This window comes from Drosophila innubila, assembly GCF_004354385.1.
Source record: "Drosophila innubila isolate TH190305 chromosome 3R unlocalized genomic scaffold, UK_Dinn_1.0 2_E_3R, whole genome shotgun sequence".
Lineage (NCBI taxonomy): Eukaryota > Metazoa > Arthropoda > Insecta > Diptera > Drosophilidae > Drosophila > Drosophila innubila.
Window position 1 is genome coordinate 25697839 of NW_022995380.1, and position 233420 is coordinate 25931258.

General features: G+C 37.3%; 37 protein-coding genes, 1 long non-coding RNA gene and 3 other non-coding genes across 78 annotated transcripts; 26 read left to right on the top strand and 15 right to left on the bottom strand.

Annotated features, from left to right (window-relative positions):
* Positions 1 to 15897: 15897 nt before the first annotated feature.
* Positions 15898 to 19966, bottom strand: LOC117791833 (phytanoyl-CoA dioxygenase domain-containing protein 1). Its single transcript, XM_034631730.1, has 3 exons — positions 19748 to 19966; positions 16339 to 16996; positions 15898 to 16272 (listed from the first exon to the last, which is right to left on the bottom strand). The coding sequence occupies exons 1-3, from the start codon at positions 19769 to 19771 to the stop codon at positions 16088 to 16090; spliced, it is 867 nt and encodes a 288-aa protein (XP_034487621.1). The 5' UTR covers positions 19772 to 19966; the 3' UTR covers positions 15898 to 16087.
* A 6979-nt stretch (positions 19967 to 26945) lies between these two features.
* LOC117791526 (protein Skeletor, isoforms B/C) lies at positions 26946 to 38122 on the top strand. Of its 2 annotated transcripts, XM_034631317.1 has the most exons (8): positions 26946 to 27271; positions 29550 to 30053; positions 30115 to 30374; positions 31299 to 31398; positions 33279 to 34064; positions 34934 to 35127; positions 35193 to 35582; positions 35713 to 35875. In XM_034631317.1, exons 1-8 carry the CDS (start codon positions 27211 to 27213, stop codon positions 35752 to 35754), a joined length of 2337 nt encoding a protein of 778 aa, XP_034487208.1. In that variant the 5' UTR covers positions 26946 to 27210; the 3' UTR covers positions 35755 to 35875. The 2 variants fall into 2 exon arrangements, with proteins under 2 accessions (XP_034487208.1, XP_034487207.1); XM_034631316.1 differs by having other exon boundaries at positions 35193 to 38122.
* Positions 38123 to 38574: 452 nt separating this feature from the next.
* Positions 38575 to 40726, top strand: LOC117789585 (probable 28S rRNA (cytosine-C(5))-methyltransferase). Its single transcript, XM_034628626.1, has 4 exons — positions 38575 to 38744; positions 38818 to 39067; positions 39598 to 40095; positions 40151 to 40726. Exons 1-4 carry the CDS (start codon positions 38622 to 38624, stop codon positions 40579 to 40581), a joined length of 1302 nt encoding a protein of 433 aa, XP_034484517.1. The 5' UTR covers positions 38575 to 38621; the 3' UTR covers positions 40582 to 40726.
* Positions 39066 to 39571, top strand: LOC117789587. Its single transcript, XM_034628628.1, has one exon. The coding sequence runs from the start codon at positions 39143 to 39145 to the stop codon at positions 39521 to 39523; it is 381 nt and encodes a 126-aa protein (XP_034484519.1). The 5' UTR covers positions 39066 to 39142; the 3' UTR covers positions 39524 to 39571.
* LOC117789586 (protein nanos) lies at positions 40632 to 43313 on the bottom strand. Its single transcript, XM_034628627.1, has 4 exons — positions 42987 to 43313; positions 42528 to 42912; positions 41742 to 42193; positions 40632 to 41679 (listed from the first exon to the last, which is right to left on the bottom strand). Exons 1-4 carry the CDS (start codon positions 43029 to 43031, stop codon positions 41416 to 41418), a joined length of 1146 nt encoding a protein of 381 aa, XP_034484518.1. The 5' UTR covers positions 43032 to 43313; the 3' UTR covers positions 40632 to 41415.
* A 337-nt stretch (positions 43314 to 43650) lies between these two features.
* On the top strand, positions 43651 to 46116 carry LOC117789583 (mitochondrial import inner membrane translocase subunit TIM44). Its single transcript, XM_034628625.1, has 5 exons — positions 43651 to 43697; positions 43755 to 43803; positions 43943 to 44023; positions 44096 to 44633; positions 44707 to 46116. The coding sequence occupies exons 1-5, from the start codon at positions 43666 to 43668 to the stop codon at positions 45369 to 45371; spliced, it is 1365 nt and encodes a 454-aa protein (XP_034484516.1). The 5' UTR covers positions 43651 to 43665; the 3' UTR covers positions 45372 to 46116.
* Positions 46117 to 46480: 364 nt separating this feature from the next.
* LOC117791579 lies at positions 46481 to 50407 on the top strand. Its single transcript, XM_034631366.1, has 4 exons — positions 46481 to 46780; positions 47978 to 48081; positions 49479 to 49786; positions 49862 to 50407. Exons 1-4 carry the CDS (start codon positions 46717 to 46719, stop codon positions 50013 to 50015), a joined length of 630 nt encoding a protein of 209 aa, XP_034487257.1. The 5' UTR covers positions 46481 to 46716; the 3' UTR covers positions 50016 to 50407.
* A 465-nt stretch (positions 50408 to 50872) lies between these two features.
* On the top strand, positions 50873 to 58050 carry LOC117792926 (phosphopantothenate--cysteine ligase). The gene is made up of 6 exons (XM_034633258.1): positions 50873 to 51023; positions 51779 to 52025; positions 52121 to 52564; positions 57080 to 57265; positions 57339 to 57476; positions 57546 to 58050. Exons 2-6 carry the CDS (start codon positions 51900 to 51902, stop codon positions 57591 to 57593), a joined length of 942 nt encoding a protein of 313 aa, XP_034489149.1. The 5' UTR covers positions 50873 to 51023; positions 51779 to 51899; the 3' UTR covers positions 57594 to 58050.
* Positions 58051 to 60619: 2569 nt separating this feature from the next.
* Positions 60620 to 65328, bottom strand: LOC117792923 (probable cytochrome P450 12a4, mitochondrial). 3 transcript variants are annotated; one of them, XM_034633252.1, is made up of 4 exons: positions 65200 to 65328; positions 61812 to 62317; positions 61305 to 61752; positions 60620 to 61255 (listed from the first exon to the last, which is right to left on the bottom strand). In XM_034633252.1, the coding sequence occupies exons 1-4, from the start codon at positions 65281 to 65283 to the stop codon at positions 60659 to 60661; spliced, it is 1635 nt and encodes a 544-aa protein (XP_034489143.1). In that variant the 5' UTR covers positions 65284 to 65328; the 3' UTR covers positions 60620 to 60658. The 3 variants fall into 3 exon arrangements, with proteins under 3 accessions (XP_034489143.1, XP_034489145.1, XP_034489144.1); XM_034633254.1 differs by lacking the exon at positions 65200 to 65328 and adding an exon at positions 62377 to 62517; XM_034633253.1 differs by lacking the exons at positions 60620 to 61255; positions 61305 to 61752; positions 61812 to 62317 and adding exons at positions 63372 to 64070; positions 64120 to 64567; positions 64635 to 65140.
* Positions 65329 to 65654: 326 nt separating this feature from the next.
* Positions 65655 to 66993, bottom strand: LOC117792925 (transcription initiation protein SPT3 homolog). The gene has a single exon (XM_034633257.1). It carries the CDS (start codon positions 66956 to 66958, stop codon positions 65807 to 65809), a length of 1152 nt encoding a protein of 383 aa, XP_034489148.1. The 5' UTR covers positions 66959 to 66993; the 3' UTR covers positions 65655 to 65806.
* Positions 66994 to 67437: 444 nt separating this feature from the next.
* On the top strand, positions 67438 to 69441 carry LOC117792924 (DDB1- and CUL4-associated factor 12). Of its 2 annotated transcripts, none has more exons than XM_034633255.1 (4): positions 67438 to 67774; positions 67838 to 68395; positions 68459 to 68863; positions 68921 to 69441. In XM_034633255.1, the coding sequence occupies exons 1-4, from the start codon at positions 67508 to 67510 to the stop codon at positions 69071 to 69073; spliced, it is 1383 nt and encodes a 460-aa protein (XP_034489146.1). In that variant the 5' UTR covers positions 67438 to 67507; the 3' UTR covers positions 69074 to 69441. The 2 variants fall into 2 exon arrangements, with proteins under 2 accessions (XP_034489146.1, XP_034489147.1); XM_034633256.1 differs by having other exon boundaries at positions 67440 to 67774; positions 67841 to 68395.
* A 216-nt stretch (positions 69442 to 69657) lies between these two features.
* Positions 69658 to 73643, bottom strand: LOC117790593 (GRIP and coiled-coil domain-containing protein 2). 2 transcript variants are annotated; one of them, XM_034630078.1, is made up of 5 exons: positions 73475 to 73643; positions 73285 to 73375; positions 70153 to 73223; positions 69978 to 70095; positions 69658 to 69914 (listed from the first exon to the last, which is right to left on the bottom strand). In XM_034630078.1, exons 1-5 carry the CDS (start codon positions 73499 to 73501, stop codon positions 69829 to 69831), a joined length of 3393 nt encoding a protein of 1130 aa, XP_034485969.1. In that variant the 5' UTR covers positions 73502 to 73643; the 3' UTR covers positions 69658 to 69828. The 2 variants fall into 2 exon arrangements, with proteins under 2 accessions (XP_034485969.1, XP_034485968.1); XM_034630077.1 differs by having other exon boundaries at positions 73285 to 73378.
* A 403-nt stretch (positions 73644 to 74046) lies between these two features.
* On the top strand, positions 74047 to 76445 carry LOC117791810 (kelch-like protein 18). Its single transcript, XM_034631699.1, has 4 exons — positions 74047 to 74212; positions 74333 to 75180; positions 75246 to 75504; positions 75572 to 76445. The coding sequence occupies exons 1-4, from the start codon at positions 74084 to 74086 to the stop codon at positions 76052 to 76054; spliced, it is 1719 nt and encodes a 572-aa protein (XP_034487590.1). The 5' UTR covers positions 74047 to 74083; the 3' UTR covers positions 76055 to 76445.
* Positions 76446 to 79118: 2673 nt separating this feature from the next.
* Positions 79119 to 93824, top strand: LOC117792721 (tachykinins). 2 transcript variants are annotated; one of them, XM_034632962.1, is made up of 4 exons: positions 79119 to 79254; positions 91713 to 92438; positions 93266 to 93479; positions 93538 to 93824. In XM_034632962.1, the coding sequence occupies exons 2-4, from the start codon at positions 91791 to 91793 to the stop codon at positions 93549 to 93551; spliced, it is 876 nt and encodes a 291-aa protein (XP_034488853.1). In that variant the 5' UTR covers positions 79119 to 79254; positions 91713 to 91790; the 3' UTR covers positions 93552 to 93824. The 2 variants fall into 2 exon arrangements, with proteins under 2 accessions (XP_034488853.1, XP_034488854.1); XM_034632963.1 differs by having other exon boundaries at positions 93290 to 93479.
* LOC117792720 (beta-galactosidase) lies at positions 82107 to 87671 on the bottom strand. The gene is made up of 5 exons (XM_034632961.1): positions 87466 to 87671; positions 84127 to 84369; positions 83850 to 84064; positions 83379 to 83796; positions 82107 to 83304 (listed from the first exon to the last, which is right to left on the bottom strand). The coding sequence occupies exons 2-5, from the start codon at positions 84351 to 84353 to the stop codon at positions 82245 to 82247; spliced, it is 1920 nt and encodes a 639-aa protein (XP_034488852.1). The 5' UTR covers positions 84354 to 84369; positions 87466 to 87671; the 3' UTR covers positions 82107 to 82244.
* Trnaf-gaa lies at positions 91380 to 91452 on the bottom strand. Its single transcript has one exon. It is a non-coding gene; the product is annotated as a tRNA-Phe (tRNA).
* A 1064-nt stretch (positions 93825 to 94888) lies between the features above and the next one.
* Positions 94889 to 105737, top strand: LOC117792718 (transforming growth factor-beta-induced protein ig-h3). 8 transcript variants are annotated; one of them, XM_034632952.1, is made up of 10 exons: positions 94889 to 95001; positions 95483 to 95598; positions 95931 to 95990; positions 98811 to 99151; positions 99218 to 99359; positions 102259 to 102450; positions 102571 to 102856; positions 102932 to 103394; positions 104310 to 104998; positions 105065 to 105737. In XM_034632952.1, the coding sequence occupies exons 2-10, from the start codon at positions 95534 to 95536 to the stop codon at positions 105551 to 105553; spliced, it is 2727 nt and encodes a 908-aa protein (XP_034488843.1). In that variant the 5' UTR covers positions 94889 to 95001; positions 95483 to 95533; the 3' UTR covers positions 105554 to 105737. The 8 variants fall into 8 exon arrangements, with proteins under 8 accessions (XP_034488843.1, XP_034488846.1, XP_034488847.1 ...); XM_034632955.1 differs by having other exon boundaries at positions 99012 to 99151; XM_034632956.1 differs by having other exon boundaries at positions 99015 to 99151.
* Positions 105738 to 106057: 320 nt separating this feature from the next.
* On the top strand, positions 106058 to 107378 carry LOC117792199 (L-galactose dehydrogenase). Its single transcript, XM_034632236.1, has 2 exons — positions 106058 to 107052; positions 107188 to 107378. Exons 1-2 carry the CDS (start codon positions 106085 to 106087, stop codon positions 107246 to 107248), a joined length of 1029 nt encoding a protein of 342 aa, XP_034488127.1. The 5' UTR covers positions 106058 to 106084; the 3' UTR covers positions 107249 to 107378.
* Positions 107379 to 108756: 1378 nt separating this feature from the next.
* LOC117791702 (L-galactose dehydrogenase) lies at positions 108757 to 111015 on the top strand. Its single transcript, XM_034631518.1, has 4 exons — positions 108757 to 108972; positions 109045 to 109486; positions 110086 to 110459; positions 110878 to 111015. The coding sequence occupies exons 1-4, from the start codon at positions 108827 to 108829 to the stop codon at positions 110948 to 110950; spliced, it is 1035 nt and encodes a 344-aa protein (XP_034487409.1). The 5' UTR covers positions 108757 to 108826; the 3' UTR covers positions 110951 to 111015.
* Positions 111016 to 112135: 1120 nt separating this feature from the next.
* Positions 112136 to 113919, top strand: LOC117791087. 5 transcript variants are annotated; one of them, XR_004618020.1, is made up of 4 exons: positions 112136 to 112293; positions 112731 to 113127; positions 113205 to 113321; positions 113845 to 113919. XR_004618020.1 is itself a non-coding variant. In XM_034630743.1 (3 exons), exons 1-3 carry the CDS (start codon positions 112197 to 112199, stop codon positions 113876 to 113878), a joined length of 528 nt encoding a protein of 175 aa, XP_034486634.1. In that variant the 5' UTR covers positions 112136 to 112196; the 3' UTR covers positions 113879 to 113890. The 5 variants fall into 5 exon arrangements, 3 of the variants coding, with proteins under 3 accessions (XP_034486634.1, XP_034486632.1, XP_034486633.1); XR_004618019.1 differs by lacking the exon at positions 113845 to 113919 and adding an exon at positions 113475 to 113563; XM_034630743.1 differs by lacking the exon at positions 113205 to 113321 and having other exon boundaries at positions 113845 to 113890.
* LOC117791088 lies at positions 113797 to 114692 on the bottom strand. Its single transcript, XR_004618021.1, has 2 exons — positions 114562 to 114692; positions 113797 to 114165 (listed from the first exon to the last, which is right to left on the bottom strand). It is a non-coding gene; the product is annotated as an uncharacterized LOC117791088 (long non-coding RNA).
* Positions 114076 to 115937, top strand: LOC117791086 (solute carrier family 35 member F6). 2 transcript variants are annotated; one of them, XM_034630739.1, is made up of 5 exons: positions 114076 to 114187; positions 114375 to 114466; positions 114573 to 114720; positions 114790 to 114943; positions 115006 to 115937. In XM_034630739.1, exons 2-5 carry the CDS (start codon positions 114399 to 114401, stop codon positions 115779 to 115781), a joined length of 1146 nt encoding a protein of 381 aa, XP_034486630.1. In that variant the 5' UTR covers positions 114076 to 114187; positions 114375 to 114398; the 3' UTR covers positions 115782 to 115937. The 2 variants fall into 2 exon arrangements, with proteins under 2 accessions (XP_034486630.1, XP_034486631.1); XM_034630740.1 differs by having other exon boundaries at positions 114120 to 114187; positions 114384 to 114466; positions 115006 to 115781.
* A 2975-nt stretch (positions 115938 to 118912) lies between these two features.
* Positions 118913 to 120998, top strand: LOC117790540. The gene has a single exon (XM_034630018.1). It carries the CDS (start codon positions 119068 to 119070, stop codon positions 120196 to 120198), a length of 1131 nt encoding a protein of 376 aa, XP_034485909.1. The 5' UTR covers positions 118913 to 119067; the 3' UTR covers positions 120199 to 120998.
* Positions 120999 to 121220: 222 nt separating this feature from the next.
* LOC117790541 (mitochondrial glutamate carrier 1) lies at positions 121221 to 125485 on the bottom strand. The gene is made up of 6 exons (XM_034630019.1): positions 125258 to 125485; positions 123514 to 123580; positions 122422 to 122556; positions 121873 to 122358; positions 121665 to 121805; positions 121221 to 121604 (listed from the first exon to the last, which is right to left on the bottom strand). The coding sequence occupies exons 2-6, from the start codon at positions 123564 to 123566 to the stop codon at positions 121460 to 121462; spliced, it is 960 nt and encodes a 319-aa protein (XP_034485910.1). The 5' UTR covers positions 123567 to 123580; positions 125258 to 125485; the 3' UTR covers positions 121221 to 121459.
* A 621-nt stretch (positions 125486 to 126106) lies between these two features.
* Positions 126107 to 128836, top strand: LOC117790493 (uncharacterized protein DDB_G0284459). 2 transcript variants are annotated; one of them, XM_034629952.1, is made up of 5 exons: positions 126177 to 126357; positions 126416 to 126702; positions 126762 to 126992; positions 127170 to 127935; positions 127992 to 128836. In XM_034629952.1, exons 1-5 carry the CDS (start codon positions 126177 to 126179, stop codon positions 128045 to 128047), a joined length of 1521 nt encoding a protein of 506 aa, XP_034485843.1. In that variant the 3' UTR covers positions 128048 to 128836. The 2 variants fall into 2 exon arrangements, with proteins under 2 accessions (XP_034485842.1, XP_034485843.1); XM_034629951.1 differs by having other exon boundaries at positions 126107 to 126357; positions 126762 to 127935.
* LOC117790494 (serine/threonine-protein kinase Aurora-2) lies at positions 128765 to 130360 on the bottom strand. Of its 2 annotated transcripts, none has more exons than XM_034629955.1 (3): positions 130153 to 130360; positions 129892 to 130096; positions 128765 to 129832 (listed from the first exon to the last, which is right to left on the bottom strand). In XM_034629955.1, exons 1-3 carry the CDS (start codon positions 130273 to 130275, stop codon positions 129012 to 129014), a joined length of 1149 nt encoding a protein of 382 aa, XP_034485846.1. In that variant the 5' UTR covers positions 130276 to 130360; the 3' UTR covers positions 128765 to 129011. The 2 variants fall into 2 exon arrangements, with proteins under 2 accessions (XP_034485846.1, XP_034485845.1); XM_034629954.1 differs by having other exon boundaries at positions 128765 to 129838; positions 130153 to 130358.
* A 728-nt stretch (positions 130361 to 131088) lies between these two features.
* Positions 131089 to 135863, top strand: LOC117789565 (arginine/serine-rich protein PNISR). Its single transcript, XM_034628597.1, has 9 exons — positions 131089 to 131735; positions 131813 to 132035; positions 132124 to 132277; positions 132452 to 132712; positions 133043 to 133145; positions 133477 to 133533; positions 133944 to 134089; positions 134627 to 134867; positions 134932 to 135863. The coding sequence occupies exons 1-9, from the start codon at positions 131201 to 131203 to the stop codon at positions 135765 to 135767; spliced, it is 2556 nt and encodes an 851-aa protein (XP_034484488.1). The 5' UTR covers positions 131089 to 131200; the 3' UTR covers positions 135768 to 135863.
* A 60-nt stretch (positions 135864 to 135923) lies between these two features.
* Positions 135924 to 139302, bottom strand: LOC117789566 (cerebellar degeneration-related protein 2-like). Of its 2 annotated transcripts, none has more exons than XM_034628598.1 (2): positions 138993 to 139302; positions 135924 to 138927 (listed from the first exon to the last, which is right to left on the bottom strand). In XM_034628598.1, the coding sequence occupies exon 2, from the start codon at positions 138894 to 138896 to the stop codon at positions 136527 to 136529; it is 2370 nt and encodes a 789-aa protein (XP_034484489.1). In that variant the 5' UTR covers positions 138897 to 138927; positions 138993 to 139302; the 3' UTR covers positions 135924 to 136526. The 2 variants fall into 2 exon arrangements, with proteins under 2 accessions (XP_034484489.1, XP_034484490.1); XM_034628599.1 differs by having other exon boundaries at positions 135924 to 138944.
* An 829-nt stretch (positions 139303 to 140131) lies between these two features.
* LOC117792229 (zinc finger protein 2 homolog) lies at positions 140132 to 142020 on the bottom strand. The gene is made up of 2 exons (XM_034632283.1): positions 141774 to 142020; positions 140132 to 141713 (listed from the first exon to the last, which is right to left on the bottom strand). The coding sequence occupies exons 1-2, from the start codon at positions 141951 to 141953 to the stop codon at positions 140190 to 140192; spliced, it is 1704 nt and encodes a 567-aa protein (XP_034488174.1). The 5' UTR covers positions 141954 to 142020; the 3' UTR covers positions 140132 to 140189.
* A 559-nt stretch (positions 142021 to 142579) lies between these two features.
* Positions 142580 to 145326, bottom strand: LOC117791116 (ATPase family AAA domain-containing protein 3A homolog). Its single transcript, XM_034630778.1, has 5 exons — positions 144980 to 145326; positions 144352 to 144826; positions 143463 to 144287; positions 143208 to 143406; positions 142580 to 143144 (listed from the first exon to the last, which is right to left on the bottom strand). Exons 1-5 carry the CDS (start codon positions 145188 to 145190, stop codon positions 143046 to 143048), a joined length of 1809 nt encoding a protein of 602 aa, XP_034486669.1. The 5' UTR covers positions 145191 to 145326; the 3' UTR covers positions 142580 to 143045.
* Positions 145327 to 145777: 451 nt separating this feature from the next.
* LOC117790247 (protein asunder) lies at positions 145778 to 148172 on the top strand. Its single transcript, XM_034629607.1, has 4 exons — positions 145778 to 146343; positions 146407 to 147436; positions 147494 to 147787; positions 147854 to 148172. The coding sequence occupies exons 1-4, from the start codon at positions 145815 to 145817 to the stop codon at positions 148041 to 148043; spliced, it is 2043 nt and encodes a 680-aa protein (XP_034485498.1). The 5' UTR covers positions 145778 to 145814; the 3' UTR covers positions 148044 to 148172.
* A 208-nt stretch (positions 148173 to 148380) lies between these two features.
* LOC117790248 lies at positions 148381 to 149401 on the top strand. The gene is made up of 2 exons (XM_034629609.1): positions 148381 to 148600; positions 148671 to 149401. The coding sequence occupies exons 1-2, from the start codon at positions 148534 to 148536 to the stop codon at positions 149273 to 149275; spliced, it is 672 nt and encodes a 223-aa protein (XP_034485500.1). The 5' UTR covers positions 148381 to 148533; the 3' UTR covers positions 149276 to 149401.
* On the bottom strand, positions 149316 to 153777 carry LOC117790246 (nucleolar protein 6). The gene is made up of 6 exons (XM_034629606.1): positions 153696 to 153777; positions 152227 to 153641; positions 151606 to 151716; positions 150305 to 151545; positions 149833 to 150236; positions 149316 to 149767 (listed from the first exon to the last, which is right to left on the bottom strand). Exons 1-6 carry the CDS (start codon positions 153726 to 153728, stop codon positions 149369 to 149371), a joined length of 3603 nt encoding a protein of 1200 aa, XP_034485497.1. The 5' UTR covers positions 153729 to 153777; the 3' UTR covers positions 149316 to 149368.
* A 779-nt stretch (positions 153778 to 154556) lies between these two features.
* LOC117792411 (casein kinase I) lies at positions 154557 to 187105 on the top strand. 14 transcript variants are annotated; one of them, XM_034632556.1, is made up of 14 exons: positions 154557 to 154908; positions 155656 to 156043; positions 156140 to 156779; positions 171949 to 172151; positions 176295 to 176405; positions 179085 to 179236; positions 180454 to 180568; positions 180645 to 180913; positions 181188 to 181358; positions 182098 to 182175; positions 182628 to 182708; positions 184065 to 184163; positions 186446 to 186552; positions 186739 to 187105. In XM_034632556.1, exons 3-14 carry the CDS (start codon positions 156754 to 156756, stop codon positions 186788 to 186790), a joined length of 1464 nt encoding a protein of 487 aa, XP_034488447.1. In that variant the 5' UTR covers positions 154557 to 154908; positions 155656 to 156043; positions 156140 to 156753; the 3' UTR covers positions 186791 to 187105. The 14 variants fall into 14 exon arrangements, with proteins under 14 accessions (XP_034488447.1, XP_034488434.1, XP_034488436.1 ...); XM_034632543.1 differs by lacking the exons at positions 179085 to 179236; positions 182098 to 182175 and adding an exon at positions 177225 to 177391 and having other exon boundaries at positions 186721 to 187105; XM_034632545.1 differs by lacking the exons at positions 179085 to 179236; positions 182098 to 182175 and adding an exon at positions 177225 to 177391.
* A 4555-nt stretch (positions 187106 to 191660) lies between these two features.
* Positions 191661 to 194251, top strand: LOC117791683 (zinc transporter ZIP1). Of its 3 annotated transcripts, none has more exons than XM_034631500.1 (2): positions 191661 to 193386; positions 193901 to 194095. In XM_034631500.1, exons 1-2 carry the CDS (start codon positions 192158 to 192160, stop codon positions 193944 to 193946), a joined length of 1275 nt encoding a protein of 424 aa, XP_034487391.1. In that variant the 5' UTR covers positions 191661 to 192157; the 3' UTR covers positions 193947 to 194095. The 3 variants fall into 3 exon arrangements, with proteins under 3 accessions (XP_034487391.1, XP_034487390.1, XP_034487388.1); XM_034631499.1 differs by having other exon boundaries at positions 191664 to 193383; positions 193892 to 194095; XM_034631497.1 differs by having other exon boundaries at positions 191668 to 193382; positions 193901 to 194251.
* A 3025-nt stretch (positions 194252 to 197276) lies between these two features.
* LOC117789627 (extracellular sulfatase SULF-1 homolog) lies at positions 197277 to 229079 on the bottom strand. Of its 2 annotated transcripts, none has more exons than XM_034628682.1 (9): positions 229048 to 229079; positions 203719 to 204677; positions 202852 to 203178; positions 202126 to 202786; positions 200120 to 201078; positions 199749 to 200059; positions 198352 to 198549; positions 198173 to 198272; positions 197277 to 198106 (listed from the first exon to the last, which is right to left on the bottom strand). In XM_034628682.1, the coding sequence occupies exons 2-9, from the start codon at positions 204528 to 204530 to the stop codon at positions 198007 to 198009; spliced, it is 3468 nt and encodes a 1155-aa protein (XP_034484573.1). In that variant the 5' UTR covers positions 204531 to 204677; positions 229048 to 229079; the 3' UTR covers positions 197277 to 198006. The 2 variants fall into 2 exon arrangements, with proteins under 2 accessions (XP_034484573.1, XP_034484572.1); XM_034628681.1 differs by having other exon boundaries at positions 198173 to 198275.
* Trnaf-gaa lies at positions 215063 to 215135 on the top strand. The gene has a single exon. It is a non-coding gene; the product is annotated as a tRNA-Phe (tRNA).
* Trnav-aac lies at positions 215375 to 215447 on the top strand. The gene has a single exon. It is a non-coding gene; the product is annotated as a tRNA-Val (tRNA).
* Positions 219510 to 221362, top strand: LOC117789631 (putative polyol transporter 2). Its single transcript, XM_034628685.1, has 3 exons — positions 219510 to 219701; positions 219816 to 219988; positions 220056 to 221362. The coding sequence occupies exons 1-3, from the start codon at positions 219584 to 219586 to the stop codon at positions 221184 to 221186; spliced, it is 1422 nt and encodes a 473-aa protein (XP_034484576.1). The 5' UTR covers positions 219510 to 219583; the 3' UTR covers positions 221187 to 221362.
* On the top strand, positions 222188 to 224332 carry LOC117789630 (D-xylose-proton symporter-like 1). Its single transcript, XM_034628684.1, has 3 exons — positions 222188 to 222379; positions 222876 to 223048; positions 223106 to 224332. Exons 1-3 carry the CDS (start codon positions 222211 to 222213, stop codon positions 224237 to 224239), a joined length of 1476 nt encoding a protein of 491 aa, XP_034484575.1. The 5' UTR covers positions 222188 to 222210; the 3' UTR covers positions 224240 to 224332.
* Positions 224637 to 226923, top strand: LOC117789628 (D-xylose-proton symporter-like 2). The gene is made up of 3 exons (XM_034628683.1): positions 224637 to 224923; positions 225475 to 225638; positions 225697 to 226923. The coding sequence occupies exons 1-3, from the start codon at positions 224701 to 224703 to the stop codon at positions 226810 to 226812; spliced, it is 1503 nt and encodes a 500-aa protein (XP_034484574.1). The 5' UTR covers positions 224637 to 224700; the 3' UTR covers positions 226813 to 226923.
* Positions 229080 to 233420: the final 4341 nt, after the last annotated feature.

A 233420-nucleotide genomic window follows, 5' to 3' on the forward strand; every position in this document is an offset into this window, starting at 1 on the left:
TGGCGTAACATTTTTTGCATGTCTCGAATGCCCCGTCGGAGCCACATGCAGTTTAGGCCCTTAACGTTGTCGTCATGTTGCCAACCAAGACATGAGACATTTGCTGCATTTTGCCTTTCATTGCATTGCATTGCATTGAAGTTGGCCAAGCTAGCAAGTTAATTTAGAAGGCTGCCCCACACGGCAAAAACAGCAACAAAAAAAACAGCTGCCAGCCATATTATATTTGTTGTTGTTGCTGTTGTTGTTGCTGCTGCTGTTGCTGCCTCTGTCGCAATTAATCATCAGGGCTGGTAAGCATTCGTGTAAGCGCGCTTATCGCCAAAACACATCTCAAGTAGTTAATTTTCAAATAGCTTCAGCAACCGGCTGCGTTTTCCCGTTTTTCCCATTTTGCCGTTTTTGGCCGTTTTTGTCGGTTTTTTTTTGTTATTGGCCAGTCTTGAGTGTCTTGTCAACGCTTTTGATGGACAGCGCGCGTTTTATGGACGTTCTGCATTTAAGTATTTTATTAGACAGTTTTTGAATGCCCACGCGTGGCTCAAAAGTCCAATTTAAGCTGCTGCAGCAGCAACAACAAATATCTAACAACTAGCTAATTAGCTGCCCACACGCAGCAGCGCCGCCTAGCGGCCCGTAGCTGTACTATGCCATACAACTAGACAGGCCAGTCTCCAGTCAGCCTGCAGGCAGCAACAGCAACATTACTCTCAACAACAACAACAACAACAACAACATGTCTCGCTCCCCCGCTGCATTCATTTCGTTGTCGATTTCGCCTTGGTGGTTGCTCTCTCATTCCAGCTCTCTCTCTCTCTTTCTCGCTCGCTCGCTCTTTGGCTCTCATGAACGCGCGTCCTCTCGCTTCAAATATGGCGACGCTTTTGATTGGCTGCCTGCAAATGCGGGGCGTGTCTTTGTTGTTTTTGCAGCTCGCGCATGAGAATTGGCGCATTTGGCGAATAAGCTTTGAATGCAAAATCAAAGCAACAAGTGCACTAAATAAATAAACTGGAGCGTATTGTATCGAAATCGAACTCGAACTCGAGTCGCCTTGAATGGCATCGAATCACTTTGAATTACCAGCTGTATTCAATCAAATTGACCCCAGCAGATCAAGCAGGTCACACAAGCACAAACAACAAACAACAAACAAAACATGCGCTACATACTTACATTCTTACATACACTCAGAAAAATATGTCGTTTGAATGGGTTTGATTTCAGAATTTATTTATTTATCTATTTATGCACGACTAAAAGCAGTCAGCAAAGAAAAAATTCCCAAGTATAAAAATTAAGTTAAAGATAACAAATACAAATAAAATTAAATATAAATTATGAACTGTAAAGAACAAAAATTAAAGTTAGATCTGGGGTAAGCAAAAATTATAATTGATCCAACATTTGTTGCAAGGATTAAATATTCTTACTTCAACTTTTAAGTTCGTTTCTTACTAATATTACTTAACTTAAGTACAAATTGTACTCGAATTTAGAAATAAATATGTTTTTCTTAAATCAATATAAAACATTTTCCACTTTTCTTAAAGCAGAAATAAATATAAATAAATGTTAAAAAATGGTACATCCATCATCAATATAAGTATTTAAAAGAATAATTAAAGTATGAAACTCGCTTTTGGAATAAGTACAAATTGTTTTTAAAGCTATCCGAAAAGTACTTAAAAAAGTCTAGATTAAAGTAATTTGAGATTAAATTAAAAATACTTGATACGAGAATTTTGTACTTGACTCAAGAATTTACGAAATAGACGCAATTCTGACATCGATCGTACTTGATTTGAGTACGGAATACTTGTTTTTTTTTCTGAGTGTACTTACATGCCATACAATAAAAGCTATAGTCAACTTAAGTAACCAACAAAACGCAATGTGATATTGCAATTTAGCTGTCAGTTAGCTGCTCTCTGGGCCAATTAACTAGCGTGTTCTCTGTTGCTGTTGCTGTTGCAATTTAGTTGCCCCCAAGACTCGACCGATGATTTTGCGGTTTTCTCATTGCCCAATACTCCAATACTCCCCGCTCCACTCACCGTACAGTTGTGTGTGAATGTGTGTGCGTTCGAGTGTGTGTAAACAGCAATTATCTGATAAATGCCCTGGCGCTGAAAAATTGATAAATTGCGCATATAAACGTTACGCTATGATTATGCCAAGTTACGTGGAAGTGGAAATAAAAATGAAAATAAAAATGGAATTGGAATTCGCCCTGGTCTTCAATTCTTAACTATCGTGTCTTATACGATTATTCGAATGCAATATAAGGGTTATATTACTAGTAGATTTTTATTGCTAAACTGTCAGTCAAACGATGTGACAGGCGTTGTTGCAACGTATAATGAAAGATACAGCTGCAATCGCCAAACTGAATATTAAAATCAATAAAGACAGCCAGATACTATATTGAATAAGATTTTATAAAATATGATTTATATGAAATGTGACAAAGATAATTGCAATTTTCTAATAAAATTTTCTATATAGCAAGAAATGTCAATAATATCGTAACTAGGCATACCCAATAACTACGCAGTAAAAAAATGTGTTCTTAAATTCAATTTTGATTATTTATTTAACTATTATTTTACTGTTAAATTAAATCAAAATGCGGACAAAATGGCAACGACTCAACATTTAATAAGTCAAAAAAGCCTTTAATATTTGATGTTTTTAGAAAAAAAACTTGCAGAGCCCCGTAAATCCAAATATTTGCTGAATATCGAGGCTGGATAAGTTTTTTGTACTTGATTTAAAAAAACCCAAGATTACTGTACTTCTGACTTCACATTGATACCAGATTTTTTTTGTTTACTATTAGATTTTCTTTAATTGTTTTTATTTCTTAATTCTTATAAGATTTAAAATAAGTAAACACTTCTATAGGTATATAAGATTCATAATATTAAAAATTTTTTAATTCAATGACAATTTATTCTGAAACCACATATATTTAACAAAAAATTATCAGAGTTTTTTTGATTAACACATATCAATTATTTAAATATAAATTTAGAAATTGTATTGTTTTCAGAGAATTGAAAAACTCCTCAACAATTTCAAATGATGTAGGTTTTTAAGAAATTTTCAACGAATTGCATTTTATAATTCTTTTGATAAAATGCAAGCTACTGAAATTAATTAAACACAATAAATTAAATTTGAAGAGTGTGCTAATGATGTTAATTTTAATGGATTGATTTAATTAAATCATGTCTATAGACTAAGCAAACTGAATAGCCTATTAATCTCTGGCAATTCTATAAGAAGACATATCACTTTTACGATGTATCCAAATCCAACGAACAATCCATCAATACACAGCAAATCTATCAAAGTTGGATCACGCCCTGGTCTCTAGAATTGAATTCTATAAGTTGTGAGTTGTGAGTTGTGAGTTGCAAGCGGAGTGTTGGCTAATTTGTAGCACTTTTGTGTTTATGTTTGTGCCACAAGAGACGCAACTGGAACCAGAAATCAAATCTGTTAGAGATGCAGAAAGAAACAACAACGAAAATGACGATGACGATGATGCTGATGATCTTGATGATGATGACGATGGCAACAATGCAGGCAGCACTGCGACTGATTTGTTTATTTATATAATTTCAGTCAAGCTCAATTAGAAACACACACACATACACACACACACACATTTGGTGTGCCTGATTGTGGTATAAATATCATTTTTGTTGTGGCTTTTGGTCTCGTGGCGTTGTTTGGCTTTGGCGCTTTTCACTTTATTGATTTAAAAAAATGAAAAATTTATGTTTAAACAAAAGTGCGCCATGCAGCCAAAAGCCATTGGAGGACATGGAATTGGGATTGGGAGCGGTATCTAGACCCTTGGCTGGCGCTGTGGTTATTGGCGCCACCACTTAAAAACAACATGAGCAAGAAACAAGTAACAAGAAACAAGAAGCAAGAAGCTTGGCGGACTTTTCGAATGTAAATAAATAAACAAAAGAGGCGCAAAACAAATTGGGGCAACAATTTCTAGCAATGGCTCTTGATGGAGAAGTATACTCGTAATCGCATTAATATCCCTCCCCTCTATCCCCTAGTACTGACCCAAGCAAAAGTCATGTCGGCAAAAGCCGTTTGATATACCACGGAAATAAGTCCACATAATCAAAAATGCATTGCCAAATGTCGGCAATGCAACAATACAAATAAATTGCAATCGTTCGTCAACAAAATAAACAAAGGAGTCGCCGCGCCATCAGTTTCAGTTTGCAGTATTCAGTTTTCAGTTGCAGCTTCAATTGCAGCTCGAGTTGCAGTTGCAGTTGCAGTTGAACTGAAAGTTCCTGCTGCAGTTCCTCATTCTGCTCCTTCTGCTGTTGCTGATGCTGCAATTGTTGCACCTTATTTGGGCAATCGGTTGGGGTTGAAGACGTTCAGGAAGAGTCCGCGACAGAGTCTCAGTCGGTTGACGTTTGACCACAGTGGTCAACAATTATTTGATTCTCCATTGATAGCTCTCAGGGATCGAACATTATAAGTTATAAGTTTTGATTTTAATTTTATTTATCAAAAATATAATGATTATGGTCCAAGTTTTATTGAATTACTTAAAAATGATTATTTTTAATGAAAACGTAAAAAGTCAGAAATTTAGAACAATCGCGTAAATGCAGAGATTGTGAAATATAATATAGACTGGTGTGTGATGAATTTTTTTCTAGGACAATTATAAGTTGGTGTTTTTTTATTAAAAAAAAAAAATCATTATCTAGGACAGAGAAAAACTAATCAGGAATTAAGATATAAAAATGTTATTTGCATTTCTTAGTGGAAAACAATTTTGTGAAGCAAAATAAGAAATATTTTAGCGACAAATATTAAAACCTTTGATATTTTACTCAGAGCAATCTCAACAAAATTAATAAATTTTTGATATGCTTTTGAAAACACCTCCTGTAATGCTATGACCTTGGTTTTAAACAATAAATATTAGTGTTAATATTGATTTTTAAAATTAAACCAATTATTATTTTTTTTTTTTTGTTTAATTTTATTTTATTTTATGTAGCAACCTATTGGTAAAAGATCTACTTGCCAATTATTGTGTCAATTAAAAATATGAAATTTTGTTTTTTGTTAGCTTAGATGCACTTGAAAAGTTACTGATTATTTCTAAATGATCAAATATTTTCAGATTGAGAGAAATGTAAGTATAATAAAAGTATATCAAATTTAATTTAACGACTTTGACTTTGCGACGATGTTATGTGTAGTTGGTATCACTGTGCACAGTCGGCTTGGTCGTTGTTTTCTACGAATTTCAGGCACTGAGCAGCTCAGTTCTGTCTTCCAGCTTAGCTCATAAAAGGAGCACTCAACTATCAAGCATGACGAAATGGCCAAGCCAAGCGGCTTTTGGCCACAAAGTAGTTGCCAAATACAACTATAACTCTGGCCGAAACCTGGCCTGATATGCAAATAAAGCGCTTAAGGAACCAATGTCCAGTGTCCAGTGTCCAATTGTCCAGTGTCCGTTGTCCGTTGTCGTCGCAGTTGTCGCTGCGGATTTGTCTTTGTGCCGAGGCCGCAAAGTCAATTGTGAGTAGAATGCCGCCTGCTGCTGGCTGGGATTAGACAGCTCGACAGCTCGACAGCTCCTGCTGTGCATCTAAAATTTGACTACTGCTTTCACTTTAGCCATTCGCCTTTCTCTAAATATTATGATAGCCTGCACCGCCTTTGCTGCTCTCTATGTTTATGTGTGACATATAACACGAGTGCCTGCCACACTAAAAACGTTGTGTGGTCTCCGATCTTTCGATCCCGAAACAAAAAACGGCACATGAGGCAAGTGAAAGCATTGCGGGCACTTGAGAGAGCCATTAACCTACCGCAGTTTGTATAAACCAAAAATACACACACACACACAAATTAGTACTAATAAAATGAAGGCTTCTATGCTTTGCTCTGATTTTATTTTTGGGAAAGGGGGAGAACGCAAACTGTTAGGCGATTTACGACTTCCTCAGCGCATCCTGCGCTGATTTTTCCCGAGCCTTTGCTCTACAATAGACAGATAGACATCTTGAGTAGGGTTCGAAGGCTTTCAGTCAAATGTTTTGTTTTTAATTGATGCGCAGTCGCAGCTTCGCCTTTAACAAATTAGTTGCTTCACGAAGGCCAAAGTCGCCAAATAATTTAGCAACAAACCAAAAAAAAAAAACATACAATAACAACAAGTTTAAGCCGAAAGCAAAACAAAAAGAACGTTGCACTCCCCTCCAGCGATTGCTATTGCGACTGCGGCAAACAAAGGCAAGTTGTGCAGATCAGATTAAGTGCTTATAACATGGACATGACTCCATTGACTAACAGGCAGCACCAACAGCAGCCAACCAGCCAACCAACCAGACACAAACAGCAGCCACAACCACAGCCACAGGAACAACCTCAGTCTTTGGTCTTTGCCACTGGGAGCGACAAAAAGCGATCCCCAAATAGCCGCCGACACATCGATGATGATGACGATGATCCCGATGACGATGACGACGACGACGACGATGACGATGTTGTTGTTGGTACTCGAACCAACTGCCCACAGTCCCAGTCTACACTCTTGTCCCCAACAATTGTCTTGGAGCGCTACAATTGTCAGGGCATTTGAATCGACAATCCTTTAAATATGCGATACGAATAAAGACTATACCAATGCTGTATATTCTAAAAGAAATTTAAATTTAATAGTCAATGATTAACAAGAATATTTACATTTTAAAATAATAAACGATATAAACATTTCACATTTAAGATTCGATTCGGATGGTAAGGGTCCCCCCTTTAAAATTTTGATAATTCAAAATTTTAAATCTCAAGTGTTCACTTTTAATCACTTCCTTTTATCGTAATTCGTATAAAACGACATTTTAAACTTGATTCTGAGGCCTTTCAATTTCTTGTAAAAAATCATGTCAAAATTAAGAAATATTTTGACTTGCAAAGTTGCTAGGTCAGAGAGGCTTGAGAAACTTCGAACTGCCATAACTTTGGCAAAACTGAACCGTTTTACAAGCGGAATGTCATTTTGATCATGATTTGGCCTCTTAATTTATTCTGCATTCAATTTTTTATCATCTAAAAAATTTGATTTTTTTGTCGACCCTAAGCCATCTATTATCCAATTTTCTATACTTACCCCTTGACATTTTTTCAAAAACTTTGATCTCTCACAACGTCATCAAAAATTATTCGATTTTCAAGCGGAATGTCATTTTGACCATGATTTGGCCTCTATATTTATTCTGCATTCAAATTTTTATCATCTAGAAAATTTGATTTATTTTCGACTCTAAGCCATCTATCGTCCAATTTTCCATACCTACCCCTTGACAATTTTTCAAAAACTTTGACCTCTCACAACTTCATCAAAAATTATCAGATTTTCAAGCGGAATGTCATTTTGACCATGATTTGGCCTCTATATTTATTCTGCATTTAAATTTTTTTCATCTAGAAAATTTGATTTTTTTCGACTCTAAGCCATCTTTCATCCAACTTTCCATACTTACCCCTTGACATTTTTTCAAAAACTTTGATCTCTCACAACTTCATCAAAAATTATTCGATTTTCAAGCGGAATGTCATTTTGACCATGATTTGGTCTCTATATTTATTCTGCATTCAAATTTTTATCATCTAGAAAATTTGATTTTTTTTCGACTCTAAGCCATCTATCCTCCAACTTTCCATACTTACCCCTTGACATTTTTTCAAGAACTTTGACCTCTCACAACTTCATCAAAAATTATCAGATTTTCAAGCGGAATGTCATTTTGACCATGATTTGGCCTCTATATTTACTCTGCACTCAAATTTTTATCATCTAGAAAATTTGATTTTTTTCCGACTCTAAGCCATCTATCGTCCAATTTCCCATACTTACCCCTTGACATTTTTTCAAAAACTTTGATCTCTCACAACTTCATCAAAAATTATTCGATTTTCAAGCGGAATGTCATTTTGACCATGATTTGGCCTCTATATTTATTCTGCATTCAAATTTTTATCATCTAGAAAATTTGATTTTTTTTCGACTCTAAGCCATCTATCCTCCAACTTTCCATACTTACCCCTTGACAATTTTTCAAAAACTTTGACCTCTCACAACTTCATCAAAAATTATCAGATTTTCAAGCGGAATGTCATTTTGATCATGATTTGGCCTCTATATTTATTCTGCACTTAAACTTTTTTCATCTAGAAAATTTGATTTTTTTCGACTCTAAGCCATCTTTCATCCAACTTTCCATACTTACCCCTTGACATTTTTTCAAAAACTTTGACCTCTCACAACTTCATCAAAAATTATCAGATTTTCAAGCGGAATGTCATTTTGACCATGATTTGGCCTCTATATTTATTCTGCATTCAAATTTTTATCATCTAGAAAATTTGATTTTTTTCGACTCTAAGCCATCTATCATCCAACTTTCCATACCCCTTGACATTTTTTCAATTGATTTGATTCCTTGCTTTTAATAATTACTTATTATTGTTGAACTTTTATCTATTAATTGTTTATTATAATTTATGCATTTTTGTTTAGTATTATATTATTATTGCTCTTTTATTAGTTATTTTTTATTGATTTTTTTTATTTGTTAATTTACTGCATTAATTTTTGAAACATTGACATTTTGTAGCTCACTGTAGAAGTCTGGCTGACGGACTCAAGCTCTGCAGCTCTTCACTTGAGTTGAAAGAAAAACTTAAGCTTGCCTCAATTGGCGGCATTAAACGAGACCATAACGGAACGGAGCTGCTTCCAAGTTCAGCTTTAGCTTCAGCATCAGCTTCAGCTTCAGTCTCAGCTCAAGCTTTTGTCTCCACATGATGCCTGCCCACTCTGGCACATTCTGGCCATTGTTCTCTTCTTAACGGAGGCAAGGCAACACTGGAAGCTGATGTTGTTGCTGTTGCTGTTGCTGCTGAAATGTAGCAATTGTTGTTGTTGCTGTGCAAAAAATGTCAATATTCTGATTCCACGAAAAGTCGAATGCATCCACACATCCCAAGCCAAACTGATGTCGTCGATGTGAACGTGGATGTGAATGTGATTGTGATTGTGGATGTCTGCAGTCCATCTCCAGGAGAGCAGCTTGCATACACGTTCATACAGCTCTCGAGCATATCCTGCGTAATTCAGTTGCAGCAACAGTTGCAGTCAAAGCCAGCTGAAAATGGCGCACATCACTCCGGGCCAGACTCAATCTCGCCTGGCCACAAAGGCAAACGATCCGCCCGGCGGCGGCAGATCAAAAAGCTTGAAATGGCCCACAGTTCAATAGGCTTTGTGTCGGTAGAGTCGGTAGAGTAAGATTCAGAGTAAGAGTAAGAGTAAGAGTAAGTTGGCAAGCGGCTATAATGCGCTTGGATATGCAAAATTGCATTGAAATTTGAATTGAATTCAAAAGGCCGTTGGCCATTCCGAGGGGGCGATGCAACTGGCGGTGCTGGTTTGGATTGGATTGGTCGACTTGATTGCGCGGCGGTTGCCAATTTGAAAGAAATCAAAAACTCAGCCGACAGCCTATCCTACACGTACGAGTATTGTAGTTGTTACACTCATAAAAAAAACGTTCTAAAATCAAGATTTCTGTCTCAAAACTAAGAATTTTGATCTAAACAATTCGTCGAAAACTTTGAATTCTTAAATTAGGAAAATACATCTTTGTTTAAGAACATTTTAAATAAGATTTAGTTCTTACTTTAAGAATAAATGTTTTTATTGTAATAATAAATATTCGTAAAGTTTAAGTGAAAAAATAAAAAAATTAAAAACTATTTTTATACTTCGAGTTTTTTAATCTTGTTTTTATTTATTCTGACTTGGTTATTTTATAAATGTTATTTTTCTGAGTTTTTTTCCTTGAAACGAGCGGGACTCGAACCGGCGCCTGCTGCTTCTCAACTGAAATGCCGTCTTTAACCAGAGCGCTACGTGTCCACTAATTGTTTGATATGAAGTAGAACATATTTATACTTTTCTAACAATTTAAGATTTTTATTCTTTTAATAAGAAATTCGATTTTTTAGATCAACATTCTTAGTATTAATATTATGGTCTTAAAATAGTCTTATATTAAAAACAAAATATTAAAGATGTATGTTCTTGACGTGTCCACTTCTTGTTTCGTATGAAATAGTAGATATTAATACTTTCCTAACAATTTAAGATTTTTACTCTTGTATTACTAATTTCAATTTTTTGGATCAATTTTCTTAGTATTATTAATATGGTCTTACAATGGTCTTATTTTAAAAACAAAATATTTAAGATGTATGTGCTTGATTTTATAAGTTGGTTTTTTTTTTCAGTGTATTGTAGTTGTTACTGGTGTTGTTGTTGCTGCTTGTTGCTCGACGCTGCTGTTGCCTTTTGCAAATTACGCAACTGGCAAAGATCAGCTCTTGTTTTTGGCCACATTGTTACAAGGCGCAAGGAGTTTACAGCTGCCGCCAAGTTGCCAGTTGCAAGTTGCAAGTTGCAAGTTGCCGGTAGCAACTGTTGGATCTGGATTTGCATGCCAACACCGTCGAACATAGCGCACCGGCAGTCGCAAAAAATGAGCCTCTTAATAGCCGCCGACAGTTACAAAGTGCCAGACAATTGTGGCAAATGCCAAAAAAAAAAAACCCAGCTACAGTCTCCAGCTACAATTTCAGCTCCCATTTGCAATCTTCAGCACATGGGCGTGTTGCTCGGGGGCGTCTTTGGCTTTCAATTTACAATCGACCTGGCTACACCTCTGGGCGTTGCAACACTCGCTCTACACTACTGGCCGTAGCAGCTGCCATCTGGCCACAAACTCTTGGCCAAATCATAATTACAAGAAGTACATTCAGCTGTCTAGCTGACGGTGCTAAAAAAAAAATAATATGTAGATAACTCTGCCCGACCATTTATGATATTTGATCCGAGGCAATCAAATACTTATTGCTAGTATTGTTATGATTACTTTTTTATGAATCTTACTATTGGCACGTAAATTTAAAAAGTGGAGTAGTCGGTGTTGTCCGTGTCGCTACAATTGATTAAATTTTTGTATCTGATCTGCGAAAATGTAGCTTTTTAACTGAACTATAAATATCCTGCGTTTTCCCAGGATATTGCATATATATAGAATATACAATAATACAATACAATAATAAAAACATTTCATTCCTTTACAAAATGTGTTAAAAACGAAGATAGTTTATATAAGAAAGAACTTTTTGATTTTAAGTTGTTAAATGAAATATTTATGATAATATTCTAAATTCATCTTTTAATCAGTGTAGATCTTTAAAAGTCAATCAACAAGCCTTAAAATTTGCTTATATATAAAATGTTTTTACGAATATCTTTTTATTTTATTTAACTTCATCATATAAATTAGCTAGCAAATTTAATTTTACCCTGGAAAATTAAATTTCTGAAGTTTGTAAAGCATAGATTTAATTTTTAAAGCATTTTGAAAGAAGAAAAAAAAGTTGTCATAAATAAAAATTATCAAGCATCATTTAACTAAGCTTAGGACCTAATATAATACAAATGACTAAGTTGACATAATTTCTTATAAGTTTAACAATACCAGCAAAGCTTATTTCGAGCCGTTTATTTAAAATTTGCAGGCAATAATTTGTTATTTATATTTTATTTATTTGTTTATTTATTTTTGTAATTATTTGCTTTTTCAATTATTTTTTAATTTTATTTTTAACGTTGACTTATAAACGAAGAAGGAACATAACTTATATTAAAGTAAAAGCAATGAGACAAAGCTGAAGGAAATCTGAGTTTAAGACATACTCTTATATAGAATATATAGCTAATTTTAGTCGATGCAGTGTCATTTCAGTTGAGCATATTAATCATATCAATGCAATTCGAAATGTAAGCGAATCATTGAGAACTTAATGCTGCTGTCTTGCTGTCATCCCAAGGGCTTAGAGCCATGGAAATTCAATTTAGTCAAACTGAATTGAGACACGCATTTGTTGGCCCATTATCGGAGCTGAAACCCTTTTCGATAGAACTGTAAGCTGGACAGCAAAGAGTATAGAGTGGGGTGCGGTGGGGTGGGGAAGATGGCAAACAAACAAATCTTGGCTGTCACAGAGCCTGAGGAGCGGCATTCAATTGTGAAATGAATGTGAATCTCCCACGGTACAAATGCGAATACGAATACAAATACGAATACGTGTTGCAGGATATGAAACATATCTCCGGTTAACAGGCAGGACATTTCCTGTACCAGGCATAGCTGTCATAAATCGCACACATGGGTGTGAGATACAAGTATGGGTTGGTCATTGGATTTGCGGCAGGATATTGCCAAAAGGATGCGATGCTGCCGCCGCTCAACTGTGTAATGATTTGATGGGCATTTGAATGCAACCGCATGTCATTTAACTTTGGATGGACAAAAGCCTTGAGTGGCAAACGTTGTGATGTCTCTCATCCACCTCAGATTTAATTGTATTGATGGCCGGCGCATGGCAAAACATATCAATTGAGTGGCCAATGAGACACCTGACACTTAAGCGCCACAATCAGAGGCAGTAAACAGTAAACAGAACCAGCAACTGGATGAAGGCGTTCGTCTGACAAATGAGACAAAGTGACACAAGTCAATCAAAGTAAGCAAAATGCGCGTCACTTATAAATTCCAATACCTTTTGGTTTAGCAGCTTCCGACCAATTTACTGGCGTTGCCAACTAAAACACTGACATGACCATGGAACTGTTGGCCCCTTGGGACCGAAATATATTTAAATCAATTCCGTCAGCGAGCACACGAAAAGCCCAAGTCGAAGCCAAAGTGATGGACGCATTTAAAATGTCAATACGCATTGACTTCATTCGCGGACAACGATGAATTCTACGATGCGGACAATGTGGCCATGCCTCAGACCTGACACTGAGTCCAAAATGAGACTAAAAATGAGGCTGGAGATGGAGATGGAGACGCAGAAGGAGGCTGAGAATGCGGCGCGTAAGCTTGAAGTCATTCAAGTGGCGGAGACAATGAATCCGAATCCTGTCAAATCAAAGTAACAAGTAACAAGTAACACAACGCGCTCAGCTCGACGTGGCATAAGGCACACAAGAAACAGGTCAGATAAGAATGGAAAAGGAATACACTACAGTGTACAGTGTACAGTGAACACCCTACCAAACCAAAACTCCACAGTCCAATCCCAATCTTTGGTAGGGGGATAAATGCAAAGAGCAAAGCTATGCCAACCACTCGGGATGCCCAATTCCATTAGAGTTAAATAAATTTTGTTTTTTTCGAATTCAATTTGTGTGTGTTTGAAAGGTAAACTGAGTGGCGAGTTAACTAGACGCAAATGCCAGTCTTAGCCAGTGGGTGGTATGAAAACTTCTAGGAATTTATAAAAGCCCAAACATGACTAGAAAATTAAACATAACAAGAATTAAATTAATTGCTAGCTCTTCTTACAAAACATACTTTTTACATGTTTCAAAAGTGAAGTCAATAATTTTCTTACATAAATAGCGTTAATTTGCATTAATATTTCAACGGATTTATATTTCATTACTCTGTGGAATCTTTAAGCAATATGATTAAATACAAATTTGTCACTTTGTAGCTATTCAATTCCATATAAAATAATTTTTTAATATATTAAATTTTCTGAATAATCCATTTGTAGTTATTTCCATAAATATTTTGTAAACTTTAATTTAACATTTATTTATTTATTTATATTTAGCATACATTTTAAATTGTCAACGGAAATTTTATGGCTAATTTAGCTAATTTATGGCCATGAGAAATTGTTAAAAAATAATTTATTAATTTTACTATTTAGCTATTCAATCAAAGATTTATTAAATTTTAAGAATTAAAACTAAGTTTATTTAACATTGTAGTGGTTAAGAAATAATTTAAGAATTTTACTAGCTATTCAATTTAAGATTCATTAATTTTTAAGCATTTAATTTAATTTAATTTAACATTAATAGAACACTACTGAGAAAAAATAACAAATAAATAACTTGCTAATATTATAAAGTGAGCAATAAAATATTAAATAGTTTTCTAGCATTGTAATTTAAAAAACAGGCCTAATTTAAGTTTAATCCACAAGAAACTGCAATTTTTGCTGGAACCAAGAATTTGAAACAAACGATCGAGCAACCCTCGTCAGGTATGCCATGACGGACACATAATTTAGCAGCTCACCGCTTCAAAAGCTGATGCCGTCCCCCATCTTCAATCAGACAACCCTGCCATCCTGCAACCCTAGAAACCTGGAGCAGGAGCAGGAGCAGAAGCAGGCAACGAGCTGGCGACAAGTGATGAGTGAATGCAAAGAATTTGAATATTGTGCCGCGGCGGCAGTTGACATAAATCGTCAATGACAGCGACATCGCCTCCTTTTGGGCCTTAAACACGCAGCGAGGGAGACAACTGGGCAAAAAGGCCGACAATCAGCGAACTGGCCGCAGAACACGACAGACAACTGTAATCCGCTATTGTGATTGTGTACAGTGGAGGCACAGGATCTGACTGTGACTCTGACTCTTTGGGTTTATCCCCAGTTCCCAGTTTGCAGTTTCCCATTTGCTCGCCTCAACTGTCAGCGAGCTTCTCAAAATCAATTCTAATCGATTTAGGACATTTTGACAGCATTTATTGGCAGCATTCGCGTGGCCGCGATACCAAAAACACCTTCCAAAATTGCTGACCATGCGAACAACAATGTCGACTCGCCAAAATGTCAACAACATTTTGGCTTAAATGAAGAGAGAGACAAAAAAAAAAAGCAAACGAGAACAAGGCAGCATTATCATTATCTGAGTGGAAGCTGATTGAAAACAGATAATTAAAATCTTCTAATTAGCGGCATGTTCACGCACACACACACACACACACACACACACAGGTCAAGCTTGTATGCGTGCGTATAAGTGTGTGTGTGTGTGTTACCTTAACCACTGTCGGCTGTCAGGGAAAACAAGTTCATAAATCTTGCGCCCAACAAATCGTTTTGCAACATGAAAGAACATTACATATATAAGAAAAAGTCAACAGCAGCAGCAACAACAACAACGAAGCGACAACAAAAGACTCCAAGCAACAAAAAAACTGTCCACTCAATGTGTGTGTGCGTATGTGTGTGTAAGTGTGTGCGTGTGTGTGTGTGGATAGCTGCAACATGTGGAGAACTTCTTCGTATGGGAGCTCTGCAAGTATTTTTTTCCTCTTTGGCCAAAACGTTTAATAAACAAGATTCCCATGTCGATTATCACAAATTAGTCACATTAATTATAACCGAAGGCTCCTTGCCTGATTCTATCTCATTTAAGTTAAAACGGGAAGCCCTAAAGGGATATCTGCATTTGAGCCAAATCGTCAATTGGATTTTCGTTGTGCGATTTGTGGATGATATTTAATCCATATTTAAAGAATATTTATGTCACTGTTATTAAAATACAATTTTTAAGTACATTCCGTGAATTATTTGAAACTTTAAAAACTTGTACCTGTAAGTTGCTTACATAACATTCTATAAAATTTATTTATAGTAATTGTAAATTTAAGCCATAAGCTTTTATTTTGAATTTTAATCCTTTGTTTGTCGATTTCGAGCTCTCTAAATGATGAAAATATCATTGCATACTTTGCGGCTGCTAATAATTCCTACTGTATATCACAAAATACCAAAATTTATGGTTATGAAAAGCGTTGCATACTTTTCAGCTGATCACTTAAAGTAATGTCTTCGCTTATGACTTAGCCAAGTACAGAACCGCTTTCGATGTTTTTAATCGCCTTATTGATAGCGTTGCCAACTATTGTCAAATGGCGGCAAAGGCGTATTTAAATATGACTTTTGTGTTTTGTTTTGTTGTTTAATTTATTTGTTTATTGTAATTTCATAAAATTCGACATATACAGCAACTTAAAACATATGGCGCTCTCATTTCATAATCATTCACAAATGACACACTCAAATCTCAAATCTTATAAGCAAAAATACCGAAAAACAGCAGTGATATGATCACAATCGCGATTCCGTTGAACTTCTAAGCCTTGCGCTCGAACAGCAAGGGGAAGGGCTTGTCCTGCGGCGCCTGCAACCAATTTTCCTCCGAATACTTCACATTATTCTCAGTCTCAATTACGTGGAAGGTGTAGGCGTGTCGACTCTTCTGTGAGCGATTCTGTTCACTCTTGTGTACCACATTGCCATGGATGACAATGCATGTGCCTGCGAAGGATAAAGGATAAAGGATAAGTACTAATAAAAATAGACTGGAACTCTAACGAAACTTACCTTTGCTGACTTGCAGCGGGGTAAAACTGGACTTGGGATAAACGGGAGCAGCACGATCGTAAACCATTAGCTCTTTGGCATCCTTGTCGGGATTGCGATGATATCGACGGTGCACGCCACTCTTGTGTGAGCCCTTTATGAACTGCAGACAGCCATTCTGGAGCGTGCAATCCTCTAGGGCAAACCAGAAGCCCACTGCCGAATTGGGCTCTGTGTGAAGGAACCACGAGTCCTGATGCGGGGTCACCTCACCGCCAATGCCGGAATTCTTGTAGATATACATGCTCTGACAAACGGCGGGACGATTGAAATTCAACTGCCAGCAAATCTCACGCACGCGATTGCTAAAGGTCAGGGCATTGAAGGTGGGATGCTCCACATGCAGGGCATGACCGACTTTGTTAAGCGCCTTCATTGGATCCACAATTAGCTGACCCTCATCCCCAACTGCGCCCTGCTCGAAGAAGTAGCGCACCTTATCGCCGGACTCCATGAAGTACAGCTCCTTGCTGTGCGCATCCTCTGCCTTGAGGGTGCTAAAGATTTTCCGATTCGATTGTGGCGCATCCAAGCAGAGTGTACGTCCTGCCTGGTACAGCGTGTCCACCTCCTCGGGCGTTAAAAAGTCCTCTATGACAAGGTAACCATTCTCATTGAACTGCCAAAGAAAAAATAGAGCAATGTTAATTTCAAGATTGCAAATGAAAAAACTATTATTTCTTTTTATAATTTAAAATTAAACATTTTACTTTAGATTGCTTTTGATAAAAATTATTCAGAGGTGTTTAACAAATCTCTAACAGCGACAAAGCAACCCAATAGCTATTTTTGGTTTCCTTAAAAAAAAAGCAACCATTGCTTTTAAATGTCTTTAAAAATGTTTACAGATTCGACGATATGTAATCAGGTGTGTTCCAGAAATCTCTAGAGAGTTTAAAGAGGAATGTTTTTGAAAAGAACTGTTCGAAGTGTTGATGTTCCTAAAATGTCCGAGATTTCATATTTTTGAACACATTTAATAAATTTGTATAAATTGAAACTGGTAATAAGCCGATATATTTGACTTTTATTCGAAAAAACTAAATCTCTGGCATTTAAGGAACAGCGACATTTCGAGCGGTTGTTTTAAAAAGCAATTCCCTTCAAAAACTCTAGAAATCTCTGGAACACATCTGCTTATCATAAGATAGATTCTATTTTATTAAGTAACTTAGTAGTCAAGCAAAAATGAATGGAATATTTTTGTTGTGTAGAACTTTTGTTAATTTTGAGCTAAAAAATCAAACCTAAGGTTTTCTCAATTTTTAGAAGCTTTACAGCCTTGATGTTTGTTAAATTAAGTACAATTGCTTGAACTAGGGGAAGGTCTGCATTGATTCATAAAACATTTAACGACGCTTATCACTTATCGCCGCGTCGTCTGGTCTGCTTTAGTTTGTCAGCTCGTCAGCTTGTCAGCTTGATTGTTTGGAACTCGGACTGTATAACACTATCTGGCTGACCGACAAACTACTCGTAATGAGAACACGCGCACACTTGTGGGTACAGCTCTCTGCCCTGGGGGGATCTGTTTGCTTATCACGCAAGTATCAGAGTCATTCCTTTGTTAAATTCCTTTATTAGCTAATTAACAAATTCCTAAGCATGTCAAATTTGCCCATTTGAATTGACGTGCAAAAATCTAAGCTCGTGCTCATTCAGTGAAATCATTCAATGTGAAATTGAAAATTCACACATTTTGATTTGAGAGTCGTATCACTTTGCTGTGCAGTTTGCAACGCAAGCAGGTGTATAAAATATTACAGGGTATACCAAATTCGACATAGCAGAAATGAAATTCATTTATTGTTGTGGGTGCTCTAAGAGTTTGTTTCGGTAAATAAAATAGGTATATTTCGAATTGCTTGAGTAACAAAATGAAAATCGAGAGTAAAAATAGTCGCAGTGATTCAAAAGACACCAGCACCAACACAAACACACCTGCACTGATCGCAGAGGGGTCAGCTCCCCACCTTTTGACGAATGCGCCAACAACATTTACAAAAATAAATCGACCGTGCAAGTGTCACGCATTGAATGGAAAAGAGCTTAGAAGGGGTCGGTCAATATAATCAGGCGATTTAGATTTGTGGGTCTAGACACGCGCTCATTTCAAGTTACAGCAACAACAACAATGACAGTGACACTGACAGCTGGTGTCAGCAAATAGGACAGCTTGATAAGTGGTATAACAAGCATTATGTATAACAAGTGCTACGTATAACAAGTATGCCAGTGCAACTTATGGAAAGTTACTGCAAAAGCTTGGATTAGGAAATAGGACAGATTGCATGTATAACAACTATTACGTATAACAAGTACAGGAAAGTTACAGGAAAAGGTTGGGTCAGCAAATAGAACAGCTTGACAGTATAACAAAGGCAACGTATAACAAATATGCTTATGCAGCTGATTCTGTAATCGAAATGTGCTGATAGCAACTGCAATTGCGCGAGGAAGGGGGAAACGAGGGTTGGAAAACTGCAAGTCAGTTAAGTAATCGTGTATTGAACTAGAACTTGTATAAGAATCAGAGTAAACAATAAATTATAAGCAACTTGCATAAGCAACGTATACGAGTTTTTGCAGAGTTAGATTAATTTAAATAAGCCCGAGTTCTAATTATTCCACATGTATTACATACGTACACTCAGAAAAAAAAGTCTCGTTTTTAACCCTGAAAATCAGAAATTTGCCATTGAATTGTTCACAATTTCACGATTTTCTAAAACAAGGGTAATATTTTTTCCGAGTGTATATATAGTATGTATTTATGAATGCCGATTACGCAGAGCTGGCAAACCAGTTCATCGAGCACTATAATTCGGAGTATGGGTAAAAAATCTAGACCCAAGTAGAACATGTCTGAATTGAATATTAAGACTCGCTCGTGTTTCTCTCCGAATATTCGGTTATTTACATATGTAGATTTTGTACGCAATCGGCCAAATGAATGTCCATTTCTTTTTCATTTAAAACTCATTTAGAAAAGCTGAAGCATTTCCTCAATTGGTAACCAAGCAGCATCGACGCGCTTTGTTCCCTGGCAATAAAGGAACACTTTTCCGCAGTTGAATTTTCCACGGAAAAGCGTTGGCGACGCATTGGCTGCCAATGTTTATGATTGTGATGGATGTAAATAAAACAATGACAGTGTGTGGATGAGAATTCGGGAGCTGATGACTAAGTACCAACTAACAATGGGATCTGCGGCCTCTGACGTTGGATACCACGCTCTCGACTACCAATTAGGAAGTGGAGGCGAAACATTTGCTCACAAAAATAGACACACAAGCCGGCAAACAGAATAACAAATGCCAAACATTATAATATCTTATAGAAAATACTTTTCAATGATTTATACACGTACCTCATCCAATATTTTGCTGTGCATTTTGAGTTCGCCTTTATATTGCTTTCGGTTTCAATTAATCAACAAATATAATTTTATCTATTTTCTATATTTTCGTTTTCAAATTTTAAACACTTTACTTCTTCGCGTTGATCGCTGGTCGACAGCAAATGATTTGCTCTGTTTCACGTACGATTCGAAACTGTTTTGCTTTTGAAAAAGTTCTCTGATATGCCGACTATACTACGAATATCAGGCAGCACTCAGACATATGTATGTATGTATGTTCCGAGCATATGCTCTCGATCGTCGCTCTCCCGCTGTTACCTTCGGTTCGGTCTCCGGCTCTGTTAATAGTGTTGCCGACTCAGCCTTTTTCCCGCTAAATTTAGTCGTTTTACTAGTTGGATATAACAGCAGATAAACTTATAACAGATCTTCAATTATATAAATCTTAAAATAAATTTAATTATAGACGTTTGTTTATACGTTTTTCTATTAAGAAATATAATTAATTAATACATGAAAAATTGTCTGCTTATACATAAATTAGAGCTCTTTGAAGATTTTATAAATTATAAAATAAATTTAATTATGGATGATTGTTTATACGTTTTTCTATTGTAAAATAAAGATTCTGAGAAATATAAATAATTAATAAATTAAAAATTTTCTGCTTATACATAAATAAGAGTTCTTTGAAGATTTTATAAAGACCTTGAGGTTTTTACTTTTGTTATAACGAAAAGAAATATTCATTAATTTTGCGTCAAGTAAAAAAACCTATGGAATAAAATATAATTGTAATAATTAACATCATTAAAAGTATAATATTCCAACATTGTCTTTGGGAAAATATTTAAATGTATATTTCAGAGCCTTTTAGCTAACAACACTGTCAATTTAATATGGTTTTAGTTTGCCAGAATATTTTATTTATATAAAATACTATCAAATTTGATTATGCAGATCACTCATTGAGCTTGTAACATTGGGCTGACATTTCTGAACTTATGTATGTAGATATTTCCAGATGATTCCGGGGTTTTCACAATGTGCATTATGCACATTTGTGTTTCACATGTATGTCTAGGTAGACGACCGTTAACAAACATTTATGCGGACACTCAAACTTATTTTCGTATATATGTATATTTATGAATGTTTATGAGTATTCATACATATGTATAAAATATATATGTTTTCTATGTATATACCTAATCGTATCCATAAATATGTTTTATTGTTTATCTAATGGCTTGTGTCTTTTTATACCCTTTACACATAAGAGTACAGGCATTTTCACTTTTCTTTCATAACCCACCGGAAATTGAAATTATATATGAACTATAAGCATTATTCCTAATGATATGATCCCAAAATATGCACACACAGTTTGCTTTTACATGAATAGTATCAGAAATAATATGGAATTATGCAAAATTTTCGAACTGAGTGCGTACAGGGTATCTCGTTGTCTATCGCTCACACTAAGCCGTTCTCACTGGTTGTTTAGTGTTTGTGTCGTCATACGCCAGTTAATTACTGTCTATGCGTGGGTCGCCAAGAGACATTCGCTGTTGTAACGTTGTAACGCTGTAACGGTGATTTCCCCATAACAAATTTTGAATGGAATACAAGAAACGTATGCGAATACGATTGTTATTAAATTGCGGTAGTAATTAGCTTTTATTTGTTTTAAAAACTCATTTCGTTACTTCAATTTGGCAACAGTGTCTTGTCATAATTTTATCTAACCCATCTGTGTTCATATATTATAAAATATTTTGATTTATGGGTATTTATTTCATGCAGATGTTGAAAGAATATAATATAATCTAGCTTAATGTTTTTATTTACGGCTCACAATAGTTTGCTTCAATAAGTTCTAAGTTTATTTTCACTAATTTGATGTGTTATGTTAATATATAATTGTTAATTGATTGTTAATTTCCTTAACAATTTTTTTTACTGTTAAACTTTTGTATGAATATAAATGAATTTATTATTCCAAGTCGATAAAAATCTACCACTGATGAATTATTTTTCAATGACAAGCAAGTTAAGTTCGTGATCTTAACATGATCTATCTTATTTCTGAACAATATTTCGATTGAATGGGGTTATATTTAGACTTAACATGTAAGTTGCATGCACTTAAATCTATATTTATTTAAATCGATAGACTGTCGTTAAGAATTCAATGTGATTTTTTATTGCAAAAAAGGTAAATGTTTAATGTGCTTTTGACTTAGCATACGAGTTCAGTCATCCAAAACTTCTGGACACCCCCGTCCCCTTCCGTTGTTAAATACAAGTGTCATAAAGAGTTGCATTAGAAATGCATGCAAAAGGCAAAGTGTACGTTAAAGCCAGGCGGCGAAAACTAATGGCATGTGGCTAATAATGTGGCACTGAGACGTGTACTTAGTTATGTATGTATGTGTTTTAGTATTACAACTTTACAGAAGATTAATTACACGGGCGCTGGCCATAAATAAGGCAAACAAGCACAGCACACAACATACTTGTATTTATAGTAGTACAACATACAACATACAGTCGAGAGTTGTGATTCAAAGCATTATTTGCAAATGCATGGTAGTAAAAATTTAAATTAGAAATCATTGCGGCCAACGGGCAGGCAACGTAAACCATTCAATTTGATCAAATGTGCCAGCAGCTTAGCATATACATACACGTAATGACCGTGTTAGCTCCCCGTGCCCTTGAATTGTAGAAGACGATGGCTTTAGATGTTGCAGAAGAAGCAGAAGAAACAGCAGCAGCAACAGCTGAACAATCAAGTCATAAACAATGTGCAAGCCGAAAGGTCCCAAGAGGCCAATAGACGCCCCTCCAACGCGCTTGCAAATACAACAACACAACAACAATGAGATGTCTGCCCAAGGTCAGAGAGCTTTGGGCTCTTCTTGTCTATATATATATAGTATAGACTTGCTGCACCAAGCTACTAAGCTCTTTTGTGCGGCTAATTAGCTTAATTATAAATTTAAGGCACGCGATTTGCTTGGAAATCAACAACCTGATAATATTTCGAAGTATTTCGAATGTTGTTTGTTTATTTCGGCAAAATCTGAATATTATTTTGCTAATGTTGATCGCTGTGCCTGCTAGACTGATTAGAAGACTGCCAAGTCATTGCAGTCATAAAATAAAATATGCTGCCTTTCCAAATTTGAATACCCTAGACATTTGACCCATAGAGTATACTAGACTAGTTTACTTTTTCATATATATGTATAAATTTTTTCAGAAATATTCCTATTAATATTACAATGTATAGTAAAACATGAACAGCAATTTGCAACTTTTTACAGGGTAGCTTATAGTCATTAACAAATGACTGAGCTAATTTGACGTGTTAAGCTGATCTTCGTTTTGTGTTTGTACGATTTTGATTAGTGTTTTTTTTTTAGACGCGCCCCCTCCGGATTTGTGCAATTTGCTTGACCTTAGCGCGCTGAAAGTGTGTGTGTGTGTGTGAGTGTGTGTGATTTGGGTGCCAACCATCGCAAACAGTTTCGAAAGTATATATTTGCTGCAACTGCGTCCCACGCGATGCCAACCTGATATGCATACTTACAACATTAATGTTGAGTGCAAAATACCGAGGTTGAAGGGGAAATACAAAATAACCACAGTTGTAATAATTGTAACGTCATTTGTCAGACAGGAAAAGGAAACAATCGCAGTCTCGTTCATATTATGTTGTTAACAGCATTTATAATTGAAGTATGCTCGTATAATATATAATTTGTTTTTTAATATGAGTTTTAAATGGCAGTAAATGTGAGATGCCGACAAATTGATGGTTTTGTCCCACTGTAAAAGATCAAAATGAGGTTGCGAACCCAATAACCAAATTATGTCATTCAATTCCAACTATAAGTATTAAATAACAATCAAATATGACCAAAATCATAATAAAATGCAAGTTTGATGGCTATGAATAAAATAGAAAGACATTTGCATGTATAAAGTTGTAGACCTAGATATGAGTAGAGATATAGATTTATATATTTATATGGATACATGTGAATATAGATACAGATATATATATAAATAGAAATCAATTTTATAAATTTAATTATTAATAAAATACATATTATTTTTTAGTTATTGCAAGCAGGGTATTATTAAGTGTAATCATTATTAAAACCGCACAGAAAAAAAAGCACTCAAAAATATTGAAATAACAAAAGCTAATTACTCACTGGATAATGTCTTTTTATTTGTTTTTGTTTTGAATCTCATGGAGCTATTATTCGGATCAATCCACTCGACGAGGTAAGAGGCGCATTTGCATGCGAAGATACTCGGCCAATAAATCTAATGGCCAGTGCTTTGTCAGCGGTATACAAGACTCGTAAGCACGACTGCGAAAGTGCCCAGACCAGGCCAAAACAGACTTGGCCAGTCGGCAATGTGGTAGCTTTACGTCTAAACTACGAATGTGAATTGCTGCTGAGGCTGTTAGTTAAACATGGCTTGCTTGAACTTCAATGTCAGTTAAGAAATTCAAAAACTAATTTGTGGCGACTCAAATTATACATAACATACATGTTGAATGGACCTTCTCCGTGCTGGAAAACTTTTATACACCAAGAGATAGTTTAAGGCGCGCACGCAATTAAAACACGACTCAAAACACGATGACTATGAAAATATTTCATACATAAAGGAAACATCACATTTAGCTGTCTTCAATACAATTTCAAGTGAAAGAAGGCAAATAAGAAAGTTGTATTATGATAGCTCTATGTAGTTTTTATGAAATATGGGTAAACATTCATTCAAGCTTATCTGTGTTGGGGGCGTGAAAGCTTTCTAACTTTAATCATTATAAATAATAAGAGTTGTATATAATTTCTAACCGTTTCATTTTTACTACCGGAACTGAAACCGTAACCGAATATAAATTCTCTCTTTGAACCGGTACGGTTGTGGTACAGTTGCGGGGTCAAAGAATTGTTCAATTTCCAACTGTCATAACTTGATAAAAACTGAACCGATTTTCAAGCGGAATGTCATTTTAATCATTATTTGGCATTTAAATTCATTCTGCATTTAAATTTTATTAAATTCTAAAAAAAAATATTTTTGTCTAGATTCTACTAGATATTGATTTCGATTCAAAGGGTCCCCCCTTTGAAATTTCGAAAATTCAAAATTTTAAATCTCAAGTTTTCACTCTTAATCAACTCCTTATATCGTAATTAGTATAAAACAACACTTTAAACTTGATTCTGAGACTTTTTATTTTTTTGTAAAAAATCATGTGAAATTGAACAAAAATTTGGACTTGTAAAGTGGATAAATCCGCAGTCTGACCAACTTCATACTGTCATAACTTGATCAAAACTGAACCGATTTTCAAGCGGAATGTCATTTTAATCATTATTTGGCATTTAAATTCATTCTGCATTTAAATTTTATTAAATTCTAAAAAAAAAATATTTTGGTCTAGATTCTACTAGATATTGATTTCGATTCTAAGGGTCCCCCCTTTGAAATTTCGAAAATTCAAAATTTTAAATCTCAAGTTTTCACTGTTAATCAACTCCTTATATCGTAATTAGTATAAAACAACACTTTAAATTTGATTCTGAGACTTTTCATTTTTTTGTAAAAAATCATGTGAAATTGAACAAAAATTTGGACTTGTAAAGTGGATAAATCCGCAGTCTGACCAACTTCAAACTGTCATAACTTGATCAAAACTGAACCGATTTTCAAGCGGAATGTCCTTTTGATCATGATTTGGCCTTTAAATACATTCTGCATTCAAATATTTTTAAATTCGTTCAAAAAATTGTTTGCCTACATGTATGACCTTATATGTATTAACCCTTCTTCAATTTAGTTTTGAGCATATCAAAGCGTATGTAGACTTCGTTCCGTCTCTAGTGTCTTTTTATTTGTTTGTTTTATTTATTTGTTTCCAATAATTGGGATCAATAATTGAAATGCGCAAAAGGTGTCAAAATTGAAATGCGCAAAAAATAAAAATGAAATGGAATTTTTTGTGCTAAGATATACTACACGTTTAGTAAGTAATTCCAATTTTGATGTGGCAAAAGAAAGCGATAATAAAAACACAGGCAAACTAAACAGATTAAAGGACAATCTTCAATATAAATATTTCTTTATTTTGTTTAATAATTCGAGAACAAAGGTTAAACAATTCGACTTATTCAAACAGTCAGCTTAAGTTGATTTCTAACAAATTGAAAGCATTGTTTTGGAACTGATCGCAATAATAATTTTTATGTTAATTGAATTATGTAAGAGACACAGCCAACGGGTTACAAGTCCAAAATGATAGCTGCAAACAGTTGTCTGACCTTTTGTGAACCCTTTTCACGAGAGAGTTGTGCAAAGTAGCCGGAGGGCAGCCGAGGGGCAACCACGATGCGACCACCAGCAGTGAACTTGGAGATGGAAACTCACGAATTGCTAACGCTATCGCTAACGTTAACTTTAACCTTAACGTTAATGTTAATGTAATTTCTCTTCGACTACCATCTTAAATTGATAGAGAGAGCATTATCTAATCTCTATACAGAGGAAACAATGACAAGCAATTTCAACAAAATATAAATTGGATCAACTCTAACAAACACTATGAAAGTCAATAAGCCAAAATTGAAATGGTTATTGTCTGTTTTGAATTTTGCATATTTGTTAAGCCAATGACACAGAGTTTCTAGAAGAGCTGTGCAAGTTTTTTGTTGTTTTTATTTGTTTTATTGCTTTTGTTGGCGCAACATAAAAGCTAAGGAAAAAATTGCAACAATAAACAAGTTCATAGCGCAAAGATTATTTGAATAAGCACATAAAAATTGGCAACAAATAAATGCGAAAAGATGTGCAAAATTGAGCATAACCAAAAGATGCCGGCCGATCGCCGTTTGAAGTTTTTGAGCTGAGGCTTTGACTGTGGATAATTATTGACGACGCTGAGACCGATGAGACGGGGATCACAATAGCAATAATAATAACAACAACAATAACAACAGCTGTAGTCAGAGCAATAACAACAACTAAGCACTTGTAAGCAATAACAAAAACCAGCCCGACGCTGTCGCAGTCGCTGTCGCTGTCGCTGCCTCTGCTGACGGCGACAGCAACTTCGCAGCAGTGTGTTTGGAACACTTCACAAGCACAGCGCAGACGCAACGTCGTTCAGTGCGGTTTTGGAGTTCGTCGTCTCTGGTCGTGATCGTGCAGCAGTCGGAAAAGCAAATCCGCCCCCAAGTCCAAGCAAGTCGTCCCAAAAGCTTGCGTGTGTGAGTGTGAGTGTTTGAGTGCTTAGCCAACGGTCGGATTCAGCAACAACTAACTGAATCTGTGTGTGTGTGTTCATTGTGTGCCAAGTGCCAGGATCTTCCAACAAAAATATTTACAAATCAAAGTAAACATAATCTTAGCTCCATTTGGAGTTCCAGTTGGCAGCCATGTCAGCCGTGAAGGATAAGCCGTGTCTGCTGCTTGTTGGCCTATTGGCCGCATTGAGCTGTAAGTAGATTAAGCTCTGATTTATGGGTTAACATACGCGTATTGTGATGCAAATGGGGGCCAAGCCAAAAAAAAAAAACAAAATGAAAAATTGAGGAAAAAACTAAACAATCATGAAAAGAAACTAGATTAGTGGCATATGTAGCTTTTAATGGCCAGAGGGCGGCCCAGACAATACGCCGTACGCCGTACGCTGGCACGGCGCAAATATATCATCTTTTGTATGTGAATGCAAAGTAAGCCAAATGAATATTCAACAGCTGCTGCGACTGTCTGCCCACGTTTTATGATTGGCGCTGACCGTTGAACTGGCCAACTGACAGATTGACCAACTGAACTGACTGACTGACTGACTGACTGACGGACTGACTGCATTAGCATTGCCTGACAGATTAACATAAATTTATGTGTATGCGTTTCCTTGATACAATTCGGAGACCTCCATCAGGCGATTGCCTCAATGGAAATGTTGTCTTTTTTTTCTCTTATTTTTTTTTTTTTGCTGCTGCTGCTCTTCTTCTTTTTTCTCGAATTTTTGTATGCAACGTGAAAGTAGGTCTCTAGGTTGAATATTGCTTGCTGGGTTTTGCGAATATATAGACATACATACATACATACATAGATTTATCTATGAACTAGCATCAGAGAGACTTATGTATATCTATTGATTGGCCAAACTGATTGGCAATTGCCACCAACCAGTTCCAGTTGAATTTGAGTTTGAGTTTGAATTTGAAGTTGAAGTTGGGGTTCGTTTTGTTAGACGATTTGACTTGATCAAATCGACATTGCCTGGCCTAATGGCTCTGTCTAACTCTGGCCCGAGCATCATTAATAAAACACAGCGACCGCAAATAGCTTGTGTTGCTTTTATTTAACTTTTAATTACACCTTTGGCATTTTGCATATACTGGTAATTGCCAGAGTCTCTCTCTCTCTCTCTTTCACTCTATGTATTTGTTTTTCTAAGTAAACAATTTGAAATTAAACAACGACAATCTGATTCACAATCACAAACGCGATATCTAATTGAAGTTAAAAGTTGATTTATAGGACATGAACTCGCTGCCAAATTGCACCATATATTAATTAGTTTTATTTCGAATTTGTTGGTATTCTTTCTGTTCGCCGGCTCTGTCAGTTATTTAAATATACATTGTGTGTCACAGTTACATATAGACGAGATTCTTGCGCCGACTGCAGACAGGAAAGACTTGTCGACGATTTGCAAATTTGGAGCAGCAACTGCCACGGCCACGATCCAATCGATTGTGTGGGCCACGATTGGCATAGAGCCACAGTTAAGACTAATGCCAAACCCCAAACCCAAAGTCAAATTGAGTCGCGTCAAAAACTGCAGGCCATGGAGGCCGCCTATAATATTACAAGTGTAGTAGTAAAGTAGTTTGCCTGTTAGTGACAGAAAGACTGAAACGTGTTTATAGCCAAACCATAATAAAAAAAAAAAATTTATTGAATTTTCAAAACAACAACAACAATTGAAACAAATCGTTTTGCTGGCCAACTTTGGTCAAAGGCGCCTGAAGGTAAAGATCGGAGTTGAAAATTTATTCGCGTACAATTTGCAAATACGTAATAATAGTAACAATTTAGCAAATGATTCATATAAATCTTATAAAAAGCATTATTTATGAAGACGCAACTCTTTTGTTGATTTTGTTTGGCTTAATCTCTTTTTGAAATTAGCCGTGAATGAGATTTGTTGCCCTGCTTTGTTTAAGCTTTATACAAATGGCAAAATACAAAAGATCTGTGTTACACGCATCACAAACTTTGTTTAGATCAAATTCGTTGCTATTGTGGTGAAAAATTTATTTGGCATGAAGCGCAAACTTCCTGTACGCCATTAAGTTTATGACTAACATCAATAAAGTAACCGTCTAGTCTATTTGGTAATCAACACAGCTGTTAAAAGAAGCCAAAACAAACAATAGCCAATAGCCAAAAGCCTGGTTTGGTCTCGTCTCGTATCGTCTCGTTTTGGGCAGGTCAACTTAAATCGCCAGTCAAGAATATGACGTGATTGTTGGTTTTGTAGAATTGAAATATGTAAATTTAATGCGAAGAATTAAGTGACTGCTAAGTGGTGCTGGAGAATTGATAATTTATTACTGTATTATTAAGCTACAGATCAGCGCAGTTTGCTTGAATTGTGCGCAAGTTCGTTGCCTAAGTCTTTTGTTTTGGTTTGCTTAATAATCGTGGTTTTATTATTGTTCTTGGTTTCTCGCTAAAAAAAATAAAATAATATAAACAGCACTGCAGCTTTACTGTGATGCCGCCTATCCATACTACGGCACCAAGATCGGCTCTCTAACCCGACTGCATCATGGCGTATCCGGCGACGTTTATGCCGTCGATTCCCGTACGATTTTCATCAAGAAATTCAACTACGATGGCGAAGCTCCTGCCGCCTACTTCTATGTGGGCAACACGGCACGTCCGGGCACTGAGGGCGCGGCACGCCTTAGGGATGAGCGTGGTGGCACCACTGCGTTGTCACATCGCTATCGCAACAAGGATATAACTCTCTCATTGCCAGAGGGCAAGACGCTACGCGATGTCAAGTGGTTCTCGGTGTGGTGCGATGAGTTTGCCGTCAACTTTGGAGATGTGGCCATACCAAGCACCTTGGACTTTCCACGTCCACAAAAGATTAATGCACTGCGTGGTGTCCATGGCGTGTCCTCCGATAATATTGTCATTGTGGATGCACAGACGTTGTTGGTTCCAAACTTTAGCTATGATGGCGAGGCGCCAGGTAAGTAGCGGTTACCTAATCGAGGCTGGTGCAACAAAGATACCCAATTTATAATTTACAGATGCCAAGTTCTGGGTGGGTCGTGGACAGCGTCCCTCACCCGAAGGTCTGCGCATACCCGATGAAAATGGCAAGGAGAATCCGTTGCGTCGCTACGACCGCAAGACAATTGTATTGACGCTGCCGGAAGATTTGACCATCTTCGATATTGGCCACTTTGGTGTGTGGTGCGAGGCGTTCACCGTTGACTTTGGACATGTCCGCCTACCCGAAGGTCTCAATGTGCCGCCCTCGCTGAAAATGCTGGGCATCAGTCCTCAGGTAAAGAAGCCGTTAAATCTAATACTAAGCGAGCTGCAGCCCTGATTGCCATAGGCACTTGCCAAGCATTTTATGTGTGTTCGAGGAATCTATTTAAAACCACTATTATTCATATTTATTTGTATCCATTTACGAGTACTTTCGGGTTGCTTTGAAATTACTAGACTCTAAGTGTGCATTTCTTTATAAAAAACAAAACCATTTGAATAATTTAAACAATTTGTTCTTCTATTAATAATATACTACATACATATAAAATATATGTGCTGCACATTTTTATATACAATACTCAAGTGTTTCGTCTTCTGTATTTTGTTGTTGAATTTGACTTGAAAAACTTTTGCTTTTGCGACTATACAAAATGAAATGTGTGCAATATTTTCAATTGGGTTAACCCATTACTTCCCAACTCCTTTTATCCTATCCTTAATACAGTTACAGATACACTCACACCGAAACACACACACAAATACATACATATACTATAATATACTATGAACATGCGTCAATATCCTTTGCCATACTAACTTTCTATCGTGTACTTTTAAATGTCCCCGTTCCTGTCTATATCCTTGTTCCAACCAAAAACATTTTCATTTTGTATATGCTTCATAAAACTTCAAAAAAAAAAATCAGAAATGAACCTGTCACATATTCTTCTTTAAAAGCAACATTTTTGAATACAGAAAACAAAAAGACTAAATTTGATTTTCGATACACAAAATTTGACTTTGGCAAGCGCGACTTATGTTTCTAATCCCCATACCATTCCATCCCTCACATACACACTCATTTCATTATGATCCACACACTGTCCATTCCATTTCCATTCCAATTCCATTCCAAATCCATTTCAAATCCATTCCAAATCCATTTCCAATGCCTATCTATCTACAATACAAAAGCCCAATAATTCTATTGCAGTCGAAGCTTAACTGTGAGGTGCTCTATGATGATCTGGCCTTTGAAGTTCGCTGGGCCGTGGCCGGTGAGAGCATCGTTGTGCAATTGGTCGCTAAATTGGGTAAGTTTTTTAGCGCAAAAAAAAAATAGCGATGCGGAAATGTTTATTTCGATCTTGACACTCAGCTCAGTTCGAATGCGAAATCAATTTAAGCGCACGCCAATAATTTGGCAGAAATTACCGTAAAGTGGTTAAATCAAAGCATTAAACAAAGTGACAGGTAAATTAAGATTGATTGGCAAGTTCGTAAATCAAACGTTTTTGGAGTTGAGTCCATAAAAAGTATTTTTGCACGATTCGCTATAAGTTCATCTTGCTTTTGTGAGATCTTTGTCATAAGATAAAAATTCAATTTCAACAAAGGAATACAACAATTATTTTGGGTAACTATTCTCTTATCTTGACGCTTGATATTTAAAATCAGAATTTTTTAAATAAGAGCTACTTTCTGTCTGTTTGTTTGACAGTTATTGGAAAATCAGTATTTAATTAATCAGCTGTCATCTTCATAATATTTATAAATATTTAATACTCCTTGATCGCAATTAGATTGTCTAGAAATTTATTTTCAAAACTCTTTGGTTCTCTAGCAAAACAGCTAGCTATTGTTATGAGTATATTTATTATGATTGCTCTAGTTAGCGATCAACAATCATCAATTCCCGATTGTAGGTCTGTCATTTTCTGAGCAACGACTTTGAATCACTGCTCAATTGAGAAAGAGGCGTCTTCATTCGATTTATGATGCTTTGACATTTTACCGAGTACAGTTAATATAATAAAGGAGTCGCGCATTGAAGACAACACAAAAATCCAGTTAGCAGCAATTCCGAATTGACCGATCAGCGGCAGCATCGTTAGTAGAATAACAAGTTGCAAAATATGACGACTGGTTTATTGCGCAACGCAACGCACAGAGGAGCAATTAATGGCCATGGATGTAGATGTACAGTAGTGGGCATAAGTATTTTGACAAATTTGATTTTTCTTCATGTACAATGGAAGGGTCACTTGAATTCTGTTTGACCTATTCAAAAATTTCCTTAATCTATTAAGTACCTGTTGAAATTTTAGAATTTTTGTGAATTTTTGACTTTTTCCTCGGGCTTGAACAAAAAATGTTTTGATGCAAAAAGTTTCTCCAAACAATTCCTAAAGTGACTGCAAAATTTTTTTTCAAAAATCTCTTTGCATATTTTTTTTGATAATTTTTTGTATGGGATGATCTCAGAGAACCTTTGTATGAAAAGGAAAAAAAAGTGGCTTAAATAGTAATTTTTAGCTATTTTCGAAGAGATAATAAAAAAAAAAATTTTCCAGTCACTATTAAAATAGTTTGGAGAAACTTTTTGCATCAAAACAGTTTTTTTTAAGCCAGAGGAAAAAGTCAAAAAAGGACCGCTTCAGAACCTTAATGGGTTAGGGAAATTTTTGGATCATTCAAATGGAAGTAAGTTCAAATTATGAGTAAATTTTCCTCATAATTTTGTCAAAATACTTATGCCCACTAGTGTAGATGTAGATGTTGCTGCTGTTGCTGTTGATGTTGATGTTGCTGTTGCTGTTGTTGCTTCTGCTGTTGCTGATGGTGCATCTGCATTCAACATTCTACACACACAATATCTTGGAGCATGGCCATCTATGAGTGCAATTTTTCTATCGCGGCACGCGTTGAATGCGAATGCGAATGCGAATGCTACTGGTCTTGGCATCTGCTTGGGGATGTGGCTTGTGGGCTGCGAGGGCAATTTGGAACCGCTAAGAATGCCAACTGGAATTTTCACCAGAGACCTGTGGCAACCGGTTGGTTAGGCATCCAATTTAGAATCATGTTGTCCGGCCTCCAGAAATGGGGCGAACAACTTTCGTTGATTGCGTTCCCAATAGCTTAACTGAATTTCTGAGAATGCCACTCCCTCCACCTCTTGATTCTTCAACAGAACCCAACAATTATATGTCCTTTGGCATCTCACCGAACAAGAATATTAGTCAAATGATTGGCGCCGATGCGACAGTCGCTTGGGTGGATCCGGAAACTGGCAATGGCTTTGCCCAGGATTATTTCCTAGACGGCAAGGCTCAATGCTCAGGTGGACGCGGTGCCTGTCCAGATGTCAAGATCCAGCAGAACACCAACTCCATCCGTCTGCTCAATGCTGCCATGGTCAATGGCTACTCCATTGTCACCTATCAACGTTCGCTGTCTGCCACGGATCGTCTGGATTTGCCCATCTCCGTGACGGATGCGGAGTCCGTTGTGTGGGCCATTGGACCATTGAATGACTACAGAGAGGTCTCCTTCCACACCTATTACAACAAGCACTTACATCAGATAGAATTTGGCCGCCAGCCGAAATGGAATTGTCCCTTGCCGGAGGGCGCCAAGCCGGGCATCAATTCCGCCGAACAAGAGGATGAAGTCACTCAGGCCAGCTCCACTGGCGGTGCAGGATATCCACCAGCGGGTCGTCCCAACATTGAACCCGATGAGGAGTTCTACGAGAATCGCCCTCAGGCTCTGCATGGCACCACGCCAGCACATGCTCCACAAAGACGCCCGGAGTCCGCTTTGGCCACACAACATCGTCCAGTGCCTACGCCGAAGCCAGTTAACAGCAACGGAGCCTGGGACATTCCGCCCATCCAATGCCATGAGCCAGAGGATGGTGTCTTCTATGCCCAAATGGGTCCAACGGGCGGCAAGCACGGTTATCCTGCAATAACCGGTGAGTATTATGTTGTTGTCTCTTTCAGGAATCGAAAATCACGGTTATCTGTGAACATTTAATATTCTGAATAATGCACAAATCAAGACTGACAACCTTTTTTTATTTTTAAATGAAAATTAAAAACATATGCATTGCTTTTTATTTTCACAATATTTTTTTAAAAATATATCGTCATCAATTTATTAATTTTTTTTTTTTGTTCAAGTTACTCAACAAAAAAAAATAATAAGCGTATGATATTCTGAAACCATAGCCGAAAGAAAATTCTCTGTGAAGAGCCGAATACCGAAACGTTTGTACCGGTACGGTTGTGGTAAAGTTGTTAGGTCAAAGTGTTGTCCAACTTCCAACTGTCATAACTTGATTAAAACTGAATAGGTTTTCAAACGGAATGTCATTTTGATCATGATTTGGCGTCTAAATTCATTCTGTATTAAATTTTTGTTCATTTAGAAAATTTAATTATTTTCGACCAAGATTCGATTTCGATGGCAAGGGTCCCCCCTTTGAAATTTTGAAAATTTTAAATATCAAGTTATCACTTTTAATCAACTCCTTATATCGTAATTAGTACAAAACAACACTTTAAACTTGATTCTGAGACCTTTGATTTTTTTGTAAAAAATCATGTGAAATTTAACAAAAATTTTGACTTGTAAAGTGCCTAAACCCGCAGTCTGATCAACTTCAAACTGTCACAACTTGATCAAAACTGAACCGATTTTCAAGCGGAATGTCATTTTAATCATGATTTGGTCCCTTAATACATTCTGCATTTAAATATTTTTAAATTCGATCAAAAGTAGGATATAACAGTTAAAAAGTGATATTTCAAATTTAAAAAAAAACTGAATCAATTTTGTCAGGTCACGTGGGCTGGGGCATCTCGTGGTACATTAATGGATTGCTCATTCCCGAGCTTCATGTGGTGCGAGGCAGAACCTACACCTTTGTGGTAGAGGGTGGCAATAATCCCGACATACCCGCCAAGTATCATCCATTCTACATTAGTGACGATCCCGTTGGAGGCTACGAGCACAAGCGCGAGGAGGAGAAGAAGGTAAAGTCAGCTGAAAATTTAAGCAATTATATATTCTTATTCAAATAATAAATTGTTGTGACCAGGCTGTACGCATCTTTGCTGGTGTTCATCGATCCCGATCCGGGCAGGTGACGCCCACGGGTGTGGGTCGCTTATGCAACTGGACACCGGATGTGGAGGGACCACCGGCGGATGATTTTCAATCTTTCGGTGCATACCAACGCACATTAACGCTCAAATGCGACGCAGGCGAACCTGGAGTGATCAGCTGGAAACCTGATAAGAATACGCCGGATACCGTGTACTATCACTGCTTTACGCATCGCTATCTGGGCTGGAAGATTCACGTGCACGACACATGCGATGGCATTGGTGATGGTATTGGTGCTGCCTCAGATCGGCATGAGATTCGGGAGCCGGCGCCCATCCGGGAAGACTATGCCGCCGAGTCATCGATACGCCACGAAACCAAGGTCAGCCCCAACGATAATTTTTTATTGAAGCACCAAACCGATTTGATTAAGAATCACAATATGAATGGAACACCGCCTAAACTGAGTTTTGAAATAACCAAATCTTCGGAAATAACCAAACTGATTTCAGATGGCATCCGCGCTGCTGAGGCTCTCGAGGAGAGCCTACTAAGGAACCAAACAATCGCCGCCGATGCACCACCGACACACATTAAAGATAACGGCAGCCAGAACGGTTCTAGAATACCATCGAGACCATTGCTGGTCCCGGCCAGACCAGAGATATTGCATGGCGAAACTCATTCATTGAAATCATCCTCATCCTCAACTTCATCTTTATCCTCATCCTCATCGTCATCAACTTTAAATTCAGGCTCGTCAGCTTCACCTTCAGCTTCCCTGGTCCACTCGAAACTGCCCATTTTCGCCGCACCACAATCTCATTTGCATCAGCGTCTGCAATATCCGTATCTGCACCATGCACCACACTTCCCACACCCTCATCCCGCACATGCACATCATCATATTGCTCATAATGCACATAATGCTCACTTGGCACTGCATCATCATCACAATCTAACCAGTAATATTCCAGCACTGGCGCAGAAAACAATTAGTCTATCCGAATATCTGCGACCACCGCAGAATGCACCGCTTTTCCATCCCGTCAAGCTGCCCGGACGACGACCATATCCGGGTCCCATTAAGAAGGTGCCCGCCTCCCGGCCAGTGTTGCCACAACAGCATCCTCCGATCGGTGGCATCCTTCCGCAGTCATCGCTGATTGTCAATCATTATCGTAAGCCGGTGCCCGGCCTGTTGAAGCCCTTCCTCAAGGAGAAACATTTTCCAATACAACCCATTGCCGCTTCCGTGCTTCTCTTGGGTCAGCCCACGGAGCTCAGTGGTCTGGGGCAGAGGAAGACAGATGCGGCAGAGCGTGGCAAAGTTAAGGCCAAGCCCATTGTTGCACTCCCCGTCCCGTATGTTGATCTTGAGCCACAAGCATCCCTTAAGAATCCCGCCTATTTTAATGTAAATGCCAAAGTGGAACAAAAACCACTTTTGACCACCACAACCACTACGACCACGCCCCTTATCAAACGCCCACTGCCGGAGGAGCCATCGCCTCAACAAATCGCCAGCATGCGTCCGGCCATTAATCAAGGATTCAAGCCGGACTCCGTGGTCGTTGAGAGTGGCTTCCGTCCAATTGTGCGAAACGATGGCAATGGAGTACAGCTGCCACCGGAGTTGATCGAACAGGTGGCACATAGACGCGAGGATGCGGGCACTGAAATTGATGAGGTCATGGAGACAGATACACTTTTCCTAACCGCACAACAAAGCGGCAGCGAGACACAGAGCTTTGAGCCCATGTTTATACCATCTCCGCTGGACAGTACCAATGCGACCAGGTTGGCCGCGAAGACGCCCCAAGATCCAATTGATACCGTTGCAATCCCATCCTCGACGGCCTTGAAATTGCCCTCTGCAGCACTTAAACATTCTCTGCCATCGGCAGCCCAACTTCGTAAGCCTTCTCTGGAAGAGCTCTTCCACGGCGATGGCGATGATGAAACGCTAAGTGATGCAGAGGATCAACAGGATGGCTTAACGCCGACAAATACTCCTTATGTGGTTTTAAAGAAACAAAACTCTGCTGAAATGATAGACACACATGAGGAGGATTCGGACTATGACGATTTGGCCAATCTATTCGATACCGAGGAGGAGCATCAACAGGCACAGCATAATTTAGATGATGATCTAGAGACGGAACCGGATGACAAAGTCGCCCAAGCAGCTGAACGTATAGATACCTATTACTTGCCACCAGATAATCGCAAGATTCCACATGCCAGCATCCCCAGCGGTGCTGTGTACACCTTCGATGGTAAGTCTGTGGTGGACAGTACACTGGTACTGCCACCCAAATTGGATGCCCGCGACACTGGACACTCGCGTCACAACCACTACGGACTTTCAGCATCTGAGAAATTGGTACGCACAACTCCGCAATTTGGTGTCTATCGCGGTGAATTGCCAGAGGAGTTTCTATCGACATTACAGCCGGGTGTACAGCCAGTTACGGATTATACAAATACGGCAGGCACTTCGACGCTGCCTGGTGCTACCGACAGCCCATATCAATCGCCATCATCGCCATCAATAACATCGTCATTGCGACCCATTTCAACCAAGTTGCACTTACTCAAACCCGACATCAATGACAATAGCACGTAGAGAATTGGCCACACAGGTGTGCAATAGTTTAATTCATTGATTAGATAAGCATTTACAACTGCAAGCAGTTACCAATTGAATTTGTACTCATTAACCATACTCGTATAACATAAATAAAATAATCCCGTATTAGTTGTAGGCACCTTTTATAATGTGTTTCAATCACATTTTCGACGCTCTTAATTTTAACCAAACTCAACAATTTCACATACACAATTAGCTAAGCTGAAATCTATGTTTAAAATGCATTTTAGTCGTTGTCTATGAAATAAAACTTAAATAAAACATTTTAAGAATTTTATACTTTTTTTAACGAAATATCGAAGCATATTTGTAAATTGGATTTATTGCATTCAATGAGATGTGACCGATAAGAGTAAAACATGCATTTTTCAATACAATTGAACTAATTTTCAAAACTTAAATTGAGTCCAAGTTAGATTTCGAATTTTTCTGTCAAATAAACAAAAGACAACATTAACAGGACCATTTAAGTGTAACGAGCAAGCGGGTGGCAGCCTTCCACACCAGTGCTGCCAAGTTTTTTAACTTGGCGCATTATCGCTAAATGAAGCGATAAATTTAAATTTAGATATTATTTTAAAATTCTAGCTTAAAAATTAAGAAATTGTCAAAAAAAAAAAGGTGGAAAATTATTAAGTTACCAATTTTGACACTTGACCTAAAGTGGTGCATGCTGCCAGACTGGAAAATGTTGCAGGGTGGCATCTCTCGGACCGGGTGGCAGCCCTACAATACACAGTAACACACACACGTGATTCCAACATCATCATGAGCCAATTCACACATTCAGTAAAAGTGCCCACCCAATATAAAGTAACAGCGAAAATATTAAAAGCAGCTATCGAAAAGCAAAAGTCAATAAAGTCTCTGATATTTGAGGAAAAACATGCGGTAGGCAAGCGAAGCAAATAATAAATAATAAGCCAACTAAACGTTAGCATTCCGCGTCTTTTCGTGTTTACAGCGTGTACGCAGCTTGCAGGCGGTGCTAAAGCATTACAGCGACAACAGAGGAGCTATCGACAGTGCTATCGAGGAGACGGGATTGCTGAAAGACAATCCAAACTTGGACTCGGCGCTGGCAAAAGTGCTTGTCACTGAATTAATTTTTGGACGAGGACAACTGAACGGGGAGAGCAGACCAGTGCAAACAGTGCGCTTGTACAAAGATCGACTGCAGGAGGTGATCAAAGGCGCGGGATTCGAGAAGAAAGGCAGGTGCCCCCATATAGACGTATCTGTAGTCTTAACAGTATTAATAACAGCCTACGGTTGAGTAGTCAAAGACAATGAGCAAAAAGACAAAGAAACAGACGCTGGTATCGAGCACGGCCGTGCAGCCAGTAAAGTCGGAAAATGAATCGGAGACATCTGATTCAGCGCAACCTGAGGAGCAATCCGGGGACCAGAGCCTGGAAGTGTTTCTTTGGCTAATGGCCTATAGCGTTCTTATGTTTACACTGCCATTTCTGGGCTTCTATGGTGTTCGCAATTGGCTGGATGAATCATTTCCCGAACTGGACACATTTAGCAAGAATTGCTACTCTGTGTTGACGGCTGTGCTGGTGGTAAATGCCATTGTGGCCATGTATGTGCTAAAGGCCGTACGTGAAAAGGATCCACCTGCATTGCCGGTTGAAGAGGAAAAGGATAATAAGAAGGAACAGTAGTTTAGTTTAACAACAGATGTAATAAAAACATTGTAACACTCTTCTAAATGCTGATCTTTTATTTAAACACACAGAACCCAATCCACGCTATGTGCGCATCAATACCAATCTGCTCAGCATTGCCGATGCTCTGGAGTATTTGGCCGGTGAGGAGTGGCGACGCAAGGAGCTTGATCCCGACATATCATACGCCGACTTTCTGGCTGCCGTACGCACTCTAGAAGAGGATGAATTCATTGTGGACTTGAATGTGGAAGGGGTCTTGATATTCCATCATAAGAGCCGAAACTTCTGGGCCTGTCATGACTTTGTTTTTAGCAAAAAGTTTATACTTCAAAATAAGGCCACTTGCCTGGCAGCTGAGTTACTTGCACCGCCTCCTGGGTCTACTGTGCTGGACATGTGCGCAGCTCCAGGCATGAAGACCTTGCATATTTGCAATGTGATGCAGAACCAGGGTCGCATCTATGCTGTGGAGCAAGCCAGAGATCGCTACAAGGCGCTATGTGATATAACAGAGGAGGCTGGATGTCAGATAGTTACCCCCATGATTGCCGATGTTCTTACAATTGGTAAGCAGTCCACTTTTAAGAAGAATATCAAGTACTGATTATGTTTTCAACGCAGGTCCACAGCAATGCCCTGATGTCGAGTATATTCTAGTGGATCCCAGTTGTTCTGGCAATGGAATGCAGGGTCGCATCAGCGTTTGCGACGAGCAAAAGGATGACAAACGTCTCTTCAAACTGGCTGGTCTACAAATCAAGATTCTATGCCATGCCATGAAATCGTTTCCCAATGTCAAGCGCATTGTCTACTGTACTTGCTCGCTTTGGAAGGAGGAGAATGAGCAAGTTGTCCAGCGTTGTCTGCAACTTAATCCTTCGTTTAAAATGCTCAACGGCAAGAAGGCGCTGCGGAATAAGTGGCAGAATGTCGGTGACAAGGAGTATGCTAAGATCGGCAAGAATTGCTTGTATTGCCTTCCCGATCACGACCTTACCGATGGAATCTTTCTGGCCATGTTCGAGAGAATCAGCGAAGATGATCAGAACTAGAGAAAATAAAGCAGTAGGTTTACAAAAAAAAACTTTATTCGAGCTTTTTACAGGTAATTTCAAATTCAACTTAATTGGGCTTACAATTATAATGAACATTTGTAATATTCTTCTTTTGGCATTTGAATAAAAAAATATAATATACTATATATGTATACATATTACATACATGATGAGCTTATGATTTGTACGTTTTGATGATAAGATGATTTAATAAATATATAAAATAGATATATATATTGGTATTTAGCGTTGATACATGTTTAACAAAAAATAAGAACATTTATTAAAAATTGTGTTGTTAATCAACTTTGTATGTCAAAATTTTAAAAACTTGTACTGTGAAATCGTTGCCAACGAAAATATTCATTGTTTTTTCCTTAGCAGATATTCAAATTAAACTTTATCACCATTGGCAGTTTGAAATTCAAAATTGATTCATTCCAAAATTAGTAGATGATTATTGATCAGACCAATATTGCAAATTATTTGGCCGCAAAGAATCGTAAACGGTAACAAAAATGCTGGCACAAAACAATAAGCCAGTATTACGATTTAACAAATATTACGATATTGTGAGTATTTTCTAGTTATTGAATTAATGAAATGACATTTTGAATTGAAGTTTGAACGTGTGATTAGCTAGCAATTATAAAGCTAACTGATCGAAGTTTAAAAAATAGAATAAAATTGTATATATCATATATAATCGAACGCGCCAGGCGCGATATTTTTGAAGACGATATGTGATCGTTCTTAAGTAGACCGCGGATATACATATTAAGTATGTATATGTTTGTATGTTCGAGAAGCTGCCAGAGTTTCTCCAACGTTTTATACTTTCATTTGCTGTTTGTAGTAATTGCTTTTAGCCAGTCGGTAGGACTCAGCCTTAACGGCATCCTCCATTGTAACGATGGGTTTCTTAGGGCAGTACTTAATGGTGTGTGCCGAGTCGCCCGATGCTCCACAAATGGGGCACACATAGGTCCGCAGCTTGGGGCACAGCACACGTCCGTATGAATCGCGTACCGAATGGCTGTTAACCAAAGCTTCGGGTTCGTTATTGTTTTCACAGAAAACACAGTGACGTGGGACCTTTTAAATATAGAGAATGAATAGTTAGCAGCTATCAATTCGCACGAATTTTAAATACTAACCGTTTCCTTGGTCTTTCCATTAACAAGGCGCTTGTTTAGTTTGTTGTTGGCAATGTTGGAATTGGAATTGTTAACATTTCTCATGTGATCTGGCGGCACAGTTTGACCCATTGAATTGAGATTCTTCTGGCTGTTGCCTGCTGGCATTCCAAGTGCCGCGTTGTTAGCCATGTTGGGTAAATACGGCATGGACATACTACGCCACACATTGTTCAATTGCTCCCGATAGTTGTTGAGACTGATCCAATGGGCAGCAGCCAGGGAATGTGGTATATTGCCAACTGTAGCTGCCATGGCAGTACCCGGGCACATGGGAAACTGTGGTGGCAATTGCGACGATGGTGGAGTCACGGAACCTGGATTAGTGTACTGAAAACGATTTAAGTCATCAGTGACAAAACCATTGGCTGCAAACTCCTGCATCGCATCCTGTGTAGATCCGTTGCCATTGTCTGTTGATAATTGATAAGTGATAATGATAATTAGCAAGAGATAAATAAGTAACTAATGTCAGGTTCACACTGAGTCACAGAGCGCCACAGTGCCTCAGTATCCGACAAATCCTAATTAATCTTCAAATTAACTTATCGACGCTTCGGACTTGTAAAGTCTAAAATTGGACACTGTGCTGTGACAGTCTGTGACGCAGTGCGAGCTCGGCAATTAAGAAGTTCATTGACCGCGCAAGCTTTAAATGTAAAACTTCCAATGGCGACTGTACCGTTGCAGCTCTCTCTATTTATCTATCTCTCTATCTATCCTGCTCCCACTCCCACTGTCACTCACCTGCATTGCAGGCAGTGAGAAGCGCAAACATTTTGAGAGAGTGCGCTATCTCATCCTTTTGGTGATGATTTGCAGCAGCTGCCGAGGCAGCCAGCGCCAACTGATGCTGAGCCAGTGCCAGTTGTTGTTGCTGCTGCTGCAGCAGCAGATGGTATTGATACTGCCGCTGCAGCAGCAGAGTACTTGGACTCATGCCCGCGCTGTTGTTGTCCGTCAGCAGGGGGAACTGAGTCGATGACATTGCGGGTTCCGGCGTCAATGGCGTGGCAGGTGGACTCAGTGTTGCCGACGAGGACACAGGTGGCGATGGCGACATGCTCTGCTGTGTGCTCGTGTCCAGGAACATGTTTAAGCCGCCCAGTCCATTGAAAGCTGCAAAATTGTCCTGCATACAAATTGTTCATATTTTCATATATGTATGTACATGTAAAATACGAATTATAAATGGCGTCCACTTACAATTGGTGTATTGCCTTCCAGGCTGCTGGTACTGCTGCGAAACATGACAAATTCCAATAATTGCAATGTAATGTAAACCAAATGCCGTTATTGCGCTTTTCGTTTTGCACCAACTTTTACGCATATGAAACTAATTAAAAAATATACTATTTGAAGTATTTATATGCGCTACTTCTTTATATTTTCTTTTTTTTTTTATAATACAACTTAAATTCACTGTGTAAAAGCGGCGCGAAAATTATAAAACTTGATCAAAACCCAACGACCGGCAAACTGGCGCCAGTTACAAAAGCAATAAATGAAATAAGCATCAATATACCGTTCATTTCGCTCAATTCCTGGAAGTCGACAAAGTAACGGTTTGTAAATGCGCAACACGCTCTCATTAAGCGTTGCCACATGGTCTGCGAACAAGTGTTTGAGAAGGAAAAGGAATCGACAATTGAAAACAGAGCAAGCAAGTTTCAGTAAATCAGTACTTAACATCGAATACATAAATCAGTACATGTAGTTGTGGCGACGACTATCATTCGCCATCACTCAATTATTAAGTTGCTGCACATACACTCCAATTTCCAATTCCAATTCACAATTCGAATTGTGCGCCGGCGGCCAGAGTTGTTGCACAGCACTGTACTGCTCGTTAGCCAACACTGCTTGCCCACTTGCAAAACAGCTGATGTTCAGATTTTTATACGTGCGTGTTTCAGGGTGCGAATTACATAAATTTTGGACTATTGACGTGAGTTTTTAACGCATTCTTCACAGAGCAAAAGTCCGGCGAAAAGTCTACGCAGCAGCCACACAGGTTATCATGGTAGGTTCATACATTTTAGGTTGACAATCTCCCAGCGGGCAGAATGACAAGATACAATTCACATGTGACCGTTTCGAGGTTAAATCTATGCTTGGTCGCATCTTAGTTAATTCATCAGAAATCTTTTTCCTTTTCACAGTATAAATTGGCTGCTTTAGCGCGCGAGCGCGCCTGTGTCATAACATATCAATTGGCAACATACAACCTCCAGCAACAGCCGGTGAGTTATCTATATATGCTATACTATACTCTTCATATAAATATAATCAATTCATTTATTTGTCCATGGCAGCAACGCCTCTATAGCTCACCTGGACGCCGGCCCGGTTTTTTCTCACAATTCATTGACAATGTGCGCACCGAAATGGACAAGAATAAGGAGATGAAGGATAGCATTCAAAAGTTTCGAGAGGAAGCCCAAAAATTGGAGCAATCGGATGCATTAAAGTCAGCGCGGCAAAAGTTCAACATCGTTGAATCGGAGGCGCAAAAGTCATCAAGTATATTGAAGGAGCAGCTGGGCGCAATTAAGGAGAAAGTGGGCGATGTTCTTGACGATGCTTCCAAATCGGACTTGGCCAAGAAGGTCAGCGAAGAGCTTTCCAAGACGGCGAGAGGCGTCAGCGATACGATAACAGATACCAGTGGTAAACTTGGTCAGTCGGGCGCCTTCCAAGCCATTTCAGATACGACGAAAATGATCAAAAAGGAAATGAATGAGTCGAGTATAGAAAGTCGGGTATATTGCTCGCCGGTTGTTTTGCGTAAACGTGTCCAAATAGATATGTCAGACAGCTCACGTGTTGTAGAAGCAAATACGGAAGCAACAGGTGAGTTACCAGTTCGCTATTCTCTCTGCCCGATTCGGTAGATCAATGATTAATAATAATTAACGATTTGTAGGTTTGGAACTTCACAAGGACTCAAAATTCTATCAGTCTTGGGAGAACTTTAAGAATAACAACACTTATGTGAACAAAGTTCTCGACTGGAAAGTGAAATACGATGAATCAGAAAATCCTGTTATCAGAGCCTCCCGTCTTCTAACTGACAAGGTATCTGATGTAATGGGCGGTCTATTCTCCAAGACGGAATTATCCGAGACGATGACTGAACTAGTCAAAATCGATCCAAACTTCGATCAGAAGCAATTTTTGCACGACTGTGAAAAGGACATCATACCTAATGTTCTAGAAGCCATTGTACGGGGCGATCTGGAAATCCTGAAGGACTGGTGTTTCGAGAGTACGTACAACATAATTGCCACGCCCATAACACAAGCGAAAAAGTCTGGCCTGTATCTGGACTCAAAGATCCTGGACATTGAGAATATTGAGCTGGCCATGGGTAAAGTCATGGAGCAGGGTCCAGTGCTGATCATCACGTTCCAGGCACAGCAGATAATGTGCGTGCGCGACCAGAAGGCCCAAGTTGTCGAGGGCAATCCTGAAAAAGTAATGCGTGTCCATTACGTTTGGGTGCTATGCCGCGATCCCAATGAGCTCAACCCTAAGGCTGCTTGGCGGCTTATGGAATTGTCGGCCAACAGCCAGGAGCAATTTGTTTAATCGCACTGCACACAATTTACCTCTAAGCAGTTTAAGTTTCTCATAAATCCCAGACACTACAGACCAACGACAGACACTACACTACATACCCGTAGCAGTAGGTTTTTGATTTGTGCAAAAGTTTCGCTCTTCTACCACTTCGAAAGTTTTGTAAGCTGATATATAGTCGCATGCGTGTGCTTCCCCGAGCCGGAGCTGCTGGTCAGTTTCCTTCCTCATCTGTGATGCAGCAGATTTACTGGCTTGGTCGTTGATACACCGTGCGACTTTGGCGGATCACGGTCATCGTCAGCCACGCTTCACCCTGACCGACCGCCCATTCAGGGTGTGTTATATTTGTTGTATATTTTAAATTATCTTGTAAGCTGTATAAGAACCTGTGAGCTTTTGGGTCAGAGCTCAGAGTGCAGTGTGGCTGGCGGCGCTCGGAAACCGCAAGTGTATGGCCCAAATTTGTACGTTGAAGCTAAAAGTGCATGGAATTAGTAATTTTTAAGTAAAATTTTTGAGTATAGCAGACTTGTTACGTTTTTTAAGGCTTGTTCCGAGACTAATTGTAAATACCAAATTGTCTAATCGCCAATTTGTTTGGAGTTAGACATAAATTTACTGTACCGAATAGCTGAAACTAACAAAGCCACATTTATAAACAGCCACACAATAAATTGTAAAACCAAAACAACGTAGCTACACATTGGATGTATAGCAATTAATAAAATAAAAATGTACAAAATCATAAGAAAAATCATTCTAAATTTTTTTAAATGGAAACTAGTTATTTCATATTATCTTAATTTTCATTATTAAAATCGAAAGTAATTTTTTTTACATATTTACAATAAAAATTATCTTTTAAGCCAAAATGTATGTTTCCAAATTCTGAAAACATTCACCATACGTGGCTTAATATCTTGTATTTGCGATCCCTGTTTAACACCCAGTACCAGAATAAGTAGCATATAATTTTAACTGGTTACACATACATACATACATACAAAGAAAACCTCTCTTTGTTATTCTCTTTGATCTGGCCGTTAACTTTGAACTTGGCGCAAGCTCTCTCACGAAAGCTTTAACGTCGCTCGCCTCAAAAGTTTGCGCTCAGTCTTTAATCACAACTCGTCGGAGACGCACGCGCTAAGAATTTGTCGGAGCTGAACGTGTTAATTTATTATTAAGTGTTTTGTGAATATTCTTTGAAGAGTGGTTATTCAAAGGTTCAACGCTTACTCACCTGGCTAAAATAAAAGCTGGTAACAAACCCCCGGATACAATCAATTCATCCGCGTGTGATAAGCGAATTAACTTACCATTGATAAAAAGTGTTCAGTCAAATAAAGCAAAAATGCGTGTCAGCAATAGTTTATCTTTCTGCAGTCTGTTGCTATTGGTGCTGCTGACGGGTTTCTGTAAGTACACACATGCACACACTCACTCACATACATAAGTACAATAGACATTCGTAGCCAGATAGCCAGAGGAGATACATATAGAAATCCACGCAGCGTCTCAATATTTATTTTTCTATGCGAACATTAACTGGAAACTAGTTTCCAATGCAGCTGGAAGTCAAGCCACAGGCAGAGACACTCTTGGACAGTTGGCAATTACCCTTTGCTTTAACTGTTAACGTTAACGTTAAGTGCCCAGGCCAGTGTTCAAGTCCGATCTCCGTCCAGTTTCTGAGACAAGTTTACAGCTCATAAATATCTGTTTTTATAACGTGAATCGCCTGCAGACAGTCGCTAGAGGTCATAAAATGAATTGTCAAGGTCCCGTATAGTGAAAATAAAGGATTCATACAAGTAAATTGTATTTATTATGGCCATATTGAATATTTGTGAGGTATTCACTTCCTTATAAAGCTGTGAGTCTAGTCAATACTTGATAAGATATTGCACATGATAGCATTTGCGTTAGTTAACACATGCCTTTCATTGATAAGCAATTGATTCCCAAGTAATCTATTTTAATTTATTCTCAAAAAAAAAAATAAATAATGACATATTTAATGCTATTTTGCCAATAATAATTACACCCAATGGTGTAATTGTGTACATATATATAGAAATTTCAAATAAATTAACACTTTGACGAAAAATTTTATCTAGAGTGAAGTATGGAACTTTTGGCAAAACCTTAATTTCTGCGCGTTTTTGTCGCGATTTATGTGCGACTTATGTGGTTCGCATGACAAACAGTCCGTGAAACGCGACTTTGGCATTAGAAATGTGTTTATTGTTTGTGCCATATAGCTTATACATAATATCTAGTATATATATGCATATGTATCAACAGATAGACTGGTTTGTTATTTTTGGAATTAAGCTTGCCGGTTTGGTTTGTACTTTCTGCTTGTTTGTTTGCTTTCAAGTTCCTTCAAAAAATATGATGGCTTCTGATAAGTCTCGACATAGAATGTATCTTTGTAGTGAGTTTCGCATTTGCTGGCAAGATAAATATTTTGATTAGGACACTAAATAAAGGTGCGATGTGTATTAAAATCGCAAATAGTGCAGAGGAAGATGTTTTTCAAGAGAAAACGCCGTGTACAAATATTTCATTAAAGTCATGATCTTTTCTGCTTAACTGCTTTTTTTTTACAGCCCATGCCAAACCCGTGGAAGAGTTAAGTAACTCTGATACCGTGCCAAGTGATTCGAATGTGCAAGCACCCAAAAATAAAACAGCTGTCACCGCTGGCGAGGAGGTAAGCTAATAAGACAAGTAACTGGGCCAGCGTCCGAAATCCCGACTTGAAATCACTGACGCATCACAGGCTTAAAAAAAAGGCCCCGAAAATGAAATTTGAGTCGATGGGTATGCAGTTGGGGCCCTTTATTTATAAACAGAACCGGAAATTTACGTTTTAAGAAATTTTTATTTATTTTCACTTTGATTAAATGCAGGAACCACAAGAAGACACGCGCGTTGCTTACCTTATGAGGCTCAGACACACGCAACAAAATTATCGGTGGCCAACATTTGCATAAAATTAAAGACAAGTGAAGCCTCGCTAACAGCGATGAGGGTTTTTAGCGTATTAGTCACGAAATTCCATAAAAATGGGCTTATAATTGAAACGGGCAACTCAACAGACAGACAAGAAGCTCGTCGTGTGGTTTTAAGTGGTGGAAACCACCGCGTGTTTCACCTGACCACAAAACTGTTTTTGTCGTCATGAATGTGACTCAACCACGATCACAATCAAATCACTTTCAATCGAAATTCTATGCATTTTTTTCAACACTATGACGTTCCAATGTCAACCAGGTCTAAAGTTCAGAATTATACTCGTTTATTTATTCGCATTTTGTATGCACTTCACCTGTTCAAATATTTATTATATTAGCACTTGTTTTTCATATTTTAAATGTCACTAGCCAATCAAGCATTTCTAATTCCGTGTAATTTAAGATGAACCTCAAGAGAGTAAATAAGAGAACTCACGTATCTTTTGCTGCTGTTGCTGTTGTTGTTATAGTAGAGATCTACCTCGATTACCTGTTTAGCCTCAAGCAGACGCTCAACTTCTCAGATTTATGCGGCTTTATTAAATTACAGAGCAGACCGATTGTAGTCTACTGAATGAGTGACCTTTGGGTCAGTGGAAAGCTTGTGTAATCAGAACTGGTCAAGAGTACACTGTGCCTCTAATAACAGTCATTTGGCCTTGCTCTGCTCATTTAATGTCTTTAAGAGGTACAGCATACACAGTGTGTCAAGTAATTGTTTTGACAAAAAGAAAGTTAAGCACAATGCATCTAAATATATATATTTTATAGTAGTTTTTTCATTTGGCCAAAACAATTATTTTGAATTGATGTCATGCCTTACAAGATGATCTCAAAAATATCGAAAACTGCAATATAATTTTTAACAGCCCACACTAGTATCGCTGTTCAATTTTCACAATTTGTCATATTTCTAATGTCACACTACGAACACCAATCGACTGCCTAACAACAATTAATAAATAGACATACAATCACGCGCCAAGAAAAATTTGTTGCCAAAAGTAAACTGTTATGCGTCACCATATTAGCTTTACATTCGATAAAAAAAACAATCTATAAAAGGGAATCTAACGGTACAAACGTTTTTCAGCTGAATACCGCAACAAATCTGGTGTTGGCCGAAAACTACAAATACGATGTGGAAATTCTTGAGTCGGGAGACAATGAAGATGCGGATCGGGAAAGCAGCGAAGAGCTAGAGGAACGTTTCAAGGGTAATGGTATCCTCAACACAGACACAGATTCCTTCGTTGCTGAAAATATTGAAATGACACCGGTGGACGTGGAATCGAGTGCGATTAGTGAAAGCCATATGCTTCTTAGCATTATACTTTTGGTTGTGGCTCTGGTTTCCGTTTGCCTTTACGCTGGACTGGTTATATGGCGGTCACATTTGGAGTGAGTGGCTAAACTGCTAATAATTATTATTGAATTTAATTAGAAATGTGCTCATTTCTGATTGTTCGTTAACAGGCAACGTTATGGCATGCGCGAGAGACTTGTCAATCGGGATGTGGATGAGGAGGGCGTCGACGATACAGACTATCATGTGGTTTATCCTCACACTCTCAGCCCCTACGCTCCAACCACAATCACAACAACAACGGCGGCTACGATGCGTTCGTAGTCTGGTGTCAGTTTTGTGTGGGCCGAGATTCAATTAAGCTTAAGTTTATTTTAAATTGCACTTTATAAAACCGTTAATTGAGAGCTTACATACGAATGAGTGCATGTAATGAATGCCATAAATTTACACTCACACACCTGTGTGCATGGGAGCATTGTCAGTTAACTACATACAGTCACACGTGAAATAATAATACTAAGGGTCATTTTAGAATACGCTCAACTGCTGGAAGTTTCTAGAGCGAAGTGGACATGCCAATTAGTTTTAAGTTTCTGTGATATTGTTCTAGAGACTCCTTGTACGACTTTATACTAACCACATGCTGAGAGCCAACAATTAAACTTATTTTTTAATAAAACAACTTATTCAATAAATGTTTGAAAATGTATAAATGGAATTTGAGATTTATTTTGAACTGTATATTTGAACAGTTTTGAAAGGCACTATTAGATGTAACCAGCTGTTATTAATTTAAATTTAAAATAATTAAGGTTTTTGAACTCCACGTATCGTATACTTAATATGCGCACATTATTTCGAAACGAGCTGGCAGCTTCCAAACATCGATAGTACAATTTGTGCCAGCGTTGCCACATTGTTACTTGCCGCTATTTAACAGAATCGCTTCTAATTTTTACAAATAGCTTAGAATAGATTGTTTTAACGTTAAATATCTTATTAAATATGTAAATTCAATTATACTATAATATAAACAACAATAATCTGTTGATAAAATCTTAAATTAACTGTTTATAAATTTTATTCTAACTTAACAGAGTTACTCCTCATCAGACAGTAGTGCTCCTCGCATATATATACTAGCAACAGCTGTTCATTTTAGCTATTTGCACTTTGAACTTGTACTTGTTTTGTGTTAAACTGTGCCAAAGTTGAGTGTGCGCGTGTCCCGCATCCGACATTTGGTGGTGTTTGTCCTAATTTCTTCATTCAGATTCGGTTTGAAGTTCTCAGCAAACGCGCTGTCGTGCGCGCTCTTTTGTGCTACAAGTAAGTATAGAGGTGCAACTTTGATAGCACCGACCGGCAACAGGAGCTACATTTGTATATATGTACGTGCATGCATGCCCAGTGTCTCCTGTTCTCTTCGGTATGACTGTTAACGTGCTGTTATGTGAAATTAACGGGAACGCTGAAAGCTGGACTTATATTCGTGTTTTAACAGTAGATTGACATTTCCATTGCATTTCGAACAAGTTCGACTGCTCATTTAATACACAATCTTTTGCTGGCATGAATCAGGGACGAGAGAGTTGGGTTCTCTCTATGGTCGTTAGAATGCGAATGCGCGCTCTTGTCGCACAGTTTCATTGATAAGAACGCAAGTGAAAGTCTCGGCAGAGACTGCGAAATCGGACATCGGTTGTCAGTTGTCAGTACACAATTGTCGTCGTCGCTGCAGACAGCGTTGCGCCCAAAGTGCAGAACGTGATACGAGATACAAGATTCAAGATACGAGATACGAAATATATGTGTATATTTAAATAGTGCTAAAGTTCTATCGCTGTCCGTCTCCGTGTCCGTCGTGTTGTCGCTGCTGTTGTTGTTGTAGTTGTCGACGCCGCATGCAGCACACGCTGGGATTTAATTAATTTATGTAGTTGCGTGGCTTTAATTCAGTTGCTATTGTTGTTGCTTTGATTGCCGCTCGTTTCTCCTTAGCTGTGTGTGCGTGTGTGCGTGTGCGCGTGTGTGTGTGTGTAGGTGTTTGTGCGTTGTCATATCAATTAACGGTAAAAGCATAGCATCGTTTCCGGTGCTATTCTGTTTGTGCTTCCCTGCGAGCTTCCCTTTTCCTTTCGTCGGAGCAGGAACCGAGTCCCTCCCTCCGCACACAGGCATTAGAGAACATCAACAGGACGCAATATGACGCACTGGGAGGACTTTTACAATACACATCTGCCGCCCACAGATTTCGAGGATAATCGCTCACTGTTAAAGGAGTTCTGTGAGCGACACAATAAGCTGCAAAACCGCATTGTGCTCGTCACGGTAAATAAATGAATATCACTTAAATTCTTAATCCCCGCTAATGAGTTGACCATTTGTTTTTCTTAATAATCTTGCCCGTTTTATTTGCTACGTAGTCTGGCGGCACCACAGTGCCTCTGGAGCATAATACGGTGCGATTTGTGGACAATTTCAGTGCCGGCACACGTGGCTCGTCGAGTGCTGAATATTTTCTGGATCACGATTATGCCGTGATCTTTATGCATCGACACAAATCATTGGAGCCCTTCACGCGCCACTTTACGGGCCAACAGTTCTTCGATATGCTGGACATTGCGGACAACAGCCAGAGCTCAACGATAGCCATCAAGCCGGACTCGGTGGACGTGTTTGCGCCCATTCTGGCCAAATACAAGATAGCCAGAGAGACCCAAATGATACTCTATGTCAACTTCACCAGCGTTGTCGACTACATGTGGCTTCTGCGTGCCGCCTGCGAGTGTCTTGCGGCGTTTGAGGAGCGTGCAGTTTTATATTTGGCAGCTGCCGTATCCGATTTCTATATACCCGAGGACATGATGGTGAGTCCCCAATCTATCGCTAACGCTTTTATAAATGTGTGTGTGTGTGTGTGTGTGTGTGTGTATCTTTGTGTTGGGGTGTCATGTGGGAAATCTTGTAATTGATTGCACTCGTCATTCAATGACTGTCGTCGACGCCAGTTGCCTGGAAATTGCTTTTTATCGATTTGCAATGTTGATTGCCTTCGTTTGCCAACGGTCTCAGTCTTTGTCTCATTTCTCCCTTCACATAATTGACGTCAGGAGCAGGAGCAACAGCAACAGCGGAAGCAGCTTTAAGTCAACTATGAATCCTAACAAGCTGCGTCCTGGCCTTGCATCTCAAAAGCCTGTCAACAGCAGTGACTATCTACATACATACACACACACATACACACCCACACACACACTCTCACCGTCTCACGCCATCATCAACCTTAACATTGTCATCGTGCCTTTAATTTGATTTGCATAATTTTGCTTGTTTTTCTTTGCCTCCATGTGTCCGTATTCCCTTTACCGTTCACTTTTCATTTTCACTTCACTTTTACACTCATTTACATGTTCATGCAGCTCTGGTTGCATCCTCAGCTTGTCAAAGTTCCCCCCTTTCACCCCCTCTCTTGACCTCGTCCTTAACTCATCGCTGTCCCCCATCGCCTGTCTCCTGTCTCCTGTCAGCTGACTTACTGCCTTACTATTTACATACATACATACATACATACATACATACTTACATACATACATACATACTATATATACTGTGCTCAGCGGCAAAAGGTTTTCAAGTACATACATCAAATGTTCAGTTGCTGGGGGCGTTTGTCGTCTCGTCGGCTTTATACCCTGTACTAAGGGTGTAAAGAGAGTGTGCAGTGCATGTAACAGGCTGATTGAGGCGTGGCACACCCCATAAAGTACATACAGTCGATCTTCCCTAACTCGAACTTGTGTAACTCGAATTTTTCGAAGCTCTATATTTAAAAATAACATACAAAAAATAATTATCAGACCTTAATTTCTGATTTTTTAAGTTCTGTTTACCTTGAAGAATAAGAGAAATTTTAAAAGGTAAAGTATAGTAAAAAAAAAAATAAAAGCAATTTGAAATGTATGATTATTAGTAACTAATTTCTGATTTTTTAAGTTTTGCTTAAATTTAATGATAATAAAATTTAACAGCTCGCAGCTTTAATGTATGAGTTTGTAGTCACTAGTTTTTTATTGTTTTTATTTTTAAAGTAAACTTGTAAGACCCACAAGATAAAAAAAAAAATTACATAGCTCAAAGTCTCCATAAGTCGAACTTTTTTTTTATAGATAATGGTGATTCGAGCTAGGAAAGTTCGACTGTATATTCGTGATCAAACAAATCTCAGAGATGGTAAGAGCTAGATGCACCTATTGTAATTTTAATACTCAGTCTTCTTTTTTATGCAGGCAGAACAAATTTATTTCAAACTTTCGTTACCTAAAATCAAGATTGAATCTACCCTGAGAATGTCCATAAATGTACAATAAACTCCGAAGTTATTCAAAAAACAATTCCACATATCATCGGTTCAAAAGTAGAAGATGAAAAAGAGCGGGTTCTTTTTTTTGTTGTGTTAGGGTATCTTATAGTCTTGACCTAAGTTCTTATAAGAATGTATATATACATGCCAACATCAAGACACTCACACACACACACAGGCAGATGCACTTGAAAATAGTATAGCAGGTAAACAGAAAGTTTTTCCACTTGTCGCCTACGTTTCAGCCTCTCAGCTTCGGGCTGACATTTTCAACGCTCTATTTCCGCTCAACTCGTGCATTTCCGCTCGGCCTCCTGCTTAAGGCGTTCGCTCTGAGTGTCAGTGGTTGTGGGGCGTTAGCCACAAATCGTCCGTCTGCTTGATTGAATTGTTAGATGGAATGTTCTCTCAACTCTTCTAGCAAACTAACACAAAGTTCAACGTCGAAAATTGCCTCTTGATGATGATAATGATGATGATGTGTGTACATTTAAATTTATGCGCATATTCTGTTGCAAATTCGACTGGAAGTCTACCCAAAGGAGCTCTACATCAGACAGATGATTTGCCTGCAAATTTTATTTGCATATCATTCGAGTGCATCTACTTTGACTGTTTCCCATTACTTGATTTAAATATATATGTATATACATATATGTATTGATTGTTTCTATAAATTTTTAACTACAACTGTATACAAATTAAGGCGCTTGAATTGCAAAAAAGACTTAAAAAAGTAATAATTTTCGACATATTTATCTAATTTTACTGCGGTTAAGTACACTTGTGTCTGGAGAAATACGTATTGCCTTGTCTAAATCAAGATCATAATTTCTGAAAACTTTAAGACTTTAGCACGATACAAAGAACTTCAATTCCGAATTTCACAATGAAATCTCCGAGTTGCCCTTAAATAAATTTATGCAAAAGCAACAAACTTGAAATTTAATATGAGTTTCGGGCTGATAAACACCGTCGCCAAAGTAAATTCTAATAAGCCAAAACCAACAAGAAATTATAAATGACAACCACAGAGAGCCAAAGAGAAATGTGAGAGCGAGAGAACAAGATACAGCAAACAAAGGAGACGTGCTGAAATCCGCAAATCAAATCAAAAGATTTTACAAGAGCACGCATGAACGCACACAAAGAGATATCAAATTATACAGTAATACTAAAGCACTAGCACGCACACACACATACATAGACAAAGTTAGTGAGTACAATGACACAGCATTAGGGCAATGAGAGAGAGCGGGACATTTGATGGGAGGATAAGAAGCCAAATTCAATGTCAACAGCTGTTGGCAGTTCTTAAAAACAAGTCCAACAAGTATGAATAAGTTTGAATACCCAAGAAGACTGCTCGACGAGTAGATACCTTTACTCTGGTAATTTTATTTGCACAAAATATGATGTATGGATCAAGGCTGCAAACCGGCTCTGAACCTAATCTCGAAGAACCGGGTTCGGGACTTAAATTTATTTTGACTAGTAAAACTTCATTGAGGCAAAGATTCAGAAAACTGTTAAAAAATCTGTAACTTACCTGTTCTGTTAATTCTTGAAATTGCACTGAAAATACTGTAAGTGGCATATAGCGTGCTCAGAATATTAATAAAAATTTTATCAAAAAAAATAAATTCAAAGTCTGTATGAATTTAAGTCTCTAAATAGAACACACTTCATTGCATTGGCAATCAAAGAGTATATTATTGTTAAGAGTATAGAAACACTTGGAAACTTCTTAAGCTCATGCTATGTGATATTCTTCGTTTTCTCATTGGTTTAAGTACAGGGCATAAAAACTTATTGCCACAAAAGCTTAAAGTTGGAATTAGCAGAAATGTTGACTGCGGTGTTAGCGTTGTGCAATTGTCAATGTCATTTAAGCTTGTCTGCGTTGTCAGCTTAATGCCTGCAGCTACTTTTTTCATTTCACTCTATGTCCTGGCTACTTAGGCTTGTCCTTCTGTCTTTGCTCATCCTGCCAGCTTGTCTGCCAGTCGCTTTGTGTCCTGAATGAGGGAAACTGGTCAGTTGGTCAGCTTAGAATTTTTAGAGCGAGATAAAGAGAGAGAGAGAGAGAGAGAGAGAGAGAGAGAGAGAGAAGTAAGCGTCGTTGTGCTATGTTCAACAAGTAGTAAACAGACAATAGCCTACATGGCGTATGTGTAATATTTAAAGCGCCTACCGCCTTTAAGGCATGTGTGCAACGAGGCGTGGCCGCCAGCTCATTACGTCTGAGTTATGCTTTTAATTAGTTGAAATACATGTGCCATGTGCCAAAGCATAAAGCAACCCTGGCCTTTCCCTGTGGCTGGAGGCTGCCTATTTACAAGGTCAGACGAACAGACTATTTGTTTTTGGTGTGTAGATGGAACTTAGAGATGAGCAAAAAATAAATCATAGCATATGATATTTATTATTGTTGACTTAACATATTCAACTGAAACCAAATAAAAAGTTTGTTCAACCGCGAAAGCAGGAAACTCTTGACAACCAGCAACAGCTACATTTTTAAGCGGTATCACAATAAATGTATCTTACAAATAGTTTGATTGCTTTTAAACAGGAATAAAAAGTTAACAGTTATGGAGCAAATTGTTAGCTAAATAATTTATTTGAAAGATATATGCTATGGATTATCTATTTATATTCTATTTACCTTTCTATTATCCGCCAAATTATAACATTTTAAATTTTTTCTAAAATTTCTAAAGTATATTTCAAAAAAAAATTCAAAAAAAATTTTAATATTTTTAAATAAAAGTATCAAAAGAAGTTTAAGCTTTTAAATTATTTTGTCGAACGATTTGTTTAGAAACTGTCATGTCGTTCACTTAGTTTTCACAAGATTGTACCCAAACTTTTTTAGTGTTACGACGTGCACTAAATTCAAGGCCATCTCTAATGTGTGTGTGTGTGTGGATGTTCTTCCGTTAGAAGGATTTCAATGCAACACTCATACGCATCGTTGACTTGTTATTTCATTAATATGCTAAACCACCGACATTTGCAGCCCACACACAAAATGCAATCGGGAGATGGCGCACCAACGATTTCACTGCAATTGGTGCCAAAAATGTTGGCTCCATTGGCCAGCCTGTGGGTGCCGCATGCATTTGTGGTGTCCTTTAAGCTGGAAACGGATGAAAATCTATTGATTGTCAAGGCACGTGACAGCCTCAACAAATACAAGCATAAGGTAAGCAATGTCGACTTTCTGTTTTTTTGTTACACTGCAATGTGATTTCCATTTCATGCATTTCAATCGTTAGCTGGTGATTGCCAACGTGCTGCAGACACGCAAACATCGCGTTGTGTTTGTAACGCCAACAGATTCCTATGAGTTGCATTTAAGTCGCGAGCAGGCGTTGCAGGGCCTGGAGATAGAGGAGCCCATTGTGGCCGATGTGGTAAGTGTGCTGGCTGTGTGCAACAAAACCGCAGAGCGCTTAACTAGTTTCGTTTTCGCCGTTTTGTAGGTGCAAAAACACGGCGATTTCATCAGCAGCGCCGAACAGCGCCAATGACCAATGTCGATGCGCCGACGGCAACAACAGCAGCTGATCCATCACCATCACCACCAACACCACCAGCAGCAACAGCAGCAGCAGCAGCACCGACAACTGTCGAGCAGCAACGATGACACCGCCGACGACGCTACGGATTATTGCGTGACCAGTTCGCATTATTGTCGCGTGCTAAATCCGGGCACGCCAACCTTTGGCCGCAAATACTGAGCAGGCGTCCTTTTCTTCTTTGCATATTTCTTACGTTTAAGTTAAGCTCACCTAAATAAGTATATTTATGGCCAATATCTATCTATTAAGGGTCACGCCCCAGGTTGTACGCAACCATAATTGATGATGTTAAATAGCATGTAATATTGTATTTTTTGTTGTTCTGTTTTGCTTTGTGGTTAATGTATTTGATTTACTGTGCGATGTTTTGAAAAATGATGTCACCTTAATTCTTAATGTTTGTCGGTATTCTTCTTCTTATCACGCTTCGCCAACATCACGTTTATGTCATCAAGCATACGCACTGTGGTGCTTTTGAGTGCGGACATTAATCTGAGATCATCAATTATCAGTCTAACTCACAGATTAGCAAGTCAAAATAGACTTAAAAAATACACACAGCCACAGCCACACCCACACTAACTAACACACACACACATACACATATAGATAGACAGGCACACTTTGGGGTGGTTAGTGAAATTGCAATTTGTTGGCTGGCCCTGGCGGCTGTCAGTTGCAGGCAATGCGACAATTGATTTATAAAGTCGTGCAGCAACAACATGTAACGGTTACAGTGAGGCCCGCCTAATGTCCTTGAATATTGGAATATTTATGGTGGCCTACACATAATACCTTGACGCTTGCCGGGCTCGAGCAGGTCAAGTGGCGTCTAAAGGTCAGTCCTGAACACACTGCAATACACAATATTGTTCTGACAGCTGCCACTCGCAAATTAAATTTTAATTGGCTAAAACGAGCACAAAAATAAAATAGCCAAACAACAACAGCAAGAAAAACTAATTAACGCAGTGCCCACAATGCAGATAAACACACTCTTACACACACATACATACCAAACACATGCTGGGCATAAAGCAGGAAACGGCACAGACAGCGTAGACAGCGTTAACTACCTCTTGGGCTCTTGGTCCGTCTTTTTTTGTTTTTGTTTTTTTTTCAAATGTTTATTGCATGTTCTGTTACTGCCGCCCGTTATCTACGGCTTTGCCACCTAATCTACCTACCTTAACTGTTCTCTGGTTGTGGCGTGTGCGGACCCTCGGGTCCAGCGTCCGGCCACATTTTTGTTTTTTGTTTCAGCCCCAAAGTAGGCAATGATTTTTTTTGCGCTCTCTAGGCAGCCGAGGCGTTATATTAAACAACTTTTTTCCTTGAATACCAATATGTGTGTGCGTGTCTGTGTGTTGGTGCATATATTTACATACATAGATTTTATGGCTACTTCACGTACGACTCACACACAAATACGCATACGTATATTTAGCAAGGGAGTGCATTAAGTAAATTATCTATTTCCTATATGCAAGCCATAATTAAATAACACTTCCTTTTTTTAAGTCTACTTATTAGCCAATTTAAATTAAAATGCATAAATATCTCCTTTGTTAACATCTTGCGAAAACGAATATACATATTTTGCATATACATATTTATTTTCAATTTTTATTTTCAAAAATAAACAAATATCTAAACTAATTGAACTGAAGTAAAGCGAAAAAACTTAAAGAAAATAATTTACATTTAATTTTAATTTGGTGTGGATAACTAAAGGTCAAGAGCTTTGCCAAACAGTTATTAATTCAGTTAAAGAATCCTCGACATAATAATGAAGTTAAACGTACAGAGTAATAATTAAAATATTGTGTGTAAATTATTGGAAACTTTTTATAGAATTCATTTTCATTTTAGACAATTTGTAAGCTTTTGTAATCTGATTGTATACATTTTTTTTTTTAGAAAATTCATTTATAATTTTCTTTAAATGAATGTATTTAAAAATTCCAAAAAAGTTAAACATTTAATAACAATATAAGTAAAACATAATTAATTTATAAGTAGTTATGTATGTATCATCCAGCAGATTGACCAAACAATCTCTTAAAATAAAAATTGAAAATAAAAGGGTAAACTGTTATTTAAACTTTCCATATTTAAATTAAGCATTGAAATACTAAACAAAGTGTAGTTAAATTTAAAACTAATACAACTTACATTCATCCTTGGAAATTATTAGAAAAAGGAAATATTTAAACAAAACAAAAACGAACCAATCCAATAATATTTCAATATTCTAGGCAATCGGACCAAAAATACCAATCAGAAAAAAATAGAATTTGATGTATTCTCGTACTTGTATATCGAAAAAGATTTTACATAAAATTGCTAATTACATATACATATAAAAATACATATACACACATAAGTAATTATTTATTTAATTATAGGTATATATACATAAATAAATACATATACTGTTGCGGTTATTTACTCTACACGACTCGCAAGTTATTTACAAAATTGTTAAACACCACTATATTGAAAAAAAAGCAGCAATCTATTAATTGTTGAAATTGGCCAAAAACTAAATGAAAACTTTAAAAATTTAAAATTACTAAATTATTGCAATGTAATGCAATTTTACATTGTAATGAAAATATCAAGAGCTATTTATCTGTAAAAATGTTGTAAAATGTTTGGTATTATAAGTATATTGAGTGTACTTCTACATATGTTTGTCTAGAATCAAATATTTATTGAATGTGCATATATTTACATATTGTATAGTATGTGTGTACATACATACACGTACATACATACTGAAATGAATATTTCCACATACTCCCATATACTCTTTAAATGTGAATGTAATAAACTGATGGAATTATAGCTTTAAATGTTTAAAATTAAATATCCTTTTTTCTTTCTTGGGACGAAATGCATTACTGAACATTTATTATACTCAATTTTAATGGAATGAAAAGATAATTATAATTGGTCAGTGATAAGTACTAACATCAATTATTGGAATATTTATAATGAGTAAAAGAAATTCAATTGTCCAAGTCCGTAAACTTAAACTTGAGTGGGATATTGGGCATACTGATAAGCTCCGAGCGAAAAGCATTCTCCGTGGAATGGTTAAACTCCACCTTAAAGTTTCGAATAATCCGAGCAATGCCGAGCTCAAGTTCCATATCCACAATGCGCTTACCCACACACATACGAGGTCCAAAACCGAACGGCAAAAACACAAATGGATTTGTTGATTTTAACGGGTTTGCCGGGCATTTTCCCGAATCAGCATCACTGCGCATCCAGCGTTCCGGCAAAAACTCCGAGGCTCGTGGAAAGTATTGTTCACTTGAGAGTAAATTCAAAGGAATCATGGAGACAAATGTGCCTGCTGGCACCCTGTAACCACTGAGAACACAATCCCGATTGGTTGTCCTAGCATGACCAAAGACAAGAGGATAAATCCTCTGCGATTCCTTGATGCATGCGCGTAAGTACGGCACATTTTTCATGGAGGCCTCCGTGAACTCCGAGTCCTTATTGGGCAGCACCCGCATTACCTCCTCCCGCAACTTGTCCTGCTTTTCCGGGTGGGTCGCAATGCTCAACATTGCACCGGTAAATGTGCTAGAAGTCTGAAGAAATGGATTAAATAAGATTCATCTTTATTAGTCATCTACTTACAGTATCGACTCCAGCCATCAACATATCCATAGCCATAATTGTGGCTACCTTCTTGTCTATCTTCAGCAATTTTTCAAGTACACTCTGCTCGTTTTCGGGTTTTATTACTCCTTTCTTCTCCTCCATCTCAAGACGCTCCAGTGCTTCATTGACGTACTCCAAGGTCACGTCCTTTATGTTGTCATGAGCATTCATTAATTTCTTCATCATGGGTGTTTGAATGTAACGCCAAAGTGAGGGCTTTATATCCAAAACGGCGCCGTACTTAAAGAATTCATCTAAACTCTTAAAGAGCAACTTGACACTATCGCTTTTTTTAGAGTCCTTAAGGAGTCCAAGCTGCTTGTCCAACGCAACCACAGAGACTGATTCTAAGGTCCAGCGATTAATGAAGTCAATGAAATTGTCAGGAGCCTCCAGAGTGTAAGGATCTCTTATGGCTTTGATTCTATATTCACAAAGTCAAAAATCTTTTATACAATAAAATTTGAAAATATATTCACCTACCGTTCGACAAATTCGCTGTTCACCTGAGACATTTTCTTGTAATATAGTCGTACATTCTTAGGCTGCATCAGCACAGGATTCACAATGCTGCGGAAATCGCCCCAGGACTTTCCTTGTGTAGGAACTAGACCTTCGACGCCTTGGAAAAAATCCTTACGATGTTTCTGTCTATAATGTGCAACTGTATCGAAGCCTGGTCGATGAGGCCAAATACCTTCATGCCGGTAAACAACTGCAAAATCCTTTGGATTATGTGTGAACAAGACTGGTTCGCTACCGAATAACGCTGGCATTCGAAAGAAGTCACCGTTATCCTTGCGCAGGGCCAACATCAATTGGGTTAAGTCCATATTCTTATATTTGCCACCGGGAAATGCCATATTATAGGTAAGTGACAATGCACCGGTAGCTGGAATCTCATTGAAGGGACGAGCCTGTTGCCACTCCACATCTTCTCTGGCAACATTTTGTTCCTTCACTGCTGCGGCTGCATTGCTTTGATAACGCTAAAACGAACGCTGATAAGTTGATATGCTATCTTTATCTACAAGTGTAAATTAGTTACTTTTAACCTGTTTGTATTTGTGAGTAGAGCAACGCCCGCTCTTCTACCCTGAATTATGCCCACACAATAGCTACTTTTCAACATTTTGCCCAATTCTCGGTCTACACTCGTTCAGCTTTGAATTTAAACTACTTGCCTCGAGCTTTCAAGCAGCGATATTGGGCAAATTATTAAAAGATTTCAAAGTGTCGTGAGCGAACGTCATTAATATTTTAACAAACAAAAAAGCTTTAGTCGAGAGTGTTCGTCTGGAACTTTATTGATATTTATAATATAATTTGTATAATAGTGCTTAACAATAATTTCCTTGACTTTAAACATTTTTGTTTATTCGACATTTGCTAAAAGTAATCTTATCTATCATCATATCAATTCAAAGTGTATTTTTATATGTAGTATATTTTTGCTTATACTTCTTATCAGTAATGATGAAATGCAATTTTATAGCAAAAGTAAATCGCTTTATACCATTTATTGTTCTTTGAATTTTAATTTAATTTTAAATAGAGTGCAAATACGATAACTTCGCTTTTTTGCTCTACCTAACTCATTCACATGATCGAACTAAAGTGGTAAAATTTTCGTGAAAAAATGGCTTGTTTCACCATTAAGAATTTAATATTTATTTATCAATGTTGTGCCAAAATTGCAGCATTTTTTCTCTTGCTATAAATATGTAATTAGGAATAACATAAAATAAAAAAAAAATATCCTAACAATTTAAGTTCAAAACATTGGTTTTAATATCTGCTGAGATTTGCTAAAAAATTACAATTATTGTCCTCTTCATTCTGTTCGCTCTCATAGAAAATTACGAACTTTATTTTTGTATTTCGAATTGGTAAATACAAAGATTTTTTAATATTTAAATATATTTTATAGTATGTTAGTAAATCGCCTTCATTTTTCGTTTTTTAAAAGAACATACTTAGTTTAAAACTGGGTAGGTACTTTTTCTTCTGTTATGTATTCCTAGATTTAAATCAGTAAGCAGATAAAATGAAAGAACTGTATTTATAGATCATTGACAAGTGTTAACACTAGTTATATGTATGCTAACATTTATCATACGAATTTTAATAATGAGTAACAATAATTTAATTGTCCAAGTCTGTAAACTTAAACTTCAGTGGTATATCGGGCTTATTAATTAGTACCGAGCGGAAAGCATTGTCCGTGGAATGGTTAAACTCCACCTTAAAGTTTCGAATAATCCGAGCAATGCCGAGCTCTAGTTCCATATCCACAATGCGCTTACCCACACACATTCGAGGTCCAAAACCGAAAGGCAAAAACACAAATGGATTTGTTGACTTTAACGGATTTGCCGGGCATTTTCCCGAATCAGCATCACTGCGCATCCAGCGTTCCGGCAAAAACTCCGAGGCTCGAGGAAAGTATTGTTCACTTGAGAGTGAATTCAACGGACACATGGACACAAATGTGCCTGCTGGAACCCTGTAACCACTGAGAACACAATCCCGACTAGTTGTCCTAGCATGACCAACGACAAGAGGATAAATCCTCTGCGATTCCTTAATGCATGCTCGTAGGTACGGAACATTTTTCATGGAGGCCTCCGTGAACTCCGAGTCCTTATTGGGAAGCACCCGCATCACCTCCTCCCGCAACTTGTCCTGCTTTTCCGGGTGGGTCGCAATGCTCAGCATTGCACCGGTAAATGTGCTAGAAGTCTGAAGAAAGGGATTAAATAAGATTAATCTTCATTAGTCATCTACTTACAGTATCGACTCCAGCCATCAACATATCCATAGCCATAATTGTGGCTACTTTCTTGTCTATCTTCAGCAATTTTTCGAGTACACTCTGCTCGTTTTCGGGTTTAATTACTCCTTTCTTTTCCTCCATCTCAAGACGCTCCAGTGCTTCATTGACGTACTCTAACGTCACGTCCTTTATGTTGTCGAAAGCCTTCATAAGCTTCTTCAGCATCGGTGTTTGAATGTAACGCCAGGGTGAGGGTTGGACTTCCAAAACAGCAGCGTAGGTAAAGAAATCATCCAAACTCTTAAAGAGCAGCTTGACACTTTCGCTTTTATTAGATTCCGTAAGGAGTCCAAGCTGTTTGTCCAACGCAACAACAGAGACCGACTCTAAAGTCCAACGGTTGATGTGTTCAAGGAAATTGTCAGGAACCTCCAGAGTGTTGGGATCTCTTATGGCTTTGATGCTACATAAAATAAGAACAAGTTTCTTTAATACCATTAAATTAAATATACTTCTGTTTTTCTACCAACCTTTCGACAAATTCGCAGTTCACCTGAGACATTTTTTTGTAATAAAGTCGTACATTCTTAGGCTGCATCAGCACAGGATTCACAATGCTGCGGAACTCTCCCCAGGTTTTACCTTGGGTGGGAATTAGACCTTCAACGCCTTGGAAGAAATCCTTGCGATATTTCTCTCTGTGATGTCTAATGGTGTCGCTGCCTGGTCGATGAGGCCAAATGCCCTCATGCCGATAGACAGTTTCAAAATCTTTTGGATTATAAGTCATCACCATTGGATCGCTACCGAATATTGCTGGCATTCGAAAGAATTCACCGTAATCCTTGCGCATGGCTAGCATCAATTGGGTTAAGTCCATATTCTTATATTTGCCACCGGGAAATGCCATATTATAGGTAAGTGACAATGCACCGGTAGCTGGAATCTCATCGAAGGGACGAGCCTGTTGCCACTCCACATCTTCTCTGGCAACATTTTGTTCCTTCACTGCTGCGGCTGCATTTCTTTGATAACGCTAAAATGAAAGCCGATAAGTCTATATTATATTGTTATCTATAAGTTTAAATCAGTTACTTTTTGCTTGTTCGTATATGCGAATAGAGCAACGCGCTCTCTTTGACCCTGAATTATGGATACACAATTGCGTATTTTCAGCATTTCGGCCAATTTTCGGTCTACACTTGGTCGCCTCTGAAATTATACTACTCATGGTGATCAAATAATATTAAGTGTTTATGCTCACAGCCGAAAAAGCTTTCAAGCAGAGATAGCGTCCAATAATTTTAACGATTTCTAGCTCTCTCCCTCTCTCTATCTCTATCTTTTTTCAGAGAGTGCCTAGAACGAACCTAAACAAAATATAAACAAGTCTATTAAGCTTATTAAATGATTGGTTGTTTTTTATTTGTTTTGACGCTAAAGCTTTCATCGCTTTTGTATTTTATTTAACTTTGGAGCTTACGACGTAGATTTTATATGCTAAATTTATATTATTAATTTCTCCAACATTACCAATAAAAAAACATATGTGAAATAAATAAATTGTTTTTATTTTATTTAAAAATAATCAGTTAAATATGGTAATCTTAAAATTGGATTGGATTAAACGGTTGTTAATATTATATCAGTGCTTAATTGAACTGCAACATATTTTATGACATCTTGAAAGCTTATCAATGCTTTAAATGGCCAGGAAACTGCGTCTGAAGTCAATGTCACAAGAGTTGCGGTAACGTCCAATTTTGCGGTTACTCATTTGACGAAAGCGTCGCATTGCTTCGTGTATTTCTTGTATACTAATGGGTTTTACTACCTCCATGCCTCGGCCTTGGGTTACTTCAGGACACACATGCATCATGGCAGGACTTCCGCCAGCTGAGGTGACCCGACTGTAAGGCTCTGTGGCACGGTTCTCTGAATTCAATCTCGTTAATATTGAGTAGTCCACAATAGCCGCAATAGTTTCGTGTGCCAGATAGGCCAAAATGTTCATTGTGGGCGTCGGTATACGCAAATCGGCGGGTAAGTCCAGAAAGCGTCTAAACTTGTTTTTAATCTTTTCCCCGTGGCGACAGTAGAATGAAGTCTTTCGCGCTTCATTAAATTCCAGATACTGTTGTCCGGTGAGTATTTGTGAGATGCGATCGGCACGAAACAGTCGACGCATGCGATCCTCGTCGTGCAGCTCCTGAACTTCAATGGCAAGCTCTTCGTCCTCCTCCTGCTGCTCTAGATCGTCCATAAAATCCTGCGGTCTGCCAGTGCGAATGCTTAGGAATCGTTTCAATATACGCATGTCCTTCAAGTGCTTACGCATCCGTGCTATTTTCACGGGATGATTACGCATTAAAAACTCAAAGTCTGCCTGCGATGGACAGGGATTCTGCTTGCGGCGCATGGCAACCAATGAGGCCTCATTAAAAATCCCACGTAGTTGCTGTTGCAGTATCTGCTCAACCAACTTGACGCTGGCCGTGCGCGGTTGATCGCTGTCCCCAAAGCTCCGCATAATATCAGCAATCTCTGTAAGCAGGGAGACGGGCGCATCATCTGCAATCTGTATGGCGGTCATAGCTGTATTCGGGTTTGAAGTCACAGCTGTCACTGTTTGCAGCTGCTGATGCTGCGATTGCGGGACGTTGCCGCTCTGCACCAAGATCACCTGGCGATGAACGTGCACGGGTTTGTTGTCTTCCAGATTCTGCAACTGCGGTGTACTGGGTGCCGATGAGGTTGTTGTCATAATTGGCGATGGGGACGCGACACCGCCAACATCATTGGCCGCAACTGACACCGAATTTTGGCGCATCACACGCTTTGCTTGATAATTCATGATTAGCAGCAGTATCAACGGCAATTTCTTTCGTAAAATAAACAATTATTCTCTATTTACAGTGTTGCACAATGGCTTAAATAGCCAACTTTTGCTAATTGTTCATTTAGTTCAATTATTGAGTTGGGCAGTGCACGATAAATAGCTCAAACGAACTTAATCGGAACGAATTCTTTCAAGCGATTTCAAGGCTGCCAGACGTTCAAATTAACTGATTTTGTTTATCCCCTAGGTTGCAACTAAAGTTGGGATTTCTAGCTCAATGTTCTGAAATAAGTTCACTCGTTAATTTTTTAGTCGTGAACTCAAGTGATTCTTTGAATTTCAATGACTCCAGTGTTGAAATTGGATAAATTTGTTAACAAGCAACGGACTCGCTGAGCAAAATGAACTATATAGTTCATGAAAGACTGAATAAGTTCATTCGTTCATTTCAATGACCCGTTCATTTGAACTTTTTCAGAACGAAACGACCCAACTCTAGTGGCAACGTCTTTCAAAATACACTAATAATTTTTAGAATTAAGAAAACAAATCACCGCCGCAAAAATGTTCAATGGTATGGTGAAGACCATACGTGATAGCATTGTGGGCACCTATCCATCCTGCCATGTGAATTCACGTCTAGAGGAGCGCCGTGCTAAGCAAAGAGCTATGCGTCAGGAACGCAGGCGAAAACCAGACAAGCCCGATGATTTTGTCACCTACGAAGACTCTGGCAGCGATGAGGAGACGCCCCAACAGCAGGACGAGGTGCTCAACACATCCTACAATCTATGCGACTACCTGCGGAGCAGAGAAAGTTCATTGTGCGACGTGAGTAAAAGAGATTAAAATGTCTTTGTCTTTGTCTTTGCTAAAAAAGAATTATCGTCTTAGCAGCGTCGCAGCGTTAATGTGGAATTCACCAGTCGCTATGTGCTCACCCATGATATGCTACGTGAGACGCAAATCAATTTAGGCTACATTAACAAGGTGTTTTGTTCCAAATGGCTGAGCAATCGTCAGGTGGTGTTCGGCACCAAGTGCAATAAATTGCTCGTCTATGATGTGAATATGCGTCGGGTGGACGCCATTCCCACGCTATCCAACAGTCGTGCCAATCATCCAGAGATCCAAGGCGGCCTGCATGCAATTGAACTGTCACCCAGTCGTTCATTTCTGGCCACGGGTGCCCGCAATTCATCCGACATTGCCGTGTATCGATTACCAACTCTGGATCCGGTTTGTGTGGGCGAGAATGGTCATCGGGATTTAATAATGGGCATGTGCTGGCTAGACGATCAGTTTCTCGTTTCCGGCTCCAAGGACTCTCGCATGGCCCTGTGGCGCATTAACGAAGATCATATGGACTTTCCTGACGGCGGCGAAGAGTCTTGTCCAACATTTGCCACGATACATCCACTTAGCGTCAAAGAAGTTCGGACTGCGCAACGAGTAAGATACGAATGTAGTTTGCTTCTCGGCTTTGTAGACTTAATCTCACTTTATTGACTGCAGATACGTTCGTTGTGCTTCAACAAAGAGTTCAAGGAGATTGCAGCGCTATCTCTTAACGGATATATTCACATTTTTAACGCAGAGACCTTTAAGCAAACATTATCTCGCAAGCTACCCAACTGCCAAGACAATGTGAGCATTGCCTATCATAGCGATGGTCTTTATGCGGTCGGTTGTCGCTCCTATACAATTCTGTTGGATGCACGTACATTGCAGACCATCAAGAAGATCACATCGCGTTACAGCGGCTGTGGTATCCGAGCCACATCCTTTGAGGGCAATCTGTTGACCGTGGGCACAGGTCTGGGCATGCTGCTCTTCTACGACATACGTGCTGGCAAGTATCTGGAGAGTAGTGTAAATGCTTCCAGAACTGTCGCTCTCAAGTGTAGCAAAGGCATTGTGGTAAGTACTTGTAATTTAATGAAAACATGTGATCTAAAATTCCACATTTATTTCAAGTATCCTGAGGATGAAATGGACGGTTTCCAGCAGGTGAAATATGTGCCCGCCATCTACACACACTGCTACGACAGCACAAGGATGCGCCTGTTTGCGGCGGGCGGACCACTTCCCGCCACTCTGGTGGGGAACTATGCGGGCGTTTGGCAATAATATCCATACATCTGTCACAAAAACTGATTAGTATTTAGGCATTAGTATATATTTTGGTTTTAGACTTATCGTCGTCGCTGCTGCGATGTGCGAAATGTGATTTTGATTTCTCCACTCTACTTTACTCGATTTTAGTTCATATAAATTGATTTTTACAATAACTAATTGTAAATTTATGCATTAGCTTCACGCAGCTTTAGACAATTACAGATCGTATTTATACAGTTTAAAGATTATATACACAATACATGTACTTTACTCTTTAAGTGTTTACGTATAAAACAAGCTAACATTGATTTTATAGTCTGACCCTTGTGGGAATAGAATTTCAAATAAAAATGTATCCATAAATACAAATTTCAATGACATCCAAGAATTTAATTTCCAAATAACGCTGTTCAATGTGACATTCTTATTTTTAAAAAAAATTCGCAGAAGAAAGTATGTACGTATGTTATTTATATTTTCATATCTTTATTATATATTGCTTATAGAGTGCTGTATAGGGCGCTCCATATATTGTTAAGAAATAAGTATAAACCTTTTAAAGGACAACACTACATTAGAAACACAATAGGCAATAATTTTTTTTTTTTTTTAAATACATAAATACAATTTTGGGGACAATAATCATATACAAGATTTACACAATACACATATACAGAGTAACTGTAATAAGGGATTAATGCAATTGCTGGCTTCCCTTATTAAGTAATACCAATAATACCAATAAAAACGAAAGGACTGTTCGGCAGTTAGTTGCTATTGCTCGCCGAGTTACCTCCTCCACTCCAGGCACTTAGAAATCCCGTCCAACTACGATTATTGCCATCAGTGGAAACTAAATAAAATACAAATAGTCATTAGCAATAAATAATTAATTCAAAGGTGCCTGGTGAGTTACCTTTCTGACCCTTGGCCACACAATTCAGCATTTCCATTTCGTTGCGACTCAGACGTAGTATTGTATTGAGCACCGGCACCAGGCGTTGTCTCTCATCCGTGTTGGTCAGTGTAATAAACTGTAATGGACAATCATTAATTGACATTGTGGTGCATCACAGATAATGCAAGTTTACCTTCAGGAATACATTCTTCAGATACTCTGAATTGTGCATGTGCTGTTCCCGCTCCTCTGAACGTTCCTGGCGCCGAAGTTCCTCTTTGAGCATATCATTCATTTGCGTTAGCTTGGCCAGATCCTGCTCGTTCTCGGCCAGCAGGGAAGTCAGATGACGGACACGACTCTCCTGTATGTTTAAGCGCTCTTTGGTGGCCATTAGTGCTGCTTGCGTTTCCCCACGTGCATCCAGCTCCAAGTCATCATCCTGCATGCTGACGCTGCGTCCAAAGTTGGAAATCGTCGTCACTGTATCACTATTGATGGCATTTAGGGATGTATTCAGTAGCTCGTCCAGTGGCATAAAATCGTGCGATCGACGGGAAGCAGTGGAAATCTTTCGCTGTGCTGCTAGCTGTGCCAGTGTCTCACCACTGCTGTCGTGGTCCAGTAGATAATCAATCTTGCTCTGCTCCGCGCTAGTGACATCGATGCCAGCTGCACCCGCTTTGGGCATTGGTGGGACAAGGGGAATGACAGAAGCTGCCTTTTTGAGCTGTTCAATTTGCTGCCGCAGTTGGGATACCTGCAATTGATGCACACCATCCATCTGTTCAATCTGCTGGCGATGTTGTTGCAGCTGCTGTTGTTGTTGCTGCAGGTGCCGTTGGTTGTCCTGGCTTAAGTTGTCGACTTGCTCACGCAGCTCATCGGAAGCGCCCAACAGCTTCTGACTTTGTCGCATTAGTTGTGTGTTCTCCTGCTGTAAGCTATCCAATTGCGACTCCAGCTGGGCGATTCGCTGAGCGCTGTCTGCATTGCTGGCTCGCAATTTCTGTTCATTGTCCCGCATCGTGGATAACTCGGCTTCGAGGTCGTGCTCCTTGTCCGTGTCACGATTCTGTTGCTTGCGCAGCACTGACTGCGCCTTAATCTTGTAGTCAGAGTACTCGGCTTGAAGCTGTTCATTGGCACGCTCAGTGTTGCGCAAGGAGTTCTCCAGTTGAGCAAGTGCATCCAGTCGCATCTCTAACTGCTGTGTGCAGCTGGTTAACATCTCCTGGGACTGCTTCAGCTTGGACTCGTATTGTTGTGTGCTCTCAGCCAACTGCAGACGCATTTGCTCCACTTGTTGCTTCTGCTGCTCCACGTGCTGCTCCAGTTCCTTGTTTTCCGAGAGTGTCTGCTGCTTGCCATGCACAGCGTCTTTAATCTGCGCTTGCATCAGATCAATTTGCTGCTTCAGTTGCTTGCTATGCGCTGCCTCTCCCCTCTGAGCTTCCTCCAATATGCTGATCTCTTGACGCAGCATGGTTATGGTGTTCTCCTTGCTAACGAGCGTCTCCTTGAGGGCTTCCAGTTCAGCGGACTTGGCCATCAGTTTGGTACTCACTTCGGCCAGTGACTTTTCAGTTGCCTCAATTTCAAGATTCAATACATTTGAGCTCTTTGACTTGTCCTTGGACTTAAGTTTTTGGTTTTCGGCACGCGCTGCATTCAAGTCTTGTTGCAGCTGCGTCTGCGCTAATTTGATAGCTTCCAGTTCGGTCTCCAGTTTTGTTGAGCCCGCTTGTTCCATGTCTTTAATTTGCTGGGTCTGTTCCTGAAGTTTCTTCTTCAGTTTAGCGGCCAGCGAACGCAGCTTATTGTATTTCTCCTCGTATCCATCGTCCAGTTCGCGCAGGCGACTCAATTCCTCGGCACGTGATATTGTTGAGGTGGACAGCACATCGCTCTGTGCATCGCCATTCATGTGATCTTGCTGCTCCAGTTCATCAACTCTGCCCTGAGCTTGCTCCAGCTGCTGTGCCTTCTCCGTCAGCTTGTCGGCTAGAACTTGAAGCTCCTTATGACTCTTGTCATGCTGCTCCTGCATCCGTGAAATGACATCGCCGCGTGCTTTTAGTGCCTCGTTCAGTTCCCGCATCTCGGCCAGTAATTCGGCATGCTCGTGCTCCTTCAGTTGATACCGCGACTGCAAGTCATCATTGTGCTGTCGCAACTCCACACAACTGGCCTCCAGTTGTGCATTTTCGCGCTCGTATCGTTGCTTCATTAATTCCAGTGCAGATTGTTGCTCACTGCGTTCCTGTTGCAGCACCTGAGTTAAGCGCTGCAGTTGATTGATCCTATCTTTAAAGTGGGCTACGTTGAGTGTACTGGCAGCTGATTCAGTTTGCTGGGAGCTTAGTTGCTCCCGCACGATATTCGCCAGATGCTCTACACGGTTTAACTTGGCCAGCACACCATCTATGTCTAGTGCATTCTTTGGAAGCTGCTGTTGCTGTGCCTGCTGTTCCTTGACCAGCTTAGACAAGCGTTCCATCTCGTTAACCTTTTGGAGCAACCGTTTATTGCAGAATGATACTTGGGACGTTCGATTTGTTGCCTCTAGCTGTTCTTTTAGCTCCAGGTTCTCTTCTTGTAATGTTGTCATCTTGGCGCAGAGCAGCTGTGATGCCTTGACAATCTCCTGCTGCCACTTGGAAACGGAGGCCGCATATTCATGCTGCGTTTCTAGTAAAACACACTTGCATTCCTTAAGATTCTTAAGCTTTCGATACACATCGATGAACCGATCCTTGAGTGCATTGAACTTTTTGCGTTGCTCGGAATTCAGTTGCTTGACTGAGTCATATTTCTCTTGGAGTTCAGCAAGCTTGGCGACATGCAGTCTCGTCTCTTCCGCTGCACTCTCGGCCTGTTCTCTTAGTATATCATTATGCGCCTCTGACTCCTTGATTTTGGCAATGTCCACCTCGAGTAATTCGAGATTCTTGCGCTGTTCGTTGCCAAGTGCGTTAACTTGGTGCATGGCCTGCTCCATGCGTTCGACGTCCGCAAGGAGATCATCATTTTCATCGCTTAGACGTCCTATTTGACGTTTCAAGCTCTCGTTTTCAATCTCAAACTGTTCCAATCGATCAGCATCCTCTTTGGTCCTGCGCTGTAGGCTGTTCACTTGCTCCGTTAATAAAAGATTCTTGTCCGTAAATTCCTGCAGCATCTCCTGCATCGCTGCAAGACTACTCTGCTTGGCTGCGGCCTTTGTCAGAGCCTCCTTTAACTGTCGGTTCTCCTCGGTGAGCTCTGTTCATGGAATGTTTATGAGAATGAAATATAAGTCGTCGGTTTTAACGTGTTTACTTACCATCTTTGGCTAGCTTCGCTTTCTTGGCAATGCCGAGCAGCCCTTTATATTTGGAAATGAGTTCATCTTTACTCAAAGCTTCGATTGGATTCTTCTACAACACACATACACGCAAGCATTAAAAATGTACACATATCAACGTCATTGTTTTGCTTTCGTTGCTTGTTTTTATTTAATAGATAGTACGTACCTGCGTGTCTCTGTGTGATGTGTCCATGCTCAATACTATTTGCCACCTTTCTTAAACTGTTCTAAATTCATTCATGTGTCGATTTAAATTGCTTCCTATTTTCTTAAGAAGCTTTTTTTTAACCAAATAAAAATTTAACAGTTTGTCAGATGGTTATTATAAACTAGTGCTGTCGGAACAGATAGTTCACTGTTGACAGTTTAGCTATTTTATAGCTAGTTCTGGCAATTTTCAGAGTTCGATTGTTAGAAAAATTTCAAAATTGCTATTAGCTGGAAATCTGGGAATTAAAATATATTTTCAGCTAAGTTTTGTTATGAAAATTTTTGGTTAAACTGAGCAAAACTGCCCACAATAACAAATTTAGATGCTTTCCAGCCAGAAACAGCTATTGTTTCCCCCATTACCGGGCAGCACTATTCACTGAACTAAATGACCTACAATCAGGGATTTAGTTCGTTCGTTCAGTTCAGGGTTTAGTTCAATAGAATCCGAACGATTTGATACAACTCTATTTCACTACGAAACGCCCGCAGTTCAGGTTAAAATTTCACTTCTGAAAACGCAAGCGGTGGGGGGCACTGCAAGGCAGCCTAGGACCATATAAACATGGACTTAAGCGATAACCAACTGGAGGACCAATCCTTTATATACAAGCACGAGCAGCTATTCATCGAGAGTTTTCCACTGTTCAAGGAGATACGAAGACTGGGCAAGCTTTGTGATGTCACTCTAAAGGTTGGTTGGTTGCCAATTACTCCCCTATCTCAATCTGAGCATTATCACTATCTATTGTCAGCAGTGTCTAAATATAAACAAATATGTTCTTGTATTGCATGTTGCAATCGCTGCTTACAGGTTGAAGATCAGACATTCTCGGCGCATCGCGTTGTGTTGGCTGCCACTGTACCATATTTCTATGCAATGTTTACGAACAATATGGCCGAAAGTCGGATCAAGGAGATAACTATGAAGGAGATTGAACCTAGTGCTTTGGAGAGTTTAATTAATTATGTGTACAGCGGCCAAGTGCGAATTGATAACCAGAATGTGCAGAGCCTTATGGTGGGTGCATCTTTTCTGCAACTCTCAAATGTACGCGATGCCTGTGCATCATTCCTGATCTCTCGATTCCATCCACATAACGTTCTGGGCATACGCACCTTTGCCGACTCCATGATCTGCCGCCAGCTGATCGATGCTGCCGATAAGTATATTGACCAAAACTTTGCCAAAGTATCCCAGTCTGAGGAGTTCTCTACGTTGGATTGTGAGCAACTCCTGGAGCTAATGCGTCGCGATGAGCTGAACGTACGCAACGAGGAAGTCATATTCGAGGCGTGCATGCGCTGGGTTAAATATGCCGAGGAAAAGCGCTCAGAGTTGTTTCCACAAGTGCTGGCCGCAGTGCGTCTACCGCTCCTGTCGCCCCAGTTTCTTGCCGATCGTGTAGCACGCGAGGAGCTAATACGTTCATCACACCAATGCCGGGATCTGCTCGATGAGGCCAAGGACTTTCATTTAATGCCAGAGCGCCGAGGTTTGCTCCAGAGCTTTCGCACCCGTCAACGTTGTGGCGAATTCTTCACAGGTCAAATTTATGCCGTCGGTGGACTCGCCAGTACGGGCGAGTCAGTCAGCACTGTAGAAATTTACGATCCGCTCACCAAGAAATGGAAAATGGGCGAACAAATGTCCATGATGCGGTAAGCTAAAATTAATTAATTTCAATGGAATATTCGATTAAATATTGATCTGAAATTCTTTTCAGTTCGCGAGTTGGTGTGGCCGTCTTAGATGGTAAGCTGTACGCATTCGGTGGTTTCAACGGCACTGAGCGTCTGTCCACGGTGGAAGTCTATGATCCTCGCAAGAACAAATGGTCTCAGGGCTGTGCCATGTTGTGCAAACGCAGCGCCGTTGGTGTAGCTGCTTTAGATGATTGCATTTATGTTTGCGGTGGATACGATGGCGTTACTTCGCTCAACACTGTTGAGGTCTACTATCCCAAGTCAAATACATGGAAAACGGTGCGTATAACCAGACAATGCCCTTCTTAATAATAGTTATTAAGAATGCCCTTTTATGCTTTCTTAGGTGGCACAAATGATGAAGTATCGTTCGGCAGGAGGAGTAACACAGCTAAATGGCTATGTTTATGCCTTGGGTGGCCACGATGGTTTGTCCATTTTTGACTCTGTTGAACGATATGATCAAAACGAGGATGTCTGGATTAAGATGTCGCCAATGCTGAATAGACGCTGTCGCTTGGGCGTGGCCACGCTCAATGGCAAGATCTATGTGTGTGGCGGCTACTGTGGCAATTCATTTCTGCGCTCCGTAGAATGTTACGACCCGCTGACTGACATCTGGAAACTGGTCACGCCCATGAATTGCAAAAGGTCGCGAGTTGCATTGGCTGCCAATATGGGAAAACTATGGGCTATTGGCGGGTATGATGGCGAATCAAATTTGTCCACCGTTGAAGTCTATGATCCGGAGACAGACAAATGGACTTTCATGCCGCCAATGTGTGCACATAGTGGCGGTGTCGGTGCCGGCGTTATACGTATTGATTAGCTTTCCTAGCCAAAAATGCTCTCCTAGTTATTCGTTTAGTAAATCAATGCAATTACATAATGTATGTGTTTGTGCATCTCAGCTTTAGTGGTCCTTTGGTCACAGCTCTATTTTTAAAATTGTTTGTATCGATCAGGATTGTTAAGTGTATATCATTCCACTTGTATATTTCTGTTAGTTAGTAATTTATTCCTAGCTTACAATACTCATTAAACTATAAACATATGAATCATATTTCTTTTAATCAATCTTATTCACACTAGTATATTTAATCCACTTTGTTCTCATGTTGCCGGTATTATTGCTGGGTGTAATCCAATTGTCCCAGATTCAAATACATACATGTCTCATTTTTCGCATATCGAATAAATCAATTGTTGTGTTCCATATGGGAGACAAATTCACTTTATTTGCTCAACAATGTATGGTTGGCAAACAACAGAAATGTGCAAACAAACACTTGCACTTTTTTTTCGATGTAAGAGAGTTACTCCATAAGTTTCGAGTCCAGCCGAAAAGTACATTTGTTTTCATATGTACATGACAAACTCAATTGACTAGAGAATTTAATTTCAACCATTTGTTAATCACTCTGCTTACGAAAGTTTATCTCATTATTTCATATTCTGTAGTCTTTTAAAAAAATTGTCAGAATAAACTTACTTTAGCTTTCTCTCTTTTACTAGAACATTAATTAATTTTACGATTATAATTTTAAGCAAGATATGACACTTGTTTTCAGATGAATTGATAATTATTTAAATATATTTATGTTTCTTCACCAAAGAAATTAAAACATTTAATTTAAACACAAATAAGATTGTTTTGTCATTTTAAATAATATTCAGTTTGAATGCCGAAATTGCACATATTTTACCTATGTTCAACTACAGCTGTAACTTATTGAGTAGCCCCTCGAGTATTTTGTACTTTTCACGGACTCCCTCCCTCAGCACTTTACTGTATTGTTGTAATAAAATTTTAAATTGAATTTCTGCCACCTACTGTTGCACTTGGACAGCTGCTGCCTTAAACGAACAACAGGTGGCGCCACCTCAAAATTTTTGTCCATTATTCTGCTTATCTCGTTCCACAAAGCCCCAATTGCAGAGACCATAATGTAATTAACAATACTCGAATAAATTCCATTTCTAGATAAATGACTCCTATCAATCCCAATCGTCAAAGTCCCACCTAATGATGGGCTATATTGAGGGATTTAATCATACTATTGTTATCAGTATTCCCGATATAAGTAAATGTATTATATTTACTTTGGCAAAGCCAGCGCGGCTTTTGCGGCAGCTCTATTTGATTTCAATAATCAAATCAGCCAATTATTGCTTGTCTATCGGCGAAAGCATTGCGCAATTTTATTTTAATTAAATGCTAATTATGTTTGTCATGGCCTGCGTAAATATTTGAATGGTTGCTGAAAAAGCTGTTGGAGTGAGGGACTGAATATTGTTAATTGGAACCGCGACTATAATGCAACACAATCTGTGTATTACAAGGCGTATCGGGCAATTTAAATGCAAATTGCAGCACAGCGCAATTGAGTTTTATGGCCGCGAAAATCGTCGACTTCGAAGGATGCATCCGGATGCCAGAAATGCGGATGAACGATAAGCGACCCAACGGAAGGGGCAACATCTCCGTTTCCTAGTTTAATTTTATCCCAAAAAGCGCAAACATTGTCTGAACAAGCCACAAAAGTAAATACAACATTTATAAGCAATAAGAGAATGCTCGAAACTAATATACCCTATATGAGTTTCGAAAATTCGGTGATAAGAAATGAAAAATCTTAATAGACGGAAAAACGACTACACAAACGAATATTTAAATATTATAATTTTTTCCGTTTTAATATTAATTTGATACAAAATCTATTTAGATTTTTAAATAAAATGAAGTATACAATTTTTAAACATGCTGGTCCTATTTGTCACCTATTAACCTCAAGCAGTAAATTTACACAAATTTAATAGGTTTGTTTTAATATTTTTCTTACAGTAATAACCACTTGCCTTTCGGCTATAAGGAAAGGATGTAAGGAAAAGGATAAGTGTAAGGATGTGGGCGGTTGTGTTTGCATACACTTGGCCTTTACAAGTGGCGCATGCTTTCTTGTATCTTGTATTTTGGTCTCTAGCTATACGGTCTAGGTCTTGGTGTTGCGGTACTCAAAGCTGGCCTCGACTCAAGTACAGTCCGAGGCTTAAATGCAGTGCCAGAGCGCCTAAAAGATGCACATTTAAGGTTGTTGTATATCTGCAAACGTCATTGCGTTTATGGCAAAAATAATTAAAAATACCACAAACACGAAACAGATAAACATTGTTTGCACTTTTCTGCAAAAATTAAAAGATTTATTTATCTAGCGAAAAAATGTAAATTAATAATGCTAAATGCAAATAAGCGAATATTTATGGATGTGTCTGAAAAACTTAAATGTTGAATATTTTTGGCATAAAGAGTTCACCACATAAAAAATTGTCAGTAGAGAATTAATTTAAAAACAATAACGTTACATGCCGCAATGAATATTATTTTCGTATATAGAGGGCAGACCCAAATTTTTTTCCTGTTTAATGTTTTATTCACATATGCAAACAGAATTTCCGTTCAATTCAATTGCGCGCCGCGACCTGAAAGTATGCAACGGTTATTCTTCTAGCCTCTTTTTTTGTGCAACAAAGTGGCGCCCACATGAAAACACGCCAACATCTATACAAACACACGCCTTGAGCCTCACACACACAAACACACACACACACTCACACACACAGAGACATGCATGGGACCCACGCAATACAATATAGTTACCAATACAGACACACTTAAAATTCTATTCGACCAATTGTTGATATGCACGAACACACGGACGAAGCTGGTGAGCGCCGAGCAACACACGAGCTGCCTCGGCTTTGTCGTTTCCTGTTCGTTGTGTGCGTGTGTGTTACGAAGCGTATCAGCAACGTGTAATTGTGCTTGTAGTTGTATTCTTCGCTGGCCGACTGTCGAGCATTTATAAAGTCCATTCCCGCTCTGATCTGTCGGTCAGTTGTTGCATATTTCTCGGCGTGTTCGTTTGGCGCGCGACATAAAAGTTAAACTTGCAAAAAATAAAAAACTAAGCAAAAGTACTCTTTGTGCAACAGAAATAATAGAAACATTGAATTAAAACCTTTTCATTTGTAAGTGCATTAATGTTCAGCTATATATTATTATAAAATAAATGGATTATTTCGTAAAATTAAAATATACTTAAAGTAGTTGAGTTTTTGTTCAAAAAATATTCAATATAATGAAGTCTATTTGGTTTATATTGTCTCTGAACTTCACTGATAGTATGGAAATCTATTTGTGATAATTTTTTTAAACTAAATGTTGTCAAAAACAATATGAAATATCTGTGCCAATTGAATTTTGAAAACATATTTTAATTAAAAAGTCTTGAGCTTCTTATTACTTAAACAAATATATGGGTACCTATTTTGTATGTCAAGGCTTTACAAACTTTTCAAATAGATGAAAAGCGAAACTTATATTTCATGTTTTAAAATACACTTTTTGAATACATTATTTTCAATCTTAAATTTTTGAAGCCTAAAAATTGCATCAGAATTTGGATTTAATTAAAGCTTCAGGACATTGAAAAACTGCTACTTTTTTTTGTAAAATAAAGATATTTTTATTGGTAAATGCTTAAGTTACGAATTTCAAGATTCTTTTTTCAAATTAAACTTGATTGGATAACTTTCCTAGGAATATTTCTGACATGCACGATTGCCTGTCCTCGGGTCTGTGTAGTGGTTGGCCAAAAAAAATAACAAATAACATAAAATGAGAATTTATTATTAAGTTTTCTAAATTCAAATTTTACAGTATAGACTTTTTACAACTTCGGAGAATATGACTTCTATTAATTTTTCTATTAAAATGCTTTAAGGCAACTTGAGAATTAAATGCTTAACACCTACGAACTTTTTATGTGATCTGATCAGAACACATATATTTATTAGGATCGAGAATAAATTGTATTTGGTTGAAAGATTAAAAATCTGTGAGACTTGAGGCGTTGGTCATAATTAAAAATGCATTGTGACCGTTTTATGTTACTACCAAACTGTTTGTAAAATTGTTTAATAGACTGCTGACATTTTAGCAGAGGCCGGCGGCAAAAGCTAATAAAAAGCCACATCAATGTAAAGATACAATTGTGGCAAGCATCGGCGGGCCGTTGGCATCAACTGAAAGTCACTGCGCATCAATACACGAATGTCCAACAGTTAGCGAGAGTGTCCAATGGACTATGAGGATTTGAGCGCGTCCTAATTAACCTGAACATAAAGAACAACAACAAATCTTGCTAAAGGACTCGTTACTGCAGCAAGATGGTCAAGTGGGGAGTCGTTTTTCTTTTGGAATGTTATATAAATTTAAAGTACACTCCAGATTCAAATTAAGTACTTTTCTGCTAGTTCAAAAATAGTTTTAAAATTACAATAACATAGAGAAAGAAAGTAAAATTCTAAATATGAACAGAATTTAATAGCTTAAAACTTTTTACTTTTAATATACAAACCCAAGAGAATATATGTGATCAGTCTTCCAACTGTCATAACTTGAAGAAAACTGACCCGATTTTCAATCGGAATGTGATTTTGATCATGATTCGGTCACTTAAATCATACTGCATTTAAGTATTTTGCATTTACAAAATTTCTTCATTTTTCGACTATCATAGCCATGGTTCCACGTTAATGGTAAGGGTCCCCCCTTTGATATTTTGAAAATTCAAAATTTTAAATCTCAAGTTTTCACTTTTAATCAACTCCTTACATCGTATTTAGTATAAAACAACTCTTTAAACTTGGTTCTGAGACCTTTCATTTTTTTGTAAAAAATCATGTGAAATTGAACAAAAATTTGGACTTGTAAAATGGCTAAATCCGCAGTCTGACCAACTTCAAACTGTCATAACTTGATGAAAACTGAACCGATTATCAAGCGGAATGTCATTTTGATCATTATTTGGCCTCTTAATTCGTTCTGCATTCAAATTTAATTAAAGTCTTAAAAAAAAATATTTTCCTCTAGATTCTACTAGATGTTGATATCGATTCTAAGGGTCCCCCCTTTGAAATTTTGAAAATTCAAAATTTTAAATCTCAAGTTTTCACTTTTAATCAACTCCTTATATCGGAATTAGTATAAAACGACACTTTAAACTTGATTCTGACGCCTTTCATTTTTTTTTTTAAAATTATGTCAAAATTAAGAAAAATTTTGACTCGGAAAGTTGCTAGGTCAGAGGCTCGAGCAACTTCGAACTGTCATAACTTAGGCAAAACTTGACCTTTTTCAATCGGAATGGCATTTTGAACATGGTTTGGCATCTTAATTTACTCTGCATTTAAATTTTATTAAATTCGTTAAAAAAATTGTATTTCATTGAATCTAGTTTTTACTTCGATGTCATAATAATTATAAAACGACACCGTATCATTTTAAAATGTTTCAAAATTGATTTGTTTTACTGGTACTGATACCGAAACCGAAAGAAGAAAACGGAAACAGAATCTTTTACCGAAATAGCTGCTTCGACCTTTATTGGCTTCGGTTTGATTCACTGATTTTAGTGTTTAATATAAAATTCAGTTTTTAATTCTCAAAGTTTCAATTACTTATATATAATGATTGAATAATGGATTTTTTGTACAAAGCAGATATCGCCTTGGGCTGCATTTAAGAAGTCCATCATAATATATTCATTTGACATCACTTAAAAGTCATAAGAGCACATACTAGTATGTACATATATATATGTATGTTGTATGTATGTACTTACATATTAAAACTTGGGCCCTAAAAGCAACGAGCCAAGACGCTAACTTTTACTGATTTCAGTTCATCAGCGTTTGCTTTGCTTTGTGGACTTCAATCATTTGGGATTAATTTGACAAGGCGGCGTGGCAGAAGCACAGAGGACACATGTGTGCCTCATTTGGTGGTTGTTTCTGTTGCAGTAATGAGTCTTTTAGCGGCAGGTTTACAAAAGGTTGAAGGTGCCAACACCATACTTTAATGCCTTACAATAAATGTTAATCCAGTCAACATTTTACATTTACATTTACATTTACATAATGAACGATGAATTTACTAACTGAACTTTAAGCTAATATTAAGATTGGGCGTTTAGAATGGGCTTATCGAGAAACTCCAGCTCCATGGATGTGGGTGCCATTTGGTATTCCACCACGACGACGCGGTTGTTGCCCACCTTTAGCACCGGGGCGGGTACATAGAGTGTAACTTGAGGTCCCACGAGTGGCCAGTATCGTCCCAGATTCTCACCATTTATGAAGACAATTCCCTTGCCCCATCCAGACATATCCAAATAAGTGTCAGCCAGCTGATCATCTTTGTCAATGGTCAGTGTACCATGGTAGATTGCTGGTCCAGAACGTAGCAATAATTGTGGCTTTCTGAGTTCCTGGAAGCCAACATGTGCCGACTCCGTCGAGTGGTCAATGAACCGCTCAATGTCGTCATAAGACTCCAGTGGATACTTGGTCATATTCCAGTTGCTTAACATCTGCTTATCCAATCGCACATCATTCGTTAATCCCTTGAAGTCATTCAATTGTCTGCCATAGTTCAAGCGTCCCTGATTCTCCACCAGAATTTGCAGACGTTTGCCCGAGCTGGCGCTCAATGGCAGCTCATAGATGGGTGTCTCCCTCGCAAGGATGCCCACAAATTCATTGTCCACATAGACATAGCCACGGTCGGCCAATCCAGGCACATATAGTACACTCGGATCGCGTTTGAAGTGCGCTGGCAGCCAGGTTTCATATAAGACCAGTCCGGAATACTGATCCAATGCCTCAAAGGTCTTGGGCTTGTTGGAGCGCACCATGCCGGTGGCCAGCTTCTGTCGTCCTTCGCTGGAGAACAGCGTGCAGCAGCTGGTCAGTCGAATGGTGCCATAGGCACGCTTGGGCACAGGATCTGGCACGGGTATATCTGGCATGGGCAAAAATCTGGCAATGATGCGGCGGAGAGCATAGTACTTGGGCGTGGGATCGCCAGCTTCGGTCATGGGTGCATCATAGTCGTAGCTGGTTATGTCGGCGATATAGTTGCCGGGACCATTGTCATTGGCGCCCGCCGTAAAGCCAAAGTTGGTGCCGCCATAAAACATATAGAAATTGACGCTGGCGCCACTATTCAACATGTCACTGCAGGATAGAATGAGAAATAAGAGAATTATGCATATAGTAAAATTTAATTTAAGTTTAAATCATTCACTTACATAAAAGTACCCGTTATAGACTCCGTGCTCACATTGGCCATGGGCTCGGTCCAGTGTGTCAACCAACCGGGATAGTACTCGGCATTCACCAGCGGACCCTTCGGCTCATAGCGTCTTAATTTGGCCCAAATGCTCTTCAAATCTCGTGTGGCTCCAAAGTCCATTGTGGCCAATACACCCTGTATTTTGCCGCAACGCAATACACTGGGTCCATCGTTTGTAAACAAGACAGCATTGTTCTTAACATAACTCTGGGTCTCATCGCGCAACCAGTTGCGATAGGTGAGATCACAGGCAAAGAATGAGCCATACTCGTTCTCCACCTGTACCATGATAATGGGTCCACCATTGCCATATAGATAGGGTGACATGCGAGTCATTAGCTGGTTATACCAGATGCGAATCTCACTCAGATAATCTGCAATTTAGTTGATTAAGTTGATGATATATAATATCAGGTATAGCACCTACTTGTATCAGCCGTGCGTAGTTGTATTCCTGGAAATTTATGAAGTAACCAGTAGGGAAAACCTCCCATATCTCGCTCGGCACATATATATGGTCCTGGACGCAGTATCACCAACAGATCCTCGTCCACAGCCAGCCGTATAAAACGCTCCAGATCCGCAATGCCGCTCCAAACGTAGACGCCATCCCGTGGATTGTGCAGTGACCATTCCACGTATCTTTAATATATTTAAGAACGTGATTATAACATTTAAAGGTCATTTAACAAAGTTTGACCTACGTTGTCACTGCATTAAGACCGGCAGCTCGCATTGTTCTCAGATGTCGCGACCAGGTGTCTGGATGTGCCCGAAAGTAATGAAACGAGCCAGATATAAAACGAAACGGTCGTCCATCCTTTAAGAATTGATCATTTTCATAGTCCACTACAAAAGTCCGATCGGCTTTGGCGATTCCCAGTATCGAAACTAATCCCAAAATTGCCACAAAACTGTGCTGCAATTTCATGATGCCCAGATTGCTTCTGAAGAAATAAAATTTAAATGAAATGAGTTAGAAAACAATTGAAGACTTTAAGACTAAAAGTGATTTTAATGGGATATGCATTAGAGCGGTTATCAAATTCGTAGCATGCGATGAATTTTAAGAAGAATTGCCCAAGAATCCATGGGTCTAAAATCAATATCGAGCTTCCACATTTTAAGGAGATGTTTACGTATATTTTATATGGGTAACTGTCAGTTTGCCAACAATATAAAAACTACTGCGTGCTTTTAGGCGCTTGTATTTATTTAATTATATTACAAATAAGCTATTACTGCCCTTCTACTTGTCCGATAAAAATAATTTTTTATTTCTAAATTCATCATAAATCGGGCTCTATCTGGGATTTTATTTTATTTTTTTTTTGGAGGTTAGTCTTACGTTACAAACAAGTACTCAAGTAAATAACAAGTATGTATAACTTTTCCATAAAAAGTGGAAGCTCGATATTGATTTTAGACCCATGTTTTCCTGGGAAATTCTACTTAGAATTCATCGTAAATTACGATTTTGACAACCGCTTGTTTCATTTTGTTTTCTCCACACAAATTAACCCACACTAATATGCATACAGCTAAAGAAACAAATGAGTTAATTAATAAAGAAAACAACAGCGAGATTTTCGTATAAAATTCTATGTCTAGCTATAGATTTTGTAAAATTTAAATTAATACAGACCTAAAACTATAATAATTTTCATTGTTCTTTAACCCCCATCATTACAAAAATTTATCCAGCTCTTCAACAATTTTTTAACGCAATGGAAAACTAGTTATATATTTCAAACTGGAATAATTACATTTTCGGATACTTAAATGCATAAGCCCAGAAATAAAATTCCAACAATTTACTTGGAATAATTCACGGGAATGTAAAGCTACTTCCGCCTATGCAAATTTAGCTTATCAGAATACCATTGTTAAGTTTACACTACTGATGAACACACAGAACAGGAATATCCATGTACACAGCCGGAAATAAAAGTCGGCCAGCTTCCTAAGTCCGAATATGAATAGATAATGTGTTCACAAGCTACCGCATATCTTTTATCTGAGATAAAATGGGTTGAAATGAAATGAGATGAGATGAGAAACCTCAATTCAAGTTCATGGTTCAATTAGTTAGTTGACAACGTGCTCGTCATGTGTCAACGATGTCTTTTTCCTGACTAACTGACTGACTGATTAACTGACTGACAGAGACAACTGTTTGTTTTTACTAAGAAAATCGGGTAATTTAATGCATCGTCTCGGTTTATAAGCCAATTACGTATTTATGCTGCTTTTGTTTGGCCAACAACTTTTGACCAAACGCAGTGACATTTTCATCAGCACTAATTTTATGCGCACTCATATTTCGAAATTATTTATTATTTATTTATTGCTCACTTTGAACATGAAACATCATAGGCCAGGCTTACGGCCAAACAGCTGTGTGCAACAATTCTAAAGAAATGCTGCCTCAGTCTACAGTCCGATTAACTTTTTGCAAGTTCCGACAGTTCTCGGATGAATTCTTATCGCAACATGAGTACTCACATAGGTATTCACAATTTGGCAGACGATTATATACGTGTGTTTTTCCCCTCGCCGATTGTCACTTAATTAATGCTCCACTGATATAAGCAACATATTATATCATATCATGTTCGCATGTGTTTTTCTTTGTTTCATCAAAATGATCTGGTTTCAATTGAATTCGAATAATCTCTAAGAGCAATTAATAAATAATCGCGTTACTTATCAATTTAATAATTAACTGTTTATTCAATTTGAAGATTAAACATGAGTAAGGTGAAAATGAGATCACTACTCATGAAAGTTATTGATAAGTTGCTTTAATTATAGCTAGAGTTTAATACTATATGGAAACAGATTAATTATAAAATAATTAAATTAATAAAACCAAGTGATAATAAAATTGGGCCTATGTCTTTAAATAGATGGTTTTAATAAGAAAGATGAGCTTAAAATTTCTTACACTGATATAAAATATATTAAACTCTTTGTTATTAATCAACAATAAACTGTCAATCTACTGATAAAAGATTGATTTACACATGTTTCCCCGATGTAGGAAATTTAATTTTTCTGTGTCAAATTTTTTATAACCGATCGGTTAAAAAAAAATAAATATTCAATCGATTGTTTGACAGGCCTTGAATATAATATAATTAATATAATTTTTTTGAAAGATATTTGTCAGATAAAACAAAATATTTTTTCATATAATATTATTTTTTGATCGGATCAGTTTTCGTTAATTCCGATTAAGATGTCCGTCAACACAAAAAGATTTGCATATAACAACTCAGTCTTACTGATAGCTGAGATTATATTTGTATATAACTGCTGGTTTTGTGCTTTCCCAAGTGTTTTTTACCGAAAACCTATTGATCCCATTTGAGCATCTGGTATTTTGATTAAACATTGTAAATCCCGCCACGCGATCCATCATCGTGGTTCGTACTTATGTATCTGTATAGGTTTAATATATGTACGAGTATTATGATGAGAAATCTGCTGAACTGTAAAAAAACTAATGCTATGCGTGCTCTTAATTGAGGGTGAATTAAATGATGTGTGAATTCCCGGCCCTGAACTTGAACGAATGCCGTAGACCTGCCCAAAATTAAGGCAATCACAAGTATATCAACTTATGTACTTAGTATGTAGCAAGAACAACAACAAATTCTCAGGCACATTTTTAATGTGATTCAGCGTCAGTCAATCGCACAACTTGAAGCATTTTAAGCATTTGACCCAATTCAATTATTTTGCATGCCTGAGCCCGAGCTCCAGGCCCAGTCCCCTGTAGAGTCCCCTGTAGAGTCCCCTGTTGAGGTCCCCCCGTCGAGAAAGTTGTTTCTTTTCTCTTGTTTCTGCATTTTCCTTTGCTGTTCGTTTTAATTTGTGTGCCATTTTTATTTGGCCGGGCTAAAGATCAGCTAAAATTCTATGAAATATCAGCAAAACGCCAAGCGCTATTTCCCAGCAAGAGGTCAAACTGGGTTCGCTTAAGAATTCTGTTAAGATAGCAGATTCTGCATATTGTTTGACAAAATTGCCATACTCACCTCGCAATTAACAAAGAACTCCAGAGTTTACGGTCTTTCAAATTAGTTCTTTAGTTAGGTTATTATTTATATATTTGTATTTTGAGGAAACGTTGGATTTCTTCGTTTAAACACTGTGCACATTTCACGTATTCCCTGCTGGAGTGAACCGTGTGTTCTGCTTCAAAGCTAAACTCGAACTGAACTGAACGATCGTCGGCTACAAGCGACGAGCTGCTGATAAGTGCAGTGAACACTCAAACACAAGACGGGAACGATTCTTGAATCATTTATGTGGACTATTCAGCTAGATGTACGATGAGTGAGTGAGTGCACTCGTGAGTGTGCGAATGCAGTGGGAACTACATCTGTAAATGCAGGAAACACAATTTTCATACTTGCTGTAAATTCGTTTTTTTTTGGGAAAACATTTGATTACTAAACGCCATATTTTAATCAAATAAATATAGAGCTTTTACTTCCTTATTTCATAATTCATAAACACTAAACGAGTGTGCTTGAATACGAGATATCCTGTTTTCAACATCAAAATAACCTAGTAAACACATACACATTCAAATAAAAATAAATAAAAACTCAGTTGTTATAAAGAGGCTTGCAAGCTAAAAGCACTAGATGGCGCCAGCATACATTTGTCGGTTGCATACTACAGAAAATTGTATTTTGAATAACTAATGTGTTTATATCATTTTATTGCTGTTTGGATTCAATGATTGTTTTTAAATTATTATAAAGAAGTAAATATAGTAATTGGCTTGAAATATTGATTCTTTGGTTCGTGGCTATATCATTTATATGTTGTCAAATTTTTTTTATCAAATTTAGAATCTGTGATTTTCTATAATTTATGCTTCAGCACTTAACTCACTTCTGTTAAAATATATTACTTTAAAATATATAAATAACTATTTTTACTGATTAATTAAATTGCTTAAGATATTCAGCAATGTACATATCGTTGTCTCGTCTAAGAAGCTAATCTAATCTCCAATTGTGTTAATTGCTTATAACTAAACTTCCTTATGTGTATGCTGTTAATGATAATAGAATTCATTATTCATAATCTTAGTAGTTGGCAAACATGTGTGGAGAAACCAATGTATAATTACGAGTACTAAACTTTGTCTTTCTTATACATATATATTTTTGCTTGCATATGATAATATCGTACATTTTGCATCCATTCGTGTTATTGTTAATGTAAACACATTTAGATTGGCCTTCAAGCCATAGGCAAAAGTGAACCCACTCTTCTACTTTCTTTCTAATATCAATACCAGACTTCTGAGACTTCTGATTGGTATGCTAATAAAATTTTGAAAATAGGCTACAGCTGCAGGGGAGGAAATAAAGAAATATGGACACGCTTCATATTCTATGCATTAACTGTTGCTCAAACACACGTTCTATTGTTTGTTGTGGGAGTCCCCCTATTTGTTTGGTGCCTCTGGAAATATGCAAAAAGGGTGATGACGAGATGAAAATGCAGCCGCGGGCGTTACTAAAACTGGATGTGGAAACAGGGACAGAGCAGTTGGCTAAAAAGTAAATTTTCTATGCTATGTTGTTTTATTATTAATTTCATACGTTTGTTATTGTTGTCGTCTTTTGTATTGTGGGTCACCAGCTGGGCTAATGGGCTTTTATTACCCATACAGATTCACATGCGTGGCCAAAATGTAAATCTTATTCGGCAGCTACTCACACAACTTTAATGCTCTCACACGTCCGCAGGCAGTTTAAAGTGTCCTTTGGGATGCACAAAGCAAACAGACTGAAACAACACACACACACAGATACAGATGTGCACAGACAATTAGACAGTCCACACACGCATCACACTCTCACAAGTTAACGGCTTAGCTTTAGGCCACCCATATATTATGAATACAAGCATACGTACACATTTAGGGACTGTTTAAGGACTGCTCCTATTTCTAAGCCATTGTTCGACTGTCGACTGTCGACTGTCACTTTCATGTGACGATGAGGCGACCGAAGAGGCGACAGTGGCTCAAAAACAGGAAGCTTCACACTTTGCTGCCTGCTAATTTTGTGCCTGAAACTTTGGTTTATTACAATGCGTTGGGATTGGTTGTCCGCCTGCCACGCCTTCCACGCCCTTTACGCCCTCTACGCCTGCCTGTAACTTTGACATTTTCCGTTGCGTTGCGTCCACACGATAGTGTTTGGTTTTTAAAAACTTTCAGAACAAGGCACTTAAGCTGAAAGCCAACAAAACCAGAACCAAAATAAGAGAAAAACAAACATATGTAAGTCAGAAACCTCCAGCCAGCTTAAAAAAAAGTGCAATCGCCCACAACCTGTTGATTGCCACAAATTGAACATCAATTTAATTCAAATGCATTTCTTTTTTTGCGTTCAATTCAATTTCCACTTGGCGTCTGCATTTCCTACTCTCCATTCTTCCCGGCAACTTTATCCCGTCGCCAGCGGCAATCAATTGAATTACATGTTTCCAGTTTCCTGTGCGCGCATCGTTAGTGCTATTATTCCCCTTAAAACTTAAATTTTTAATAAGGTATATGCAATAATAAATAACCTACAAATATTATTTATAGAAAATATTAAAGTCACTTTTGACATCATCTTGAAAAATGAGAAAGTCCGCGAAATGTGGCGATTAATTTGACAGAAAATATTTTTAAACCATGATAAAATAATGTAGTTTTCCACTTTAGGAATTATTTTGAAGTGTTACTTTCATTTTATTTATTTTACAAGTTTTATTAGTAATTTGTAACGCGACATCGCGAACGTGACAAGATTTAAACCTAGTTTTAGACAAGATTTTTTATCAAATTCTATTTAGAAAAACAAAAAAATTACTTTAAAACTAAGAAAAATATCTAAATTGAAGTGTTGTCTTTGCATTTTGTTAGCTTTTTGATGCTGAAAGACAGATTTAGTCAAATAATCGATAAAAAATGGAACTTAAATTCGTTTCCGGAAGAAAATTTGACAATATGTGAGTTTTTGATCAATTTCAAGATTTTCGTCACGGTGTAAGCTTTGGTACAATTTATACTAAACTTTTTTTTAGTAAGATAATAATTAACTTTTTCTGTTTCTCATAGGCGTTAACAATTTATGATTCTAGAATTTTGCTATTCAAATTATATGCCTTAAGTTATGGCTGGTTCATGAATAAAAAAAGAACCGTACATATTTCGGGCCCTGTAAGCATAAGAATGATTAGTTAAAAAACTAAATTTAAGATACTCAACGATTTTAATTTTTTGATAGGGTAGTTTGTAGTCGACTATTGATTGACATTTCGGATGCACATTTGATTCTGATGTTGTTGCTGTGGCGTTGACACCATTTGCCTAGCTGGCTGGATATGCATATGACTGTCTTATGGAGAGTGGCTCTCAGGCATTGCCAAAGCATTTGCAAGGCAATTCGACTTAACGAGGCGAAGGGTGTTGACAACTGCTAAGCATAATCAATGGCAAGAAGTTGCATTGCAGCAGCATCAACCCATTTTAGCTGCAAGGAATCGACGCTTGTTTGTGGTTGCAAATATTTGCTTATGCCACTATAAATTGTTGTTACAACCGTTGGATTTTTATTTCAGTTACAATCGAGCTGGTGCTGTGTGAAAACACCCATTATGAATGTTCTTCAACATGCACATAAATCCCTTAAAGAATTTCCTCTGCTCGGCTTAAAGCGCAAGCCACAATCAGGTCAAGAGGGCACCCTGTGACATTTCTTTTAACTGTGTTTAAGTCAAAGTGCACTTAAACAAATGTACATATATTAAGAGTGTTGAAATTTCATTCTGAATCTCATGTTTATTTTATTTGGCACCTTAAGTACTGACAATTGTTCTTGCATGTGACTTGTTTAATTTATTTGATTTTTATTTTGGAAAAAAAAATAATTATTGCCGAAACCCGGGATTGAACCGGGGACCTTTAGATCTTCAGTCTAACGCTCTCCCAACTGAGCTATTTCGGCAGTTGTGATGTTTAAGAAATCTTTTTTAAATATGTGAATTGATATGAGTAGATGTATAATGCAGTTTCCATATATATAATGCTCTGAATATAATAATAAAATAATTATTCATTTAATGCTGCTGATAAGAAAATGCTTTGGGTAGCAAACAACGTTCTCATAATTGCTAGTCCAAAAAATATGTATCTAATTTATATTTTTTTGATAGTTTTAAATATTTGCAATAATCTTATTATTTACAAATTATATTCATTTAATAGTTTGCAACCCATAGTACGCCATCTGTTGGTAATAAATTATATTGCCCGCCTAAAAGCACGCTACAGAAATCATCGGTCATGCAAAATAAGCAACTGTTATTCCTGCTGTTGTTGCTAACAGCGGCAGCAACTGTTAGCAGCGACGTTGACGTTGAAGCAATGGACGCAGACGGCAGCACGATTAACACGTCGACGCCTGGAGGGAAGCAGCTGTCGAGAAATCTGGTGAAACGTGCTCCTACCTCCAGCTTCATTGGCATGAGGGGCAAAAAGGAACAGGAGGGGACGTCAGATGCAAATTGGCTGGGCCCCGATCCATTAGACTACGGTGAAGATGATGTGGACAACTATTACAATGAGAACGGGAGGAGATTAAAGAAAGCACCTTTGGCTTTTGTCGGCATGCGCGGCAAGAAATTTTCGGTGGGCAACAGTCATCTGCGGGATTTAGTTCAACACATGGAGGAGAAACGATTGCGTGAGAATATTCTACAGGACTTCCTCGATCGCCTGGCAATTGATGGTGGCGATGTGGGAAAACGAGCGCCGACTGGTTTTACAGGGATGCGAGGCAAGCGTCCGGCCATGGGTGACAGCGATGCTCTCGGGGATGAGGAGGACGCCATGGAGCTGCTGGAAAAACGAGCTCCTGTGAACTCATTTGTAGGCATGCGAGGTAAAAAAGATGTCTCACATCAACACTACAAGCGGGCCGCTCTGTCCGAGGTAAGCAATGTGGATGAGTGAGTGACAGGTGTTGAATAAATAATAATGTTCTAAATACGAGTTAAGAAACTTTTTTAAGGAATAACAAAAAAAAAACGAAAAAAAAAAACAAAGAATCAAATTTTAGGGAAGAAAAAAATAGGAATCATAAATTAGGAATTTCATCTAAGAAAAATATTCAGAGTACATAAATTAGGAAAAATAAAAATCGGAAGTCAAAAATTAGAATAGCAATAATTATGAAAAACAAAATTCGAAAGACAAAAATTAGGAATTGAACTTAAAAAAGTAGCTTTGATTTTTTATTCGCAGGGTGATATTAAAATATTTTATTAATATATATATTAAAATTATTGAAATACACGCCGGAGAACGGCCCGAAAAAATCAAATGAAATATGAAAGGCCAGACAACTGTCTAACATCGCTATTAAAATCATACTTCGAACACAATAATGAAGAATTTATTGAATTTTATAAGAAGGTGGCACACAAAATTTATATGTAGACCATATTGATTTTAAAATAAATGGTTCGACAAAATGTTGTTTTTCTTTTCTAGTAGGAATATATTCAAAAGCCAAAATCTAAAAATATTTTTCAAATTTTTAACTGCAAATAACAGTATTCCTAATTTGGGTTTCCAAATTTGGGATTCCTCATTTTGTTTTCCTATTTTTTTCTTTAGAATTTTCGTATTCTGAGTAATATTTTTCGACATTCGTATAGTGAATAGCAATAAATTTATATTGTATCATCTGTCATGCACTCATCTTAAATTCTCAACTAATTGTAATTCCAAACATTTATGGAACTAACCGTGGCCAGATGTGGCACAAATATTTTAAAAAGGCATACGATGTGCGTGGCAAGAAGCAGAGATATACGGACTTTAACAATAAATTTGTGGCTGTGCGTGGCAAGAAGAGTGACCTGGGGGATGACATCGATATAGAACAGAATGCAGTACAGCCTTGGGACTATCTCATCGGGGAGAAGCGGGCGCCAAGCGGCTTTGTTGGCATGCGAGGCAAACGTCCAGGTGAGTGGAAAGTTGACCTTATAGTAGCTACTCCTCCATTCAATTTCTTCCATTGTAGCGCTTGTGGAGTAAACGGAACTGGTGGCAAAGATAGGCGAGCGTTTTCCTCATTTACATTTGACGAATGACAGTCGGAAGTTCCTTTAAAACTAGGCAAATATTTGTATAATGTTTAAATAATCACTGGGCTGGAGATTATTTAAATCGTAATATACAAAACACACATGTATACACATTATGCTTTTCTCTGTTAATGTAAACGAGACTTACGGCTATGTAAAGAACTAGTATAAATCTTATTAAAATCACGTATGGGGCCTAGCTTCATATGACACTTAAATTGAATTATTTGCATATCTATTTGTAAACAAATTAATCAAAATTACATCTAAATTAGTACATACTATGTACATAATATAGATTTCTCAGATACATACACATAAAAACGTATGAAAGATTAAGCAAAATGTTAATTTATTTGCAATTCATTTATTAAATTGAAACAAAACTATATACCATGGATAACAAATCGGAAATATACACACCTATATAGCACAAATGTCTATTTAATTATTGTAAATAAGAAAGAACAAAAAATAAAAAAAAAGAACGAAACATAAATATATTTAAAAATGAAATTTAATAAATAAATAAATATTATTTAACATTTTATTAAGAAGTAGGCGCAGAAGTTGATATTGTTCTCAAATCACGTGTTTTATTTGGGGAATTTCTGTTTTTCTTAATATTCTAGAATTAAAACAAATTTTTTAGCAAACGTCTTAAATAAGAGACAACAAAATTTAATTAGAGCATTAAATTTTTTAAAAGATATGAAGAACATTTGATAGAATTGACAACCTTGACTTAATTTTGTTTAGGCTATGTAAATGAAGTTGAAGACCCATAACGAAGATTGAAATTCATAGAATAGGTCATCAAAATACAACTAAAATGTATAGCACCAGTATCTGCACATTTGATGTATATAAATTTCCATAAATAGGAGGTACGTGCGGATGAATATGTGAATCGAGGTATTTAAGTACAATAAAATAGCTGAACAGAGGCTCGCATTTTAGCAGGCAAGAGATGCAGGTAGACGAATCCGATAATATGTACGTGTATCTGTACCTGTACCTACGAATGGTACTGTACCAAATGTTATTTCTGAGAATCACTCGTTAGTAATTAAAATTGCAGCTAAAATGTTGCTCGTGTTTCAATCGTGTGTTGTGCAGTGTAGGCACTTATTACTATCGCTTACTTTCACAATTTGTACACGAATTTTGCATTTAGTGTTGTCTCTCTCCCAAACTAAAAGTTCTTGCAGAGTTGCTGAGAGTCAAAGCTCAAGCCGGCAGCCGCTCAAATGCCGCTCTCAAGCTTTGTTTCGCTGCGACAGCGATCGCAGCTTATAAATAGCAGACAGAGCGCGTTCTAAGTCAGTTAGTTTTCAACAGTCGTTCAAAACGTCAACATCGTCGGAAACTCGGCAACAGAACGAGCCTTAAAGATAATTGTTAGTAACCGTGAATGTGTGTGTGTGTGTGTGAGAGAGTGAGTGTTTTTACGTGTGGTTGAAGAGGACTCAAAGACAGTGCTTTACTTATATGTGTACTAACCACATATAGGTACAAATGGAAAATGCGACTTGCTTGAATGAAAATGTTATGTGTGTCAATTTTGCAAGACAATTAATGTATTTGTAGATGCCACTAATTATATAAAACTATTGACGTTGTAATTAACGCATGAAGACTGTGGAAAATTTCTTCTCTAATTTCCAATCTACTGTCCACAGTCACCTACATATTTATTCAGCCAGCTTGAGTGCACTTTGGCGTGGAAAACCTGTATTTTCTGTTTGTGTGTTCGTCTCAGTCCTCGATCTCAACTACAGCTGTTGTTCCATTCGAATTTGTGAAATTTCTTGTATTTTTTTTTTGTCTTTCATTTCTTTGACTTTCTGTTGATGTTTTTGTTTGTTTTTTTTTTTTTAGCTTCAAAGCTGGTTTTTTATTTCAGATATTTGGATATTTTACAAAGGAAAAATGCTAAGACTCTGGGCATGCCTGCTCTTGGTCTGCTTCGCTCAAGCGGTACCATTCTATAGCGAGTAAGTACCAGAAAAAAATTTATAATTTAATTACCTTTGTGTGGTTCTTGTGTCTGAAATTTCATATCTCATAGTTCATGCATTCCATTGTTTTGTAGTTTATTCGTTTTTTAACGGTTAGTATCATAATCATAAACATTGTCGAACATTAGAAAATCAGGAATAATTTGTTTGTTTACAATCTAAATTAATGCACTTAACATTAACATTAAAGTATCCTAATAACTACTTAATAGATACCAGATAATATCAGCCCAATGTTTCTAATACTTACTGTATTCAATATAGTATCTTTATTCAATCGGTGATAATGCAGTGAAGTTTATTTACAGTGAAGAATTCGATTCAGCTTCCAGCTTGGATGACTCTGATTTATCATCATTCTCAGACAGGTGAAATTCTTACCTAGCAATCATTTCCAGCATTTGACAACCTCTTCACAAAACAAATTCCGAAACCAACGGCATTCTGTTCAAATATTAACACGGCAACTACAGATTTTTTTTTATGGGTTTGTGCTCATTGACATATCATAAAACCCACCTAAATGCAAGTTCAGATGTTTATGATATTTGTTCAAGCACTTTAAGTGCTTGCTTGGAGAAATTTTCTCGTTTACAACATTGACTTTGCAAAAAAAAACACAAAAAAACAAGCGCTAAACGATATTGCAAATAAAGTATACCGAAAAACTGAGTCCAAAGCAAAAGAAAACACAACAGACAGCAACAAAATCCCCGAAAAGGCGGAAAGAAAGTCAAATTGTGGTGACCTCAATTTACAAACTTAAGCCTGAGTCCCATTAAAAACCAACTAACTAATAATCCTCACAAGAGTATTAGACTATAAACATACCCTGCTTGTGTTGTTGGGCTTTATTTGAATGGAGAGATAAGTGTTGAGTTCAAGAATTGATCTCTCTATTTAATTATAAATAAAAGCGAACAACTTCCAACAAAAATCAACTAATAGATTATAAATATTTGACTTTGATTCGAGTAACCAATTCAAAACCTGTCCTACGCAAGAGATTGTTCAAGTAAATTCAACTAAATTAAAGAACGAGGCGATAAACACTGAGAATCTTGATCGTAAAACGCCGCAAAGATCATTTAACCCTACAGTTCAAGTATTTGCGAAAGGCATTGCACAAACAACAACAACACGGATGAGAACAAAGCCCAGTCAAAGTGGGTCATCGACTTAAGGGCATCCGCAAGAGATGGCAATGCAGATGAAGTTGCGGGATCTGACAGATGATTGTTGTATCTTTGTATCTTTCGGATCGCTGCTTGCATGTCTCTGAGCCTTTTACACATGGCTGACTACGTGGCAAAGCAGACAACCTTAGACACGATCTGTACACCCTATAACTATATAAATATTTACTTGCCACTCATTTTGACACATTTTTGAATGTTAGTCATGAAAGCAAACGCGAAAATTGCCAGACACGAAGCTAATTAACTTATGACACCTCATTAAATGCAATTTTGGACCCGGTAGCGCTCTAATTTAATAATTTAAAAATTCCCCTTAAAACTGGGTCAACTAGAGGCTGGCTGTGCTCAGGTCTGTGTAACTTGTTTGGTTCTACACGATGCGCTCCATGGTAGAGTTTTAATCAAATCAGCCAAGCATTGGGACCTAACCAGATTTGATTCGATCGCTCGTTGACCGACTGTTTCCAATGACTTTCGCTTTGGTAATCGAGGAGTTTTGTTTTTATTTTATGCATTTTTTATGAATCAACGGAAAGTTCTAGAAGTTTGTTGAAAGCAAGTCTTTGCTTTCATGTCAGTTTGTCAGGATTTCGATTGCACATTTCAATTTTTATATTTATCAATTGTATTATGTGAAAGCACAGAAATAATTTGTAAATAAAATTAATTTCACAACAAATTATTTTCACTCGCAGTTGTCAATTTCTCTTTGAATACGCTTCAAATAAGTATTAAATAGCTCAATTATTTGAATATATTTTCCCGTTTAAATAGCTGCAAGTAATTTTTCTTCAAGTTTCTCTAATAAAAATGCCGATTTACAGCAAAGTTCAAGGCAGGTTCAAGTCATTTATTTACCATCTCAAATCTTGCATAGAAATCTCAGTTCGTAAAATGCCCGAGTCCACGAAGATGATTCGACTTCAGAGGAAGAATTACCAGAAGTCTGTTCAAGACAAGCCCTTGTTCACAACGCAAATCGTGAATCATTCGAGTTTACGATAAAGGTGTCATAAAAAACGAAAACATTACCAGAAGTCAGACATAAGATCGACGCTAACCGACCGTGGATACTATCAAAATGTTGTTATGTTTGTCATTTCCAGCATATTATTTAAAGTATATAAAAACATTTTTTATAATTTGTTTAGTTTTTTTTTATGTCTTTTGTTTTTAATTAACTTCCGTGGCGTGCATTTATAATGAGCGTAATCAACAAAAAAGGTGCCGAATATATTGTAAAGAAACAAAATAATTTATATATATATATTTTAGGTGGGTGCCAACAGCGTTTAGATATATAGGAAAAGTTAACTTACAAATTTTTTGTCGCAGTTTGTCAATAGAAAGCGAACTTAAATTTGTTTGCACGAAGCGTTCCAATGACTCATATGGAATGAATACTGAGATTTATGAATGTATGTATAACTGGTACAATTGTTAGATTTTGAACACCTAAAATCGAGAGACATAAATCCTGTTTGATTAATGACACTGGAGTGCATCGCTTTTTGTTTTGGGAATTTTTGCAACGATATTTCGGGCATTTGAAAAAAATAAAATTGGTTTTCAGTTGATTTTTATTGTTATTGTATTAGCTTCACAGTTAATGGAGTCAAACAATTAAGTATGCAGCTCACAGAAATGCTGCGCAAAACATTTGCTAAACAATGAGCACGATCCGAGTGTATACTATATTATAGATATATGTATGTACACATGTATATAAATAGAGAGAATGTCGAGTCAGGCCGGAGCTTCTTCTTTTATGTGCGAAACAATGGAAGGCATATGAATTATGGTGGGGAACCGTTTTAGGGTTAAGTTCTGGTTTGGCATATGCATGAAACAGCACAAAACTCACCACACACACACAAACACCAACTGATTACAAAGGAAACACAACACGATAAACACTAACCGAACAGTACACTTCCATTTCCATTTCCACTCCACTCCACTCCATGCCACCCCCCTCCCACTCGACAGCTTTATGCAACATTTAACACGACCATTGCCGCTGCATCGCACGCTCTTTGGGCCCATTCCATATGCACCGCTTGAGCCACTTCGAGCACAGCCGTCACAGCGTGTGGCAAGCGTTTGGGCTGCACCGCCGCCAGCCTCGCTGACGGTCCAGCAGCCACGCCCCCAAGCCCAACTTAATGCCCCACTGTTGCCACTCTACAGCAGCAGCTACGGCAGCGACGGCATCACCGACACCGAGTTTGTGCCTCTCGAGCAGCAGCAGCAACATCAGCAACGGCAACAAGGACGACAGGATGTTGTTGCCACGCCGGTTTCCCCTCAGTCGGATCAGAAGCCCTTCAGTGAGTCACAGAATCAGCAATCAATTGAATTTTCCTTTCAAAATGTATCTATATCTATTCACACAGATGTCGATACCATCACCTCGGATGTGAACTCTCCCAATCCGGCAGTGTTCTTCCAGCAATCATTCCCATTCTTTGGCAATGAATTCTTCAACTCATTTGGCGGTTTTGGCTTCGGTAATGCCCAGGAACCTTGGTGGAAAGGGTGAGTAACAAGACATTGAAAATGTTCGACATTAGAATATTTTCCATATTATTTGCGTGTCTCGCAAAAGACCTGCAAAATATGTTTATTAGATTTTTATTTTCTTAACGACCTTCAAAAAATTTTAAGATACAATATTTTCTAAACTTATTCTGAGTAAAACCTTGGGAGAAATTAGTTTTAGAAAGGTTGTGATCCTTTCTATGTTTATCATTTAAGCAATTTATTCAGAAAAATCCCTCATAAAATTAGCTTTACTGTTCCCAAATAATCTAAGCTAAGATTTAAAAAAAAAGGGCTAAATAGTAAATCTCCATTCAGGTCTCCAAACTTTATAGAACTCATTTATTTATTTGCTGTTAAGTCTAGCACAAACTAAACTTTTAATAATATAACACAAAAGTTAAAAAAAAAATACAACATCGTTTTTAATTTGATCAAAATCTCCGTGTAAAATTTCAGTTGTAAAAACTTTTTAAGAACATAGTTTGTTTTGAACCACACTAATCATTTTTAAGAGACTTATATTCTATGCTATGGTCAGTTGATTTGGTGCTTTCCTAATCACCACACTCGACTGATTTTGATGTTCTTGGCATTTGGTAATTAACCGAGCGCAATGTCAAGTACGTTTGAGCTATTAAATATTTAATTTTAATTCGTAACGTCTCTCGAATTATCGCCAACTGCTGAAACTTTTGTTTATACTGAGCTGGCCATCGTGCATAATAAATAATAAGTGAATAAAATTTAATTTTTAAATGATCTTTTTAATATTCCCATCTATAATTGATGCATGAGAAACTTATTGTAATTTGCTTGGCCGGCTTTAGTTGGCCAAAGGTAATAATTTATCAATTAATTGCTCAGTCAGCAGCTTTGTAAACTGGCTTTTATTATATACAACCCATATACATATATTTATTGATATAATGCAATCTGTATACATAGATATAGACTCGTTTGCACTTTTCTAAATTGTTATTAAAGCAAAATTGTGAAATCAACTGGTCGAGTGTTGGCTGCATTTGTTTTTGTTGAACTGAGAACGAAAATCAGACGCAGCAATTGAAAAATTAGCGCTAAATACAAATAAACAGCAAGAGTTGAAATACGTATATATATATATATAAATGAGCTGAGATACACATCTATATGCTCATGTCGAGAAATTTCGAAAACTATGTCCACACAATGAACCGCTTTGTAGCGCAAATTGAATTGAAGGCAGGCAAAGCTGTTTAGCTGATAATTCCATAGATCATATACATACTATATCAACACATACATATACAAATATGAGTATGCCATAAAGGCCTGTGAAAATATATCTCCTCCATTCACAAATTTCTAAAGTAAACATTAATCAACGCTCACATTGATAAACCGTTACGATACGAATATGTTCACTCATGGGTTGCGTTTATTAGGCGCTGACTAACAGTAATAAACTTTATGGTACACCCATGAATCTATAGATACACCTTTATATACGAATTGTAGTTATGGGTGCATTGACTTTTAATTCGCAACTCCGCGGTTTGACAAAGTCATTAGCAAGTAATACTAGTTAATAATAAGTCGACTTTTAGCGAAGATCTAATCATTTTAAGGGATTGTCTGTCAGATCATCAGGCAGCTTGTTCGAATACTCACAACCAATATAATTTTGAGAAAATTTATAACGTAATTTGTTTAGTAGAAGTATCAATGAATGAATCAAAGTTCCTATCAAACATTTAAAATCAGGGAATAACAGCGGAACCAGTACCGGAACCGTTAGCCGAACTAACCGTTTCATTTTTAGTACCGCAACTGAAACCGTAACCGAATGAAAATTTTCTGTCAAGAACCGAATACCGAAACGTTTGTACCGGTACGTTTGTAGTAAAGTTGCTAGGTCAAAGAGTTGTCCAACTTCCAACTGTCATAACTTCATCAAAACTAAACCGATTTTCATTTTGATCATGATTTTACCTCTAAATTCATTCTGTATTCAATTTTTGTTCATTTAGAAAATTTAATTATTTTCACCAAAAATCGATTTCGATGGTAAGGGTCCCCCCCCTTAAAATTTTGAAAATTAAAATTTTTAAATATCAAGTTTTTACTTTTAATGAACTCCTTATATCGTTATTAGTATAAAACAACACTTAAAACTTAATTCTGAGACCTTTCATTTTTTTGTAAAAAATCATGTGAAATTGAACGAAAATTTAGACTTGTAAAGTGGCTAAATTCGCAATCTGACCAACTCTATACTGTCATAACTTGATCAAAACTGAACCGATTTTCAAACGGAATGTCATTTTGATAATGATTTGGCCTCTAAATACATTTTGCATTCAAATATTTTAAAATTCGTTAAAAAAATTGTTTTTGCTCTAGGTCTGCTTATTTCGCTGTCATATTTATTATAAAACGACATCTTAAAATTATAAATTCATTCAGTAATTTTTTAGGTTTTTCAGGTTCTATTATCGGAGAAAGTAGTCTTTAAAAGTTTTGTTTTAAAAAATTACAAAGCAATGATTACTTGCTGATTTTTTAAAATAAGCATCAATAATAATAATAATAATCGATAAAAATAAATATTTTTAATGCATTGAGAAAATGCAAAGATTTCATAGAAACGATTGTTATGGTGTATTTCTTTTTCTTGTATCTTTCTTCCTTGTCGTTGACTTATAAATTAAAAAAATAAACGGAAATTATCATTATATGTGATCTCTGGTTATTACAGATGTTTGAAAAAATTAATGTAAAATAATTTGGCTACAAGTATATTTTAGATTTTATTATTATTATTTGCTTATTTCTTCATCAATATTCTCTGATATTATTAATTATTGAAATATACAAAACGGTCTCTTAATTTAACTTATTCACTTATTTGTAGACCCAATGTGTGCACTGAGAAAGAGGAAAATGAAGGCGCAACCACGGAAACTGATGGTGATGAAAGCGTGGACACCTTTGGTCAGGAACGTGATGGCGCTGGCAGCGTTGTCCGCTCGCCGCTCTTTGGCCAGTTCCACTTTAGCGTGAACTCCTGTGCCGAGAAACCCAACAAGCACGTCTGCACCAAGATGTAAGTGGGTCAACAACAACAACAACAATACGATAACCGAATGCAGAAATGGCAACAATTTGCATAACCGCCAACGTTGCGTATACTTAATGTTTTATTCATTTCTTGTATCATGCACAGCGTTAATCAAAATGGCAAAAAGAAGACACTGACTCTGACACGTCAATGCTGCCATGGATATGGACGTCCACGCAACGCGGACTTCACCACGCCCTGCGAAAAGATCGAGATCAAAGACATCGAAGCAACAGCCGCCGATATGGGAGCCAAGCAGTTCATTGAGAGCGCCAAGAGTGCTGGTGAATTGGCCGATATGTTGGCCAGCAACAGTGGCAAGAAAGTGACTGTCTTCGTGCCCAACGATGCCGCTTTCCAGGAATATCGCGGACAGCATCAGCTGGAGAATGTAAGTGGACACGAAAATCCAATTGATGAATAAAATTGATTATCTACTTAATTGACTCTCTTGATTGCCAAGCAGAACGTGGAGGACTCCAAAGCCGAAGCTTCATCAATCTACAAACTGCACTCTGTCTTGGGCGATGTGCAGCTGGAGGATGTGCCCAACGAGAAGCTGCTCCAGAGTGAACTTCCCGGCCAGAAGATACGCATCAACAGCTATCAGCTACCGCCGGCTTTGAGCCCAGAGCCCTATCGTTATGCCGCCAACTGTGTGCCCATTGAGAAGCACGACAAGCTCTCGGAACAGGCTCTGGTTCACACACTGAATGGCGTACTTAAGCCTCTAACCAAAACGGTAATGGACATCATTCGCGATCGCGCCGATATGTCCATAATGCGTGCCGTCCTCGAGAAGACCAACATCAGTGCCATGCTGGAGGCCGACAAGCCAGTCACCATCTTTGTGCCCACGGATGCGGCCTTCGAAAAGCTGGAGCCACATCTCCGACGCACTCTGAAGGAGGGACGTGGCTGTGCTTCGAGTAAGTAAATAAAAATAATAAAAAAACATAAATAAAAATTTACTAGAACCGGAAGAGAAAAAGGTATTTTAAAATTATATCAAATTTTTTTTTAATCTACATACTAACTTAAAAACATTTGTACACTTAGTATAGGATACTAATAAGATTATGAAATACTTCTTCCTAATAAGCATGTTCATTAGGGTGCCTCGATTTATTCGAAAAAAAAAATGATAACCCATATTCGTAATCAACCGTCAATTCTAAGATGTTTTTACCAAGAAACTATAGTTGTAAAATCAATTCCTAGTCCTCGCTTTTTGAGTTGAAAAATTTTTGCGTTTTTAGTCCCTGCAAGGATGAAAATTATGTTTTAGGGAAAATTTGTCATTGTATTTAAAAGTTCTGGTACTAACACGAGTTTTGATACCAATCTTTTCAGGTTCGTAATAAAAATACTAAAGATATGGTAATAATTAATGTTAAAAATATAAAAAAAAAAACGTTTTTCAACTCAAAAAGCGGGGACTAGGAGTTTATTTTAGAACTATGGTGAATATATCTTAAAATTTACAGTAGATTACGAATTTGTGAATTTTTTGGCCCATACAAATCGTTGCACTCTAAGGTTCATCTAATTTTCGATTTCACAAATGTTATGATTAAAAGACTTCAGACTTTGTTCTTTATAGCAAGAAAAATTTTAAAGATTTTTATAGCTTACTCTGCCCTTTATTTATCTTGAAAATTTCATCAACTTCGAATATTAAATACAGAAAAATTTCAAAAAACAAATTTTCAAACTCAACATATTCCATATTGTACATATTTTGTATTCATAAAAAGCAGACAAATTGCCAAATTTAGCTATGCAATTTGATCCATCAAAATGTTTTCTATCCAAGCTGTACTAAGTTCCTAAATCCTCCACAGATATACTAAAGAACCATATGTTGGATCTGACCTTCTGCTCGCTGGCAACGCTGCCGGGAGCCAAGACGACCGCATATAATCTTCTCGGAGAACCGTTGCTATTTAACCGCACCCAACGTGCCGCAAACTCAACTGAGGAACAGGAGAGTGCAGTCTATATCAATAGTGTCGCTAAGATTCTGGATGCTGATATAATGGGCACCAATGGAGTGCTCCATATCATTGACACCATTCTGCCAACGGAATCGGCGTTGCCAATGACCTCGTTGATGTCGCAGAAGAATCTAACAATCTTCAAGCAGCTGCTGGAAGCCTCTGGTTTTGATGATCAGTTCGATGATTTGGACAATGTGACAATCTTTGCTCCTACGGATAAGGCTCTGCAGAACTCGGAATGGGCACGTCTGGTGGCAGAGCAACCGGAATCGTTGAAAGGCAACAAGGATTTATTGAAGTTCCTCAACTATCATGTGATCAAGCCCATGATTAAGACCTGCGATCTCTCAGAGAGCACCCTGCCCACCGTGGAGGGCACAAATGTTCGCCTCAATCTGTACTCCACCCATGCCCTCTTCTCGGACGTCATGAACCGGGCAACCGTTAACTGTGCCCGCCTGGTCCACTTCGATGACGAGAGCTGCGGCTCGGTGTTGCATCAACTGGACCGTCCACTGACACCGCCTCAGAATGTGAGTTTAAAAAACTGAAAACCACTTAAGCTTTAATATATAAAATAAATTTTTGTTTCCGCTTAGAACTTGCTGAAATCCCTGGAGGCCAATCCTAACTACAGCAAATTCTTGGAGTTGGTGCGCAAGGCGAACTTGACCCATTTGCTGACAAATGATTCGGACAGCTTTACGCTCTTGGTGCCCAAGAACGATGTATTCGATGAGCTGAGCGAGTCCAGCGAGTCCAAGGCGACCGCACAGAGTCAGGCCGAGCTTGTGGCTCAGGTCAAGACGCACATTGTCAACGATGTGGTCTGCTGTGCTGGCATCATTCCCACCAATTGGCCATTTGTGCGTTCCATCGAATCCATTTCGGGTCATCATCTACGCATTACACGCGATCGCCGTCCCAAGATCGAGAATGCCGGTGTTACCAAATGCGATGTGGTGGCTACCAATGGAATTCTGCACGAGATCAATGATGTCATTGTGCCCAGGCCAACCCAGCAACACCGTCGACCACAACTTTCCCCCAACTATCAACCCCATGACGATTTCGATGGTTTCTTCTAAGCATCAACCAAGTTTCAGAAGCGATATTTATTAATAAATATCCATGTCTATATACTATACACATATTTATATTATTTTATAATGATTTGTCAATTGAATTCGATTGAAAGCTCACATAAGCAAAGATAAAACTGCAGTTGAGAGTCTCTCTGATAAATAAAATACATAGAAATTTAAAAACAAATAACCGGTTAACAATTATTTCAAAACCATTCAAATTTGTAGAGCACTTTAAGTTGTGTTCAAACTCGTTGAGTTCTTTTCGAATCCGTAAATAGCTGTTCGATTTTGCTCTCTTCGAAGAGTATCAGAATTTTAAGAGAAAGCAGTACTCAAAAGCTGTGAGAGCCGTCAAGAGCAGAACATTTCGAACTCTCTCTCGAGTATGCTCTCTGGACTGTAAGCTTTTTTACGTATAGCTGTATTTAAGTGAGAACGCATTGAAGTGAGGAGCAAATGACGTGCTTGAAGTGCAAGTATAAATTCGTTCGACCTTTTGGTGCACGGCACAGTTTAATTAAGAGCACAGCAATGACGGGAACACTTCCAGCCACCTTCGTGAAGGGCTTCCACAATGAGGATCTGGTTCGTCGAATGGAATACCGCAAGTTAGGCGGCACCGGTCTAAAAGTGTCAACACTTGCGCTAGGTGGCGCCACACTAAGCGCTCTCTTTGACAAAAAGTTCGATCAGGAAGAGGGCATTAAAACCGTGCAGGAGGCAATTAAATCTGGCATTAACTACATCGATACAGCGCCTTTCTACGGCCAGGGGGAGTCGGAGCGGCTGCTCGGCAAGGCGCTCAAGGATGTGCCCCGGGAGGCGTACTATATAGCCACTAAGGTGGCACGCTACGAAATGGATCCCGATAACATGTTCGATTTTACGGCTGCCAAGACGCGTGAGAGTGTAAAGAAGAGCCTGGATCGACTTGGTTTGAGGTATGTGGATGTGTTGCAGGTGCATGATGTGGATGCTGCACCCAGTCTGGATATGGTGATTAATGAGACCATTCCCGTGCTTGAGGAGTATGTGAAGGCTGGCAAGGCGCGATTTATTGGTATCACTGCCTATGATGTGGATGCACTTAAGGAATGCGCTGAGCGATCCAAGGGACGTGTCCACATGGTGCTCTCCTATGCCCGCTACACGCTCCTCGACAACACCTTGTTGCGGCATATGAAAACCTTCAAGGAGCTAAATGTGGGCGTCATCTGTGCCGCAGCCCATGCATTGGGTCTGCTCTCGAATGCCGGTCCACAAGCCTGGCATCCCGGCAGCGACGACCTGAAATCGTTGGGACGACAAGCCGCCGATATATGTAAGAGACGTAACGTGGAGCTGGGCAAATTAGCCATGTATTACACGATGCAGCTGGAGAATGCTTCCACCTTCTTAATTGGTATACCCAATCGACACTTGCTGAAGCTCAACCTGTCTGTGGTCTTGAACGGATTGACTGCCGCTGAACAGGAAGTGCTGCAATATCTGCGCGAAAAGTGAGTAAACCCGTTTTGGGAAATTGTGCAATTCGAATTTGGTGTTAGCATTGCGTCAGGGGCACTCGAACTTGGCCTATGCCAACCCGTTTGTTGTTAAACTAAACTGGAACTCTTCATACTTGTCTATTGCAGTGTTTTTAAGCGATCCTACAGCTGGGGATCCACTCTATCGACGGTTGGAGACTTTAAATAACTCAAAAGCCATGGATTTGCAATGGAAACAAGTCGGAGTTAATGTCAATCTAACAATATAATCTATTTAAGAAATATCGACCTTTATGTTTACTTTTATTAAACATATATAGTACATTTATCAAAATCTATATTTGTATTTCATTTATTGCACACAATGCACAAGAGAGTAGCAACACAAAAATAAAAGATTTTCAGGAAATACAAATAACTTATGTAATTTTTATGGGAGCCAGTAAAATTTTACTAGCAATGTATAATGAACTCATCTTTTTTTTAACGGTAGGTAGATATCTGACGGACAGTTTGAGCAAGAAAAATTGTTCAGTTGTTTCACACAATTTCAATGATACATGCCTTTAAACCCTTAATAAAGTCTGACTAGTTGTAATGTGAATTATCTTAAATTTTGAACTAATTCGCTAAAAAAGACTGTTTCTTGTCAGATCTTTTGAGTTTCATTAAAAAATCTATATTGTTTCTTGAGATATCTCGAAAAAAAAGTAGCGTGCGCAACGTAACGTTCGAAACGGCTGTTTTTACATCCGTAAATAATTCTGATTTTTTTATGTAGAGGTTTTTTGTTTATTACGGAAATTATGTAAGCTTACTTTTGTTTTACGTCCGTTAGCTATTTATGAACCCGGCTTTTATACCACTTCACAATACTTTTGAGTACCTTAATATACCTTTTGTGTATATTTTTCTAAATATATCCTAATCAGGAAAATTATTCCAAAATTTGGGGACTAAAGTGTGACTTGTGCTGAATTTTTAGAGTATATTAAAATACAAATTTTTGAAGGTCATAATTACTTTAATGTCTAGACAGAATACTCTCTCAAATGTATAGTGGAATATTTGTTAATTTTTATAGCTTCAATATCAGCTCAAGTTCAGCTGCTGATTAATTGACATTGCCTGTAATGCATGATATTTCTAATAATAACAATTTAATTTTAAAAAAATTATAAATAAACTTAATCAGTATCATTAAACACACTTATTTTAATCTAGAAAAAAATCTTTGTTCTCTAATCACTTGTATCGCTTATACATACAAGTATTTGATGCTCTGGAATCTTCTTATTAATAAAAAAAAAACATTTAGAGAAAATATAATACTCTTATTTACTTACTTTTAATGGGTTCAATGTTCGATCGGTATAAGATTACCATTTGATTTAGTAGAAATTCTAGCTTATTCGAATCTGAACCAAACAACTCGGGTAAGGTATCAAGTAATCAGTCATAATAATATTATTCAGTAAACCCCATTTTGACTAAACCAGCCCTGTGATCGTAAATCTCTTTGCTTATGAATAGCAACAACAACCGGGAGAGCATAAACGATTTCGCTTGCAATCTTAATTAAGTGCTCTTCATATTTGCAAACACTCGACACACACAATCACACAGCCACGAATACATACACAACTGTGCTCTCTGATAATGAATACACAATGTCTGAGAATAATAAAGCAAATTGTAGAATTAGCTATCAGTCTTCCTTGTGGCCTCCTCGTTGAGTGAACGAATTTCGCCAGAGTGCAAAGTAAATATAAAACTATTAATAAACATGTCTGGAATATTACCAGCCACTTATGTGAAGGGTTTTCACGATGAGGAGCAAGTGAAGCGTATGGAATACCGCAAGTTTGGCAAAACGGGTCTAGAAGTCTCCAAAATATCATTTGGCGGAGGTGCACTCTGCGCTAACTATGGGTACATTTCGAAAGAGCGAATAATAAGAGAAACTGGTCTTTAAATGAAAGAGAACATTTGTTATTATTGCAGCTTTGATCTGGATGAGGGCATTAAAACTGTGCATGACGCCTTAAAAGCTGGCATTAATTACATTGACACAGCTCCTTGGTATGGCCAGGGACGTTCGGAGGAAGTGCTCGGCAAGGCGCTCAAGGATGTGCCCAGGGAAGCCTACTACATAGCCACTAAGGTGGCACGCTACGAGCTGGACTACGAGCATATGTTTGATTTCAGTGCAAAAAAGACTCGTGAGAGTGTGGAAAAGAGTCTGAAGCTGTTAGGCTTGGACTATGTAGATGTTATACAAATACATGATATTGAATTTGCCCCGAACTTGGACATAGTGCTCAACGAGACGTTGCCCACGTTAGAGCAGTTGGTTAAGGAGGGCAAGGCAAAGTATATTGGCCTATCCGCCTATCCAATATCTGTGCTGAAGGAATGCATTTCACGTGCTGCGGGCAGATTTGATGTAAGTATCCTTTTGCGAGTTTCGAATGCTCTTGTAATATAACAATAATAACAATTGAAATAATAGATGGTAAATAGTGGGAAATTCAAATAAGTAAAACATTAAGAGTACAAATGTTAGGGAAAATATTGCACTTTAATATTGAGAAACATTTTATTTTCTTTTAAAATAGTAATATATTGTACATTTTTTATAAGCAACGGTTATATAGCTTATGTTCTTGTCAAATGTAGATATACTTATGTAAAACAAATTTATTTGATCGGTTTTTCGTATACTTTATATTATAATCCAAAAAAATGTTGTTTTATTCCTTTTTAACAAGTATTCTTGAACTTAAATAAGCAGGAAAGATGAGAAATAAAGCCTTAAAAATTTCGATATTTTTGTAAATGTTATTTTGGTTTCGGATTTTTGTATATACAATTTTTGTATTTCTTGCTTAAATAATTGAATTTTATTACTTAAAAAAATATTTTCTTAGTCTTATTTTAGAAATTTTTTTGAATAATAGTATTATTTGACTAAACTCTTATAAGGAAACAGATTCATTATCAACTTAATAAATATTGTCCTTGCTAATCTCCTTCCCTTTTCAGACGGTGCTCACATATGCACGTTATACGCTCATTGACAACACATTGCTGGAGTATTTGGATTTCTTCAAGTCCCAGAATATGGGCATTGTTTGTGCTGCTGCCCATGCTATGGGCCTTTTGACCAACGCTGGTCCACCGGCCTGGCATCCGGCCAGTGATAAGCAAAAGGAACTAGCACACCAGGCCTCCGTTGTGTGCAAGGATCGTGATGTTGAACTGGGGAAGCTGGCCATGTACTACACCATTCAACTAAAAGAGGTGTCTACCTTTTTGACTGGCATGCAGACCCGCCAATTGCTCGCTTCGAATTTGGCTGCCGTTCACGACGGCCTCAATGCTAAGGAGCAGGAAGTGCTGCAGCATCTCAGAGAAAAGTGAGTGGCGGTCAACTTGCACTTGCACTCGGAAGTTGACCGAAATTGTGCAACTCGGATACAATGTTACTATTGCGTCATATCCGACTCCATTTGCAGACAGAGATATCGGCAAGTTCGAATTCAAGTCTGGTCTGTTAGTCTGTCCATTTACTAAGATATACGTGTCTGTATGTTTGTGCACACTCATTGTCAATCTTGGCCATCGGTGCAGTAGGCAGCCAGCAATTGTCTCTCTTTCTTTCTCTGTCTCAATCTCTCTCTGTCTGTCTCTAGTTCAACCATTACCTGCCGATGTTGAACTTGTTTCAGTTTCGTGTCTCAATCGAATTATAATTACAAAGCTTTTTTTATTAATTTTTTTTTTGTTTGAGCTGCAGCAAATAATAATCTCCCTATCTTAACTCAACTTTTTCAGCGTCTTGACGAAGCCTTTTAATTGGGAGGGCAACGAACTGGAAAGATACTGGAGCGCACTTAAGAGCAAATAGATGATGTTTAGAAGTTTGGAAAATATTAAAAAGGATATGATAATAAAATTAATTTAAAAAAACGATATGAACAGTTTAATGTATTTTATTGTTCAAGTAAAACAGAAAAAAATCAATTGGGATTGTGAAATAAAATAAAATCTCAATTTATTACTAGAATATATTGGAAAAGTATCTGAAGTGTTGATGTAGATATGGAAATAATGACCTTCAAAATGCCTGATGTCTGACTGTGATTTATAAATTATAGCAAATACCCCCACTTACTATGCTATGTCTAAACTTTGATAACCCTAATCAGTAAGTGATTAAAATGTATGGAAGGCTTGTTACAGATTAGAAAATAATAATTGAATAATTGTAATGTAATTATCTCGAATTATACTTATCATTGCATAAGAGGATGGCTCTTCAATTTTGTGGCTTATATGGTTATGATCAACAACATACTCATTTACGTGTATAAATCCATTATAGTAGCTGACTAATTGGCTAAGCTTACGAAATGCATAAGAAATGCAGTTTTTTATTTAGTTGTCCAAAAGATACGAAATATGCGACTTCCACCTTTCGCTGCCATGGTCAGCAGCCTACCAGTCAGTTAATACACTAATTAAGCTCTAATTAACGCAATTGTTAATATGTAAAAATAAAACTAAAAGAAACAAAACCATACAAATTGTTGTAGCACGGAGAATCGTCGAAGCGAGTCGCGGTGTATAAAACGGGGAAGTTTAATAACATTTTGAATAATGAATAATCAGAAAAAACAAACAAAAAATCGCAGCAATGCGAAATGAATGCACAACAAAAATCCGCATGAATAGCGGAAATGCTGTCGATGAAGCCACATTTTGTTTTCCTTAAGCTGCGCTTTGCGTTTTCCACTTGCAGCAATTTTCTGGCAGAGCTTTAAATATATTTTGTTTTACTGTATGTTCATGTTACACATGTAACTTGCACACACACATTCATTGGCGAATCTTATCAATGCATTGCCTACAGCTGATTGACCAGATTCTCAATTGCGCATGCGCTCGCTCTCTGATTTCCTCTCGCCTTCTCTTTGCTGCTCTCACGACTGCTGCTGAGTAAGCCGAGCTTTGCGGCGGCTTCGTTTATATACGCTGCGCCGTCGCAGTCAAAGCGTCAGTTTTACTTTCAGCTTTGAGTCATTGGGACGACTTTTGTGCTCAAAGGCAATCTTCGAGTGTGTTTAATAATTTAATTTAAAGTCAAGTGCAATATGTTGAAAATGCAAAATATGCTTTTGCTTTTGTTGGGTTGCAACATGTTGCTAGCCGTCTACGCAACTGGTAATAAGAAGGAACAACAGAATCAAGGTGGGTTAATGACACGCCGTTGTGAAGACCCTATGAAAAGTTGATTCACGCAAGGTGTGGAGAAATTTTCAATGACAAGCGAAGTCAGTTCTAGGCAGACCAAAACAAAAGGAACCGGTTTATACTTATGTCTGTAGCCGGCTTAGTTTTCTATGTAGAAAGAGTGAAAAGAGATGTGCTTAAAGTTGTTTGAACTTTCGTGTTGTGGTTCGGTAGTTAGAGATATATTTACTTTATATTTTGATGCTTTCTACACATAACATTTACAGTTAATATAGTCAATTTAACGGTAAAAAGTATATTAAATTATTTTATTCCATTAAATAATATTATATAATGTTTATAATGTTTTTTCACAAGCTTAGACTTAGGACTAACTAAGAAATGTATCAGAATGGTCAGAATACAATTTAAAAGTACTGCCTTCATCGTTGCAGAAATTTGGGAGCAAGACTTGTCGGACACCTTTAAAATCGAGGGCAGCGATCAGGGCATTCAAAAGGTTAATTTGAAGTGTGGCGCCAATTCGATGAATGTGATGCTGGAGACTGAGAAACCCTTCACCGGAGTCATGTACACCCGAGGCAGCTTCTACAAGCAATCGGCACCGTGTTTCATGAAGCCCAATGCTAATCAGGGAACACGGACGCTAGAGATGAACTTCCAATTGGATCAGTGCCAGACGCTAAAGGAGGGGGAACTCTACTCAAATATTGTTGTCATTCAGAACGATCCGGAGCTTATAACGCCTGGGGACTCCGCTTTTTCGCTGGAATGTGATTTCCGTCAGCCACGCAGCCTGGATGTGGAGGCCAGCATGCAGACCAGAGACAGGTAACACATGTTATATATTGTGCATATAAAAATATATTTTTGTTATATATTTTTGGATGTGTATGATCAAAACATAGAAATCCACAAAAATTGCGCGGAGCACGCGGTGGAACCCGCCAGCGTCAATAGAACTTTACACTATGACTACCCATTAAGTTCTTCAACTTTACTCACTTCCAATAGCTGTACTTAAGGTACAAAATGAAACTGCAACTCTTTGTCTCTGCACTGACTTAAAAGCTAATCTCTTTGTGTAGTGCCTTACTAACAAAAAAAAAAAAAACAGCAACACAAATCAACCACTTGTCTAAATCACATAACATGCATGCAATAAATACATTTCACAGAGTGGCGACCAAATCCAAAATAACACTCACAAGTCCTGATCCCGCTGCACCAGTGGACAATCTACACAACTCGGTGTTTAGCAACAGTGATACAGTAGAATACATACCAAAGTTTTCCAAACCAAATGAAACCATAAGGCTGGGCACAGTTGAGGAGGTGACCCTACCATTGGCTCACGAAAGAGATGAGCTCTAAATTTACACACACACCCACCTCAAACAAATACAAAAATATCTTAATATCACACTTGAAAAACAGTACAGGTGAGACAAGCACACGCTTTTTGTATTATCATTTGTTAATTGTTAGAAAGTTAAAATATTAAAACATTTTTAATAATTTATTTATTTTGTCATTTTACTTTCCCAGGAAAAACACACAAAATGCAACCAAGACGGCTTAAATGCAATTGACATGCACATACATAAATTCATTTAAATGCTCTTTTTAATTTCCATATCCTGTGATATTTTTTAAGTTTGGTTTTAATAAAATAAAATGCAAAAATGTACGACTGGCATTTTAAATTTCATTTGGCGCGCCCTCCGCAGAGTTATAAACAAAACAGCTGATTTCCAGCTTTTATTTATTGTCTGGCAACGCAAAGCTTTTAATGGTCTGGCAGGCTTTGGCAAGCTAAAATGTACAATTAAATTTCCAGTTAATTATCACGAAAATATTATTATCCAGCTAACCGTTGTTTGAAATCCAGGTAAAGTGCGATATAAAAAAGGGAAACAAAAAATATTAGTTGGTAAGAGTCACAATAATAAACTTAATGTGAATATAAAGGTGATTTAGATAGATTTCGCCAGAGCTGTTGTTGTGCTCTTTATCTGCGCATCGAATAATGCACAAAGAACGTCAATAATTTTTAAATTGAATTAAAACACTTGCAGCATTCTCAGATTAAATGCATTAAAATGGACCACCGTGTATTTATAACACTGCTGTTCGTGTTGAGCGGCACCCTGAATGTTTTATTAATCAAGTGAGTAACAATTTATTAAATTGCAAAATGCACATACACAAATATGAGATGAAGTTGAATGCGATATATACATACATAAATACATACATACTTACGTGCATTGTAGATGGGTGAGCAATCAAAATGTGGAGGGCAGTGATGGAAAGCCGCATCGTTTTCAACATCCCGTCGTCTTGACCATGCTCATGTTCCTGGGCGAATTTTTATGTTTTGGAGTTTACAAAGTGGTGAACGCACTGATGTCTCGACGTGGAGTAAGTTTTGCAGAATCAAGTGTCAAACTGCCCACATTAATTTGAGCTACTATTACGTCTCTTTTTCAGTTAAGCGCAGAACAAGATCATATTTTGACACGCGGCAGCAATGAGTTCCATCCCCTCAGCATGTTGCTGCCATCGTTTCTACGTACGATTGCATCCATTTTGCTGTTTACCGGCTTGTTTTTAACCTATGCGACCAGCTTTCAAATGATAAGAGGTGCGTTTATCAGCAGTCACTGTTGTTGTTTCATATTATTCAAGCCCCTTTGCCCATTGCAGGCGTTGCACTGATCTTTGTGGGTCTGTTTAGCACCATGTATTTGAACCATACATTGAGCTCCCGTCATTGGCTGGCCATTTTTACCATGACATGCGGCATCATTGACATATTGGCTTTGGATGTACAACGCGTGGATTACGATTATGTAACGTTGCCACATACAGATCACAACACGATCCTTACAGGTGACCTATTGATCATATTTGCCGAAGTTCTTCACGCCTTTCTGTACGTGTACGAGGAGAAGCATATGAAGGCCTCGGACTTGGTGCCTATTCAGGCGGCTGGTTGGCAAGGCATCTTTGGCATTGTCATCACTGCAGTGGCCGCCATTTGCTTTAACTTTGTGCCAATCCTTGCACCATTTAATGAGAGCTCACGTGGTGTCTTTGATGATTGGACCGATCTTCTTCCGCAGTTACGTGGGAACACCATGTTAATCCTGGCACTTGTCGGCTTCACATGCTCCTGTGCCATTCACAACTGTGTGGGCATGACCATTTCCAAGTTCTCCTCAAGCGGCAATCGTCTGCTCGCTGATGGAATACGTGTCTACTTCATCTGGGCATTTGTTATCTTTGCCGAATGGGAAATTTTGAATTTAATAACTATTTTAGGATTTTTCATACTGCAAACGGGTATCATTTTGTACAGACAGGCTATATTTGTGGAATGGTATCGATCAACCCTCGCTCGTTGGCAGCGTATTCGTTATATGGACATGAATGCAGATGCTGCACCCACGCCCAGCAGTCAGCCCGCAGATGTTATCTAAAGTGAAGTAAGGAAATTGTCGACGAAGTTTGTATAGATTGTGATATGGGAGGAGGGCTGCTATAGACCTATCCAGTTTTGGGATGGATCTCTAAAATATACCTATCAATTTAAATTAGCTTACAAATAAATACTGTCAAAAGTTTATTATCACGAACATGTATGTTTTCTTTCTACCGAAGAAATTACGCAAATTGTCATAAGTTTATCAAAACTAAACTGTTTTTTAAGTGGAATGTCATTTTAATCATTATTTGGCGTCTAAATTCATTCTACATTCAAATTTTATTAAATTTAAAAAAATATATATTTTCCTCTAGGCTCTACTAGATGATGATTTCGATGGTAAGGGTCCCCCCTTTGAAATTTCGAAAATTCAAAATTTTTAATCTCAAGTTTTTACTTTTAATCAACTCCTTATATCGTAATTAGTATAAAACAACACTTTATACTTGATTCTGAGACCCTTCATTTTTTTGTAAAAAATCATGTAAAATTGAGCAAAAATTTGGACTTGTAAAGTGGCTGAATTCGCAGTCTGACCAACTTCAAACTGTCATAACTTGATCAAAACTAAACCGATTTTTAAACGGAATCTCAGTATGATCATGATTTGGCCTCTTAATTTATTCTGCATTTAAATTTGTATCTTCTAGAAAATTTGATATTTTTTCGATACTAAACCATCTATCTTCCAATTTTCCATACTTACCCCTTGACATTTTTTCAATAACTTTGAACTCTCATAACTTCATCAAAACTTAAACGATTTTCAAGCGGAATGTCATTTTGATCATGATTTGGCCTTAAAATTGATTCTGCATTTAAATTTGTATCATCTAGAAAAATTGATTTTTATTCGATACTAAGCCATTTATTATCCAATTTTCCATACTTACCCCTTGACATTTTTTCAATAACTTTGAACTCTCATAACTTCATCAAAACTTAACCGATTTTCAAGCGGAATGTCATTTTAATCATGATTTGGCCTCTTAATTTATTCTGCATTTAAATTTGTATCATCTAGAAAAATTGATATTTTTTCGATACTAAGCCATTTATTATCCAATTTTCCATACTTACCCCTTGACATTTTTTTCAATAACTTTGAACTCTCATAACTTCATCAAAACTTAACCGATTTTCAAGCGGAATGTCATTTTGATCATGATTTGGCCTTAAAATTGATTCTGCATTTAAATTTGTATCATCTAGAAAAATTGATTTTTATTCGATACTAAGCCATTTATTATCTAATTTTCCATACTTACCCCTTGACATTTTTTCAATAACTTTGAACTGTCATAACTTGATCAAAACTAAACCGATTTTTAAACGGAATCTCAGTATGATCATGATTTGGCCTCTTAATTTATTCTGCATTTAAATTTGTATCTTCTAGAAAATTTGATATTTTTCGATACTAAACCATCTATCTTCCAATTTTCCATACTTACCCCTTGACATTTTTTCAATAACTTTGATCTCTCATAACTTCATCAAAACTTAACCGATTATCAAGCGGAATGTCATTTTGATCATGATTTGGCCTCTTAATTTATTCTGCATTTAAATTTGTATCATCTAGAAAAATTGATATTTTTTCGATACTAAGCCATTTATCATCCAATTTTCCATACTTACTTGACATTTTTTCAATAACTTTGAACTCTCATAACTTCATCAAAACTTAACCGATTTTCAAGCGGAATGTCATTTTAATCATGATTTGGCCTCTTAATTTATTCTGCATTTAAATTTGTATCATCTAGAAAAATTGATATTTTTTCGATACTAAGCCATTTATCATCCAATTTTCCATACTTACCCCTTGACATTTTTTCAATAACTTTGATATTTCATAACTTCATCAAAACTTAACCGATTATCAAGCGGAATGTCATTTTGATCATGATTTGGCCTCTTAATTTATTCTGCATTTAAATTTGTATCATCTAGAAAAATTGATATTTTTTCGATACTAAGCCATTTATCATCCAATTTTCCATACTTACTTGACATTTTTTCAATAACTTTGAACTCTCATAACTTCATCAAAACTTAACCGATTTTCAAACGGAATCTCATTTTGATCATGATTTGGCCTCTTAATTTATTCTGCATTTAAATTTGTATCATCTAGAAAATTTGATATTTTTTCGATACTAAACCATCTATCTTCCAATTTTCCATACTTACCCCTTGACATTTTTTCAATAACTTTGATATTTCATAACTTCATCAAAACTTAACCGATTATCAAGCGGAATGTCATTTTGATCATGATTTGGCCTCTTAATTTATTCTGCATTTAAATTTGTATCATCTAGAAAAATTGATATTTTTTCGATACTAAGCCATTTATCATCCAATTTTCCATACTTACCCCTTGACATTTTTTCAATAACTTTGAACTCTCATAACTTCATCAAAACTTAACCGATTTTCAAACGGAATCTCATTATGATCATGATTTGGCCTCTTAAATAATTCTGCATTTAAATTTTTATCATCTAAAAAATTTGATATTTTTTCGATTCTAAGCCATTTATCATCCAATTTTCCATACTTACTCCTTGACATTTTTTCAATAACTTTGATCGCTCATAACTTTATCAAATATAAACCGATTTTCAAGCGGAATGTCATTTTGATCATGATTTGGCATCTTAATTGATTCTGCATTTAAATTTTTATCATCTAGAAAATTTGATATTTTTCGATTCTAAGCCATCTATCATCCAATTTTCCATATTTACTTCTTGACCTTTTTTTTTTGAAAACTTTGATCTCTCATAACAGTTACGGTCCCTGTTTTAGAGAAACCATATTTTATTTACTTACAATTTAAAACTAACGGATAACTGTGAGTAAATATCGATATGTATGTATTTTGGTCGATGTCCTTCAAAGGCATCGATGATTCCATCTACAAAATGACCAAGTAAGTGCTAAAATACAAGTCTTTATATTAAAAAAAAAAATAATATAAATTTCATATCCAAACGAAGTCGCGTAAAATTTAAGTATCGCACATACAGATACTATCGATATTGTCATGGCTGTTTATGCAGCCCTGGCTGAATCCGCGATCAGCTGTTTTCACAACAACAACATCATTTCAACTTATCTATTTGAATTTAACATCAAATTAGCTAAATGTGTCAACAAAAATACAATAAATAGCTAACAAAATATTAAGGGCATCTCTAGAAATACACTTACCGCTCTCAGAAGGAATTTGAAGTCACTGAGTGGCATTCACATCATTCCTCAGCAACAACATGCGCTTAAAAGAGTACCCGGAAATCATGTTGGATACAATACCGAAGCTTTATGAAATCCACAGCAAAGTATTCATCACAAATCTTTATGGTATGGAGGAGCAAGTGGAGCGTCTGCCAAAGCGTTTCTGCAAGATGTACACGACTCAACCCCTCGCCAATCAGCTTTGGATATACTTAAATCGTCGTAATGCCAACATTTCTATGCAAGACTTTCATATAGTTGAGGAATCTCAACCCTTTGCGATTCGTCTTAGCGACGGAAAGCGTCTGGAGGTGATGCTCTGTGCTGGCAATGAGCTTGGAAGCAGTCTTATGCTGTTAATTCGTAGACAGCATGGAGGAAGGTTACTCTACTACTATTCAGCTGTACAACAGGACGATCTCAGTCGTTTAATGGGCAATGAAACCTACCAGAAATGGATTTCACTAGGCACCGAGGTTCTCTTTTTAAATCTTCAGGCAGCCAATCAACCGTTCGTCCATATAGATTTTGAAGGTGTTGCCGCAGAAATTTCAAAATATTGCAAGGACACGGGCAACGAGGATGTGATTAAAGTTCCTCTCTTTGGCTATGAATATCTTGTTCATAGGCTAGCTAAAACGTTTACCTTATTTGGCCATATTGAATTGCAGGACAGCTTTATGTGTAACTTTTGCTGTCTGACTTTAGACACGAGATACTTTCATCGGCCTGGTTACACATGTACTGTCAAAATATGTAATACAAACAACTTTCCAGGCATGGAACATTATCCACTCTCCAAACTTAAATGGACTCCAGTGCCTAATCGTATTAATCTTATTCAACTTTGTAGCCTGCTCCGTCCGCTTCACATAAGTGGAATAGTAGGATACCATGAAATGGGCAATGTCGGACCAGTGCCGGCGTATCTAAAACGTTTCAAAAAAGGTTACTCCCCAAAATCGCATGGAATCGAAATACCTGAAACTCAGTTAACGCATGAACACAGTAATGATAATGCACCTGCTGGATATTCCAATACCCAATCAGAGAAGATATCTCCTGCCAAAAGTCCTAAAGATGGAACTAATTCTCGTAGGGATCCTTTTGTTTTTACCAAGCCTAGAAAACTTGCCTTTGTTGAATACGAAGATGATAGAGATTAGCTACGATAAAATTCGTCGATCCTTGATTTGATTCCCATATTGGGGACTATGCGCAATCACACGGTTTGTGGTGAAACACTTTGTTATCCTGTAAAGATCTTATAATGCTAGATATTTATCGCATAAGTAGTCTGGTTAGGAAAGAGTGTAGGATGTCTGATTGCTCCTGCCTAGCACTGTTTATTGGGTAGTTCCATACTTAAGTTAGTCCATAATATATGCAGAGATCTAAATTTACATAATCATGAAAATTCAAGGAATCGCGTAATGATTGAAAACTAAAATCGAATAGATTTTTTTCCTGTTTCCAACCAATCTCTAATATTTACATATGTTTATTTTTTTAAATATCTGATGTTACATTTAAATTGTAGTTATGATGAATTTGCACGCCTGAGCTGGAATAATACTCTTGAAATAAGTTAATATAATATAAGTTAAAAGAATTAGTAATGTAAACCAAAACTGTAAATCGAGTTTAAAATAGAAATGTGAAAATCGAAAGAAAAAAAAAGAAAGAAGATGTTAAAAATATCGTGTCATGGGGAAGTATGATAAAAATGAAAATTTATACCCTCGATCGATCCTGCAGCACCGTTGTTTTCATAAATAAATTAAACACTCTTAATTTGATTATGGTGTATTATTCATTTCTGTTTATGTCATTTGGCTAATAGTCATATTACATATTTATACAATTCTATGTTTTCCAATGCTTTCTTTAGTACATGTTTTTCTGTGTATATAATAGTTAAGCCGCTGCCTAAAATCAAATAAAAAATGCAAACTTTGTACGGAACTAAATATTGTCTAAGAGGTTTGTGTATAGAGCAAAAACGTTCTAAGTATTGTTTAACGTAAACACTTAATAATATCATAGATTTTCATAATCTTATTGTCATTGGAGTAATATTTGCTTTCAATTGACTGAACTAATTTGTGTTATCGCCAGTTTTGATATGTATCTATTCATACATATGTGGATGGGATAACATTATTGGCTTTAAATAACAACTATGGCGTGCTTTTAGCTTATAAAATTGAAATACGACAGCTTTAACAGTAACAATAGCATTAACGCATACATATACATTTAACATTCAGAGAGTAATCGTTAAGAAGCTCTTGTAGCTCAAGGTAATTATACTAACAAGGCGATGTATTCCTCATATCTGTACTCTTTTCTGGTTTTCACTTTCTACCACATCGGAATACGTCATCTTATTAGTTATTTCAGTATGGTTTCGTTTCTTTGATCCATTTACTTTTTCTCTACGCCCAGCAAGCCTTCGGCTACGCCCAAATAGTAGACAGTTTGGGCAATTCCAAACAGTGGCGCAATCACAATCATTCGGCAAAGACCGCCCTTGAAGAATGCTGTGGGTCCCTCGTGCTTCAGAGTTTTCCTGCGCGACAAAGTGTGGTTAATATATGTATCTCTACTCAGGTATTTGTAAATCTCTTACGTAATGCAATCGGTAATTCCCTTGAACTCCTTTTCACCATCGGCTTTCTTGATGGCCTGCAACCGAGTTTTGATCACATCTAAGGGATTGACCGCAAGAGCAGCTGTTGAACCTGCCGCCAAACCAGCCAGGAAGGAACACCTAAAGCAAACATAAATATCGTTAAGCCTATGCAGTAGAAAGTGATGATATAATGCAAATGTGTTACCAGAATACCGCCTCGCCGGAACCATCACTACGTCGTGGACCCAATTCGTTGAGCGTAGCAAACAATGGAAAGTAAATGACTGAAAATGAAACATCACGTAGACCCGTAGCGCCAAGTCCTTTGTATAAGCCAAAGATGCCCTTCTCCCTTATCAATGACATGGTCAGCTGTGTGGCCGATACCTTTTCAACATGCTTGCCAGCTAATTTTGCTGCAGCTGCTACACGACCAGCATCCTGCATCTGAATCTTTAACAACTCCATGGGCGTGGTTACAATAATTTGGAAGGCACCAGCCAAACCGCCAGCTACCATTTGACTGCTCATTGGCAGCTTTCCATCTTTTGTGGTAAGTTTGTGTCTGAAGTAATCATTGGCGGTCAGTTTGATTGCCTTCTCTGGGGTAATCAGCAAAATGTTTACAGCCGAACCACGGTACATGCCGAAATATCCCTCCGCCTTGTACGTTTTGCGAAAGCAATCCAGCCTGGTAAAAAATTAAGACATTGATAATCTCGGAAGCAAGAGCATTTAATGTATGAACACTTACATGCTGCTGTACATACGCTCGCCATTTGGACCGATTTGCTGATTCTGCAGGCGAGTCTTGACCAAATCCAATGGAAATACACATGTTACTCCAATAACACCCGCAATGCCGCCGTTAATAATCTTGGGTAGCAATCTGTAAAATATAAATGGTATTTTAGCAGAGAGTGGCGAAATTTATTGGCTAATTGACAAAGATTTGCACTGCGTTAACCTTTACATTCTCTTGTAGCTGTAACAACAAAAATCCGTTCCCTGGCAATTGACCTTGACATTGATAAGATCAGCGATGACTCAGTTTGCAACTATCGCTTCACTTGGTATATCGATAAATAAGCTAATGCGGCTGGCATTTTAGCTACTTTATTGTCAAAAATATATCCAAAAGATACTATCTATCTTCAATACACTTAAAAATATCTCTGTCGAAAATATATTATATTATTGGATTACTTTATAACAATGTTGTTTTTGAATTTCATATTTAAAGCCTGATATAAAATTCACAATAATATTATTATTATTATTATTTTTACCTATTTCTTGTAATTATTTATTTATTAAGTTGGCTATTTTAGTGTATTAAATTCGGGCATCACTTTGCATACCATCAAAAAGAGCGACAAACTTTTGTTATCTTTTTTCTTTCGATGAATATGAAAAAATAATTGGGGACTTGCCAGCATTATATACATACATATAATGCAGTCTTTCAACTATGTATGTGTATATGAGTTGGGAGCTATTTTTGGTTGGCAAGCCCCAAAAAAGAATAACAACCGCAATTCAGATAAAAACTAATAAGAAGTTTTTGATATGCGTATTATTTTTAATATTATAGCATTTGATTTTCACCGAAAGCGAGAACAAATGCAAGGGCGTTGACTTTCCTTTCATTCTTAAAAACAACAAAAATATATATATACACATGGACTTACATACATAATATATAATACTATATCAGCAGACACATGTGTATAGGCATGTAAGTACATATTTGTTACGAATTGCACTGAGCGCATGTCATTTATTTATATTTACATTAGGAATTATTTTATGTGTTCTAATTATTTGTTATTTATTGATAACTTACGCGAACTTTTGTTGCTGTGGCTGCTGTAGTGCATGTGGTTTATTGTCAGTCATTGCTGGTTATGTTTCTTAAATACAAGAAATTTTGTTATTTAATTTAATTAAACACACGGTCAAAAAAGGGCTAAAATGCAAAATATATCTGGAACAAACACAAATTTGAACATTATTCATACAACATAGAACAATTTAAACTAATAACAAACAGAAAAAAAAAATAGAATAGGTTCAGCAAGATGGGGCCTGCTAGATTTTTGGATTACTATACATTATATTATAAATATAAATACATATGAAAACGTATTACATACACGTCCTCGTGTGTGAAATTTTTTGCTTATAAAATTAACCCATAAACGATAAGTGTATATTTTCAGATATGTATGTTAATTAATATGCAGTCTTTAGGTTTCTTATTAATATACAATTAAAACAGCGATAAGAAAGGTTCTGAAATCTGACGTGACTTCAACGGTTTATTAAACCGCATTGAAAACGAGTTTGAAGTTCTTTAAAGATAAGTATGAATATTAAATGGAAACAACTGCATATAATGCTCATTTTGTGCTTATGAAAGCAGACGTTGAAGTACATGGAATTTCTGCATATTTTATTAGCGCAATAACACAGATGTGTTAATTAATAGAGTAGAACATTTCTATGAATACAATAAAAACAAAAATTAAGTGACAGTATACAGTGGTCAGCAGATAAGTGACTTTTTGAATACCATTCATTTTTATCACAATTCATAAATACTTAAAATCCGTGAAACTGATAAGGCCTAAAGCATTATTTATAAATTCTAATAAAAATTCGATAAGTTATTCGGATAATCTAACCCAATTATTCAATGTCTAGTTAAGGTCTCAGTTAATTAACTATGCGATATTTAAAACATTTTGTCTTTAACTGGACATCGGTCCTATCACTTCCAAATGTTTATCATATTTTTATCACCAACCCAATTATTTTTTAATCCTATGTTGATGAACTGTTGAAAATACAGTTCAGACTTGATTAGTTTGTGATTTTGATCGATCAAGTGTATGTGTATTTTGTCAAGAGTATTTAATCTTCGAATCGCGGAACATTTCTTTCTTGCTTTTATTATCTTGGACGGCAGAAAATGGTGAACATAAAGATATGAGACACAAACAGGGCCAAAAAGCAGTTTCGCTCAATGTCACCAAGAAAAGTTGTTATAGCATTATAAAGTGATTTAGATTATGTTTATATCTATATCAATACAGTGTGCATACAACTGCACATACACTTATGAATGTTTGTATGTGCTTAAATTGTTGTTATCAAGTCGTATCGCATTATCGATTACTGTTGCTGCCTGAAAAGTCCAAGCCGAGCGACTTAAGTGTATGTGAGCAAAACTTTTGAGAGTTTTGTTGTTTTCATTGCGGTATACTTTTATGTACACATATTAGAACAGGTTGTGAAGGCAATAAGCGTCAACATAGTAAATATATATTGGTTATCAGGATTACAAATTCTTGGTAAATGTTGTTCAATTTTTGATCTACTTATTATTATATCATAAGCCAGCAGACGCCTCGTAAATTGAATTGATTGACGCAACCTTTGGCTTAACAAATGTGTGCGTCTGTTTTCTGTACATATGCATATTTTGTGTGCACATGTGTGTGTGTATATTAATATGTTTAAATAAATTGGCGTGTGCGCCGTCGACGTAGCTGAAATTGATGACAACAACAAGCAGCACAACTCACATTTTTAATTTGTTTAGCAGTGTGAATTGACTTGTTTACTTTACACTTAACAATTGTGTTTAATATACAACTAATTTAAAATATATTTTACGAAATATATTTGTTTTTGACCGAATTTCCGCGCGTCGTCGTCAGCGAACGGCACTCAGCTTCAACGAAAGCTTAAAACACGAATGCTCTTTCTGCAGTGGGACTCTCTCTCAGCGAGCTACCGGCGGTTACTGTATAATTTAGATTTTGTTTTAACCAGCATAAGCGCAAAATGCAAAAAGCTTTGTTAAAAATAAGAAAAAATCAACAAATGTACAAAAAGCTTTGCCAAACCGATATATCGTTCCATATTCAGGTAGCGATAGTTGTCACTCAACACTGGTCAAACAGAACACTTCTGCAAACTTATTAGCGCTTTATAAGCTAATTAGATGCTTTCTAGTCAGAAAGAAACATCTTTTTCTACTCTTAAAAGTTGCCAACACTGATTAAATTTGCAAAATGCAATAAACTTTGCAATAAATTTATAATTTTATGAAAATTTAAAATTCGAAATTAGATAAAATAAATGTGAACATTTTAGTAAAGGTTTAAAGTTTTTCACCCCAATTGGAGAAAAGTTACAAATTTAATTCTAAAAAGTATATCAAAAAACTTACAAAATTTGAACAGAAACCCTGAAACAGTTTAAAAAATTCTAGCTTCAAAATTATGAATATTTAAAAAAAAGTACATTTATTCCATGTACCTTTTTCTGAGATTTACCTATTTTCTTGGGTGTAAAAAATTGAGCCAGATCGGAAATTTTTACTAAGTGGCAACTTGTGAATTTTTTCTCTTGAAAGCTGGCAACATTTGTTCCACAGTCACAAACATAAAAACAAAATATTGGTAAATTCTAAAAAGATTAAAACTTAACTGTCCTAAAATGAGTACGGCACGTTTCGCGCGTTCCGGACGCGTTCGAATCTGTATACTGATGAGCATGTTTATTGTGCTCATAATGATGATAGTCATTTACCACATGTCCCAGCAGCAACTAGATGAGACTCGAGCCTTTCGCATACGTTGCGAACAAAACCAGGAGGGATTAAACATGCAGTTGCAATGTAAGTCATTATACCAATGATATAAGCATATGTACTATGTGTTTTTCGCACCTTACAGCGCTTACGGACGACAAGCTATCGGCCGAGAAAAAGGTAGAAGTGATGCACGGCGAAAAGCAGCGAATGCAAGAAGACTACGAAAAGCAACAGGCAGAGGAGCGTACATTGAAGAAGAAATATGATGAACAAATTGGCAAATATAAGGTGCTCGATGCCAAGCACAATGACTTGCAAGCTGAATATGCCAAGAACAAGAAGCAGCACATGGAAGATCGGAATTCGCTATTATTGCAGGTGCAACAGTTGCAGCAGGATAAGAAACTACATGACACAACTGACTGGAAGGTGAGTCGGTACCCGAAATTCCTTTAATTAACTTACTATTTTCATTAAAATGTGTTTAGATTAAGTACGAGACTTTGCTCCGGGAATCAGAGCATAAGACGCAGACTTTAGAAGCTGCACTCAATGAATTCAGGGCCCACTGTAGCTATATGCTACAGGGCCAACAGCTGAATAAGCCATCTGATTTACTGACGCCCGACACAACGCCCGCACGTCGTTCCAGCCCTGGCCAGCTGGCCCACAGCATCGAGAAGCCACGCAACGATAAGTCATTCAACGAACAAGTGCAAGTGAGTCATGGGCTGTACAAAATTGGCGTTGCCAAGCCGAGCCAATCAACTAACTCAACAACTAAACCTCATGGTGGCGGTGTGGAGCAGCATATGGAACTGCAACTGCAACCTTTGCAACACTTTGATGTGCACAACAATCACAGTCTCATACTTAATTCTGTTGAAAATTTTCAGATTGTGCCCAAATCCGTTAAAACGTTAGCGGATGACACTGATAAGCAACAGCAGCAAGAGCATCCCATTGAAGCAGCTGCTGCCGCTGCCAATGCGCTGGTTTCGCCTCTTAGTGCACCACGCAAGTCCAGCTCAAGTACACCAAATGTTGAGCCCGCACCAAATGCCTCAGTGGCATCCAAGATTGCCAGCAGCAGTAGTAGCACCGGTCAACCTCCAATAGCCATACCACCAGCCAAGCCATCCACTGAGGTAAAGATGGAGCGTAAGCTGCCCGAGAATGTAGCTCCCATTCCAGATAATTTTGATGGCAAAGGCGAGTTGGCAGCTGACGCAGATACGGCTGCTGAAGAGCTACCCAAAAACGAGAACAACAATCGGTATTCCAATGTGGTGAACGATTTGGAATCGAATAAAAACCAAGGAGGACTTGATTCTGGTGCCCATGAAGTTAAAGATGCTTTAAACGAAAAGAACTTTAATTTGCCCGGTGCAAACTCGAATTTATTTGATGCCGAAGTGAACGCGGGTCATGCACAAGAAGCAGACAATAAGCTACTGGCTGCCGATATAGCCGCAGTTGGTGGTGGTGGTGGTGTTGGTGGTGGTGATGATGATGATGATGACGACGTTATGCTGGGAGATGTTGCTGTCAAACAGCATATGCTCGATGGCGATAATTTGAATAATGAAATTGCTGCTGATCAGGGCAAGGAATTAGCCGATGCAGTGCATGTAGAAGATAACATGGATGAAGATCAAGATGGTAATTAATTGTTGTATCTTCTATCTCATGGACTTTTAAAACTTTTTCAATTTTAGAGGATGACTATAATGTACGCCACAAGCCGGGCGCTGATGCGGCCGTTAGAAATTAAAAGATTCACTTAAATGCAATAATCCATTCATCACATTAGTATTTTGTCACTGCATCTCTCCTGGCACACTTTCTTAGCTCTATTGGATAACGAAAAGAAAAACCAGCCACTTTAGTTTATAAGGTCCAAGCATTAGATTTTTACTAGTATAATTTCCATACAAGTTTTGCATCATCTAATGAAAACTCAAATATTTGTAGAAACAAATTGTCGGCAAACTTTTAGGCCAAAGCCAACTGCAATATTTAACGGGAATTGCTAAATATTTATTACTTGAGACTTAATTAATTCTTCGTTCGTAATAGAATTTTTATCAGTTATGAAACGTTTTTAGTTTCAATGATTTATAAAAGTATCGTTTAAAATGATTAACTTAACCAGGCTTATGAGATACATAAATATTTATGTAGAACTGTTATTATTAATATTTATTGTCAAATAAATATTTAACTCTCAAAGCGTTAATTACACTGAATGATATTAATAAACATTTGTTTATTTAAGAATTGCAGTTGGCTTTTAAAGGCTCAGCTCTCGTGGTTTTCACATTTCTTGAAGTTTGTAAGTATATACTTTGTTTTCTGTGATAAAAACTTGCTAAGCTGCATTTTTTCGTTGCTTTAAACAACAGTGCTTATACTCATTTATATATGTACGTACAAGTATACGATAAGTCAACACCCTGCGCTAGTTGTTTAGTTAGCTCGTAAGAAAATATTGGATCGAACAAAACGTGTCTAGAACACTAAAACTTTATTTGAAGCATAATAAATTGAATTGCATAAATGTTAATTATAAAATGTTTGTTATATAACTTAATGGATATACATATATGTAAAATGCGATAATTATATTATTGGGCGCTCAAGCTAAAATCAAACAAATAATTTCACATAAACTGGGGATGAAGATGAAACAAAATAAAACTAAAATCGATATAAAATTAAAACATTAAGGTTACAAATCACTGTGTGTGCGCCACAATCCATGGATGTAATATAACCTGATCCAGTGGCAGTCGATGCTGAGGATTTAACACCAACAGCTTGGATATCAAATGGGCCGCAGCCTTCGAAACGTGTTCCGGCAGCTTGTAGTCAACTTTCAGTATCTTTTTGTATGTCTCCTCATAGTTTTTCGAAAAGAACGGCGCATGACCCACCAAGAGTTCAAAGCACAGGACTCCCAAGCTCCATAGGTCAACATTCTTAGTATGTGGCTTGTTTAGCACCATTTCGGGCGGTAGATAATCAACTGTGCCACAAAGTGTCATGCGCATCGAGTTCGGTTCATGTACAGACCAGCCGAAATCGGCAATTTTAAGAACACCCTTGTGTCCCAATAGCAGATTCTCCGGTTTGATATCTCTATGTATAATATCCCGTTCATGCAAATAGAGTAGAGCTGAGCAAAGGGACTTGATATAGGTGGCGGACTGGCGATCATCGAAACGTTTCAACGGCTGAGCCTGCAGGGCACTAAAGAGAGTTCCTTGTGGCGCATACTCCAGAATCAAATAAATGCGCGCATCGTCATGAAAGTAGGCGTATAAACGCAAGATGTGTGGATGTCTTAGATGGGATTGAATCTCGATCTCGCGTCGCACCTGATGCTCCACATTTGTTTCGCCAATTTGACGCTTGAACAGTACTTTAAGTGCCACAACAAATTGGGATTCCTTTTCGCGCGCCAAGTACACGTTACCAAATTTACCACGGCCCAGCTGGCGACCAATATCAAAATTGCTCAAGGCCCATGTCTTCTTAGGCTTTGTTGTTGATGTTGCTGTCTCTGTTGATGTGTTACAGTAATTAAGTTGAAATTTACAGAATTTATACACTTACCACTCTTTTCTTTATCAGTGCTATTGCTCTTTGGGACTGAAGTCGATCCTGGTTTTTCACACTTGGTAGAAGGCACTGATGTGGTCGCTGTTGGCACTTGCTGTTCTCCTGGCATTGCCTTTGAGGTTGTTAATTGTGCGGCAGTTTTGCTGCTGCTGCTGCTGCTAGGCGCAAGCGCGACATTCTCTTTTGTTGGCTGTGTATGCTAACAGAAGTGTATGATAAAAAAATGGCAAATTGAATTATTTATATCACACAAACCATTTTGGTTAGCAATTGTTTTTTCTGCATCGCAATTGCAGAGAGTGCAGCTGAAGTTCCGGTGCCTGGCTTGGCCATTGCATTTTCTTTAGCACGCAGCACATTGCTTGGCTTGTGTGACATGTTTTGTACACTAAATTCGATATTTATCTCAATTTAAGAACTTGTTTTTTAATCAATTGTCAAAAACTTCTAGGCTAGATTCTAGTGATTTGTGTGAAAATAAAATGCCGTTCGTTTGAATTGTGAAGCGCGTGTACGCGCTGCCCTGTGATTGGCAATAACAATTTCGATAATCTATCTTTGCATTGCAATTTCAGTTATTTTTTCGGATTCTTTCCAGCAATTTTTACTTAATTTAAAATTTAAATATAAGGTCAATTGCAAATTGAAAAATTGCATAACTTTGGGATAAATTAATGATTTGATTAAAAATTCAAATTCGATATTAGATAAAATAAATGTGAGCATATCTAAAATCCTAGCCAACTTTAAAGTTCGTCAGCTCTCGGGAAGAGAAGTTAGAAAAGAGAAGTTGGAAAAATTTATAAAGTTCTAGCAAATAAAAAAAATCTGAAAATGAGTACAAAAATTGAGAATATCAATTTTCGAAAATGTACTTATATTTTTAAGTACAAAAAATCAAACCAGATCGGGAAATCTTGGAGGGTGGCAGCCTTTGCACCGGCTGGCAATCTTCCACACCAGTGCTGCCCGGTTTTAGGGGAAACAATAGCTGCTTCTTTCTGGAAAGCATCTAAATTTGTTATAGTGGGAAATTTTTCCCAGATTTTCCAAAAATATTAGCAAAACTTTGCTGAAATATATATTTGAAACAGCCAGACTTCCAGCTAATAGCAATTTTGAAATATTTCTAGCAAACGAATTCTGAAAGTAGCTAGATCTAGCTATATAATAGCTAAGTTGGCAACAGTGATTGCCCGTGTAGAGCAAGAAAATGGCGTAAAAGTCGAAAAATCGTTTTAGAAAATTTTAGATAACTCAACAAACAAACAATTGTGAAGTGAAAACTATAGTACCAAATAACATGTTTCCCGGTGGCAATACCAACGCCAATCTAGGCTACAATAAACACAATCAATATATGGCGCAACCACCTCATTATCTGACAACTCCAAATCCAGGGGCTGTTCCGGTTCCTGGAGTTGGAAATACACTAAGATCTGCGGCGCCCGTCATGCCACTTAACATGCAGGGCTGCATCGATTGGGCGCAGTTGGCACAGCAATGGATTCACATGCGGGACTCGACGCCAGCAGCGCCTCTTGCTAATTTTAGCATGAACATGCCAATTGCGCCTCCTCCGCCGATTATTAGCAATGCACCAGAATACCAACAAAATCGCCCAGAACTACGACAGCAACCACCCAAAATTCAACCGATTTACGAGGAGCACGGCGAGGCGGAAATGGATATGGATATGGATGAAGAGGAAAATGAAAATATTGAACGAGCAAATCATGATAATAAAACGGTGCCCCCTCCACCCATTGCTACGCTATCCCAATGGACAGAAAGCAGCGCCACCGATGCCTCTATTACAGTTGCACCCAGCGATGCGGGTGAGTGCTTTAATAGTTTTCATTCACTTGTGACATTATGCATTTCATTCATGAATTTTGTGCATTTATTTATTTAGCCGGCTCTGTCAGTCAACCGTGGATCAATTGGCAATCGCGTTCCAATCCCACAGCACATATTCCATCGCTATTGAAGCTGAACGTTTGCAATCCCAATGAAACACAGCATCTACTGCAGCCAATACAGCAACCGCAACTACAGCAGAACAATAACAGCGCTGTTAATGTGGCCAGCAGTGAAATTGATGCAAATAAACGTAAAATGTTGCCAGCTTGGATACGGTAAGGCCAAAGTAACCAAAGTATTCATTAACATCGATGAATCGGTTGTAAAAAAAAATTAAATATAAAAATGATTTGTGTCTTACAGGGAAGGCCTAGAGAAGATGGAGCGCGAAAAGCAACGTCAGCTGGAGCGTCAACAGCCTACAACACCGGAAAATGAGTTGTCAGCTATCAATGTTAAGCAAGTATCAAGCAAATCACTAACAACACCTGTTAATCTCTTGAACATTTCGAATGTGGTAAGTAGAGTGCGTTCCTGGCTGCATATAACTAAATTATTGTCTTGTGCAAGTGCCAAGTGCAACATATTATTCAATTGGTTGCCCAAATGCACACAAAATATGCATACCAGACCAAAGTGTGTTTATGTAATGTAGAGAACGCCTAGCAATTAACATGAACTTGAAATTCAGGCAAGCGACAGCGAAGATTCAATTGCTGCTCCTGACGCTGAGGAGGCAATTCATGCGACCAGCATGGCTCAGCTAATAGGTAATGATGTATTAAGTAAGACCATTGGCAGTGATGACGAACAGGATAACGTGGAGGATAAACATCAAGAGGAATCGCACAATCCAGGTGCAGTTGATCGACACAAATCTACAGTTGCAAGGGCAGCCAATGCTGAAGCTGCATTAAGTGGTAAAAACTACGAAGAAAGACTTGCAGATTTGGTAGGCATCACAGTTTTAATACAATGTGCGCTTATCCAGAGAATGAAACCCAAAAACCAACACTATTCATTCTTTCGTATTTTATTGCAACAACAAAATTTGTTCTTAACTTACTTGTACAGAATGTGATATATGTATACATGAATGTAACTAAAAAGTTGAATTTCAAGCCTAACTTAAAGCATAAATGAAACTTATGTTTCATAACATGTATTGATCAACAAATTGACATTTGGATAATGGTCAAGGGTTTCATTGTCTGGCGCCCACTTTGTTATTGCCAGGCATTTAAAATAGCCCAACCAATCTATCAAAAACCAATCTATATAGATGCTTGTTGTGCGTCGCACACTAACCGAAATACTGCTGGAAACCACCAATGAAGAGATTGCAGCTATTGCTACTGAAACACTCAAAGCGCATCGCGCTAAAGGTACATTTTATATAAAATTAGAACCGTAAGCTTATCGCCAAACAATCTTTTACAGTGAATTAATTAGTGTGTATACGTGTAAGTACGAGTATGTGTGATAAAAGCTCAAGTATATTAAGTAAAACTTAATCCGACGCCGTTGACGTTTGGAATTGTTCGCCCAATGGAAGTGTTTTTAGCTACCTGGAGCTATTTTTCTTCTTAGTTAAAAATAAATACTCTATAATTTTATGTCATTGCTTATACTTGAAAAAAAACAAACAATCAAATCACATGCTGAATTTTACTATATAATCGTAATATATATATATATGTGTATGAAAATCAAAAGCGTCATCAGCCCAAGTGATTCGCAAAAGCGCCTTGTCCTCCATTACCGGCAACTTGGGTAAGTAACAAATTCCAAATTAGCTCGTAAGTTCTTGTACACTTTTGTTTAATAGGTAGTCTGAGTTTTGCTTACACTCACTGTTATCCCCCCTGTTATAAAGTATTGTACCCATATTTCGTATGCCGTGATCGGGATTGGTTAACTACACATATTTGCTTTCTTGCCAAAACATTTTTACTTGATCTCTCAAAGTTTCGCATAAATTTAAACAATTTAAATTAAACCGCTTTTTGGCCCGGCCAGTTATGGTGTAACATTTTGCAGCCCTTTTCCCCCCCTATTCTCTGTCTTTATAAAAATCTTAACTCCAACCAAAACAAAAACTATCCCCCAAATAAGAAAACATGCGCCTTTTTTCAAACTACGCCTGGCAGCAACAACTAGCACTTGATTGATTTGAATTATAGGTTTAGCTGCCTATGGCGATTCTTCAAGCGAGAGCGAAGAGGATGACAATCCCGATGACATCGATGGTAGTCAAGTCGAACCAAATGTTGACTCAACTGCCAAGGAAACGGAAAAAAGCACTGAGCTTACCGCGGACGAACTTAAGGTTGGTACATATACTAAACACCAGGGAATCAAACCGAAACAAACAATGCAGAATGAATTTAGAGGCCAAACCATGATCAAATTGACATTCCGTTTGAATATTGGTTCAGTTAATATTATTTAATTAAAATATTAATATCAGGGACCGTAATCATTATAAGTTATATTATAAAAATTACTTGGTAATGATTACATTTAAATTTTTTATGTTTTGCATCAAGAATAATCATTAGTTTTGCGAAATTTAATAAAACTTACACCATAATCATTATTTTTGATAAAAAAAAATATATATATAAATCAAAAATAATCCTTATTTTTTATAAAAAAAAAAAATATCCAATATCATTGAAAAAAAAAACGTGAGAAAGCAGAAATTTCAAAATAATGGCGGAAATGCAGAGATTGTAAAATTATAAACATTTTAGTGTAAATCATTATTTTCTAGGACAATTATAAGTTGGTGTTTTTTTTTATTAAAAAAAATCATTACTTACGTTCCCTGATTAATATATATATTTCATTACTGCATTTCAAGGCACGCATACGCAAAAGCAAGCGCGCCTTTGAGAAGGTCATTGATGACATTGAGGAGCGTGTGTCGCTGCAGGAACAGATGGATGAGCAAAAGTTGCAGCACCATCGCAAGCTCGAGCTGGAGCAAACTAAGGCTGCCAATGAGCAACGACGTCCAAACTCTGGCGTTGAGTCACCTGTCGATGAAATCGCAACAGCAACGACGTCAGCTAGTTCACATGAAAAGTCGCAGCAGTTTAATGGTAGGTTCAACTTGGTCATCCTTTGACATGGCACGCTTACAAGCTTTTCCAATTTAATTTTCAGGTAAGCGCCTCAGTCGCAAAGAAAGAACTACGCGCTTCAGCGACAACAAGGACGGCAAACAGTCTCAGAGCTATGTTAGCCAAGTGGCTGCAGTTGCTGCTGCGCAGAGCAACGTGATGCCTCAGAAGCTAAAGCCTGTGCCTAATCCAGCTACCAATTTACTGCAAATGCCCGAATCCATGGCAAGCATGTTAAACGCTGCAGATAAGGCACTGGACAAAGCACAGAAAACATCAAAAAAGGCCAAGACCAGACGTCGACAGTCATCCTCAACATCTTCCTCCAGCAGTGGTGATAGCAGCAGTAGTAGCTCAAGCAGCGACAGCAACTCCAGCTCCAACAGTTCCAAGTCCTCCACTAATACCAATGGCAGTAGTACACGTAGCAGTCTCGCTGCCAAAAAAGGCAGCAGCTCCTCCAGCCATCGTCGGAGCAGAGGCAGCAGCAGTCGCAAGCAGCGAAGCGAGACAAGTCGCGAAAGGCATCGCAAGGGTCACAGCAGCAGTAGACACTCTTATAATCGTCATCACAGCAGTCGCGAACGTGAACGTGATCGGGACCGAGAACGAGATCGAGATCGCGATCGACATCCCCCTCATTATAGCAGTCAGCATAATCAACGAAAACGTCGCCATAATCAGCGAGATTCTAGTTACTCTGGAGATGAGAATGGCAGAGACTATAGACGCAGCTCTCGGCACAGCAGCAGCCGCAGCCATCAGAGCAGCAGCTATGGCAAACATCGGGAAAGAACTCGATCCCGCTCCAATTCACGCAGCACACACAACTCCTATTCGTCCACATCCACGACACATCAGCAGCGCAAGCGGCATTGAAATTATTATATTTACATAGTCTTTTGTTTGATAATAATGATAATACGCATTAATGCTGAGTAAAAAATATACAAATACTCTTATTTCAAATATCTACACTGTTTAAGGTGAAGAGAAATCCATTGATTATTGAAAAGATTTGGGAGCTGCGTGTTATTTCAGTTATTTTAGAGTTGGCACACATGCTTATTTATTAAATATCTTAGAGAACATCATACATATTCGTACATAATATCATTATATAGTTAGTATCAAGCATATTGAATTGTTTAAATACAAGTAAAACTTTTGGTTACATAAGAAGTAAATATATCTAGGTTTTAATTACAAAAGGTACAAGAAAAACGTCCGATGTAAAAGGAGATTCTTTTACAGCTTGGGAATACAACGAAGAAAACGTAAGGAAATTGTTCAAAAACAGTTGATTGTTTAAGCCCTATTTCCACTCGAAACAAAACAGGCACGATATGAAATACTTTATATAAAAAAGTACGAAATTTTCGATTCTTTTCTTATATGGAGTATTTCATTTAGTGCCTGTTTCGTTTTGAGTGGAAATGGGGCTTAAGGACGAAAAAGACGTAGTAAAAATTCGAGAACGTTAAAACTTAAGCCAGATTACAAATTCAGAATACACTAAACTATTTCTAGGAGCTCCAACATCAAAAGACCTTGATGCAGAGTCGATTAGATCCATGCTGATTAGAGATAAGACAAGTACAGGGAACTATAGCTAAGTGTTGAGTTGAGTGTCCATATTTAGCGGCGATTGCTTTGACTTTTGTTTGCATTCCAGCGGGATTGTTGCATCCGTTGCACGCGCATAGGTTGACTTTGATGCTCGCAGGCATCAGCTCGACGTAAGACCTCGGCGTATGATAGATCGAGTCTCTTCAGTTTGTGGAACTCTTGCGATACTGTATTTGGATGGTACTCGACGCCGTTCAACTCGATAACGCGGCCTGTGCGTTTAGGCCGTGTTGCGCTCATGTTTCGATTGTAAATGATCATTGGTGAACCATTCCATTCGGTGCTGGAACGATCCGTTGGCCTGCGGACAACGCGTTCCGTGGCTAGCATTTCTTGGGGGATTGGCACAAAGTCTTTACGTGTTCGTCGTGCACTGTGCGGTGGAGACGGATGTGCCAATGGGGATGGTTGGGCGAGTGGCGACTCGACGCGAGCTCCATTGCCATTCAGACCACGGTTCTTGCGACGATTCTTCTTCTTAATGCCAACGGCAACTGTCAGAAATTCGAGTGGTTCTCGCTTAACTGGAGTCAATAGACGTCCATTCTCCTCGATCTGTTTAAGGCCATTTCCATTTCCATTGAGTTGTGCGACGGATGCAGAGGAGTTGATTTGAGGGAGCCCCTTCTCTTGAGTCTTGCATTCATTGATATGCTTCTTGGCCGTTCTGCGCTCCAATTTAGTGACACACTCGGACATGGCAAACGACTGATCCGACACAACAGAAGATATAATACTATGGGTATCATCGCCAAAGTCCACAGAGAACTCATCGTTGGCCGGCGTAAGTGTCGTAATTGTGTCGATCTTTGGTTGGGTCTCATCCGCATCAAATGTTTTCGATTTATCACCATCCTCTTTATTATCGGCGGCCTTTTTCAACACACCAAAAATCTCTTTGAAGAGCTCTCTATACTCGGGACGACTCTGGAAATGCGTGTCAATTGGACTGACATCATCATATATGCTCAATTTGCATTCCTCGCCATTGCTGATGGAGCACAGAAAGTAGCCGGGCCGTTCATCTGTCTGTGTATATTTATTGCTAGTCTCTTCGGAAAAACCGGACGACGAGGTCTCCGCCTCTGAGAACTCTGTTGACGTTCGTCCACGAGCTGGTTTCGAATCCTTGTCTGCAGTTGAGCAAGTCTCTTGGATGTTCTTCTGTGCCTGTGCCTGTCCCTCAATTGGCTGCTGTTCCTTGGCGGGCTGGTCGTTCTTATGCACATTTGATGTACGCTGCACCTCCAACAAAGCTTCATATTTTTCAACCAAGTCACGGTAGGGATTTGATTTGTTGCCATTCTTCAACTCGAGCAATTCTTGTGCCTCAAGACTATTATTATTGGCCAATGGTGCGCTAAACTCGCTGCCAAGCAGACTTCGCTCATCGTCCTCGACAGCGCCTTCGGTTGGACCAACTGACGATTGTCCATCAATGTTGGAGGCCTGTTCCTGTTCCTCCATGGCACGCAAGCAACGGCTACACATTTGACCCTGTCTCACATCATCCAGCAGTGAGAACTCATCGTGCATGGACATCATCTCCTCCTCATTTGTGCTTGTTATGGCAATTCGGCTTTGAAGCGTTTGATTCTCTTGTATAATGGCCACCAGTTGTTCCTCCAGCTCACAGTTACGTTGCTTCTCAGCCATAAAGTCGCGTTTTATTGACTCCAAGTCAGTGAAGAGAGTGAACAGCTCCTCATTGTCCTCACCCTTCATGGCAGCAGCAACTTGCATAATCTCTTTGGAGTTGCCAACTTCACTCATGGACATGGATCCCTCATCCGCGACATCCGTGACACCCGTTGAATTGGCGTTTGCCGCAAAGGCGCTATTCTCAATGGGCGTGGCATTCAAATCAATGATATCACGATCCTGGCCGGACCATTGTTTCGATACGGAAAGCTGTTCCACATTTGTTCTGGCAATGTAGCGTTCCTGCTGCAATGGTTTAACATTTTTGCGTCTTTCGGCGCTTAGAATTTGCCGCGACTCCTCCAGCTGCTGAGTGATCTCCTCGAGGCGTGCCTCCAATGACTCAATATTTGCAGAGAGCGATTTGATTTGCTTCTTGTCGCGTGACTTTTCCAATGTCAATCGATGGTTGCTACGCTCCAGGTCCTGTATACCCACCTCCAGCTGTTCGTAGACTTTCAGACGCGTGTCATTCACCTCGGCCATGGCATTGATTTGCTTTCGCAAATGCACAATTTCGCGTTGTTGTTCTTCGTTTTTGCATTTGTGCTCCTTCAGCATTATTTCCAATTCCTTGTTCCGTTCGAGCAGCGTTTTTCCCAGCTCCGCTGCCAGCTGCAAATCATCAAGCATGAATTGCGAAATATCCACGTCCGTCTCGCAAGTTTGCCCGTCCATTTTGTCGATTTATTTACCTTATTGCTGATTTCTGTTATAGAGAAAAAACTGTTTGACAATTAATTAGTTGCACATGTTTATTGATTTTTTACCTACATTTCGTTTTGCGCTGCGCGTTAATTAATATGCAATCAATTTACACATCGAGCGCTTACTTCGCAAGCTTTCGTTACACATACATAAAATATACATACATACAAATATTTTTCTTTTCTTTTTTTATAATATTGTGTTTATATTTTGTGTATTATGTCACACCGACTTAGCCTACGTCAATTGCATAAGCTAACTACGCCAAAACTTTTGCTTTTCTGCTCTTTTTTTATGCTTCAACGCGAGTGCAAGTGCAGTGCAACCCTAAAGTTGAAACCGAAAACCTACCCTTTATAGCTGTATTGGTCAGTGGCGTAGACAGGGTCGTCACTCGAGGTTTGAATAATTGCAGACATAAACTTTGTCGTTAATTAATAAATATTCGTATGATAATTATAATCCTATATAAGTTCAATTCTAAATTGTATTTAAAGTAAAAAATTTAAATTTTTAATTAAATTTAAGACAAGAAATTTTAAAACCATTTGTAATTCAAGTCTTATCTAAAATACAAATATGTATATAATAATAATGTTATTGTAAATTTAACCAAAAAAAGTAGAGCTTTTGCTTAAGACGGTTTAAGTTGACCCCCGCCCCCTCCCCCCCCCCCTAAACAAAACTATCTACGCTCGTCATGAAAAATACAGCTGTTCAACAAGATATTGAAGTTGAGACAAAATTGGTGAAATTTTCAGATAATTTAATATAATTTTCATATACTGCATCTTAAAAACATCATGACACTTTTTTATAATTATAATAAGCCTGGTTATTTAAGAACGAAATAAGCAATTGTAGAAGATTTACATACGCATATGTTGTACAAACAGTGAATCAAAAACCTTTTGACACACCCAAGAGAGGTTTGTTTTTATAATCCTCTGAAAGCTGTTAACTTGGAGAATAAGTAGGGATCTAATTTAAACTAGAAAACAATTTTTGTAATATATTTAAAGTAAATAAGTGATTACAGTCAAGGCTTACATATGATATTAATAAAATGTAACGATTTTTATACATTTTACATATTTTTAAAATATGTCAGATGCACTCATAAAATACATAAATATGCATGACAATTAGAGAAATGTTAGCTGCAAGTCGAAGAAATTGTACAATTTTCATATGAAACAAGAGAGTTAAACTTCTTTAAAAGTTTTTAATATACGAGTACTTAAATAAAATGTGTAGCTTAATCTAAACCTCATTTTGATCTGTTTTGGGGGGAAGTTGCTGTTTGTATTTCTGCTCATATGGATCGCCATAGTCCACTTTGCCCATCTCATAATGAGACATCTTATTGCGATGAATTGTGAGGAGGGCGCCGCTCTTGAAGTTATCCCCACAGACTCCACAGTTGTACGGCCGCAGATTAATTGGAAGCGCCTCATTCTCGCGCTTTAGTCGCATACGTTCAATATCCTCAGCACGTCGCTTGTTAACTCGACTATTTTCGTAGGGATCGGGATGACCATCGTCATCGCGTAGCTTCACAGTCTCATAGTGTCGCTTCTGATTGCGATGGATATTCAGGAGTGAGCCGCAAACAAAACTTTTACCACAGACGCCACATGTGTACGGTCGCTCGCCTGTGTGCCGACGCATATGAATCTTAAGATCATTGGATTGCACAAAACTCTTGTCACACCTGTCGCAGGCATAGGGACGCTGACCAGTATGTAATCGCATGTGACGCGCCAGTTTGTTCTGTGAGATGAATTTCTTGGCGCATATCTTGCATTCACTTGGACGCTCTCCAGTGTGCTGGCGCTTGTGCAGACTGAGATCTTGGCTGCGGGGAAATGCCTTCTCGCATTGATCGCACTTGTACGGATTTTCGCCGGTGTGACGACGTATGTGTATCGTTAGGCTGGAGACGGGAAAACTAATGCCACAATGGGGACATTCTCGTCGCTTGGCAGCTCGTTTTGGCGCTGTGGCAATTGATTCCTCTTCTTTATACCCGCTAGCTGCCAATACCTCGGGGTGAAACGCAAGCATGTGTCGACGCAGTGTGTCCTGTCGCTTAAAGATGCGCGGACAGTGCTCGCAGATCAGTGCTCCGCTGCTGCTGTGCTCTTTTGCCAGCTCCTGAGCCGCTACATCTGCCGATTGGCTATGTGCTGCAGCATAATGCCGCACCAGAGATTTGTTTTTCGCAAAAATTCGTGGACAATTGGCACATTTGTACGTAAAGCTTTGTGAGTGCGTCAGTCGCTGTCCTAGTTGCGATGGACGCTCCTCTGATAGATCAGCATCATAGTTTATTTCTGCATCGGATTCGTCCTGCTCCAGTTGGTTTACGAATTCGCTGGGTTCCTCCTCTAAATGTGTGGTTCCAACATCTAGCTCATTGTCGTTCTCAGCTTGTGTAGCCGGTTCCTCGGACGGCGAGAGCTCTACCTCTTGTAACTCAATGATGGATTCGCATTCTTCCAACTGCATAAATTGTTCTTCAACTTGTGCTAATTCTTCTTCGATGGGTGATAATTCTCCAGCGTCGGGTAATTCTTCATTTTGTGGCAAGTTTTCGTCCTCATCTGCGTTCACATCCACCACGGACATGAGCCTGACTGATTGATCCTGCTCCAGGCTGCTGCATAATTCCTGTAGCGTTTGCTGGGACCTTTCAACTTCGCGTATAAACTCATAGGCGCTGAGAAGACGTCGTGTGCAGTTCTGACACAGCTTTGTGGGCAGATTTGGCTCATTCCATGTGCACTGAAAGTAAATTTGAGCTGAAGTTACCAAGTTCATAGTTCGCCACAACTCCAGAGTTACCTTCACATTGGACACAGTCTCCAGCAACTGCCACAATTCCACATTCAGATCATTGTACTCAATTTCATCGCGAAGGCACAGTGTGGTCTCGTGAGATTCCAGACAAACACGACACGTTTGAGCATTAAAACTAATACAGCCATTGTATGCGGTTGGAATCTCGCTTTCATCTACGTTCATTTTGTCATAATGTGAATCTGAAGCAGGCGTATTTTTTTTGTTATTATTTATTTTCAATAGGGTTGTATCGAATCGTTCGGGCTATGTTCTATTGAGCTAATTCCAAAAGTGAACGAACTAAATCCCTGATTGTAGGTCATTTAGTTCAGTGATTAGAATTTTGATTTAGCTCGTTCGTTGATCCAATCCCAATATATCTCGCTATAAACACACTATTGATTAAATATATCAATATTATATATTTTAAAATTAGGATGAAATTCAGACTTTGATCAATAATCAGTAGAATGTTTTTCGTTTCGTTCTGATAAAGTTCAGATGAACGGGCCATCGAGATGAGCGAATGATATTTTACTATGAGCATTAAGGATACTCCCAAAACAGCTTGATCCAATGCCCAAAAAGTGTGAAAATATCCAAGACTCTAAAATTTTCTCAGAATGGACCGGTGATGAATCTTACAGTTCAAAGCATGACCCACTGACCAAGGAAGTCACATTGAACCCCATAATCAACATATGTGGTCATAAAATAACGTATTTTAAGTAATCAATAAAAACCATTTTATTTCTATAAATTGTACCCTTTAATACCAAGCTTTTCTACTATTTATTAAAACCAATTAATTTAACAATTATATTTTTATTAGATAATGAATTCTGTATCAGGAAAACACTGGCCAAATTAGTCAAAATTATGGTACCGCCAGCGAGAAGTTTAATATAAATCTCTCACAGTGCTGACGTGACCAATTGAAAATTGCTGTTAGCAATCGGCATTAATTTTTAAAACTATTTCCAAAGCTTTAATTCGCAAAAAGAATAGCTCTTGAGCGATTTGTACAATAAACAATCAAGATGCAAAGATATTTTACAATACAATTATCAGCAAGAAAAACTTAATTGTATTAATAATTGCTGGCAGTCTTGCAATAGTTTAGTACAATAGTAAATGCATGTCTACACACATGTATATACACACCGAAGGATCGAGTGACCAGAAAAAGCTTTGCGCGTTTTACTTAACATTAGTTCATTTTAAAACTAAACAAATTTTGAGTGCTAGTCAACAAACAGATCCGGCAGATCCAACTCACAGTTTATAAGAACTGAGCGTTAGCGGTGGTTTAGCGGCTTCCGAGCCGGTTATAGATTTGTGGTCGGAACGCTCATGCTCTGATAACCAGGCCATCTGCAAGAATTGAGTTAAATTTTAGTTCGAGTTTAGACAATGTTGTTGGGATGGCTAACTTACCTTCTGTTTGTGCTGCTGGGCAGCATCATTACATCTGTCTAGTACCATTTTTTCAGTTAACAAACCATCTTCGGAAGCGTAAACAGCAGCTTGCCATGCCACGCCCAATTTGGATATTTCACGACCCGACATGCCCTCGCATAGCTGTGCCATTTTGGAGCACGTCTCGCCATAGTCGAAGGTGTCCAGTTTAAATCGCCTAAAAGAAACCAAGTTTACAACTGAGATTTGATAAATAATTAAAATTTTTCTTACTTGGCCCCGGATGCCGCAGGCTGCAGCACGTATTTATCAAAGTACAAACGGAGTAGACGCTCACGTTCCTCAAGACCGGGCAAAGTGAACTCCACCATCTCATCGAGACGATCATTGATGGCATAATCAAATTGTTCGGGCGTATTCGACGCCAGCACAAGCATGAATTTGGGATTCTGTTCCGATGTCCTATACAGGAAAGCATTAAGCGCAGCACGCAAATCCTCCGATATCTTTTCCGATGAACGCTTACGCAAAAAGGCGTCCGCCTCGTCAACGAACAGCAACAGACCGCGTCTTGAGGTGTTTGACCAATCGAACACCTTATGTATGGCCGTAACGCCCTCTTTGCCCATGGGCGCGACATCACCACCGGTCATGATGGCAAAATCCATACCAGAATGCTCGGCCAGCTTTTTAGCAAACATGGTCTTACCCGTTCCGGGCGGTCCATGCATCAACACATTGCGATATAAACCGCGATTGATGCGCGTATTTTTCGTTGCAATTGCAATGTCACGCAGTCGCTCCTCCAGCTTGGGATTCAGCACTACACCCTGAAGGGCATCAGCGGGCTTGGCACGCAAGCGTTTGATGTAGTTGACCGGATGCTTGAGGGCATCAAGGAAAGCAAAACGTGATGTTTCACCCACAAGCGTGGGCTTACCGATCCGCGCCTCAATGTAACGTGAAACAACACCAGTTGCACCCTTAGCACTGTACACGCCCAAGGCAAGCAGCGACAAGCCACCGGCAGCAGTCAGCACCTTATCCCAATCGGTCAACATGGCTTCGGCACCGGCACCAATCACGGAACCAGCAGTGCTACAGTTGTAAATGATGCATTGTTAGTTCGCTAGATATCTCATGAACGGCAATGATGACCTACCGTATACCCTCGAGGACTGTGGTACGATGCTCCTCTGCTTTCAGACGAATCTTCTCCAGATTAATGTCACGATTCTCGCGATCCACACGAGCCTTAGCGCGCAGCTCATGCTCCAGTAGCTTAAGACGGTTCTTCTCCTTCATTTCAATTTCATGCTCAATGGTTTGACGACGCATTGCCTCCTGACGCTGCACACTCTCCTCCTGCTTGCGTAGATTGTCCTCCTGGACTCGCTGCTGTTGTACGAGCTGATCCTCATAACGTTTGCGCGATAATTGATCCTGATATTGGGCACGCTGTTGCTGCTGTTTGGTCTCTTCGATAAGCGTCTTGCGTCGCTCCTCATGATCGATACGCTTCTGCTCCACCTTTGCCTGCTCGATGTGCGCCTCATATTCCTTGACCTTGGTATTGTACTCCTGCTGCCTAGTGCTCTCCTGCATCTTGGACAACTCCAGTGCTTCTCGCGCATGTTCTGTAAGAAGTTCAATCAGTTATTTACACGCTTACACACATACAAACACATGCACACGCACACATGTACGTCATTTAGAGTTGAGGCATCGGTTATGCAATGCGCACAATTGATGATGAAATATGTATGCACATACGCATTGAAGACACTCACTTGACCGTTCCAGCGTTTTGGCAGCATCCGCGGCACGTTCCAGCGCTGAGGAATCAAACCTATATGCCTCCATAGCCTTGCGCTCGGCCTTTGTAAGTTGCGTGTCACCTCCACGCTCGCCGGCAGTTTTGCCCTCTGGATTATCAGCTCCATCGGCACCACCAAAGTCCGCTGCTGGCTGCTGACGATTTCTACCTAATAACCAAGACATTTCGATCTGTTTTACGCTCTGACAATGTTGACAACCACTCAAAACGTAATTTTGCCACAATTAACGCACGAAATATCCAAAAATAAATTTTTGTAGCGCTTTTTTTTTCAAACACGACAACGTGATTCTACTAGTGATGTGAGAAACCCATCGGTATAAATTTTAGCTTATGCGATGCTAATTATTTTTAAGTATCGATTGTTAAAATTGGCGATAGTTGGTTATTTTATGAATACTTAATAAAAATATATGTATTAAAAAAAAAATAGACAGAGTTTGCTGATCTTGAGATTGTCGTTATGTTTTTATTTTCTGAAAGCTTAACAAAGAAAGCTTTACAACCTTCATATGGAACTTCAAAAGAACTAATGTAATGAACTTAATTTAATTTAAATTGCACTAAATTTTATTATATTTTAAATAAGCTATTTTATTTAAGTTATTTTATTTTAAGTTAAGTAATACCTGTGACTTTAAATATATCACTGAAATATTCACTGTGAACAGGTCACTGGTACTAAGATATTTCCCATCTCTAGTTGCAAGGTGCAACAGCTGTTTTTTTTTTTTTTGTAAACAAACGTATTTTTAGCTGTTGCTGGCTTATAAAACGATCTTAAAATCATGTTCGAGCGTAATCAAAAGACTATATTTGTGTTAGACCACACTCGCTATTTCAGCATATCCAGCGAACAATACATATCGATGGATTACTTGAAGGGAAAACCGTCGCCTGAGATGGCAGCCGGCGGCAGTTCCGGAGTTGGCGTCACACAGCTAAGCAAAAGTTTGTGGACCTGTGCTGTGGAATCTTCCATAGAATATTGTCGCATAGTGTGGGATCTGTTTCCTGGCAAGAAGCATGTGCGTTTCATTGTCTCCGATACGGCGGCACACATTGTGAACACCTGGAGCTCAAGCACACAAAATATGTCGCATGTCTCGAATGCCATGATGATGGTTAGTGTACCATCGCGCAGTATACCACAATCCTCGGACTATTCGGTCATACACGGTCTGCGGGCTGCCATCGAGGCACTGGCAGAGCCTACCGACGAGCAAGTTCATGCGGCTCAAGTCGGTTGCACAAAAATACCCAACAAAGGCCGCGTCATCTGCATCACCTCGGCGAGGGATAATACAAGCATGAAGAGTAAGTCAGCTCAATCTTCCAATGATCACTTGTTATCATTAATTTTTTTTTTTTTGACCACAGGCTTGGAAGACATCTTCAATACTGTGCTGTTGCAGCAAAATGCTTTGGTCGCGCCGTCCGGCAAGAAGGGTCTTCTTATTGACCATTGCCACTTGGTAATACTAAACATTGTACCATTGGGCGTGGAATCTCTGGTTACAAATCGAAGTTTGCTGGACATTTCACCGCTGCTGGATGTGGAAATACACACAGTCAACGCTCCCGATATATCCGATAAGTTGTTGCACCTTATTATGGGTCACTATGATCTGGCTAGCACCACGGTTACCAATATACCCATGAAAGAAGAGCAGAATGCAAACTCGAGTGCCAATTACGATGTGGAAATTTTACATGCACGTGCTGCCCACACAAAAGTTTGTGGACCGGATTTTACGCTTCCCACCAGCATAAAGTCAGGAACATCTTATGAGACAGTCACGTTAAAATGGTGCACGCCTCGGGGCTGCGGCTCTGCTGACCTACAGCCCTGTGTTGGCCAATATAATGTTACACCTGTGGATGTCACCTCACGTCCCAGCTCCTGTTTAATCAACTTTCTGCTAAACGGTCGATCCGTGTTGTTGGAGGTTCCTCGCAAAACGGGCACCAAAACAACCAGCCATATGTTGTCTGCTCGAGGAGGTGAAATCTTTGTGCATTCTCTTTCAATCGCACGGTCCGCTATGGACGAAGCGCCCTCGATAAGCGACGGACCCGGTGGACGAGTCTCCGATTATCGCATACCTGAAATGGGACAGCTGCTCAAGATGTCGCGAATGGTGCCGCTAAAGACCAAGCCTAAGAGCAAAATCTCGCAAGGCGAACATTTATGGCGACGAATGCCACGCTACTTTCCCAGAACCACAAATGTAACCATTCTTTTCAATCTGCAGCGTCAATTAACTTGGCTGCCACATTTCCTGCATCTACTGGTGAAAGAGGACATGGACAAGCAGGAGGAAGTTCGTTGCCAACAGCAAATCCATGAGCTATACAAGAGTGCATCACGGGGTGACATGTTGCCCTTTAGCAACACTACTAACTTGCGGTAAGTTTTTGTATTTGTTAATGAAACTAAACATACTTAAGCTTTGTTTGCTTATAGCCCAAAGGCAAGCAAAATCAAGGATCAGTATCGCTTGTTCTACAGAGAACTGGAGCAGCTAATTCAGCTAAATGTCCAAACATCGCACCATAAGAATTTGCTAGAGAGTTTGCAAAGTCTGCGCGCTGCTTATGGAGATGTCAGCAGCAAATCGGACGCGAGTGTGGCTCATTTACGCTCCTACACAGAATCACCACTTTCACCCGAACGCTTGGATCCCAATAGCGGTGGTAGCAACAGTTCCAGCAGCCTTCTCAAAGCCAGCAAGCGACGCATGTCTAGTTCCGGGCAGCGGTAAATAGCATTTACTACCATTTACAAAGAACTTTTATTGAATGCTTAATCAAACTCCATTTGTAGCTCACTGCTGGACATGATTAGCCATGCCGAACGCAATCAATCCAGCAAACGATTGGACTTCTCTGGTCGCCTTTGCACACCGTTAGGCCAGACAGCCAAATTGTATCCCGATTTTGGAAATAAGGAGAAAGATGTTCTAACACCTGGCATAATACCGTCAAACTTAAAGGATGAATCCATTCGAAGCTAAGAAATGCTGCTCATTCAATTGCAGGATAAGATATGAAAACAAGACAATTACAATTAGTTACAGTAAATGTTTAGTTATTAAAGACTTATTAAATACATTAAAATTTCAAACTCGGCTTATTAAGGAACAGATTTACTGAAATGCTGTCTTTAATTTAATGACATATAATTTACAAGATTATCAAGTTATTAAGGTACCTCACTTTATCTTGAGGTCTTTCTAACACTATCCAAAAAATTTAAATTTGTACTATCATTATGTGATTTTTAACAAAAACAAAATACATTAATTTTTTCACATCGTTAAAAAAAATTGCGGTTTAATCAATTATTTAGGAGGCTTTTCTCTTTATCTCTGTCAGCTCTTCGTTTTTAAATTCCCACATTTCTTTTAATTTGATATATATTTTCTATGTAGGTTGTACAAAAAAAATATAAATAAAAACAAACAGAAATTATATGTGTTTAAGGCAAAATTGTCCAATATAAAAATGGCAAATAATACAACAGTGACAAAGGTGTTGCACGTCTCCGAGGAGGCAGCACCCGCGGTGCACAGTGAGTTTATTATATTTATGTTAATATTTGTATTGGCCACAATTGGACGAATGTTTTGAACTGTTTTCAGTACCCGTTATGGTGGGCAATGAGCTGTTTATGCTTACCCAGCAGGATGTGAGGCGAGTGGAGGACACCCGTCACATGTCGTACAACCGAGTGACTTACAATCAGTTGGCTAACTCCACGACTGCAGCACAGATTCACCCACTACAAAACTTGATCTCCTACTGCCAGCAAAGCTGTCCCTGTCCCATCAATCACGAGGTAGCTCAACAAACTGAGGAGCCACATCCTGTTGTCGCCAATGTGTCTAAGCAACTGACATGGTCTAAGTCGTGCAGATCCTCAACTCCATATCCCATTAGCTACAGCGTCGGCACAATGACCAGCGGTCTCCAGACTCCAAAACTTGAGAGTCCTCCGGATAAGAAGCATTGCAGTTGCCAGACAGGCGCACAGACCACTTCCAAGGCCTGCAACACGGAGCCGACCAAGAAACCAAATAAATGGTTTAAAAAGCAACGCTCCAATGATAGCTTGTCCGATTCCAACAGCCATGCGACACAGGATCGAAGTGAGACGACACTGTCGCCAGCAGATTGTCCACAACGAGAAAGAAAGTCGTTGGTGCCGCCGTATTATGTGGTTAATGAGGATTACGATGAACTTTGAACTTTGTAATGGGCTCAACTTTTAAAAATCAAAAGTTTTATTTACATTTTAATAGTATTATATGTATTCTATGTCCTTGAATGTCTCCTGGCATTAACATAACGCACTAAGAGATTTACTTTTCATTAATTGTTTTTTCGTCACTTTTGGTTGCGTCACTTGTTTCTTTTTCTTCTTTTTTGGCGGCTTCTCGGAGCTCTCATTCGGTTGGCCGTTAAAGTAACGCTTGGGTTTGCTGTGTTCGCGTTGTTCCCGCTTCAATTCCTCAGGTGTGCAGATCCGCAAATAAAAATCTTTCAGCAGCAGCTTGAAATCTTCTAGCAGCGTATCCCTATGCACCTGAACTTTGCCGGTGGAGCAGGGTGTGCATGCCTGCAGCTCGTTGACTTTAAATGGTTTGGGTGCAAACTCGGCAGCTGGTCGCCACATAATTGCCACTTCCTTGCCGCCATGAGGATTGTAAAAGAACGCCGCATGCTCCGAGTAGGCAGCCTTTAAATTAAAGCAAAGAAAATAATTAAAAAGGGCAATCAATTACTAGATTTACTTCCGCTTACCCTCAGCTGTTCCACAATTCTGGCCAACTGGTTGCTGCCCGCCAAAGGTAAGCGAAAATTGCGCTGACTCAAAGGCGCAAAAGGCGAACCGAGGTCATAACACAGCGTATTCATCACCAGATCCGGTTTAAGTTGTATGACCAGATCATAGCCCTCACCAGAGGGTACAAACAGCTGTGCGGGACGCACAAACGCGAGTGTCTGGGAAATCAGACTCGACTCGATGAGCTGCAGGGCATGTCTAGCCAACAAGGTGACGCGTGCCAGAACTGGCTTGTTGGGCAAGTCGTCCGTAGTCCAAAGACGTCCAGCATGCTGTTGATCGTAAGCTGTGGCCAAACATAATGGTGGATAACTCTCACGTTCGCTGCGATAGCTGTGCTCCAAATCCGTGATTTGTTGCTCTGCAAAACAGCGAATGGAATAAGATATTAACAAGACTGTCAACTAGGCATTAAGACCGGCAGCTTACCTGTCCAGCTGTTGTTGAAATTCAGCAGGAACAGTTCGCCGTTCCAATCGCTGTGGGCGAGCAGCTGCAGGAATCGAATGAAACCCGTTTGGGGCGAAACTGTTGTGTGCGGCGACTGTCGCTGCTGGAACAGTTGTGCCACTAGTAGTTCCGTTGCCATGGATGGCCAGAGACCATCATCCAGTAGTTGAGCAGCCAGCCAACGCTTTGCAATCAATACTGTGGGTCCAAAGGCACGATGGGATTGATGCAACGCATGCAATCCTCCACTAACTCGTGGAAGTATGTAATGTCTTCGCTCTAGCTCACGACTGGCTGGATTGTCCACATAGGTGATTACTCCACGTTCCGTTTGCTGCTGCTTAAGCAACGCCAGCTCCTTACTGTGCGCCAGCTCCAAGATGAAACAGTAGCCTTGTTTCAACACCATCAAACCCTCTGCACAAAGCACCGAGTGTAGTTTATGCTGTGCCTTCAGCTGCTGTCCAATTTGTATGAGGAAGGCGGTCTTCAGGCTACGCAATGCACCCAATTCACTGGGCCACTTGCCACTCGGACCAAGTTGAATAATCACACGCAGCACTTGACTAGCATGCATGCGATCTGCCACTAGACGAGCCTGTGGCACCGGCGGCTCTGGTTCACAGTAGCGGAAAGCCGGCGAAATACCCGATATGGACACTATGTCCAGCGGTAACTCTTCTAGACTGTGCAGCTGGCGGGCTAATGCATCAAAGCAGTGTATGACATGTGGAGTAAGTGCCTCCGCATCTGTTTCCTGTGGCAACTTTAGTTTTGTGTGCACTTTTGACACCTTAAATGATGGTGTTAGGGAGTAGACAACATCCAGTTCACCGGCAATATACTGCACATCGCCAGGCTCCAGTTGCAACTGATGCTCCAGCAGATGCAACACTATCTGTCGCACTATTAAACGCTTTTGACTCGGTGCATCCGTTGCGGCGCCCCAGACAACAGCTTCCGTTATGCTGCCGTCCTGAAAGCGACGCAAATTGGATTTATCGCCCCAGAATTTTCGGAACTCAGCAGCACCATTGGCATCCTCATTGGCTGCCGGTCCCTTGTCCAGCACTTCATACGCGTGCTCCGGATCAAGTATAAGACCTAGCTGTAGACTGCGTCCAATCACCGGTGCCTTGCTATCCACTGACCACGGACTGGAGGGTGTCTCCAATGGCAGAATGGCATGAATACGTTGTCCCAGACCCTTCTGCAGCAACCTAAACATGCAATTAATATGCCGTTAATATAAGTATGTTCAATGATAGGCGTGTACTTACTCTGTAAGTAATTTGAGCAACTGTGGATAGGCATAGTTGGCATAATCATATTTGACCTGCGGCTGCACATGAAGCTGAAGCAGCTGATCCACACTGCCTGGATTCGTTATTCTGTATGAAAGAGAAAGACAAAAAAACATTATCTATGAACTTTAAACTCCAATATCGAAGCGAATATGAAGGATAATAGATAAATTATAATAAAAATGAAACGTTCCATCAATCCTTGATCCAGAGGAATAATATTTTTTGAGCGAATTTAACAAAGTTTGAATGCAGAATAAATTTAGAGCCCAAACCATGATCAAAATGATATTCCGCTTGAAAATCGGGTCAGTTTTGTTCAAGTTATGACAGTTCGAAGTTGCTCAAGCCTCTGACCTAGCAACTTTACAAGTCAAATTTTTCTTAATTTTGACATGATTTTTTACAAAAAAATTAAAGGTCTCAGAATCAAATTTAAAGTGTTGTTTTATACTAATTACGATATAAGAAGTTGATTAAAAGTGAAAACTTGAGATTTAAAATTTTGAATTTTCGAAATTTCAAAGGGGGGACCCTTACCAAAAAAATCGAGTCTTGGTCCAAAATAATTAACTCTTCCAATTTCCCAGCACTTACTTTAGTATGTTATCCATCCGAGTGTAGAGTGGTGACTTTTGCATAAATATGTGCGAGAAACTGTTGACTTTTATGTCATTTAACAAATCCACGGCCAGCTTGGCCTCCGCACAGACTGCTTTATATACGGCGAGGGGCAGATTGGCACACAGATTGTAATAGCCCGTTGCATCCATGAAGCAGACGTCATAGTAACCAGCTAAGGTGCTTAGTTGATGCTTCTCCGAGTGCTGTTGTGCCAGTGTTATGCCCAGAGTCCAATCGCTGTTGGCCAATTGATTCCAGACAGTGCGAGCAACTTGGTAACTACTGCTGGACAGATGCAATAAACGATTCTGGGACAAGTAGACAATGTATGCAGCCAGAATATGTGAGCTGAAGCCACTGTATCCCACATCAAGTTGACGTTGTCGCAGCCAAACCTTCAGTAGCAGCAATCCTTCCTGAAAGTTACGTCGTCCTTGAAAGGAGCTTAATAGAAGCGTCTCATTCTGCGCCAGAGTCAGATCAAATAGCACATTGGCATTGTAGTGCTGGGTAGCTGGCAAGGATTGCTTCTCATCCCACTTATCGCCAAAGGCTGCTGGCCGAATATTGTTGTTCCAGGGCACAAAGCGACTCAGTGCGAAGATGTCCGAAGGTGCCGTGATGTACAACCGGAACATTATATGGTTGCCCACCTTGGCGGCCGGCGTCATCTCTAGCACTGGCTTTAACGGATTATTCGCATGGTAATTGTATACAAACTGATCCGCTGCAAATGCCGAAAGTTCTTTGATTTTACTGGCAACCGATGCCAAATAAAGAGCTCGCTTTTGATCGTAAATTAAATTGAGATAATCTTCCTTTTGAAAGCAGGCAGCGGGCATTTCCAGTGCCACATCCACTACAACCTTGGGTCCCAGCAATGTGCCCGTTGCAGCAGCGCCAATTAACTTGGGCGGCGACGACGGTGTTAGGAACTGAAAGTTGAATGGTTTCTTATGCAGATGCAATGGCACCTCCAGCTGGCAGGCGTCCAGTAATCCATCGGTCAGCCCCTCTATTGCAGTTGTAAATGTCTCTAGCCAGGTACTAATAAAAGTGCTGTATTTTGGCTTGATTTGAACTTCTTCCAGCATTTCCTTCACTTGCAGTTTGAACAGATTTGAGTGAAATAAGTTGCGTGTATCCCGCAGCTCCTTAATTTCCTCCAATGTGGGAGGTTTCACGTTCTCCGTGTGTTTTATCTTTTTCTTCTTTGTTTCGCTACTCGATATTGAAACTTTACGTTTTTGTGCTGTGCTTTGATTTGGTTCCTCGAAGCCATCATCATCGCTACTAGAGGCGGCAACAACATTTTCGTTGTCACTGTTTTCCTCGCTATGTGAATCCAACATCGAGTCGTCCGTGGAATTTCGGGTTGCTGCAGGAAGCTATACGGAGACATTAATGAGAGTACTATATTACTATTAATAATTTTAACTTACCAGTTTTTGTTTAATTGATTTAATTTTACTCATTCTAAACGCTTTAATAAAAAACAACACAGCACGTGTTGTATCAAATCGTTGTATTGAACTAATCCCTAAAGTGAACGAATTAAATCGCTGATTGTAGGTCATTTAGTTCAGTGACTTGAACTAGCTCATTATTAGTTGGCGCCATGTCGCTGAATTTGAATTTAGGTGTTGAGAATATCAAAATGTCATAACTTTGGAATAAATTAAGTTTTTAGAAAAAAAAAATTTTAAATTCGAAATTACATAAAATTAGGCTAACATATTAACGATGGTTTAGGCTTTTCATCCTAAATATTAAAAAATGCAGATAATTCCAAAAAAATTTTGCAAAAATGTTAAAAATTCTAGAGTCAAAATGAAGAAATTGCGGTACCAGATCGGTGAATTTAACAGGGTGGTGACAGAATTTGGGCCAAATGGCTACGCTTTGTCTCTTAAGACGCCGCGAAACTTGCGCCTTGTCGATTTCAATAAATACAAACTTTAAAATGAAGTGGGGAGGGCATTTTCAAAGTCAAAAGGCGGATAGACGATTGTGTTACGGTAGAGTGTCCGGCGAAGGACTCTGGCGAACTTCAAAACTTCATTAAATTGTGAACCTTAATTTTATCTAGTTTCGAATTTTAAATTTTCATCAACTTTGTTAATTTTTAATTGAGTTATTTGCAATTTTTATCAGTGGTAATTAATAAATAAATACTGAATCAGTATTAATTAGAACGCGTTATTGGTTGCGTGCGGACCTTTGGACCGGGTGGCAACCTTTGGGCCAAAACAGTGTTTCCACACCAGTGTTGCGAAATTTTTAGGGGGAGCACTATCTATAAAATAGCTAAGTTGGCAACAGTGTCAATGTGCGTGTGTGTGTGAAAGGCAGGGGAAAAAGTCGCTCCATTTTTCTCGTGCTCTCCTGCGTACGTTTGGTTTTGCAAAACAATTTAATGGCAAATCGCCTAAATATTAAGAAAGTGTTGGCTTAAGTTGTAAAACAAAAGCAATTACAAAAAAGCAGCAAGGGCACGTTAATAAATGTATTAGTGCATAATCGCATGCATACACTTTCCAACTGCAGAAATCGGCCTAGCGCTTGTGTGTGTGTAACTGTGTATGTGCGCGCGTGTGTAAGTGAGCAATGAAAAATGAGGCGTAGGTGAGGAATATGTGCAAAATTTCTGAAAAGGTACAAAACACAAAAAAGATCAAATAGTGACTTAATTAAAATGCTTAATTATTGAATCCAAAAACGGCACAACATATTAATGACGCGTTGGCAATAAAAAAAGAAAAGAGAAAAAAAATATGGCCAATTTCTGGCAGTTGCACCCTGTTGTCTTGTGGAAACTAAAAAAAGAAGCTTTTTGCGTGCCGAAAGCATCAAAAAAGCAAATGAAATAAAAAATCACGTACAAAAGACAGATTGTGTATTTTGAGTGGCCTTCTTGGTTTTAAAACCAATATGAATAATTTTTGCCATTCTCATCAATGTGTAGGTTTGTGCATATAAGTAGTATACGCACTAATTGGCCTAATTTTTGGGTAACTTGCTCCGCATTGTTACTGCATCTGCAGTTGCTGTATTGTTAACAAAGATATGTAATTTTTGTCAAGGGTCAAGGCATTGTTTAGTGTGTTTGGAAATTGTTTAAACAACCATATTGTCAACAACTTTTGCAGCAATTATGCGCAAACATAATAAGCACATGAAAATCAATGTAGCGACAGGCTCTGTCAGTTCCAAGTGTGACCGTTTCAAAGAAAGCAAACATACCACAAAATACTGTTGTAGTTTCAGACGGTATTCTTTGATAGCATAAAAGTAGTAAATATTTAAATAAATTAGAAGAAACACAACAATAATTTAAGCTACGCTATATTACATGACAGCACATAATTAATTTAATGCTTGTTTGTTTTTTTAATTTTGCAGCCCGTTATGAGATGAAAACAAATACAGGGTCTACTTTCAAGTGCAGATACAAACAACATTGCAGCAATCGAAGAGAAAATCAAATTAAATAATATTTAACGCACGCGCCAAATACGAACGGAATTGTTTGACTACACGATTTAAATAATAATAATAAGTTAATATTATTGTTGTTCGTGTGTTGTTGTTGGCGTAACATTTGCAAAATACGTCAACGATACATTTACAAAATTTTGTGGGGAAAAAATGTGCAAAAGTGTGTTTGTTAAATTGTTAGCCAAAATTATTTGTTTACCTAGTACTACATAGAACGTAACTGCCTTTCTTAATCTAACATAAAAACAACAACAAAAAATAACAACAACAATTCGACGCAACAGGCAAGAAAGTAAGCACACACAACAGTAAACACAACACTAAGCCCAACAAAAACTGCATTGAACAATAACAACAACAACAATAATAATAATAAAAACAACAACAGTCAACAGAGTTAGCCATTAAAGAAGAAAACGCTCAAATTTAACAATTAAATGTCAAGCAATAGCAAAAACAGCACTGAGACCACAGCAAATACTAGAACAACAGAAAAATCTGTAAGCTAACAACAACAACAACAACCATAGAACAACAGTTAGGCAGTTGCGGCACTTTTGGGGCTGAAGGAGGAGAAGGAGAAGGAGCGCTACATTCTTCCTGCTTTCATTTCCGTATGCATTGGACGCATGCGCGACATGCGTGGACGTTAAGTGAGTGTGTGTGTGTGTCTCTGTGCGTGTGTGTGTCAGTGCACGCGCACAACAACAACAACAACAACAACAGCTAAACACATTCAACAGCTTAAACAAACTCTCTGAGCAGCAATTTCGCATTTCAACAACGTTTTGGATCAATCTTATCAACAATCAATAGCCGTTGCTATTTGTTTCATTTATTATCTTTCAAAATTTTGTGGAAAGTGATTGCGTTTTTCAAACTAAATTCAAAGGAACGTGCCGAATATAACTCTACCATCAGTATCAGCCAGAACAACAACCACAACAGCTAAAAGTAAACAGCAACAGCAACAACAACAACGACGACGACGACGACGACATAATGCAGCGACGGGAGCGGCAAACCAGGTGAGTGCTAAACCGAATAAATCTACCATTCATATAGCATACATATGTCTATGATAACTCTTCAACAGCAAATTTGCTTTCATTCAACGTTGGTTAAATGTGATTGTTAAGACATTACGTTTGTGGTATGACAAGATCTCAATTTCCCCCTCCATTGATCTATATATCTATCTTCGACTATTGTGCGTATTATTTTAATACTCTAATTTTGCCAAATCACATAAACATTATTATTATTTACTCAAATGGCAACAAAAAGCCTACTTTAATTGACCATATATAAGAAGAGACATACATAGTTCACCAACTGACCATAAATATGTCAAGATAACACACATTCTCTCTGCTGAACTTATTGTTCAAAATTACAATTTTATATAATTACTTGAATTAAAAATAGTAGATTTTTGTTGAATGCCGACTTCAAAAATAATATTTGTTATCTTTAAACTTAGATAACGCTTAGAAACCTGTTCATTATAATGATGTATGTACGTTTGTTATCAGTCTATTATTGAAACATACATAAATTCGCAAAATGTTTGACGATTAGATAATTCAAGAAAAAATAATACGTCAATGCACCGAAGATTAAATGAAAACAAAACTGTTAGACCTATTTTCTCAATGTGTAGTTAAGTTTATAGCTTAATAACAGAAAGATTTTTTGTATAGAGAATAATTTCAAGTTCAATAATATCTCTTAGCTTCTAGTAACCTGGTATATAAAAAAATTGTCTGAATTGCCTCTTTATACTTTCTAAACTTTTTCTCCATTCAGTTAACCAAATATATTTTTACAGTTTAACATTTTCTCATAAAAAAAAATTTTTTAAAATATTGAAATGTGAAGACATTTAGAAAAACTAGAGTATTGTATAAGGGGCTATAAAATTAATAAATGGTTTATGTGTATATTTCTTAAAAGACTTTGCATTTAATGACTTGTCGAGTGATGTCGATCTGTGTATTTTTTTGTAACTGCATTCCTTAAAGATAAATTTAGAATTTCGGGAACTTTGGCGACGATGTCCAACAAGTTGGCAGCACAGAATCTTTTGATTTTCATGGGCAATTACACAAGTAGCCAACCCAATTTTAGCATTTATGTATGTACAGTCAATGCCATATTTATAATTAATAACAACGATACTAATAGATATTAGGTATCTATACCTTAGGGAAATAAGTATAAGTGGAAATATAACTTATTTAATAATTCATATAAAACGTATAGAAAAAAAAAACAAAATATAATAACTTTTATATGATCAAAAAAGTAAGAAATTCATTTAAATAAAATATTTCATAGGAAATAAGTATATTTGTATAATTGAATTATTAAATTTTAATATGTTTGTCCAATCTCTCTCAGTAACATGTGTACCCATATGTGCTCTATATTCAATGCCAAATATATTTGGCCCTATAGCCATTGCAAAAACGTTGCAGATGACACCTGTATGCTCTGAAAACTGCTGTATTGTTCACATACATGCATACATACATACGTCCATACTTTTGTGTGTATATATGAAAACAAATCGATGCTCACTTTGAGTATTTACTCTGCTGCGTGACTTTCGTCATTACTCTCAGTCTCAAGAGAAAGAGTCGAAGCCACAAATTGAGTACATTTTTGTTTTGATTTTGTTGATTTTTTTGTTTTTGTTGCATTGTTGATTTTCTTAATAATCTATTTTTAGTAGAAATCATTTCTATTTAAACTTGCGTATTTTCTTTGATTATTTTCGCCACTGTTTGGTGTTTTTCCGCCATTTCTTGCCACTTTTGTAATGCGATTTTTTGTCACGAGGGTTGAATAAAATGGGCTTTAAAACTATAATGAATGCGAGGCCTCTTCTAAGGAAGCGGAAAGTCAAATACAAACGTGCATACATTTAAATAAGTTATGTATAGATATTTCAATAGATATCGGCCTCTTGTGTCAGGCCATCGGAAAAGCCCTCGGCATCTGTGTGTATGTGCGTATGTGTGTTTGTGTGTGTGTGGGCTTATATAAAGTAGTTGTTATTGTAAGTTGTGTTACCTTGCACTGGGTTTATTGACATTTCTAGGTTATTGTTAGTTTAGTTGATAGTTTTTGTTTTCCTTTCTTATTTAGTATTGTGTTTCTTCTTGCACTTATATTTTAATCAATGCACAGAAGTATATTCATTATCTAGCTGGTTTTTTCCTTTTTTGGATTTCCCTGTCGCTATAAACAGGAACTAATATTTTCTGTACTAAGTGTATTTATATATATTTTTTTTTGGATTCCTGTGGGACCAATAAGTTAACAAAAGCAATGGGACCTTAAGGAATAATTATTCGGGTAGCTTTACGACTTCGAGCGATGCGAATTGGAATTTACTATGGAGTTTTCTGCCGACAATATTGCGTTTAAGGTAGAAATATGTTCGCTTAAGGCTTTTACTATATTATAATTCTTTTGTATTTAAAAATTGCATATGAACATCGTTTAAATAATATTTCTGAAACTTTGTTAAACTCGCTCAAAAAAGATTATTCTTCTGGATCTAAATATTTACTTCGATATTATCATTTTAAAATGTTTCAAAATTGATTTGGTATACCGTTACTTACCGGTACTGATACCGAAACCGAAAGAAGAAGACTGAAATATTGTAGAACCTTTTACCGAAATAGTTTTTTCGAAACGTAGCGGAACCTTTATTGGTTTCGGTTTGATTCCTTGATCTTAACAATATCGTGAATAGCTGTTGAATTGTAAATATTTCTTCGTGTAAACATTTCTATTGCGAATATTGTGTATAGTGTGTCTGGTCGTGATGTAACGTGATGTTCATAATTAAATGATAAACATTTGACTAACATTGATATAATTTAACCTTCGATAGGGTGTAATTATCGGAGAATCCCTGAGAGCGTTGGGAGAGCCTAGCTTGGACTTGAGATTGGGGTTATTGAGCTTTCCACACAGACGCTGATATGTAGCTTATTTGACCTCATTTAAAACGAGCGAGAGCCAGATAAAAACGGAGAGAGAGAGAGTAACACACAGATATTACTTGAATGTGTGTGTAGTTTATTGTTGATATTGCTTTTAAAGCAATTAATCAATGTGTAAGTTTTGTTTTGAGCGATAATTATTTAAAATTTAACAAAAGTAATAAACAGGCCTTAAAATAATAAATCATTATTCATGTTTTCAATGCTAATAAGTAAATGTTTTTTTTAGAACGGAAAGACGAGATATAAATATACTCATAAAGAAGTTTTTCTAAAACCGACCTGCGTTCATTAAAAATAACTCAACTTTGGCCGTCGACTAACTTAGACGGATTGACGGACTTTTCTTTTTGACCAGTGAATTATTTGGCGTGGTTACACGAACAACAGTCAAGAAAGAAAACTGAAAATTGAAAACTTGAACAACTTGTTAGCGCTTCTAATGAGTCAACGTCGATGTCGACAGAGTGGCAGAAAAAGTGCCAGATGATGATAGAGACGACGACGGAGTCCAAGACAAATACAGAGTCAGCTCTAAAAGAGAGGGGGCTTTAAAAACTTTTCAAAAATACTTGGCGTTTGCTTTGCACTTGAAATCTCTAGAGCGGGCGAAAAAGAATTGCCGCAAGAGTGCTAAGCAACTTGTGCCACGATTTGAACTATTAATGCGTAATGTTCATCTTAATGAAATCTTCAATTAAAGCCATAAAATAGAAAAAGAAATTTCTTGGCTAAGATATATTTAAAGCGAACTAAATCAAATTGATACAAATATCGGTTTCGTGACATACCGGAATGTTCCGAAACAACTATTTCGGTTTTAATTTATAATAGTTTATAAACAAAATTGTTAATGGTGCTTAGGACAACTTGTTCTCAATTAGAAATTATGATAAATAATTGGAAAAGCTCAAATATAATTTCCGTTTAAAAAGTTGTTAAAAAGTCTTCTGATTTTACACTAATGTCTATTTACGAACGGATAAGCTAGCATAACAGTTAATCAACACTGGCTGCGCTGTCATCGCCTTCAGGCGTCCGCTTTAAGCTGTCGGTAATGAACAGCTTATATCTGTCAGTCACTTGACACTGCCATTCACAGTGAAGTGCAGTCTGTTAAACTGCTTATCAGTGTAAAGGACTCTTCAGCGTTGTCATGGACATGTCAACTTACATATACATACATACATATATTTATGTCAGTACTTTTACTAATCACTTATTTAAATAATTTGACTTTAATATATGAATGCAAGGAAATATTTTTAATGAAACAACATGTACAGTTGGCTAAGTAATTGTGTTGACAAACTAAAAACACTACATTTTTTTCAAAACAAAAATACATTCTCTTGGCTTTTTTTAATTTATTAACATATACATATGATATCGACTATATTTATAATTGTTTATATATTAACTGCTAAAAAAAAAAACAATGTGAATTTTATTCTGTCAAAACAATTAGTTGACTAACTGTATATGCGACACTTTAAGATAATATCATCTACATTTTTTTAAAATAGTTTTCCAAGTCTCTTCATGATTCACACTATGGATGCCTTATTGAACTTTGCACTTATTTCTCTGTCTAAGCTTTCTGTCAGCTGTGCATTTATGCTCGTGTGTGCGTGTGCGTGTGAGTATGAGTGTGCTTCTGTTTGCTGTCGTACGTTAAATCTCATCGATTTGTTTGACAGGCTTTTACTTTGCACCTTGGTCATCATCGTCTCCATCTCCATCTCTGCTTCTGTCCTGTTGTGGCTTGCTAAGCTTTTGGCTTCAAGCAAGACTGTCATCTAATTTAATTAGATGAAATTTTCACACTATTGTCTCTCTTCTACTGCTGCTTATTTGTTGTGCACCTTTTTATTTATTTGTTTTTATTTATATACTTGCATATATATATATAGAGCTCCCTCCCCTCTCACGCTTTTCACACATGTTGACAAGGTGTTTTGTAAATGAAAACAACTGAATTTCCTACATGTATATACATTTGTAACTATGTTAGGCAGTAATTATTGAAGCAATGTAATCATCGTTTACTTATCAACAATTGATTTCTGTTTTTATGCACACTTTATTTAATTTCATGCGATTGCTATACATGTATTTACACACTCACACAAAAACTCACACTTTTACGTTTACGCCCACACGCAGAAACGTTCATTTCTATTTGACGACGGCTGCACTCATTCTTAATTTCTTCCTTTTGTTCTCTTTCCGTCTCATTTACAATGCTTCTCCACATTCATACATACATACATACATACATTCATTTGTACTTTAACATTAAGAGTGGCCGCATCATCTCTTCATTTTCTTGCTGCTGCTGTTGTTGTTGTTGTTGCTAATAGTCGACGTCTTATGGTTTTAGCTTTGCTTGTTGTTATGTGCACCCACACATAATTGTACACACTTGAAGAGAGAGAGAAAGAGGGAGAGAGTGATGTGCTACGTTGACGACATTGACAGTCGCCAAGAGCTTAATGACGTCATTGGCGCATAATGTTTGATGGGTCACTTGCTCCGTTTGTCGTTCCTCGTTCCACCACTTGTCTGCTCTAAAAGTCATGTGCTTTGCTTTTTATTATTTTTATTTCTTTTAGTGTATACGCTTTTACATTCACATTCTTTTTGCTAAATCCGCAATTTGTCCTTGTTTTTATATGCCACAGCTGCTGTTCACTGTTGGCCTAGTGTTTTCTCCTTCTTCTTTTTCTTTTTCTTCTTCGCCTTTGCCTTGTTCTTATCCACCTCTCTGACCCCCTTTTACTGACGCTTTCGTCAAGTTTACATCAACATTTGAGTGTGATTATTGAAGCCACACGCAACTTTTGCCTCTTGCGGTCTTTGGGGCAGGTGGCAATCCTGCCACATCCAAGTCAACACAACATTATAGTTTCTATTCTACCATTACTTGTTGTTGTTTTTTGTTTTGCTAGAATAGCGCAAAATTTAGGTTATGCCAACCACACAGAAACTATTAAATAATAAAAGTCACACACAAAGTTGTATTTTATGTTGTTGTGTTCGTTGGTTGGCAACAATGTCTGACACAGACCTCGTTCTTATACTCGTTACTCTTGGAGCAAGGGTACATTGTGTTCGCTAGAAAGTATGCAACCGGCAGAAAGAGGCATCTTTTATTACCACACAAAAAGGGTATTTGATTTAGTATTTAAGTTGAGATTAGGAGGATTTAATCCTTCCTGGTCGATATAAGGAGATAGCTTTTATTATACCAAAGACTATATATTATTAATATTGCTCATTTATTCATGAAAGAAATAATTAAACTTTTTTTGTAATATCGTATTTTTTGAGCTATGACGGTCGTGCTGTAAATGAGCGAAATCTAAAAAATGTGTAATAATATTTAGTCGCCTTTATATTCCCCTCGTGTAGATTATTCCACGGACTGAAATCATAAGTTTTATTATAAATATTACAAAATAACAATTATTATTATTTTGATTTACTCACACTATGATGAGTAATATTGAGGTATACTAGACAACTAATAAAAAAGGAGTAAATTCAGTTATGTAAATGTAGCGGAAAAAGACTTTGTTTTTTCCTCAACAGCTCGATTAACATGTGCAGTAACAGCTGCAATCGTTAAATTTTAAATTAATTATATCACACAATTGGTGGGACGCACAACAGTTTTTGTGACCTCTTATCGCCCAATAACAAATGTCATTGACCCGTTGACTGATTTTTTGAAACGTACTTTATAAAACAGTCACTAACAAGCTAAGCTGCTAAAATACCAATAGTTCTATTTGTAATTATAATAGGAAATCCATTTATAAATTTTCTCGTCGTTAACATTTACCTCAAGTCTCTGTTACTTCAATCACTGCTAAAGCTAACAGCAAACAGCTGCTCTTGTATCACTGTTGTGTGTGTATGCATGTATGTATGTATGTAGGAGGCCAAAGCACCTGCGCATGACTCACTCAACTTTAGTTAAATCTACAAACTCTGGTCACATTCAATCGCTGCACAGATCTTTGCTGTCGCCGGCATTCGCTTGTATACAAAAGCTGAATATGTGTATGTATGTGTGTGTATGCATTTAATTGTGTATGTGTTTGACAGGTGCTTTTTGTTTGTGTAACGAGTTTGTATTGTAGTTTTTGCTCTGACGCATGTGCACACAGATGAAATATGTACATATGTTTGTGGGTATGTACACACTGGCAACTATTTATCATTATCAATATGTCGCTCGTTCTCGCACATTGACTGCCCACAAGTGTTGTTGTTGTTGTTGCTGTCTTCTAGCCCATGTATGTATGTATCTCCCCTACGTCGCGTCGTGTCGACAGTAACAGCAACAGCAGCAGCTACAACAACGATAATTACATACTAATACAAAATGCTCATTTGCCGCATTTTAATTTTCACACGCTCACAAGCACAAGTGTTTTGTATCTGTAACTCTGGGAGAGTAAGAGTGTTTGCTCTCTCTCTCTCTGGTTTAGGTCTCTCGCAATGGTTACTCGCTCGCTTGTCGGTGTTGCTTCAGTTTGGCGCTCGTTCGTGCTCAGTTCGTTTTCGATCGTGCGCCGTAACAGTTGTCATTTCCTTGCGGCCATTATCGTCGCTGTTGGCTTAAAAAAAAAAATAAAATAGTTGTTTTTGCAACGCTCGGTCGCGCGGAGCTCTGCGGGTGTGCATATAATACAAAAAAAAAAAACAACACACATACAGACACACACACAGACAGAGACAGATAGACAGACAGAAGCAAACGCATGGAGGAAATTCTGTATGCCGTTGCATGCGTGGCTAAGTGAGTGTCTGTGTGGGTGTACACACATTCACATATCCATGTGTGTGTGTGTGTGCTAATCACTCTGTCGTTGTGACGTTTTGTTTAATTTGTGTTTGCTCCAGTGTTTTGCCACAATTTCTAAAGTTAGTTTACGCACAAATATAAAAGTATTATCTTGTATCTGTTACGCTTTTTTTTTCTTTGCTTCTCTGCACTGTTTTCTTTTATTCAATATGCACCTGAGTCAAACTGTAAATACTTATTATCTTCAGCCTGTCTCTGTCTTTTACTATTCAAGTCTATTAAAGAGTCGTTGTCTCTCGCGCACTAACACACACACCAGCGTGTGTATGTGTGTGTTCGTATCTATTTTCTGATTTGAGTCAGCTGTCTGCTGTCTGTGCTTTATTTCTTCCTTCTGCACAACTTTAACAAGTTTTAAGTGTTATTCTTACTTCACCTTCTCACTCACTTACTCACTCACTCACTCACTTACTCACTCAAACATCATCAGCAGCAGCAGCACTTCTTGCACATTTGTTTATTGTTGTTGTTGCTGCTGCTGTTGATGTTTTTGTTGCTGCCTGGTTTGTACACCGGCAACACAAACTGGTTTTTCGAGTTATTTATGACTTTTTTTCTAAATTTTTTTTTGCCTGCCTGCTTGCTATATGCCTGCCTTTTCGGTATCTGTATCTCTTCTTTGTACGTACATACATACATTTGTACGTATGTACATATGTATGTGTGCATAAAGTCTTGAGACTTTTGACCTGCAAAAAAACTGTAAAAAGGTAGCAGTTGGGGGCGCTGCTTCTTAAATTTCATAATGTGGCGAAAGTTGTGTCTCGGATTGCAGCATAAATCGTATGCCACAAAAGCTCAATTCCCTCTGACACTCGCATACACACACACACACACACACACACACACATTCGCATAACCACATGCAAAGGCAAAGACAAAGACAAAGCGCAACGGATATGATAAATTAAAAAATATTTACATGTTTCACTCGAACTCCAAGCACTCGACAACTTAACTGAGCGTTGTAGTTGTAGTTGTAGTTGTAGTCGAGTTGAGCTTTAATTGTAGACAGACAGCGGCAAACACAAAACAAAAACAAAAGCAAACGAAACTAAAGCAACAACAACATACATTTAGTGGAGACTGTTGCCATTGTTGTTTTTTGATTAGTGTGTATTGTGTAAAAAAGAAAAAAGAAAGCGCAGCGCGTTGGCGTTAAATAATCAGCGCAAGAAAATCTTGGCGAAATTGTAAAGTGTGCAAATCGAAAATCTATATGAAAAAGCCAAAATTACAAGAATTTATATTTATTATCATTTCAAGGAAATGCCCACAAAAGTTATCAATATAAATGAAGTGCATTAAATATTAAAACAAAAAGTTGGAAATAACATTTAAACAATTATCAAAACCAGTTTCAATTACAACCACAACAACAATAACAACACCAGCAAAAGAAGAGGAAGAGGAAGCGGAGCAGCAGCCAATCAGCGCGCGAGTGAACGGCCGCAGCAGCAGCAGCAGCAGAAGAAACAGCTGTGCTTACAGTTTGCAAGCAGAGGAGCGACGCGACGCTCCCCCGCATCGTCGTCAACGTCAATGCATGAGACCACGGCGGCGTGACAGAGACAGGGAGAAAGACCGGGAGAGCGAGAGCGCGTGAGAGAGTAAAGCAGAACTTAAAGCGCCGTTTGACGACGAAGTTTGCCGGGTTAGTTAAAGTTTGTAGTACAGTATAACGTATAACGTTTAACAAACGTGCATACATACATCATACATATGTACATATGTATTTGTGTGTGGATATATAAACATGTGTTGAACAGAGCCTGCATACCAAACTGTGAATTGTATGCGAGTAGTGTGACCAGTTCTTGAATAATAAAAAAAAAAAAAACAACAAGCGCTAATGCTCAAAATGCAATACGCGACTTTGACCTCCACAAAGCAAGATGAGACACACACACGCACACTCACTCACTTTTGTTTACTTACTAGAGCAAGTATTGTGGTTGGCAATGCACGTGAGACAGCTCAAATGGGGTAGGGGATGTGGGTGGGTATGGGGGGTAGGTTAGAAGAATGCGTCCTCTGTCAAGCGGAAGGAAGGAATCGAGTGCATATGTAATGCAAAGATGTGTGGCGAGGGGAGAGGGAAGGGGGCTGGGTAGGTGTTTGCAATGCTAACGAGCGAAAATGTTGTCTATGCAGGAAGAAGACACTAGAAAGCAAATTACAAACAATTTACATATGCATACATTCACATACACATACACTACATACATGTACATTGTACGTTTGTATGTACACGTATGTGAGTATAATTGACTGGGTGGGCATTGCTGCTGCATTTTGCTGATAAAGTTTGACCTCTAAAACTCATTTGCATAGATTTTAGCCCTTGCACGTGTGTTTGAAATGCAGGCTAAACTAATTAAAGTGGCTCGTTGCCTGGTCGGGTCTGGTTTGCCCCCTAATGCACAAATACATATATTCATTGAGGTAAATCCATATATACATAGATACACAGACATACTCACTGTTAATCTAACTTGCAAAGGTCAATCGGCCATTGAGGCGCCATTCTCTTATACACACACACACACACATACAAACAACCAGAGGCATTGTGACGTCCAAGTGGCTAACCCCAAAAGCCTCCCAACTGCAGTCGCAGTCGCAGTCGCAGTCACTTTATGCAGCGGACGGCTGCGGCTGCTGCACTCGTCGCTGTTCTTTTTACCGGCACTCTCTTAAACGATTCGCATCGCTCTCGTTCTCTCGTTCGTTTTGACTCGCTATTGTCTGTCAGCCCCTAATCAACGCGCCCTTATCTAGCCAACTTGTGTGTCTGTGTGTGTTTAAGTGTCTATTACTGCAGCGCCGTCAATGCTTAGTACATGTATGCGTGCGTGTGTGTGTGTGTGGGTGTGTGCGTTCTTTGCTTATCATTTCGTTCTGCTTGTTGTCTGTCTAAACGTGGCAGGGGATAGGGTAGGATGGGGTAGAGTGGGGTAGGGGGAGACAACCGGCTGTTCATTTGTGTTATGTGAATAAAAACATTGTTGCTGCTTTGATGCTCGCGTTTTTTACGCCTTTCATTCGTTTTTTTATTTATTTTTTTAAAATAATTTCTTAAGCGTCAAATGCCATTGAAAATGGATATTGACATGTTATGGGCCGCAATTCGATTTCAACGCACGAAACAACGACAACAACAACAAATAAACAAACAAACAAACAACAATAATATAATGACATAAGTAATAAAAGCAATAACAATGCGCATTGTTGGCATCTTGTCAATGGAATTGAATTATGAATATATTTAGATTTGCAACTATTTTTTTCCCTCTCTTCTAAATATACACATAAATGGACACGACATTAGCATTTCAAAGACTTCCAAATGTTGAGATTTCTGTTCTTTAAATTGTATCCAGATAACTGTACAATTTCCGCATTTTAAGAAAAAAAAAAAATTAGTTCACAATCTAAACGAACTAAAATAAAAGACATTGAAACTTGTGAAGAATTACTTAAGATTAAAACGATGTCGTATAATCAATTTGAAGAATATTTTATATGTATATGTTTGACAAGTCAATGTATTATATGCAATTTATCAGTTGTTTTATTCTGTTTATAATTCAAATTCCAGTCATGTCTGACAATTATATTGAAATCGATTTGTGCCTTAAAATAGCCACATCGCAATTGTAATATATATATTTGCATTTAAAAAAACGCAGAGCATAAAAAGGCGGCAAATGTGAAACGCGTCACAGGTCAAGTCCATATAAATAAACGATTGTCGGTGATTGTGTCGGGGAGAGTAGCTTAGCTCAGTGTTGATAGCGACAACGCTACGCAAACAGCTTATCAGCTTACTTAATTTATCAGGCGTTTCTATAATGTGTGTGTTTGTACACATATGTATTCCATGTGTGTTTGATACTTACATACATATAACTGTTTTTTTTCGGTGATTTTTCTTGTTTACATTTAAGTGCTATTTGTTTTTTGGGGTTGTTATCCTCCTCCCCCGTTTCTTATATAATTGGTGACTAGATATTTTTTAAGGTTTCTGAGCTCTGTTAAGTGTCATGTTATTGTTTTTTTTTTTTTTTTTTAATTTCTGTGCTTAATTAAATTGAAAAATAATTAGTCACATTTCGGTTGATTGTGCTTAAATACAATTATCACTAGTTCACTGAGCTCTTACAGTTTGACAAGCACTGTCACAGTGTCAATCAAATCAATAATTTGAAAAATATTGTTGATTATTTAATTGTTGTGTTGCCATGCAATGACAAATGTCTGACAAATTCTAATTGGGATTTTCCGCCTATGACGATTATTCAAAACAAAATAAGGCCCCACCCATTTTAGCGTAACTCTCTCTCTCTCTCTCTTGCTCTTTTTCTCTAGTTCAAAACTGTGTTCAATTTGTGCTTGATTTATTCATGGGAGAGCGCACTTCTAATGTGTGTTTGTAGGTGTATATGAGAGTGTGTCCGTGTGTATGTGTAAAACCACCTTTTGCATTGAAACGTTTTATTTTTAGCCAATAGCTTATTTTTAATTATTGATTTTCAATCTAGTTCTCGTTCTCCTTCTACTCTTTACATTTAGCCTAACTGAAAACTTTAGCTGTAATATAATTTACTCACATAATAAGTTGGTGAACTAGTTTTTAAATTAAAAAGAATATTGAAAAAAATATCAATATGAAGAAAATTAATAATTCTTCTAATCATAATAATAATAATAAATATGTGCTCATTAAATATTCGATCAGAAGATTCTCAAAGCTCGTTTTCTTAAAATTTCCAATTTTTTTTTTTTTTTATAATACAAATGTTTTTGTAATTGATCTTTTCATGCTCTAGGGAACTCTCACAAGTAATTCTTTATGTAAGAACTCTCAAGCAAAGAGTAGAATTAATTATTTTTTTAATATTCTGAGGACAGAGACGAATTGTTGTTAACAAAGCACAGTTATATGTATGCCTAAAGATGTGGGAGGGCTTATTCTCAATTTGTTGCGTCTTTCGTTTCGCAATTTGGAGCAACCTAAAAACCGGTCAATGATGTTCCGGCCAGCTGTGTGTTTGTCCAGAGCTTCCAGCTTGGAGCCTTTTTTCACATTTAATTCATAAAAAAGAACGACATTCAGTTTAAAACAAAGACAAGAATTAAGAAAAGAAGAGAAACAGAGTAAGAGAAAGAGAGAGAGAGAGAGAGGAATAACTCGTTTGCCAGGCAGAAAACTTAAAAACAAAGTAAAGCAAACGAGCTTAAAGAAACTGAACTCAACAACTGAAAATCAACAGAGTGGAGTTGTTGGCCGAGACGATCGATCGATGGATGGGATTGAACCAGTTTTGGCCGCAGGATATTAAGCCATAAAAACAGGCAGTCAGCCAACTCCAACAACTGCTACGAACGAGGAGTAAAGAACTCGTTTCTTTCGATTTGTTGCGTTGCCCTCCCTTCTTTACCTCTCTCTCTCTCTCTCTCCCTCTCTCTCTCCCCCTTCCAATACTCACTCACAGAGTATTAGCAATTTGGCTGTTACTTTGCAGAAAGCTTGTTGTTGTTATTGCCTTGGCTTTAATTGTTATCGCTCGGTTTATACTCTTTTTCCTTTACAGCAACACTTAACGGTACAATTATCGGTGTTTGTTACTGTTTGGGTGTGCGTGTGTGTGTATGGGTGTGGGTGTGTGAGTGTTTTTGTATGAAAACTCGTGAACAGATTGATAATGTATGAATTTATGACTAATTGTTGAGGAACTCTTAAAAAAATCACTTTTATTTGTTATCTTTATCATAATTTTTAATATTTGTTCGATTTATATAGAAAACTTTTTCGATTTAAGATGGTTTTGTATTACAATTGTATAGAAATTTGAATTATTCATGAATTCTCATTTATATCAACCTACTGAAGGGGGAAAACTCTTAAGCAAACAAATGTGAATCACCGTGAAATGTTGCATTGTAGACATCATGCTATTCCTGACACCTTGAGAAAAGGTCAGGGTAATGCGAAACAAAGTACGCCACTTATTGAAGATAACTGAGACTGAGGCAGCGACTGAGACTGAGACCTTAGTCAAGCACATTGCATTCTCCTTGAATTTCCTATTGCCTTGCATTCAGGCGTGACTGTGAAGCCAGGAAAGAAGGAGGATGATCGGGTGGAGGCAATTGTTGCAATAATTCGAATGATTGACCTGACATTGAACTAGATTTGCAACAGAAAAGAAGACTTTTTAACGCCACGCCCAAATTAAAACACATATTGTAGATTCAAAGCAGACAGACAAATAATAAAAACCTATTGTCTTAATCAAATATAGTCGTACTCGTACTGGAACTCGTATTTCTGTGTTTCGAGTGAGTCAGCCACAACCGGTAGCGTCAGTCAGCGTCACGCCCGGGCGACTTGACTCCATAGGCAACGATGCCGGAGCTGGTCAAAAGACAGCTGGACAGCTTCTATGATTGGCTGTTGTGTCTGTAGTTGTGTCTCTTTGTTGTGGCTATTTAAAAATAATATCGTTATACACATTGTGTCATTGTCCTTTTGGCAGTAGCTTCAAGTTTTTAGGCCAAGTTATACGTATACTCTCACATTGGGAGGAAGTATTTGTTAAGAAAATATTGACTAAAATTAAAAAAGATCTTGCTGAATGGGTAATTCATTTAATTTAAATTTTTAATCATGGATGTAGATTTTCTAAGAGTTGTCTAATAAATATTGATTAATTCTACAACCCATATATAATGTAAGCCATGATGTTTTTACCTGATCAACCTCAATTGTTTTAAGGAATATCAGTTTAGATTCAAAAATACTACATTGCTTTGCTTTTGTAGTCTCTCAAAATTGAATGTATCGTAAGCTTATAAAAAACGAGTACGTACTTATAAATGAAACACAAGAAAAACAACAAATCAGCTGCTGAGAGAGAGACAGAGAGACAGAGAGAGAGAGAGAGAGAATATCTTGTAAACACGGAGATTCGCGGCTGTGTTTTATTAATCGTTTTGTTCAAATTTCTAGTCAATTAGTTGTTTTGTTGAATCTTGTTGAATTTTGTTCTTGTGTTTTTTATTTGTTTTCATTAGATTTTGTGAAATTCGTTTAAATAATGGCGCCCAAGTTGATTGAGAAATTTAAGACCTATCTCAGGTTGTTGCATCATTCGATTATCCAATTATCCCATCATCCATCATCAATCGCATTTCTCACACACATACATGTATATACTCAGATACTCATACATGCACATTGACACTAATTGAAATGTATTAATCAATGATCTATTTACTTTCTATTTGCAGTGGCGGTGGTCCACAGACGACAACTGCCGGTCCATCCGCTGGTAATGTGGCTAACAATACCATCGTCGGTGGTAAAAGCGCAAGCAATAACATGTATTCCACCCGCCAATCTGTAAGCACCACCACTGGTGTCCTTATGGTCGGACCAAATTTTCGTGTTGGCAAAAAAATTGGCTGTGGTAACTTTGGCGAATTGCGTTTAGGTAAGTCTTATAAATTTACATTCGTTTTTGCTTATGCTTAATAATTATTTTTTCGATTCACACATGAGAATTTTTTGGGCAGCAATCGATTGAGAATAGTGGTAGTAGTAGTAAGTAGTATCAATAGAGTATTTTTTATTTCATTTATGGGAGTCTAGTTTTGTGCTGGAAAAAATACTTATTGATGCAGATAACATACTTTGACATAGATAATTATTTCTATCTTACTTTTACTAACGAGAATGCAGTGTGCTCCAAATATTAAAATGATAATAATAAAAGCAATGAATGAAGCTGGAACATATATCGATTTCGTCTCCGAAACAACTGCACTAAAATCGAAACCAAGATACTCAAGAAAAAAATTACTGATTTTAGAGAAAAAACCATGATCAAAACAAATTTCCTCTTGAAAATCGGTTCAGTTTTGACCAAGTTATGAAAGTTTAAACTTAGTCGAACCTAGCAACTTTATATGTCAAAATCGTTGCCCAATTTGCCATGACTTTTTATTAACAAATTAAAAGTCTTAAAATAAGTATTAATACGCAGAAATGGTACTTAAAAATAATGTGTTAAAAATGAATAACGTGTACAAAAATTCTATAGTAGAAAGTGGCAAGCACTACAAAGCTGTAAAACTCTCTTATACAGTCAATTACTGGGCCAAACTAACGGACTCTAAGAGCTTTTCAATTCGAAATCACAAATCGCGTTATTAGACAGTGCAATAAACTGGGAAGCTCCAACGTTTTGTAACCGTAAATAGGTTGTAAATTATGTTTATGATTAGAAAGAGCGTTCTCCTCTCCCTCATACCAACTCTCAAGTCCTATATCTTTCTCTCTCTTTCTCTTAATCTCCATCTCTGTCTCTGTCACGCTGTTGCTGCTTAAGCTTTTTGGCATGCTTGAGACGCAACGTTGGCATCAAGTATTATTTGTGTAGACATTTTCGTTTGTTACTTCCTTTGCATGTGCATTCCTTTTTTGTGGCTGCCAACAAAAGCCAGGACAGCAACAACAACAACAGCAACAACAACAGCAACAACAACAGCAAACAGCGAAAACAACAACGACAATGGCAGTCAGAGAAACCACAACGAGAACTTTTTCACAATATAAAATAAAATGCCATTCCATTCTGCCATCTGTTTTGACGCCGTCGCCTTCGTCGTCGTCGTCGATGTCGTCGTCACTTTTGCTTTGTTTGCTAAATGCGCTTTTATAAAATTGTGTTTTTCTTGTTGCTTCTGCTTCTTCTTCTTCTCTTTTTTCGTGTGGCTTGCCACTTTTATGCATTTGCATACTGTATGTACATCTGTTGCAGCGGTTGCTGTTGTTATTATTGTTGTACTTATCACATTGGCAACAGGTAGCCAAACAAACGTTCAGTGCTGCTAAAACTGTTGACGATGAATGACAACTAATTGCAGCTGTCAGACTCTTCTCTTATTCTCTGTTCCATACAATTTTATCAACTGTACTTTGTGGCTTAAGACGCGCTTTAACTGCCTCCTAATTCTCAATATCCGTTTATTAAAATTTACTCGTAAAAAGTCACTGGAGAGAAACCCTTTTTTAACATTTTGGAATAAAAACTAGTATCTGGACACAGGGTATCACACAGTCAAGTACTCTCTTTTACAGAATGTCGTTTTTAACTTTTCTTGGTGTTTTTTTTTGTCGCTTGCCTTTTTTTCTCTCCTTTATTTATGTGAATGAGTCACGCAGTTATTTGTCTTCAAGGTACACAAATACATAAAAAAAAGCATACATACATGTCAGAAACAAAAGCTGTGTGTTTAATTAACACATACGAGTATGCAGGACTTTCTTAAACATTTAGTTATGAAGCTTAAGTTCGAGAGAATCTCTAACATTTATTTGTATAACACCTCTTACAACTCACCTGTGTTTATTCAAATTCTGATGGTATTCCAATATACTTTAAAATAGGTACCATAAACAAAGAAAGAATCACATTTCTATTACAATTGACAGTTTGAAAAGCATTGCCTCACAGTTTGAGTTGCATTGTTGTCCGAGTTAACAGTGCACTGTTAATAATGCGCTATAGAATTCTATTTTAGCGAAATTACTTGCTTTGTTTTGATATTATTTTTAGAAATTGATAATCACAATAAATGCATATACTTCATACATAATATTCACATACAACCGGTATTACTCGTGGTTTTTATAATATATATCCATACATGAGTACATAATTGAAAAACTGTGCGTAGGCGTAAACAAGCTGCAAATTCTGATAAAAAATTGTTTATTTGTATTACTGTGATTCGGAAATGACATAACTTTATTATCATTTTAGCTTTTCTTTTATAAATAATTGCAACATCTTGGAAAGAAAGACAAAAGTGAAAATCCAATGAAATTTTATTTTTCTTGGATTTAATTTATAACCGGCTTGCGTGGGTATTTGCCATTTAAGTATATAGAATACATACTGTTTTCATTGTTGTTGATCAATATTTTTGATTTGGAAGTCGTTTCGTATGTATATTGTAGACGCTGCAATATACCTGTATGTGTTATATACTTATTCAGACATGACGAAGGCAGGTCTTATATACATGCACATGTACATGTATATATACATATATCAATACTCGTATTGCGTTAGGTCATGACAGTTTTGGTTACGCTTGAGTTACGACACGGCTATAAAACGTAAATGGGAGGAACACAGTCTGACAGTCACTGGCGTCGTCAGTTACATTAATAAGTGTTTCGATTTATAATTTAACGTTTTCCACAGAATGTGTGATGCGTTCGAAGAGGCGTTTCTAATATTCGGAGAAAGAGGCAATATTCAATATTTCAATGGAACACATTGCTTATATTCAAAAATAGATCAATATTGTTTTTAAAAATTTCACTTATACGGAATAGAATTTTCCGTGAATCTATAATACATTTGCAACATTTTTTTAATTTGATTTAATTATTATTTTAGCTGTGCTTGTATTGGCCACTTAGTTACTTTGATTGCTAGCAGCGTATTAGAGAAAAGTCGGAGACATTTGAAAATGAAGATGAGTTTTTGTTTACGTTTTGTGTTTTCATATTTATGGTAATATAATTCGTGGCAGAGCGCGGGTCGTGTTATTAAATAAATACAAATAAACAAACAATCGAGCAGCAAGGCAAGCGGGAGGGCGTGGCAAGGCGTGTAATTGCCCCACATACAAATTTGCTTTGTTGCAATCAAAGTCATGCGCCCTTTCGCATATGGGTATGAATATGCGAATGAGTGTGAGTGTGAGTACTCGCCTGACAACTCTATCAACTTCCACTGTTCAACTGTTGTGGTCTCGTTAAGTAGATAACCAACCAACTTTTTAACGTTGCCAGTCATGACATAATTTTGCACCTGAGAGACTTTGGCAAGCTTTAAACTAAATTTGTGGTATTTGATTTATAAACTTTGCACAGCTAATTAGAATTTCAAATGATAATAGTTTGGTTCTATATAATCAGGGATCTGAATCCATTGCTTGTTTTTCTGAACAAATCCTTAATATATCCTAAAACTAAACTAAATCTATATTCTGTAATGAACCATTTCAACTCTATAATTGTAATATGTCATAATAATTATAATTTAAATGTAAGAGTATTTTATATTTTAGATTCTTGATTGCATTTGTAAATTTGTTCTTAATATGCAGGGTTAGTTGTTTGATGTAATAAACAAGAGGAAATGTTTATTAATTAATTTTAGATTCAATATTCGAAATGAATATGTATTAATTAATTAATATTCATTAACCATAGGAATATATATATTTAGGATGCAGAACACTCGAATTTTAAAAATTGTTTTCTTAACGGTCAGGTCGTCGCTTGTGTTGTTTTGGAGGCGCTCAAGTTGGTGGGCGTGGCGCTGAAAATGTTGCAGGTAGGAATGGTAAATTGCATGCTGGTTAGTTAGTTGGTTAGTTCTGGACACTTCTTCCAGATTCGCCCGTAAGCATGTTGTGCATTATGTGTATGTATTTGTGGCAGTCTCTGAGTTTAGGCATGGGTTGGGTTGCACTACTTTTATAAAGAATTTTTTAACGTTTTATCAACAAATATGCTAACTATATATATGTTTATCTCTTTTTCTTATTTGCAGGCAAAAATCTTTACAACAATGAACATGTAGCAATAAAAATGGAGCCTATGAAGTCAAAGGCTCCGCAACTACACTTAGAGTATAGGTTTTATAAGCTATTAGGATCACATGGTATGTTAAAATGTTTCTAAAATAACCTTTATATTGAAAACTATCCCTTACACTAACAAAAGTAAAACTACTAACAAATTATAAAAAAAAAAAAAAAAACGGAAAAATACATTTTATTTTAACCATGCCCGATTGTCGACCTATTGAAAAATTACTAACCAACCTTACTACTCCAATTAAACTATGTTTTGCACCGTTACCACCTTCGTTAGTTTGATCAACAAACTTGTAAACTCAACTCTATATAACACTTTGTATTGTGAGTGCGATAAGAATACACATAAGAAGACATGAATAGATTTTCTCAAGCATATTTTGGAGGTCGGTGCGTGATTTAAATTGATAAAAAAAAAAAAGAAAACAAAAAACATACATAAAGAAAACAAAAGAAAAAAATATAATTATACAATTATCGTAGACAGCTACTATAGTAGCTGGGCTACTGTTATATTGCTCTGATGTTATACCCACCTACTTACTATATGCTGATTTCTCAACTCAACCTGTTTATTATAATCTTACGTTTTACTTTCGCCCGTTTTATTTTTCGTTGTTCTTTTATATAAAAACAATATATATATGTATGTATATTGCTCTGTTCCTTCATACCAACCATCAAAACACCATCTGCTGTGAAATTGAAAATGATACCGATACCGAAACTGAAACTGAAAATCCCGAATCAAATATTAATCATCGTGCGACAACCAAATCAATCAACCAATCCACCAAAACAATCGACTGATTTATTGCATAACACATTATGATGGCATGGCACATACCCTGTAAAAATAAAAAACCAATCCGATGATCCCACAGCCGATAACGCCCCAGAAGGCATACCACGCATTTATCACCTGGGCACTTGTGGTGGCCGTTATAATGCCATGGTTTTAGAGTTATTGGGATTATCATTAGAAGATCTCTTCAATATTTGCTCCCGTAAATTTTCACTTAAGACTGTATTGATGATAGCGAAACAACTTGTAAGTTTATGCAAAAATGGCCCACATTTTATCGTTTGTTTGTTTGTTTGAGCGAATTGTCGCGGACTTCACATGGCGCGAGTTTCATACACACAGTAGCACATTTTTCACTGGGTATAACAGTTTTTAAAGTACATCATGTAACACGATCGTGATACTGATTTTAAACGTGTATTATAGTCTATTAAAGTTGTATAACAGTTTCATGTGAATTCCGTATACCACTTCGCTTAAACAGTTCCACACATTATTATTTCAATTGTAAATTACATTTTAAAGCAAAGTGTCTCAACGGCTACGCCTTTCAAGTTAGCAAGCAATTTTTGTTATTATAAATAAAAAAAAACTATCATATAAAAAACTTTAGAACAACACACAACACAATGAACGTTAGTGCCAACATTTTAGTTTATGTAGTGAAAAAAGTATTCCAAATGAATTGAAAATACATTCCTTTTATACATACCTCTGTCGTAGTTTATAATAATTAAGATCTTGTTTTTGTTCTTTGGGTTGTAGCTCATTTGAAACCAAATTGAAATTGAAACCACAATTTAACCACAAAATAAATAAATTTAAAGCATGTATACTAAGCGTCGTAAATAGGCAAAAATTATACTACTTACAATGTTCTTATGTAAATAATAAAGAGCAAATTTCTTTTTCTATTCTTATACGAAAAACAAAAAAAAAAGAAAATATTGCAAAAACATTTTAATAAAAGTTTCGTTAGTTGCCTAATTTAACGAATTTTCCTCTATTTGTTTACTCTTAATTTTTTTTTTTCGTATTAATGGACAACTTTTTGTATGTGCTCTATATGATGATACTTATTTTAACCAACTACTAACACAGCTCCAAAGAGATATTTTGCTAAAGTGGTAAAACTATAGCAACAACACTGGGCTCTCACAACAGGGCCAACACATAACTGTTATACACACAACTCTACACCTAAGTTATGATTAAGATTTGCCTTTAGGAGTGCAACCAACGCAATTACTACTAGCTTTTAAGTGTTATACAGGCACTGTTATACATATTAACATACCACAACTAAATGGTTTAGTTTTTGCTCAAATAATAATAGATTGCAGCCATTTTTTTTTGTCGATATCAGGAAAGATTGCAGGGTCGTTATACAGGCTTCCTCGTTATATGCTTCGAGAATCTCTATTTTTGTTGTTCTTGTTGTTTTTAGCACAGTTTCGCTGTTGACTCTCTGAAATGATGACGCAGAATGCACACAAAGAAAAAGGTGGTAATATACGTAAGACGCGCTAAACTAACCTAAAAGAGCCATATAAAATCTGGCTATAGTTTGTTCGCTCTCTCCCTCTTTCTTCGTCTATATCTTGTTGTGCCCAGTATACTCCCCTTTTAAAAAAGAATATTAAGCTGCAATATTACAAAAATAATATCTAAAATGTTTTTTTTGTCTCTCTTACCTCACTCTTTATCTTCTCTTCTCTTCTTTCTCTCTTTCCTTTGCATAAAACAACAACAACAACAACCACATACGAATCAACAACGTATTCCAATAATCTACGTTACTTTTGTGCGCTGCTCAACACTAAAACAAATGAAAAACCCCGAAATCACAACAAAAATAATTTAAAAATAAAATTGCTTGTTACTTTAAACACACACACACAAACATTTTTGCAAATTTCCGCAATTTGTTGAACTGTAGCAGAGGGTGTACCAGAAGTATATTACTTCGGCCCATGCGGCAAGTACAATGCTCTAGTTATGGAATTGCTTGGTCCATCACTTGAAGATTTGTTCGATATTTGCGGCAGACGTTTCACTTTGAAGAGCGTACTACTGATAGCTATACAATTAGTAAGTACAACCAAAAAAAACCACCACCAAACCACAACAACAACAGCAACAACCACCACAAAAACAAATATAAACAAAAAAAAAAAAAAAAAAAAACAAAAAAAAACATGATCAGATGCAACTGCAATTAGCAATTACAACAATAGCAAAAATAAGCAAAGTTTTTATTATTCGAGCACGCGCATTTCTCTCAGTACATTTCACATTTTTGCTCACGTACACAACACTGGTAGCAGTTAAGGCAATTAACCAACACTGACCCCCTCAGCGCAATATTTCACACACAAAATCCCCTCCAATCCACGATTAATATTGTATATTATTTTGCGTGAGTATGTAAGTGTGTGTGTGTGTGCTATTGCGAGTGTATGAGTGAGTGTAGGGCTGCTTGGGTAATTTTATAAATTTATTAGTTTATTAATATCATATTTTCAAGTTTTATTGTTTTTCTTATAATTTTGCTAACTAACAACAACAAGGAGGATGTCGCTTAAGTTTTATAAAAAATCATTTTATTTGCGTATCCTTTTGTTTTTCCCTACTATAAATCACTCATGAAATTAATAATACCTGGTTAAGGCTTAACTCATAATTTTAAGTTTTTTTTTCTTATTAATATTTAGTTTAGCATTCTCATATTAAGCGTTCTTATGTCATACACATTTTATTGCCGCTTTCTTAACTAGCCGATTAATACATAATATTTTTAATTTAGTTATTAACAGCCAACGTTCATTGTACAAATCGTAAATAATAATAATTATTATTATACATAATTATTATAAAAAAATACACATAAATTGCATGTACATTTATTACGTAGCTGACTTGGTAAATATTTTAGTTTGCAGTTAAAGTGTGTTCACGTTAATTTATAATTTCAATCAAAATCGAATCAATTCAAATTACAAAAAAATAAAAATAAAATAAAATCGCTGCCATCAAACCAACAACAATCACAATTTAAGCTAGTTGAGACACTACAAAGAAATTTAATTTATATTTAAAAAAAAATTTACTAAACACAACTCAACAATCTGCCAATGAGCACAAAAAAGTAATGTAATATCAAATGTAATTCTAATATTCTTTAATCTTTTTGCTCCTTGGTAGACTTGTGTGCGTGTGTATGCGTATTGCATAACGACAAAAACTAATCGAATATCTTTTCATCTATTTTCAACACTTTGCCGACACAATTATAATGCAAATCACAGCTCCACCGGATCGAATATGTTCATAGTCGGCACTTAATATATAGGGATGTGAAACCAGAGAATTTTCTCATTGGCAGAACATCAACAAAACGTGAAAAAATTATACACATTATTGGTAAGTGATTAAAAGCTTGAATATCAATTAATTTGCAACTTAATTAATCATTAAACATTTCTGTTACTCATTACAGATTTCGGTTTGGCCAAAGAATACATTGATTTAGATACAAATAGACATATACCATATCGGGAGCATAAATCCTTGACCGGAACAGCTCGTTATATGTCAATCAATACGCATATGGGACGCGAGCAGTCAAGGCGTGACGATCTGGAGGCCCTGGGTCATATGTTTATGTACTTCTTAAGAGGTTCACTGCCGTGGCAAGGCCTTAAGGCTGATACACTCAAAGAGAGATATCAAAAAATCGGTGATACAAAACGTGCAACACCCATTGAGGTTAGATTCTACAAAAGGCGACTGTAAAATTCTATATATAAACTTTTGATTGTAAATCCATCTAGTCATAGGACAATGGTCAAAGTCTATAAAGATTTAATATTAATATAATTAAATACAAGAAATGTATAAAATAATAGAAGATTAAAGGAGAGATACAGAAAAGTATCATATTTAATTGTAGATCTATGACCTTAGATGGAATTACAATCGAAAACATTTTTATAAAATTGAGTAATATCTAAACTTAAACTGATTATATGAAATATTGCAGGTACTTTGTGACAGCCACCCCGAAGAGTTTGCAACATATTTGCGTTATGTACGGCGGTTAGATTTTTTCGAAACACCCGACTATGATTTTCTGCGAAGACTGTTTCAAGACTTATTCGAACGTAAGGGCTACACCGACGAGGGCGAATTCGATTGGACAGGGAAGACAATGGTAGGTCACAATTTTGAAGTCTCTTCAATTCAATATATTCGCTCAGACATCAATTAAAATAATAATAATAACAACTACTACAACTACTACTACACCAACAAAAAGGGGATAAACGCATTCTCATGTACATACATGCATCTAAGCCGAATTCTAAATTCATATTTAATTTTTTAGGAAACTTAAGAATATAAAGAATTACCCATTAACTAACACTTGAGTAATGCGCCACCTCATGTAACTTTAAAAATGCACTTTCCAAAATGGGTGAAAGCATGTTCAAGATTCCCCCCGCCCCCCGGTAAAGTTAACAGTTGATGAAGTTATCAATTCAATTATTTTGGAAGCATGCAAACCAAAGATGCCCATTAACAGCATTGCAGCAGGTGATAATTATGGTGATGATGATGATAATGATGATGATGGTGATGATGAGACGATGATTGGCCCCAGATTGTTCAATTCAATATCGATTCTTGTTGCAGCGCAATGTTATTTATTTCCGTTTATATATATATTTTTATAACGCGCCAATTACAAAATTAAATTATAGAGAAACCACTCAACATAGCACAGAACAAAGTAACACCCCAAAAAAAAAAAAAAAATGAAAAGAAATGAAATCAAAAAAAAAAAACACTATATATTTTGTTATTTTAATTGTTTGCTTGCAATTTTCGCCTATAAATCCGATTAAGATGTTTTACTTTTGTGTATTGTTGTACTCGTATGTGTGTGTTAGACCAAGGACCAGCTGGATCAAATGAAGGTCATTAAAAATGCGCCGCCTTCGTATTTGGCCAAGAATAAATCCGATAAGGTACCACAATCAATACACTGCACTACACTACATGTACTCTGCTGAAGTATTGACATACTTACATATATATTGCCAAAAGTGCCGATAGTTTGCTTGTTCAGTGTTGGTAAATGCTTGTCGCAAGCTCCAATTAATAGTTGTTAAGCACTAGCGTTAAGACCAAAGAAAACTAACTGTAATCGAAGCCATTCTAACAGCACTCTCTTCTTTCTCTCTCTCTCTCTCTTTGAAATTTCCTGTCTACAACTACAACGAACAAAAAAACAAAATGAAACAATTATTAAACTTATAAATCAATCAAAACACCGTTTCATGTGTCTATGCGTGTATTTGTGTGTCTAAAATTCGAATATATATCTTCAACTGTGCATTAAATACAACTTAAAAATCGATCAACTCAATCGACTGCATCCATATATATATCATTGACAAACCACCAACCACGCTCACAGTCGACGCCCGTCGGATCTCTGCAAACTGGCCATGAAGTCATCATTTCACCAAATAAAGATCGTCATAATGTTACGGCAAAGGTAAAGTATTGTAATTTATCTCTGACAAATATTGTGAGATACTTCTCCTTCTATTGTTAATTTCCTTCATTCTTTTGTCTTGTTTCAAAACTAAATCTAATTTAATTTAATATTCCCGGTTATGAGGCAAACAGTTTTTCTTTTTTTATTGTGTGTTTACTAAGCTTTATAATTCTGTTTAACATGCATACTTTTTATTCTTTTTCTTCGATTTTTATTTTAAAAATATTGCAATTTCCTCTTTTACACTTACAACTTTCAAGAACTACAATTGATTTATTGATTTTAAAATCCGCTTTTGAATTTCTCTATCACTTAAAAAAATACAAATGGTTTGTCTACTTTTCTCTGATCTTTTGAACGTAATTTGATTTAGGACGTCTCATATTTTGATTTTGATGATATTGATAATGAGAATAATGAATTTATAATACTTCAGGTTAGACTTTGCTGATTTGTATTCTTGGTTACTAAACATCGAAAAATGCTGTATTATAAGAGCACCAATATTAATTGAAAGCAAGCATAAATATTTGTAATTTCAGTGAGCTAGAGAGGAAATACATATGTATATCGTGCTTGTACTTATAGAATTGATAGAATTATATACACTAAACATCTGTATGTAATTATTAATTAGATGATGCTTTTAAGATTAGTCGTTTGGCTCTAATAGAATTTGAGTAACTAGGATTCAATTATATAAAAGTAATTTCTAGACTCCCCTAATCAGCTTCTCAACAACATCCTACATATAATATTTATCTAGAGTGGTTTGTAACGTTCGAGAGCTAGTTAAATCTGACCAAGACAAGATAATTTATACATATGTATTTAGCTTATTTTCGATTTGAAGACACTAACAAATTTTCAGAATTGCTGCTTTCTCGGGCTTAGATATTTTTGGTGAACGGCTCTAACTACTGGTATACTTAAATATTTTGTTGATGCTGCTGCACAAACCACATAAAACACTCAATACATACACACACACACACACCTCAACACAATTGAAAACGATAGACTTTAATTTTGGCTTTAAATGTTATATTTAACCTTGGTTATATTGATGTAATAACTTTAGTTCCTATTGGTCGCACATTCGTCTTGAACTGCTTTAGTTGTATACTTTTGTTGTTAGACACCAAATTTTAGAGTCTAGTCTGTCTCTTGAAAATTAATAATCAAACCGATGAATTGACAAATTAATAATTGACAAATTTATGCATTGATCGCTCGCTTTAAACCCATTATACAACCCGACACTCCGAAATCGAAATCGATACCGAAACCGAAAACTCCAACTGATCCGATCTGAAACGAAACGAACCAATTCGAACTCCGAACCATCCACAGACAAATGCCAAAGGAGGTGTTGCTGCGTGGCCGGACGTGCCCAAACCGGGTGCGACCCTTGGCAATTTGACACCCGCCGATCGGCATGGTTCAGTGCAGGTAAGTTCAGAGTCGATGACAATGCCGAAGCTGAAGCCAAGGCTAAGGTCAAGGCAAAAAATCAAACAAACAACAACAATAATAAGAAGTCCAATTTGTACAACCATCTTTAAGATCTATTCGTTTTCTGTGTTCTGTTCAGTTTTCTGTAAATATAACCATGTTCAAACTCGAGGAGACCTGAAAAAATACGCATCTACATGTTAATGTTGGGTTTTCAAGTCTAGGATCAACATATATATAGCATACATATAAATAAACATATATATATCTATATAGTATAAATGTTTTTCCTGTTCTCTCTTCGTTCCCTGCTCGTTAAATGCCTGACATAATCCTTCAATGTGTATATCATTACATAATACACACATTCATGAATACATAAATGTATATCAACATAATTTTACACATACACATATTATATCTATAGATTATTTATAAACCTACTTAAATATTATATGATAATGATGATGATTACAACAAAGAATATCTATTCATTGAATTACTCGCAGACTGTTATATTTTTGGCCTTTTCAATTCTAATGTTTTCACTTGATTTACTCTACATTAGCTCAACAAGGTACTGAATTCAATATATATCCCAAGTGTACTATCGTTCGGTTTGTTTGTTCTCTCGTTGCTCCGTTTCCACTAGTTCTTTTTTCTCGGACTTTCTTTTTTGAATAAATCCAGTTCCGATTATAAATTGTAGCTTTGATTCTAGTACTATTCAAAAAAAAAAAAATAATAATAATTATAGAACGAATGCATGCGAATGACAATCCAATCTATAGAAATAGATGCAATCATCTTGATATAATTTTGCAGCACTGCATGGCGTTAACCAACACCGATCTTTATGCATGCAACTGCAATTATCACAGCATGTACAAATGAAAACACACACCACAACACACCACACAAATCAAAACACACACACACACACAGCAAAGTTAGCAAGAATTCGGCAAAGATAATTGGAAGATCATTATCTGTTCATAAATCGTACAATTGCAATTCATTGGCATGCCCATAAATAATGCAGAGACAGCTATTGTGAAGCCAAACTTATTACAGAGATTGCCCGAAGATTCAAGCTCGGACGATGATAGCCCATTTGATGCTTATGAGACAAGCGACTGCGAGGACGAAGCTAAGAAATAAGCCAAGCCATCCCAATTCTACTACCACTATCTACCGTCTACTATCTACTATATTCTATCTACTACCTACTACCTAGTACTACTACTACTACTACATCATCAAGTCCAATTAAATTGCCTATCCAAAACAATAAGCTTTCAAGTTTTATTTACATACTCACATATTTAGGGTCAGCAAAAAGCGCGAGGTATTTCATAAATTTCCTGTGATCTGTCTTGCAGTTTAAAACGTTTTCTATATGTGATTGTGTCTAGTATATATACATATGTGTGTGTAATTTGTGTATGTGTCTCTTTTGTATCAATCAAGTACACACAATTGTAATTTATTGTGCTGCTGCAAACGAGCTGAATATAGAAAGGCAATCTCTGTAGTAATAGGATATATCAATAAAACACAGTCTTTCAATAGAAATAAATGTGTTGTATCTTAAAGTATTAATCAACTAATACAAAATTATTCATTATTAGATCGTTAAAAAAATTTAATCAGGGCAAATGTATTTACAAGATAGAAGATACAATTTGGTCCGCCTAAAGAAAGATAGATAGAGATACCAATTTCGGTAAACAAGCTTTTATTAATTCAAAATCGAGGGCTTTGCACTCCAAACTTTTATTCATAATTCCCTAACATCCATTTAAAAACATAAGTCATTATTTAACCGTTTCTTTGGAGTGGAATATAGAAAGAAGGCTCGTTTGCAGACATCTTGAAGTGATCATGTGCGAGATTTGAAAATCTGAACGTCTTCAAAATTAGTTCACATGTAGTGTCAGTCACAGTTCACATGAATTTATCATTTGGTAGCAGCACACCAGTAGCAAAATCTCATCGAAATTTAGATGGGCCATTGTTTTTGTAATTTTTTTCTCTGGCAGTAAAAAACTTAAATTGTTGAAACTTTTTGACTAGCGCTATTTGAAAAAAAAAAAAACCATAAAATAAGATAAAAGAAAGTGTGTAATACGTCCAATATGTATAAACACAAAATACTAAATAAGAATGCAGACAATATGTATACTCTATGTTTAGTGTAATTGCGAAAATAGAAATCAAAACTAATGCAAATAAATTTGCGCAATTCGTTTGCCTTTTTTTCTGTGTTATTGTTACAGGTTGTGAGTTCGACAAATGGCGAACTGAATGCGGACGATCCTACGGCCGGACACTCGAACACACCCATCACACAGCAGCCCGAAGTAGAGCTTGTCGATGAAACAAAGTATGTAGATGATGATGATCTATTGATCAATCGATCAATCAATCAATCAATCAATCAATCAATCAATCACTTGATCAATCAATGAAATCAAATCGTGATTTGGTGTTTTCGCTTTGTCGTTTTAATGCGCATCTCTCTTCTTCGGTTCTTTCTTGTAACTGTTTCTAGTGGTTCCTTATATTCCAGATGTTGTTGTTTCTTTAAACGAAAGAAGAAGAAATCAACGCGCCAAAAATGACTAGACGGTGTACAATGTAGTCCAGAACGCGAGGCAGTCACATTGCTGCGCGCCACTTCACATTCAAACTCACGGGATAGCGTATTGAATAATCCGAGTCAGGATTACATACAACAAGCAACGTCGCAGCACACGTTGCGTTATCCTCCATCCGCGTCGATGTTGACGCCAACACCAACTACAAATACACCGACACTTCCGTTGTAATTTATATAAATACAGAAGATAGAAAGCAAAAGCAAAAATAAATACAAAACAAAACAAACAAACAAACAAAAAAAAAAAAACAGAACCTAAGCATTAAACACCATAAAATCAAAAAAACAGTAAAAAAAAAACAAACAGAAAATTGCAACAAAAAAATACAAAAAACAAAAACACAATTTTATTATTATTTTTATTATTTACCAATTTTGCGTTTATGTTAATTATATAAATTATTATAATTATTAATTATATTATTAATAAAAACAAAAAGAAGAAACAAACAAAACAAAATGCAAATAATATACATACAAAATTATTGAAACATAACAAATACCAAATTGTCATAATAATTTCATAATGCATAAAACAAAGCCAGGCAGCTTTGAAACTCGATAAAGAAAACCAATTGCTCTTAACTGATGAGAACTTTAAACAGAAGGACACGGACATACATACACACACTAACACACTGACACACTGACACTCACCAGAGAAAAACCACTTAAAGCATATTTATATACATATATACAGATATAAACTTATTTAAATACTAGTGCAGCATCATTTAATGAAAACTACAAAGCATTACATGCATTAATATTTATAGACAACAACAAATTGTACATTAATATACGCGTATAACAAATATTCAATTCATTCGAACAACTATTGAACATATGAAGCTAGTTATTTAAATATATTTATGTATGTTTGTGTATTCGTATGCCTCTATATACAATGTATATTATAAATGCATGCAAACGTACACATAAGCATATAATACACATATGCACATTAGGGTGGAGTGAAAGAAGTCATTTCTTCTATTTTAGAAAAAAACAAAACATAGTATCATTGACATTATTGTTTTTGTTTGACATTTTCACAAAAATTTCATTAATAAAATTCGGCGATTTAGATAAATTTACTACATATTAAATAATTTATTATTTCTGCATTGCAATTATTTCAAAAATAAAGCAACTAGATTTTTAAAAAAAAGCTAAAATTTTTAACTCAAACATTTGGCCATCGATAAAGCCAATTAAAAAACAAACAGAATTTCTTCATTCCACCCTTAGGCACATTCAACTTACCCATGTCCTTGTCAGTATCCCATGCGATTCCCTACATTCACACTCCCTCTCTTTTAGCGTAGGCAGCTTTTGTTTAGCTCTGCTTTTGGATGCACTTTTTACATATATATATTGTATGTGTGTATGTACATAGCAAACATATCTATGTGCGTAGATGCTATTGTACATAATTTTTTATAACAAAAGCCGAAGGACGAAGATGAAATGCGATTAATGTTTTAGTAGTTAAATTCATTTTGTACAAGATTAGTGCATTTATTTGATTAGTGTGTGTGTTTTTAGGTCAATTTTATTTACAAACATTTTCGAAATTTAGTGAAAATCGCAAGCAGTGCAGCTGGAATTCCACACATAAAGCCTTAACCAAAAATGTAGCACACTCCTTCTAGGCGGCACTATGTTTCCCAGTAGCAATAGCTAATCAAAATCAAAGAAACAAAAAATGAAAGATATATGCTACTCAATATCAAACACTTTATAGTTAATGGATAAATGAAGGAAGTTTAAACAAAAAAAAAAAAAAACAAACCGAAAACCGAAAACAAAGTACTGAGCTATTTATTTTGATATTACGTGATACTAAACTTACATACTTACTACACTGAAAGCTGCCTGCAGCTGCGCCTCCCGTACCCCACATACATACAAACATGAACACAACTACAACACTTTTAAATAATATAATATTTAAATAATACAAAATATTCGAAATAACTTTCAACCCATCTGAACGAATTTGTTTTCCTTCCCATAAACAGAAAGCGTAAAAACAACAGCAACTCTATGATATATATATATATTTTAAACAAATTTTTTATACTTATTAAAATATACATACTACAACAAGAACAAGAAAACAAAAATATTAATAATGTATGAATGTGGAAAATAGTGTTAACTTTACAACAACAACAAAATGAAACGAAACGAAACAACCTTAAATGTGTTTTTGCGATTTTCTTCAAGCATGGGAAAACAAAAATCAATTTTCGAACATTACACGATAACATATAATAATATAATATTATAAAATAAATTACATATGAAATTTACCAAATTTCTTGTATAGTTAAATGAAAATCATTTGTATTATATATGAAGTCTTAAACGTAAATCACAGAAAAACAAAACTATGCTAAACAACAATAATAAGAAAGCGATATTTCTATAAAAAGTCAAGTATAACAGATTATACATACAATATAATGTACTTTAATGTTGATAAACAAACACAAACAAAAGAAAATGAGAATGAAAATGAAAGAAAAAAAGCATGCATTAAAGAAATTTATCAAATTGAAAAGGCATTCAGAACTTGACATATTTAACAGAACCGATGGAGGAGCTGAGGAGGAGCATAGGAGAGCGGAAGCGGAATAACCGTTTGGCAAGCAGTGCACGCATAGCCTTTCGCTAATTTGCAGGTAAAGCAGTTAACATTGTTAACTCTGGCAAGCAGTTTTAAACAAATTGAAATTTATTGCATACGCGAGCGACAAAAACAAAAAACAGAAACAATTGAAATATTTAAGTCATTTACAGCTGAAATGTTTAAGCGCCATTTCAGTTGACAACTGAAAAACAAGTATGTAAAAGATAAATATTGTATAAAAATGATTTATTATTAATTATAAGTAACAAAACATAAAAGATATAAGCAAAAGAAAGAAAAACCCCGAGAAACATACAGAGAAACAAAACAGAAAACAAGCTAAAAATGAAAACAAAATAAAAGAAAATTATTTAAAAATGTGTGCGTATTTGTGTGTTTACAATTAATTACCTCCTTTTTTAAGTATACCATAATAAAAAGCATAAATTTTTGGTTTACTAAAGAATAGACAATTAGGGGTGAATACAGGGTATCTTTTAATTGAAGATGCTCGATACATGAGCTTTAGTTTTCTAGGGTTAACTTTAAATGTATTGACCCAGTCTTCAGAATCCAAGTATGTACATTACATTTAAGTCCGGAATGATTATATAATGCAATTCAACTAGCAATAAATTCACGTGATAATAAATGACATATGGAAAATGCATTGAGAGCAACTGACGATATCGTAAAGTTCTTAGTCAACATTGTCTAGTCAAAAACACATTTAGTGTCATTAGTCTATTTATATTTTATTATTTGTTATTTGCTTAGGTTTCGTCAGATTGCAATTTCCGAGAAGTAGAACTTGTTATTAATTGCCCTACATAGGGATAGATAAAATAGTTCTTATTTTGTTTCCATCAAGTAAACAACTTTTAAAGGTTCTATCAAAATGCGCAATACATATTTGTGAAACTCAGCTTGTTTAAGTTTAGTTTACGATTCTCGAACTATTTTAGATGTTATCCCAACTTAATTTTTTAATTTATTTATTGATATTTATTTATTCAACGTCAACTAGGAGCTGTCAACAAAAGTTCAATTAAAGTACAAATTAATTAAGGATTCAGCATTTAAAACTAAAAATAAGTTATAAATATTTGTAATTGAAAAACAAAAACAAAAATAATATTTAAGTAACAACAACAATTAGTATGAGTGTGCTCACAAAATTTAACAATTGAACCAACATTTATTGCAATCGGGGAAAAACCCTGATAAAACCCAAAACATCCATAGACCTTAGTGTTCATTTTTACAGACTAAGCAGTTTATTCTGCGGTTTTCGTATTAAGCTGGAAATTTTATATGCAGTTACTAGTATAATTAGCAGTATAGCATTTAAAAAGAGAGAGAGAGAGAGAGCTGCGGCAGTAAAAAGTTAATTAAAAGCAGTAAAAATCAAGAATGTAAATATCGCTTATGTAAACAAAGCGTGTAGATGATTCACAGTTTCACTTGAACAATTTATGAAAACAAGCTCATCAATTACCAAAGCGTAAGTAAGTTAATTTAAAAGCAATTTAAAGATTTTCTCTTCAATACGGATTTGCAGCTAAATACATAAAGTGGTTTAGCTAAGACAAGAACCACAGCTTTTTGGTTTCATGCTAAAGCTTTCGCCTTGACAAATTTGAAGCTGTTGCTTTTCATACTCATTTAATCATAATAAAGCGGTTTGCTCCTAATAAATGCAAACTAAAGGTCAGATACGTCTATCTCGCTTCCTCTCATTTTCTAACTCTCTCTCTCTCGCTGTCGTTGACTCTAGCGGTGCGAAAAGTGAAGGGATGCAGTCGCAGATTTGCCAAGCTAATGTTAATTCCATTGGCCTTTGTGCATTGTACAGCCCACTTCATATACGTGTGAGTGTGTGTGTGTGTTAGCTTATGCTTGGTATAATACAAGAAATAGTGTTTGCTCAACAACAGGTGAACGTTCGCACAGAGAGTAGAAGAGCAGAAGAGCGAAAGAGAGGCCAATAAGCTTGGCAAAATGAGAACTTCTGTTGCTTGCGTTTAGTTAATTTGCTGCTCACGTCGCGACGTTTCGCCGACACAGCGTCGTCGTGTCGTCGTCGTCGTCTTCGTTGTCGTCGCGTCGTCGGGAGAGCAAGCTCGGGAATGTTGCAGGCGGGCGAGCAAAGCAAATAACTGCATGATAGAAAACTCAAAAACTAACTTCCAACGACAACGACAACTTCGACGTCAACGCCAACGTCAGCGGCGACAGCATAGCAAGCAGTTAAGAGCCGCAAACAGACTCGGTTTTAGCCAACGCCAATCAGTCTGTGTGATCGCTTCGAGCACTTAACACTTGCGCAGCGGCAAAACAAGAAAAATCATAGTCAAAATCAAATTCAACAAGAAAATAACCATTTGCCGAATCCCGTTTTATTTGTGGGTTTGGTTCAAGAAAACCTTCTGAAGAAGAAAACTGTAACTGAAACGTGCGGATCGGATGAAAAGTGTAAAGCCTGCATCCGAAATTATTTTTGACATTCAAGGCATACAACTGAAATCCCAAATGCAGCTGCTGTCGATTCAATAACAATAACATTTTGGCGATTATAGGCCAAAAAAACAAAGCGAGAGAGAGGGAGACAAGGAATAAGCGTTAACTGATCTGTTGATCTTTTGATCTGTTTGATCTGACGAGACAAACGAAAATAAATTCAACATAACAATGAATCAAACACAAGTGAATAATTTCTTAAAATGCTTCCTGCAAATTGATGAGCCCGTTAGCCACTTGGCGGCACGTCACGATGAGCACGATCATGATCACGATCACGAGCATGATCACGATCACGATCACGATCACAATGATGACTCCGGCTCTCTGCTGACGGCAAAGGTAACCGCCATGGTGGTTCTCTGCTGTGCCAGCGCTCTCTGTGGCTCCATTCCGTTCCTGCTGAACCGCTTCTATCACTGGACTGAGAATCAGACCAACGCCCGATCAGCCACAGTGGTCAAGTGCCTCTTGTACTTTGGTGGCGGTGTCCTGCTGGCCACCACATTTCTCCATCTGCTGCCCGAGGTGCAGGAGGTGGTGAAGCAGCTGCAGCAATGCAAGATCATTGGCCAACTGTCTTTTCCACTTGCCGAGCTCTTAATGTGCTGTGGCTTCTTTCTCATGTACTTCATCGAGGAGGCCATGCACGCCTATATGCACCGGTTTTATCAGGACGATGCCAGCGCTGCCTTCGAGCGTGGACACAGCATACGCCATAGTCATCTGATGAAGTCAGCGACAGCTCCAGCTGCCAATTCAGCTGAGCTGACAACTCCGCCGCTTACTTCTCCGCCAAATGGCTCACTGTCTGTGCAGGATCTGATGCAAAACGATCTGGAGCAGCAAAAGTATGGTGCAGTGCATCATCAAAAGCACAGTCACAGTCACAGTCATAATCATGGTCATGGTCATGGTCACAGTCACATGGCCATGACGGACGGTTCAGGTGATGTGCTCACCTCATCGCTGCGAGGACTCTTTATCGTTTTGGCCCTGTCACTGCACGAGCTCTTTGAGGGCATGGCCATTGGCCTGGAGGGATCGGCCAGCTCGGTGTGGTTCATGTTTGGCGCCGTCTCTGCCCACAAGCTGGTGCTCGCCTTCTGTGTTGGCGTTGAGCTGATTGTGGCCCGTACTCGGCTCAGTCTCTCCGTTCTATACGTGCTGACATTTGCCGTGGTCAGTCCCCTGGGCATTGGACTGGGCATACTGATAAGCCATGGCCATAGTGGAGGCGGGCCCAGTCTGATATCAGCCATACTACAAGGTTTCGCATGCGGCACGCTCATTTATGTCGTTTTCTTCGAGATACTATCAAAGAATCGTTCCGGCCTACTGGCTTATCTTGCCCTCCTTGTCGGTTTTCTGGTTATGTTCGGATTGCAACAGCTTGGTAAGTAGATAAACAAGTACAATTTTATGTGTGTGTGTGTGTGTGTGTGTGTGTGTGTGTGTGTGTGTGTGTGTGTGTGTGTGTGTGTGTGTGTGTGTGTGTGTGTGAGACTGCGACATATCTTCTTTTCTTTAACCGGAATCGATTCGCGGGAGCTAGGAACTGGTTCTTTACATATCAGCAGCCAACAACATTTTTCATTTATTTTTTTTTTTAATTTTTCGCCATGTTGGCCTTGTAATAGACCTTGTTAGCTTGTGGTTTGAAAAAATGTCGGTGGTTTTGTGTAGACTGTACAGTGTACATTGAAAAACAGGTTGGGAAAAAAACCCCATAGTGAAATCATCTCAGCCACTGGGGATAACCACTGAGTAAAAAAGAACCGTCTGTAGACCCCAACGTCATCATCATGTAGATGTCATTTGCCGACTTCATAAATTATAATTACCTCGCAAATATTTTACACATCACTTTTAGTAATAAATTTAATAAATTTTGTAATTGGTTTTCGCTTACAGGCGATGGTCATGGACACAGTCACGGCAGCTGCTCCTCTGCAGATGATCACGATCACGATCACGACCATCACGATCATCATCATTCGGAGATTGAAACTAGTTCAGATCATCATTCACATCACAGCGAAGCCGAGGAACTGGTGGCATCCCAAAAGGATCAGGAGAAACTACAGGTCTTACGTCAAGTAATCCAATATATTCTAGAGGCCCATCCAAAGCATAAATAATTGCATTTTTCATATACTATAAATACTATACTATTAATATTACTAACTGCTAAGCAGAGATTACATACATAAAACTATTTATCTAGGTAGCAATAAAGTTAAATTTCAAAGAAAGAAATAACATTAAAGAAAAGAAAATACAATTTTTTTGGCTATGCTTTTTTTTTATTATACAAGTACTTTACTTTATCATAGTCTAATTTTGGCAAACTATTGTAGAACTATAGTAAACAGCAATACTTATCACATAAGTAATAGCTAAGTAATCTTATAGAGTAACAAAGATATTTCTTTGTTATTCAAAGTATTTATAATACTTATAAAATATTTTATTACTAAATATAAGCTATAACAAAAATAAAGATATTAATTTAAGTACATATTTTTGGGTGAAGCAACTTTCTTTGGGGATTTTTTAAGTTAATAATCAACTAAAGAAAACAAGCGCGTTTCTTTAATTAAATTATATTATTAAGAAGTTAAATAAATTAAAAACAAGATGTAATGATCGACCTGGATATATCCATTACTCAACTTTAAAGTTAATAAAATGTCCACATTTCTACACAAGTACTTGATAAGAATTCTGTGCCTTAATCTACTTCGAATGAATTAAATAAAATTAAAAAAATGAACAGGAGTGGATTATATTAAGTTCATCATTCTTGTTATTCGACCAGTAGATAGTCAATGGTATTTAATCTTAGACTTTCTAAAGATAGATTTTCCTGCTTATTAAATTAAAAGTTAGAACTTTTAATAAGATACCGAAAGACAATTTACTTTATATTTTCTATGACTTAGAGTAGCTGAATGTTCACATTAAAGTATCTGAATGTTCAAATTTAATTTAATGAGTATATTCGATAGAAAAAAAGAAGATATATGATTGTTTGTCATTGAAATGAATATGCAAATAAAATGTTAAGTGAAATTTTCTTCTCAGCGGCTTTTCATATTATATAAGATCATTAAAGTGTGCATTTGTTTTTGAGTATTAACAGCAAATTGTCATAAATATTTACCTATTTAGGAATCCGCTTTATGAACAATTTGTGTTTACGTTTGTATTATACTAAATGCTAATTACGAATTATTGTTTCCACTCTAATTTAATTATTAAGCGATCGTGCCGATAAACAAATTTTATGAAAACATTGATCCATATGTCGTAAGATGAAGATGAACTTTTATTAGAGTAACTTTGCAAAATTAATAATTATTTATGAATTAATTAATCTGCCATTTCTTATTAGAATTAATTTTGGTTTGGACTTTGTGTGAGTTCATCGTTCTATTCAACGATACAAGTGACTTTTATGATTTTGAACAGCTGCCTAGTTTAGTTTGGTGGGTTGTGTACGTGCCCGGGGCGTCGAAAACCTCTGTTCTAAAGGCCCCGCCTCAGAGACTTCGCAATGCTGAAAATTGTGAAATTTCAGCACGATATCTCGATTGAAGTGCGGATCGTAAAGCAGCAATAGCAAACAATAAATGCTCGACACTATTTTAAAATATTGCCGAAGATCGAGCAACCTGTTCAAAGGCCTCGATGGAGGCCTCTCTGTACTCTTTACTCTTGGCAATAAACACCAGACGCTTCTCAGTAGGCATACACACAGGTATTTCTCAGTCGCATACAACCGCCAACAATAAATATACTTAATTTCAAGCTGATAACTTTGTTGCTTGCGCAAAATTTTAACACGATATCTCCACATGAACGCTCCGAGCGGTTGTCAAGCTCTCTATGCACGCGCTGCCTTTCCCTTTCTCTCATTCGCTGTCCCACTCTCTCATTGTTTTGATCGAGATAAGTTATGGGGAGCAGGCGCTACTCCCCAACTCCCCCTCTTGGGACCATACGGGGCAACGGAAATTAGCGCGTCAAGTGTCAAGTGTGAATTGCCAAGTGGGTAACAATATTTGACAGCTCATGAAAACATCTCGGCAAGTTAATTAGCGCATACATTTATTTACATCTGGATCTACAGATGCTGCCACCGCTCGTCTCGTGAAAGAGTCTTCCGTTCAGTCCTCTCCGGCTTACACACTCTCTCGTCCATTCTTCCATTCTCAATTAACCCTAAGAAACAGGCCCTAAATAAGTGTATGATCAACTGTTCGCTCTGTTGCGAGCACATTCTAATTTGTAATTTTCTGTGTTATCACTTTTATCACTTATCAGTGATAAGTTGACTTGCATACTCGCTCAAAATGATTTCGCAAACAATTACTCAATGGATCGCAACTTATTCGAAACGATTGCTCCTTTTTTGCTTCTTAACTCAATTATCGGTCAACATCTTATCTTTATAATTTCACCCCGATAGCTGCAATCTAATTAAGCAATTTTAAAATCTGGTTAATTCTGACCGAATTACTGATTAATTGCTATAAAATCAAGGCCATATGATAGCTTACAATGTACATAAATGGAACATATACAATTTTTTTGTTGTAGATTAAAACAAAAGTCAACTCGACCTTAGCACATTTCACTACATTGTATCAAAAACTGGATTACTTAAAACGAGCAATATAATGATAAAAACTTGTATACCCTGGATCAAGTAGTATTAAAAAGCAGGCATTTACATCAACAACTATGTATCTCTGAGCTTACTTATAAGTAAAGAAATTCTTGGCGACTCAAGATTGTTGTTAAGGCTTTAAAGATTTCCCAGCTTGATTTCCTTTTAAAGTTGTTGATATTCGTATAGACAAAAGCCACATTCTTCAGGTGATTGTAAACAAATGTATCAGACTAATTTGTTAACAACAAAATTCTTACCTGGCTATTTGAACTACATATTCACTATATAATTTGTGTGTACGCTGAAAAGTGTGCTATAAAAATTATATTACCAATTTCGACATGTAGAGCTTAAAATCTACTGCCTACTTTTAGGCGCTGCGTTTGGCCTGATGATTTAACAGTATCTTAGTCAGAGAACGTAAAATTTATTACTGCAGATAATTCATTATTTTTCTATTACTAAGGATTTTTAAAATGAGAATTCTCTCTTGCCAAATTTCTTACCGTCTGTAAAGGTTTTTTTTTTATCTAACTATAATAAGCTCAAAGATATGAATATTTGCTCGGCAAATTCTGACAAAAATCCCACAAGTTAATAAGAAATCATGAGTTTTAATATGTATATATCTTTTATTTCTACATACATATATATTTAATTTGTTAGAATAAGTTTGTTAAATGTACGACATTAACTTTTCTACAGCAGATACATTATTTGTTCAGGGGCGCAAAATACCTGCTAAACGAACGAGCTACTCGCGACTTAAAAATTACAGCACATCGGCATTAAAATTATTAACAATTGTATTAGTTTTTTTTTTTGTCAAAAAAACAAAAACAAATTGTTATTTGCGTAGCGTTTTTAGCAATTTTCAATAAATACAATTACTACAATTTATGTAAATATGAACTCTATGATAACTTGATTTATCTTGGCTAAGTGAACTCATCTTCTAATTTTATTTAATTTAATGTAATTTAAATAAAATTTAAACCAATTGCGCTAAATAATTTATGTAGTGTGTTTTAGATTTTGATTACAAATTTATGTACAAATTAAATCACTTAAGGACTAATTTAAATTTATTTATATTGCGTGTCAAGCTGAAGAAGCAAATAAAGTTCTCACAATGGTAAAATAATAACTACAATTAAGTTGAATAAAAAAACACAGTCTTATTTCCGTAGAAAAGATATCAGAACGCAGAATACATCACTCTATGTATGTAAGTATGTATTTCTGTAGACCGGAGTAGTGCGCTATACGAAGTGGCAAGCTGGGTAAGCTGTGAATATGTGTGTTCACGGGATACTGAATAGATACACTTAATGCCCACCATTTAGGCGGCTGTTGCATTCACTGGCTGCTCGGGCAAGTATCTGTGGGATTGTTGCTTCCAGGGACGACGCTTGAGATGTGTGTGCTGGGAGTTAGTCCACCTGTGGTCAGAGGCAATAATACTGAATGAAAGTGTAAGTCACGACTGCACTCAATTGTCAGCTCACCTGTGATATTTGGAGAGCTTGCGCCGCTTGGCAGGTGGCACCACATCCATATCCAGTCGACTACTCACAAATCCAAAGTTGCCCACGCTGGCCGACAAGGCTGCTAAAATGAGTAATAAAATCCGTGAACATCTATTCATATCAGAGTGAAAACTACGTGTATGCAACTAGTTGCTTACCATGCTTGCGTTTGTTGTTCCGCTGCACGTGATTGACAGCGGTGGGTTGCAGAGCTGCTCCCATTCCCAATTGTGGCAGCTGTCTGCGTATGCTGCAGTTGCGTCCGCGACAGCTCTTCAGGTGTTCCAGGGTGTCATGCATATGTGATCTCTCAGCGGGCGTCAAGCTTGAGGCACGGTTCTGTGTCTCAAAGCGATCTGTACACAAAAAAAATGAAGTGAAAAAAGGACATGGTAATGATCTCAAAAGAATCTTTGTTAAACTAATTCTGTTAGAATATTTATCAAGGAATCAAACCGAAACCAATAAAAGCTACAGTTTCGGTTCCGGTACGTTTCGAAACATCTATTTCGGTAAAAGTTTCTACTTCAGTTTTATTCTTTCGGTTTCGATATCAGTACTGGTACGTACTGGATATCGATATCCAGCGGAATAAATTTTTTGTGAACGAATTTAATCAAATTTAAATGCAGAGTAAATTAAGATACCAAACCATTTTCAAAATGACATTCCGCTTGAAAATCGGTATAGTTTTGTCAAAGTTATAACAGTTCGAAGTTGCTCAAGCCTCTGACCTAGCAACTTTACAAGTCAAAATATTTCTAAATTTTGACATGATTTTTTACAAAAAAATGAAAGACCACAGAATCAAGTTTAAAGTGTCGTTTTATACTAATTACGATATAAGAAGTTGATTAAAAGTGAAAACTTGAGATTTAAAATTTTCAATTTTCAAAAATTCAAAGGGGGGACCCTTACCATCGAAATCGAACATTGGTCGAAAATAATTAAATTTTCTAAATGAACAAAAATTGAATACAGAATGAATTTAGAGGCCAAATCATGGTCAAAATAACATTCCGTTTGAAAATCTATTCAGTTTTGATCAAGTTATGACAGTTGGAAGTTTGTCAACTCTTTGACCTAGCAACTTTACCACAACCGTACCGGTACAAGCGTTTCGGTTTTCGGATCTTGAAGGAGAATTAATTTAGGTTACGGTTTCCGTTCCCGTACTCAAAAAGGAAACGGTTAGTTTCGGTTAACGGTTCCGATACCGGTTACGGTGTAATTCCCTGATATTTATAAATTTTTATCCCTTTTTTTTTTTAGTACCAAACAGTGAATCAAACTGTTACATTTATATTGTTTGCCATTTTAAACTTGACTTTTAAAATAAGATAATTTTTGAAGTACATAATGGATCAAAATGAAAAAAATGTTTAACGATATTAATTAAATTTGAATGCAGAAAGAACAAAGAGGCCAAACTGTGATCTAAATGACATTCTGTTTTAAATTTATGTCTGTTTAGCCAAAGTTATGTTAGCAACTTTACGAGTCAACATTTTTTGGTTCATTTCGGCATGATTTTTGCCAAAAAAAAAAGTCTCACCTATGGTTAAATTGTAGAAGGTAATCAGGCCGGTTGTGAACTCGCAATAAAGATAATCGTGAGTGGAATTGATTGTCCTGAGACAGGAGTACGTGTTGTTATTGGCATTCATGCAGAAGCAGAAGGGACTGTCATTCCAGAAGGGCGCTGTCCGCCAGTGCTGATTGTCATGCGAGAAGCAGTTCATCTTCTCCGACAGACACTCCTTCTCCAGACGCGCCTTCTTGATGCGCTTGCGTTCCTTTTTGCGTTGACGCTCCTCCTTCAGCTTGCGTCGTGCCTCACGTGCCATCTCCTTGGAGTCCGCGTAGCTGTCAAGTAGCGGGAATAAGTTGAAAATCAAGATGTGGTCAGCAGTGTCTGGGACTCACCTTTCACCCACATCCGGCTCGCAATAGCACTCGGCACGGGATGCATAGTGCGGCGTATGTGGTGAGTGTTCCATGGAATTAAGGATTTCCTTTTGGCCACTGCTGGACACGTTTGGCAACAGTACAGAGCGTGGCGTGTTGTCCATCTCGGTGAAGTAGCTCATGTTGAACTCGGGACCAGGGCTCTCATGGAATGACGTCGGATCATTGCGTCGGCGATTCTCGCCACGTCTTCCAGCTGCCGCCGCCTGCTGTTTGCTTTCCCGCATCTGCTTTTTCATGTCCTTCAATGTGCTGATCTTGTCCTTCAGCAGCTTAATGAGCATATCGATTTGATTGCGGGAAGTGCGCCAGGTCTTCTCATCATCATAGATCACATCCGAGCAGTTGACCTTGTCAGTGCTGTCCTCCACAAAACAGCGAGTGCCGCCCTTAAGAAATTTATTGCCACGCCCCAAAGAATTGTTGTTGCTGCCATTGTCCAGGTCGTGCTCATTGAACTTCTGTTCCAGTGTCTCCAGCGTGCTCTGGATTTGCTGTATCACCAGGGCTATGGCATCACTGGATCCGGAACTGGAACTGGAGCTGGAGCTGGAGCTGCTTGAAGTCACATTCTGTCGAGCTTGGATATCCCGCTTGCCTCTGTGTCCGTGTGCCTCGAGCACAGCAAGTGACTGATCCAGATCCAGCAACTCTTCCATTTCGTAGGGCAACTCTGTGTGATAGACCTCCAGTTCCAGCGCCTGCTCCACTTGCCGCTTATGGCGACGCTTGCCCAGATGCTGGTAATGATGTTGCTGCTGGTGATGCATGTGGGTGCGTTTGTGCAGGTGATGTGAGTGCAGCGATGCTGTCGGTGCCCGTATCTTGGTATAGACCAGTCCGTCCGAGGTGAAGCAGGCACAGTTCCTTTGGTATTGCTTGCGGGGCATCGTCGCCAGCTGATTCTCCAGTTGCAACTAAAAGAGGCAGACGAAGTTGTATATTAAAATTGCAACTTGATTATTATATATAAACACTTTAATATTTTAAACTTAGCTTAAAATCAATGAATCAAACCGGAAATAATAAAAATTAAGGTTTCGGTTCCGGTACGTTCCGAAACAACTATTTAGGTAAAAGGTTCTATTTCAGTTATCTTCCTTCAGATTCGGTATTAGTACCGGTACGTAACGGTACACCAAATCAATTTTGAAACATTTAATGACATCGAAGCAAATATCTAAATCCAAAGGAATACAATTTTTTTTTTCGAATGTAATACATTTTGAATGCAGAATAAATAAAGATGCCACACCATGATCAAAATGACATTCCGATCAAATTCGGTACAGTTTTGCCAAAGCTATGACAGTTTTAAGTTGCTCAAGTCTCTGATAAAGCAACTTTACAAGTCAAAATATTTCTTAATTTTGACATGATTTTTTACAAAAAAGTGAAAGGCCTCAAAATCAAGTTTAAAGTGTCGTTTTATACTAATTAAGATATAAGGAGTTGATTAAAAGTAAAAACTTGAGATTTAAAATTTTGAATTTTCAAAATATCAAAGGGGGGACCCTTACCATTAACGTGGAATCATGGCTATGAAGGTCGAAAAATAATAAAATTTTCTAAATGACCAAAATTTGAATACAGAATCAATAAAGAGGCCAAACCATGATCAAAATGACTTTTCGCTTGAAAATTGGTATAGTTCTGCCAAAGTTATGACAGTTCGAATTTGGTCACACCTGTGTCAAAATATATCAATCAAATTGATTGTTCTGAGTTTAAACCAAAGTTTGTTACAAATGTCGTATTAAATAATAGTTTTTTAATACCCCATTTAACATTCTTATTATTTAAATTTTTAATCTTTCACGCTTTAATTTAATTAATATATTTTGATTGTTGATTTAAAATTCTTTTTTCTAATTTTATTATATTAAAAAATAAAATATACATGTATTTTTTTCGACTGTTTTTAGTCGTCGATAAATAAATAAATTCGTATCTGGAATACTCACATGGAACTTGCACTTGTGCTTGCGCCAACGTCCATCCTCATTGACGCACTTCCACTTCTGGCCAGGCAGACAGTTCTTGAGCAGCGCAGGATCCGAGCATTCCGAATTGAGTCGCATCATTTTCGTGATGTAGGGAGGCAAGGGTAGACTGTTATCGTGCACCTGCTCCTGCTCCTCTAGCTCATAGTCTTCATCCTCCTCGGCGGCGGCATCTTCCAGTTCCTCGTCGTCAAGTGCAGGTGCTGAACTGTCCATGGCACCATCCGCATCATCATCCTCATTATCGGTGTCCACGTCATCGTCGAGGTCCTCTTGCTCTGTCGTGGTTGCCATGGAGCTCAGCAGAGTGGCCATTGTGCTGCTGCCGCTGCTGCTGTTGTCCCCTGTGCTCAGTAAGTCCGCCAGTAAGGTGCTATTGACCAGTTTCATGCTCTGTCGCTCCGCCAACAAGCGTGCTCGGGATTCGGCAATCTGCTCCGCCGTCTCCCGGCGACCTGAACTCTCGATCAGGAAGCTATCCGGCCAAGTGTCTCGCACAATGCGATTACGACTGAGCAGCAGCGGCAAGATGCTGCGTCCGTCCATGTGCGCCGGGGTTGGCACTCCACCCATGTCCAGGAATGTAGGCGCCAGGTCCACATTCAATACGATCTCGTTCACGCTGCAGACGGAGATGCCAAAAAGGATTAATTCATTTACTCATTCGATAATAATTCAAGTACTTACACCTTGGAGGCCTGTATTCCGGGTCCACGTATGAGGAAGGGAACACGCACATCGAACTCAAAGGGAAAACTCTTGCCCTTGATCAAACCAAACTGACCCAAATGATATCCATGATCCGAGGTATAGACAATGTATGTGTTGTCCAGTTCACCCAGTGACTTCAGCTCATTATAGACCCGCTCCACGGCCATATCGACGCTTTGTAGTGTCTGCAGTCGCTTCGTCATGAGGACATTTGTGAATCGCTTGTGAACCGGCTGCATGGGTTCAGTGACCCTAAGGATCCACTGCTTGTCGGGATTGGGAGCATGATCATAGCTCGGAGTGCTGCAAGTGAATGTAAATCACTTAATTAAACACTAAATAATTCCAAACATTGTTGTAAGATTTACAAAAACAATAAAATAACGATTTAAAACTAATTAAACCCAAAATAAGGTTGAAAACTAAGAAAATAAAATCTATAAAAATTGAGAGCAAAGCAGAGCACAAAAATTGGGATATCAAAATCTCGTTAATTTATATTAAAAAAAAATACGATTTTTTAAAATTCGTTTTAGTTTCCTATTCAACTAATAAAATGCATTTAAATTTCATCAATATGTATAAATAATAAAATATTCCATAATACAAATTATGAGAACAGCTTTTGACATACTTTTAATCAGAATATTAAGTTTCGTGCTGTTTATTTGTTAGTGTATTTCTGCAAAGTGCGCAAAATATTAAAAGCAAAAAATGGAAAATAATATAATAATTAAAAATTTTTTTGATCCCAGATTTTTTTTCATTTTTGTCTTCTCAATGTTTTTGTTTTCCTAATTTAGCTATATTTTATACTATTAAATTATAATATTTTAAACTCACTGATGTGTGGTCACATTGAAGAAGAGATGACTGTACTGCGGCGCGGAGTCTTCGGGTCCGTGTGGCGCTGGGAAACTCATGGTGAGTAGAACGGGTTTTCTTTGGTTTTGTTGCTTGGAGGAGCGAAGAAATGCAATTGAATCGTTGGCTATGAGATCGGGATAATAATCCTTGGCATAGTCGAAGCCATGCTTGATCTTCTGTCCATTCAAATTGATGCTGTAGTTGTAGTACTTGGAGTTCATGATCAGACCACCCCATTCACGCCATCCGGGCGGTATATACGAGCCATTATACTTGTTCAGATACTTTCCAAAGTAACCCGTGCGATAGCCCGCATTCGACAGATACGTGGCATAAGATCGCGTCTCGTGTGTCGCCTGCCACTGTGGACTGGAGCAGTTGTCGTTGTTGGTGAACACCATGTGGTTGTGCACATACATTCCCGTTAGCAGCGATGACCTGGCCGGACAACACATCGGTGTCGTCGTGTAGGCATGACGGAACTCGGCTCCTTCATCCCGCAACAGTCGCAAGGTGCGGGGCATAAAATTGAGTGAACCAAGTTCCACATCCTGATCGTCGGTCAGAATAAACACTATATTGGGGCGACGTTCTCGAGCCGCATTAGAGTCGCGCGAGAAGCGCTTGGATGCTGATCCACTCGAGTGGCTGCGATGCTGCTGCTTGTGCTGATGCTGTTGCCCCTCCTGGCCAGCTGACTGCTGTTTCCTGCCCTCAGCTGGGCCAAGCAGTAAATTTAGGCCAAAAACGAGCAACGCCAGGCAATAAATGATCTGATGCTTCCACATTTTACCACAGATTCAGACTGCGGCGTAGCTAAGGATTATTTTTGCAGCCGTTTCACTTTAAGTCATCATACACATCCTGAAACGACTGCAAGAATCGCGAGCAAAACGCGTGCAGAACGCGTTGAAAACGCGCAAAATAAATTTATACTGCAAAGAGACAGAAAATTCAATTTTAATGAGAAATCGTATTAAAATACATTATAAAATTATGTTTTTAATTATAATTTGTTTTAGTGCTAACGTTATTAAAGAATTTAAGTTTTAATTGATTAAGATCACAGAAATTAAGATTTATTTAAATAATATTGTCGTAAGGATCAAAAAATCTTGAATGCAAATTAAAGACTTTCAATTGGATTGAAATATTTAAGCTTTAAAAAAAAGTTTCGGAATTAATAATATGTATACACTTAGTAATGGAATATTCTTAAAATATTTATAATTAATCATTATTGCAACGACATATTGAGAAAAATCGAGCACTGAATTATTTCAGATTGTATTAAAATATTTAAACTTTACAAAATTAGTTTCGGAATCAATAAAATGTATACACTCAGTAACGGAATATTCTTTAATTTTTTATAATTCATCATTAATGCAACGACATATTGAGAAAAATCGAGGACTGAATTTCTTCAGACTTTTAATTGGATTGAAATATTTAAGCTTTAAGAACTAGTTTCGAAATTAATAAAATGTATACACTCAGTAACGGAATATTCTTCAATTTTTTATAATTATTCATTAATGCAACGACAAATTAAGAAAAGTCGAGCACTGAACTACTTGAAATTTGCAAGACTTTTAATTGAATTGAAATATTTAAACTAGTTTCGAAATTAATAAAATGTATACATTCAGTAATGGAATATTCTTTAATTATTTAAAAATTATAAGATTTGCATATCTTAATTGGGTTAATTTTGTTGCGTCGTAAAACATCTTTCCGTTCTGTGGAGACTCTCAAAATGCTATGCTCCGTTTGATTTGGCGCATTGGCAGCGCATCGACTGGAGAGTCCTTAACGACAAGTTGTTTTGCAGGGATTTCGGTCTTGGAACCCAACCAAATCAGAACTATAAGCAGTTTGTTCACTTATCAGCAAATGCTTTGGCTGTCATCGCAGTCAACGTTGTTGTTGCTCCTTTTTTGTTGATTTTGCTTTAAGTGCACGAATGTCCTTGCGGAAATTTATGTGCCACTTGCCGGTTAAGTGAAAACTGCAATAGCTGCTGCTTCCCCTGCTCCTGCCCCTGCCCCTGCTGCTTCACCTGTTCCTACTGCTAGTCAATGTTTTTCGCTTGCAATTTCACGTAAATTTCTGATGCATTTAATGTGCTCTTGGCTTGGCATTGGCCAAAGCACCAGCAAAAGTAAAAGGTGCAACCTGCATTTGAGTAGGAGCTGCTGGTTTAGGGTTTCCTTAAGTGTGATTTATGTAGCGGCCGCAGCAGTAAAGAGCTTTTGCCATTTTAATCTCAACAAAACGCAGTTGGCTTTAACTTGGGCTTTCAGCTAGCTGTATTTTTATTTTATATAGTTTTAAAACAAGTGAGCGGTTATAGTAGAGCACGCTCGACAGTAGGATACTCTGTGCTCAGGTTCGCTGTACTGAAAGTTGATTTTCGACCGATTGTTCCTATGGCAGCTATATGATATATGGAACTGAATTAAACCAAATTGACTTAGAATGTACAAAACCAACTTAAATGCATATTCTAACAGTTTGGTTAAGATATCTCAAAAAACAAAAAATCTTTTCATACTAAAAGTTAATTTTTGACCGATCGGTCCTATAACAGCTATATGATATAGTGGACCGATTTGAACCAAATACGGTCAGAATGTATATTACCAGGCCAGACGCATATTCTTGTAGTTTGGTTAAGATAACCCAATAAACAAAAAACTTTTTTATACTAAAACTTCATATTCGACGTATCGTTCCTATGGCAGCTATATGATATAGTGGTCCGATCCAAAAATAAAAACAAACTTGATCTGCGTTTGGTATCCAGGAACCTACAAACCAAGTTTGAAGTCTCTAGCTCTTATAGTCTCTGAGATCGATGTTCAAGCAGACGGACAGACGGACAGACGGACATGAGTCAATCGACTCGGCGTTTGATCCTGATCAAGAATATATATACTTTTGGGGGTCTGCCACGCGCCCTTATGCCTGTTACGTACATTCTGCCAAACACATTGTACCCTTTTTTGCCCATTTTTTGGGCTTAGGGTATAAAAATCCTAGTTGCTTTATTAATTTATGTTAACTTTAGCTAAGTTCAATGTACTGAACATTTGATTTCTTCACTGAGTGTAACAAATAATCGATATGGCCCTGACAGATTAGGCCAAATGTTTCCACTCTTAAGCAACAATTAAATAACTAAGTGATGTGCCCTTCACTTAGCTAAGAGAACAAAATACTCTTTACATGATTGCTCTTGCCATTGGACTCTTTTTTGGGTTTCACATAACTTGACTCTTTTGTTTTACATCTCTCCGAGGTTAAAAGAGTTTAAGTTGTCTCTTTAAATGCTTTTGTTGATATATCGAATTGTTGTTTACTTAAAGTCCGTTTCAATTAAAATTCTAGAAGCTAGAAACAAAGTCCTGATATATGTAAAATATACGCTATGATATATGTAAATATACGAATATACATAGTATATTCATCTTCAATAGAATCGTTGGCGCATTTGAACTGCACTCAAGTGGGGGAAAAGTCAAATTGCTGTTATTTTAGCTTTGAAATATATACGTGTATGTGGCCATTTATGTGTAAATGCGAAAAACAAACAACGAGTCGAGCTACAAAAATAGCTGGCAAATACAGAGATCGAAGGCGCCTCAATGGGCCACTTGAAGGGGCACAATACAAAATGAACAAATATACAAATAAGTATACAAGTTGAATGTCTGTCTGTCTGACTGTCTGTCCGACTATTTGGGTGAATGCAATCTTTTGGCCAGGCATTTATTTATTTATGCTCAATTATGCTGCATTTGCCGATCGAGTGGTAGGAAATTGCAATGTATTACGGCTCAAAAGAAAGCTAAAACAGCTGAAGTGGTTTTTTTTTACTCTGTCGAAAGCAGCTGGAAATTGTCGGCGTCAGCGTCTTTCACTTGGACTCCGATCCCCGAATTTGACTCCAACAGCAACAACGACTTCCTTATTCCCCAAGGTTGTTTAAAATGCAACAACGACTGAGAACGACGAACAACGAACAACGAACAACGAACAACAGCGACGATGAGCAAGAACGAGTTTTGCTTAGCTGACCAGCTTGACCCAAGTCCATGGCCCTAAAAAGGAAACATGTTTCTGGCCGGACTCCAAAAAGGAGATACACTGTTAAAAATAAAATGTTCTAAGATCAAGATTTCGGTCTCAAAACTGTGAATTTTAGTCTAAAATTCTTAAATTAAGCAAACACATCTTGGTTTTAAGAACATTTCAAATAAGTTGAAGTTCGTATTTGAAGAATAAATGTTCTTAATATTAAAATAAAAATATAAAAACATAAAAACTATTTTTTAATTTATATATATATATTTTTTTTTTAGTTTTGATTTATATAAATGTTAATTTAATTTGCGGTTTCTCTAACCAGAGCGCCACCATTTGTTTAATAATAAATAGCATATATTTATACTTTCCTAACAATTTAAGATTTTTAATCTTGTATTAAGAGCATTAATTTTTTAGATTAATATTCTTGGTATTAGTAACATGGTTTTAAAATATTCTTATTTTAAGAACAAAATATTTAAGTTGAATGTTCTTGATTTTATAAGTTGGTTTTTTTTCAGTGCACTTATATAAAACTCAGCAAAAGATTTGATTTTTTTTCTTCCTCCTTCCTCCTTCTTACCGCCTGTTGCCTTTTGACGCGCGTCACGCATGCGCAGACGCAGCTTCAGCCAGCGACCTGCAGCCTGGAATCTGGAGCTCAACCTGGGTCTGAGTCTCAGTCTGAGTCTCAGCCTTAGTCTCAGTCTGAGTCTGGGTCTACACCCGGACCACAGAGAACGTGTGCCCGGCTAGCAACAGCAGCTCAAGTCACTCTCCATTTGGCAGGGCAACACGATTTTCAGATTCTGATTCATTCATGAATTTCACGATATTTATTTTGTGTCCTTTTCTTTGCTTACTTGTTTGGCTTTGCAGCCAATGCTTTCAGTCATTGTTAGTTTGTTAGTCCGCCTTGTTATTCATTTTGTTCGGCACTTTTATTGTGGATGCAACTCTCCGACAGGTCGATTCTTTAAAGTCGTGCCTGTTGCTAACCGCTCGTAAAATTTTATTACAACATTTTAAGAGTTGTAGCCTTTTGTACTCAGATTTCTAAAGCTATTTTTAAAGGGTTTTTGTCGAGCTATTTCCATTGGTCTTGTATCGAAAAAAGGGCGGCAGACCTTTTAGAATAGGACCTTAAATGACACTTAAAGAAATTTTTTTGCTGGTATCTTTTTGAAAAAGTTGTCAAGTTTTGGATCCATCTCACTTATAAGTTTTAAATATAGTTTTATAACTATTGTGCTCCTTTGATTCCACAGCATTTTTGTAACTAGTCCCACGCTTTTTGTATTTTTTTAAATTTTATTATCTTTGCATTCTTCTCGCATTTTACAGATGCTACTACTGATTATCTTAATGGTTCGAATAACTTTGGTTTCAACTTACAGAAGAGTATGAGTCAGCAGTGCTATTTATTTATTGATAAGAATACTCGTATTTCTTAAGATTCTGTATTTTTGATAGGGAGCGATTTTGCAATTTGTTTTTGGCTATATTTTCGTTATATTCCAGGAAAGTTTTTTGAATATATTCTTAAGTTTTTTAAATATATTTCAATTCACTTTCTCTTTTAATAAAAATAATAATACATTTTAAGGTAATTTTTAAAGTACATTATTAATGTATGTAGCATATCTATTGTCAAAGTTTAGTTACATCATCGATAAATCTTGCAAAGTATTTAAATTTCAACGATAATCACATTACGCTGATTCTGCGAGAGCTTTTCTACCGTCTCGGAACGTGACGAGCCAAAGAAATGCATATCAGATTATTATATTAAGTGATTACACAGCAGAAGTCCAAGTCGTAGAATGCAGATGGCGGGGACAAGTCAAAACAGACAGTAGGCTGGGAACAGGGAATCCAACAGACAGATGTACACTCAATTAAAAGTAAATACATATTTCAATTAGCACTCGGACCAGGCCGATTGTATCTTTAGAAGCATTCCCTGACCCGGTAGTGATGCAGTTGCTCGCTTTTGCGCTTAGTCCAGATTTATGAATATGCAAATAAAGTGAAGTTGACTTCGTGATGCCGCTAATCCGACAGCCAGGCGACAGTTGGTATCCAATGATAAATCTCGCTTATCAGCTCCGTTGGAGTAGCAACTAAGCGATGCCTGGACTGTCTGTCGAGTCGGAGTCGGAGACGGACTCATGGCTCATTAGCGGACATGTCAACGACACGCATGTGCAAATAGTTGTCCAAGTGTGGGCAACTCGCATCCGTCTTGGACTTGGACTGCGACTGCGATTGCCTTAACTGACGTCTGCAAATTTGGAGCAAGTTGCGTGGGTTGTCGCTCCTCCGAGTCCAGCTCAGCGCTTAATTAGACAATTAACAGAGCAGGCCAGTTAAAGAGCCAGCACTTTAAGTGGTGCCAAGTCAATTTAACGCTTAACCAACAACTAACTATTTGAAAACTAAATCATGCGCTGCAAATACCAAACAATACTCCACGGAACACGCGAGAGAGAGAGACAGGGGGGAAGAAGGTGTGGGCTTTGTTGGACGCCTCCACACTCACTTGACTAACACATCTTCTTCCTCTTCTAACTTCGATTTATGCCAGCCCACAACATTCATGAGAACAAGACGTAAACCACTTGCGTACATGTGGTTAATGTCACTTAGCTGTAGCTTTAGCCAAGATTATGCTAGAAGCGGGAAGGGGGGAGCTGAACGGTTCTCCAACAAGCTTTGGACACGCATGGAAGCCGAAAAGGTGTACTTCATGAGACAGTTAAGCTAAGCTGCTTTTGGCCATTAATATTTGAGTTGAGTTTGTGGTTACGAAAGATTCATTTTGGATTCCGAGAGAAACATAGATTTTGTAACTACGAATAACTGAACAAAAATTTAATATCTTTGTAAAATATTCACTAAATAATAGTGCCATTATGTTAAACATACTGAAATCTCCAATTTATTGCAATATAAAATTAAATTAGTGATGTAAATCCAAACTTTAGATCGAGTTTTATATCGAAATAGAAAATCGCCAAAAATAAGTATCGAGTTGTCGTTATATCGGAAAATAGTAAATCAAGTTAAAAATATCAAGTTTTTAAAAAAAAAACTTTTTTATTTTGAAATCGCAATTGTAATCACAACATAAACTTGCATCGTTTTTGTAACTTCGAATAACTGAACAAAAATGTAATATCTTTGTGAAATATTCACTAAATAATAGTGCCATTATGTTAAACATACTGAAATCTCCATTATATTGCAATATAAAATTAAATTAGTGATCAACTACGTTGAACAATCCCCAGTGAGTTGTCGATTTTTCATGGAAATCGATTTAATCAACTCAATAGATCGCCAAAAAAAATCGAGTTTAAGTACTCGATAATAGCTTCCACTAAAATCGAGTTGTCGATATTTCGTTATATTTTTACATCCTTAAAAAAAAATATTAAAATTTGTATCTTAATACTATTTTTGGTTAAGATACAGACCAACATTCAGTGGTATTTTATTTTTTAATAATATTTGCCAGAGCAATTACACAATAAACATAATACAAAAAAATATTTCAATTAAGAATCACTTAAGCAATTGTTCGTCAACTCTAAATTCATTTGCAAGAAAATATAATATATTTCACAGTCGATCATAGCCTGAGTCTATGATAGCTAAGAATGCGCTTTTATATAGGGTATTTAAATATAAAAAATGTATTCAAATTTGTTGGTAATTTGCAAAGTACAAGTGCAAAGCTGAAAAATGAAATGAGTGCACAAACTGAAGGAGAAATACAAAACCTGCTCAATGTGAATGACTTTGGCGCACGTTCGGATTGGCAGACAAGTGTCAGACGACAACGACGACGACGACAGCGACGAAGTAAACACAAAACGAATGTCAAATGCGCCTCTGTCGTAGAAATTTCTTTATTCATTTCTGAATGTGAGTGAGTATGAGTGGCTGTGGGGAAAATGCGGCAGCTAAATTTATTTTGTTTAATAAAAAGAAAAACAGAAAATATACACAACCACCTACACATAAACACAATTTCAATTTGAATATACTCAAAGCCGCGACTTCTAGCAAAACAATAAATTTGATTGGCTACAAATTGTTTTGGAATGCGCAAAAATAAATCTTTTTATTTGTAAAAATAATTAAACTACTGCTGTAGGGTAGAAAGAACTTTAAAGATTATTAAATTAATATGGGGTAAAAATCAATTGCCTAATTTAATTGTCCAAATCGAGTTTGCCAAATAAGATTACTCAATTAAAATATAATTATCATAATATTAATAATATTAACTCAAGTACAGGGTATACAAAGTGCCAAGTAAAACATTTCAAAAATTTATTTCGAGCTTGATATTGAATCAAAAGTAAAGTTTATTTAAAAACTAAATACTTGTCTATATATTTTTTTTGTTTATCGTTTTTGCGTTATTTTGCTAAGCTGGCATTTTTATAGCCTACTTGATGGAATTTTTACATACCAGTTATTATTTTTATTCATTTGTTGTAATGGATAGAAGAAGAAAAATATTGTAATAATTGCTAGACCGTTAATGTCCAACTTAATTAGGGGCTTTCGCTATTTTATATTTTATTTATAATTTCTGCAAATGTCAAATGTTAAATGGCAACAGCTGCAGTTATTCGCTGTTGCTATTATGACCATGGGTAATACCAACTCTGGCACTGACACTGCGATAGAAGAGCTTTTTATATGCTCATTTTACTTTAAGTATTGGCCAATTAAAGGCAACAACAACTAGACATAAATAATGTTGAACTCATGACTAGGACAAGCCCAACACGAGTTGTTGTTGCTGTTGCTGTTGTTGTTGCTGTGGTGACATAAACAAATCAAATCAAACAGTGACCCACTTAAAAGCTTTGACAATTTTCTGCAACAGTAAACTGGCAAAAATCCACAAACAGTGACAGCAAAAAGTCATGTTATATTTATACAGAGGGCAAAATAACTGCAATGGAAATCGGAAAATGAAGCAAAATAAACTAACGAAACATTTGCCAAACAAAAAAACAATCCTCCTAACAGGAAACTTACTTCAACTGCGGTTTTTTTGCCCCACAGTTTGTGAATTTGCATTCGAAAGGAACTTGTTTGGCAAAGGACATTCGGCAAGTTGACTGACTGACATTTGCATAAACCAAAGTTGAATTTTTCTCAAGTTGAATGTGTGGCAAGTATGCAGTGCATGGGGGAAGGAATTACTGGCAGAGAATGCAATTCCTTTTTTTTTTAACAGGAAATTCTTCAATCTACGTAATGGAGTGTAGTGAAGGAATGTTTAAGAAGACAACATCAAAACCAATTGGCTATATTGCGACTCTACAATCAGAATATTATCATCGTCATTATCAATTGTATCATCATTAAAGTCGAATACTCGTGCTTCACTTCTAAACACATAAAATCTAATTGCGAATAATGTGGAACAACTTTAAACAAAGCAACCGCGAAAGCAATTTGCACTTGTTGGGAACGCCTCAAGGTCTGGCCGACAAAAACGGTGAATACGATTACAAATTCAACCCAATCCAAATCCAAATTTAAATTAAAATTAAACTACTCAGTATGTGCAACTGTGAATTGAGGGAGAGTTTTGTTAGCTGCCAGCGGAGAGAGAGGAAAAAGAAGGAGTCGTAACCAAAATAGAAATTCTAGTGCAAATGTTAAAAATTCTCGTGACATATCACAAGAATGTTGTCGCTGTCTCCATTGTTGTTGTTGTTGTTGTCGCAATTTGTTGTTGCTTGTGCAAATAGTCACAGCGCAAAAATGCTTCCAGAGCAGGCAAGTTAGGGCCATGCCACCAGGCCCATGGAAATAGTGCTGATGGCACCAAAAGCCAAAAAAAAATTCGACAACGACTATTTAAAAGTTGCTTACCTTGGGCTAAATGCTTTGGTCAACAACTGAGCAGAGTTGCCGCCGAGCGCTCTGTGGGCAGGCTATAAATCATAACTGGCTAGTGGGCGTGGTGTGTGGTTTTCTAAAGAATTTCGACTGCTACTGCGATCGCCTTTCAGGAATGTGAATCATTGGCAAAAGGTGAAGCTGTCCCTCGACAGCGATAACGACAACAACATCTACATCTACATCAATGGCAACAACAAAGTCCGATGTCTGTCGAAGCTCAGCTTTCAACAGCGGGCGTCAAACGGAAGCCGCATTAGTTGCACAAAAAAAAAAGGAGAAAGAATGACAGAGAGAGATAGAGATAGAGAAGACTGAGTCAAAAAGTGATCATACAAAATATGTGTATCAGGTTATTCAAGCACTGGTCGACAAAACCTCATTTAAAGCTTTGGCTTCCCATTGAATTTTCTTGTAGTAAAAACCTTTATTTCATTTCATAAAAAAAAATTTGTAAATTATGTTTACAAATTTGTACGTTTTTGTTCAGCATGCTGAAAGTTCAAAGTTTATTTTGCCAATATTGTTGTATATTTATAAATGCCTGTGAACAATTAGTCTTCCACACAGCACATTTTGAAACTGTGCCAAAACGAAAAATTCACTTTCCCATCATACTCTGAGATATGGTTCGTTGCTAGCGTTGAGAACCATTAAAAGAGCTATATAATTTTTTATTTTTGTGCACAAGCATCATTAAATTTACAATTCAATGTAATAAATGTGTTTAACGTTGCACATATATTCTCTCTCGTTCACTCTCAACAATTTTGTAAACAAATTATTATTAAATTATTTTTACTTTGACAATTTTCAGCTAGAAAAGTTTGTTTGATGTACGTAAAATCAAATGTATTATTTAAATTTTAAAAGATGCACCGGACTCAGTAACATTCATGGGATGTCAGGAGGTGAAAATTTAAAATTGTATAATTTTGCAGCTGCAAAAAGTTTTGCAATTGCACCAAATTTATAAAGACATGCAACTGTCAACGCTATTTTCATGGCTGTCTGTCAAACAAAAAAGTTGCGCCAAAAGTTGAACACATAAATATAGCATAAACATATGTGCCTATGTGAAACTGGGAAGGCGTCCTTTTATTTTTAGAACAGTGCGGAACAGCAGGCATTTGTCACAGTGATTGTTTGCCAGTGTACCTTTTGTGCTAGACAGCACTGTATATATGTATATGATGTTCCAAAGTTTGAAATTTGTTGAGTTGCATTTATAATCTGACTTATATGCTCAAGCGCTTTCGTATTTGATGCAAAGTTTGCCGGACCTTGCACAACAGCCGAAATAGCTCAGTTGGGAGAGCGTTAGACTGAAGATCTAAAGGTCCCCGGTTCAATCCCGGGTTTCGGCAATAGAAATTTTTTTACTTTTCTTTCTTAGGTTTTTATTTATTAATTTTTTATTTAATGTAGAATAATTTAATGTATTTTTCTTTAAAGTCTTTCTTTTTAATTTTTTGTGATATGTTTATTTAATTTATTCCAAGCACCTTCATATCAATAATGCGTGTATCGAAACAGGTAAGGAAATAAGTTCAGACAGAGAATTTTCTTTTCCAAATTTTCCTTTACTAATTTCCCCAGATAACGTGTTTCCGTGGTGTAGTGGTTATCACATCCGCCTAACACGCGGAAGGCCCCCGGTTCAATCCCGGGCGGAAACATTTGGTCATTATCATTTTTTGCTTTTTACTGGTGTACAAAAATTACTATCTTTATCTTATTAATTTGATGGACTGTATTTCCTTAACGAGTACGCAATTAAAGTTACCAGGTATTCTCTCAAAGTCTTCCGATTTTATTTTAGAAATTATTGTGTCTGCATCAAAATTTTATTCATTTAGAAAATTCTATTTTCTGGTCATCACTGTCATATTTTTCTATACCTACCCCTTAACACTTTATCAAAAACTTCTAACTGCTATAACTTTGTCAAATCTTAGCCGATTGTCATGCGGAATATCATTTTGATCATTATTTGGCCTCTAAAATGATTCTGCATCAAAATATAATTCATTTAGAAAATTCAATATTTTGGTCATCACTGTCATATTTTTCCATACCTACCCCTTAACACTTTATCAAAAACTTCTAATTGCCATAACTTTGTCAAATATTAACCGATTTTCATGCGGAATATCATTTTGATCATTATTTGGCCTCTTAAATGATTCTGCATCAAAATTTATTTTATTTAGATAATTCCATTTTTTGGTCATCACTGTCATATTTTTCCATACCTACCCCTTAACACTTTATCAAAAACTTCTAACTGCCATAACTTTGTCAAATTTAAGCCGATTTTCATGCGGAATATCATTTTGATCATTATTTGGCCTCTAAATTGATTCTGCATCAAAATTTATTTTATTTAGAAAATTCCATTTTTTGGTCATCACTGTCATATTTTTCCATACCTACCCCTTAACACTTTATCAAAAACTTCTAACTGCCATAACTTTGTCAAATTTAAGCCGATTTTCATGCGGAATATCATTTTGATCATAATTTGGCCTCTAAATTGATTCTGCATCAAAATTTATTTTATTTAGAAAATTCCATTTTTTGGTCATCACTGTCATATTTTTCCATACCTACCCCTTAACACTTTATCAAAAACTTCTAATTGCCATAACTTTGTCAAATATTAACCGATTTTCATGCGGAATATCATTTTGATCATTATTTGGCCTCTTAAATGATTCTGCATCAAAATTTATTTTATTTAGAAAATTCAATTTTTTGGTCATCACTGTCATATTTTTCCATACCTACCCCTTAACACTTTATCAAAAACTTCTAACTGCCATAACCTTGTCAAATTTAAGCCGATTTTCATGCGGAATATCATTTTGATCATTATTTGGCCTCTAAATTGATTCTGCATCAAAATTTATTTTATTTAGAAAATTCCATTTTTTGGTCATCACTGTCATATTTTTCCATACCTACCCCTTAACACTTTATCAAAAACTTCTAACTGCCATAACTTTGTCAAATTTAAGCCGATTTTCATGCGGAATATCATTTTGATCATAATTTGGCCTCTAAATTGATTCTGCATCAAAATTTATTTTATTTAGAAAATTCCATTTTTGGTCATCACTGTCATATTTTTCCATACCTACCCTTAACACTTTATCAAAAACTTCTAATTGCCATAACTTTGTCAAATATTAACCGATTTTCATGCGGAATATCATTTTGATCATTATTTGGCCTCTAAAATGATTCTGCATCAAAATTTATTTTATTTAGAAAATTCCATTTTTTGGTCATCACTGTCATATTTTTCCATACCTACACCTTAACACTTTATCAAAAACTTCTAACTGCCATAACTTTGTCAAATATTAACCGATTTTCATGCGGAATATCATTTTGATCATTATTTGGCCTCTGAATTGATTCTGCATCAAAATTTTTTTCATTTAGAAAATTCAATTTTTTGGTCATCACTGTCATATTTTTCCATACCTACCCCTTAACACTTTATCAAAAACTTCTAATTGCCATAACTTTGTCAAATTTTAGCCGGTTTTCATGCGGAATATCATTTTGATCATTATTTGGCCTCTAAATTGATTCTGCATCAAAATTTATTTTATTTAGAAAATTCCATTTTTTGGTCATCACTGTCATATTTTTCCATACCTACCCCTTAACACTTTATCAAAAACTTCTAATTGCCATAACTTTGTCAAATATTAACCGATTTTCATGCGGAATATCATTTTGATCAATTTTTGGCCTCTTAAATGATTCTGCATCAAAATATAATTCATTTAGAAAATTCAATATTTTGGTCATCACTGTCATATTTTTCCATACCTACCCCTTAACACTTTATCAAAAACTTCTAATTGCCATAACTTTGTCAAATATTAACCGATTTTAATGCGGAATATCATTTTGATCATTATTTCGCCTCTTAATTGATTCTGCATCAACAAGAAGATCCTCTGGGCCAAGCACTCAGACTGGAGATTGTCGATGTCTTAGCAAACTGAAATAGCAACTTGGCAACTTGTGATACACAATCGGCGGGTTCTACACTTTTTTTGGGTAGTACGAAAATAAATAATGAGCAATTGGCAAGCAGCAATGTTTTCTATCTGTCTGGCTGTCTGTCAAGCATAAGAACGACAAACGTTTTAATATGCTTTTATTAGCCAAAGCGCTGAGAGGGATCCGCATCGGTCGTCGCCTGTCGGTCGGAGTAATTAGACTCCATTAGTGGCTGTGGCAGTGGCAGTGGCAGTCTCTTCCTTGAATCATAGACACAGACATATATCTACATAGAAATTGATGCAAAGTGCTCATCTCTTCTTGTCGCTTGTATCTGTATCTTTAGCTGTTTCTGCATTTGTATCTGAAGCCGAGTGTGAGTTATGGGCAACATGTGCTAAGGCACTTGATGTGGCGCTCATAATTTTTGCGCCATTAGAGAACTTGGTACATCAACTCATTCAAATGTACTTGAATGTCTCAAAATATGAGACGACGCAAAGCTAGAACTCATGGCCATTTGGCATCGCATTTGGATAATTTGTCGAGCAACGACAAATGACATGGAGCAGCCCAGAGTTAACATTCCCCAGTCGTACCCATCTTCTTGTATGCCACAGAGTGTGACACTCGGAGACATGTGTACAATTTGACAGTTTGATGCGCAACAAGATAGATTGGCTTACAGTGACGATGGCAATGGAGATGGAGATGGAGTTGGAGTTGGAGTCGACTCCAGTGCAGACATTACGCAATTTGAAACAACTCAAGCAAACACTTGAGATTGCCGCCTCAGGGATGTTGTTGGGTTGCTCCGGGCTGAGTGTCGACTGTTGCAGCAATATTAATGTTGTTTGTTTGCATTTCCAGCTAATGAAGATGTTGCAGGTGGGGGATTTCTATATTAGGCATTTGCCACATCAAGTGGCCTGTCAGTTAAGGATAGGTCAAGGTGTGGCAATACGTCGTTAATGCCGATCGTTAACAAAATTTAACTTTACAAATATACTCGTATAAGAAGGAATAGAACAAATACCCTTACGCAAAAAAAAATAAATTAAAATAAAAATCAATTTTATACTTTATATTTTTTATGGGTTTTGGGATTTTTGATTTTTTTTTTTCTTTTTCAAATACGAATACACTCGTTTCAAATACAATCACAGTTGACATCACAAATAATCACAGTATGCTATTTAGAGAATGATAAAGGAGTTATATGAACAATGGGTTTATAGATAGTACCTAAACGTGTAACGCAGATAGGAGACATGCGAATACCAGATAGTAATACACATATCAACTAAGCAGTTAAAATTATATTACTTTTCTTTATATAGAAAGTATAACGTCTTTTCGCATAGTAATTTATCATAATTTCATAAGATGCATAACATTAATCGGTCAAGTTAAGCGGGCTGATTCAGTGCAGGTGTTTCCTAAGGAGAATATTAGAACCTCCAGCGATCAAATGAGTCATATAAATTCAACACCTTAAATTATCTATTTCGAAGCTCCCCCGAGTAGCTGTTATCAGGGCTTAATTCCATGCGGAGTATACGAATGGGAATGTGCCGATGTCGGGACGAATGATTCACACAATCAGGTCTAGTCGTCATGTTATCTGTCGCCCAGTCGATGTAGTTACAATATTTTTTAACGTAAAAGATATGGATATGACAGAACTATGCTATCGCTTATAAATGGACAAGAAATTGTACATTTGAAATCAGTTTTGGCATTGCCTTCGAACCGAACGAACTCGCAGCGGTAAAAGCCAAGTGAACAAAACATGACAATAGGTCAATACCCGCGAGAGGTCACCATAGAGGTGATCAGTGATACTCGACATGAGAGTAAATTAAATGGCTGTTGTCTCAATAGGCAGCGACTTCATAATATCATAACAGGTGTGTTTACAGAAACTAAAAACTATGATAATATGATTTACAATTACATAATATTACATAAACAATGGAGGAAAAAGTATTTCATATTCGGTTTATATTTTTCCGGTCTTTTAGGCATGGTAGTGTTTTCCTATGGTGGCATGGATATGGCTCAAGGTCTTGGCTGGAACTTATACACAGGCATTCCCAGTTCACAGCAGTTTCAGTTCAGTTGGTTTATTGGCGTCATCATTGGAGCTCTTTTCGGATGCATGACTGTTTCGCATCTGCCCAAGATTTTCTTCTATGTAAGTAAAAATGTCAGGGAATATTTAGAGTTTTCAGATTCTAATTGCTAATATTTAATCCATCTAGTGCCTGGCAATTCTCTTGCAACTGATTGATGCAATCATCTGTGTGAGTGCACCTTACAATTACAATGCGATGGTGGCAGCTCGATATATTGGTGGCATAGGAATTGGCCTCATCACAGTGGCTTTTATCATACACAACTCGGAGGTGGCGCCAAACAATGAACGTGGCAAATGGTGTGCCGTGGAACAGTCCGGTTTGGGATTGGGCATAGCCGTTCAGGTTATTATGGACTCGATGTGGGATCCAGCTCTGCCGATTGGAAATAATCAAGTGCATGGCATTATTGGAATTGTATTTGCTATTGTTGGACTAGCCATATTAATTCTATCCGTGGAGTCGCCCATCTTCTATCTACGCCGGAATGATGCCAGGAAGGCAAACACTTGCCAGTGGGAACTGCTGGACAAGAAGGCCAACACAGAGGACTGCAAGTTGGCCTTCGAAGAAAACAATCTCTATGTGGCCGAGGGCACAAGTGAGACCTTGATCCATGAACTAACTGTTGCCATGGTGCCCTTCTTCAAGATGTTCCTGTGCCGCTGCCTTGTGGCATTCAGCTTCTCGTTGCCCCTCACCGACACAATCATTACAAGCACCCTTGCTTGGCAGGGAACCATGTACAGCTGGCCGATCATTGTGTGGAGACTACTTCGCTGGATTGGAACACTTATCGCATTCTTTATCATAGACAGGCTGGGAAGAAAGTTCCTTTCCATGCTGGGACTTATATGCATGGCAGGTCTAATGCTCGGCATGGCGGGCATCTATAACAACTTATCGATTGTTAACTACCAAGTGCAAATGGGGCAAGTGTGCCAGATTTGCATGGCATTCCAAATCTTCGCCGGCATGTTCGTGTCCAGTACTCCCGTCTACCTGGGTGAGGCGTTCCCCTTGCGCATTAAGCCCTACCTCATTGCTGCGATTGTGATCATGGAGCAGTTGATTCACATCATCGTGATTGTCACATTCGGGAGAAATGGCAACTTTTACCAATACTTTTTGGGTGTGGGCATTGTCATGGTTATATGCTTCCTCATCCTTCTGGTGATGCTTCCGGAGACTCGAAACATGACATTGCGACAGGCAGGACATCGCTTTCGTCGTCTGCATGATGTATTCGCTCATTAGCCGGAGACATCAATAAAATCGAAGCAAGAAAGCTCTACCTCAATAAATACTTATAGAATTCACATGTACAATACTAATTTTAAGAAAATAAGCGACTCAAATGTAAATAGTTTAGTATATATTACTATTTAAGTCAAAACTTGAAATAAATATAATTTATTTTGAAATGCCCAAAATGAAAACTTGTTTTATCCTCTCGATTTACATTTTACTTTACTTTAGGTATTCTAGTAAAGTTAGATTTTTAATACATTGTTTTTCAAATCGTATTTTTCATACACTATCAATTCGAAGGTTTCACTTTTAAGCTTCATTTATTTTTAGAAATATGAATTTAAATGGGGAAAATTTTTTTTTTTTTTTTTTGGGGTAATTATGAAGATAAGGAGCATGCCAATAAAAATTACTATTGATAAGCCGACAACATGTTGAGCAAATGTTATGTTTGACAAATTTAGCGACAACACAAAATATTTGATAGTATTTTGGTAATACTCTAAAAGATATCGTTTGAAATATCAGATTTGACCGGTTAAGTTAGTAAAAAACTAATAGCCTAGGTCATGGTAAGATAGTAAATAAACAGATTTTCTTCGATTAGAACATTTAGATGACAACAAATGAATACGAAAAATTCTGATTCAGCTTTGGAAGAATAAAAGAACTCAAAGGTTTCAGTGAGTCAGTAAATTGATGCGGTAAGGGACTTTTCGGCCACTAACGAATAAACGTGTTTCATAAAATTTGGCAAGCGTTATCGGAGCTCATTTTTCATTTGCGGCCTACGTATGTGTATAAGAAAAGCCGTTCCCATGAATCACGCCCATATCTGACCTGTCAACAGTAGCTGGCCCCTCAGAGTATTGGAAAAAGACTACCCAGATAACTACAAATTGATTAAAATATACATAATTTTATCAAAAAATTTTTGTTAGAGATATCGATAACATAAATACTACCAAAATTTTACGATTTTAGCTCAGTTACGAACGAACCTTTGCCATTGGCAGTTAAAGTGAATAAAATGACGACAACCTATATAACTACGGGTCAATCGGGTCAGACGACCGTCATTACCACAGGTCCAGGGCAACCCCCACAACCCACCTACATTGAGGTCATCGAAGATCCAAGAACCTCACAAAGCTACAATCGTTGGACAAATAGGCACAGTGCTCACACTGCGACAATCGGTAAGTTCGACAGAGATCAAAGAAAAACAATAAATTCCAAAGGGATAAGAGATATTTATATAATTTATAATATTAAAGGTCAAAGGTCAATATTAAATATAAATATCAAAGGCTCGAAAAAAAATAATTACATAAATTTTATGGTTTTCTAATATGATGCAATTATTTGAGACTTCGGATTAAAACAGGTCATATTTAAATCTTCAAATAAATTTAAATTATCATCAAAATATTATTTCTTTTAGAATAAAAATTTTATTAGTTCAATATGTAAAGAAAAATGTATAACAATGCAAATATTTTTTGTATGAAATTCAGCCAAGGTTCGAACCCAAACTTTGGGTTCACGGATATATAAATTAATTTGCGAACCGAACTCCATGGTTCGAACCGCCGAACCGAACCTTTAATAAAATTTTTGAGGTTTGCAGCCTTGATTATAATTCATATATAACATATTGTATACCATTTTCTAATCTTGATTGTGATCTCTCAGGAATATTGTTATTTACCTATGGCGGCATGGATATGGCCCAAGGTCTGGGCTGGAATTTGAGTTCAGGAATAGCATCCACAGCTGAGTTCGAGTTTAGCTGGTTCATTGGCGTTATCATTGGAGCTGTTGTTGCTGCTCTCGCCATGACTCACATACCAAAAAGAATATTTTATGTGAGTAATTCAAATAATTTCCATACAATTTCCACCTAATGGTTGTAATCTCTTCAGATTCTAGGCGGTTTGATGCAGCTCATCGATGCAATCATCTTTGTGAGTGTGCCTTATGAGTACAATCCAATAGTGGCAGCTCGTTACGTTGGTGGAGTGGGTTTTGGCCTCATCACTGTGGCCTTTATCATACAAAATTCGGAGGTTACGTTGAGTAGTTCCCGTGGCCTGTGGTGTGGCTTGGAGCAGTATGGCTTGGCCCTGGGATTACTCACTCAGGTGCTCATGGATTCACAGTGGGGCACTGATGAGAGTGTTGGCAGCAACCGGGCACATGGCATTATTGGCATTATCTGTACCGTTATAGCAACGGCAACCGTGGCCATGTCCGTGGAGTCGCCCATCTTCTATCTGCGCAGGAATAATGAAGACGCAGCGCGAACCAGTCAAACGCAGCTGTTGGGCTCAAATGCACCAACTGAGATCTACAATGCGATCTTTGATGAGGCCAAGCGCTATGTGGCTGAAGGTAACAGCATGAGCATTGGCGGAGAACTCTCATCCTCCGCAATGCCCTTCATCAAGATGCTCTTCTGTCGCTGCCTTGTGGCCTTCACCTTCTCGGTGCCCCTCAGCTGGTCCATGCTGATCAGCACGGTTGTCTGGAAGGCCAGCATCTTCAGCTGGCCCATGATCTTGTGGAGCATTCTGCGATTCGCTGGCGTTGTCGTGGCCATAAGCATTGTGGACAAGCTGGGACGCAAGTTCGTCTCGATTTTGGCGCTGGTCTGCATGGCGGGTCTAATGCTGGCGATGGCGGGCATCTATTCGGACAATAGCTACTTAGTGAGCCAATACTATATGTCTGAAGTATCCAAAGTTTCAATGGCGTTCCAGTTCTTTGCTGGCATGTTTGTTGTACCCACGCCAACCTATTTGGCCGAGGCATTTCCAATGCGTGTCAAGCCGTTCCTCATTGGCCTCATTGTTTGCCTCGAGCAGGTGATCCATATTATTGTCATTGTCACCTTCGGCCAAACCTATGATTGCCTGTACCAATACTTTATTGCTGTGGGCATTATCCTGGTTGTGGGTCTGCTCATCTTCGCGGGTCTTATGCCGGAGACTCGAGGATTGTCGCTCCGACAGGCGGGAAATCGTTTCCGTCGAGTACATGATGTCATGTCCTACTAAACAGCAGCTTTAATTGCTGTATTTATATAACTAAACAATTATTGTTAAATTTAAAGCATTTTTAGGTTGAATTAAAGAATATTACACTTTAAAGTCTTAAGTCTTTTATTGTCAATGGTTAATAAAAAGAAGAAAGAAAAGTTATCTTTAAAAAACCTATGCAGATTTTCAAAATAAGTTTGTACTTTGAACTTTATGTGTGACTAAACAAAATCGGAATCCCTGGCAAAGCTTACTTGCAACCTATCAAAACAGTAGCTGATCAAACGGAGCTATCAAAGTGAAGAATATCTATATATCACATGATAATTACAATGAACACTATCTATAATAAGATACTGATATCGCAGGCTTTTTATCCCTATAAATAAACCCAAATGAGTTCGATTGAGTTCAGTTATAGCGCAGACTTTCAATCGAACGAGTCGCAACGAGAGACATATGTATAAAATTTAAGAAAAATGACACCAGCTTACGAAAACTCGGAAAAATTACCTCCGACTCAAATAATGTACGCAATACCGGAGAAATTACCCCCAATTCAATATGCGAACCAGAATCAGTCAGCTTATATAGCCACAGCTCCTCCAAATCCACCACAAACCACCTATGTGACGGTGATCAACAATTCAATGCCACGAAGAACACGCTGGCAACAACGTAGGAGTAATACCATTGTGTCAGGTAAACATAAGAACACAAGTATGACATTGATAGCATGAATATAGTATACTATATATATATATATATATTCAATATACATACTAAACATACACAAAACAAGAATTATTACATACACAAAGTTTTCAAAAGAACATTTTGTGACTATTTTTAACGATAAGTGATAACGCGTTATCATTAAATCCCACATTTAGTTGCAAAGCTTAAATTGGTCATATTTTGATATCGTGTTTGTAAATTTGTTGAACTTTAAATGTGTGTCTATTTGACCCGTCAAAAAGAGTAGATTGTATATAGTATGCAATAATATCTAATACTTCACGCAAGAGCCAAAAATTTATAGATTATATTTAAGTTATTTAAATAAAATAAGAAATTTAAATTCATAATTATAATATACAAAGTGATCGATGCAACCTACTGTAACTTTAGTGAATTCAAATAATAAATGTGTGTAAGTTACAATAATTACAATGTCTTTAATCAATTGCTTTTTGTTCTAAATACATAACACTTTGAATTAAAAATTAAGTATAGTTTCATTTATGTTACAGCCATGTTTGTGTTTATATATGGCGGAATGGACATGGCTCAGGGTCTAGGCTGGAACATTGAACCAGCCACATATGAATTCCAATACAGTTGGTTTGTTGGCGTCATCATTGGAGCTGTCTTAGCAGCTCTGTCTGTGACTCATGTGCCCAAGTGGGTTTTCTATGTGAGTAGTAGATCATATAATAAAAGATAACCCTGTTTAAATGATTACTATGCTTTAGTCCTTAGGAGCATTGCTGCAGTTGATCGATGGAATTCTATTCACAAGTGCAGCGAGCAACTACAATGCAATTTTAGCAGCTCGCTATATAGGAGGAACGGGCATTGGACTCTATACAGTGTCCTACATAATACACAACTCGGAAATTACCACCAGCAAAAATCGTGGCATATTTTCTGGCATTGAACAGTACGCTTTAGCTCTGGGAATTGCACTGCAGGTGATCTTTACTGAAGAGTGGAGTCTGAATTTGAATTCCGGACTCAATTTGGCACATGGCATTTGTGGTATTGTATTTTCCCTTCTTGCAATGGGCTTTGTTGCTTTTACAGGCGAGTCGCCAATTTTCCATTTGCGCAAGAATAATGAGGAAAAGGCACGATCTTGCCAATTGTGTTATGTAAACATCTCGGCGCCTGCGAATGCTTTCAATGGGGTCTTTGATGAGGCCAAGCGCTATGTGGCTGAAGGTAACAGCATGAGCATTGGCGCAGAACTTTCATCCTCCGCAATGCCCTTCATCAAGATGCTCTTCTGTCGCTGCCTCGTGGCCTTCACCTTCTCGGTGCCCCTCAGCATGGCAATTTTAGAGAGCACCATGATATTAGAGAGCTATCTGGACTGGACGGTTATTGTGTGGGGTATTCTACGTTGGATTGGCGCATGCATTACTCTCGCCATTGTGGACAGAGTGGGTCGCAAGTTCACCTCGGTGTTGGGACTACTCTGCATGGCGGCTCTGATGCTGGCCATGGCTGGAATCTTTGCAAACGGATATAATCAGATTAATGTGTATTACATGACCCAGGTCTATCGCATATCGATAGCATTCCAGTTCTTTGCCGGCATATACGTTCCCTGCACTTCAATCTATCTGGGAGAAGCGTTTCCGATGCGTGTCAAACCCTATCTTATTGGCCTAATTATATGCATCCAGCAGGCGATCCACATCATTGTGATTTTCTATCAACCCCTATACTTATACTTTTTGGCTGTGGGCATTATCCTAGTGATCAGCATGCTACTCTTTGTCGTACTAATGCCGGAAACTCGAGGCCTGACGCTCCGACAGGCTGGCCATCGTTTCCGTCGAGTACATGATGTCACGGCCTACTAAGCAGAAGCTTACTTCAAATTATAAAAACTGGTAATACAATAAAATACATCTATTAAACTTGTCGTTGTTTATCTCCACGACTTCTACAAGCTGCAGGCACATTGCTCATACGCCTCGTCGACTTCCGCGTAGCACAACTCGACCATAGGATACTCGTTACTTATTTCAATATATATAAAAGTACTTTAAAGAAATTACTTGTATTACTTTGAAAACAATAAATCGCCATATCTACCGTTCTACTTGTCTGATCTTGATGCGATTCAGTGGAATAATAGATAATATTAGTAGATAACGTTAATAACCATAAAAACTGTATTATCTTAAAAACTGCGGGTGTGGTGGTTTTTCGCGATTTGCGGGGGCGTTCGGGGGCGTGGCTTAAATTTGAAACAAACTTGATCTGCGTGGAGTACATAGAAATTTGTGTGCCAAGTTTGTTTACTCTACCTCTTATAGTCTCTGAGATTCTTTTGTTCACACGGACGGACAGACAGACAGACGGACAGACGGACAGACACACTTGGCTATATCGACTCGACTGTTGATGCTGATTAAGGGGTCGGAGAAGCCTCCTTTCACTGTTACATACATTCCAACAAACACATTATACCCTTTTACTCATTTTTTAAGTAACGGGTATAATTAGAGTATATATTAGTCGAGCTCCTGTCAGAAATTTTTTTATTCATGCAGCTGTTTCAGTTTTTTGACTTTAACTGAAATTTATGCGTTCTCGAATTTTTAATGCTGTTAATTTTCACACAACGCAGCGAATTAAGACTATTTTTATAAGCCTTGCGGTCGTCGAAGTTTTTTCTTCTTCTCCTCGGTTCTCATATTTTTTTTATTTTTTACTTTATTATGATCTAATTTATGTCTCCGCTGGATGTGCGAGGGGATAAACTTCCTTAGTTTCTGTAAATTATGTGGCGCTGTTTTATACTTGTCTTATAGTTTATTTGGATCCGACTGATCGGCACGTGCATCAGTTTTGACTCATTGCTGGCGCTCTTCTGAAGTTTGTTTGAAGGTAAAAATGATGTTTTTAATTTGCTGCCAACATTCTATATGTGTCTTTATTACACTTTTATGGCTCAGATACATTTCATGCATAATTAAATATGCTTCTCCCATCATTTCTGTTGGCAACAGCTGTTACTTCAGTCAACGCAAATACAGAAGTTGCTGAAACTGTCAATTATAATTAAGTAGAAAGTGGCATTCACAAATGGTTTCTTAGTGAGGTGAATTGAAGGCAGTTTATTGATGCAGAATTAATTGATAATATACATAGGACTTGAAAAGAATGCCGAGGAAAAGATTTCAAATAGGATTTTCCCATTGTTCAGGCACAACAAGAAATAAAATGCATTACATGAATCACAATTGAAATTATCGTGGCTTGTTGTAAGACCAAGAAATCAGCCCATTGCAATGCGCATAAAAATGGCATTAAAATATCTCAAGATACAAAAACCTAATGAAGGAATGGCAATAAAGGACAATTGCAACAGCATCAGCCATCAGACATCAGTCCGTAGATAACTGGAAAAAGTTTTCAATGCCCTTAAATGGTGAACGGTCCAACTCACAGATGCTGGCCAAGATAGGGGCAATCTGTTGGCCAATTGAATAGACAAGCTGCAAAATGCGTGCAAAAATGTTGTCTGTCTGATGTTTTTTCTTTCCCAGCTTTCCCAGCAGATTTCCCAGACCAACCACAAAGTGAATTAAATGCATGTTCATGATTTTGCACTTCAATTAATCGTGTCCACATTGTCACCACAAATTCACGACGTTTCGTGAGGAGGTGACAGGTCAACCCTCAAAGGTGGTAATTTCATCGTATCGTCTTCTCCCCGTGGTTTCTTGGTTTCCTGTTCCCCCCTTCATACGCTTCTGTGTGTAATTGCTCGTAAGATGCAAGCGGGTCGCATAAAATTCAGTCAAATGGAAAGAATCGAATGAATTTGGTCAAGAAAAACTGCATTTAATTGGCCTAAAGTGCGGCCACACGGAATCGCATAGAAATTGCGTTTAGCTGCCGTAAATTACCTAAGAAAATAAATTCCAAAATTGCATTTGCATTATAAAATAATTTCGATGTTGCGAGTACTTAAGGATTATTCGCAGTGATGTGATGTGTTTAATCGTTTCCTGTATTTTATGTGGTCGTAAAAGAAGCACTCTCAATTTGCAAATTAGATTCTCTAAAATCAAAATTTAACTTACTTGATATGTATTCCAAGTTGTATTGTATAAATCTAAAAACAAAAGCAAAATTAATAAAATTAGTTACGAAGTAATTTGCAGAGAATTTAGTAATATTGAATAAGCAAAAAAATATTTTCTATTTAAAGGGGTTTTATTTAAATTAGGGTTGAAATTCTTCAAAATGTTTTCGTGCAAGCGTTTGTTCCGCTTTATTTTTTTTTCTCCCCAACAAACCTTTAAAAAACAAACTGCTAATTTATGAAGAAATAAAATAATGAAGACGGAAAAACAGATTTTTTTCATAAAACAACAACTGTAGCCCCAATTAAAATAGACCTACGCCCTGTTGAAGTTTGTAACATTGCTTGAGAACTTGCGTGTGTGTACTTAATCGAATTGTAAAAGTTTAAAACATTTGAACTTTGTCTAATTTGGAACTGACACAATTCGCACCTGTCTCAAACGAAATGTGGAAAAACAGGCAATGCGAGCCTTGAATGATTGATAGTTCAACTGAGTGACTGTGTAAGTGCGACTAAGTGAGTGAGTGAGTGAGAGAGTGAGAGAGTGAGTGAGTGACGAAGTTTGTAAAATGTTGACAGAGTCCATGACCCGACACACAAGCGCTTTCTTTGCCTACAAACATCTCCATCTGTCAGCTGTCAGTTTTGCACGCTGACAGGCTCTGAACTTGGTATTTTAATTGAGTTTCAAATTCACAAGCACTTCGCGTAGTTGCAACTGCAAATTAAGATTTATGCGAGTTTTCTTGAGTCACTTGCCAAGAGTGTTAAACCTTATTAGATATATAGTATACACTGGTATAAATCAAGGAAAGTGTATGCCAGTTTCGGTGTTTAGTTGTCATGTTGGTAGTTTAACTTTTATTGAACAAACAGCAGAAACAGCAACTGGCGTGTTGAATTGCTTTTTATGTTTGTATGGCTGCAACGCTGCGTATGCGCAATATGCCTGCCCCGACTCGCCTTTAACCCAATTGGCTTTGCCAGCCGTTAGTTTCTGTTATCATTAACACCTTTTGTTGCCAGTCGAGTTTGGCACACATGTAAATCAGAGCAAGGGTTCTCAAATCGAATGTCGAAGCAGTCGACTTGACAACCTTGCCCTTCTGCCAAATCTATAGAAAACAAATAAAACTAATAACTTGGCCAGAATGATAAGATGCACGCATTGCGTATACGCAGTGTGTGTTCATGCGAACAAACACAATAAAAAGATTGTAAATACATTTAAGTGAGCTACGGAAAAGTGAGTGGCTCGTTCATCGGTTTGTTTGTTTCTCGCTAACTCGTCAAACACATCGACACAACACAATCATGTAAATAAACATTTCAAGTGCAAACAGATAGAGAGAAAAAATATATATAAACTGTTTTGATTGCAGGTAAATACTTAACGTGAACGAGACAGCAGACAAGCAATGTTGCAGCCTCTTATTATTGATAGCTGTCCATTTATCATGCCGACTGTTTTATCTATATTTCCACCGCCCCCAGTCAAGTTCATAACATTTGATAAGCGCACCAAAAGTCAATGATCTTATGTTTGAGGCCAACTAGGAAAATATTTCCTATTGCCCGTCATTAGCTCATCAGGCATATTAGATTGCGCACTGCGCTGTTAATAGTATCGTATGACGAAGGAACAGGTGGTTGCATGATTTCATACTCGGTACATCCCTTGAAAATTAGCAAAGGGAAACAAATATAAACAACGGAATAGCAAAAATGCTATAGTTAATGCTTTACTGGCTAACGTTGGAAGGTGGCTTGGGTATCGAATGGTTTAAGTTACGCCTGAATAGAATCAACGATTATTAAGTTAGCAAAAGCAAAGTAAATTCTATAAAAAAACTGAATTAATATTGCTATCTCAAGAATGTTAATTATAGAGTGCGACAAATCAGCGAAACTTTATTCACAATCTTATTAATAAATGTATCGTTCTGCATATTACTCACAACCAGATATAAATCTGTCAAGCATTTTATAAATAAATGTAAACGACCTATATTAATTTATATGAAAAGCTAGCCAGTCGAAGTCCGTGTTTTCTTATATAAGAAATATTACTTGTATAGAGTTTGGAAAATAAGTTGAGAGCAGTCGTAAAACAACCATCCTATTCTATCCTGTTATTAAACAAATTACAATAACAATTTAAAAAAAAATCTTCCATCTTAAATCACACGTTGAAAATCTACTCTATGTGGGAGGGTATGGTAAATAAAAACGTAATTATTTCAGCATTTCGTCAATTCCATAAATTCTACTTTATGAACACCCAATAATAGGGTATATAAAAGCAATAATTTACTGTCACTTCTGCGCATAAATAACAATCAACGGCAAATTTGGTTTTGCAATTGTGGCAATTTGCAATTACAATTGCAACTGGTTATTAATTGATTTAACTATTGGGCCACAATAAAGCACAAAGTTAAATTAATTATTCAATATTTACAACTCATTGAACATTGGAAAAAGGCAGTGAAATTATTTATGTCCCGGCTATTATTGTGTAAATGTCATGTTCGTAAGTAGTTGCCGGCCTTTTGTTAACAGCCTGTCATTTGTTGCTAATGACAGACCCGACAAACTCGTAAATACATTTCTATACCCACATTCATATTCACATGTTTGGAAGTCAGTTGAAGGGAGCACGACACAAGAAGTTGAAATGCCTTTGGTTTACTTTATGGATTTCGTTTGTCGATTTTCGTTTCTACCTTTTCTGTTTTTGACTTTGACAAAATGCTGGCATTTATATTATATAACATGCACAAAGAGCTAATAGTTGCGGGGTCTCAACAAGATATGGTTATGCTTTGATTCTATATTTGATTCAATTCATCACAGCAATCTGAAAGACTTTCAACTTTAAATACTAAAAGTAAAATAAAATGTTGGGTCTATATTACATTTTTAGGCTGTAAACTGTGTAAAAATTAAAAACTAGTCACAAAAATAATGAGATCTGTGCTAAAAAGAATCAATAGATGTATAGTCGAAAGTATAGTTGGGTATCTGCTCCTTAATTTACCAACTTTAATGCTTTTGGTTTATTTTCCTCTTAATAACTATATGACCTTTAGAATAAACAGACGACTTAATGACTATATTAAGATCGAAAATTGCATAGTGTATGAAAAATATATTTATAATGTAAAATTTTATTGGAAAATTCCTATTTCATTTATGACAACTTACTCGAGTTCTAATTGATTTCCTTTTATGTGAAAAAAGAAAGAAAAAATGTTTGTTTATAAAAATTACAAAATCTATACATTTTTAAAATATTATTAAGACGGTACAACCATTTGCTAGTAATTACCGCTTATCCTAAGGTTTTACCTTAAGACTTGTCTATTGAATAAATAAATATTAAGACTGTATTAAATTTTTTTGTATGCATCAATGCAAATCAATTAAACTTAATGATTTTCCAAACAAAACTAATAATTACGGTTTTCCAAAGAATTTTAGAACGAAATAATGAAGAAAATAAACATTTTCTGATTCAATGCACATACGAATCATTTATAATTGTTAAATACCTTAGTTTTTGTTGTTGCAAAAACCAATGAAAAATGTGTGAATTTAGCGTGAATTGCATGTGTTGAAAAGCAACAAAGCAATCGATCGGATGTATATATTATATATGTATAACAATAAATGTATGTGGCGTTTACTAAATGATTTTAAGCGTGGGGCATTGTGATTAATGATTTCAAATAATTTACGCTGAATTAAACAGAACCTAAAGCGTGCCGCCTTAAAGGTTCATTGAAAAAGCTTCCCTTTTGGTCAGTGTTAATTGAAAATATTTCTGGGAACTCTTCTCGAGAGACTTTTGACAGCTGCAGTTTGTCAGAATCAAATGATTTCCATGCAGGTAAGAGAAGTTTTTCATAATGCCAGAGAAAGAATTTTTGTTTTAAAGGAAATATTTTATTTCTTCGATTATTTGTGGGATTTAAAAAGTGAATTTTGGAATTCAAAGCCAGTAATATATATTGTATATGTTTGTTAATTAAATCTAAATGTAATGGAAAAAAATTACCAAAAATACTACAGGGTATTTTCATGGTCTAGCTATTTCATCTAGGCGTTCCTAGTTACAATTGTGGTTGTTTTTATTTTCAAGCCGCATTCGCTTTTCATTGCTTGTTTCATCCTGGCCAGGCCAGACCGAGTTTGGTTTGGTTTGCTCTCATTTTGCTTTTTTACGCTTATTATGTGTTTTGTTGAGACTCTTTTTTCTTTAGTTTTAATGTTGTCAGACAGGATTTTCCACTTTAATGCAGTCGACAATGTTGCGTCGCCGTCGTTGCTTTTGTTGTTGCTGCTGCTTTTGGCGCGTTCTGCAGC

Coding starts and splice junctions, on each gene's coding strand:
- LOC117791833 (XM_034631730.1), bottom strand. CDS start 19,771: ATGCACAGCAAAATATTGGATGAG. Junction 16,997..19,747: donor ACAGCAAAATATTGGATGAG/GTACGTGTATAA, acceptor TTTCTTTGGCAG/TTCAATGAGAATGGTTACCT. Junction 16,273..16,338: donor CCCGCTGCAAGTCAGCAAAG/GTAAGTTTCGTT, acceptor TATCCTTCGCAG/GCACATGCATTGTCATCCAT.
- LOC117791526 (XM_034631316.1), top strand. CDS start 27,211: ATGTCAGCCGTGAAGGATAAGCCGTGTCTGCTGCTTGTTGGCCTATTG. Junction 27,272..29,549: donor CCTATTGGCCGCATTGAGCT/GTAAGTAGATTA, acceptor TAATATAAACAG/CACTGCAGCTTTACTGTGAT. Junction 35,128..35,192: donor AGCGCGAGGAGGAGAAGAAG/GTAAAGTCAGCT, acceptor TGTTGTGACCAG/GCTGTACGCATCTTTGCTGG.
- LOC117789585 (XM_034628626.1), top strand. CDS start 38,622: ATGAGCCAATTCACACATTCAGTAAAAGTGCCCACCCAATATAAAGTA. Junction 39,068..39,597: donor CGCGGGATTCGAGAAGAAAG/GCAGGTGCCCCC, acceptor TTAAACACACAG/AACCCAATCCACGCTATGTG. Junction 40,096..40,150: donor TGCCGATGTTCTTACAATTG/GTAAGCAGTCCA, acceptor TTTTCAACGCAG/GTCCACAGCAATGCCCTGAT.
- LOC117789587 (XM_034628628.1), top strand. CDS start 39,143: ATGAGCAAAAAGACAAAGAAACAGACGCTGGTATCGAGCACGGCCGTG.
- LOC117789586 (XM_034628627.1), bottom strand. CDS start 43,031: ATGTTTCGCAGCAGTACCAGCAGCCTGGAAGGCAATACACCAATT. Junction 42,913..42,986: donor TGGAAGGCAATACACCAATT/GTAAGTGGACGC, acceptor ATTTGTATGCAG/GACAATTTTGCAGCTTTCAA. Junction 42,194..42,527: donor TCTCACTGCCTGCAATGCAG/GTGAGTGACAGT, acceptor AATTATCAACAG/ACAATGGCAACGGATCTACA.
- LOC117789583 (XM_034628625.1), top strand. CDS start 43,666: ATGTTCAGATTTTTATACGTGCGTGTTTCAGG. Junction 43,698..43,754: donor TTATACGTGCGTGTTTCAGG/GTGCGAATTACA, acceptor CATTCTTCACAG/AGCAAAAGTCCGGCGAAAAG. Junction 43,804..43,942: donor CAGCCACACAGGTTATCATG/GTAGGTTCATAC, acceptor TCCTTTTCACAG/TATAAATTGGCTGCTTTAGC.
- LOC117791579 (XM_034631366.1), top strand. CDS start 46,717: ATGCGTGTCAGCAATAGTTTATCTTTCTGCAGTCTGTTGCTATTGGTG. Junction 46,781..47,977: donor GGTGCTGCTGACGGGTTTCT/GTAAGTACACAC, acceptor TTTTTTTTACAG/CCCATGCCAAACCCGTGGAA. Junction 48,082..49,478: donor CTGTCACCGCTGGCGAGGAG/GTAAGCTAATAA, acceptor AACGTTTTTCAG/CTGAATACCGCAACAAATCT.
- LOC117792926 (XM_034633258.1), top strand. CDS start 51,900: ATGACGCACTGGGAGGACTTTTACAATACACATCTGCCGCCCACAGAT. Junction 52,565..57,079: donor ATATACCCGAGGACATGATG/GTGAGTCCCCAA, acceptor CGACATTTGCAG/CCCACACACAAAATGCAATC. Junction 57,477..57,545: donor AGCCCATTGTGGCCGATGTG/GTAAGTGTGCTG, acceptor GCCGTTTTGTAG/GTGCAAAAACACGGCGATTT.
- LOC117792923 (XM_034633252.1), bottom strand. CDS start 65,283: ATGCTGAAAATACGCAATTGTGTATCCATAATTCAGGGTCAAAGAGAG. Junction 62,318..65,199: donor CATATACGAACAAGCAAAAA/GTAACTGATTTA, acceptor CGTTCGTTTTAG/CGTTATCAAAGCAATGCAGC. Junction 61,256..61,304: donor TGATGGCTGGAGTCGATACT/GTAAGTAGATGA, acceptor CCATTTCTTCAG/ACTTCTAGCACATTTACCGG.
- LOC117792925 (XM_034633257.1), bottom strand. CDS start 66,958: ATGAATTATCAAGCAAAGCGTGTGATGCGCCAAAATTCGGTGTCAGTT.
- LOC117792924 (XM_034633255.1), top strand. CDS start 67,508: ATGTTCAATGGTATGGTGAAGACCATACGTGATAGCATTGTGGGCACC. Junction 67,775..67,837: donor GAGAAAGTTCATTGTGCGAC/GTGAGTAAAAGA, acceptor TTATCGTCTTAG/CAGCGTCGCAGCGTTAATGT. Junction 68,396..68,458: donor AAGTTCGGACTGCGCAACGA/GTAAGATACGAA, acceptor TATTGACTGCAG/ATACGTTCGTTGTGCTTCAA.
- LOC117790593 (XM_034630077.1), bottom strand. CDS start 73,501: ATGGACACATCACACAGAGACACGCAG. Junction 73,379..73,474: donor CATCACACAGAGACACGCAG/GTACGTACTATC, acceptor TGTGTGTTGTAG/AAGAATCCAATCGAAGCTTT. Junction 69,915..69,977: donor TGTGGCCAAGGGTCAGAAAG/GTAACTCACCAG, acceptor TATTTTATTTAG/TTTCCACTGATGGCAATAAT.
- LOC117791810 (XM_034631699.1), top strand. CDS start 74,084: ATGGACTTAAGCGATAACCAACTGGAGGACCAATCCTTTATATACAAG. Junction 74,213..74,332: donor TTTGTGATGTCACTCTAAAG/GTTGGTTGGTTG, acceptor CGCTGCTTACAG/GTTGAAGATCAGACATTCTC. Junction 75,505..75,571: donor AGTCAAATACATGGAAAACG/GTGCGTATAACC, acceptor ATGCTTTCTTAG/GTGGCACAAATGATGAAGTA.
- LOC117792720 (XM_034632961.1), bottom strand. CDS start 84,353: ATGAAATTGCAGCACAGTTTTGTGGCAATTTTGGGATTAGTTTCGATA. Junction 84,065..84,126: donor GGTCTTAATGCAGTGACAAC/GTAGGTCAAACT, acceptor AATATATTAAAG/ATACGTGGAATGGTCACTGC. Junction 83,797..83,849: donor ACTACGCACGGCTGATACAA/GTAGGTGCTATA, acceptor ACTAAATTGCAG/ATTATCTGAGTGAGATTCGC.
- LOC117792721 (XM_034632962.1), top strand. CDS start 91,791: ATGCAAAATAAGCAACTGTTATTCCTGCTGTTGTTGCTAACAGCGGCA. Junction 92,439..93,265: donor AGCGGGCCGCTCTGTCCGAG/GTAAGCAATGTG, acceptor AACCGTGGCCAG/ATGTGGCACAAATATTTTAA.
- LOC117792718 (XM_034632952.1), top strand. CDS start 95,534: ATGCTAAGACTCTGGGCATGCCTGCTCTTGGTCTGCTTCGCTCAAGCG. Junction 95,599..95,930: donor GCGGTACCATTCTATAGCGA/GTAAGTACCAGA, acceptor GTTTATTTACAG/TGAAGAATTCGATTCAGCTT. Junction 102,451..102,570: donor AAGCACGTCTGCACCAAGAT/GTAAGTGGGTCA, acceptor TATCATGCACAG/CGTTAATCAAAATGGCAAAA.
- LOC117792199 (XM_034632236.1), top strand. CDS start 106,085: ATGACGGGAACACTTCCAGCCACCTTCGTGAAGGGCTTCCACAATGAG. Junction 107,053..107,187: donor CTGCAATATCTGCGCGAAAA/GTGAGTAAACCC, acceptor TGTCTATTGCAG/TGTTTTTAAGCGATCCTACA.
- LOC117791702 (XM_034631518.1), top strand. CDS start 108,827: ATGTCTGGAATATTACCAGCCACTTATGTGAAGGGTTTTCACGATGAG. Junction 109,487..110,085: donor GTGCTGCGGGCAGATTTGAT/GTAAGTATCCTT, acceptor TTCCCTTTTCAG/ACGGTGCTCACATATGCACG. Junction 110,460..110,877: donor CTGCAGCATCTCAGAGAAAA/GTGAGTGGCGGT, acceptor CAACTTTTTCAG/CGTCTTGACGAAGCCTTTTA.
- LOC117791087 (XM_034630741.1), top strand. CDS start 112,197: ATGTTGAAAATGCAAAATATGCTTTTGCTTTTGTTGGGTTGCAACATG. Junction 112,294..112,730: donor GAAGGAACAACAGAATCAAG/GTGGGTTAATGA, acceptor TCATCGTTGCAG/AAATTTGGGAGCAAGACTTG. Junction 113,128..113,474: donor AGCATGCAGACCAGAGACAG/GTAACACATGTT, acceptor TACATTTCACAG/AGTGGCGACCAAATCCAAAA.
- LOC117791086 (XM_034630739.1), top strand. CDS start 114,399: ATGGACCACCGTGTATTTATAACACTGCTGTTCGTGTTGAGCGGCACC. Junction 114,467..114,572: donor CTGAATGTTTTATTAATCAA/GTGAGTAACAAT, acceptor CGTGCATTGTAG/ATGGGTGAGCAATCAAAATG. Junction 114,721..114,789: donor CACTGATGTCTCGACGTGGA/GTAAGTTTTGCA, acceptor TCTCTTTTTCAG/TTAAGCGCAGAACAAGATCA.
- LOC117790540 (XM_034630018.1), top strand. CDS start 119,068: ATGCGCTTAAAAGAGTACCCGGAAATCATGTTGGATACAATACCGAAG.
- LOC117790541 (XM_034630019.1), bottom strand. CDS start 123,566: ATGACTGACAATAAACCACATGCACTACAGCAGCCACAGCAACAAAAG. Junction 122,359..122,421: donor GAGCGTATGTACAGCAGCAT/GTAAGTGTTCAT, acceptor ATTTTTTACCAG/GCTGGATTGCTTTCGCAAAA. Junction 121,605..121,664: donor GGAATTACCGATTGCATTAC/GTAAGAGATTTA, acceptor TTTGTCGCGCAG/GAAAACTCTGAAGCACGAGG.
- LOC117790493 (XM_034629951.1), top strand. CDS start 126,177: ATGAGTACGGCACGTTTCGCGCGTTCCGGACGCGTTCGAATCTGTATA. Junction 126,358..126,415: donor ATTAAACATGCAGTTGCAAT/GTAAGTCATTAT, acceptor CGCACCTTACAG/CGCTTACGGACGACAAGCTA. Junction 127,936..127,991: donor CATGGATGAAGATCAAGATG/GTAATTAATTGT, acceptor TTTCAATTTTAG/AGGATGACTATAATGTACGC.
- LOC117790494 (XM_034629954.1), bottom strand. CDS start 130,275: ATGTCACACAAGCCAAGCAATGTGCTGCGTGCTAAAGAAAATGCAATG. Junction 130,097..130,152: donor AACAATTGCTAACCAAAATG/GTTTGTGTGATA, acceptor CACTTCTGTTAG/CATACACAGCCAACAAAAGA. Junction 129,839..129,891: donor CACTGATAAAGAAAAGAGTG/GTAAGTGTATAA, acceptor ACACATCAACAG/AGACAGCAACATCAACAACA.
- LOC117789565 (XM_034628597.1), top strand. CDS start 131,201: ATGTTTCCCGGTGGCAATACCAACGCCAATCTAGGCTACAATAAACAC. Junction 133,534..133,943: donor CTCCATTACCGGCAACTTGG/GTAAGTAACAAA, acceptor TTTGAATTATAG/GTTTAGCTGCCTATGGCGAT. Junction 134,090..134,626: donor TTACCGCGGACGAACTTAAG/GTTGGTACATAT, acceptor CTGCATTTCAAG/GCACGCATACGCAAAAGCAA.
- LOC117789566 (XM_034628598.1), bottom strand. CDS start 138,896: ATGGACGGGCAAACTTGCGAGACGGACGTGGATATTTCGCAATTCATG.
- LOC117792229 (XM_034632283.1), bottom strand. CDS start 141,953: ATGAACGTAGATGAAAGCGAGATTCCAACCGCATACAATGGCTGTATT. Junction 141,714..141,773: donor AGACTGTGTCCAATGTGAAG/GTAACTCTGGAG, acceptor ATTTACTTTCAG/TGCACATGGAATGAGCCAAA.
- LOC117791116 (XM_034630778.1), bottom strand. CDS start 145,190: ATGTCTTGGTTATTAGGTAGAAATCGTCAGCAGCCAGCAGCGGACTTT. Junction 144,288..144,351: donor ACAGTCCTCGAGGGTATACG/GTAGGTCATCAT, acceptor TTACAACTGTAG/CACTGCTGGTTCCGTGATTG. Junction 143,145..143,207: donor CCCAGCAGCACAAACAGAAG/GTAAGTTAGCCA, acceptor CAATTCTTGCAG/ATGGCCTGGTTATCAGAGCA.
- LOC117790247 (XM_034629607.1), top strand. CDS start 145,815: ATGTTCGAGCGTAATCAAAAGACTATATTTGTGTTAGACCACACTCGC. Junction 146,344..146,406: donor GGATAATACAAGCATGAAGA/GTAAGTCAGCTC, acceptor TTTTGACCACAG/GCTTGGAAGACATCTTCAAT. Junction 147,788..147,853: donor ATGTCTAGTTCCGGGCAGCG/GTAAATAGCATT, acceptor CTCCATTTGTAG/CTCACTGCTGGACATGATTA.
- LOC117790248 (XM_034629609.1), top strand. CDS start 148,534: ATGGCAAATAATACAACAGTGACAAAGGTGTTGCACGTCTCCGAGGAG. Junction 148,601..148,670: donor GGCAGCACCCGCGGTGCACA/GTGAGTTTATTA, acceptor AACTGTTTTCAG/TACCCGTTATGGTGGGCAAT.
- LOC117790246 (XM_034629606.1), bottom strand. CDS start 153,728: ATGAGTAAAATTAAATCAATTAAACAAAAACTG. Junction 153,642..153,695: donor AATCAATTAAACAAAAACTG/GTAAGTTAAAAT, acceptor GTCTCCGTATAG/CTTCCTGCAGCAACCCGAAA. Junction 149,768..149,832: donor GAATTGTGGAACAGCTGAGG/GTAAGCGGAAGT, acceptor TTTAATTTAAAG/GCTGCCTACTCGGAGCATGC.
- LOC117792411 (XM_034632556.1), top strand. CDS start 156,754: ATGCAGCGACGGGAGCGGCAAACCAG. Junction 181,359..182,097: donor ATTGGACAGGGAAGACAATG/GTAGGTCACAAT, acceptor TGTGTGTGTTAG/ACCAAGGACCAGCTGGATCA. Junction 182,709..184,064: donor GTCATAATGTTACGGCAAAG/GTAAAGTATTGT, acceptor AACCATCCACAG/ACAAATGCCAAAGGAGGTGT.
- LOC117791683 (XM_034631497.1), top strand. CDS start 192,158: ATGAATCAAACACAAGTGAATAATTTCTTAAAATGCTTCCTGCAAATT. Junction 193,383..193,900: donor GTTCGGATTGCAACAGCTTG/GTAAGTAGATAA, acceptor TTTCGCTTACAG/GCGATGGTCATGGACACAGT.
- LOC117789627 (XM_034628681.1), bottom strand. CDS start 204,530: ATGTGGAAGCATCAGATCATTTATTGCCTGGCGTTGCTCGTTTTTGGC. Junction 201,079..202,125: donor AGCACAAGTGCAAGTTCCAT/GTGAGTATTCCA, acceptor TGCCTCTTTTAG/TTGCAACTGGAGAATCAGCT. Junction 200,060..200,119: donor GAGCCGGATGTGGGTGAAAG/GTGAGTCCCAGA, acceptor GCTACTTGACAG/CTACGCGGACTCCAAGGAGA.
- LOC117789631 (XM_034628685.1), top strand. CDS start 219,584: ATGACAATAGGTCAATACCCGCGAGAGGTCACCATAGAGGTGATCAGT. Junction 219,702..219,815: donor ACTTCATAATATCATAACAG/GTGTGTTTACAG, acceptor CCGGTCTTTTAG/GCATGGTAGTGTTTTCCTAT. Junction 219,989..220,055: donor TGCCCAAGATTTTCTTCTAT/GTAAGTAAAAAT, acceptor TAATCCATCTAG/TGCCTGGCAATTCTCTTGCA.
- LOC117789630 (XM_034628684.1), top strand. CDS start 222,211: ATGACGACAACCTATATAACTACGGGTCAATCGGGTCAGACGACCGTC. Junction 222,380..222,875: donor TGCTCACACTGCGACAATCG/GTAAGTTCGACA, acceptor GTGATCTCTCAG/GAATATTGTTATTTACCTAT. Junction 223,049..223,105: donor TACCAAAAAGAATATTTTAT/GTGAGTAATTCA, acceptor TAATCTCTTCAG/ATTCTAGGCGGTTTGATGCA.
- LOC117789628 (XM_034628683.1), top strand. CDS start 224,701: ATGACACCAGCTTACGAAAACTCGGAAAAATTACCTCCGACTCAAATA. Junction 224,924..225,474: donor GAGTAATACCATTGTGTCAG/GTAAACATAAGA, acceptor TTTATGTTACAG/CCATGTTTGTGTTTATATAT. Junction 225,639..225,696: donor TGCCCAAGTGGGTTTTCTAT/GTGAGTAGTAGA, acceptor ACTATGCTTTAG/TCCTTAGGAGCATTGCTGCA.